The sequence below is a fragment of the Nilaparvata lugens genome, chromosome 12 (assembly GCF_014356525.2).
Source record: "Nilaparvata lugens isolate BPH chromosome 12, ASM1435652v1, whole genome shotgun sequence".
NCBI lineage: Eukaryota > Metazoa > Arthropoda > Insecta > Hemiptera > Delphacidae > Nilaparvata > Nilaparvata lugens.
The window spans coordinates 34,976,114-35,229,958 of record NC_052515.1 but is presented as its reverse complement, the minus strand read 5'-3'; the positions used below and the strand labels follow the sequence as shown (position 1 = coordinate 35,229,958).

The window sequence follows — 253,845 nt, the reverse complement described above, 5'->3', positions numbered from 1 at the left end:
TCTATTCTAACGTGGACCTCTCTATAAGAGGTGGAGTGAGAAGATAATATTCTATAAGAGAGAAGAGAATAAGGAAAGGAAAGATTCTAAAAGTAGAGTGAGGAAAGGCCAGAGTAAATTGAATCTGTAACAGTAGGGCGGCAGTCGTGCCAGATGAGCTCTTGAATCAAATGTGTGAATAAAAGAATTGGCCTGTTTCAATCTAGGTGGCGCTGTGTCCTGCTTTCAACAAGGCCTACTTTACTTTCAATCTCTTTTCCAGTCGACTGTAGCGACTGGGCTGCTGTCTCGTAAAAGGGCTGAGTGCTGGGCAGTCGGCAAGAAGAAGAAGGAGAAGAAGTAGAAAAAGAAGAGGGAGAAGGAGACAGTAGAAGATACTACAAGAAGAAGAAGAAAAAGAAGACAGTAGAAGAAGAAGTAGAAGGCAGGAGGAGAAGGAGAAGAAGAAGAAAAAGAAAAGGAGGAGGAGGAGGAGGAAAAGATACTACAAGAAGAAGAAAAAGAAAAGGAGGAGGAGGAAAAGATACTACAAGAAGAAGAAGACAGTAGAAGAAGAAGTAGGAGGCAGAAGGAGGAGAAGGAGAAGAAGAAGAAGAAGAAGAAGAAGAAGAAGAAGAAGAAGAAGAGAAGAAGAAGAAGAAGAAGAAGAAGAAGAAGAAGAAGAAGAAGAAGAAGAAGAAGAAGAAGAAGAAGAAGGAGAAGAAGAAGAAGAAGAAGGAGAAGAAGAAGACGGAGGAGAAGAATAAGAAGAAGACGGAGGAGAAGACGGAGGAGAAGAATGAGAAGAAGACAGCAGAAAAAGAAGAAGTAAAAAAAAGATGCTGGTCAGGCGGTGCGAAGTAGAAGAAAAGAAAAAGATGGTGGAGAAGAACATGCGGAGAAGAAGAAGAAGAGGATGGAAAAAAATATGTTGACAAAGAAGATTGGAGGGGATGAGATAAGGAGAGGAAAAAGAAAAGAAGAAGAAGAGAGGAGATGAAGAATATGAGAGAGGAAGAAGAAGATATGGAGAAACAGAGTGAGTAGAGTAAATAAGAAGGTAGGGGTGTGAAAAATGAGTGAAAAGGTGAAAGATTACAGGACACGGGGTATAAATAGTGGACGAATAGTGTGGGCGTAGGAGGAATAAAAGAGTGGAAAAACGGACAAGAAATGAAAATAGAAAGGTGGATAAGAAAGGTGTGTGAAGGAGGGATGTGGGGATGAAACGGGTGAAACGTGTTGGACAATTTCGGCATGGAGTGGAATCAGAGAAAAGTAGGGTTAATAAAAGCGAAGGGGTGATATCAGACAGTCTGTAATAGGCTCTCTCTGTTATTCACCTGGACACTAGCTATAGTGAAGTCCACGTTCTAACTATCCTTGTCTATCATTCGACAAAGCAGGATAGCGCTATCGTCTACCACCTCCGCACTGCTCTCAGATCGTGTTTTAACAATGTAGAAAAATATGAATAATTAACAAAATATTTCATTTTAATCATGAAAATTCATAATTGAATTATTGAAACTGAGGTTGAGTGGTAGAGAGGACTTAAAAGTCCTAACTCCGCCTAATAAAGAATTTTTTCATTTTCATTTTTCAAACATATAATATTATTTTTCTTGATAAAAAAATATGAACAATGATTATTTTCAACAAGAATGAACAGTTACTTTCTCTCCTTTCTCTCTTTCCTTTATAAACATATTGTGATAACAAATCCTAGCTTGTAACTTAACTATAATTAGTTATAAAGATGTTATTTGATTATATGACTTTGTCCATGCTATATAATATGGCTTTCTGACAATAAAATGTTATTATTATTATTAGTTCATATACCTTTACACCTTCAAAGATATTTTTCCTACAGGTACCTTGGAAAGTGGCCATTGCTGCACTGATTACAGAACGCAAAGAATCACTTTTCCGCTCTAGTGCGCAAAATATTACTTTGCACACTCTTAATACTAAGGCCCGGCTGCACAGCAGCCGGTTAAATTTTTAGAAATTAAGACTTTCAAATTGATTGGATTCATTTAATTTTGAATTTGAATGAATTATCGATTATTAATTTTCAATTGGATTATCAAGTTTAAAATAAATTAAAGTTGATAATTTATACAGACAAACATTTGATGGATTTCAGCCATCATTTTACCCATCATCAACCACTTCTCATATTCAATGGTAACTGTAGGAAAAATTTAATGTGAAATACATGCGCAAAGTTTGTTTGCTGCACTCAAGAACACATTCCGCCCCGCCTACGGCTCGGGCATAAACGTTCTTTTGGTGCAGCAAGCTGTCACTTTGCGCACTAGTTGCACAAATAACTATTTCATCTTAGACACATCAAAGACATATTTTTTCATAAAAGGCAGTGGAAGGCAGAGAATCGGCAACGCTTTTCTCCTATCTTTCTCTATTCTCATTATAACGTGAACTTCACTATACCTATACAGTTCAAAGTGATATTTATATAATACTAGCAGTCAGGCTCGCTTCGCTCGCCATATCCGTCTAGCCAGGGGGCTCCGCCCCCTGGACCCCCGACTGGATCGTCCAAGAATGAGATCAGCAGGTTCGCTTCGCTCGCCTGCATTTTTGTCATATGTTAGGACAATCCAGTCGGGGGTCCAGACTAAACGGATATGGCAAGCGAAGCGAGCCTGACTGCTAGTAATATAATATTCCCAGGATTGAAGTAGCAGTGCCCAATCAATTTTCCGCGATAAATGCATTTAAATCTTCAACTTGATGCCAACCTAACAAAGTCAACTCAACTTAATGCCAACCTGACAAAATTATTAATTTAGTTGCCAGTTTACAACTGTTTCGAAGAGGTACTCTATCTAGATTATAGTTCTATAGTAACATATGATATCGAAATTACAATTATAATTAAGAGATTGGGAGAAGAAGAATATACATGCTAAAATACGAACTTTAAACCCTTAATTAGCGAGCTATACAGGGTGAAAGATTTCGCCCGGAATTCAGTTCCTCTGGTGAAATACACCAATGCTGAATTGTTTGGGGACTAGTTTTGAAAAACTTATGCTGGATTCATATGGAAAAATATCTGAAAAATTGAATAAAACTAGTCTGGAAGCTGTAGTGTGAGTAGTTTTTGAGAAAAAAGTTGAAATATGCAAAAAATCTAAGTAGAAAAACACAGACTTCTACGTTTGATGCCCAATAACTTTCTTTAATGACCAGTAAACAAATAATTTTTCGCAATAAAAATTGTAGAGAATTTAATTCTGAAAAGAATTATGTAAGCTGTGTAAACTAAATTCAAATAAAAGTTGAATAAAATGTATTCTTATGTAGTACATTACACCACAAAAATTTGCTGTTTTATGAGGAGAGAACTAATAACTCATAGGTTGTAGCTGATTGCAAATAAAACATGGATTTTAATAACAGCTGTTCCAAAACAGCTGATTTATTATGTTTTAAATAAGAAAATATTTAAAAGAAATTATCAGCTGAAAATTATTTTCAGAAATATTTTAGCTCACTGTTGAACAAAAAAAAAAAACTGTAAGTTAGGCCTACTGTAACCGCGCTGTGTTTTTTGTTTAATCTATTAACCAGTTATTTGTAACCATTCCACTTTGCTTTTGTGTTAAGTGTTAACTTTTTAAAAAATGGCAGGTAATCTTAGACATTATTCATACTCCGAATTAGCTGACATGCATTTAATGTATGGAATGGGACACTACTGTAATAGTACTGAAGCAAGACGTTTGTATCAAGAGAACTTTCCTAACCGAGTATGTCCAAGTTCAAGGTTTTTTGCCACTATTCATCAACGTCTGTCTGAAACAGATTCTTTGATATCCAAAGAGCACATTTATGCAGGCAGACCCCGATCTACTATGACTGTTGAGTTAGAAGAACAAGTTCTTAATGAAATTTATGAACATCCAGAGAAGAGCACAAGAGAATTGTCAGTGCAGTTTAATGTCAATCAATCTATTATTTGGAGGATACTAAAATAGCAACAATTACATCCATACCACCTCCAGAAAGTTCATACTCTATTGCCACGAGACTGTATTCCCGTGCTGGTATTTGCCGATGGTTTTTAGTAAAACTTGTTTACCCAAACTTTTTAACAACCGTTTTATTTACCGACGAGGCACACTTTACAAGAACAGCTATCGTTAACGTCCACAACCAACATATTTGGGCAGCTGAGAATCCTCATGCCATCAATCCTAATCTTCCACAACATCAGTTTTCAGTAAACATTTGGGCAGGAATCATAGGAGATCATCTACTTCTGTTCGAGCTTCCTCCCAGGCTTAATGGCATAATCTACTAGTCTTTTGGTATAAGTTTAATGTCATTTAGATATGCTACTTTCATATAAAAAAAACTTTTCATAAAAAACCGAATATTTTATTTGCAATCAGCTACAACTTATGAGTTATTAGTTCTCTCCTCATAAAACAGCAAATTTTTGTGGTGTAATGTACTACATAAGAATACATTTTATTCAACTTTTATTGAATTTAGTTTACACAGCTTACATAATTCTTTTCAGAATTAAATTCTCTACAATTTTTATTGCGAAAAATTATTTGTTTACTGGTCATTAAAGAAAGTTATTGGGCATCAAACGTAGAAGTCTGTGTTTTTCTACTTAGATTTTTTGCATATTTCAACTTTTTTCTCAAAAACTACTCACACTACAGCTTCCAGACTAGTTTTATTCAATTTTTCAGATATTTTTCCATATGAATCCAGCATAAGTTTTTCAAAAACTAGTCCCCAAACAATTCAGCATCGGTGTATTTCACCAGAGGAACTGAATTCCGGGCGAAATCTTTCACCCTGTATAGCTCGCTAATGAAGCGTTTATGGATATATGTTTATATGAACTTTTTTCTTATTTTCACCTCCACTATCACGTATTAAAATATTTTACCATAATTATATGAATCACCCTGTATATAATTATATAGATAGCATGTTTAGTAAATTTTAGCTACTATATTATATTTTAGTTAAAATTAAATATCAAGACCCACCAATATTCAGTGTGGGCTTGCTTCAGATAACTTCTTTTAGCTTAATTGCTGGTTTAATGATACGGTATAGTTTTCTTCAATAATCACTCTTCCTGATGCAGGTTTGCTTTCAAGTTCTATTCTTTTCACTTTGGAAGGCGTACACTGTTGATTTTCAATTATTTCTTCGCTTAAGAGAGGAGAATAAACATGTTGAAACACTGAAAATTTCAAAACCAATTTTTAAAATACTCAATTGAATAATTATAGGCTATTTTTAGCAATATTTTAAAAAATAACAGACAAGAACTTGAAAATAGAGCTCTATTCCAAACGGGCCCAAGTCACAAAAGTGTTTTTCTCAGGAAATCGATTTTTTGATAGTCATCACTTAAATGTTGGAAAATGTTTATAATCCAATGTATAAAGTGTGTATTTTGAATTCCATACAATAATTTTGCATATTTTGAAGTAATTTCTGTGTAATAGGTTAATTTCCTTGCTTTTTTTTTCAAAATGTCACTAAGTCCATGGACTTGGTGACATTTTGGAAAGAAACTTGGACTCGAACCTTCTTCATGTCACTAATATGATAAGTTTCTTCAAGTGCTGTATTTGCTGAGATGAATACATTTTGCCAATTTTTTTGAATAAATTTCCTTGATCACTTGATGTTCTTGGTAATCCCCAGTGTATGTATTCTTGACTTTCACTGTTCTCTTTACCTTGAAAACGCGCTGATCTCGAAGTAAAAATGGTAGTTATAGGCTTCAATCTGTAGACAGACCGACAGAAAAAGATGCTCTGCACATGCGCAAAGGATTGAGGTTGGAATGGAAAGGAACAGCAATGGATACACTTTGGAAAAAAACGTGATATTGTGATATTTATTTTGTAGTGACTAAGGATAGTTTGGAGTAGTTAGTATGCTAGGAATGAAGGTCTATGTATAAGGTTCAATAATCAGCTGATATCTCGATTTCCACAAAAATAGACTTAGGCCCGTTTGGAATCGAGCTCTTCAAGAAGGCCTACTTGTAAACGTTGACGAATAATATATTAATTGAAGTACTGGTAATACTTTTATGCCATTAAGGCAATATACAATGCGATAGAAAAATGTCAACAAAAATACAAGACGTCGATAAACGTCAATAAAATTATTACAAAAATACATAGTTGGCGATAAAAATTAATTTGAAAATTTATAAAAGCATACCACCTAATACAAGAAAAATTACATAACAAACAGTTTTTAAGTCTTAGGTAAGTGTTGCATTGCAGCTATTATTTTCGTTTAAAAAATAGCCTGTTTTGAAATTGTGAACAAATGTCAACACAACTAAATAGTTCGGATGTATATTTCTTAGTCTAATTAGTATCAGAAATATGGCACACAATACAGTACCAACTTGGAAGTAAAAAAGTAAAATTATAAACTCACAGTGTGTTTTTCAAACACACTCTTAGGAATTATTATTTTAAAATGCTTATTAATGCTCAATAAATAATCTATATATATAAAAGCGAAATGGCACTCACTCACTGATTGACTGACTGACTGATTGATTCACTCACTCACTCGCAGAACCAAAAATCTACCGGACCAAAAAAGTTCAAATTTGGTAGGTTGTTCGTTGGCCTCTTAGAGGCGCACTAAGAAATCTTTTGGCGATATTTCAACTCTAAGGGTGGTTTTTAAGGGTTTAAAGTTCGTCTTTTAGCATGTATATTCTTCTTATTCCAATATCTTACGATTATAATTGAAATGTGCATACCATATGTTAATATAGAATCATAATCTAGAAGAGAGTACCTCTTCAAAACAGTTGTTCTGGTAACTAAATTAAAAATTTTGTCAGGTTGGCATTAAGTTGAGGTCTACATGCAGGCGAGCGAAGCGAGCCCGCTGATCTCATTTTTGGACGATCCATTCGGGGGTCCAGTTAGACTAGACGGATTTGACGAGCGAAGCGAGCCTGACGGCTAGTAAGAAAATAAAATAAGGTAACCATGTGTTATTACTCTCCCAAATTTAGATAAGGTTACACATAGGCTGAAATAGGTTAAGTCGTGTTGTTGTTCACTTCACAAAATGTTCAGTCCATTTTCACAGAGTAGATTTTTGAATTTAAATGCTTCAAAACCAAACACAGAATAAATATTTCACATTCTTATCACTAAAATAGGAAATATTCACATTAAAGAAATAATTTTGAAGGACCAAAAACAATCCTAATTCTCAGGCTCAACTCATACTTACGTGACTCGGGCATTACCTCCGTAAACAAAGCCGTAGTGCATTCGTGTGACGTCAGCACAGGTAGGGCTCCTACACCAATAAAAATTAGTTGATTTCAGCTGATCTATATCAGCTAGTAATTATTATAAATGCTTATTGAATGTTATTTCAAAACATATATCTTCCTATTTCAGAATTGAATTATTTTAACAGTGTAGATGATGATATCATCTACACTAAATAATTTGAATTGATCATTCTCAAATTCCCATGAAATACTCCACTAGAGACCACTAGCTTATCAATAAATAATATTTATGAACTTAAAGAAAATATAGGTTGAAAAGTTAGCAACAATTTCAAAAGTTGAAGAGTGTTTAATTCCACTAGGTGGAAAATAAGGCATTTTCAGAAAAAATTCTCATATTCTAGGAGATGTTGACTATATATATGACTCCAAATGCAATACCTTGGAATCAGGAAAAGTTATGGAAATCTGAAATTATATGTCACTAGATTCCAGTTTCTCTCAATCGACCCTTTAAAAAATATATTAAGATTATATATTTTTTCAACAGCTTCATAATTCTTCTTATCACCTCCACCTCTACCATCTTCCACCATCACTTCAAATTTTATTTACTCAACTTTTACAAGAAATTTTATAATTTTTCGACCCAATAAGTCTAGTAAAATTTACGGGGACGCGACAGTCGAGGAGAAGACGGAGGCATAAATACGGTTGTGATGATCAGCAAAACATAATTTTTATAATAAAATATATATCAAATGTGTGGTGGTATTATGAAATTTTGATAATATTCTCAACTTCTACTTTGTTACTTCTCTTTTATTGTCAAGACAAATCCATTTTATTAGAAAAAATACAGAAATACATTGATATAGCTTGGGATAATAATAATAAATGAATGAATATTATACTATCAACTATTATTTTAATAAATGGTGTTGTAGAGAGATAATAGTTTTCACATTGGGTAGGCATATTCACACACTAAATTATTGGGTAGGCATATTCACATACCAAATTACAAATATTATAGGTACTCTTGGAGATGAATGTTAGAGTTCAACTAAACTTGCTCACAATAATTATGTACCATACTAATAGTAATGTACTAAATTTCAATCAAGGAAAATTGATGAATATTTTATAGTGATAATGTAGGGATTCAGTTATAATAAGATCTGACATTTCTTTTCTCTAGTTAATTCCATAGTGATCTTCGAATCTGAATATGGGACAACTACTCTTATATATCCTTATTATTAAATTTGTGAGTACACACATAGAAGGTAAATGCAGAAACAAAATAATAATATTGTAGAGCCTTGCGAACACCGTTTTAGGGGATTAATCTTGTATAAAATTAAATGAATTATGGAAATATATTGAAATACTGAATTGAAACGTTATTTTATTCGTATTTAACGATTGAAATTATACAAATTCATTCCATCAAATTCATACCAGTCCTGTAGACCAGTGGTTCTCAGTATGTGGCGCGACCCCCAAGGGGCGCGCGATTAATGCTCAGGGGGGGCGCAAAGCTTGGTTGGAAAATTATATAAATTTACTTCTAAAATTATTACGATAAGCAATCTTTTAAAATTATTTTTAAAAATATTTCAATGAGAACTTGAATGGTTTGTCATGGATTCAAAACCCATTCAAATACTCAATCAATGAGTGTTCCCTCAACATTATAGAAAAATATAACCTCATTGATCTCCATTGTGACAATGCGCTTAAAATGAAGTTTGAAGAATATTCTCTCACATCCTTTTGGATCGATGTGCACAAGGAACACCCAATTTTGAGTGAGAAGGCAATGAAGATATTGACTCCATTTGCGACAACTTATTCGTGTGAAACTGGGTTTTCTTCTCTAGTTGCAAATTAATTTACATCAAAACTGGATTTGACCCAGGAGCTTAGAGTAGCGTAATCAGAGCTGACACCTCTTTTCAACAAACTCTGTGCGAAAAAAACAAGCTCATCCTTCACACTGAAGCTATTTTTATTTAATTGCTATGATAAACGAAAGTAACAAATATGTACTATAATAGTAGCTATAGTACATGAATAAATTATAATTGTTTGTATAGAATTTGTTGTTATATTATGTAGGGGGGCCCGGCTTACAGGTGAATTATGCAGGGGGGCTCTAAGTGAAAAGTTTGAGAACCACTGCTGCAGACCTATCCTGGTTGAGTAAGCACGTTCCAAGGAAAAACTCTTGTAAAAAATTAATTGAATCACCAAAACATATATGAGAATTCAATCAAAACGCTATTCCATTCATATCAAACGGTTTTATAATGATTGAAATGTCAAAAAATTGAATTCATTTGCCTCAGCCTTGTACTGGACTTATCCTGTCTGCTGGTTGAGTATAAGCACAACGTTTCAGGGGAAAAATCTTGTAAAAACAAAATTGAATCATGTTTTAAAACTGAATTGGAACATTATTTGGATTATATTAAATGTTTTTAAAACAATTTAATTTAATTAAGAAAATGTTATTAGTCTCAACTCTATCCTAGAGTGAGCTTATATTTCATTTTAAATTTCAGGAATGAAAAAGCAATTTTAAAGATATTCTCACCTTAATTTGTTTGAGGCCAATATTTCACAATGTTTTCCACATAAGTACACATGTCAGATAATTAAATCAAATTCATAAACTTAAAATAATTAACAGAAGTACGGAAATAGGTTTGAATTTGAATTCGAAGACTTTCGGCTCAAAAGAACGTCATTGGTGGATTATTGGTGTGGCTGGGCTTTCTTGATAGAATTCTCGTTCTACAAAAATTGATGAAAAAATCTCTCAAAACTGGTAGAAAGTTGAAAAATATGGAAATTAAACTTCAAATATTTTCTTATTACTACCGCAATATATCAAATTGAAGTTTTATTTGAAAAATATAAAGCTTCATGATATATGAAATCAGGTTAGGTTGGGATAAAATCCAGTTTATATATTTTTTACAACATATTGTATTATTCTAAGAATATTACAACAGTTATCTATGTTTTTAATAGCAAATCTATAACTTACGGTATTCTATATTGTGTTGGTAGTTTTGCTTCCATATGATTACAAACGTCAACCATTTTCGCCAGTTTGCCATAAACGTAGTTACAGCTGCTCGCTGGCTGGTTGGCTGCTGTCAAGTTTTACGCAGTCTGTTTCTGCAAATTTCCTTGCTCTCAGTGTTTTCGGCTTGTATTTATTTGAATAGTATTATCTAATATAATATTTTAATTCATTTGGAAAATCAAAAACGTTGTTTCGATCGAAATAAGATGGCAGACGACGATCTTTTGCCTACAGAATATGATGTGATTGTAGTGGGAACAGGTAGGTAACTTTCATCTATTATTTTCAAATAAATTCATAGTTTCCTCCACTTCTTATAATTTAATAATAGTCTTGTGCTCTATCATATTTTTCATAGTTGATTTCTTGAAACCAAAGAGTTTATAACATCCTTTAAATCCCAAACTGTTTTTAGGCTAATTAGCTTACAAATGAGTCATCCACCGCAAAAGAGCTTTGATAATGTCTGCCTTCATCAATGGACATGATCTATTAATGTACATAACAAATTGTAGATAATTATATTATCTTGTTAACCAAATCAACAAAGAATTTCAACTTTTACCTTGATATTATAATTATTTCAACTAAACTTAAGCTATATTTTTTGTTTTGTATCAATTTATCCACTAAACCTTTTACCCATCATCTTATTAAGATATGTAATGTTTTCAAAATGATTCATGTCATAAAAATTGATATTTTTATACCGGATATCCATTGGCTTTTGTAGTTATCAAAGTAGAGCATAATATATTGAACCAGCTGGAAAAGGTTTGGACTACATTTTTGTTATTTTATCCATTATTCGTCAACCCCAATACGTTTTAATTATCAATTTATAGAAATTCAATAAACCTTTATTTATCCACTAACAACCTAAATTTGAATAAAAATGTTTGACTTGAACAAAAGCATATTTAGGAACTACTGTAAAAATGAAAGTCTGCAAACTATAAGTCTAAATGTCTACCTAACCCGACCTAATTGTCTAAATAAACCTTAAATACGGTACGTGACTTGCAACACTGATTTTTGAATTAACAATCATGAAAATATTTTGATTCAGTTGAAATCTTTTTTAATTCCTTTTCCTCTTAATTCATTCAACTTCAAGTTTAGTTTAAATTGTTCTTATTGAGACTTCAACTTGGATCAAATGTTGCATTCTTTTGCTTTTTTAGGGATGGCTGAATCCATAGTGGCAGCTGCCGTAAGTAGGATTGGCAAAAAGGTGCTCCATATGGATGGGTAAGTTAAATTAAACCCGGGCTTTTAAACTTGAAATTAATCTAAGTATCATTTATTGTGCACAGAATTTTCTCAATCAAAATATCCCTTTATTATGCCTTATTGCATTTCAATAGATTCAACACTCTTTCTAATCAAATTGAGGTAAACCTACCATAAATTTATTTGGATAGCAATACTTTCCTTATCTATTGTAGTGGGTAGGGCAAGGAAAGTAAAACTGTATCTCAACTATATGGCAAATAACAACGTTATAATTATCATTATATTATATTAGAAGAACTGCATAAGAACTAACTTCATAGTAATTCATTCAGAATGAGTTCTATTCTAATAGACTTGAATACACTTCCAAGTTATATTACTGTATTCTAATCTATTAACCTATTACTAGCATTTTCAGTTGAAATAGATCTAGGCCTATACTTAATGGCCTATGTTTATCATTTCCTACAGCTCGATAAATAGTTCACTAATTGATCGAAAAAACTGACAATAACTATCTAAATTTTATACAGTATAATTTTGAAAACTCATGATTCTTCTAATATAATAGGTGTGTAATTTTCAAAAGAAGAACAAGTAGAAGTAAAGTCGGAAGTCGGAAATCATCAGCTCCGTCCTGTGTATGTTCAAGCACTTATCTATGCGGATGACATTGCATTGATATCAACAAACAAAAGAGACCTTCAGAATTCTGTCACGGAATGGTGTAGTGCAATAAGAGACAAGGGAATGATAGTAAATACAGATAAGAGTAAGGTAATGGTGATATCTAAGATGCAGGGAAATGCAGAAATGGAAATAAAGTGGAATGGTAAATCTATGGAAAGAGTGAATAACTTTGAATATTTGGGAACGTTCATTTCCACAGATGGAAAGGTTGATGAAGAAATCAATAATAGGGTAAGGAAAGCTAACCAGGTATACTACCAAATAAGCAGGACACTACTTGGGAAAAGAGAGATAAGCCAGGGAACAAAAATGAAAATCTATCAAGCAGTTTTTAAGCCCATCCTAATGTATGGAACAGAATGCCTGACACTCCTAGATAAGCATAAAAGTAAAATTAGCCCCTCAGAAATGAGATATCTAAGAAAAGTTGTTGGAAAGACAAGGAGAGACAGAGTGAGAAATGGAGTGATCAGAGATACTTTAAAGAAGGAAGAGCTGATCATTTCTGTCCAACGAAAAGCTTTAGGTTGGTATGGACATGTCGAATGAGTGAGGAAAGAAAAGCAAGGATGGTAATGGAAGCAAGACCGGAGGGACGTCGAGGCAGGGGACGACCACGGATGGAATGGAGTGAGTATGTGGCGAGTATCGCTGCTGCAAAGGGCAAGACAATGACGGACGTTAGGAGGATGGCCCAGGATAGAGTGCAATATAAGAAATGGCTGGAAGCACCCGACGCTTAGCGGCATAAGGGGAAGGAAAAGAAGAAGAAGTGTAATTTTCTGTGGTAAAGGTCATTTTTTTGGTAGAAATACACATTTTAGTTGTTGAAAATAGAAGAGAACTAGTGTCAGTTGTTACACTACCGGTAAACCAAGTTCACTAGTCACTTTAATCAAGCAATCAAAGGTTCCTCGAACCTTGCAAGGACTTCCCGTTTTTAATATAATTCTATTTAATGCTATTTTTTATTTCTTCATTTTACATTTTTCTTTTGTAACCATTTTGGTCATTGTAGGCTAATTATGTTTTTTGGGACAAATACAGATTTGATATTCATCGTTATATTCAAAATAAGGTGGGGAAATTGATGGATAATTTTCTATAATCTTTAGAGACAGTAATCAGTTTTAATCTGAACTCTGTTATAATTGGGTAATAAGATAGTATTTTTATTTAAAATATGGTGGGAAAATTGATGGATAATTTTCAGAGTAATTTGTGATCAGTTTTAATCTGAACTCTGCTTTAATTGAGTAATAAGATAGTCTTTTATTTAAAATAAAGTGGGTAAATTGATGGATAATTTTTTATAATTTTTAGAGACAGTAGCCTAATCAGTTTTAATATGAACCCTGCTCCCAGCTTACTTGATATACATAAGGCGTAGATAAGTATTTAATTGTAATAAATGAATTTAAATGTTTCTATTGAAAACGCAAACAAATGGAGTTTAATAGGCCTACATTATCAACTTGATTCTAAGGGCCGGTTTCCGAGCTCGGGATTTAGCTAAGTTCTAGACTTCAAACAGCTGGAGTCAGAAAATTGGCTTTCCGAAACAGGGCGTAGTCGCAGTTTTTATGATAATCTTTATTTTCTCATTTCTATATTGGAAACATTTATCCTTGACGAAATGAAACATTCGTAAATAATTCAAAATAGTTGAAACGTTACACTATTTTCTCTTAATTGTATTTGCTAGTTTTTCTAAATTCAATTTAAACGTGGACTGCTACTACGCCCAGGTTTAGAAAGCAAATTTTCTGACTTCATCTGTTTAAAGTCTAGAACTTAGCTAAAGCCGGAAACCGACCCTAAATGTTCTCTCTAATAATTAGTCTACTTGTTTTTAAATTCAAGTCAAACACCTTTTATGCACTAGGTCAGTGCTTTGAAAATCAAATTAGAAAATTGACGCAGCATCCTGAAATCATCTGACTGATTTTTTATTGCTCAATGGTGTTGGCGAAATTTCTACAGAAACAGGCGATTGCCTTTGGCCCACGGAGACATAATAGAAGTAGAAAAAGAGAGAAAGAAAGGTGAAAAGAGAAGAGAGAGATGGAGAAACTGATTCGGCTTTGTTGGTCACAGCGTATTAGCAGTGCAATGGAACGCAATTGCCGTGTCGATAGAAAGTGAAAGCGCCACAGCTCAGCTGCCAGCGAATAGTTTCGTGTCTAGAAGATGAGGGCAAATTGCAATTATGTTTTTTAAATTTCTGTGGCTTCAAAAAATATCGTAGGAAGAGAAAATTTTCATATATATATCGCTGAAAATATTGGTAAATTATTCAATCCAAGTTGAAAGGTTGCACAAAATATGTTAACTTCTAATCCCGATTTTTTGGACTGAAAATTGGATTTGAATTCTTGAAAATGGAATTTAGCTATCTTTTGGAAATGGTACTGTTTGTAAAATATTTGAGAGAAGAGCAGTTTTTGGCTGAGCCTGATGCTCTCTCCTATTCACTGCTATTATATAGCATATATATGATTTGTAATTCTTCTTCTTCATATTCTCCTCCTTCTCCTTCTTCTTTTTCATCTTCTTCTTCTATTAAATGCCACTGGAACCAACCAGAGAAACCATCTAAGAAAACAAACCTCTGATTGGTTCTCGTGGAATTCGATCATGATTAAAATTTAACCGGCATTTGTGCAACCGGGACTTTCACTTCAAAGGCTGTATTAATAATTATTATTCTTACATATTTGAATAATTAATATAATACCTTTTAAAACATTTATTTGTTTAACAAATTCCAAAGAGAACGAATTTCATGTGTGAGGATTGCAGAATGTATTAATCAGTTGGATCAGTACAATGCGATAGGAATGAAAACCAGGCATCCGTCCAAAACCTATTCTGTTCTAGAATTTAGTCAATCAAGTGATTGAATCCTCTCACATGAAGTAATCATTCTATAGACTGATAATTGATTATTTTTGTACAGTAGAGTAGAAGACTATAGGAAAATAAACTATAGCTATGATGCATTTTGGTTTCTACATGTTAACAAATACCAACCTATCCGGAATAGTGTTTTATTCAACGATAATGATAATAATACATTGATTTGCTCTCTAATAAGTATTTCAATTATGCTTTTTGTGTTGTTGAGAAGTTGACCAGTTTACCAAAGATTGACAATGGTGTAACAACCGAAACCGTTCTAACTATCAATAAAATCTGTGGTGTTTGACAAGTTTCTTAGTCTTTTTATTTAATATTTAATTTAAATTATGCAAATTCTTTTACAATATATCACTATCTACAAGTGAATTCCGATTAAAAACTGTATGCTTTAAAAACATTTTCTCAATTCAATCTTCTGTAATGAAACTTATGGACAAGTCTGTTGTTATACCGGGTGTTCCAAAAAATGACACAATTTTTAACAGTCTCATCTATTTTTAAAAACGGTGCACACAAACCAATTTTACATCAAATTACTTACAGAAGTATCAAGTTTATGATGATGTATTATAAGTGTTCTATGTGCCCTCGTTTTGAGGCTCGGACGACATCTAGACGGTTGCCAAATTCATCTCAGACTGTTCGCAAGATGTCTTCTCGAACTGTAGCTACTGCATCAGTTATCCTGGTTTGTAGCTCCTCAATATCAAGTGCTAAGGGAGGAACATACGGAGGACTTGATATTGAGCTAAAAACCGGGATAACTGATGCAGTAGCTACAGTTCGAGAAGACATCTTGCGAACAGTCTGGGATGAATTTGGCTACCGTCTAGATGTCGTCCGAGCCTCTAAAGGAGGGCACATAGAACACTTAAAATACATCATCATAAACTTGATACTCCTGTGAGTAATTTGATGTAAAATATGTTTTTGTGCACCGGTTTTTAAAATGAACATAAAATTGTTTAAAACTGTTGAAAATTGGGTCATTATTTTTGAAACATCCGGTACTTATATGAATTTTGCATGTGTCATCATAAAGGTGATATTGTGATTGAATATCAAGATTTAAAATCTTGTCTGTCTCACCACACATTTTCAAATCACGAGAAACGAGTCTCAGTTGTTGCTCCATTATCAACCACCAGAAAATACACACCGAAAAAAATCTATAGATAACATTTTAAAAGTCTGAAATATATATATTTTTTTTTGTGTAGTTGAGAAGTTGATATTGTGGTAATTATTCATATTGAATGAAAAAGACTAAGAAATTGTCAAAAAACCACTGATTTATTGATAATTAGAAAGACCGGTTTCGGTTATTACACCATTGTCAATCTCTGATAAACTCCGAGATTGATTATCAGAGATTGACAATGGTGTAATAACCGAAACCGGTCTTTCTAATTATCAATAAATCAGTGGTTTTTTGACAATTTCTTAGTCTTTTTCATTCAGTCTGAAATATGTTTATGTTTTCACTATTCTAAAATTTAGTCCATTTTCATTCAAAAACTACGAAAACTATTAATTTTTACGGTTAAAAACAGAATAAAAACAAAAATATCACACTGAAATCAACATTAATTGGAAAATGTTTGCGTAATTTTACTAAATTTAGATCCAGAAAAACACAACTCACTAATAATAATTAAATCACTTTTTGCTATTAAAAAAAACGACTAGCAGTCAGATATTTTACAATAAATGAATTAATCACTCACTTTGACAACGACATCTTTCGGCAGGTCCGCCATCTTCTTGGTTGTACTCATGGACAAGTAGAAGGATAGGATGGCAATTTTTAGTGTGCTGTTGGTGTCTATTGGATTAGTGTCTGTTGGTGCTGTTGGTGTCTATTGAGTTTGTTGTGGCTGAGAAGGTAATCAAAGAGGATGTGGGATTTGAAGTTGGTTTGTTCGTTTAATATACATTGTCTATTGCTTTTAAATTGCGTGTATGTTTCAAATTGTTCTATTGTGTCTAGTTCTGGTCCCTTGTTTTTTTATGTGTATGATTTGTAGGTCGGTATTTATCAATAATAACTGTCATTAATAACTGCCTCTGTTTTACAGCAACGAGTACTACGGTGGAATGTGGGCTGCATTCAACTTTGACGGTATGCAGAAGTGGATTGCCGAGTGCAAAAAGGAGGATGTGGAGGAAGCAGCCCCTCTGCCTCCTCCTGACATCCAGTTGCAGGAGGGAGAAAGCATTGTGCCGGTCGGCAACCAGATCAAAACTGTTCTCAACATAGCCGAGAAGTGGTATATTGCTGAGTAAGTTTTTCTAGATTTTTATAGGTCAAGTTTAATCTTTTATGATTAACACCCAGCCCACATGTTGGCCAGTAAGCTGGCCCAGTCTACAATGTGACCAGTGCCCAATGAAAGCCAGCGTTGGCAAACCACCCATCCACACACTGGTGCTGGTCGTTATTGGCCTTCATTGGGCCAAAAAGTGGATGCGGCATTAGGATAAGTAATTCAAGTCATTATTATAAGTGGGAACGTTACAACCCTTGATTACATTGAATCCAAACTTCGCTTGGGATCAAACATCGACAACATTGAAACGTCATTCATTATTTTTTTTACTAATGACACTGATGTACTAATATTGTTGGATATGATTGCCTACTAAGGCAATCCTTGTAAAAAAAACCTTTTCTTACAGTTACGTTGAAAAGTGGCCATTGCTGCACTGATTACAGAACGCAAAGAATCACTTTTCCGCTCTAGTGCGGGAAAAATTCTTCTGCACTCCAGATTTGCAACATGGCAACGCAAAATACTTAGTAGGTTATATGGAGCAACAGTGCAGCAAAATCAAAATGAAGTTGGTAACAGTGACTGGGCTGCTATAGTGAGCAGAGGTGCAACGAAGCACAACGAGCAAATTATTAAGTATATATTATAACAAAGGACAACATTTTTATTCAATTTGACAATAAATTAAGGTTTTTATCAATAATAAAATTACACAGAAAAACATTTGATGCATTTCAGGCAATTTTACCCATAATTACCCACTTTTCATATTCAATGGTAACTGTAGGAAAAACTTAATGTGAAATACGTGCGCAAAGTTCCTCTGCTGCACTCAACAAACCATTCCGCCCTCGCCCACGGTTAGGGCGTAAACGTTTCTTTCGGTGCAGCAAACTGTCACTTTGCGCACTAGTTGCACAAATAACTATTGTGTAGGCAGTGAAAAAATATATACTGAATCTATTTTTGAAATGACAAATATAATTATGCTCTTTGTAGTCAAGCAAGTATACCAAACAATTCTATTTTTTTCTTCGACAACAATTACTGTTCTCGATGAATATGTAATAACGAATTCTGACTATTAACATGTGTTATTTTTTCTTCCAAATTTAAGTGATGACACAGTTAAAAAAGAAGGTTAAGATATGTTTCTTTCACTTGTCCAATTTTCAGTGCCAACACTTACAAACAAAGAGATTGATATTCAACTGCACATAAATATACAGACATTCCGATTAGTTGCCATTTTAAACAATGAGATACAGGGTTCATCTTGTCGTGTGATACCTACGAGTTATAACCTCGTATAACAGACGTATCAGTAAATTGATTATGTAAGAAAATTAAGATGAAAAGTTCAGACATTACAAACCTTAATTACATAGAATTGAAACTTGTTTTAGATCATTTAACTGTACTCCTAAGGTAACTTAGACTTACTGCAGAAGTTGAGGGTATGATCACATTGGATGCACGAATGCATGAGCATGACCACGCGTGCGCTTGCTGGTGGCGTTCCGTGTGAGCAACAGACAAGACAACGTTTTTCCATGGCTCTTTCCAGATTTTCTTCTTATCTGCGCGCGTGGTCATGCATGGTCTCGCGTCCTATGTGATCATGTCCTTATGCAGGTCTACACTTGCTGCCAGACTTTTGACAAATCTGGTGAAAATTTATTATGTACATATATTACATAAATATAATTTCTTATCAATAATTTGTGGTGTGACCTGATTATTTTATTAATACACCAACTACTTTCTATTCTGAATTCTCTTAGTCTAGTTACACACACATCGGTTTTTGAAATTACGATTTTTTTGCCGTCTCTATTCCTTTAGATTAGACATATCTTAAGGTGCGTACAGACTGTCGCTCTGCTCCGCAACCGAACGTCACTCCAGCAGAGCGATTGATGATTGACCGGCGAGCAACAGTGGTTCGACCGGGGAACGCGAGAAGATCTAACATCTTCCGTAACGTTCATGATGGGTGCGTGGGCGGTGCGACTGTGGTTCGATGGTGGTACGAGGGCGGTACGAGGGAGGAGCGTGCTCGGTGCGGGTTGGAAGCGCGAATATGTGTACGCAGCTTTAGCAAACAGATGATGTGTGTGTGTTTGCCAAGTTCCGTTTAATCTGTTAAGGTGCATTAAGATATATGCGCCGCGAACATGAGCAATAATTCATTTTTGATCAGCTGATGCCAAGCTTTTTATATTTGTATCTTACGTTCTTGTAAAAATACTGATATAAACGGTAAGATACAGATATAAAAAGCAGATGCCAAGCTTTTTATATCTGTATCTTACGTTCTTGTAAAAATACTGATATAAACGGTAAGATACAGATATAAAAAGCTTGACATCAGCTGATTAAAAGTGAATTGCTCATGTTCACGGCGCGTAAATCTGTACGCACCTTTAGATTCCAGGACGGCAAAAAATCGAACTTCCAATAATCGATGTGTGTGTAACTGGATTTTGTCTTTCAGGATGAATAATTTTTACAGGTTTGTGATATTGTGTTTCTCCTGCAGGGCACAAAGTGAAAGACAGTTGAAGATAGACTACCTTCTTCACAGTCTCTTCTCTTCTAGAATGAATGCTCAACACCGATTCATGATTTATTAATTTATGCTTGTAAATTTTATTGACAGAAAGATTTTCGTTGTAGAGAGATGTTCTGTCTCGCCGTAATATCCAATTCTACTCATTACCAACACTTGAAAATATATAGGTTATATTGGGTAGGAGTTTATCCCGAAAAAATGTTACTTTCACCTGATAATCTGGATTTTTATATCCAAAATATTAATATTGTGGTGGAACCAGATTTTTTTGATAAGCTACTTTTTTATCATACTCTACTTTCTGTTAAAATTGATCAATTCGCAATGAATCGAATTGCGTCCAATTAAATTAGAACAAAATTATTATTCAGATTCATGATATGTTGTCAGATTCCCGGGCTGACAAATAATTTTTGAATAGTAGCGCTCATCGAATTTCCATCTAGCTGTTTACCCTGTTGTCAATATTTGCAGTAGCAGAAGTCTTCGGGGTGAATTACATCATTTAATTTGGATTCTCGTTTAATAATAATTATATGATGTGCTTTTTGTTGCAGGGAGCTGGGCGAACGACAGCTGAAGGACACCAAAGACATGCAGACGGGGACGAGTGAGAGTGGTGGTGGGGAGAGTGGTGTTGAGGGGGAAGGGCCGAAGGACGGGGGAAGCGAGGGGGGAAAGGCGGCGTCCGAGTCCAAGCACTGGAGTCAGAACAAGTTGAAGTCGTCCTATCGCAAGTTCAACCTCGATTTGGCGCCCAAGGTCAGCTTATTCAAACAATATTTGTAACTCGAACAAAAGAGTTATAAACTTGAAAATTATATTAATGTTATCAAGCCTATGTTGAGAATGTGATCATATTGGATGCGTATAAACAGAGTGTCCACGAAAGGTGTAACAGCTGAAGACCATAGATATAGGGGGGTTTGACTTGGAACCCCAAACGATATTTTAGGTTGAGTGTAACTGTCTAAATGTGTTTGAACAGAATGACTGAAGATAATCTACCACGTCTAGAAGATCAATGGAAATAGTGTTTACAAATACACTGTTGGTAGAAGTTGTTTAATGAATGTTGCATTGTTGCAATGAGTGAATGATGGAAGAGAAACACCCCTAGCAAATCTGTGACAACCCACTGACAGATTGATTGGCACCAACAATAGAACTAACAAAACTGATAGATAGGCACTAACAAAACTCTATCTTCTGTTGTGAAAGGTCCAAGAGGATAATTTCCATTCTTCTCTAAGGTTTGCAACATTTCAAATTAGGATAGCATCAAACACGTCTCAGTTGGGAAGGCAGAACCAGTTTTCCTAGCTAACAAAAGTGCGAGTAACATTATTTTCAAGTTCTCAAAAATAGACTGCTTGCCATTGTTTATGTATGCATCACTAATAGTGAATTACTAATCGAAGTTTGTGATAGAATCTCATTCGGGCAGTTCGGTTGAGAGGAACAAGGCGTTGCTTCCTTATTCATTACCTGGTGGAGGGTTCGAATCCCGTCGGTCGTTTGATCATCTCATCAACACAAGAGCTCCACCCAGAACTATTTCAGCCTAAAGACATTTAGTTTAAAAATGAAAAACAAGAAACAGAAACCCCAAAATCCCAACAAATATGTCTCACTAACATATTTCAATCAAAAAATTAAAAAAAAAATTCAAATTAAAAAAAATTCAACATGAAATTTGCTACAAAACTGTTCAGTAAAACCATAGAGAAACAATAGCATAAGTAGATATCCCATGGAATAGGGCGTTTATGTCGCAACTTTTACTGTTATCTGAAGCCTATAGTCCACGTAGTTATTTCCCGTGAAGCTTTATGACGCTCGTAGTCTCTCATATTGTGCCTTTCATACACTCTTACCCGATCAAAACAGTAAAAATCGACAACAATCGACAGTAATCGGCTTGAGGTAACAGTAAAAGTTGCGACACAAATTCCCTATACCATGGGATATCTACTTACGCTATTGTTTCTCTATGGTATTATCTTTTGCTTTGCCCATCTAGGTTTACGACTGTGCAATGTTGATATTCCTTAAAGGTCTCAAGCGCGCGCAATGATAGAATATGAATTTAGCTTAAATTTAAGGCGGTTTCCGTACCACGTTTCAGGTGGTATTTCAACTTCAAAAACACCGCGAACCGTTCTCGAGAATAGACAACTCTATAAGCTAGCTCCCAATTCGCGTTACCGTCTCGTAGTATGTCATATATAATTTGCTCGCTTTCTGCCACATCTCAATCACAATGGCTAAAGTAGCTGTTTTGTGTCGATAGGTGGAGGGAGGGGGTGCAGGGGGGAGTTAACCCTCAGGCAGATGTTTGTTGCTTTTTACAGCGGTGGCTCTTGGCTAACACAAAAACATACTCGTATAAATGGGATGTCAGCACCTATAAATAGGGTGGCCTTTCACGATATGTGATATATAGCCTCTCATCTATAGACAGGTATAGAATTTGAGTGTTTATTATATAGAGTCACAGACGAGGAGGCCTGCATCTGTGATAGACAGTATAATATTATATAGAATTGAAGAGACTTGAGAAGTTGTCAAAAATCCACACTATTTTAATAAAGATTAAAATAATCGTCACTTCAATTATGGAAAAGATCCAAAACATCAATATTCACTCTATAAATATTATAATTGACCGAGCGAAGTGAGGTCTAAGATCATAGAAACAATACCATAAGTAGATATCACATGGCATAGGGCGTTTATGTCGCAACTTTTACTGTTATCTCAGGCCGATAGCCCACGTAGTTCTTTCCCGTGAAGCTTTATGACGCTGGTAGTATCTCATATTGTGCCGTTCATACACTTTTACCCGGTCAAAACAGTAAAAATCAACAATAATCGACAGTAATCGGCTTGGGATAACAGTAAAAGTTGCGACATAAACGCCCTATACCATGGGATATCTACTTACGCTATTGTTTCTCTATGGTAAAACTTTCATACATCGACCTTAGTTTTCATTGATTTTTCGATTTTTTTTTAAACGTCTTATGTTGTCAGCTGATAGTTGCAGTGATAGTAGTTTTAATTTTTTCAAGTTTATTTCAATATTATTGAAACTTTCGGATTGTTTAGTGTTATTTCCGGCTCTTGTCAACCCTTCGAAATTCAAAATTCATCAGTCATATCTCGAATACGTATTCTGAGTGTTAATCTTTGGTGAAAACAGAAATTTTAAACTTAACCTCACTTTGGACTATTTATGTGCCAAAATCAAGGAATTGAAGAAGTTTTGGGCAATTGCCTGTTTCTCTTTCCAAATATCGTGTTTGTAACTGTTCTAATAAATAAATAAATAACTAGAAAACTATTGGTCAAAATCCAATTCTAAGGATATGGTTGCAAAGAGGAAGAAATTTAGAATAAGAATCATACAGTTTTTCTTTGTTCGACGGTTTTGAACTTTCTATGAGCGTTCAAACTGTTTGAACTCGACAAATTAATTTTTTCACCTATGAGCGCTCATAAAAAGTTCATTAACGTCGAACAATGGAAGAAATCAATGGAAGAATCTTATTGGAAATTTCTTCCACTTTCCAACAATATCCTTGGAATTAGATTTTGACTGATAGTTTCTAGCTATTAAAATTTTAAAATATATCGAAAAATCTATACATCTTGAAAACTAGGGTCGATATAAGAAAATTTTACTGAACATTTTTGTTGCAAATTTCATGTTAAATTTATTGTCTTCGGCTGTTGCACCTTTCGTGGCACACTCTGTATATGTGCAAGTGCACGTCAGATCATGCATGAGCCGAAAAACAAAATTTGAAAAGTGCCATTGAAACACGTGTAACTTGCATGTAGCTGCTAACACTGAACACAACCTGCAAGCGTGCAGTGTGCGTGTTCCTATTGCTCTTCCCAGATTTTGTTTCTCGTGTATAACCAAGCTTGCACTTTCACATAAACGCATTAAATGTGATCACATCCCAAGAGCCAAATTACTGTAGGTGCACCTGATGTATTGGTATGACAAATCACCAGTTTTTCATCTATTGGCTGTTTCACACCTACCGATTCCTCGACTGCACGACACGACACGACTGGACAGGAAGCTCTCCGATTGGCTATGTCAACCTAATCAGCGAATTGGAATGCTTCCTGTTCTGTCGTGTCGTGCCTTGTCGTCAAAGAATCTGTAAGTGTGAAAACGGTCATTCTCTAAGGTGGCTCATAGATCTTCAGTATTATTGCAAAATTTAGTACCCACTGATAATAAAAGTCCACACAACTGTAGTAATCCGATCATTGTATTGATTGTGCTAACCTAATGAATAATTAATTACACCGCTGCGGCCACCATAATGTCTATAACATGTTTACTGCAGTTGTGAGGCCTGTTGCTATGAGTAGGTACTATATTGTACAATAATATTGCACGTGTGTGACCCTCTTAAGAGGTATTTGAAGCTTTGTTGAAGATTATCTGATTTAACTTGATGACTACAGTTTTCTACCAAATAATCTCGACATATCCATGATAGAAATTGAAAATATTTACTAATAAAAGAACCAGTAAAAACTATAAAAAGTAATGTAATAGCAATTAGGCATATTGCAATCGATAAAAAAATAGCAGAGCAGGAAACAGCAAGCATTGGCTGATAAGAATGGGTGGTTTTCCACACTTTGACGCTCGTCGTCATTTGTACGCATTGGCCAACAGTGTGGATGCAGCATAAAAGTTGATCATCGTTTTCTACAGCTTATTGAAAAAAAATATTAATTTTTTTTTATACACGTGACGAATTGGCAACGTCTATGGTTGCGGGGGGTGAGGAGGCACTCAGCCGTTCCAATTTCCATCGGACTATTCTCGTGCGGTTGACTATAATAGTTGGCTTTTATTATCGTTCCCAGGAATCGTACTATTTCAGTAAGAAATCAAATCAAATTTATTGCCTTACAAACTGAAGTGCAAAATCACTTCACTTCTATGGGCTACTTTTGTTCAAATTAATTTAAACAATATAAAAACTTGTAGTACCCTTTATTAAAAACTTCATATTGAATTAATCTAGTTATTTTATAAAATTTTGAACCCAAAAATACACACAACTTATCTCATTAAGTTGATTTTCAAGTTAACTTGCCAGTTTTCATTAATTTAAACTGAAATGTACCTGCAGAAATGACTCAAGGTTCTATTTTCCTCTCTCTCTCTGTATTTCCAATGATAAGTGTTTGAACAAATGTCTAAAGCTTCAGATTCCAGCACAAGGAAACAATAGAAGCCCAGAAGAATAGGATATGGAACTTATAAAAAATTCAACACTCACTTTTATTTTATAATTTTGCTTATTCAACAGCGCCTAAACAGATGAAAAATTCATCACTTACTTTATTCAACACTCACTTTATTCTATTATTTTTCTTATTCAAGACTGTAATTTTCTGTTTCAGCTGCTATTTGCGAGAGGCTCGCTGGTTGAACTGCTGATTTCGTCGAACATCGCCCGCTACGCGGAGTTCCGCAGCGTGACCCGAGTGCTGACCTACCTGGGTGACCGTCTGGAGCCAGTGCCCTGTTCGCGTGCCGACGTGTTCAACACCAAGAACGTGTCCGTCGTCGAGAAGCGCATGCTCATGAAGCTGCTCACGCTCTGCGTGGAGAATCCGCCTGATACTAACACCGAGTTTCAAGGTGACGACTCTAGGTTAACTAGATAAACAATAGCGTAAGTAGATATCCCATGGTATAGGGCATTTATGTCGCAACTTTTACTATTAACTCTTAATGTTACTGCCGATTATTGTAGATTTTTACTGTTTTGTTGGAATGAGAGTGTATGAACGACACAATATGATAGACTACCAGCGTCACACAGCTTCACGGGAAAGAATTACGTGGACTATGGGCTTGAGATAACAGTAAAAGTTGCGACATGTACGCCCTATACCATGTAATATCTACTTACGCTATATTTTCTCTATGAATATATTGTGATCAAAATAAGTGGAGACGCCAGAAGTCCTAACTCACTTAATCTAAGATACTAGATATCTTCTTATGCTATTTTTCTCTATGATTATATTCTGGCAAAATTAGTGGAGTCACTTGAAAGTTCCAACTCCGCCTGATAAATATTGTTTTCATTTTAATTTCCAGACACTTATATTTTTTACAAGATTTTTTGTAAATGTTTCACTTATAACTTTCTCAGTTTAATTACAAAGAATTGCTAGTACCCTGTTATTATTTTATTTCAAACGCGACTAGTCTCCCTTTCAGTTTGACCTTTTCAGCAGCTGGCTCATTTCTAGTTCAAAATACTCTACAAGTAAAAAATACTGGTTCACCAGCTCAAAATACTTGAACGAACTTTCTCAGTATTTTTTGGTTTTAAGGGCCAAGCCACATGAAGAGTTTTTGCTCTGGCAGCGGACGAGTCGTCAGGGCAGGAAGCTCTCCGATTGGCTGATTATCAGCTGATTGGGTTGGCGTTCGGGAATCAGCCAATCGGAGAGCTTCTTGCCCTGACGACTCGTCCGCCGCCAGAGCAAAAACACTTCATATGGTTTGGCCCTTATCTTTGAATCAATCAGTCCAAGGGTACTCCGTAGCTCTCGTGTTTACATTGTCTCCATTGAATAAGCTATATTGATGTTATATTTATGTGTGGAAATAAATTCCAGCTGAGAATCATGCTTTGCGAAACATGTAATGCTTGTTATGTTTTGATTCACAGACTTTCAAGAAAAGCCCCTTTCAAAATACTTCATTTCATTTATTCATAGACAATAGATACAATGCAGGTAAAAACAACAGGCATTCGCCCAAAACTGCTTTAAACCTTAATTTGGAATACACAGTCTAGAGGTTATGTAAATGATAACTTAATTCACACACTATTTTGAGTCCAAAAGATGTATGCACAATAATTTTGAATTTATTAGATTGATTAATTTCAAAATACAAATCCAAACAAAAATCTTCCTTCACAATCACAAAAAAATATTAAAAATTTCACTAAATCCACAAATTATATTCATGTTAAAATTCTAAACGTCAAAACATTTTTAGACATTGAACGAACTTTCTCAGTATTTCCACTTTTTGTGTAGTTGAGAAGTTGATATTGTGGAAATTATTCATATTGAATGAAAAAGACTAAGAAATTGTCAAAAAAACACAGACTTATCGATACTTAGAAATACCGGTTTCGGTTATTACACCATTTATTTAATCTCAGTTTATCAGAGATTGACAACGGTGTAATAACCGAAACCGGTCTTTCTAAGTATCAATAAATCTGTGGTTTTTTGACAATTTCTTAGTTTCTCAGTATTTCTTGATTCCAACTATTTGCATTAATCTGAGTCCCAGGATACTCCTTAGCTTTCGTGTTTGAATGTTCTGCAATAATAAGTTACATATTGTAGTCTAGAAATAAATTTCTGTCAAGATTCAATATTATCATCATACTTTGCAAAACCTAATGCTTGTATCGTTTTGATGTGCAGACTTCCAAGACAAACCGTTCGTGGAATACTTGAAGTCGAAGAAGTTGACACCCAACCTGATCCACTACGTGTTGTACGCTATTGCCATGTCGTCGGAGCAGACTCCCTGCATGGAGGGTGTCGAGCGCACGCAGCGATTCCTCAACAGGTTTGTAATAATTGATTCTATATCAAATTGAAACGAATTTGAATTTATTGCCTAATAGTTTAATTCTACAATCAATACAATATCATTAATACAATAAAAATGGCATTATTTATTAATTACTTGAAAATGGCATTAATGTCCGAAACATGTGATAAAATAATTTGAATGGGTACTGAGATTTATATTTTTATTCATATTAAAAGTAGCCCTAAAAAAGACATTAATACAATACTGTATAATACCCTCAATACATTACAATGCAATACAATATCATTAACCTCAAAATTGTTCCAGCAATCACATTTTTTAGTTAAATACGTGTAACGCTAGCTCGCCTCCATGGTGCAAATTGGGTAACGCTAAATGGACTAGCAAATAATGGCGGTCGGACAAACTTATGCTCTTCTGACCGAAAACTACACATCTCAAAGAAATTACAGTGTATATGTAGGCATTTGAGACTCATGAGCTTTATATGATGAAAACACAAATTTGAAATTGTCAACCACTTTTTATTATTATAAATTATTATAATATATACAGAACCACAACTCACAACACAACTGTAAGGTTAAAAGCTGCATGTCAAGAAGAACAAGTGGAACTTTATTGTAGACTCAAGGAGAGATTCGGGATAGCAGAAAGGAACATCTGTTTTAATAAACAGTGCTCAATGAATTCATTTCCTCCTCCGCCATTTTCTCTTGGGTAGACAGTAGTTGTAAACAAACAGCTGAAGATGTGGCTGGTGAAGCCACGAAACCTGGTTCTGTATATATTATAATAATTTATAATAATAAAAAGTGGTTGACAATTTCAAATTTGTGTTTTCATTATGGAAAAGTACCACAACATCACTCACAACACAACTGTAAAGCTTTATATGTGTTGTGTATCTGCCATAAGCTAAATAATAATAACAATATCATTTTACAATACCTTCATACGAGGTTATTTTTGCAACCTCCGATCACATATCATAAGACACAGACAAGGGGTAAGAGGATGATTTTCACAGAGATAAACAGCTTGTCATCCCCACCAAACGTCTTGTGATTGGTGCAGCCAGATCTTCAATTTTTGTCGACTTATAGACCCACAAACATGACCATCTCACTTGAACCTCCCGCCTAGTGCAAATTGTGTTGCGTTATTAGTTTTTGCAAGCAAAAGGCAAAAGCAAAGGTGAGTAGAAATGAACTAATCTTTATTGGTGATAGCTTCCAACATTTGAACAAACTTTCCTTCCTCTGTGCAGTAGCCAGCTTCCAAGAGTTGAACACACTGAAAAAGAAACGAATATGTTAGCCTACTACTTGAAAATCACACTACAAATAATTAACGCATACACAAGTTGAAAAATACCAAAACAATATCACTTATGATCCATACTACTCAAGGTATGCTCACTGTTACCCAAGTTAGTCTGAGTTGAGTAAACCCCAATTAGCATTTATAAGTAGCGGGTCCAAGGCCCGTATTACATTGGGACACCAATAGTGGCGAGTATTCTCTACTGAAATTTAGCGTATTTGAGGGTTAAATTGAAATCATTTACTAATTTTTTATCAAAAATTGGCAACTAACAAATCATTTTGATTTATATCAAGTGAGATTTTCATTCAATATGTTAGGTAATAATGTCTGAACTAATAACATTAATTTTCTTGGTCAATTGATTGCATAATAGTAGTTTATACAACAGTTTTATGATAAGGATCTTCAATAGCATATATCTACCAAATAATTATTCAAGTTCACGCAGGAAATGTTATGAGTGATGATGTTTATTTATTAGGTTAGCAAAAAAAATACAAGAATCGGAAAAGAAAAAACAGGCTATTGCCTAAAACTTCTTCAATTTCCTAATTTAGTTTTAAATTGTCCAAATATTATAGGTTATGTCCATTCAAATTTCTACACCAAATCACAATCTAAAATATAAATTAGAATAAAACAAACAATTTTAAATTTGGATGGATTAATAATAAAAGTTTCTTAAAAACATGAAACAAACTATAAATTCATGTTGTGCGTGAATGGTGTCGGAAAATTAAAGACATGACTTGAAGTGACTTCTGGAATCGTTGACAACACGTACTCACAGTGCTGATGCACTCAATCAATCAATAATTTTATTTAATTCAACACAAAATATATCAAGGATATTCAAACGGCTTCTCCAGCAAATCAAAAGTGATAATTTCGATCACTAGCCATACAAACTAGTAATATACACCTTTTCCCCAAACTCACTACATGACTTAGAGGACAGAGCTCCCAAACTAACGAGGAGCTCCAAATAACTTCATAGCCTTAAACTTATCTGGCGGCAGGATTTTTTTTGAAGAGAATTTTGATAGTCTGGTCCACTGGTATGACAAATGCTTCAACCTTCAAGGCTATTATGTTGGGGAATAATTATGAGTGTAAGTAACTTTTAGTCGAAAAAAGATTCTTTTATATACCTACATTCGTCTTCATTTTTACGGCCAATTAGAGGTTGTGAAAAAATTACCTTCGTATATGATTCCATAAATTGTGATTTAATCAAGATTGTTGATCTGATTATTTGTAAATTCATATAACTTCATAGTGAGCAGGTTGGTGATTTTGTATTCAAATTCTATTTTAAATTAATTAAATTAAATTTTATTCATTTATTGTTTTTACAAAGTAGCACTGATTGGGAGAGAAAAACTAAGGATACTCCTTGTACTATTTCTTTCCCAAATTTAGATAACATTTTAAAAGTCCGAAATAGGGTTATGATTTCACATTTCTAAAATTTAGTCCATTTTCAGTCAAAAACAATAAAAACTAAGAATTTAAAATTTTGACGGTTAAAAAACATAATAAAAAAGAAAGATATTAAACGCAAATTATCATTAACTGAATAATTTCTGCGTAATTTCACAAAATTTAGAGCCAGAAAAACACAACACACTATTCAGCTGACTAGTTTTTTTTAAAAAAGTGCAATTTTTCTTAAGTTTTTAGTTTATTGTGATACGTTCTGTGATTCATCAAATCTATTACGTCAACCTTCAAAATTTTCAAATCATTATACCTGGACCGAAAATCAAGTGGCGAAGCAGTGTGGGATTTCATAACCTTATTATACTTTGGACAACATATAAGAATTTTTGGAGAGAAATAGTACGTGCTCAGGCTAGTTTTTCTTCCAATGTCTTAATTATATTATGATTAACAGTGTTTTGTACAATAAATTGATTAACTATTTGTTTGTAATATTGTTTCCATGGTTTGTTTGTTGACTGTAGTTTGGGCCGTTACGGCAACACACCGTTCCTGTGGCCGATGTACGGCAGTGGCGAATTGCCGCAGTGCTTCTGCCGACTGTGTGCCGTGTTCGGCGGAGTCTACTACCTGAAGCGGGCCACACACGGGGTGATAGTGGCGGCCAGTGATGGCGGCAAGTGTACTGGCATCGTTAGCAGCCAGCAGCGGCTCAGCACCCAGCATCTGGTGATGGGCTTGACCAGTGCACCCAAGCAGTTTCTCAAGGCGGCGCCCACCCAGGGGCTGTCCAGGGGCATTTTCTTGATTGACAGGTTGGTCAACGATAGACTAATAGAATAGAAATCTAGTTTGCCATGGTTATAGCACAAGAGCAAAGAGTTCAGCTGTATATCAGTACCCCGCTCACAGACGGACACTTTTGGGAAAAGGTCTATATTATTCGGAACTCAAGCTCTTCAATTGTCTGCCTGAAAGAATAAGGTTGTGTGGAAGTCATAGGCTATTCTTATCTTCAATTACTAGTTTACTTGTAAAAGCGTGTCCCTATACTACGGAGGAATGTTGTGGTGCCTTCACACTTAGAGTTGATACAAATGCATACACTTTGCATGGAAAAAATGTTCATGACATGTTACATGCCACTTGAGCTCTGCTCAGATTTATGGCTTCACGTAACAAATAAGAATTTCATTTTATTTATCGTCACATTACATCAATTTTTGAGTAATACTCATTTGACTGGTGACATGTCAATACTAGAACAAAATTATATTTAAAAGAGAACTTTCTTGGAAGTAAAATAAATAAATACACTCTATGATGTATCTCATCAAATTCACATGGAAATGAAAGTAATACGGTATGATGTAAAGAATAATAGATGTTAACGGAATAGTTGAATAGTTAACTCGCTGGTAAAATATTAGTTCGATTGGAGTTATTGATCTACTGATTCGTAACACCTCAATTAAATAATTGATTCACTAGTAGGGTAAGAGATGACGTTGAAATTGATCACATTGTTGTTAAATTTTGGTTCATATTGGAATCTTGATTGACTAGTTTGTGAAAGATGGGTTGAATTGGAATTCTTAATCAACTGGTCAGTAAAGCTCATTGCACACAGAGGGACATTAGTAGCGTCCACTAGCTGATAAGGGAACGCGGAATTGTGCCAATGTGCATGGCATTTCCAATTCCGTGTTACCGCGATAGCTAGTGAAAGCTATTAATGTTCCTGTGTACAGCGTGCTTAAAAGATGATTTGATAGGAATTCTTGATCAACTGGTTGATAGATGATATTCTTATTATTTTTACTTTCCTTGCCCTATTATCATAGGTAAGGAAAGTATTGCTTTCCGAAAAAAATTAGGGTACCCCAATTTCTAAATTTCTATACGTTTCAAGGTCCCCTGAGTCCAAAAAAACTGGTTTTTGGGTATTGGTCTGTATGTGTGTGTGTGTATGAGTGTATGTGCGTCTGTGTACACGATATCTCATCTCCCAATTAACGGAATGACTTGAAATTTGGAACTTAAGGTCCTTTGACTATAAGGATCCGACACGAACAATTTCGATCAAATGCAATTCAAGATGGCGGCTAAAATAGCGAAAATGTTGTCAAAAACAGGGTTTTTCGTGATTTTCTCGGAAACGGCTCCAACGATTTTGATCAAATTCATACCTAAAATAGTCATCGATAAGCTCTAACAACTGCCACAAGTCCCATATCTGTAAAAATTTCATGAGCTCCGCCCCATCAATGCAGATAGATTCCAAATTATCAGGCTTCAGATACAATTGAAACAAAAAAAAATCAAGTGGAGTAGATTGAGCATGAAAATCTCTACAATTAATGTTCAGTAACATTTTCACCAATAATTGAAAATAAGCTTTAAATTCGAGAAAATGTGATTATTCAATTGCAAATTATTGTTGATTCTATCATTCACTATGAAGAGATAGCAGACCTCATGTGTGTCTCCAGCGTTATTGCCCTGTCACCAGCTGGCTCAAATATTTGAATAGTAGACTTGAGATGCGCGGGAACACTAGCGTCAGTGATCAATTTTCATAACGGCAAGGAAAGTTGTGTGAGTGCGCCACACCAGATTTTTAAACTTGTTGATAGACGATGATTCTGATTGAATTTGTGGTGAATGATGAATCTTTTTCATTTTATCCATGTTGTAATGAATGTGATTTCATAGTAGGTATTCATATTGAATGAAACCACCTGACATTATCAAAACAATTTTTCAATTGGGTATTTTCTGAGAATTGTATTATTATCTTACACTGACGAAAGATACTGTAATAGGTCCGGTTGCACAAAAGCCGGTTGAATTTTAACTGTGATTAATTTCAGGAGAACCAATCAGAGAAGGCCTTTTTGATAAGACGACTTCTCTGATTGGTTCTCGTGGAATTAATTACGGTTAAAATTCAACCGGCTTTTGTGCAACCGGCATATAGTGTATCAACGAAAACTAGTACGGTAGCCTGTATTACAATCGTATGATAAATGAGTGGCTGCTACATTTTCCTTTACAAATCCCTTCGTTTGTTAAGAGTGATTTTGTTCGAAATTAATGTTTGTAGTAGGGATGGGTATCGATACATCGATGTTTAAAAACATCGATGTTTCAACATCAAACATCGATGTTTTTAACATCTATGTTCACTGTTCGATGTTTTTCACTTATCGATGGTTTTACCTAGACATCGGTCATCCGATGTTTTTCCCAACTAAAAAGTAAAAACAATTCTAATTTTTTAATTTGATACAAGATTTTTTTTAATTTTTTTGTTTGAAGAGGAATATCTTGAGAGCAATAAGCAATAGTAACATAATTATAATCATTATCTTTATCATATTTAGTGTAATATTCTGTTTAGTGTTTTTCGTGAATATAGATCACTCTTGTGAAAGATCTCGCATAAGTTTTGATTTCCTGCATAATGTTATTTTTATTTTTCAATCAGGTATTTTTATGTGAGACTGTTGGATACTCTTGAAGATTTACATTACTTCTGTGGTCCGTGTCAAGGTTAGATAGTTAGTTATTTAGAATTGAATAAGAGGTCGGATTCTTCGTTTCTTAGGAAGAAAGAGTTTTTTCTTACTACAATTATTTCCTCAACATGTGTTTAACACTAATTAATCTAGCTCTGGAAAAGAGGTCCTCGTATTGTAAGGAGTGCAGATATCCATATAAAAAACTTAATCCATTTTCATTTCCTAAAAAATCTATCAGGTGTACGATAGATGATTCCTAAAAAATCTATTGAATGAATACGATATCAGTATCAATGATTGCTGAAATTAGCTTAGGGTGAAATTTCAAGACCGAATCCTCGAGGATATCCCGAGAGGTTTCAGACTAGACCATGAAGATGACAAATCTTGTGAACTAGAGTTGATGTATCTTTCTAGTCACAACCTTACTTCAATTATTCGAAAGACTGTTACTTGAATACCACAAGTCCAAAATTGCTGTGATTCCAGTTAGTAACTGTTAAAATATTGGAACAATAGCTCCAGATAAAATTGTTGTCACTTTAGAAGCTCTTTTTGTGCTCTACAATCTGAGATCAGGTAGAGCGCTCTATCTCATATTCCAGGTACACCTGACAACAATGCTCCTTGTATTTTGAAAAACACCTAATTTTCAGCTTTAAGCATCATCACCAACTACATTGTCCTCACATTGTTATTTCGCACAACGACATAAGTTCTTGAGATTATGTTCTATGAGAATCACCCGTAAGATACACTTCATTTCAGTATTTCCTAGTGGAGAGGCGCGCTTAAGGACACCTCAAGGATCAAAATTTCAAACACATAACTTTTGACACAATGCTCAGATTTCATCGTACTACACTTCATCCTTCTCGGCTCGTCACGGCGGTTCAAAATCATGCATAATAAGTCCAATTCGGTCGAAAAATGGAAAATTTATTGAGTGTACTCAAGCCCATATTCCAATACACAAAAAATGACCAATTTCTATATTCAAAGTTGCATGTCTTGTCAAATACTTCTGATAAAATTTCCAAATCTAGTGAGAATGTAAAAATTGTCCTCCTCTACTCACTTCAATAAATAATACTTTCGATTCCAAAACAATTTGGAAGTTAAAATTTTAAAAATGGCGATTTCAGTTTTTACATTTTTTTCGTAATTTTACTGTTGTTCAAGAGTTTCTAAAACGAGTCTGATACATCATAGAAACTTACGATTGATTACAAATTGTAGATAAATTCATCCTCTACGAGCTCAGTTGCCTAAAATCCATTTTGAATCACTTTTCGCTATTTTTCATGAATTGTTTACAGCAGATGAAATAGAAAATTCTATTGTACATTTCAAGATCATGTAATAATTTTTATAATAAGGGGTTACCGAGATACATAGCTTTGAATATAGAAATTGGCCATTTTTTATGTATTGAATATGGGCTTAAGTACCTACTACACTCAACAATAAATTTTCTATTTTTTAACCGAATTTGACTGTTGATGCATGTTTTTGAACCGCCTTGGCGAGCCGAGAAGAATGAAGTGTAGTACGATGAAATCTGAGCATTGTGTCAAAAGTAAATTATAAGTGTTTGAAATTCTGATCCTTGAGGTGTCCTTAAGCAAGTTCTACTAGGAAATACTAAAATAAAGTTCATCTAACAGGTGATTCTTACCCATGAACGTATGTCATTGTGCGAAATATCAATGTGAGGACAAAGTAGATGGTGATGATGGTTGAAGCTGAAAATTAGGTGTTTTCCACAATACAAGGCGCATTGTTGTCAGGTGTACCTGGAAATCTATATGACATAGAGCGCTCTACCTGATCTCAGATTGTATAGCACAAAAATACGCCCAGAAGGATTTTGAAATATACATCTAAATTGTAACAATCGGAAGTTATTGTTGATCAAAAACTAAAATTTATCAAAATTGATTTTTTCTTCAAATTTCACTCATTTTTGAAAAATAAATAACTGAGTACTCATTGGAGATAGAGAGTTCCGAGTGATCTCATTTTTTCAGAATTTTATAATCTGGGAGAGATTTGGCAGAAATAGCTGAAAACTGGAAAATGAGCCGAAAATACGAGGTTTTTGGGCTATCCTGTATCTAGCACAAGGAAATCTTGCATGGAGAAATTGGTTCTGGACTTCTCTTATGTACCCAAATAATATATTAAAAATCAGAACTACAGTATAAATTGCAAGCACACCCCTTTTTTTATGTCTATATTGACTGGACTAATAGTATCATCCATAAAAACGTAGGGCGATAAACGATGTTTAAAAACATCGATGTTCAAAAACATCGATGTTTACTGTTCGATGTTTTTCACTTATCGATGTTGGGATGAAAAAACCATCGATGTTCAAAACATCGATGCTTTGTCTTTCGATACCCATCCCTAGTTTGTAGGATAAATAACAATAGGTTCTGTTTAGAATTTTTTGTCATAGGCATTCAATTTCAGCTGTTTTACATCCATGAAATCAAGCCGGTAAAAAGCTGATTGTAGAACAAATGAACATATGATTCTCATTACAGCATACTATACTGTAATAAAATCATATGTTTTCTTTACAGTCGAGTACGTTTCCTAGTTCCGAATTAGGAACAGCAAAACTGGTACAAAAACCACCTTTTAGCGCTCTAGGTGGAAGTTTTGTCAACTACAATCAAGAAATTCCTGATTCGAAAATTGTAAACTAGGTTATGTTTATAGAATGCATGTAGTAATGTCAGCACATTCAGGTAATGTTTTCTGTTTCTCAATTATTCTTTTATAGATTAAAATAAAAATTATTATGACAAAAAATAGTGTAAATTACTTGGACGAGAATGTCTTTCGCAGTGCTCGAATGAAATTTTAGTCCTGGCTTACGCCTCGACTAGAAACATCATTCTCGCCTGCAAAAAGCCCCTTCCCGTCCTTGTGACGTGAGATACTATTGATAGACTGGTTGATTCACAATTGCGTTGTGTAAACTTCACTCCTCTGGTTACTTTGAAAGAATGATATGTTGTTTTTACTTCAAGAAATGTTAAAGATACAAAATTTGAGTTTTGAAAGCAAAATTTGGCTTTCAAAACTCGTATTACAATCAGCTATAGTATTTGCTATATTTATATTCATACATTGATAGATGCCATATCATTCTCAACTAAGAATGATATACGTTGACTTAACGTAGGATTTAGCCACAGACTAACTTCCGTTTACCCTCAACACAACTGCATTCTTCAAATTTGGTTTGATAAGAAGTAATTTAATCCAAATCACATGTTTTAAGCTTGATGTTATACTGTAGTATCAGCTAGAAAATTGGATGTTTCTCTATTTTCAAACTTATTGATTGCATTTTTTCAGATCGATTCTGCCAGCCGAGAAAGAGACGCTGACCCTTCTGCAGTTCCCGCCATGCGAGGGATCACCTGAGCCAATCACTGTGGTCGAGGTTGGCCCATCAACTAATGCCTGTCCTCAAGGCCTCTGTGAGTAGTCTCTAGAATTATGTTCGATTCACTCATCCATTTACTTGCAAAGGAAGTAATTGCTAGTGTCTAAATTAAACCAGGTTTCGCTTAAACCTTTTCACCGTCCACACTAAGAATGCGAATCCCTTTGTGTTCGTCCGGGAGACAAGCACATCGGTTGATCGGCGCGAGCCCCGAACAAGCGGTTCGTGGCAGCGTTCACGGACTGTTCGTTCGTTGCTCGTTCCGTAGTGTGGACGCGGCTTTAAACACTACCTCCGTAAACAAAGCCATAGTGCATTCGTGTGACGTCAGCACAGGTAGGGCTCCTAGACCAATAGAAACTCTAGCTGATATAGATCAGCTGAAATCGAAGAATTTTTATTGATGTAGGAGCCCTACCTGTGCTGACGTCACACGAATGCACTACGGCTTTATTTACGGAGGTAGTGCTTAAACCAACCAAAAATCGTATCAAAGAACCAATTTAAAATCATCTGACTAGACCCAACTGCTGCTACAACCTTGTTTTCGTCCGCAACTCAGTCACTACGAAATGTACTATGTCAAATGTATCAGTTGTGTTGCTTGTCTCCCATGTTGCATTTTCCCATGTTTATAATTTTTACTTTCCTTGCCCTATTACCATAGGTAAGGAAAGTATTGCTTTCCAAAAAAAAAGGTTCCCCAATTTCTATGCGTTTCAAGGTCCCCTGATTCCTTAAAAGTGGTTTTAGGGTATTGATCTGTATGTGTGTGTGTGTGTGTGTGTATGAGTGTGTGTGCGTCTGTGTATGAGTGTATGTGCGTCTGTGTACACGATATCTCATTTCCCAATTAACGGAATGACTTAAAATTTGGAACTTGAGGTCCAACAATACAAGGATCCGACACGAACAATTTCAATCAAATGCAATTCAAGATGGCAGCTAAAATGGCGTAAATATTGTCAAAAACAGTGTTTTTCGCGATTTTCTCGAAGATGGCTCCAACGATTTTGATCAAATTTATACCTAAAATAGTCATTGATAAGCTATATGAACTGCCACAAGTCCCATATCTGTAAAAATTTCAGGAGCTCCGCCTTATCTATGCAAAGTTCGATTTTAGATTTCCAATTATCAGGTCTCAGATATAATTTAAACGAAAATTTTCGAGTGGAAAAAATTGAGCATGAAAATCTCTTCAATTAATGTCCAGTAACATTTTCACCGAAAATTTAAAATAAGCTTGAAATTTGAGAAAATGTGATTATTCATTTGCAAACTGTTGATTCTATTAAATCATTCACTATGAAGAGATAACAGATCTCGTGTGTATCCAGCGTTATTGTCCTGTCACCAGCTGGCTCAGATCTTTGAATAAGTTGACTTGAGATGCGCGTGAACACTAGCGTCAGGTGATCAATTTTCATAACGGCAATGAAAGTTGTGTGAGTGCGCCACACCAGATTTTGTATGATTGTGTTATCATGTGTTATCATTTCATTGTATTTTTGATATGATTTGATTGTGTTTGTCCGTTGATGTGTGTAATTTCATTGCATTTTTGTTATTATCATGAAGTGTAAACATAACCTATTTTTGGACAATTTCTATCTAAATTTGGGAAAGGAACAGTTTTGGGCTTTAAGCCTGTTGTTCCTCTCCCAATCATTCATAGTTGAGAATTATATTGTATCTATCAATGTATTAATAAATAAATATTATTTCATTGTGTTTGTGAGTATAATTTGATTGTATGTTTTATATAGTTTGTTTGTGTTTTGTGTAGTTGTGGTGCACATGACATGCAAACAGCAGAAGAGTGCCGAGGAGGATTTGGCGGTGGCCGTTTCGAAGCTGTTCCACTTGGAGTACTGCGACGGCACAGTCGACCGCATCGACACTGACACCCAGGCCACGCAGACTGCCAAGACTGTGAGTCACGCCATTCATTCATTCATCCATTCATTAGATTGTGATCTAATATGTAGATATGGTTTCTGAGATGACATAGACTTATTCAAATCTGTATCTTCTTAAGGTGCATTTTCGTTTGTGCGTAAACTTCCGCAGTCGACGACGACAATCATTGTTGACATTCATATTGTCCAAATTTCAAGTGTGCTAAAACAGTTGAACAAATAAATTTTTATTATTTAAGAATCAAAAAGTTTCGAATAATATCAACATATTGCCATTTAAAAGTATAAACTTAACCTCCCTTATTAAAACATAACTGAACATGATCTTTTATAGATAAATTGAAATCTACCCAATGTGAGATCCTCACCCTGTCGTGGTCGACGACGGCATTTACGCACAAAGGAAACCCCAGATTAAATATTACAATATTGTAATTTTGGATCGTTAAAGGTGGATTTCCATCTATCTGTCTCAGTAACCGCGTTTCGACCTCAGTATTCGACCGAGCAAGTATGGATAGTTCAATTAGGACTCATGTTAATTATATTCTCACTGAACCGGTCGCGGACTTTGATACATACTCATATATTATTATATATATTTGATATATTATGTGGGAATCCAGCTCAATTATTGTCATTTTTGACTGTTTATTTCACTTATTATTCTTTACCTGTCATGCAGAAAACGTGTGAAGGTGTTAGTGCTATTGATAACATCAATGTCCAATTCTTTTAATCAATTATTACAATTTTCAACTGTTGATTCTATTATCGACTAGCTTGCCCGGCGAACTTTTTACCGCCAAAAAGTCAATGTATCTCATTGTGACACTTTACTTTATTTGGTTAATCGTTAAATTCATCTGACAATTAATATTTTCATTTGCATCTAAATACAGACTTGCTTAGTCATGCAACATTTATTATTCTGAAAACATATTCTTCTCAATCTATTGGTAGTAATATCTATCAGTGAAGTGTTGAATTAAAAAAAGTAGATAGGTTAAATCAGTGTTTCAAATATGAATTTAATGCGTTCATAGTTTTTTATTGTCCAGGAAATAGAATAGAATAGAATATCTTTATTAGCCTCAATAGTACATCACAATTTGACATATAGGCCAGTCAACACAATACAATACAGCACAATAAAAACGGGCAATAAACCACTACAATAAAACAGTCACAGTAGTGCATTGGATTGAAATTCAAATATACATTACATACAGTTCATAATATACAACAATACACATCATTCAAAAATATACATTATTTTTAATTCATTTCAGAATCCCTTGGATATAATTTTTTCTCCATATATTCTTTGACGGAGTAGAAGGGATTATCTAAGAGAAATTTTTCTAGCACATTTCTAAACCTTTTGTAATTAAGTTGTCTTATTTCAAAGGGCAGTCTATTCATAATTTTGATTGCGGCATTAGTGGGGCTTTGATCTGTCTTGTGGAGTCTGCTTCTTGCTAAATTCAAAGATTGACTTGTTCGAGTATTATGTTTGTGTGTAGCGATGGGACATTGATGCTCAAATCATCAATCATAATAAGAAAGAGCAAAGGACCCAGGACCGAGCCCTGAGGTACTCCACACTTAACAGACAAAGTACCCGAGCTTTTACCATCCACACATACATATTGAGTTCTGCCCTGCAAATAGCTGGAGAATAAATCCAGTGCTAATCCTTCAATCTGTAAGTGCTTCAATTTTGCTAACAGGATGTCATGTGAAACACATTCAAAAGCTCTACTGAGGTCGCAGAATGATACAGCAGCAGAACATTTCTCCTCAAAACAGTCCAGAATTTCCTCCACCAATTTAATCAGAGCATGGGTGGTTGATAGGCCTTTTCGGAAACCGAACTGAGTCTTACAGAGCAAGTCATTCTCCTCCAAAAATTTGCAAAATTGCTTTCCAAGCAGAATTTCTATTATTTTCGAAAAAATAGGAACTATAGCAATGGGCCTGAAGTTTGTAATATCTTCATGTTTACCCTTCTTGAAAACCAGTATTACTTTAGTGATTTTGAGTGAGGTGGGAAATTTCCCTTCCGCAATGACTTTATTTACAATGCATGTGAACGGGGTTAGAATACAATTGATAATATTCTTTATTAGAGCTTGCGATATACGTTGAAATATGCGATATACGTTGAATCACACAGAATTCCAAATTCTTTCCATCTTCCATTTTGGGATGAATATAAGCTAAGCTAAATTTGAAAAAATTAAATTATTCTTCAGTAATTAATGAATGCAATATGAACAACTCTCTTTCATTGTGGCGTTTAGAATAAAATACATGGGCGGTTATGGAACAGCACACACTTTTGTCTACTATCTACCGACGGCTGTTGGATGACGCAATGATTATAACAGCTGATTTTTATTTCTGTGTGTGGCCGGCTCACAAATCTTCTCCCATAAGGATTACATGTAAACTTTGAAGGACCGTAGGGAAGAGTCCTGAAGTCAGATTATAAATTTGATAGGCCATAAACCTGGTCCTGAACATAACAACCCCAAACCCAACTAAAAAAAATCATCAAATTCGGTGCACACATGAAAAAGTTATTGAATGTCAAAATTTGAGGCTCGATTTTTATTTATATAGATTATTCGTTGACTGTTGTCAGGAACCGTGTGAAGGTAGCGAGGAGGCGGATGGTGCTTCACAGGACACAGCCCGCCACAAGCCACAACTGTTGTGGTCGCTCTACTTCAACTGCCCGGAGACCAACAGCTGCCAGCTGTCTGCTGATGTGCCCGCCAACGTGCATCTCTGCTGCTCGGGGCCCGACCTCGACCTCGACTTTGAGTATGCCGTCAAACAGGTCAGCATTTCACATGGACCAATTGTCGGACGATATTTTTATCATCATTACACTTTACACTTACCGATTTTGGTTGCCATGGAAAAAATTGTAATGTGAAATTTTCAGTTCAATATTATCATCAAAATTTTTATAGTTTTTGCTTTTTAAATGTGATTTTGTGTTTGAAAATAGTTTTCTTGATTTAAAAATTTATAAAATAGGAACTCAGGAAGTGAAAGTGCAAAATTTTAGTGAGAAAAATGAAGAACCCAAGACATAACCTATAAACTTGAGTGTTGATAGGAAATGACATTGGGTAATACGGCAAGGCAGAACATCCAAAAGGATCTCTCTGCCGATAAAAGACATAAGAGTAAATAAATAAATAAATAACACTTACCGATTGTCGGACGATATTTTTATCATCTCCACACCCACAATTATCGATTGTCGGACGACATTTTTATCGTCACCACTCTTCACAGTCACCGATTGTCGGTCGATATTTTTATCATCAATACACTTTACACTTACCGATTGTCGGACGATATTTTTATCATCATTACACTTCACACTTACCGATTATCGGACGATATTTTTATCATCATTACACTTTACACTTACCGATTGTCGGTCGATATTTTTATCTTCACAGTCACCGATTGTAGGACGACAGTTCTATTTTAACCTCTCTTCACATTTACCGATTGTCGGACGACATTTTTATCGTCACCACACTTTATTCACACTTAAGCCTAGTTTTCACTAGTAGAGTTGTAACAATTCAAACACCCCGCTCTCATAGGTTATTAATTTTAAATTATTAATTATTAAGGTGCGTACAGACTTTCGCTCTGCTCCGCAATCGAACGTCACTCGAGCAGATCGATTGATGATCGACCGGGGAGCAAGAGTGGAACGCGAGAAGAGCTAACATACATCTCCCGTAACGTTCATGATCGGAGCGAGGGCGGAGCGTGTTGGAGGCGCGTATATCTGTACGCACCTATAGAATAGCGGAGTCATCACTCAGGCCACCAAATAGGACTTTTGAACCGGTGAACTGATAGAGTGATGACCGCGTAGAGGCGAAACTAGAGGGAGTACATTCCGAGGCGTGCTAGAGGAAGGTTGTCGTGAGATAGTGAGATGCAGTTTTTAGTAATGTGATTGAGGAGTGATTATGTTTAGAGAGAGAGAGAGAGAGAGAGAGAGAGAGAGAGAGAGAGAGAGAGAGAGAGAGAGAGAGAGAGAGAGAGAGAGAGAGTATAGATGTTTGTTATGGGATTTTTTTCAATAGAGTGAGATTGTTTTGGTGAATTTGCGTATTTATTTAATAATATCATCCTATAGAAGTAGCAGGGCCCAGGGCCCTAAAAACCTGGTGGTGGCAGCGCTACTGGAGAGCACTGTCATGCTCGCCACGCACGGCACAGAGTTAGTGGTCGAGTAAATGGCAAACTAACTCTACCGAGCTTACTCTACTCTACTTACTATGTTGAGTAACTGTTTCCATTACAATTGAAAATTTTAGGTAAAGTGTGTTGTCTAGTGAACAGAACTAACCTTAAAATGTCAATACGGAACTCTACTCTACTAGTTCGAGACTGTTTTCATCAGCATAGTAGTGGTAGCACTGTGGGATAGTACTCTACCACTTGCCTTTCCCCACCACCGCTTCTCACTCTACTCTACCACTAGTATGCTAATGAAAACAGTCTCGAGCTAGTAGAGTTTTATATTAACATTTTAAGGTTAGTTCTGTTCACTAGACAACACACTTTATCTATTATTCTCAATTGTAGTGAAAACAGTTAAACGACCAAGTAAGTAGAGTAGAGTTAGCTCGGTAGAGTTAGTATGCCAGTTACTCGGCCACTACCTCTACTAGTGAAAACCAGGCTATTTAGTCACGTCACCCAGAATGTCTTTCGTTTGGCTAATTCTCACCAACAGCTGATACTCAGCCAATTGGAGGCAGCGATATTCTGAGACATTATTTATATATTCACACATTGATACATACAATATATTCCCCAAATTTAGATAGAAATTGTCCAAAAATAGGTTTTGTTTACACTTCATAATTTTTGTCCAATTTTGAGTTCAAAATATTTATCAACTAGGAATTTAGAATTTAGAAAAGTTAAATTATCATGATGAAAAAATATCGGCTGACAATCGATGAGCCTGAAAACGGCAATTTCATCAATCCATCAATTTATTACAGCTAATGTAAGCCATCCTCAATAATTATTTCAAGTCTCCATAATACTCTTTTATTTTGATTTTAGGCGAAGGAAATCTTCACGAAAATGTACCCGGACAGCGAATTCCTTCCGCGCGCTCCTGATCCAGAAGAAATAGTTCTGGAGGACGACGAAGCTCCGGGTCCAGCCTTCAAGGCCGAATCTGAAGACATCAATGAAGAAAACAAGTAGATTTCGCAACATTTTCACGCAAACAAATTCAACTACAAGCTTCAATCGTGACACTTTACAATTTACACTTTTTGTGATGTTTGAGTATTTATTATTATTACTTTTAGTATATAATTTATTATATTTATTAAGTCTATTCCACTGACACCTATAGATAAGAAGCAAGGAATATAGACATAACTTACAACCTTGTTTAAGAGACTTGAGGTTTAAATAATGGGCACGGTCTGGGAACACTAAAAAGTGGTAAATTGTTCAATCACGTGACTGGTGCAAAATGTTCACATGGAACGCCATTTCAAAATATTTGGCTCAAGCTTTTGGCGCGCACTTATGAAGTTGATTTACACCAAAATGTGTCATTTACTAGCTTCCTAAATGAACAAAGAAAGGCTGCTTTACAAACTTACCGTCTAGAAAAGTGTATATTTCTCACTCCATTACTCTCAAATTTTCTATAGAGAAAAATTCATTTAACGATTGGTTATCAAACATCATTTTGTTGGTTATGTATTCATTCTATGGCTATGCTGAAAAACTGGTAAATTGTTCTACTTCCAGTGGTAAATTATCCAATCACATGACCAGTGCAAAATGTTCCCATGGAACGCCATTTCAAAATCTTTGGTTCAAGCTTTTGGCGCGAACTTATAAAGTTGATTTACACCAAAATGTGTCGTTTACTAGCTGCGTAAATGAACAACGGCTGCTTTACAAACTTACCGTCTAGAAAAGTGTGTATTTCTTTCACTCCATTACTCTCAAATTAATTGTGTATTTCCTTCACTTCATTACTCTCAAATTTTCTAGAGAGAAAAGTTAATTTAACGATTGGTTATCAAACATCATTTTGTTGGTTATGTATTCTATGGCAATGCTAAACAAACAAGCTATCAGCGCATGCGCAGAGAAGCAAGCAGACTACAATTCAATCGACCAATAAGAGCTCTTCAAATTTGAACTGTCACAATTTACCAGGCTTCGACTGTGGGGCAGGCATTTGTTACTGGAACTATATTGAGGTCCACGTTTTAATGACAGTATTTGTTCAACTTTGGTTTTGCTATCCTAGTCTATCATTCGACAAAGCCAGTGGTACTATCCTTTTCTAGGTCCACAACGATGCCAATTATGTTTTTGACAGTGTAGAAATATAATTAATTAATGCAGAGAATCGGCATCGCTATTCTCCTATCTTTATCCACTGCCATTATAACGTGGACCTCACTATAGTTTCTGGTACAGAATCTGTCAAAATTCTTCCCATGGGACGCGGAACTTTTTACCGGGTGAATTGTGGATCGGGCAATCTACCACATTTCATGTTCCCAGAACGGGCCCATTTTGAGCTTGAAAAATTGGTCAGTTTAAAGGGGCGTACACGTTAGTCAAGTTTCATTGTATTCAACTGTTCCTTGAACTTGAGGTTTACACATTTTGTGCTTGAAAAATTTGTTCAGTTTTCAATTACTCCTTCTAAGGGGCGGCTATTTTAGTCAAGTTTTCTTGACATTTGAGTAAAATGAATACTTTTGGGACACACATTAAGCTTCGGTTGACGTGTGAGGTTCTTCGAGCCTTTGGATCTTTGAATCCGTCCCTTCAAAACATAAACATAAAATGAATAAGTTTTGCAAATTTGGAGTCAAGTTTACAAGATCAGAAACGTGGATTCACTATACCAATGTAGACCCTTTTTCAAGTTTTGATGATTGAAGTAGATTTTTATTAATCTGGATTCAATCATTTAACATAACGATACAACTTCTAGAAAAGTACCACAGGCTTAAAACAATTTCAATTCTAATTTATACGACAGTCCAAATTTAGCTAGGTTATGTGTTACTCTCATGTTTTTGAATTGTGCTTCATTTTTATCTCATATACTTGAAACTCCTTTATTTACACTCCATTCATTCCTAAAAGGTAATGGAGCTTCATATAAAAGAGAATAAGGCTTAGACACACCGATTAGTCAAGACAAGACTAGTCACGTTTAGTCACAATACTTCACATTGCTGTTTATGACGCAACACACACTGATTAGTCATTGCAATTAGACATGACTCCATAAGCAACTATGTGAAGTATTGTGTCTAAACGTGACTAGTCTTGTCTTGACTAATCGTTGTGTGACCAGCCTAACTCTATCAGATCACTGTCAAATCCTGAGTAGACTTTTGACTTTTGGATTCAACTGAATCTTGAAGATACAATAAAATCCAACCTACAAATGGGTAAGTGAGTTGGAAAACTTGAATTCAAGTAACTTGACTAATGTAAACGCAGCTTTAAATTAACATACTTTTTAGGAGTAAGTTTGTGAATTTCCTTCAAGCAGGCTCCGTTATTCGTAATGACAAAATTTATGTGATAGAGTGACTTATTGTGTAACAATATAAGTGAATATTTATAAGTAAATGTATGGCTATGATAAGTGATTAATATTTATAGAATTTATAATAACACTGGATTATCTCCAGTGTGTTTAAAAATGAGAATTCCAATGAAAAAACCTACTTAAAAAATCTTTCCACTAAATTCACAAATTTCACACATGTAAGGTCTCTTCCATGTGACTTCTTACATTTTATCAATCAAATCGCTTTTTGTGCAGAATTTTCATTGTAAATTTCCTATTGGAATAGTTTCTACCATGTGAGATTACATGTATCTGAGAAACATGAAAAATAAATTAAATTTGTAATGCTTTTCTCCACGTTTGGTCATTCTGTTAAGTGGTTATTAAATATTAACTGAGATTAAAACCCTCAGATGAATTTGATACTACTCAGTTGCTTGCTGACTGACATATCAGACCCCACCTTATCAAATGAGTCTTTCGTATTCCACTTTAATCATGTCATTTATTGAAGTTTATTCCAATGTATCACATGAAAACTTTGTAGTTTTTTCAGTTCATCGCATGATAATTTTGTGAGACCAGACTTCCTTGTTCATGACATTAGAAGTCTCGATCTTTTTCTATATTTATTGATGATTGTTCCTCAGCTTATATTTACCAAAGCTTTTGTCGTTTTTATTAGTGTGTAAGTTTTAGATATTTTTATATGTAATAAACCGAACAAGATTATTTAATCTCCACACGTATATTCTTTGTGTCAGTATATTGAAATACAATTATTTAGTTTTCAAAACACATTGTAACTCATATATAGTTTATTCACATAGTATAACTAATCTAGTAAATAATTTTTCCTGGTTGAACTCTTCCTAAATCATTGTCATAACTTCTTCAAAAAATAATTCTTAAATTGATCACACAAATACGAATTAATGTTTTAGAATATAGTTCATTTCCCATCATACCGGTATATCAACTCTCTTCATAATGTCCTGTCTATAAATTGAATGGACTTCCTTTCTAAATAGCAAGTTAAACTTGAGACATTCCTGTTCTTTTCTCTATTGTTCTAATCTTCAACAAATTCATTCTCACTTTTATTTGTTTTCAGGTCATCTCTTCTATTCTAGTCCTAATTCGTCATATATAATAATGAGATTGTCAAGCAACATCATACAGAAGTATATCTTCTACTAAATATATTGTAGTCAACTGTAGACAAAACTTGTGAGAAATATTATTACTTTGTTAACTGATATTTTCATCATTTGAAGCTTAGCAATGCGACTTTTAATTTTTATAAAGTGCTCTTAAATTACTTAAGTTGATTGTAGAATAATGATTTTAAAAGTATGTACGGTAATGAAATAATGATGGATTAAAATAATGTTACTTGTATGGGTGATAATGTGCTTTGCAGAAAACAATGCTTGGTCTATATAGGTTTTTGTATTTCAAACATTTTGTTCTCTTTTAGAGAATAGAGAAACAATGCTATGTGAGGATATCAATTTTTTGAATAGAAGAATTATACTGATATATGTATTAAAACAGTTTATTATGAAATAAAATTGATACAATTGAAAAGTTTTTTGATTATTTTGAAGATTTGTTGGAGTTGATTCTTCGGCGGGATGCACACCGGAGAAACGCGTTTTGTGAAAAAAAAGTTTCAGGAAACGTGAAACGAAAGTTGCTCGCAATCGACTGATAAGATTAAACAGGAAACGTTTCTTTTGTATGCGCGAGTGAAACGGATTGCATGAAACAAGTTTCATGAAAGAGGGCTTCACGAAATGCTTTTCTCCGGTGTGCATCCCGCCTTCCTCTATGATATGCAGTACATTCATCAATTATTTTTATTTATTAACTTTAATTTAGAGCACATCTATTTAAATTCGTAAGTACTCACGTGGGTTGTTTAGGTGGCCCCAAACAAGTTTGACATACTGTACGTAGTACCTGGATAATTCAACAAATGAACAAAAGCTGGTTAGCCATATTTGCTATTTCTATTCAATAACGTATTTTATTTGAAGGTACTGACTCGAAGGGCTAACCATCTCAAAAAGTAAACACCTTACAGAGTTCATAAGGGTCAAATGAATCAGTTCTACACGATAGTCTATTACAAATATGTATCGTCATCAAAACTGGTACTGCGATTATTCAAATCACAATAAATTGACCAACTCTATTATTCTAGGGTGGACAATTTTCACCACAAATATTAATTTTAGTGGATTACAGACTGAGTGCCGGTTGCACAACAGCTGGTTAAATTTTAACCGTGGTTAATTCCACGAGAACCAAGCAGAGAAGCCGTCTTCCAAAAACGCCTTCTCTGAATGAAATTAATCACGGTTAAAATTTATCCGGGCCTGAGAATCCTGACACTTTTCAATATAAATTTCTCAGTTCCACTGATAATATTGAATTTTAATTACACTATATATTTGGTCGCCATATCCCTCTCCAATTCGTCCCTTAACCTTAATCCCTTCGTCCACATTTTCTATCTTATATTTTTTTAAATATCCGCTACATCGCATGCAAATGCAGTTTTTCAAATTTAAAAATCCCAGTGCTCCTGAAGAGAAATCGATTAGTCAACTAGATTCACAATCGATAATCGTAGGATCGATATGAGTAAAGTATCGGAACAGCCTTATCGATATCTCGTTTCAACTGAATGAATAATTCTCTATTATTTTTAGGTTATCTAACATAGTCAAGTTGCATACTAGGCGACTGATGTAAATTTGTTTTTGTTTCGTGTTATTATTCAATTGTGCTTAAAAATCTTTGACATTTAGCCTATTATGGGTATTTGTTTTTTCAAGTTTTTAGTATATTAATTATTGACTATCAATTATTCACAATGATTTTAAATTTGAAGGAGGAACACAAGGCACACTTGTCTTTACTTTTCAAGCAACCGGTGAATGGTAAGTGTCTTTTCTACTATTAAAGAAGATAAATTGTTGAAACTATTCCATTACTAAACATCACTATTACGTTTGCATTTTAATAAGAATGCATTGAATAGAAAATGATGATATTTACTCGATTTCCAAGTTTTATTTTGAAGAGGTTAGGTGGGTACCTTACGGTACCTAGCCTAGGTTACCAATAATGTTTAGTACGTACTTTATAACATCTTTGATTGCACCTGCTCAGAATTATCTAAAACAGCAAAATTGATTAGTATCTATTATCAGAATTACTATCTATCACACATCGACCTCTGAACCTACCTCCTCACTATGCGAGCACCCTTCTTTTTTAGAAGACAAAATTTTCCTCCCCCTTTAGAGCTTAGAGTTAGTGATGATAAAATTGTACAAGATATCATAATATTGCCTTGACCCGTCCAATTGCGGAGTAGCCCATCGCGCGACCTAGACCGCTTGAAACACAACAAATTCTCGGTTGTATTCAAATGCGGTTACGCGAGAAACCTCAAATATTGATGTTATAAATTGATGAATATAAAATATAGTATTCTTTTTTCTATGGTTAGGTTATGATCACATCGGGCGCGAATATGTGCAAGTGCACCCGTGTTCATGCATGACCAAGCGTGCAGATGAGAAATCAAATCTAAAAAAGCAATAGAAACACTCACACTGGACGCGTACACTTGTTGCGTTTAATGTGAGCAAGTGCACGCGTTTTGTATGAGCAGCTACAGACAAGTCACACGTGTTCAATGGCTTCTTCCTGATTTTGTTACTTGACTAAAGCATGATCTGACGTGCACTTACACGTACACGAATCCAATGTGATCATACCCCATGTTTCCATGTTTTGACATTCATATAAATGTTGTTAAATTATTTCTGTTGTAGCTATGTATTCAGTATTATCATAGCGAGAAGATATCCCATGGTATAGGGGTTTTATGCTCCGAATTTTACTTTCAACTCAGGCTGAAAGTCCTGGTAGTTTTTTCGTGAAGCTATGTGACGCTGGTAGTCTCATTCTGTGCCGTTCTTACACTCTCACCACAACAGAACAATAATAATAGATATTAGTCGACAGTAATGGCTTGAGTTAACAGAAAATCGGCTTGAAATTTGTAACATAAACGACGTAAACCTTGAGATATCTTCTTATGGTATCTTTTCTCTATAGTATTATGTTCTGTATGTTGAGTTCTGTACCTTATGTTGTGTATCACATGGGCTGCACTGTATTTTTGTGTTATAAAACGAGCTTATACATTTTGTAAAACTTTTGGCAAATATAGAATTTTGAATATCAAATACCTGTTTAAGAGTTGATATTCTTAATCCAGGATTACACTCATATTCTGTCTTTTTTCAGTTCTACAAGATTTCTGCAAACTAGCCTTGGAATATCTGGTGAGGGGATCAAAACCAAAACTGTATTCCAGTGCGGCCCGTAAGTTTTAATTTCACATTTTTCCAGTCAATCTACTTATTTTTGTAATGTAATTTACAAACTGAAAATCAACGTACTACTCCCTGTAAGCAATTTAGAAATTTAATAGAAAAGAACAAGACATATAAAACTACCTACTTTCTCGAAAGACATAGCTGAAGATTTCAGTAGCCAGCAGCCATAATTTGACGAGAAATGGAATAGAAATAAAAAATATAGTGTTGAGCGAAAGATTCACTTTCCCACAATTTTGTTCAACTAGGTACGTTGGGTCTTTCACTACTCACGGAGCGGCTGGTTGGTCCAACATCCCCAATCACGTTCCAAATCGATCTGAGTAGGCGGCTGACCTTGCGGGGTCGGACAAATTAGTCTACCAGACTTCCAACAGCATTAGCCCCGCCCACAACAACCCCATCCATGGTCTGACGTTTAATTAATAGACCTCAGTTGGACTTAATGTCGGATAGTGAATGGCCCGTTTTAACAAAACTTTTTCATTAGATAGATAAATAGATTGAATAGCATCCACTGCCCACCTAAACAAGGGGATCAGGAACCTGTCAAAAAAAATCTAAATGGTCGAACAAAAAAGACACAGCCCACAGTAACAAATACAAGGCACAGGAAAAGAAAGCATTTAACAATTTATGTGGAGTAATATTGAATGTACTAATTATGATCAACATTTCACTTTTAAATGTTAGAATAAGAAAATCAACTAGAAACAAGACTATTTTGTCTCAAGATATTTTGAAAAGTTTGCTGTTATCTCGTGAAACTTTTGTTCTTATAAATGTATTTTAGACTTTCAGTAGCCTATTATTGATTGATTAATTGAATAATATTATATATTTTGTGTGAAGGATCCTCATCTTTTTCACCTCATAACAGTTCGATTTTAATTTTTTCAGAGAAACTGGAAGTGGAACCTGATGATATAGAAAATGCAGTCGAAGGCATCGTTTTCCTATTAATCGAAAGCTCAAAGAATAAGGTGAGTTAATGATTGTGGCTATCCATGTGAATATTTTTTCTATTTTAATTTTCTTTATTGCGTAAAATTAATTTGGATGATTGCTTTTTTTCTCACAGAAAGATGAGAGAACCTCTTCTACTAGTTGAACTGTACTGAAAGTAATTTGATAGTGAATGTAATAGGAATAAGAGTAAACACGACATAAGTATTTAATACCTTAAGAAAGGTTTTTAATAACTTGAACTATACAGGTTTCGAATTGGAATGAGTTTGTTTGGAGACTTAGTAACAGTAATAACAAATTCAAAACATATGTTGTTATACTACATTCTTCCCCCCCAAAGAGTTAATGAATGTAGTCATTCAAATAATTAGGAGGTATTCTATTTCTAAAACTTCTTCTTGGATATGTATTTTGGTTTTCTTGTCCAGTAGTCTGTTGTCTAGGTTGTAAGCTCTCGGCAGTAGTACTAGTTTCGTTTTCTTGGTTTTGGGTTGCTTGAGGATTATGGAAGTATTCAAGTTCAGGTTCGGAAGTTGGTAATTGAGAATTTTCATCATTTTCAGAATCTGTTTGTTCTTCGTGATCTCTGTTTTCGTACTCTCCAACTGGAGCAAGATGACGTGTTGATACTGTGGTTTCTCTTCCATCAGGTAGCTTTGCATCATGTGCATACTCAGCATTTCCATGTAGAAGTTTGACTACTTCAACAAGTAGCTCATATTTAGATGTTCGATTGAATTTTTTTAAATAGACAGGGCCGGAATTGAGAAGCCAAGAAGGAGCTGAAACACCATTGTTTCCAGATCTACGTGGGTGTAAGAACATACGCTTATGAGGAGTTTGATTTGTGGCTGTGCAAAGTAATGTTCTTGTTGAGCTAAGAGCATCTTCTAAAACTGACTCCCATTGATTTATTTCTAAATTAAGTGTTTTTAATGCTAGCTCAATCGTTTTCCATAGAGTACCATTATATCTTTCAACCTGTCCATTGTTCCTCTGTCTGAATGTATGTAACTAGGAACCCCAAACGTAGAAAACAGGGTTTTCAGTTTTGATTTAACTGTAGATGATGACATGTCTGGACATGGGAAAGCAAAAGGGAACCGTGAAAACTCATCTACTATTACCAATAAATAACGATTTCGACTTGATGAAGGCAGAGGGTCTTTGAAATCGATATTTAGCCGTTCAAATGCAGAAGTGGCTTTAATCAGAGTCCCTTTGTGTTTGAAGAATTTGGGCTTGACAGCAGCACACACTTTGCAGGAGTTTGTTATGCGTCTGATTTCATCAATTGAGTAGGTTAAGTTTTTACTCCGAACCCAGTGGTACAACCGTGTTATGCCTGGGTGGCATAGAGACTCATGTAAATCAACTAATAGATTTTCCTGATTTTGGATTGAAGAACATACTCTAGACAGAGCATCAGCAGCCATATTGTCTTTGCCAGGTCTATATACAATATCGTAATGAAAACAAGACAGTTCCAGTTTCCACCTTTCCATCTTTTCATTTTTCACTTTACCATGACGGTTGTTATCAAACATAATAGCTACCGACCTCTGATCAGTAATAAGCTTGAAATGTTTGCCAACCAAGTAGTGACGCCATTTTCGCAGTGCTTCTACAATGGCTTGTGCTTCTTTCTCAACACTTGAATGTCTTTGTTCTGCTGGTGAAAGTATCCTTGAGAAGAATGCAACTGAACGGTTTGATTGAGTCAAAGTAGCAGCAATGGTGCTCTCAGATGCATCAGTTTCCACAATGAATTGTGCTTCAGGGTCAATGCAGCTTACTACAAATCCAATTATTTCACTTTTTATAGTTTCAAACGATTGTAACCCTGCTTTAAACAAGGGAAATGCAGTACGGGCAAGAGGAATCACCTTAGTGGCATAATCTGGTATTAGTGATGCATAATGTGAAAACATACCAAGGGTCCTCCTCAGCGATGCAGTGTATCTAGGCGGAGGTAAATTTTTCACTGGTTCCAATCGGCTGGCGTCAGGCTTGATAGTTTTGTTAGATATATGATAGCCCAACAAGTTGATCGATTTCAGTGAGAATGAAGACTTCTCATTATTGATAGTTAGGTTGTATTTGTTTGCAGCGTTGATACACTTTTTCAAGTTTATATCGTGTTGCTCCTGTGTTTTGCCACAGATTGTAACATCATCAAGGTAAGTGTCTTGTAGCTGTTCAGACCGTATAACATGGTCAATTACACGTTGGAACACTAGTTATTAAAATTGTAATAGGAATGAGAGTAAACACGACAAAAGTATTTAATACCTTAAGAAAGGTTTTTAATAACTTGAACTATACAGGTTTCAAATTGGAATGAGTTTGTTTGAAGACTTAGTAACAGTAATAACATATTCAAAACATATGTTGTTATACTACAGTGAAGCAAAGTTAGTAGACAGAAGGTTGGTCACTCATCTATAGTATTTTAGTTGAAATGCAATTGGAGTGGGGGAACTGCAGCCGTGACGTAGGCTGTAGTACAGAGTAGGCAAAATATCGCATTCTTGAAAATCATAGGGTGACGTATAGTCAAATTATATAAGACAAACATTTCTGACATGGAAGCTTTCTGTTTCTGCCTTACAATAATTATCAAAACATTTAAATAATACAAGCATTTCGCCATATAAAAGCAAAAACCCCACCTCCTAACTTTCCTTTTCAAACCCTCAAGGTTTCTTCATCTTCTAGGTCGTGTTTATATTTTGTAGTTTGGCTATACATCAACTTGTGAATTTCGGGGATGAGATATTTTGATTCTCGTAGAACATGTGCTCAATACCAGCATGTGTTCAGTGCATTTATATCGGATTTATCGGGATCGGTTTATCGGTTTATTGCAATGCATTAATTTTTCAATATTTTTCATGCGTTAATCTGAAATTATAATAGTATAACGTTGTCTACTAACGCTTTTACAGCTTATTAACTTTTTCGTGTCACGTTTTTAGATCCTTGAAAAACTTTCAACTTCATTTTATTCATACAAGTTGAATGAACTTGGAATATTTAACAACATCATTAGAATTGGTGATTCATTCGCTATAAGTATGGAGAATTTTCAAGTTCTAGGTCAATCTTGAGGGCAATAAACGACGATTTATTTGAAGATACAGTGAATAAACTGTATGCTCAGTGTGGTTACTCCATCACATTTTTACTACACGTGACGTCACGCTGGCGTTCCCCCCTCCACTTCGAATCTTACACCTGTGAGTGATCAACCTTCTGTCTACTAACGTTGACAGTGAAGCACTCTTATGGAACGCTATGTGCATCATCATAAAACATTTAAATACATGCATTACATTCAACACTCTCAATATTGAAGCAAAAGTGCAAATTTTTAGTGAGAAAACATGAAGAACCGAATACATAACCTATTAATGTGTTTGATTTGAGTGTTGATAGGAAATGACATTGGGTAATACGGCCAGGCAGAACATCTAAAAGGATATAAAGAAAATAAAAAGAGATAAATCCAAAAGGATCTCTCTGCCAATAAAAGCCATAAAAATTAATAATAAATATTGAAGCTACTTTTGCCCCTGTTATTATTTGATTGGTTTATCGAACCTTGGTTTATTGCCCATAGAACTTTTTTTTACAAAATATCACGTCCTAAGGACTCCAGTTATGGAGTAGTCAGTAGAAGACAAGTCAGGTCCATAATTTTATATAATCAACACCAAGTTACATAATTCAACGATTCTATTTACAGAAGAACGATTTTGAATGCGGTCCACAATGACATGTTTCATTTATTATAGAATTTTATTATATTTTCTTTGTTGGTTATCAATCTTATTTCACTAATATTATTATTATTATTATTATTATTATATTATTATTATTATTATGCGTCAAATTCCTTGTATGGAAATCGCTAAGTATTTACTTTGGATGCTGTACTAGATCCTTATTTCTACGATTATTCCAAAAAATGTTCATTCTAGCCGATATAGCCTCTCTTCTTTATTGGGAAAAGACTACATTTCTCCTCTTAATTTCCACGGGTCGTATTTCCCACTTTGCAACACTCCTTCTTAATTGGTTTCTGTCAAATATTATGTCATCATCAATTCCTGCATCAGATAAGTCCTTCTGTACATTTTTAATCCAATTTCCCCCCGTCTTTTTGCTCTTCACAAAAAATGCTATTTTTACTATTTCATTAATATTATTACTATATTGTATTTTTATGTAACTTTAGAGTGAAAAACACACTCACATTCTTTGGTGTGGCGACGACCGTTTCGTGCTGGTGTTGCACATTCTCAAGCCAAACAGGAACTGAAGTATTTAAGGTTATGAGGGTGAGTATTTGGTCAGAGTGGTGGTGGAGAGGAGTTTTGGTGGTTAATGGAGGAGGATTTAAATGAGTTTGTCAAACAGGGTGTGGGAGGAAAAGTTGATTTGGCATTTAGAATATTGTTGGTGTACTTGTGTATTTCAAACTGTTCCAGTACATCTAATTTTTTGTTTTTGTGGGAATAGTGGAGTATTTCAAGGTTATTGTTTATGTCCTTGAATACTTCAGTTCCTGTTGGGCTTGAAAATGTGCAACACCAGCACGAAACGGTCGTCGCCACACCAAAGAATGTGAGTGTTTTTTCACTTAAAAGTCACATAAAAATACAATATAGTATTCTATTTTGAATACGGTGATATATTATTAATTTATTGATTGTGTTTTCAGTTGAATGAGCTCGACTTCCGGGACACCCTGTTGACAGTTGGCTTTAGTGAGGAACAGCAAGCTGTTCTGAGTGAACTGTACAAAAGCAAAGAGAAAGAACTGAATGAAGTGTTACCGTCCAGTTCTCTACACTTGCCACACTTCAAAAATCTCGAATGGAGATTCGAGTGTCAAGTAAGTGATTCAAACTTATTCAATTGAAAGTCCTTAAACCTTCTATTAGATTCTTGTACCTTGAGATAATTGAATTAAAAAAAAGGAATATTTTAATTGAAAGTCTTTACTTTCTAACATATTGTTGTACCCTGAGACAAATGGATTTAAAAAAAACAGTATTTTATATCTGTATGCTATGACCATAGAGAAAAGATAGCATAAGAGGATATCTTATGGTATAGGGCGTTCATGTTCCAAATTTCACTGTTACCTCAAGTCGATAGTCCTACTTTCGTGAGGTCCACGTTACAATGGCAGTGTAGGAAGATAGGAGAAAAGGGTTACCAGGTCTCAGCCTTGCCACCCAAACATCTGATACTGGTATATCTGAAGAATTTAAACTGTTCGTTATTGTTGAAAGTAGTTAATCATATTTTATTTGTCAAGAAAATATATTTTTTTAAAGATTTAATAATACATTTTCATGATTGAGATTAAATATTTTGTCAATTAGTTGAATTTCTACATTGTTGATAAACGATGTGGCAAAATCGCAATGCGTGAAAGAGATAGCGCCATCTGATTTGTTGAACGATAGGCAAGAATAGCAACACCATTCCAAATCACACACTGTCATTATAACGTGGGCCTCACTATAGGAGAACAACGTTGCTGAACCTCTGTCTTGTCAATGCCTTCTATTGACGGTAGCTGATACAGGTTTATTGGTGTAATATTAACTGTTCATTCTAGTTCAAAATAATCAATTATATTTTATTGAGTAATAAATTATATTTTTCAATGATGTCATAATGAATTTTCATAATTAAGATGAAATATTTTGTTAATTATTAATTCTACATTGTTGAAAGACGATCTGGGAACAGAGCAAAGCGAGAAAGAGATAGCGCTATCCGCTTTGTTGAATGATAGACAAGGATAGCAATACCATTGCTAATTCAACACTGCCATTATAACGTGGACTTCACTATAGTAGTTATTTTTCGTGAAGCTATGTGACGCTGATAGTCTCTCATACCGTGCCGTTCTAAAGCCGCCTAGATACTTCAATACCATACTTGAGCCGATCTAAGTCTAAGGTCTGGTCTTTCAGTATGTAGGGCTGTCTTTAGACCGATTAATAGTGAACTATTCTATATTCAACCAATTTATATTATACCAATTTAAATATTGAACTCAAATAGTAATATTCATAAGGTCTACTTTCTACTACACGGTTATTCTACTTAATGATTGTCTGGTCTAAGGCTCAACTCACACTTACGCGACTCAGGTCGAGAAGATGTTTTTCTCTTGTCGAGAGCATGTTTTTTCAAATGTTGACGTCGCGGAGACTAGAATCGACTGGTCTGAGTGTCACCATTTGGAAACACATGCTCTCGACTAGAGTCAAGTCTCTTCTCGACCTGAGTCGCGTAAGTGTGAGTTGAGCCTAAGGTCTGGTCTTGGAATGTGTAGAGCCGTCCCAGACGGTCTGCTTGTGGCCTAAAGACTTCAGACGGTCTTGGTCTTAAGTCTAGTCTTGAAGTGCGTAGGTGGCTTTACAGAAGGCCAGCTGTTCTTGCCAGCTGTTCTTGCCAGCTGGCTGGCCAGAACAGTAATAATTGACAGTAATCGACTTGAGTTAACAAAAATCGGCTTGAAATTTGGAACATAAACTACCTATACCATGGGATATCTTCTTATGCTATCTTTTCTCTATGGTTATAGCATACAGATATGAAATACTATATTTTAAATCCATTTATCTCAGGATACAGCAATCTTATATAGTTCCCAACTTTTTACTGTGAAAAGGCATGATTTGACAAGGTACCCCCGAATCAAATTCAACTACTGGCCAATTCTCAGGTTAATTTTAGGTCAAGAAGGTATTAAGAACTTATAATTGATGAACTTCTCTCTAAGCTATGTCCAAGTCAGTTTGTAGCGGTGTTTTTGTGAAGTGGAGATGAAACGAGTACAATGTACGCTATTATTCAACCAGTAAACATGAAAATTGCAACAAAATTGTTCCAAATATCAGAAAAATGGCTGTCGTTTTTGACAAATTTTGATTTAAAATTCATACACTATTTTGATGTTTCAAACAACGACAGGCAGAGTCAATTAAAGTCACTGTCACAAATTGACTGTATGTCGTTGTTTAAAACATCCGAATAGTGTGTTAATACGAGTTTATCTGAGTATTGAAGAGCGTAAATTGTATTTTGAAAAGTGAAAGTGACATAACCAACATTTTGATTTGGACAGTATAGTATGAATTGGAAATGGGACAATTTTGGGCATGAGCCTGTTGTGCCTTTCCTCAAGTTAAGTATCTGTACACAATGTGATAAATAAATAAAAACACATCGTAGTTCAGAATGGATCAAGAAAGCATCATCTTCAAAATTTACACTTGACAGAGAATTGTTGTAATTTCTCCATTTTAAGGTGAAATGAATAAGATGTTGTCAGTTCCACATTTTACTTATTTTACCTAATAACTATAGTCCATACAAAATTAGTTTGGACTTGGAGGGATATGCGGAGCAGAGAAAAGTAGGGATACAGCGATGTTGCCATGCTAAAGCGGACAGCGTTCACTGATCTTATGCTGATAGTGAATGTTTTTGTAATTTTTCTGGCTTCAAATTTATCAAGTTTTTTAATATTTTTCAATTTATTAATGCATTTTCAAGTGTAATAATAATTTGTTTCATCTTTCTGATCAACCGAGATACAAAATTTTCAGTATAATGTATATTTGGACTGTAAATTTTTGTGATCTTTATAAAAGTTTTTTCATAACCTCATTTGGACTATTTTTATCAAAATTAGGGAGAGGAACAGTTTTGGGTTTATCCTGTTGATTCTCTCCCAATAATGAATGTAATGTGAATCTCTAGTGAGAGTTCAACAGCTCATGATATGCATACGATAAAACATCGAAATAGTGGTTAATACGAGTACATCGTAGTTCAGACTGGATCAAGAAACATAATCTCTCTAAAAGCACTGAGTCTACTGAGTCCAATCGACAAATTGGCAACTGTGCTTCTTTCTATGACTCTATTCGTCACTGTAATTGGCTGATCTTCCTCCATTTCTCTGCTCCGAAAACTAATTTTGTATGGATAATGAATCCATATAGTATTGACAAGCAGGTGACCCGTGCTTCGCAAGGGTTTATTTTAAAACTTGACCGAGTGAAATCTTGAATAGCTTGAAGTAAGCCTATAACAATCCTTGGTTGACTAAGAATCTATATGCAAAATTTTAGTCCAGTAGTTTAGACGTGATGATGCGTCAAACATAATTCTCCTATCCCATATATCTATAAGCCAGTTCTTTTATTTATTACAGTATTAATAAGTTCTTGAACTTGATACTAACATAATAAAGTTACAGAACTCAAATCTTGTTTAGAAACCTTCCTTAACCTGACAAAATTGGACTGGCTATTAATTTAGATACCTATTTTCTGTCTCTCCAGTTAGACTATAGTTCTTTATTAACATAATTATGGTATGTACATTTCAACTATAATATAGTCTGGAATTTGAAAATTAATTCTGAAAAATCTAGAAGGAAAATTGAAATTTGGGATTCGAGGTGTACAAGATTGATATTTTTAGAATCTATGTGCAAAATTTGGAGATCTGAATCATTCCCGTTTTTCCAGTATGCAATCCACAAGTTGGCATGTTTTGATGCGAACAAACACAATCCTACTCTCTCTTATTATATAGGTGATCCATGATCTTGAATAGTATTTTTGAGCTGAATAGGAAACTTTTGCTACAACTTTTAAATCAAAACAACAAGAAACTACTTTCTCCTCCAATCAATCTAATCACCTAAAACCTAACTAATCAATCTAAACCAATCAATTTTGTTTTGCTCTCTTCGTCAGGTATCTTCACGATCAGTGGCCAAACAGCTGACTCCCAAGGTCACCTTAAACCTGACCTTGACTGGAGATAAGGAGCCCTCCAACATTCTTCTCCAGGCTGACCCTAAGAATCTCCAGCACATGACTGGTGTACTGGAGAAAGCTCTCAAGGAGGCTAGATCACAGAACAGTCGTCGACTCCAGAGGCGGTTGAAAATCAGCTGAAGTTTTTCTCAAACTGAAGTCTGAATTGAAATTTTGTTTTGAAAAAATGAACTGCTGTGATGAAAGTGAAGGTATTGTTGAATCAATGTTCACGGGAATTGAGTAGTGATTCTCTAACTTACTATAAGACTAGGGCCCGGTTGCACAAAATCCGGTTACATTTTAACCGTGATCAATTTCACGAGAACCAATCAAAGAAGCCGTCTTTTCAATAAAGCCTTCTCTGATTGGTTCTCGTGGAATTAATCACGGTTAAAATTCATACAGCTTTTGTGTGCAACCGGCACTAGGTGTTGCTACCAAGGTGAATGTATTTGGATTAAAGTTTACGAGAAATAATTAGTGATTCTTCAACTTATTATAAGACCAGGTGTTGCTACTAAGGTGAATGTATTGTTGGATCAATGTTTTTGAAAATGAAGTAGTGAGAACTTACTATTAAACGAGGTATCGTTTTCGAGGTAAATGTATTGTTGGATCAATGTTTTTGAAAATGAAGTAGTGAGACCTTACTATTAAACGAGGTATTGTTGGATCAATGTTTTTGAAAATGAAGTAGTGAGAACTTACTATTAAACGAGGTATTGTTTCCGAGGTAAATGTATTGTTGGATCAAAGTTTTCGAGAATGTAGTAACTTTTTAACTTAAGGTCAGCCATCCACTTCACGGTTCACCGTAGAGGTTCACCTGAACATGGAAGCCAGAATAAACCAATTTGAATTTGAGATTTGTATAATAGAGGAGTTCGATGAAAGAAGGGCCCATGTGCAAAACCATGTTTTGAGAAAAACGCTGTGAAATATGAACCTATTCACGCTCAAATGCTTGACACTGTTTTCTTAAAATCGTCGTCGCTTCGTTCAGAAAAAGCATAGAGGTATGAAAATTTCTAGACATTTGTAGAGAAATCCATTAAACACTTTGACGGAAAAAGGGCCTGAAGTTCTTAGTGCCCTTCTTCTATCAAACTCCTCTATACAGTACCCAATTTATGTGTATTTTATATATGTTTATATTTGTGGTAGTCGTTTCCATGGTGATTGTTCAGGCATAGATAGATACCGGACAATTATTGCTATCCACATTTTTTCGGTGCTCTGTAATTATTTAAATTTTGGAGGAATTATATTGGAGAAATAATAATCATGTTGATTGTAAATAAAAAGATAAATCTCAGTATCCTTTTAAATTATGTTTTGACAAAATAATTTAAAAGGGTACTGAGATTTATATTTGTATTCATATTAAAATTAGCCCTAAAGAAAAAAGACATGTTGATTGTGTATGGATTAGAATTGAATTGAATTGAATCGCTGCCTTTATTAAAAACCTAGGAGGGCGAAGTTAGGGCGCAGCCGGCCCTCTCTTACACTTAACCCTCATTAGAATGTAGTTGGGAAATAGTATTGAATTTTTGGTTTATTTCTTTGTTATATAATTTTAATTATTTATCAATTCTTAATAACTATTCATAATTAGTAATGAATATTATTCACTAATAGTTATTAATATTATTCTTGTTTATGTAAATTGATAATGGTTTAGAAAGTAGTTGAATATTGTAGTAATGTTGCTTTTTTCATCAATGCTTATTTACTCACGCTTATATACTGCAATAATAAGTACATTCAATGTTTCTGTTATACAATTTTGTACTATTATTTTCATGTAATATTAGTTTAAGTAAGTGTACTATTATTTTCATCTAATATCCATTATCAATCGTATTTTAAAGTGGTTATAAAGGGTTGATGTTGTTGAATTGTATTCAGGTTGAATGCTAGAGTGTTTTGTATGAATGTGTTCATTATATTTTTATTCACTTTATCATTTATTGTTATCTATTATTCCTCTAATCATTCATAATTTAATGTTCAATTTTGATATTGATAAACGAATTTTCAAAAGATTCTCAAGGTTTCTAGCGACGTTCTCAAGATGCAATCCCTTAGCGACCACTCTACGATTGCAGCCAATCGACGGCTGTATAAAAGTCTGTAATCTATTACTGTAAAATATTAGAATAAAATAAATATCAAGATTGAGTATTTAACGTGTGTAATCTTCATCATAACATGTAGGAGAGAGAGAGTAACTCCAAATCAACAAACTATATAATATTTTAACTAATTTATATCATGTGTTTTGCATAACATCTGGTATACTACAATTACTATATAGTCTATATCTATTGATACAGAATCTATAGCAGCCGCGCGGCTAGAATAGTTGAGTCGTCGCTAAGAAATTGCTCCTTCAGCAAAAAACGCTTTGGTAAACCAATCAGAACAATTCTAGAGCTAGTTTGATGATTCTATTGGTGGCTAGGTAGCCATGGCTTTATTAACCAATACAGTTCTTAAACTAGTTTATAAATACGGCGCTTCAAGTTATCAAATTTTACAAATCATCTAGAATACAGTACAATAAAAATTTAATACTCATCTATTACACTATCCATGACGAACTGCTATAGTGAGGTCCACGTTATAACGGCACTGGAGAAAGATAGGAGAGAAACGTTGCCGATCCTCTGTCTTGTCAATGCCTTCTATAGACGGTAGATGATACAGGCTTACTGATGTAATATTAACTGTTCATTCTCGTTTAAAATAATCAATTATATTTTATTAAGCAAGAAATTATATTTTTCAATAATTTCATAATTAAGATGAAATATTTCGTTAATTAATAAATTAATTCTACATTGTTGAAAGACGATCTGGCATCAGAGCAAAGCGAGAAAGAGATAGCGCTATCCGCTTTGTTGAATGATAGACAAGGATAGCAATACCATTGCTAATCAAACACTGCCATTATAACGTGGACCTCACTATAGTTGATAATTCATTTTTGACTATATTTTAGTCTATTTTTTTGAATAATAGTTATTAAAAACTAGTACTGTAGTGTCGTCAAAAATAGTTGAACAAAAAAAATGAATAAGAAAGAAAGATTTATAAATAGAAATACAAGTATAATTTTTAAAATTATTATTTACTCACAACATGACTTGATAATGGTATCCTATAGCTGAAACATGTTGTGAGTGAATAATTTTAAAATTGATACTTAGATTTCTATTTTTATTCACATTCAAGAGTAGGCTAGTCCGAAAAGAAAAAATCTGGTGTGGCGCACTCACACAACTTTCCTTGCCGTTATGAAAATTTATCATCTGACGCTATAGTGTACATGCACATCTCAAGTCTACTATTCAAAGATTCGAGCCAGCTGGTGACAGGACTATAACGCTGGAGACACATGAGGTCTCCTATCTCTTCATAGTGAATGATTTAACAGAATCAACAGTTACCAACAGTTTGCAATTGAAATAATAACATTTACTCTAATTTCGAGCTTATTTTTAATTTTAGGTGAAAATGTTACTAAACATTAATTGTAGAGATTTTCATGCTCAATCTTTTCCACTTGAAATTTTTTTGTTCAAATTGTATCTGAAACCTAATAATAGGGAATCTAAAATCAAACTTTGCATAGATGGGGCGGAGCTCCTGAAATTTTTACAGATATGGGACTTGTGTTAGTTGATAGAGCTTAACAATGACTATTTTAGGTATGAATTTGATCAAAATCGTTGGAGCCGTTTTCGAGAAAATCACGAAAAACCATGTTTTTGACAACATTTTCGCCATTTTAGCCGCCATCTTGAATTGCATTTGATCGAAATTTTTCGTGTCGGATCCTTATAGTAATAGGACCTTAAGTTCCAAATTTCAAGTCATTCCGTTAATTGGGAGATGAGATATCGTGTACACAGACGGACATACACTCATACACACACACACACACACACACACACACATACAGACCAATACCCAAAAACCAGTTTTTTGGACTCAGGGGATCTTGAAACGTATAGAAGTTAAGAAATTGGGGTACCTTAATTTTTTTGGAAAGCAATACTTTCCTTACCTATGGTAATAGGGCAAGGAAAGTAAAAATGGTACTGTACTTAGATTTCTATTTTTATTTACATTCAAGAGTAGGCTAGTCCGAAAAGAAAAAAAACAAGAAAGATTTATCTCATGCGGCTTGAGGCAAATGTGCAGTACATCTTCAAAGAAACCAATTTTTTCTTATTCACAAATTTTGCATAGCCTACTTGAGTTGATTAATTGAACAAATAATATTCTATTTAGATTATAGATGCTAATCCTTTTTAACCTTTATGCTACCTTATGGGAACACGCTAACTGTTTTCATCGAATGAAGCATTTGAAAAATTTCAGTCAATTCTATCATAGACAAAATATAGAATATGCTATCTTTTTTGTATGATTCTACTTGATGAGGAGTTGAATAATTAAGAAATGTCTGAGTATAAGCAAAATTGTGGACTTCAAGTAATATTAATATAATATAGATTATAGATAGTGTCTGGGGAAAAATGAACCACAAATCAGTATAATAATTGTTTACTCTTATAGACACACACACAACCAGAACTTATAACAAATCAAATTGATTTCGATTTCATTCAGTTTCTACATTACAATTAATCGAGAAGTATACATACTATACATATCACTATACAGTTTACAGTAAATTGTTAACATCACAATTTTTTCTTAAACATTTTAGTAAGTTATTAGTTGAAGTCATCATTTATAAGAAACATAACAACAAAAAGTAGTTCTCAAATTCAGCTTGGCTACAAGATAAGTCAAGTATATAAAATTCTACTGCCAAGTCACATGAATTGAAATATGGCAGATTATATGATTAAAGAATAATTGAATTGTGCTTTTAATAAATATTCTTTCATAATAATTTCAAGTTGTCTAAGTTCAGAATTTACTTACTGATAGGTTTTGTGCTGAAAGAATTTGTGCTTGAAGAAAGAAAGATAAATCGCAATAATTTTTAATGAAGAAAATTTTATTGGTAGTGAAAAACTTGAAATCAATTTAGTCCTGTAATTTGAACGATACAGCACTTATAGAATATGGAATAAGTCACTCTTATCTATCAAGGAAACATGTGAGTGTTTGAAGGCTTAAGATCGACATGTTTTTAAGCTCAAATGAGAATGGGTACAGCTCTGAAGCTAGGGCACATTATAATTATTAAATTATTTGAAAAATAAATATTCTACAGTATTCGAATCTACCATGAAGAACCAATTTTGTACTGAAGACTTTCCACTAAATAGAGACAATACAGGTGATATTAAAAGATTTTACGTTTGTTAGCCCTTTTTAAAACAATATATTATTTTAATATAGCCTATATTATTCAATTGCAAAATCGGAATTTATTGTTCCAATATCTTTACATATACTATCCATATCACAACCCCTATTATTATTTATAACTATTGCATGTGTATTATGAATGAGATCATTATCTATTTCAAAGTAATCCAATTTAACAGAAATTACATCAAATTTATTCAATTTTTTCATTTTATTTATCAGTATTTTAATTCTATATTAATTTAAAGTATACACTGTTAGAAAACTGAATTTACTGTTAGAAAACTGAATTTACTGTTAGAAAACTGAATACTGCTATATATCTATATCTATCGATATAGGTTGAAGGTTTATTCATTTCCCCACTTTCAAATTCTGATGTAAATAACTACTATTGAGTGAGTAGGGATTTTCTTCTCACAAATATATGTGGAAATAAAATTATTCACAACTAGAAATAGTAGAGAATTTTTCAACTTTTTAAAACGATACGAGTAAAATTGAATCATTCAGAAACCAAGTATGTATTTATATTCTAGTGGGATTTTGAAAGCACTTGATAAAAAAATAAGCTCCAAAGGAAGTTGTAAATTATTTTTGTTATTCTATCATTCCCAGAACTTTCCAAATGGGATATATTCGGCAATCGTCATTTGATCGTTATGATCTTAATGCACCGTGTTACATTATTTTTGATTCATTAAATAAAACGCTTAAAAATATTGGATTTGTATTTAGTTATTATCCTTGAGAATGAGGTGAAATTCTAATAAACAATATTCCTCACAAAATTTCTGAGTTCTGTGCGAATAAATCCATGATTAATCCAGTAACCAACTTATTTATCATATAATGCAATATTAAAATACATAGAGAAGATGAGAGAGAATGCAAAATTTACTCTCTCATGTTTAGTGTAATTTGATTTACTAACTCTAAGAATGTATTCCGTGTTCTCTTGTCAGTATATCCATTTGTGTTTACGAATTTTCAACTTCAATTAAATACAATTAAGAGATCATCATCCACGCTTTTCCATTGCACTCGGTACTTAGCTCAAAATAAATATTAAACTGCCATAATATTCCAGGTCGTACAATGAATAACACCTTATTTTTTGCAAAATTAAACTGCACCTACACAGCTCAAAATAAATATTCAGTTATCATTATTCCAGCATGTACAATAAATAAGATACCTAATAAAATAAAAAATAACTCATTATTTTAAAAATTCGACTGAGTCATTGTCAATATTGTAGAACCGTTCCATAATTAAATAAATAAATTAAATTTTTCATTATTTTGAATTAATACACATTATATATAAGCAAGATCAAAATGGTACACTTTCTATTCTTGCATAAATTTACAACCCCTGTCAACAAAACAAATGTTAAGAATTACGATGGAGAAAAATTCACTAAACAATTTGAAAAATGTATATCATAGGCTACTGTTCAATAATATTATTATTTTCATTATAAGAAGTTTCTGCTTGGAATCTCTTCATTATAATTTTTGCCGGTACTTGAAAATAAATTATCAGATTCAGGTAATGATTGGATCAAAATTCACAATTTTCACTAATTATTTTTGCTAATAAAATCAAGCCGAACACAATTTTATTTTGTGCAGTAATTGTTTGTTGGTTTTCGCACTAATTTATCATAATTTTGTCTAATAATTGTCATGATTTTAGCTCGGAATAACCATTTTTGTCGAAAATTGTGACTGTTTTAGGTCCACCAATGTCACTGTAGCCTCGGCCAATACTGGCTTCCCATATTCATGTCCGGACTTTGTCCGGGAACTGCTATTGGAACAGATACGCCCGGTGATATCAGACCTGTGGAAAGTAACAGATATCACAGTTATTGATATTGAAATCCCAAGGTAATACGTTTTCTAGTAATGAGAAAAATCTGTAGTCAACTCATAGTAAAAAATAGATGTATGTTTAAATCATCAACATATAATAGTATTCAACACATAGTGATGATCAACACATAATGGTTATCAACACATATGGCTGGTATCAACAAATACTATAATACTATTGTACTTTGTTCAAGTATCAAGGTAGATATGCCAAGGTCAAGGCAGATACTTTGGTACCGGTAGTATGAAACCAGACGACCTACATCTCTACTCTACCTGAATGCTGCCAATAGATTTTTTTGCTGAGTGTGATGCCCACATGAGCTCTAGGCTTGTGCGTGGGTAATGAGGCGGTTGAGATGAATGAAACTACAGTTTTAGGTGTGTTGAATGCTACTAGTGATTTCAATGCTACAATAATGGTGGGGCAAAAGTTCAATTATACAAAGGTAAAAGATGAATGAATGTTTGAGATCAGGGGTTCACAATCTTTTTTGCTCCACGCCCCCCTTAGAAACCTGAATTCTAAGCAGTCATATTGGGTCTCACGACTGTTATACCGAATATCAGCTGTGACCGACATTGCACCGTGTCCATTAGAATTTGAATATTGAATGCCAGAAAATGAGAAAAACTGTAAATGGAAGATAGGAAAACAGTTTTTTATAATTCGACTGAGTCATTGTCAATATATTGTAGAACTGTTCCATAATAGAATAAAAACGCACATATGTTGTCAAATTCTACACAGTTGACAGTCAACTTGAAAATGTGACCGGTGTGGTCACGAAACCATGGTCGTGTACCGAATAAAACTATGTAGGTTTTTTAATTTTACAAAACTTGGATGCAAATTGAATTTTTAAATTCAGCAATATCAGTCTAGAAACAATGTAGTGAAGTTGGCCAACCTGTAGAGCTAGGTGTGGGTGCCGTGTACTGTGCATGCGCGTGCGTCGACGGTTGGTAGCCCTGCTGGGAGGAGAGATGTGTTGGTGGCGAGTGCGCGCTCCTGTGCGTAGTGAAGCCGGCCAGTGGGTCGTAGCGGGGTGCCATACAGGAGTAGGGGGGCGGAGGGGGCTGTTGGAGACAGGACGAGGGGGTGGGTGTGCCCCCCTGTGGGCTGCCTCCTGCCCCCGGGTGGTGGTTCGACGTCATCGAACCGAAGTTGGACATTGCACTCATTGAACTGCAACAAAGAATAAGAAATTGAAATCATTCAAATCAATCCAATTTTAATTAATTTTACTACCAGAAACTAAACATGTTACAATCATTCAATACATAAAACAATTTGATACACTCCCCTTAGAATCACTCCTACTCTATATAATGGCAGTGGAGAGAGAGGGGAACAACGCTGCCGAACCTCTGTCTTGTCGACTTCTATAAATGGTAGCTGATACAGGTTTATTGATGTACCTAATATTATCTTTTCATTCTTGTTTAAAAGAATCAATTATATTTTATTGAACGAGAAATTATAATTATTTTTCAATAATTGCATAATTTATATGGAATATTTTGTTTATTAATGATTGATTCTACATTGTTGAAAGACGATCTGGCAACAGAGCAAAGCGAGAAAGAGATAGCGCTATCCGCTTTGTTGAATGATTGACAAGGATAGCAATACCATTTTGCTAATCGAACACTGCCATTATAACGTGGACCTCACTATAATATGGAACAAGTTTATGTTTGGAGGAGAAATTTACAATCAAATTTCGAATTTGAATCTGTGCTCTGTGGACTGTAAAAGGTCAGCCTTCATCAATTTTTCGAAGTCCCTTGACCAGACAAATGTAATTGCTACTAGATTTAGATCATAATATTACAAAAATGTAATCCTCAATAATCATTATAATTTGATGTTGCTTTCCATGACGAAACACTATATAATAACTTTGTTATAGTTCAGACACTGGAAGTGTTACTTGTAAATATTTGTAGAACTACTCCAAGAAAAGTAAGTGTTTTTTCAAATATTTACAAGTTACACAGTGTCTGAACTATAAAAAAGTAATTTTAATTTTATTAAGAATGGCTCAGTTGTATATTGAGTGAATGATGAATACTATTAAATACTCTTATTTAATTTCTACAGTTCTGGATGGAGCTGAATCAAAGACTACTTTGCTGATTGCTGTTCTAAAACATTATTTGTCAGCATGGAAATGGAATTATAATAAAGTAATTATAATTTATTAAAAATGGCTCAGTTGTATATTGAGTGAATGATGAATACTAATCAATACTTTCATTTAATTTCTACAGTTCTGGATGAAGCTGAATCAAAGACTACTTTGCTGATTGCTGTTCTAAAACATTATTTGTCAGCATGGAAATAGAATTGTATTACGTCCATGAACTCTGAAATGTGCAGTATCTTGAGTGAGTATTTTGAAACCTCTGCATTCAATCCGTAGAAATTATTAGAAACTGTATTCTCGGTAACGTTCATCGATGAATGTTTCAACTTTCTTTCTACTCATCTTACTTCAGTATTTTGTCTTAAAATTGCGATGAGTCAGCGTATTACAATCACAATGGACTGGAGAGTCGCAACTTATCAAGTAGTCTGCTATGGCTGCATCGGTAGTGGGTTCGATTCCCATTCCCGTTGGCATTTGTACCATCTCTCACTGCTTAACCCTACCACAAGTCATCATTCAAATTCATTTTTTCAAATTCAAATCTATTCAAAAACACACTCAAAATAAGAACAGAAATCACAATATTAACAATGTAAAAAAATATCATGTACAAAGAAGCAGGCTTCGTGGAGGAGTGTGCTTAACCTTCCGGCAGTCACGCTGTTGTAAAAAGTACAACAGTGTCATTTTTTTGCTGCACAAAACTAACTAATGAATCGTGTGGTGTCATTCAATCATTTATTTCCTTCCAAAACATACATGAAAATGTACATGAAAAAGTCAAAAACTGAAAACTAACTTAAAGCTAAAGAGAAATAGTGATCAGTGAATGAGTCACCTATGCATTCCAAAACTTTTCCCCCATCACTCCACTGAGTTGTGAGTTGCAGTATCAACCGAGCAATGGTTCAGTCAACAAGGTTGGTTAATCATGTAACCATGTTAATCATGTAATCATGTAATCATGTAATCATGTTAATCATGTTGGTTAACCATTTAGTCGCGACAGAGCAGAAGTCGCACTGTGTATAAGATAGGGAAATACTTTATACGGGGACTGTAAACAAACCAGGAACACAGAATTGATGGCTTTGCTTGGTGTACCTTATTGGGCTAGGAAATGGTAATCATCCAAATGTTCATAGGTAAAATAATCCAAGAAGACGGAAAAAGTAATTATACAATGAATTATTGTTTTGACAGTGAACAGAGTACATAACACTTGGATAATCGGATGTTGTACAAAATACAACACGCGACTGCTCGTGTGATTGAGTAGGGCGCGACTGCCGGAAGGTTAAATAGGGGAGGATTTTTAGGTTTTACAAGGTTGGTTAATCATGTTATGTAATAGGGAATTCTTCCATCTTTGAAAGAGTATAAAAGGAATCAGGAAACGTAAATGATGATATGTAGATAAGCCAGGATGGTGTATTTTCTGGCTGAAATGAAACCATATTGAATCTTGGGATGAAGGTATAAACAGGGAAAACTTCGTTAATAATAGAGATAGTAATAATAGGGAAAAGTAATAATAGAGTATAATAGAGGAAAACATAGAACCAGGAGATATTATTAGAGAAAAATAGGACAGTAGCTCACTAGGCCTGAAGATTGAGAAGGAATCACTTGATCATTGATAATTTTATTTACACAATTTTTATAAAAAATGAGAGAATCTGTGAGAATTGAAAAAAATAAATGTCATAAATTACCTGTAAGAGTCGGTGTTGGGAAGGGCAGCCGCATACATGGAGTTTGGGGCGAAGGAGTGCGGCAGCCGACCAGGGGAGGGGGGTGCATCGGGGGGTGCGGAGGGTTGGTCGCCACTTCGCCGCTGATTGCGCAATTTCTCCTCGCGCCTCCATTTCGCGCGCCGGTTAGAGAACCACACCTGAAACAAGTAGAGACAGCACGATTCAGAGCAAGTTCAACCAGAACTTTTTATCATTTCCACCCTGTTTCAATTGAACAAATTTATACCTAAAAATCGTAATTACAATTCTCTCAATTGCAGGTTGAAATCTTTAAAACAATTTGAATGAAATTACCCAGAATTCTTAGCCTGTTGGCAATGTATAGGATATATTCATCAATGTTATTATAACTTTGTTGTAGCTCAGACACTGTTACTTGGAAATATTAAAAAAAACACTTACTTGTCTTGGAGTATTGAGGAATGCATTTCACTCCTGAGGAGGAGCTTCATCAGCCTGACACCAGGGGCGCTTGTTTATGGGTTGGACTGTGTGGCCAAAATTTGTGAAAATATTGCATTTGATTTAAAGTTTATTTGGTCGTTGATTGAATTGGATTTGTCATTTTTGAGGTGTTTAAAATTTCGTATTGTTCAAGTGTATTGAATCTCTGGCTTTTTTGAAGAATGTGTAGTATTTCAATATCTGTTTGTATGTTTTTGTGAGTGTGTCCTGTGGCTATTGAATGTTCTGCATATGTGGATTCGTTATTATTATCCCACTGAGACAATACAGAGGCCGGTCACATAGATGGTGAGAGTAATATTGAAAGAAATTTGAGCTCAAATGATTTTCGTTTTCATTTTTTATTATTGAAATATTATTATTAAATAATTTGAAGTACTAGGGAAATGAGTTCACTCTACTCTTAACCATTTCATAATATATGATGATGAACGGAGGTGTATGTATTTTACTAAATATCTGATTCAATCTGACATTTCGTTGGGGTGGGCTACCCAAATATTCATTCAACTTTGAAAGTTATAGTACTGTAGTATTATTTACAATAAATAAATGCTGCTAACTTCAGAAAACCGTATGTATTAAATCGGTATTTTGTAGGTCCACGTTGTGTATAAATCGTATGTATTTTCATAAAATCGTATTTAAAATCATGGTATTTGACTTTGATAAGGTTATCTCTATGTTTTTGATTAAATTTAGAGTCTTAGTTGAGACTTTAGTAGTCATCTTCGATCGACTTCACCATAGAAAAAAGATGGAGAGGCTCTTTATGATTTGTCAATGATTTTACCTGTATCCGTGCTTCTGGGAGGCCTATCTTAGCAGCTAGTCGTTCTCTGGCAAACACATCTGGGTAGTGAGTCCTTTCGAATTCTGCAAAAAAAGATTTTATTTCTATTTTTATCGATTAATTAAAATAAAGGCTACACATAGAAGAGAAGGCTGACAGGTAACCGATATTTCATGAGGTGTATGATGAATTTGAATAATGATTAACTTCAATAGTAGATAGTATACAAGTAGTTATTAGATTAAAAAAATGTATTTCCTATTTTTAGAACTCGTGGCTGGAGCTCAAGGCTTCTTTTTCCAGTCACGCCAAAAACTATTGTATTTTAATTATTATTTTTATTTGTAAAAGTATTTCTTGTATTTGGCAATAAATTCATTATTCATTATTCAGTTTGATAGAAACGTTGTATCATAGAGAAACAATAGCGTAAGTGAATTTCCCATGGTATAGGGCGTTTATGTTGCAACTTTTACTGTTATCTCAAGCCGATTACTGTCGATTATTGTAGATTTTTACTGTTTTGTTGGGGTGAGAGTGTATGAACGTCACAGTATGAGAGACTACGAGCGTCACACAGCTTCACGGGAAAAAACTACGTGGACTATCGGCTTGAGATAACAGAAAAAGTTGCGACATAAAAGTCCTATACCATGGGATATCTACTTATGCTATTGTTTCTCTATGGTTGTATCAAACAATCAGGGGATGATGAATATAATGTGCACAATGGAAGATGAATCTCAAATCCTTCCAAATCGTTCAATCAATAGAATATAATATAGAATATGATATTATTTTCTTGACATTGGATTAATTAATGATGGAGAATATAGGCTAAGATTCGAAAAATCAACAAAAGTTTAACTAGGAACATTGATCATGCAATAAATTGTTCTATCGATCTTGCGTATCGTTTCGGATGCAACACGTTGCTTTTGAGAAGATACAAAAGAGCATCTTTCGCTTTTGGAAAGATACATTTTCAAAAATGTACGATGCTTTTGAACGGGTAGTATTGTAGTGTAGTGGCCCTCCGCCGATAGACAAAGCTACAGAACCCGGACTGTACTTTGATTTTTGATTTTTTTTTATGATTTATTATTAGATTTGAACTACTTTAGGATTGGAACTGTTTGGCTTAAGTGGTAGGGCGTTTCTAAGCAGTTTAAATCAATATATAGAGGGTATTAATGCGTTATAACGAAGAATTCTGGTTGGTAGGCTTAGCTACATTTTTCGAGACTTTCGATTTGCTCGTTGGTGAACGAGTTGCGGTTAGAATGGATAAATGTGAGAAACATAGTGATGATTATTTGTGAAATAACGGTCATACTATTGAATGAATAAATGAATGTGAGTGAATGAATGTGAATGAATGAATGTGAATGAATGAATGTGAATGAATGAATGTGAATGAATGGATGTGAGTGGATGAATATGAATAAATGAATGTGAGTGAATGAATGAATGTGAATGAAGTACCTTTTTCGAGACTGTCGATCTGCTCGTTGGTGAATGAGGTGCGGTTGCGTTGCAGCTTGCGTTTGAGCCGCAGTCGTGCCTGGTCGTCGTCACAGTTGGACCCGGGATTCGAGTTGTCGCCGTCACCACCTGACGTGCAAGTCTCGTCTGACGCCACTCCGTCAACCTCGCAACCTGAACAAATCAACCAAATTATAGAGGAAGCTTACGGGAAAGTTTAGAAAATTTATTTCATTCCAATATAGAACAAGTTTACAAGTGAACATAGAGACTAGATAGATACTACAATAGAGAAAAGATAGCATAAGGATATATCCTATTGTATAGGTCGTTTGCTCAAGATTTTGAGTAGATTTTTTGTTAACTCAAGCCGATTACTATCGACTACTGTCTATTATTACAGTTTTTTGGAGTAGGAGTGTAAGAACGGCACAGAATAAGAGACTTAGAGCCGTTTGCACAGTGACAGTTCAAACTCAATTTCATTTCAAACTGGATTAAATCCGTATCAAGTCTCGTTTTTTGTATTTTTATTCATTTTGAGTTTAAGCCACCAGCTGATCAAATTCAGTTTAATCTTTGACTGTGCAAACGTCCCTAAGACTACCAGCGTCACATAGCTTCACGAAAAAGAACTACTCGGACTATTGGCTTGAGTTTACAATGAGATTTGGAGCATAAACGCCCTTACAACATAAACCCAGAATATACTAATGGTAAATGACGAATACGATCAAAGCAAGAGCTGCGTGATCTGTACCAGAAATGTGAAACTGTTGACGAGATGAAAGTGAGGCGTTTGAGTTGGATAAGAAGATGAGTGGAGTCGTTAAAAAAGGTGTTCAGAAACAACCCAGGAGGGAGAAGTCGGCGAAAGCGTTGGCTGGAGGATGTGGAGGACGATATTGGGAAGCTGGGTGTCAGAGGATGAAGACGTAAGGCTGCCGATAGAGCTGAATGGAGAGACTTTTTGAAGGAAGCCAAGGATTTGAATGAGTTGTAGCTCGTTCAGCCAAGGCGTAAGAGGGTTTGTTCGATAATATACAAGTGGAATTTATTCATTTATTAGGTTAGCACAAACAATACAATGATCGGAAAAGAAAAACAGGCTATTGCCCAAAACTCTTTCAATTTCCTAATTTACTCTTCAATGTTTGATTCCATTACAAACTGCTTGTTAAATAATCACTTTGAACAATTAATTACGACATAGCAGTCAGGTATTTATATAAATAAAAGCTATTAGCTTCTACTTACATTAGTGTAGCGCTTTCGGACACTAGGCCCTTCATCAACACTGTGTTGATGAAGTGATGAGTGTTGATGAAGGGCCTAGTGTCCGAAAGCGCTACACTAATGTAAGTAGAAGCTAATAGCTTTTATTTATATAAATACCTGATTGCTATGTCGTAATTAATTGTTCAAAGTGATTCCTAATTTAGTTCCAAATTATCCAAATATTATCATATTCAAGTTTCAAGTTTTATTATTTACATCAGCAATACAACAAAATAAAAAACATCTCATCAGATACCTATAACTAACAATTTAAAGATACTAAGCACTTCTGAAAGGTTAATTTGGCACTATATCATAATGTATCAATAATACAGTAGAAATTAACTTTAAACTTATAAGTAGGTACACAACTCATATCAACATTTTGGAATAATGTAACTGATGGTGGAAATGAACCTTAACATTTTATGTGAGAACCGTTGCAAACAAAAATACTATTCACAAAAGAGCTTCCGCAAAGCCCTAGGTTATGTACCTAACCTAGGTTATGTAACCTACACCTAGGTTATGTCCATTTAAATTTTCTACACCAAATCACAATCTGAGAAAATAGATTAGATAAAACAAACAATTTTAAATTTGGATAGATTGATAGTAGAACTTTCGTAAAAACATGAATTGTCTAATGTTATAGATCTTTTCTAAGTACTCTTACAATCTCCTGGATTGTAATTACTGCTCATACAGAGTATTGCTGAAAAATAAGGTGCCTCAATACCCTAGAGTAGAATGTGTGTTAGTTTGTTCAGGCCTACTCTCTGTAGAATCGAAAGTGCGCCCTTACTTCAGAAGCCAGAATTGAAGGGATTCAAAACACACAAATTGACGCAATTTTTGGAGTCATTATGTTGTTGATTGATTGAAGACCACGACAATCTTTAAAATCTCTTATGAGATTGTGTGTTGTTTCTCCTTGATATACTGTTTATTTATGGTTATCCACGTTCCCAATATCAATGTTATTATGGTGTCACTTCTGATCCCCTATAGATTTTTTCGAGTTATGTGTTGTATATGCTTTGACAATTCCTATACTCTGATAAGAGTCTCTGAGGAGCTTTTAAGAACAAACGAAGAGATAATGAACTGCCTCAAGTGAATACTCAGTTATCGTATCTCTAAAAACAAATTATAATGAAAAATCTGCTATTTTTCACCTCACTATCATGTTTACCCACATCTTCACATTATCTAGAAACTGTTTAATATTCTATATCCTCATGATTCTGAGATAAGTTATATATTTCCCTACACTACCCGCATCACTGTGAAAACATTATCAGAAAATACCCCACCACAAAACTTGTAACCAAACTGCGTAGCCATCTCTCCAGAGGTACAAACTGTACAAACTTTTCTTGCCAGCATTCAATTTTCACTTATCAGTCGACTGCCTCTCTTTTGCGTAGTTTCCTTCCTGTCTTCCTGCCTGCTAAGAATAAAAGTAAAATAAATAAACTTTAAGATAGGCAGAGGCGAACGATGTCATGAGAGAGAGAGGGAGCGACTAAAGAGAGATAGAGAGAACAGTAGGTAGGTATTTTCTTTGTTCCTTCCAGTAAGCGATGACAACCTACTCTTGTAGGAATTTTCCGCTTTTCTCGGAGACGTAGCTTCTCGTTTTCTTCACTTTTCCACTCACACACATCTTCTATCTTCTTTTTCTTTGCTTCTCGCACTATTATCAACCTTTCTCTCACTCCGTCTCACACCAAAATTTGAAGAAACATTCTTATCTTCCTCCTTTCTTTATATATATCTCTCTCTCTCTCTGCCATAACGTGTAGAAAAACATTTCCATTTTCATCCTTTCTTTACTATCATACTTGTCTCTCCTGTCACATCTTTTCTCTTACTGGTTTCTCACTTTTCTTTCTCTCTCTCTCTCATAACACTCACTCACTCACTATCTCTCTCAATCACACACACAAAACGTAGAGAAACATTATACATTATCATTTTCCTTCTTTCCTTTCCCACACGTCTTCTCTCTCTCCTGTCTCATCTTTCCTCTTATTAGTATCTCATTTTTCTTTCTCTCTCTCACACACACACACACACTCTCTCTTTCTCTCTCTCTCTCTCCACACACACACACACACACACACTCACACACTCTCTCTTTCTCTCTCTCTCTCTCTCTCTCTCTTGACATTCATTTGACTCTAATTGACTTACTGACTTACCATTGAATAATATAAATGACCATTTCGTTTCACACTCTAACCAACGCGACAAAGTTGTCATTGCTAATCATATAGATGATCTTGAAGAGCAGGTTACAAACTTAGATTTACCAATCACTGATCAATTTCATTTCCATCCAATCTCAGAAGAAGACACTTTCAGAGCAATTCAACGTATTCATAGTAATGCTACGGGTGTAGACAAAATTCCTATTAAATTTATCAAGAAGATGTTATTTGCTGTTTTACCAACCATTACATGCATTTTCAACAAGTCACTTGAAGAAGGCATTTTCCCTGAAAACTGGAAGTTTGCTCTGGTTCGCCCTCTAAATAAAGTTCCATCACCCAATAAAGTTGAGGATTTTAGACCAATCAGTATTTTACCTGCATTGTCCAAAGTGCTAGAAAGACTCATTCATGCTCAAGTTGTAAAATTTCTAGACAACAATAGTAAGCTTCATAACTTTCAATCAGGCTTTAGAAAATTCCATTCAACTGAGACAGCTCTGCTTCGTGTCACTGATGATATAAGGTTAGCTATGGACCAAAGAAAATGCACCATCCTCACCCTATTTGATTTTTCTAAAGCATTCGATACTGTTGATCATACAGTCCTTCTGAATAAGTTGGCTATTCTTGGTTTCAGTCGCAACCCGTTAGTTTGGTTAAATCCTATCTATTAGGTAGGAAACAATGTGTATCTGTCAGTGACAAAAGTCAACTTGGAAAAACGTTATGCATGGAGTACCACAAGGTTCAATTTTAGGCCCTCTCCTCTTCACTTTGTATGCTAATGACCTTTCTTCCATTATCAAATTCTCCAGTTTCCATACTTATGCAGACGACCTTCAATCTATTTAAGCTGTCCCATAACAAAATTAATGAAACAGTTGGAATAATGAATCAGGATATCAATTCGATAGTGGAATGGACAAGAAAAATGGCCTTAAGCTTAATCCCATCAAAACACAACCCATTATAATTGGATATTCTCGTCTTATAAACAATATTGACCTTGAATCGATTCACAAAATTAGTGTAGACGGTAATGACATTCCTTACTGTAGCTCAGTTAAAATTTAGGCATTATTATGAATAATACTCTTGACTGGTCAGAACAAGTGAATAAAACTTGTAAAAAGGTATTCTCAGCCATGCATGCATTGAAGAAAATGCACGATATCCTCCCTAGAAACATTAATTATTATTGGTTCAATCTCTCATCTTCCCACATTTAATGTATTGTAATTCTGTTCTCACGATATGCAAGTCACTCTGAATGATAAACTACAGCGTTGCCAAAATTATTGTCTACGTTTCGTCTACTCTCTCCAACGCCATGATCATATCACCCCAGCCCACATTGCTAGTTCAACATTGAAGCTTCCCGATCAAGGCTTTTTCGAATAGTCAAGCTTGTTAGAGATATCTTGAAATACGGTAATCCGAACTATTTTAAAGATGATTTCAAATTTGTCTCTGAAGGTAGGAGGATAGATGCTTCACATACTAGAACCGGAGAAAGTACTTTAAGGATACCCGATCATCGAACTACTATTTTCACAAAATCCTTCTAGTCAGTGCCTGTCGTGCATGGAATGCACTTCCTGTTTCTATCAGTCCATCGAGAGCCGAGCGAGCTTCATCCTGACTTTAAAAAACATCTTTTGGAAGAAATGACTGAAACTGTCCGGCCCTAGAACGATCACATGACAACCATCCCCCACCATCCACAATACAACTTTAAACCTGTTATAGAACGAATTGTATATATATATATATATTATATAAACTTGAACTCTTTCCCACTGTCGGTCTTTGTTTAGAGTGGGTTTCGAACTCCCTCACTCTATACGGTATTTTGCCCGGCGCCAATCAATTACTATGAATTGATAAAATTAATTACTTTACTGTAACTTCACTCACTGTGTGGATACTTGTATTTCACTCACTGAACTAATAATAGTATTGAAGAAAAAGATAAAGATAGATAGATCAGGGTCGTGTGTAAGGGAATGTATAAAGTGAAAGGCAAAACAAAGGTTAATTATGAATTTATTATTGAACTTTAAATTTATATGAATTTATAAAAAATTGATCAAAAATATAGTAATGATTAGATATAAATACAAGATGATTAAGTTTGTGAAAGTACAACAGTTCAAGTTTTAATTTCATACAACAAATTTAACAAACAGTTCCTATTTTAACAGGTTACTTGAAAAATAAGATATAAAATCAAAGTATTGAACAACTCTAGTTAAAAATATGATTATAGTCAAAAATAAGAGAATTGATAAATTTTAAATAATGAATATGATTAGGGAGTTTTGCTTTAAGAAACTATTATTTGTGCTTAGAAGAAAATTTCAACTGTAAGCTTCAAGAAGTTAATTAAAACTGTATCTACAGATTTGTATTTAGAAGAGCTAAATAATTAAATTTGCTATTTACTTTGATGCTATGTAATTTGATATAGTTATTTGGGCTTTTTCGGGTGGGGTGGTGTGGATTTGAAATGAGAAAAATTGAAAATTCTAAATACAATCTTTACCTGGCTCAGTCAATTCCCTATAGGATAATTGAAGTCTGAAACCAAAAACTCACTCCTACACTGAACACAGCAACTAACAGCAACTCAACTGCCACTAACTGCCACTCAAATGCCACTCAAATGCCACTAACTTGCAAGACAGGGTCTGCCTGCATATATACTAGCACCACGATTTTCCACCCCTCATCACCCTTCGCCCTCTAGCTCCGCCTACACTCAAACTCTTCAGCTAATATTCTGCTAACAAACTGGATTCAAATATCAATTTGAATTCACTATAATGTTTATTATGTTATATCATTTTAAAATATGGCTCCCCTTCAATATTAAAACAAATGATATCATATATTTTATCAATATTTAAACTCTGAAGTTTGGATACTGACATTTTGAATACATTCTCATCAAATTTGATTAATACAGTGATCAATCTTATAAGTCTGATATGGCAAATACTTCAATAATAAATACATGAAATGAACAAAATACAATATCATACAGTACATCATTACAATTGAGTTGAATAAATCAAATTAATAAGATACCAATTAATTACTACTTAATTAATTAAGCAGGTTTCTTATACTCACTGTCAACATCTTTCAATCAAATATACTAATTTATTCTATTTACAAATTTGTCCTTAGCCTATGAATTCGGATTCAACTAACTTAATTAGCTTATAATAATTATTAAATTATAATTTATTGTACAACCTTATTTGTTGAATACTTTATACATATAGCCTAATCTACTTCATGACCTAATTTATAAATACATCTACTCATATATCATGTTTATCGTTTTATGTGATCACCATTCAAATAATTGATCATCAAATAATTGCTTCAATAATATTCATATGCTAACCACGTGGTAAAATTGTAGCATATGCTAACCACGTGGTTACATTGTGAACTAACTCACATATCTATATTTACTTCTCTCCTAACTATATAGCTATATTGCTATTCACAATCTTCATTTACCTGCCATCAACTTATGCTATAGGTATTATACAAGGGTTGACACAAAGCACAGTGGGCCATGTGGTTTCTATAGTAAACGTGTCTGTGACTGACATTTGAATACTGTTACGTTTCTATGAAAGAATGATTTTGTCTCAAACTACTTTGAAAAGAATAATAACCCCAGTCATCTGGCTAGGTAAGCTATTCAAATGGATTCTCAATAGTTTTGAGAAACGGTTCTTCTTATTATCTAGCTCTTCGAGCGTTCATATTCCTAAATACAATATGTTCAGAGCACGTGTTGCAACAAATAACATATATCTACAATTTTTAAATTTTAGGAGAGCACGTGGTTGCCATTTGTGGCTCAAAACCCCCCTCTCAAGAGCAAATACTAAATGAAACATGAGTTTAGTCTTTGCGATATTAACACTAAAAGGATGGTTATTAAGAGTAAACTACGTAATGCAATTAATGTTCTCACACTTCAGACAACACAAAATGAGTTCATAATATGGACGGTCTAGAAGTTTGAAGATCACTGTAGTTCTCCATCGCTGTACAACCAGATCATTGGATGCTGCATGTTACTTTGAATTCTGACTGGCCGTTACCCTAGTGACTCGTAAGCTGATGATGTCCACCACGTCCGCTGCTCCATTTTTTTTTCTTTCGTTTCTATCTTTCCTCATCATACTGTACTGTACAATAATTAATACTACCAGCTACACATATTTACAGTTAAGTTTTTCAGCATAGTGCATCCTTCACACAATAAGGCTACTCAATCCACCCCTTGTGTGAATTCCGCACAATGCTTACTGGCTTGTTTACTCCGTGAACAATACATTCTCCATCTCACTCCTTCTCATGTCTCTCGCTCATCTCGCAGGTGTTACCACTTTCTCTTTCTACTCTAGCCCTTACACTTTCATTTTGTCGTTCTTGTTGTCCTTCTCCCTTCATTGTTTATTGATTGTTCACAGGCTACTGTCTATTCCCTAATTAGCCTAGTCTATTATGATTTCTTCAATACTATCTTGATACCTCTAATGCTATTTATTTACATTATTCAGTCTATTTACAGTTCCACAGTCCAAAAATCATTCCAGGTAGTAATTAGTTAATGAGTTGATAATTATCTTCCACATTTTTCTCCACCTCTCCTCCAGTCATCCTCTGGAAACGACCCTCTTTCTCGGTAGTCATTCTGTCCTCCTCTTTTCCAGTTAGTTCTCTGTTGACAGGTGTTTGCTCCATTATCATTGACATTAATTCCTTGCGAGTAGTGCTCACGATTGATTGTTCCCCTAGATCCGAAATTATCGTTTACATATCGTGTTCTCTTTATTTGTGGATTCCTTTCTTCAAACTGTTGACTCTGTTTTCCTTCATGAAGCTCCTCCATAGCATTTTCGTGTTTATGATACCGTTTTTCTCCTTTCTCTCCTGTTGGACTCTGCTGGTAATCATTACGTCGATCACCTCCATGAAAATTTGAATCGTATCTTCTACCTCCTCTGCCACCATTGTTGAAATGATTGTTGTCCCGACTCTGCTGTCCGTTACCGATGTTAACAGACTCCCTTCTCTTCATTGGCGGACTTTTTCGTTCCTCTCTTTGAACCGAAATCTTCTCCTCTTTTTGTTCTCGCTTCTCCCTTAATTCATTTTTCTCAACATCGATATTCTGCAAGCTCCATTCTTCCAATAGTTTTTCCATCTCGGGCACTGTCTTAACATTCCTATTGAATCTAGCTGTTTCCAGTCCAGTTCCATAGTGTTTGACTAGTTTTATTATGATTTCTTCATCCGAGAGTGCCGGTGTCAAATTCCTTGCAATGAGCATCTGCTTTATGAAGTACTCACTTGCGTTTAACTTCCTCCCTCTAATAAATTTTCCGGTTCTCAATCGCTCTCGCACTGAATCCTGAATGAGTTGGCTCCAGAATTTATTAGTGAAACGCTCCTCAAATTGTTCTAAAGAGTCAATGCTAGCCTGAATAATCATCCACCATGCTGAGTGTTGACTATCAAATGACTTTTCAATGATGCTTGATTGCTCACTCCAGTTACTTTTCCCACTACGCCGCAAATACTCTTTCAACTTAATCAAAAATTGCATAGGATTCTCCAGATATTTCTCAAATTTTGGCACTTCATCCAATCCCCTACAGCTGGTGTTGACGATAATCGGTTGTGTCCTGGCCTTCTCGAATTCCGTTCTCATCCTTTCCTTCTCTCTGTAAAATTCCGCGAGCTGCTCCTCAAATCTTTTAAAGGCTGCATTATCCATTCCACCTGATTTCTCTGATAGCTCCTTTCTCACCGATGCGATCTCTGTTGAAAGTCTCTTATCTATTCTCTCGACGTTTTTCTCAACTGCTGTTATTTTTATTGCTATTTCACCACAAATCTCTTTAGTTTTTTCCTCCATTTTCTTCTCAAATCTTCTCTCCAGCTGTTCTACATTGCTACTTAACTTTTCTAACTTTTCATTCATTTCTTTCTTATTCTCTTCCAATTTCTTACTGTTTTCTTCGAATTGCTTGCTCATACTTGTCCGGCTTTCTTCGAAACTGGCACCCATATTTTCCCTCATACTTGTTAATAAGTTGAAAATCTTGTCCATTTCGTTCCCTGATAGTCCTACTTTACCGCTTTTTTCACTCGGAATTTTGTTCTTGGTCGTCGTGAGAGTCACCAGGTTGATTTACCATGTCAGAATTTGGTAACATCTCCGGTGAATATTGTTCCTGACTCTCAATGGTGTTCTCTGTGCTGCCCTCACTGCTTTCGAAATGTGTTGTGGTGCTCTCATTTGTTGCCATTGTGTCTGATTGAAGTGTGTTCACAACCCTATTTCTAAGAAAATATCCTGACATAGGTAACCTATACTTCGATCCTATTACTAATCCTACCTATCACGAAGCTCATACATGACCCAAAAAATGTTCATACAGAAGATTAAAATACTGTTTAATAAACTACACCCACAAATAAATAATTAAAAATTGATTTTCTATAATGCTTGACTGGATAAAATAATATAAAAAAGATATAAATGATACTATACTCAGGGCTTCCAATTCTCTACTTCTATACCTAATTCTACTAATATCCACTTTCCTATAACCAATATAAAAATCTACATATAGTTGAGCGCACCAAATACGAATTCAAAAATTAATATACAAAATAATCAAGTGAATAGGTTAAACCCTAAGAATTTGAAGAATTTAAATGGATAACTTTCCTACCTGGCAATACTAATAACAATAATTATCACACTTCTGTAGCACACTCAATAAGAATTTCACACAAATGAAGATGATTATGTATACCAATTCACTATTATGCACTTTCACTTGATACACTTCAGCAGATTAACTCAGAATCTGGCCCCTAGTTGCGGCGACATTTTGAACTCTTTCCCACTGTCGGTCTTTGTTTAGAGTGGGTTTCGAACTCCCTCACTCTATACGGTATTTTGCCCGGCGCCAATCAATTACTATGAATTGATAAAATTAATTACTTTACTGTAACTTCACTCACTGTGTGGATACTTGTATTTCACTCACTGAACTAATAATAGTATTGAAGAAAAAGATAAAGATAGATAGATCAGGGTCGTGTGTAAGGGAATGTATAAAGTGAAAGGCAAAACAAAGGTTAATTATGAATTTATTATTGAACTTTAAATTTATATGAATTTATAAAAAATTGATCAAAAATATAGTAATGATTAGATATAAATACAAGATGATTAAGTTTGTGAAAGTACAACAGTTCAAGTTTTAATTTCATACAACAAATTTTAACAAACAGTTCCTATTTTAACAGGTTACTTGAAAAATAAGATATAAAATCAAAGTATTGAACAACTCTAGTTAAAAATATGATTATAGTCAAAAATAAGAGAATTGATAAATTTTAAATAATGAATATGATTAGGGGAGCTTTGCTTTAAGAAACTATTATTTGTGCTTAGAAGAAAATTTCAACTGTAAGCTTCAAGAAGTTAATTAAAACTGTATCTACAGATTTGTATTTAGAAGAGCTAAATAATTAAATTTGCTATTTACTTTGATGCTATGTAATTTGATATAGTTATTTGGGCTTTTTCGGGTGGGGTGGTGTGGATTTGAAATGAGAAAAATTGAAAATTCTAAATACAATCTTTACCTGGCTCAGTCAATTCCCTATAGGATAATTGAAGTCTGAAACCAAAAACTCACTCCTACACTGAACACAGCAACTAACAGCAACTCAACTGCCACTAACTGCCACTCAAATGCCACTCAAATGCCACTAACTTGCAAGACAGGTCTGCCTGCATATATACTAGCACCACGATTTTCCACCCCTCATCACCCTTCGCCCTCTAGCTCCGCCTACACTCAAACTCTTCAGCTAATATTCTGCTAACAAACTGGATTCAAATATCAATTTGAATTCACTATAATGTTTATTATGTTATATCATTTTAAAATATGGCTCCCCTTCAATATTAAAACAAATGATATCATATATTTTATCAATATTTAAACTCTGAAGTTTGGATACTGACATTTTGAATACATTCTCATCAAATTTGATTAATACAGTGATCAATCTTATAAGTCTGATATGGCAAATACTTCAATAATAAATATATGAAATGAACAAAATACAATATCATACAGTACATCATTACAATTGAGTTGAATAAATCAAATTATAAGATACCAATTAATTACTACTTAATTAATTAAGCAGGTTTCTTATACTCACTGTCAACATCTTTCAATCAAATATACTAATTTATTCTATTTACAAATTTGTCCTTAGCCTATGAATTCGGATTCAACTAACTTAATTAGCTTATAATAATTATTAAATTATAATTTATTGTACAACCTTATTTGTTGAATACTTTATACATATAGCCTAATCTACTTCATGACCTAATTTATAAATACATCTACTCATATATCATGTTTATCGTTTTATGTGATCACCATTCAAATAATTGATCATCAAATAATTGCTTCAATAATATTCATATGCTAACCACGTGGTAAAATTGTAGCATATGCTAACCACGTGGTTACATTGTGAACTAACTCACATATCTATATTTACTTCTCTCCTAACTATATAGCTATATTGCTATTCACAATCTTCATTTACCTGCCATCAACTTATGCTATAGGTATTATACAAGGGTTGACACAAAGCACAGTGGGCCATGTGGTTTCTATAGTAAACGTGTCTGTGACTGACATTTGAATACTGTTACGTTTCTATGAAAGAATGATTTTGTCTCAAACTACTTTGAAAAGAATAATAACCCCAGTCATCTGGCTAGGTAAGCTATTCAAATGGATTCTCAATAGTTTTGAGAAACGGTTCTTCTTATTATTCTAGCTCTTCGAGCGTTCATATTCCTAAATACAATATGTTCAGAGCACGTGTTGCAACAAATAACATATATCTACAATTTTTAAATTTTAGGAGAGCACGTGGTTGCCATTTGTGGCTCAAACTCATGTTATTTTAATTATCCACTGCTACTGCTGTATATTACTGAAAGTTGATTACCCTGATCTACTTTCAGCCTACTTCATTTTATCAATCAATTATTTGATCTTATCTACCTATATAATTATTTTACTTTATAAATTTTCTGTTTTTTTTTCTCTTAAATATTCATATTGATTAAAACTTTTACAATATTTCCATCAATAAATAAATCCTTAGTTTAAATAATGAAATTAACGTTCTGGTAGAGAGTTAGTGGGGAGGATATTTTTAATATTCTTTCCGAAGAATGGACATTGATATGTCCAAAGCTCCGCCAATTTATGTAGATGCATAACATTATAATTATTATCTATAGTTATTATATTACAAATTGCGTTTTCATATCATATACAGTTCAATAATTATTTTCTTAGTCTATATCATGTAAATTCATCTATAATTTTGCTGTATTGTAAGCTATTGTATATAAGTGTATAAGACAGTATATATTGTAGTCTACATAAATAAAGTACTCAATCAATCAATCAATCAATCTCTCTCACACACACACACACACACACACACACACACACACACACACACACACACACACACACACACACACACACACACACACACACACACACACACACACACAACAGAACGTAAAGAAACATTTTATATGATCATTTTCCTTCTTTATTCACTCCCACACGTCTTCTCTCTCCTGCCTCTTCTCTTCTCTTATTAGTCTCTCATTTTCCTTTCTCTTTCACTCACTCTCTCAGTCACTCTCTATCTCTCACACACACACAATAAAACTTAGAGAAACATTATAAATTATCATTTTCCTTCTTTCTTCACACCCACACGTCTTCTCTCTCTCCTGTCTCACCTCTTCTCTTATTAGTCTTTCATTTTTCTCTCTCTTCATTTTTCACTCACTCACACACTCATCATCTCTCACTCACTTACCCACAACAACACATAGAGAAACATTATATATTATCATTTTCTTTCTTTCTTTACTCCCACACGTCTTCTCTCTCCTGTCTCATCTCTTCTCTTATTGGTCTCTCACTATTCTCACAACACATAGAGAAACATTATATATTATCATTTTCTTTCTTTCTTTACTCCCACACGTCTTCTCTCTCTCCTGTCTCATCTCTTCTCTTATTAGTCTCTCACTATTCTCTCTCTCGCTCTGTCTCTCTCATTTCCTTACTCCCTTCCGCTCACCTAGAAGAGAAGCATTTTCTCAAAACTAACTTCCACAACCACACTGGAAGGTATTATACTGTATCTATCGAAATGTACCCACCGCATTTATATATTTATATGGGGTTATGACTCAACACCCAGTGCCACGAGAGGAGACATCTTTCCTTTCTCTCTCACTCTCACTCTATCAAACTCTCTCTCACTCTCTCACACCCCCGTCGGTTGTCTCTTATCTCTAGTTTCTAGATGAATGCGTCCACAGTACAAGTTACCCCCCCTCTAACATCCAATGCGTCCTTAACGGTGCCCCGATAACAGAGTCCCGTGTCTGTTTCTAGGGGGTGTGGGGGTAACACTTTACCCCCTTTTCCACCTCACCCCCCTGTCATAACGAACCCCAACGACAAACCACGTTGTTTATGTATCCATATAATGCGACGCGGCGAACAATATTATGGGGGGACTGTAAGCCGACCAAGACATGTTTGTGTCGTGCTGTATTTCTATATTATGACCACATTCAAGCTGTCAGGATACCTCATAAAAAACATCAAAGCTGACCATTCAAACAACGCTGAAAGTTGAAGTGTCAGTTCAAACACTGATTTCACTTCAATCTGTCAGGATTTCTCATAAACAACATCGAAGCTGACCACTTGAACAACGCTGAAAGTTTTAAGTGTCAGTTCAAACACTGATTTCACTTCGATCTGTCAGGATTTCTCATAAACAACATCCAAGTTGACCATTTAAAGCTTGCTGACAGTTTGAAGTGTCAGTTCAAACACTGATATTCACTTCAAACTGTCAGGATTTCTCATAAACAACATCGAAGCTAAACATTTAAACAACGATGAAAGTTTGAAATGTCAGTTCAAACACTGATTTCACTTCAAACTGTCAGGATTTCTCTTAAAAAACATTAAAGCTGACTATTTAAAGAACGATGAGAGTTTGAAGTGTCAGTTCAAACACTGATTTCACTTCAAACTGTCAGGATTTCTCATAAACAACATCAAAGCTGACCATTTAAACAACTACCTCACAAAAACAACATAAATGCTGACAATTCAAATAATGCTGACAGTGTAATTTGAATCTCACTATATGACGTAGACTGCAGTTAAAAAGAGTTGAGCAGTAATGTGCTGGGTTTGTTTATGGTAGAGGTGGGAAAAGAAGACTGTTTTGTTCTCTCTGCAGTAGTGGAGAGGAGACTGGTGTTGTTTATTTTGTGATTTCAACAGAGATAGGGCATGGAGAAGTTTATGCTTAGGAGCTGTAGAGAGATTTACTTTTACTGTCATTAGTGAAGTAGGATATTTCTGATGGATAAGATCAATAATACTTCCCATTTATGTTATGGTAAGAGGTGGAAAAACTGTTTTGTTATTTCGACAGTAGTGGAGAGGAGACTGGTGTTGTTTATTTTGTGATTTCAATAGAGATAGAGTTTGGAGAAGTTTATGTTTAGGAGCTGTAGAGAGATTTACTTTTACTGTCATTAGTAAAATAGGATATTTCTGATGGATAAGATCAATAATACTTCCCATTCATGTTATGTAAGAGGTGGAAAAACTGTTTTGTTATTTCGACATTAGAGGAAAGAAGACTGGTGCTGTTTATTTTGTGATTTTAATAGAGATAGGGCTTGGAGAAGTTTATGTTTAGGAACTGTTGAGAGATTTACTTTGAACTGTCATCAGTGAAGTATTTTTCGTAAGTAAGATCACAATGTTTCCGTATCAACCAATGATGGTGACTGTTTAAAGTGGATTTCAGGAGATGGTGATTGGTTATGAGTTCAAAGAAGAAAAGTAAATATAGAGAAGATCCAATCGATAACTAAGACAGGAAGATAGAAGCATATACATCACTAGCCGTCAGGCTCGCTTCGCTCGCCATGTCCGTCTAGCCAGGGGGCTCCGCCACCTGGACCTCCAAGAATGAGATCAGCAGGCTCACTTAGCTCGCCTGAATTTTTCATTTGAGCATTTTTATCATATGTTAGGACGATCTAGTCGGGGGTCCAGACTAAACGTCTGGCTAAACGGATATGGCGAGCGAAGCGAGCCTGACGGCTAGTAATATAATATTCCCAGGAATAGCTCTAATTAAAGTAGCAGTGCCCAATCAATTTTCCCGTGATAAATGCAGTTCAATCTTCAACTTGGTGCCAACCTAACAAAGTCAACTCAACTTAATGCCAACCTGACAAAATTATTAATTTAGTTACCATTTTCGAAGAGGTACTCTCTCTAGATTATAGTTCTATATTAACATTATGGTATGGGAATTTTTCAATTATAAATTAAGAGAATAAGAAGAACATACATGCTAAAGGCGAACTTTAAACCCTTAAAAACCACCCTTAGAGTTGAAATATTGCCAAAAGATTTCTTAGTGCGCCTCTAAAGGGCCAATTGAACATACCTACCAAATTTGAACGTCTTTGGTCCGGTAGAATTTTAGTTCTGCGAGTGAGTGAGTGAGTCAGTCAGTCAGTCAGTCAGTGAGTGAGTGCCATTTCGCTTTTATATATATAGATTAGTTTATTTTGATTCAGACTTCAGATTAATTTCAAATTTCCAGTTTTATATTGAGGAGACATGGAGTTCAAAGAAGGGTTTTGTAGGTCTATTCATTTTTCTAAACACTCGGTAACTTGATTTGTTATGTATTGTCTTGAACCGACTTGCTGATATAGATTCTTTATAAACTATCTAAATTATAGAGTAATAACTTCCTTGAAATTGATTCATAAATGATTCAAAATGCTAATGAAACCCTCAAATCAATAAGTGGTTTATCCCTTATCAATTTGAAAAATGAGGTTGAGTGGTAGAGTGGACTTAAAAAGTCCTAACTCCGCCTAATAAAGAATTTTTTCATTTCAAAATCTGTAATTATTGTCAATCATTTTCTTTGAATATCTCAAAAACCACTGCAGATACAATAAATAATTATTCTATTGAGTTCTTTGGAATAATCAGCTAAATCTACTTGGAAACCAGAAATAATGAGTTCATGTCATAATAAATGTTGGTTCATCAGAGAAATGATTAATTTATGGGAAAATGTTGATATTTCAGAGAAACTAAGGGTAAAAATTAGAATTTTCCCTTGCTACAATTCTTCTTAGTTCTATCTTATACAATAATGTAGGCTATTATTATTAAAATAATAATAACAAGGAGTTTTTTTGAGTGGACACATTCTGTATTTTTATGTTCTAAAAGGCAAATTATTTCAATTCAACCGGTTGAAGGATCAGTGGAGTTGTAGACACGCCCGCGACATCTAGCGGTAGAAGTTGAGAACTACGTTTTGTTAGTTCTGATTTCACTCAACAGAAAGCGCTGAGGTGTCAATCGGTTTCTTTTGTACTGAAGTCTGTTACTGTAGCCTACATCTTCAAGCTACTTTGCTTTCGTTTGCGATATTGCAACTAATTTTCATTTGTATTCTGTCGATAGAGGAAATTTCACTAAATTTAAATTGATGGTATTGTTAATTATATATTTTAATTATGATTGATATAAAATTATTAATGTAATAATTTCAATGTTATTAATATTGATTTATTTTTAAATTATAATAATATTGATTTTTCAGAAAAATAACTGCTATATCAAAAACTGTTAGGCCAGCCTGTGCTACAAAAGTCGTATTTTCTATGAACTGGAAATGAAAATTCCTTTTTTGAAACTATCAAGCATTGAATGTCTATCATATCCTTGAGTATTCATAAATTTGGAGAATAATTGCCTCTAATTGAATCATTGAAAATAACCTTCTGGTGGTTCAACATAACCTTATTGATTTAGGCTATCTATTCTTAATAGAATATAATATATCTATAAGTCCAGTTATATCTATAAGTCCAGTTATCTATAAGTCCAGATATATCTATATCTATCTCAAGTCCAGTGTTACTTACTCCTCAGCTCTACAGGTCGCTACAACCCTTGGCCTCCCTCACAAAGCCTCTCCATCTTTCCCGATCCACAGCCTGCCTCTTCCAGTTACGAACTCCAAGCGTTCTCGAAACTTGCTCTACATCATCTGTCCATCTATTTCTTGGCCTTCCTTTTCTTCTTCTATTGTACTGTATATCCTCCCAAGTTCAGTTGCGATTGCTATTTTGTACAATCTCCATTCTCAATCCAGTTTGAATGCAGCAAAATACTGTAGTTGAAAATGCTTATAAGCTATCACATGCCAATGTTTTTCATTCATTACCGCTGAACTTAATTATTCTCTTTCCTTTCTAATCATTCCCCTCTTTAACATTGCATCCTCTTCAACTCTCATTCATCTTCTTGTCCCTTCCAGAATTTTCCCTCTTCCAATATCCATTCTGATTTCCTCTCCCTTTCAACACAATTTTCTCATTTACCTCCAACTTCCAACCACATTACAAGCTTCCAGTTCCTCCCCCCACCCATCATACAAACAAGATACCAGCGAACAGTAGACAGCATAAAGAAACAAAGAGTAATACCCGAGAACAGAAAGCCAGAGGGAGAGAGAGTGTGAGTGAGAGAGAGAGACAGAGTGAGAGATAGGATAGAAGAGATAGCCCAAAATACATTCCGTGTCCAAAGGTAGACAGATCATCATCATCATCATAATCATCAACATACAGTAGCTTCGGAGGCCTAGCGGCCTTTACAACCCCCCCCCCTCAAACGGCCTTTCAAAACTCCAGTCTTTGATTTCAGTGCATAGTAGGGTACACATGATTGGCGAGGATATATTTTCGAAAAAGAGGGTACCTTTACCACCCCCTTTAGAGGGAAAACTTTGGTGGAAACATGTGTTGCAGTTACAGGGGGGTGGAGGAAATCGCCCACGGCCTTACCTACCTACTGAAACATCACAGGAAACGAAAGAGAGGTGAAGAGAGAGAAGAGAGGAATGGCAGTTGAAAGGGAAAGTGAAAAGAGAAAGGTAGGGAGAGAAAGAGCGTATAAACATGCCCCAAATGACGTGGGGAACAGTGCGTTATTAAATTTGTGGAATTTCGTCATGGCTACTGATCCCCTCTCCTCTCTCTCTCTTTCCATTCGATAATATAACGCACTACCAATTCCCCCAAGCATAGCATGCGAGCTATTATTGTAATACAGATATGCTAGTGGAATTCTCTCCTGAGAACCCATCACATAACTCAGCTACAATAAAACTTATGTTTGCTTCGGACAATTTCTAAATTTCTTGATTTTTTAATTAGTTATTTACATTTTCACCTTAGTTCATACTTAATCAATATAGGAGTATTGTTTCATTATTATCAAACTTAATAACACTGCGCTTTTGTTGTGCTTTCATGTGATATGTAAGTGGTTCGAAATAGGTAGCGATTATCTCTTGTGATTTGGGAATAAATCTAATCTATTATCTTCTAGGATTATTTAGGAATAATGTTATCTGTTATCTAGGAAATTCTCTGGAGTGAGGTGAATATTTGAAGTGAAAATAGTTTATTAATGCTTTTTATCTCTGGTTGATGCAGATGAACGTGAGGAGTGATTATTTGCTTAATTATTTGATTCATTATGCTTTTCATATTAGATCGAATACGTTTTTCAATAATTCAAATGTGGATAAATAACGGAAATCAATCAAATCATTATGTAGCTCTTGTAAAGATTATAAAACAAAGGAAAGTTAATTTCCAAAAGAGGAGATTCATACGCCGAAGAAGAGAACGACTGGAAGTAGAACTGGAAAATGGTAAATTGATTGATTGATTGATTGATTGAGTACTTAATTTATGTAGATTACAATATACGGCTTATACACTTATATACAATGGCTTACAATACAGCAAAATTATAGATGAATTTACATAATATAGACTAAGAAAATAATTATTGAACTGTATATGATATGAAAAAGTAATTTGTAATATAATAACTATAGATATTATATTGTTATGCATCTACATAAATTGGCGGAGCTTTGGACATATCAATGTCCATTCTTCGGAAAGAATATTAAAAATATCCTCCCCACTAACTCTCTACCAAAAAATTCAAAGAGAAGATAATAAAGAAACAAAAGTAATATGTGAGTAGCACGAGTTAACTTGAAGTGCCGGTTGCACAAAAGCTGGTTAGGTTTTAATCGTGATTAATTCCACGAGAACCAATCAGAGAAGCCGTCTTATCAAAGATTGGTTGTCGTGAAGTTAGTCACGGCGAAATTTAATCAGCTTTTGTGCAACCGGCCCTCAGTGTTTTAGTGGAAGTGATATTGTAGTTGTAGAGAATACTGTATATCTAAATCGAATAGAACGACTCAAAGAGTCTTATTTATTTATTGAAGAAAAAACAAAGATCTAGTTTCAGTTTGGAGAACTACTCCGGAAGTGATACTACTCAGTTTCGGAATACTAGTTTCTACTGGCGAACAAGTGTTTCACTTATGCCAGTTAGTTCTTCACCTCCAGCCGTATTTTACAGATAGATGATATAGATATTTAGAATGATAATTATTGTTTTTTTTCTGATTGTCATATCTTTGTAAAGTTTTTGTGTTTTGGTGAAATAAATTGAATTGAATTGAAAAAATTGAATTGAATTGAAAAAACTAGTCAGTTTGGAGTGATAACTATAGTGAGGTCCACGTTATAATGGCAATGGAGAAAGATGGGAGAACAACGTTGCCGATCCTCTGTCTTGTCAATGCCTTCTATAGAGTGTAGCTGATACAGGTTTATTGATATGATATTAACTGTTCATTCTCATTTAAAATAATCAGTTATATTTTATCAAGCAGTAAATTAAACTTTTCAATAATTTCATAATAAATTTTCATAATTGGGATGAAATATTTTGTTAATAAATTATTAATCCTACATTGTTAAGAGACGAACTGGCAACAGAGCAAAGCGAGAAAGAGATAGCGCTATCCGTTTTGTTGAATGATAGATAAGGATAGCAATACCATTGTTAATCAAACACTGCCATTATAACGTGGACCTCACCATAGTTTCAGTTTGGGAAACTACTCCGGATGTGATACTACTCAGTTTTGGGAGACAACTCAGTTTAGAGTAATAACTAGTAAAATGTTCTCTTGAAGAGGCTCACTAAACAGAGAGAAAGGAAATGTGGAAGAGAGAACGAGCAAGAGAGATTTCCTGAAAAGTAGCCAGGGGCGACCCACGCTTCAAGGGTAAGCACCAAACTGAGGTAGAAAATTATTTTGGACCCGCTTTTCCTGCTTTGGGCATACAATCCAAATTCCTCAAGTTCCTCACCACTGTCAAAGAGAGAGAATGCAAATCAGGCTCGTTTTCGGTGGTGGGGGGGAATGCAGGGAGTAAGGTATAAAAGGGAATGGAGGGGGTAGGTATGAAAGGGAATTGAGGGGTATAAAAGGGGCAGAGCATGAGAATTGTTCCCACTCCACAACCTGGGCTGACCCTGTACCTTTGTACTTGCTTGTTTTGGATTTGACGATGGTATTTGATTTTGAAATTTGGAAGGGTTGTTAGTTTTGAGCTGTTGTATTCAACATGCGTGCTAAAATGATTTTTATGATAGTCTACATGCTGGGCTACTTGATAAGATTTCAGGTACCTCTTCAACTGTCAGTTGATATAATGCAGTTCACGGTGCTCATTGCCCTCACCCAGACTTGTGTCTTTGTGGGGAATATTCACTATTTATATAATGCTTCTGCTGCTGTATTACTTTTTTTTGTGAATAAAGATCATTTGGATTTGAATTTGAATTTGAATCCCAAGTCCGAAGTTAATTTGAACGGAGTATACTCACAATACTTCACATAGTTGCTTATGAAGACATCTCTAATATTGCAATGACTAATCAGTGTGAGTTGCGTCTTAAACAACAATCTGAAGTATTGTGACTAAACGTGTCTGATCATGTATTGTCTTGTCTTGACTGACTGGTGTGCGCCTAGCTAATTGGTTCACTTCAAATTCAATCATGATTGAAATTCAACAGGCTTTTGTGCAACTGAGCTTCAGTTTCTCGAATTATTCAGCTCAACGGAACGGCAGCTGTATCGTTTCCACAGTAGGCCTACTACCATAATAGAGAAAACATAGAGAATTTCATCATTGTTTCTCTCTCTGGTAGGCTACTACAAAATTCAAAATTCACAGCTGACTCAGAGAAAAACAGTCACTAGTTTCAGTCAAGAACCGGCGACCGTTACTTGTGCCAAATAATAATAGTAATTAAAGTAATGATTTCACAAGTACGTTTACAAGTAATTTATTCTCTATTACTTTCTGTGTGGGTTCGGTGACCTGTGGAAATATTGTCCAAGGATGTGGAAAGCTGAAAAAGGAGAGAAGCATGGCTGGTAGAACGTGCCCTAAAGTGGAGGGCAAGGTGATAGAGAAAGGAGAGGGAATGAAAATAGTGCTAGATTGGGAATAGGGGAGAGCGAATATTATGAATAAACACTGGCAAAGAGTAGCAATCGAATTGGGGAATTCAAGGACTTTGAAGTACCGTGTACGCTTACTTAGTAAGCGTGTGCTGGAGAGAGATGGAATATAGAGAGGGGGGGATAGTTTATTGAAGTTGTAATCTACTGTATATATCTGGTTATTTTTGCTTAACGGATCTCGAAAACGGCTTCAACGATTTTCACGAAATTTGGAACATAGTAGGTTTATGATATAAAGATTGGATTGCACTAGGTCTCAGAGTCGCAATTGAATTGGGGAAATTCAAGGACTTTGAAGTGCAGTACCTAGAGCGTGTGCTGGAGAGAGATGGAATATAGAGAGGGGGATAGTTTATTAAAGTTGTAATCTACTGTATATATCTGGTTATTTTCATATCTGGTTATTTATGTTTAACGGATCTCGAAAACGGCTCTAACGATTTCCACGAAATTTGGAACATAGTAGGTTTATGATATAAAGATTCGATTACTCTAGGTCTCATCCTTGGGAAAACTCGCTGAACGACATTAAAAGGATAATTCATCCTTGGCTGAAGCAGCTGTGGATATAAAAAAGTGAGTATGTGAAATCAAAATATCGCATCCCCGAAATTCATAAGATGACGTCTAGCCAGCTGTGAAATATAAACACGATCATTTTAGAGAATAATTGTGTTCTGTTTATCAATAAATAAAAATAACGAGCGAAGCTCGGTGCCCCGATATTAATAATAATATAAGAAGTGGAATAGTCAGAGAAGGAAATGGATAAAAATAATGGATAGTTGGAAATTGATGTTGAAAGTCGAAAAAGTACTTAGAGGAAAAATAAAGAAAATTGATGAATGAGAATAAAAGGAGAAGAGAAAGTGAGAGATGGCAAATCTCAGGGTTAACTCAAGCAGATAGTCCTATAGTGGGGTCCACGTTATAATGACAGTATTTGATCAACTTTGGTTTTGCTATCCTTGTCTATCATTTGAAAAAGCCGGTGGTACTATCCTTTTCTAGGACCACAACGGTGCCAATTATGTTTTTGACAGTGTAGAAATATGATTAATTAATGCAGAGAATCGGCATCGCTATTCTTCTATCTTTATCTACTGTCATTATAACGTGGACCTCACTATAGTAGTTGTTTTTGGTGAAGCTATGTGACGCTGGTAGTCTCTCATACTGTGCCCTCCTTACACTCTTACACTCCCAACAACACACTAATAATAGACAGTAGTGGACAGTAATCAGCTTGAGTTAACAAGAATTGACTTGAAATTTGGAACATAAACGAGCTGTTTGAGTTAACACATGAGTGAAAAGAGATGGCAAACGAGAGAGTATCGTGTATTTTGAGCGGAAATGAATTTTGGAAGAATTAACAATATAAATAATAATATCGAGTGACCTGGCTCAGGTCTGGTGTCAGATTTTTCAGGTCGCAACTGATCAATTTCAGGACCTCTGACATGACCTATATAACGACTGCTTTTTAGGCAGCCGGGACCGACGATTTAACGTGTCCATCCTAAACACGGGAGTGGCCCGAGATAAATATCTTGCCCGGGCCGGGATTTGAACTCGAGAAAATAGAGAAAATAAAGCCAGCATCTGATCCACTCGACTACGACCACTCCTTATTAACAATATAGAACAATAGTCTGTATACATTAGTTGAGACTTGTAGAGAATATGTGTGTTGCCAAATCGTGCGAAATTTCAATATTTTCATGCAAGCTTATAATGAGAGGATGTGTTCAATTTGACAACACAGCTGATGCAGAGTTGTCAATTTGAATACATCCAGTTATATTAGCTTATATAAAAAGATTGGGGATTCGCACAATTTGGCAACACGAAAATCTTCTCCAAGTCTCAACTTCTTCTATACTAGCAGGTAACCCGTGCTACGCAAGGGTCTAATCAGAAACTTGACAAACTGAAAATTTGACCTACTGATATCTTGAAGAATTTAAAATATACCTATAACTATCCTCGGTAAATTTAGCATCCTCGGTATTTGCAAAATTTCAAGTTAATCAGTCCGTTAGTTCAGACGTGAAGATGCGTCATTTCTGAAGCTCCTATCCCGTACATGTATAAGCCAATTCTTTCATTTATTATATTGTAGATTATAGTGATAAGTTGATAGGTCTATAATTATCCTCGGTGAATTAAGAATCTTCATGCAAAATTTTAAGTTGATCAGTCCAGCAGTTCTGCTGTGATGATGCGCGCGATTCGTGAACGCCAATTATTTCCTTTATTATTTTGTAGACTATAGTGAGGAGTTGAAAGAGATGAAAAGAATGGAGAGAGACAAAATAGAGAGTTGATAGACAAAAAAAAATCAATCCAAGAGGATATCATAACTTATAATTTTTATTCATTCATAACTCTACCTTCATTGTATTATCATTCATCCCATCATCATCACCTAGGCTTAAAATACTTCTAGAAAGTCGCCTTTGTGAAATAATAAATAAAAGTTGAGGAAGAAATACGATAACAAATAGCCGAGGATGCTCTAGAACTCCAGAGTTGGAGAAAAAGGAGAATTAAATAACTTAAATTCACTGAATAAAAATGAAGAGAGTATAATACAAGAATAAATGAGAATAGGGAAAGTGTAGAGTAGACATAGTAAGTTATTCATTCATCTTTTCAGCGCCCTAGAATTGTCTACCTCTAACTTATGACATTGAATAGCTAGACTTGTGCCCTAAGTCAAGGACTCTCCACAATTCAAGAGCTGAAGTCTATATGTTCCCTAAACAGAGGCTACTACAATAATAACGCCAGAATAAACACACAAGAATCATAAAATTGTTGTCAAATTTGCGCATGTGCTGTAAGTTACTTTACGTTTTTGATAGCCAGTGACTCGTAATGTAGGAGCCCTTGTTGGGTGACGGTTGGGTGTGGAGAGGGGTTTTTGAAAATGGGGGCCCCAGAGGTTTTTTTGAAAAGCGTCGCGACCAATCAACTACTCAAATGGGCGTGAATGATTTTTTGGGGTAACATACGTTGCATATTGTTAATAGCACGTGTTTGACCCACTGACAGCCATTTTGTTTGAATTTCAAAATATGTTAGACTAAATAATAATAGTAATAATAATAATAATAATAATAATAATAATAATAATAATAATAATAATAATAATAATAATAATATCGGGTGACCTGGCTAGCTCAGGTCTGGTGTCAGAGTTTTCAGGTCGCAACTGATCAATTTTAGGGCCTCTGACATGACCTAACGACTGCTTTCTAGGCAGCCGGGACCGACGGTTTAACGTGTCCATCCGAAACACGATTATGTTAGACTGATTTTTTGAGAAGAATCGATTGAAACTCATGACCATAGTGAGGTTCACGTTATAATGGCAGTGTTTGATTATTATTGGAGTTGCTATCCTTGTCTATCATTCAGCATAGCAGATAGCGCTATACTTTTCTAGCTCTGAACGTTGCCAGATCGTTTTTTAACAATGTAGAAATATCTTTTTCTTCTTCCTTTCATGGTTAAGCATCATTGTTCTGAATCTCTGAGGCTAAGGTACCTAAAAAATAGGCTAGAGCGTCTTTCAACCTCTGAAGTTAAAGGTGCGTACAGATTTACGCGCCGCGAACATGAGCAATTCACTTTTAATCAGCTGATGCCAAGCTTTTTATATCTATATCTTATACATTTTCTGTAAAAATACAGATATAGTCAGCTGATTAAAAGTGAATTGCTCATGTTTGCGGCGCGTATATCTGTACGCACCTTTAGGCATACTATTCTGAACCTCTTCGCCTCTATAATCGGATCATATTTTTCTTTATGTAGAGATATAATTGACAAAATATCCAATCTCAATTATGAAACTGTATTATTTAATCATTGGAAATATTATCTCATGACGAATAAATTTTAATTGATTATTTTAAACAAGAATGAACAGTAAATATTACATCAGATATACCGGTATCTTCTATAGAAGGCAGTGGCAAGACAGAGAAACGGTAACGCTGTTCTCCTATCTTACTCCACTGCCATTGTAACATGGACCTCACTATACAGTGAGTTATTAGGGAACGTAATTGTTGAATTTATTTATTTATTCATCACATTGTGTACAAATACTTAACATGAGGAAAGGCACGACAGGCTCATGCCCAAAACTGTCCCATTTCCAATTTATACTTTACTGTCCAAATCAGAATGTTGGTTATGTCACTTTCACTTCAAAAATACAATTTACGCTTTCCAATACTCAGATAAACGATCAAATTTTGAATCAAATAGATACTATTAGAATCTAAAATTAAAAGATCTGGAACAATAAGTTAATAATTATTTAAAAAGTCTAAATTTTGAATGAAAATGGAAATTTTTGAGCTAAAAACTCCACACTTTACAAAAAACTACAGCTTGTAGTTTTTGAAGAGTTTCTCAATTGGAAATCTAGGAGGAAATCGAACCGCAAAATTCGATTCTCTGTTTTGAAACGTATCTATATATATATAAAATCGAGATGGCACTCACTCACTGACTGACTGACTGACTGACTGACTGACTCACTTACTCACTCACTCACTCACTCGCAGAACTAAAAATCTACCGGACCAAAAACGTTCAAATTTGGTGGGTATGTTCAGTTGGCCCTTTAGAGGCGCACTAAGAAATCTTTTGGCGATATTTGAATTCTAAGGGTGGTTTTTAAGGGTTTAAAGTTCGTCTTTTAGCATGTATATTCTTCTTATCCCAATATCTTGAAATTATAATTGAAATGTCCATACCATTATGTTAATATAGAACTATAATCTAGAGAGAGTACCTCTTCGAAACAGTTGTTCTGGTAACTAAATTAATAATTTTGTCAGGTTGGCATTAAGTTGAGTTGACTTTTTTAGGTTGGCACCAAGTTGAAGATTGAAATGCATTTATCCAGGACCTCCCAACTACCAATTTATCCAATTAGCCAAAATTAGCTTTTTCTCAGCTTTTCTGCGTTTCCTCACCTTTTTCAATAATTGATGGAAATATATTAAAAAAAATTCAGTACACAGGTTTAGCTGAGATGGAAGAATTTTGTTCGCCAAAGATACGCCGATATAGTAACAGGTGTTTTTCGAGATCAAATTGACATAATATGTTCAAATTCGGTACAGAGGTTCCGCTGAGGTCTACATGCAGGCGAGCGAAGCGAGCCCGCTGATCTAATTTTCGGACGACCCAGTCTTGGGTCCAGGGGGCGGAGTCCCCTGGCTAGACGGATATGGCGAGCGAAGCGAGCCTGACCGCTAGTGTAAGAATAAATTTCGGTATTTGATTTTGATTTGAAAGCCACTTTCAAACTTTGAAATTCCCAGTTCAAATTCATTCCAATTTGACATGAATGAAACTTTCTAGAGGAGTTGATTGTCAATAAACTACTTCTTAAGTTATATTATTTACAATGTATCTTTCATGAAAAGAATGTCTTTGTTCAGAATTCAGTGTCTCAGAAGGTGCCCAATGTCGGTTAGGGAGGTGGATTAATGAATATTTATAATATATGAAGCCCAACTTTACATTCATGCCTTATAGGTTATAACAGTTCATGTCTAACTTCTTATCATAGATGTCATGTAGAGCCCTACATGTGATGTAGTTCTAGACCTATCGAATTACCGGCCATTACATTCTCTTCCTTTTCTTATTTTCCTTCTTCTCCTGTCTTCTTCTTCTTCTTCTTCTTCTTCTTCTTCTTCTTCTTCTTCTTCTTCTTCTTCTTCTTCTTCTTCTTCTTCTTCCTCTTCATCTTTTCTATCTTGTCTTTCATCCTCTACTCCTGCTCTACCTTATTCTCAGTTTTTTATCGTGCGTAGTTCTCGTTTCTCGCTTGTCGTGTACATTATATAAATATTAAAAAATTCAAATATCAAGAAACTTGATACTATTCTCGTAGGCTACAACCTGTATTCTACTATAAGGTACCTGTAGAGCTTCCAGCATATGGGAAACTGACTGACAAAAATAGAGAAGGAGGTGCAAGACAGAAGGAGTGAGAAGGACAGAGAATGTAGACGGATGATGGAAAGAGTGAGCTAGAAGATTGTGCATCCTGTTTCAACGTTGAAAAAATGCTAACAATCTTATCCGGTTGTCAGGTTCGATTAAGATTGTTTTTCGATAAATTTGAAAGATTGGCAAAGCAAGACAAAGTGGGAGAGACAATAATTTATGCGTGAGAAAAGATGGAATTGGTTTCGTGATAGAAGAAGAGAATTGAACAGTTTCTTGATAATTCTGTTACTTGAGAGAAACTTTATAAGTCTGACGTTTAATAAAAATTCCTCAGGCTCTTGGAGGAAGAATTATTGTGAATGAAATACAGTATGAAGAAATGCTCTAAAACAAATTGAAAAGATTGAAAATAAAGTGAGAAGAAAGTTCTTAGCAATAGAGAAAGCAAAACTGACGATAGAAAAAAAATTGACAATAGAGTGCGAAGAATAATGTTCTCCTTACAAAGTAAGGAGAGGAGGAGATTGATAGAATATTATCATAGCCGGGAGATTTATCAAATGTTTGAATAAACAATATTTGGAAATCAATTTCAAAATTTGATTGAATCATTGTGAATCGAATAGAAGCCTGAGGGTATCTCTGTTTCAATGAGAGGATCCTTGAATAACAAACTGCATAGCCTTTACCTATCTTATATATATATATATATAAGCGAAATGGCACTCACTCACTGACTGACTCACTCACTCACTCACTCAGTCACTCACTCGCAGAACTAAAAATCTACCGGACCAAAAACGTTCAAATTTGGTAGGTGTGTTCAGTTGGTTCTTTAAAGGCGCACTAAGAACGGATTTGGAAACATTTCCAAAGATACCCACAAAATCTGCATTTTCCAGCGTTTTTAGCGCTTTCTCAGTTTTATCGAGAAAAAATGAACAGAAAATGTTCAAATTTAGTACAGAAGCTCAGCTGGGGTGTAATAATGTTGTGTTAGATGGAATTTGAAATAACGCCAAAGATACGCCCAAAATTAGCGTTTTTCCAGCGGTTTTTAGCGTTTTCTCAGCTTTATCGAGAGCAAATGAACAGAAAATGTACAAATTTAGTACAGAAGCTCAGCTAGGGTGTAATAATGTTGTGTTAGAAGGAATTTGCCATAACGTCAAAGATACGCCCAAAATTAGCGTTTTTCCAGCGGTTTTTAGCGTTTTCTCAGCTTTATCGAGAACAAATGAACAGAAAATGTACAAATTTAGTACAGAAGCTCAGCTAGGGTGTAATATAATGTTGTGTTAGAAGGAATTTGAAATAACGCCAAAGATACGCCCAAAATTAGCGGTGTTTTTGCGTTTGGGTGATTGAATCGAGTGAGGAAGTACTTTGACTTTCTGAAGGAATGAAGCATGCTCAAATGAAAAATGCAGGCGAGCGAAGCGAGCCCGCTGATCTCGTTTCTGGATGATCCAATCGAGGGTCCAGAGGGCGGAGCCCCCTGGCTAGACGGATATGGCGAGCGAAGCGAGCCTGACGGCTCGTAACCTATAATTTTTAGAAATCTGTTCTATTCATGTGAACTCTCTCATATCATGTTGCTTCTTGTTACTGTTCGTTACTTCTGCAAACAGAATTGATTATGTTGAATTTTTTTTTCTCGCCGTGTATTCATGGGAGATTTCACAGTGACTATATTTTTGACTTCAAGACACATCAACTACTGAATCGTCTTCCACTAACTCTGGTCTCCATACTGTGTATAATAGATTACACCGCATTAATTCACTCTAGAAACTTGACAAACCTACAAAAAATCTAACAAACAGCTTCTGAAAAAATCTCTCGACGATGAAAGTTTGAGAGATTTGCTACGTCTAATCCAAATGGAAGTAGGTTTAAGTAAATTTGAGTTAAAGTTAAAGATAAAATTAGAGTTAGGATACCGCATTAATCCACTCTAATCAATTACACCACATGTACTCTAGAAACCTGACAAACCCACAAAAAGTCTATTAAATGGCTTTTCAAAAAACTCTTGAACTATGAAAGTGTGACAGATTTGTTACTTCCAATTCAAATAGAAGTGAATTGAAGTAAAGTTTAATTAAAGTTAAAGTTGAAGTTAAGATTGAGTTAAAGTTCAAGTTAATGATAAAGTTAATGTTAAGACACCGCTTTAATTTACTCTTGAAATCTGACAAACCTACAAAAAAGTCCATCAAATCGCTTCTCAAAAAACTATCAAACGAAAAAAGTGAGGGAAATTTGCTACTACCAATCTAAATTCTAGATTGATTCATATAATAAGTACATCATTAGAATGATAGAGTGAGAAAAAGCAAGGTAACCTTGTGCTATTCGTCCCTCAGATTTAGATAAGCTTACAGATACTGTAGTCTAAAATAAGTAAAGTCTTGTTGTTGTTCACTCCACAAAATTTTACTTAAAATTTTAGTCTTAAATCATTTTTACAAAGTATTAATTATTGAAATATAAATTTTCACAAAGATTAATCAAATCCAGAGAAAATAGAGACACAACAACCAAGACAGTCAGAAAAAATACACAAAACAAGGACAAAAAAATCTCAGCAAGCCTATGGATGTGTGTTAGTCTGGTGTTGAGGGGGGGGAGTAAACAAGGGTGAGAGTGAGAGAGGCGATAGGGAGAGAAGATCCCTTTGTTGGTTAATATTGAAATAGAATCATTTGAGTGTAAATAATTTGCTTTAAGGTAGTCGGTAGTCGCCGGCAGAAGCTATACACACGACCCCTCTCCGCTCTTCGCTCTCACTCTATCTTGGACACAACTGATTTATCCCTCTCCCTCCTCCTGAAGCACCCTGTTTCATCCTTCATTGGACCTCACACACAACCCCCCCCCCCCTAAACTGAGAGTAACATCTGACAAGCTATTAGGGAGAACTTACTCTCCTCTCTTACATTCACTCACTCTATCACTCTCTCTATTGATATCTCTCTCTCCTTGGTTGGAGAGAAATGGTTAATGACAGTCGAGATTCTGGTTGGACGGTCGTTACAGCTCTGACGTGTTGACATTATGAAGACGGTGTCCCCAATTTTTTTGGGACAACCCTTGTAGGCACTAGCACAAGCGTGACTTATTATGGTTTTCTTGCAAGATAAACACTGATTCAAATCTGTATCCTGGTTTATGTAGTAGAATTAAGTATAGTATAATAAATTATGACTACTGGTATATTATTTCCTGTGAATTTGCTAGTAGCTGAATGGTCACTGAAGTAGCAAACAAACTGAATGTAATTGTTCATGAATTTTCAAAGAATATAAGGTAGTCGTGATAATATTGGTAGTCACGTTTACTAACGTGAATAAGGGCGAGACCATATTCGGCGTTTTTCAAGCATTTTCAGGCGTATTTTCAAGCGTTTTTCAGGCGCCAACCCAATCAGCCAATCGGAGAGTTTCCTGCCCTGCCGACTCTAAAATAACCGTCTGAAAACGCCTGAAAAACTCTTGATATGGTTTCGCACTAAGGCTAGGCACACACCAGTTAGTCAAGACAAGACAAGACACGTTTAGTCACAATACTTCATATTGTTGCTTATGACGCAACTCACACTGATTAGTCATTGCAATTAGACATGTCTTTATAAGAAACTATGTAAACTATTGTGACTGAACGTGTCTGAACATGTCTTGTCTTGCCTTGACTAACTGGTGTGTGCCTAGCCTTATCCTTAGTGGATTCATGCGATATGATTATGGAAAGATAGGATACTAGCTCTCATGCAATTTATATTTATTGCAATATGATAATAAATAAATAAATAGTTTTGAATAGTTTAAATAGAATATTCGACCATATCAATAGTAATCTGAAAGTGTTAACTCCATTCGACAAAATTTCAGATAATATCAGAAATCAAGTTAGTAACTATAAGCCCCGGTTGCACAAAGTCCTGTTAAATTTTAACCGTGATTAAAGCTACATTAACCAACCACAGAGGCCTTCTTTAAAAAAAAACCTTCTCTGATTGGTTCTCATGGCATTTTATCATGATTAAAATTTAACTAGCTTTTATGAAACCGGGCCTTAGTCTATCAAGTTGTCTGATACTGGGTAGTTTCATGTTTCCTGTTGTTAGAGAAGCAGACGTTGTTTTGATATCGTTCCCTTATTATGTAGAGTGTATAGCTTGAAAAACCTTTTCATAGGCTATGAAAATTGAATTGAATATTCCCAAAATATTCCCTCTATAAGAGAATATTGCCTCTATAAAGGGCAGAGTTCGGACTCTAGGTCCTATCTGGTACACAACCCTGACATGGGCTTAAAAAACGTTTCCATAGGCTATGAAAACTTAGGCTTAAACATGTTTTCATAAGCTAGCATATGAAAATCACATATCGGCAATAATTGAAGTTTTCAATTTAAATTTTTAATAGAAATCTGAGAGCCTCCCTAAGTGGCCTACACGTTGTTTTCTAATTTCATTCTTTCCAGCTTATTTGAATAATTTTGTTTCAGGCCATTTCCCATTTTTTATCCCCAATACTGAGGTTTTTCAATCAAGTTCTAGGAGCGGAAAACAAAATTAATATCTCCACATCAACCAACACACTTTTCAACAGCACAAAGGCATCCATCGTGCATTCAATATTGAAAGTTTTCCACGTTATAGTAATAATAACTGGTGCCGTTCCCAACCCAACCACCAACACAACAGACAACGCGTGTAATAGCAAAGTTTTAAGTTTGCAAAGTTGGCAGGCCTGCAGCTATTTCATCTTTGCGCGGGAAATAATATTCATTTCAGCTTTGTTGTGGTGGCTTTGATCTCGTGGACCAAGATTCTTCCCTACTTTATCCCACCATATTCCCTCTTTCTCCCGAATTCGCTTTGAATTTGTAGCAACAGAGGAGAGTTTAATATCGTGGAATAGTTTTGCCCGCCGACCAGATAACAATAATAATGGAAACGTTACGTTTTAAAACAAGGGGATACAAGTTGCTGCATGCATATAGTTGCAAAACTTGTGTAATTTTATTGCTTCTGGTGTGCGCATGCGCAAACGCCAAAGGCGAGTTATTGCTGCTGCTTTGAAACTCATCTCGCTTTTCGGCGTTGTTTTTCCGGGGGAAAATTGTGTGGGAAAAGCTCAATGGCGGCGGGAAACGTGCAGGTCAAAGCAGGATAATTCCTCTGAAACAACCGCATAGTTGCCGAATATTTGCATGTGTTTAAGATGCTTCAAAGTTGGATATGATTGTTGGAGGAGAATTTTGAAGTTATATTGTTAGCGAAACTATTTGGGATAGACTTGTACTATATTTGCAATATTTGTAGACTTGTAATTTTCTAGTGATATTAATAGGTAGAGGTCAAGAGTTGGTTGGAACTTGCTAGTTTTATGATCCCATAATTGCTACGGTCATGAGTTGGACTATATGAAAACTATTTGGGATAAACTTATAGAGATATTTTAGTGATATTATTAGAAAGAGGTCAAGAGTTGATAGAAAATTGCTAGTTTGATGATCCCATAAGTGCGAGGTCACGAGTTGAACTATTTGAGATAATCTTATAGTGATATTATTAGAAAGAGATCAAGAGATGGTTGAAACTTGCTAGTTTTAAGATCCCATACGTGCTACGTACAGTTTGACCAACAACAAACTAAATTGCTGGATTGATATGAAAATGTAAAATCAAAGTACCATTTTTCTACTTTATTCTATTTTTTACAACATGTTTCGACTTATAATGTCATTCTAGAGTGACATATGAGTGAGATATGAGCGCCTAAGGTTCAAATTTTTGGGACAGAACATTTCAAGTTCGGAAAGAGATAAATCCATGAAATTCAAAGGATAGATATTCACCACTATTATAAAATACAGATTGATAAAATAAATATTTTAACTTACAAAATGGCACTACCGGCAAAGAAAACTTGTGCGCCGGCAGTGAGTTTGAGCAACTAGGTACAGCAAACATGTCAATAGAAAAAAAGAGCTGATTCAAACCACTAGAATAAATAAAACTATGGAAACCAGGTCACATCTCAATACTTACAAACGATAAGACAAAGTAACAAAATCATAGTTTGATAGACAACTTTCAGATAGTAAAGGGGGAAATAATTTGAATAAAACATGATAATGAAGAGTTGATGAATGCCTAGAGTTGAAATAGTTTGACTACAACATTTTCGGTCTTGATCCAGTTCTCAATTTTTGTTTTAAGTGCTTTAGAGGGTTTTATTTTTATAAAATGTTCTGGAATAATATTTATTAGTTTATTTACTATGTAGTTGAATTGTCTTCTGCATATAGTTAAGTCAGTTCGAGGAACAATATATCTGTTTGCAGATCTGAAAATATAATTAGTTTGATGCAGTGTAAAGATATCTGTATGATTGCTAATATATTTAATTAGATTTCTAATATATAGCTGTCTGACTGTCATAACTCCAAATTCCAGAAAAAGTTGGTGACTAGGGTATCGTCTGGGCACTCCCAAGGCTGCCTTGAGAATACCCTTTTGAATAACATTCAATTTTTTTAAAATGTGCATTGAAAGCGCCACCCCACACCCTAATTCCATACTGGAAGACTGACTGAGCATATGCTAGGTATACCATTCTACTTAGACGTTTGTCTTTGAGTAAGCTCAAATTATAAAATTTGTGGATCATAAATTTTCATTTTGCTACACATACTATTTATAATTATGCTCATTCCATCTTAAATGAGGGTCCAGATATTTAGATATTATAGATAATAACTTTTAGTTGAGTTATTTTCGGTCATTTTTGGTAGATTGAGTAACTTTCTCAAAAATTGATATTTTCAGAAAAGTTTTGTATTACTAGATCAACAATACCATGAAGAATCCTATCCTCTAAATCTCATGGATTCATCTCTTTTCGAACTTGAAATGTTCTGTCCCAAAAATTTAAACTTTAGGCGCTCAAATCTCAAAAATTAATGATCGGAAAAAATTTTTTCCTGGGAAAACTTTTTCATTTTGATAGCTTGGTAGTATATAAATCGAAAGTCTTTTTTAGCCTTTGCACAGCCTTATGCGCTGCACACACACATCGATTTTTGATCGTACGATATTTTGCGGTCTTTATGAATTCTATCAGATTAAAAGGAACTGGACAAACCTCATATTCTGTTTAATGTAATAGAATCTATGAGGACGGCAAGAAATTAACGAACAAAAATCTATGTGTGTGTAGCTAGCCTAAGTTATATTTACTTAAACATTTCAGGTGGCTTCCTTACAACGTTTCAGGTGGTATTTCAACTTCAAAAACACCGCGAACCGTTCTCGAGAATAGACAACTCTATAAGCTAGCTCCCAATTCGCGTTACCGTCTCGTAGTATGTCATATATAATTTGCTCGCTTTCTGCCACATCTCAATCACAATGGCTAAAGTAGCTGTTTTGTGTCGATAGGTGATGGGGGGGGGGTGCAGGGGGGAGTTAACCCTCAGGCAGATGTTTGTTGCTTTTTACAGCGGTGGCTCTTGGCTAACACAAAAACATACTCGTATAAATGGGATGTCAGCACCTATAAATGGGGTGGCCTTTCACGATATGTGATATATAGCCTCTCATCTATAGAAGGTATAGAATTTGAGTGTTGATTATATAGAGTCACAGACGAGAGGTATATGCGATAGAGCATAGAGAGTATATATTATAATATTATAAAGTTAGTAGCCTAGAATATGTCCTATAGTGAAAATTAAAAGGTCAAGGAGGTACCCTTTTTTAAAAGTTTACAAAAGTTTTAAGTTTCTACAGGTTTCGACACATCAATGTCATTTTCAAGTGAGTGAATGATTTTCAATTTTTACATAAATATCATTAGCCCCCACCAAAATATTAATATATTTGTAATAGATATGAAGTTGGAAAAGTATTATAGATCTCACATCTACTGTGTAAATCTTTTTTTATCTACTGTACATTCAATTATCTCTCGATATTTATACTCAATTCCAATGAAAGTGATAGTTTGAGCCCTAAAACTATTTATTTCTCGAATCCAGATAATAAGTAATTCAATTAATAACATCAATAAGATCAAGTGTTAGTTGAGAGAGTTTTGTATCTATGAGATGTTCGTTCAATTTGAAGAGCGATTTCCCACTTCAAATGTGATTCTAGGTATGGAGTTGAAGCAGATTTATTATATAATATGTGAAGCTCGGATAATCCATCTTATTTGTAAGAAAAGATTCAGACACAAACATATATTTTTTCATCTATCTTTTTATATACAATATACTGAGACGGCGTGTGCCTCTTACAAAGACGCCAACAGAAATAAAAAACATTCCACTTAAAAGTGTCTCCTGGAGAATTGGAGAAGAAGAAAACCGGCGGAAGAAATACGGCAGAGAGAAAGAATATACAAAAAACTACACAGCGTAGCAAATCTGGAGAGATATTGAGAAATACTCATATGTTTTGTAGTGTATTCTATTAGGTACTAGCATTCTAATAGTTGTGTGTTTCAGTTTGTTAAATAATTTATGATAGTAACTTTTTATTATAGTGGTTGTTGATTGTAATTAAGATACACATCAATCTAACAAAATAAGACTCACTCTAGATCGGAAAAAATGTTTTCTTGAGAAAACTATTTTATTTTGATAGATTGATAGTATACAAATCGAATAACTTTGAATAATATCACCAGTAGAGTTTATATTTAGCCTTTGCACAGCCTTAACATTGCACATTCGTCATTCTAAAGGTGCGTACAGATATACGCTCCGTGAACATGAGCAGTTCACTTTTAATCAGCTGATGCCAAGCTTTTTATATCTGTATCTTACCGTTTCTGTAAAAATACAGATATAATCAGCTGATTAAAAGTGAATTGCTCATGTTCGCGGCGCGTATATCTGTACGCACCTTAAAGCCCCGCACACACACATAGTTTTTTGATCGTACGATAATTATTTTGCCGTACTTTTGACAAACATCATCTGTTTGAAATCATCTGTTTAATCTCATAGAATTTTTAAGGACGATAAATCGTAGATTAGGTCTACACTCTAATATTTCATCACGTCATTTTAGTTTGTCAGTCGCATTCTATCAAAGTTTAATGTTTTGGACAATATATTATGAAACCATTACTATCCGTTTTATGAAACTTGATGAAGTGAAGTGCTTTGAGTATATTATTCTGACTTATTTTACTATTATAGAGCCGACGGAGGGAAGAGTATCTCATGTCAGTAAACTCATTCAATTGTAAATTCAATTAATATTGTGTTTGAAATAGAAGTTCATCGATATTTGACAAGCAAATTCTACTTTTCAATACACCCCAATATAATATTCCAATCATATCAAATTCCAATTGAATAGACATGTCACAAACACATATTTCAAGATCATAAAGTCCAATCAAATAGAAATATAGTTGTTTGTTCATAACTGAACGTTCAAAAGTGTATTGATACACATAATTTATTTTAATTGATCCATCAATGCATACGGCAAAAATTTTCCTAATTACAGTAGAAAGAGTATAAAGCCCCGCAACACACATCGATTTTTGTTTGTACGGTATTTTGCCGTCCTTATAAATTCTACAGGTGCGTACAGATTTACGCGCCGCGAACATGAGCAATTCACTTTTAATCAACTGATGCCATGCTTTTTATATCTGTATCTTACCTTCTCTGTAAAAATACAAATAAAGTCAGCTGATTAAAAGTGAATGGCTCATGTTCGCGGCGCGTATATCTGTACGCACCTTATTAGATTGAACGAATGATGTTTGTCACGCTCTGTTTAATGCTGAGGATAATTTATTGAGTTTTTGTAGTCATCGTGTAGTGAATTCTGTTGGGAAGATCAAGATCGATTTCTTCAAATTCGATATGCATCATGCCTTGAATGAATCATCAAATGATTTATCAGTAAGAACACTCGTTTACCTATTAATAATGCATATACAAGAATAGCCAGAACTAGTTATGGCCAAGCCACATGAAGCATTTTTTTAAAAGTTTTTGCATTTGCGGCAGACGAGTCCAAGACAGGAAACTTGGATGGTTATCAGCTGATCTCCGAACGCAAACCCAATCAGCTATCAATCAGCCAATCAGAGAGCTTCCTGCCCTGACGACTTGTCCACCGTCCATGTGGCTTTGCCCATAGAGACACCTTAACATATATTTCGCCTAGTCCACACTCTCGCCAAGTCTTGTGATCATTTGTGGATGCTCGACTGGCCACTCGCCTTCGCTCGACAAAAATCGGAGACCAATAAAGGCGAGCGCTTGCAAAGCAGCTATCCACACTCTCGCGTTCGTTGAAATTCGTTCGCACTTGGCGAGAGTGTGGATGCGGCATCAGAGAGAGAAGAGATAAATTGGAGAACAGGGAATAATAATAAAAATAGGAGACCAATAAAGGCGAGCGCTTGCAAAGCAGCTATCCACACTCTCGCGTTCGTCGAAATTCGTACGCACTTGGCGAGAGTGTGGATGCGGCATCAGAGAGAGAAGAGATAAATTGTAGAACAGGGAATAAGAATAATAATACTCAGGGTGGTGCCCACATAAGCTGTCAGGCTTGTGCGTGGGTAATGAGAGGGATGATGATGAGAGATGACGACTACTTTTTAGGTAGTCGGGACCGACGGCTTATCGTCTCCTCCGAAAGAAGGGGTGACCGTATTTATGTGATTGTGCTGTGGTCAAAAACTTTTGGCCCCAGTCGAGATTCGAACTCGGGTTCTTTTGATTATTAGACCGGCGCGTTATCACTCACTCCAACGAGCCACCCAATGCAAATAAGCAATCAGAAATAAAGACTTTTCTATTTACAAATTAATATAGAATTTTAACTGTATCATCAAGGTAAATACGAGGTCATATGGGATTGAAAGGATCATGCATCCTTGATCAGGATCATGGATCAACATCAAAACAGACAGTCCAGTTTGAGCAAAATTAACAGTATAGAATTCAAACAAAATGTACTTCGAGAAAATATTAGAACTCTCAAATCCATGAACAAAAATCTGGTGTGGGGCACTCACACAACTTTCCTTGCCGTTATGAGAATTGATCACCTGACGCTAGTGTTCCCGCGCATCTCAAGTCTACTATTCAAAGATTTGAGCCAGCTGGTGACAGGGCAATAGCGCTGGAGACACACATGAGGTCTGCTATCTCTTCATAGTGAATGATTTAATAGAATCAACAGTTGCCAACAGTTTGTAATTGAAATAATAACATTTTCTCGAACTTCGAGCTTATTTTCAATTTTAGGTGAAAATGTTACTGAACATTAATTGAAGAGATTTTCATGCTCAATCTTTTCCACCTGGAATTTTTTGTTTAAATTGTATCTAAAGCCTGATAATTGGGAATCTAAAATCAAACTTTGCATAGATGGGGCGGAGCTCCTGAAATTTTTACAGATATGGGACTTGTGGCAGTTGATAGAGCTTATCAATGACCTTTTTAGGTATGAATTTGATCAAAATCGTTGGAGCCGTTTTCGAGAAAATCGCGAAAAACCCTGTTTTTGACAACATTTTCACCATTTTATCCGCCATCTTGAATTGCATCAGATCGAAATTGTTCGTGTTGGATCCTTATATTTTAAGTACCTTAAGTTCCAAATTTCAAGTCATTCCGTTAATTGGGAGATGAGATATCGTGTACACAGACGCACATACACACACACACACACACACACACACACACACACACACACACACACACACACACATACAGACCAATACCCAAAAACTACTTTTTTGGACTCAGGGGACCTTGAAACGTATAGAAATTTAGAAATTGAGGTACCTTAATTTTTTCGGAAAGCAATACTTCCCTTACCTATGGTAATAGGGCAAGGAAAGTAAAAACAGATGAACCGGATAGATGATTTGAGTAAATTCAATTACAGTAACGAAGCAGAATACTACCATAAAGTAACGATCCGTGGGAATGTATCATGCTATAACTTTCAAATAGCAATCATGGTAGATTCATGCATAATATTCTTTATTCATTTATACAATAAGTACATTATCAAAATAATAGAGAGAGGAAAAATAATGTAACCTTGTACTATTCCTCTCCCAAATTCAGATAACACATAGTCCAAAATAGGTTAAGTCTTGTAGTTTTTTAATCCACAAAATTTTAAGTCCTCAAGTATTTTCACGAATTACTCATATATATTCAATAATTCACAAATTATTCATGTTTGCATTCTCATGACATGAAAGGATATTGCTTGTGTTAAAAATTGTTTGCGTGTCACAATACTTGGATTCGATTTCCAAACCGCGAAAAAGTGAAGCTCCAATTAAAATAGCTACAAATACAGATGAACCGAATGGAGCTTCGAATTGTAATAGCAACAATAGAGATGTATTAAATACAAATACAGGTGAAGCGAATACATAATCCCACAGTTACCAACCACATAGAATGCCCTGAAGGTGATCTTACAAACAGCCATCCCTAGCAAACCCTCTGTCGGTGATGTGCAGAGGTTTGGGAGGAGGATGTGGATGAGTTGGAGTAGGAGGTGGAGAAATGAGAGGAGAGAGAGAGAGAAGAAGAGGGAGAGGAGGAGGAGGAGGAGGACGATGTAAAGAGGATGAGAGGAGGAGAATGAGTAGGAAGAAGAGGAGGAGGAGGAGGAGTAGGTGGAGGAGAAGGAGGACGATGAAAAGAGGATGAGAGGAGGAGGATGAGTAGGAAGAGGAAGAGGAAGAGGAAGAGGAGGAAGAAGAGGAAGAGGATGATGGTGAGGGGTGGAGGAGGAGTAGAATTGAGAGGAGGATCCAGTAAGAGGGTTTCCATTGAACATTTACCGCGGGGCTAAGGCCTGAAACTGACACTGTCTGCCTCCGCTGTGTAAGCCACACAGACGACCAATTAATTTGGTTTGTTTGTTTGGTAGACCTGATTCTCTTGCAGCCTGCACCTTTATCAATTATTCGATTCTGTTTCTTTTTCATTTGTATCCATTTTGTTGCTCTCTTTGCTGTTTGGTGCTCGTGTGTGCATTGGCGTGTGTGCGTTTAGATTAATTTGTTTGAGCTTTGTGGAACGGAGGGCGTATGCCGCCGTGCTAAATAGCTGCTACTGTAACAATGTGCAGGGTTTAGCCTAAAGCGTTTTTGGTAACTACCGTACGAAACGTATAGGTTTGATGTTTGGGTCTATTTTCATCATCAAACATAGAGAATACATAAATCGAATGTTTCCAGTTCTATCTATAATATAATAAAGGAAAGAATTTGCTTATACACGTACGGGATAGAAAATTCAAAAATGACGCATCACCACGTCTGAATTACTCAACTGAATAACTTGAAATTTTGCATATAGATTCTTAATTTACCGAGGATAATTATTAGCCTATTTTAAACTCTTCAAGATTTCAGTAGGTCAAGTTCTCAGTTAGTCAAGTTTTTAATTGGACCCTTGCGGAGCACGGGTTACCTGCTAGTCAAACATATAGAACACTTCTCGACGAATATTCTCCGACCTAAAATATTCTCGCAGTTGATTGATGTGTGTGTGCGGGTCAGTTAACAGATAATAATATCCTATTATATTAAGCGAGAAATTTCTGTATTTTCATATCTGGATATTTATATTTATATCTGGTTATTTATGTTCAACGGATCTCGAAAACGGCTCTAACGATTTTCACGAAATTTGGAACATTGTAGGTTTATGATATGAAAATTCGATTGCACTAGGTCTCATCCTTGGGAAAACTCGCTGAACGACGTTAAAAGGATAATTCATCCTTGACTGAAAAAGCTGTTGCTGTGGATGGTAAAAAAGTGAGTGAGCGAGTGAGTATGTGAAAAATCAAAATATCGCATCCCCAAAATTCATAAGATGACATCAAATTCAAATTCAAATTTATTTATTCCACACTCATAAATACATATACATAAATCAAACAAAGCTCAACATGACAATACAATCCAACCAAAGTGTAATATTAATAAATTATTATACTACATAGACATATTATTATAGCCAGCTATGAATAATATAAAAACGATCATTACAGATAATAATTGTGTTCTGTTATCAATAAATCCTATTATATTAAGCGAGCAATTTCTGTATTTATATATCTAGTTATTTTTATATCTGACTATTTTTATATCTGGTTATTCATGTTCAACGGATCTCGAAAACGGCTCTAACGATTTTCAGGAACTTTGGAACATAATAGGTTTATGATATAAACATTCGATTGCACTAGGTTTCATCCTTGGGATAAATCGCTGAACGACATTAAAAGGATAATTCATCCTTGACTGGAAAAGATGTTGCTGTGGATGATAAAAAAGTGAGTGAGCGAGTGAGTATGTGGAAAATCAAAATATCGCATCCCCGAAATTCATAAGATGACATATAGCTACCTGTGAAATATTTAATACGAACATTTTAGAGAATTGTGTTCTGTTTATCAATAAATCCTATTATATTAAGCGAACAATTTCTGTATTTTCATATCTGGTTATTTGTATTTTTATATCTGGTTATTTATGTTCCACGGATTTCAAAAACGGCTCTAACGATGTTCACGAAATTTGAAACATAATGGGTTTATGATATACAAATTCGATTGCACTAGGTCTCATCCTTGGGAAAACTCGCTGAACGACATTAAAATGGTAATTCATCCTTGGCTGAAACAGCTGTGGATAGTAAAAAAGTGAGTGAGCGAGTGACTATGTGAAAAACCAAAATATCGCATCCCCGAAATTCATAAGATGACATATTATAGCCACCTGTGAAATATAAACACGATCATTTTAGAGAATTGTGTTCTGTTTATCAATAAATAAAAATAACGAGCGAAGTTTGGTGCCTCGATATTAGTTATGAACTCCGTAGAGCCTACGTACTGGCGATACGAGTTGTGTTGTCTCTGTAAGACAATGAATATTAACGTGGGGCTTACTAAACATGGCTTTAAACGAGACAAGGAAAGCAGTGGTCACAAAAACAGGCGTGCAGGGAGGTGGTATACTACAACCAATAACTAAGAGGTCACTTTCCAACGGGAGGGGCACACTAATAACCCCATAAATAATAAATTAAACAAGTTCCAACCTACCCCACCTCTACACCCACCCCATCATCTTCTGACCACTTGTTTGGTGCGTGTTAATTTAAATTGAAAAACCGTAAGGGTGGGAGATCATGGACGCTTAAGTCTAGCTTCCCCTTGGGAGTGATTTGGGGGATGACGGGAGGTATTTAAGGGGTGGAGAGGGGTATTTAAGGGTGAGGAGAGGGTGGATCATCCCCTTTTCATGCACTAATTAAATTCCAACAACACCCATCTGCGTTGAAGTCAACAACCCATTAGCAACGCTGTAACGTCGTATGGGAGATGCATGTCTCGGACTGAGATATATCCACTGGAGATTTGCTTCATTTCATAAATCCTTGGCATAGGTCTACTATATTTTGCATAATCATGAATTTGTTATATTCACAATATTTTGAAATTTACAGGGCGTATTTTCAATAACTGTGTAATAGATTATTATATTGATTTTTTGGTCAACGGTTTTTTAGTTGAAGATTCATATAAAATGTCAGGGTCTTAGCCCACAATACAGCTATAGTGTGATCCGCGTTAGAATGGCAGTGAATAAAGATAAAAGAATAGCGATGCCGATTCTCTGCATTTACTAATTTATTATATTTCTACACTGTCAAAAACATAATTGTCATCGTTGTGGACCTAGAAAAGGATAGTACCACCGTCTTTGTCGAATGATAGACAAGGATAGCAAAACCAAAGTTGATCAAATACTGTCATTATAACGTGGACCTCACTATAGTACAATATTAAGGTGCGTACAGATTTAAGCGCCGCTAACATGAGCAATTCACTTTTAATCAGCTGATGCCAAGCTTTTTATATCTATATATTATACCGTTTCTGTAAAAGTACAGATATAGTCAGCTGATTAAAAATGAATTGCTCATGTTCACGGCGCGTATATCTGTACGCACCTTTAGAGTATCACACACAACAATAGGACAACTGAAGTATCTCCTAGGCCGGCCACTAACGACAGAACAAGTATGTCAACGGTAAACGGTTGCGGAAACCTCAAATTTTTCCGAGGTCGAGTAGAATGGAATAAAACATGGTTTTTGTATCTTCAATTTTTTCACGTGAATGTCTTTTTCGTTCGAAGACATGACCTTTCATACATGTTCGACACACTTGTCCTGTCGTTAGTGGCCGGCCTTATCTCAGCATACCCTTTCTCAGCAGCTTAAAAATGGAGCTTTGTAGTCAAAAAAAGGATTTTTTGGTTTTTACTCTCTATTTCAAGAATGTGAATGAATTAGGCTACTTATGTGGCAGAATTTGTATACTAGATGCTTCCGATAATACGATGAAGCGAAAATGAAGAAACTCGAAGGAGAAGAAGAAAATGAAGAAAAAGGGGGAAAATAAAAAGACTTGAAATTGCTTGTGGCATGAAGGCGAAATACATTATAGTTTTCCTAAGAAAGTACACGAAAACCTGAAAATCTTGGAGGTTCCACCTCACCGCAAAACTAGAAGGGGAAATTATAAAAGTTTAAAAACATTCCCCATCCTCTCGTACCTTCTTAGCTCAGCCGAACTCTATGAAGCTCTAGAACTCAACACAGAGCTCTGAGAGAGAAAAATTCTCTGAGAAGAAGAGAGAAACGAGAATTTGGAAGTGTTGGAAGATGTGAGGGGAAAAGGGAGAAATGCAATAGGTAGAGAAATGAGAAGCGGAGGAGAAGGAGGAGAAAAAGAAGAAGAAGTAGGAAAAGAAGGAGAAGGTGGAGGAGCAGAGGGAGGAGAAGGAGCAGGAGAAGGAGAAGTAGGAGAAGGAGAAGAAGAAGAAAATGAAGAAAAAGAAGAAGAAGAAGAAGAAGCAGGAGAAGGAGAAAGAGAAGAAGTAGACAGGAGGAGAAGATGAAGAAGATACTTGTAGTAACTTCCCCGAAAATGTCTTCTCAGAGAATATAGCTATTGCCTTGCATAGGTTATTATAAAATTATATATATGGTGGCAAGACTATCTCTAATAGTATGGCTTCCTTTGCATTATATCACCTCTCTTCCCTCTCTATCTGTTAGGCATCTTTTAACGATGGAGACAAGACTCCCCTCTCTTATTAAACTCGTCTAGAAGAACAGTAGATATCATCCAACACCCCACGAACATCAACAAAAAGATGGCGGCTCTTATCTCCTTCTTCTTCTTCTTCTTCTTCTCCTTCTCCTACTTCTTCTTCTCCTGCTCCTTCTCCTCCCTCTGCTCCTCCACCTTCTCCTTCTTCTTCTTCTTCTTCTTCTTTTCTTCTTCTTCTTCTTCCTCTCCTCCAGTTTCTTCCAGCATCACAGTTTAGAATGCTACGAGTTTTTTAATTTCAAGAAGTATGTGAAATGAAACTGAAAATTCATTGAATCCTAATTGAAATAATCATGATTTCAGGTATTAATATCATACTTATTTTATTAGAGCAGGAATCAGTCTACTATGATTATTCACGTTTTGATGTCAAACCAGTTTTGTTAAAACAATTTGCAAAACCAATGTTGATCAAATACTTGATGCCTCTTAACTGACATTTTAACGTGAACCTCACTATAATATGGAATATTTTTAAATATTTCTGGGTGGATGTCTTTCTTCTCAAATATTACTCGAATACTAGCGGGAAAATTTTTCATGGAAATTCAGAAGTACTGTAACGAAAAAGCTACTCTCACACAAATCTTCTCAGGTCTATGTTTGTCTAGAGTATGAACATCTTATGAAATGAGCTGTAACCATATAATGGTTAAAAGATTTTAATAAAATATCTACAAATTTTCATCATTGATACACAAAATTATCATGATAATCAGTACCCGGAACAACCTATTGAGATTGTTCTTATCAGATCGTGTATATGATATTGGGCTTGTCAATTCCTTTCAACATTTCTATCACCTAATTGATGTGAGAATCAATTTTACGATCAATTACCACTTTACCGACCAACAATCGGTGTACACATCCCTCTAAACATGTCGTTTTGTTCACATCTTTTCAAATGTGAAAGCACTAAACGCCTCTAGTACTAAACCACCGCTGTGAGCAGGTAGGCTAAACTACTAGACTTTCGTATTGTCTGAAAACCACGGGAGATTCTGACTTCCGTCGGACTGACTTTCCCGCTACACTTCTTCTTCTTCTCTTCTTCTTCTTCTCCTCTTCTTCTTCTTCTTCTTCTCCTTCTTTCTATTACCCAGCCACCACTTCTCCTTCTACTGCCTCTCCTTCATCATCTTCACCATCTCCTTCTTCCTCTTCTCCTGCTTCTTCTTCTACTGTATTTTTCTTCTTCCTCCTCTCCCTTCTCTTCTTCCTCTTCTTCTTCTCCTTCTTCTTATTATCCTGCCTTCACTTCTTCTTCTACTGCCTCTCCTCCTACCTCTTCTCCTTCTCCTTCTTCCTCTCCTACTGCTTCTTCCACTCCTTCTTCTCCTGTCTTTTTCTTCTTCAACTTCTCCTTCCTCTCCGCCTCCTTCTACTTCTTCCTTCCCTCCTTCTTCTTCATCCTCTCCTTCAGTTTCTTCGTCTTCCCATCTTCTTCTTCTTTTTCTCCTGCCACTCCTTTTTCCTCTCCTTTTTCTCTGCTACATCCCTTCATCCTTCATCCTTCACTGCTGGAGATCTCCGATATCATCATCTTGTTTAGTTTGCAAAAATATATCCCGACATAGAAAAGAAACAAATTGGCTGCGAAATTCTTAGCGCAGTTCTTTTTCAATCTCAATTGACGGATAATGATCTTTGGCAGCAAAAGAGGGAGAAAGAAACAGACAATGATAGGGAATCGCGGAGGGAGAGACAAAGACAAAGGGAGTGAGAGAGAGAGATTGTGAACAACCATGGGAAATCAGATTGACTCTCAAGGAGCAGAGTGCAAACAATTGAGAGAAAAGAATCGTCAGAATCGTCACCCTATTTTTCTAATTCGATTCTACTTTTTGATTGTAAATTAGGACTAATTGGATTAAAATACATCCTCGATTGAGATCCTTCTCTTGAAAGATTAGATTATGAACTGTGTTATTCTTTCAATATGAAATGGTGATTAAAAATCCTACCTTTTTTTATTGAAGGCATATCGGGGACTTCGGTCATTATAGATGGACTAACAGCGCTCGGTTGTAAGGAGAAGGGGCTTCCTCCACTTGAGGGGTACCTGTAAATTAATAAAATCAGAATTAAATCATGAAAACAATCTTTTATAACTTTTTGTGTAGTTGAGAAGTTGATATTGTGGTAATTATTCATATTGAATGAAAAAGACTAAGAAATTGTCCAAAAAAAAACACTGATTTATTGATCAAATTGTATACAAATACTTGACATGTGGAAAGGCACAACAGGCTCATGCCCAAAACTGTCCCATTTCCAATTTATACTATACTGTCCAAATCAAAATGTTGGTTATGTCACTTTCACTTTTCAAAATACAATTTGCACTCTTCAATACTCAGATGAACAAGCAAATTTTGAATCAAATAGATACTATTAGAGTCTAGAATCAAAAAATCTAGAACAGTAACTTAACCGTATTCAAAAAGTCTAAATTTTGAATTAAACTAGAAATTTTTGAGCTAAAAACTTCACACTTTACAGAAAACCACGACCATATTAACACATTCAAGTCAGACATAATCAACACATCCAAGCTTTGGCAAGTATACATTCGTTCAGGCCTATAAAGTAATCCTCTAGAATATTCTAATTTGGAAGAAGCTATTCAAAAGTTCATTTTCCATGACTATGATCGAAGAAACTCCTATTTATACAGAAGAGGTTTCTCCTATGAAGGATCTTCTTGCATCCTTCAGATAGATATTGTGATCAATCCCTGAAGTACGAATCATGAAACCATTTCATCTTCAATAAATGACCGGTCGATCATGATCAGGATTATAATGATAATTTTTACTTATTAGAAAACATTTGAAAAATGGCATAAACATTGTACGAGTATCGAAATGGAACGTTACATTTCGGCAGCTACTCCAGCAACATGTGGGCTAATAAACCTGAAACTTCAACTTTCAACAGTAAAAACATAACCTATTTGTTCGGAAATGTTATAGTCCAGTCAATATAGACATAAAAAAGGGGGTGTGCTTGCAATTTATATTGTAGTTCTGATTTTCTAATATATTATTTGGGTACATAAGAGAAGTCCAGAACCAATTTCTTCATGCAAAATTTCCTTGTGCTAGATACAGAGTGGCCGAAAAACCACGTATTTTCGGATCATTTTCCAGTTTTCAGCTATTTCTGCCAAATTTCGTAATCGAACAGAAAAATTTGCTCTCGCTTTTTTTTCTAGATTATGAAATTATGAATAAAATGAGATCATTCGGAACTCTCTATCTCCAATGAGTACTGAGTTAAAATTTTTCAAAACTGAGTGAAATTTGAAGAAAAAATCAATTCTGATGAATTTTAGTTTTTGATCAACAATATCTTCCGATTGTTACCATTTAGATGTATGATTCAAAATCCCTCTGGGCGTATTTTTTTGCTCTAGAATCTGAGATCAGGTAGAGCGCTCTATCTCATGAAGATTTCCAGGTACACCTGACAACAATGCTCCTTGAATTATGGAAAACACCTAATTTCCAGCTTCAACCATCATCACCAACTACATAGTCTTCACATTGATATTTCACATAATGATATAAGTTCATAAGATTATGTTCTATGAGAATCCATTAGATGCACTTCATTTCAGTATTTCCTAGTGGAGAGGCGCGCTTAAGGATACCTCAAGGATCAAAATTTCAAACACTTATAACTTCTGACACAATGCTCAGATTTCATCGTACTACACTTCATTCTTCTCGGTTCGTCAAGGCGGTCCAAAATCATGCATCATAAGTCAAATTCGGTCGGAGACTGGGAAATTTATTGTTGAGTGTACTTAAGCCCATATTCCGATACACAAAAAATGGTCACAAGGAAATTTTGCATGAAGAAATTGGTTCTGGACTTCTCTTATGTACCGAAATAATATATTAAAGAATCAGAACTACAATTTAAATTGCATGCACCAATGTATATAGTGACTGGACTATTATTCATTATCGAAATTTTGGAATAGAATAGTTTTGGGCCATGCCAGTTGATCTTTCCCGATCATATTCATATGATTTGTTATTGTCTCCTCAAATTAGTTATTTGTGCAACTAGTGCGCAAAGTGACAGTTTTCTGCACCGAAAGAAACGTTTACGCCCGAGCCGTAGGCGAGGGCGGAATGGTTTCTTGAGTGCAGCAAACGAACTTTGCGCACGTATTTCACATTGAATTTTCCTACAGTTACCATTAAATATTAAAATTGGGTAATTATGGGTAAAATTCCCTGAAATCCATCAAATGTTTTTCTGTGTAATTTTATTATTAATAAAACCTTAATTTATTTAAAATTGAATAATAATAATTGAATTATAATGATTAGTAACTCAATTGAAAATTTATGTGACTGCTTGAAGAAGGTTTATGTTATGTAAGCATTGAAATGACAATAATGAAGGCACTTATAATGGCAGGCAAGGCAATGCTGTTCTCCACTGTCATTATAACGTGGGCCTCACTATGAGTGCAGTTACCAACTTAATTTTGATTTTGCTGCACTGGTGCTCCATATAACCTATCAACTATTTTGAGTTATCATGCTGCAAATCTCGAGTACGCAAAGTACTCACTTTGCGCACTAGTGCGGAAAAGTGATTCTTTGCGGCCTGCAATCAGTGCATAAATAGTCACTTTTCAAGGTATCTGTAGGAAAAAATAATTCCTGTGTGGGAAGGGAGGAATTTGCCAACTAATTTTTCCATAGATCGGCCACTATCCAGGACCGCAATGCTATTGAAAAGCTTTATCGTTGTAGAACTCCTTTTTATATTGAAGGTAGATCGTTTATTATTCTTCATCTTTCATTTCCAGAACTAGAAGCTGACTGACACAACTCCTTTATTCTGCAGTTGGAGATATCTTCAACTTTGGTGAGTAGTATAACTAATTTCTCTCATTTTTTTAGAATAAATTATTCAATTATTGATTATTCATGAATAATTATAAATTCAAATGAAATATATTGGGGGTCATAATGGGCAACAACTTCCTCATTCAGCAGCTAGAGGTATCAACTTGAGTAAGTAGATAACTAATTCATCTCATCATTTATTGGATTATTAATCCAATTATCAATTATTTATTGATAATTATGAATTAGAATGTAATATTGTGACTCATAATGGGTAACAAATTCTTCATTCTACAGCCATAGATATCAACTTGAGTGAGTAGATAACTAATTCATCTCATTATTTATTGAAATATGAATTCGATCATTAGTTATCTATGAATAATCACTAAATTGAAATGAGATATTGTGACTCACCATGGGTTCGGTCTAGGCCAAGCCGTTGCTTGACCGTTGAGGAGCCTCAGCTTGTCGTAGACTGAGTCAGGTGCGGGTGACACCGAGCTATGCACCTCTTTCTGGGCGGCCAGGTTTCGGAGAACTCGGTTTATTGATGATACCTGCAATTTCGGAACACTCTGTATTAGAAGATTCTGCAATTTCGGAACACTCTGTATAGTAAATTCAGCAATTTCGGAACATTGTGTATTAGTAGAGTCAACTGCAATTTCGGTTATTATGTCTTCAAACACAGAAGATCTGAATAAGTATTATTGCTTCTAGCATTGCTCGAGATTGTTTATAACCGTAGAGAAAAGATAGCATAAGAAGATATCCCAGGGTTTGTAGAATTCATTCATAGTTGGAAGTTTTGTATCAAATTATAGTGCTGAGTATCAAGTTGAGATGATACTGTATCATATTGTGTTGATACTGAATCATTTATAGTGATACCATACAGAAATGATTGCATAAGAAGATAACCAACGGTTTATAGAATCCATTCAAAGTTTGGACGTTCAAATTATGGTGTGGTGTATCAAGTTGAGATGAAACTGTATCATATTGTGTTGATACTGTATCATTTATGGTGATACCATAGAGAAGAGATAGCTTAAGAAGATATCCTATGGTTTGTAGAATTCATTCCTATTTGAAGTTTTGTATCAAGTTATGGTACTATGTATCAAGCTGAGATGATACTGTATCATATTGTGTTGATACTGTATCATTTATTGTGATACCATATAGAGAAAAGATAGCATAAGAAGGTATCCCATAGTTTGTAGAATTCATTCCTATTTGAAGTTTTGTATTAAGTTATGGTACTATGTATCAAGCTGAGATGATACTGTTTCATATTGTGTTGATGCTGTATCATTTATGGTGATACCATAGAGATGAGATAGCATAAGAAGATATTCCATGGTTTGTAGAATTCATTCCTATTTGGAAGTTTTGTATCAAGTTATGGTATTATGTATCAAGCTGAGATGATACTGTATCATATTGTGTTGATTCTGTATCATTTATGGTGATACTATAGAGAAGAGATAGCATGAGAAGATATCCCATGGTTTGTAGAATTCATTCCTATTTGAAATTTTGTATCAAGTTATGGTACTATGTATCAAGCTGAGATGATACTGTATCATATTGTGTTGATGCTGTATCATTTATGGTGATACCATAGAGATGAGATAGCATAAGAAGATATTCCATGGTTTGTAGAATTCATTCCTATTTGGAAGTTTTGTATCAAGTTATGGTATTATGTATCAAGCTGAGATGATACTGTATCAATATGCAAACATCACTCGAGAGGCAAAACGAATTCAATGTAATTTCTCCTCTAAACCCTAATCACATTTTCCCATATGCAGTCATGCTTGAAAGAGCTTGAATAAGTGTAATATTACGTTTTGTGATATTGTAATAAAATAAAAAAGTGAGATTTTTTTGTTGTCCATATATGATTTGTACCTTCAAATAAAGGAATCGTGGGGAAAAACAGACCCAAAACTCTTCCTGTTCAGTACTTGAAGTCAATAATCTTGTCAAAAAGAAGGGCTTGTATAAGATCTTGTAGTTCAACTGACTTTCAACGTTCGTTTCCCACTTACAAAAATATTTTTTTGATTCTTTGAGAATATTTTTGCATCCCTATTTAACAAATCAAGCATGACTAATTTGTATTTACGCAATGCTGTACCTCTTCACAGGAAAAAAACCCGTTCGATTCTTTCTATCCACGCCCTTCTAACACTACTTAAGTAATCAAAGCAACAGAACCCTTTCTCTTCTTGAAAAGTCCCTCGAGGAAAATGAAAACAGAAATAAAGGAGTGCCCTTGCGTTGTTTTATCAGTGAGCTACACTACTATTTTGCTCGAATATAATGAGAACATCGTGGCAAAGAAAAGTACAGCATGTGATGATGAAAGAATACAGTGCGAGCGGCGAAAGAGTAAGATGAATTTTTATCAGAATGTGAGTCGAGGGGCAACAAAAACAAACAAAATGGAGGGTCATTGTGTTTTGTTTGGTGTGCCCGATGATGCCAAACTGGAGAGAGAAGTTTGTGGAGTATTGTTTGTATGTGGTATGTGGCTGAAAGAGAGGAGGACAAGGTAAGGGAGGAGAGTATGTTGATGTAAGAATAAGAGAGAGAGAGAGTGAGTGATTCAGTGAGAGGTGTGGAGAGGAGAGAACAAGGTGAAGAAGGAGAGGTTGATGATAAAGAGGAAATAAGAAGTGAGAGATTGATTTATTGAGTACTTTATTATTTTATGTAGATTACAATATACAGGGTGATTCATAATTATGGTAAAATATTTTAATACGTGATAGTAGAGGTAGAAATAAGAAAAAAGTTCATATTAACATATATCCATAAACGCTTCATTAGCGAGCTATACAGGGTGAAAGATTTCGCCCGGAATTCAGTTCCTCTGGTGAAATACGCCGATGCTGAATTGTTTGGGGACTAGTTTTTGAAAAACTTATGCTGGAAATATATGGAATAACATCTGAAAAATTGAATAAAACTAGTCTGGAAGCTGTAGTGTGAGTAGTTTTTGAGAAAAAAGTTGAAATATGCATAAAATCTAAGTAGAAAAACAGACTTCTACGTTTGATGCCCAATAACTTTCTTTAATCACCAGTAAACAAATAATTTTTCGCAATAAAAATTGTAGAGAATTTAATTCTGAAAAGAATTATGTAAGCTGTGTGAACTAAATTCAAATAAAAGTTGAATATAATGTATTCTTATGTAGTACATTACACCACAAAAATTTGCTGTTTTATGAGGAGAGAACTAATAACTCATAGGTTGTAGCTGCAAAGAATGAAGGAAGTCGAATTCTATATAGTGGAAGAAGAAATTGCGAAAATGATTAAATATTGATGAGGTCAGGTCGATATGAAGATTTCAGCCAGCGATCGACCTTCTATATCTATATCAAAATGTTCTTATAAATTTGACTTCAAATTTTCCAAATTTGACTTCAAATTCTTCAAATTTGACTCCAAATGTTCTTATCATTGCCAGCAGTTCAGTGGCATCGATCTTCACCGCGACTTACTCGTTCTGTTTTCACCTTTTATTAATTTATACAATAAGTACATTATCGAAATGATAGGGAGAGGAAAAATAAGGTAACCTTGTGCTATTCCTCTCCCAAATTTAGATAACGTAGCACATCGTCCGAATTTTTTGAAAAGCTTTACTTGGATCTCATAGGACTCACTTTCTGTGCACTACAACCTGAGCTGAACTGAATTAAACTAAATTTACTCACTCGAAAATCACTCTATCGACGATTGTAGACCAAAAATTAGAAAATTTTCAGCTTTTTAAAACCAGTAAGATACTGAGAAATCATTCTTACACCTCCCAGAGGTATCGGAGAACCGTAATCAATACCTAATATTCAGAATAAGTCTAATAAAAAAAAAAATATGATGAATAGATTTGGGAACTATTTCAATATTTGGAATAGTTCTTCCAATTTGAACTATAATAAGGGAAAGAACTAGCTTATACACGTAGGGGATAGGAGAATTATTATATTTGACGCATCACGTCTGAACTACTGGACTGATTAACTTGAAATTTTGCATATAGATTCTTTAATTAACTGAGGATGGTTATAGGCCTGTTTATAATTCTTCAAGATTTCATTACTTCAAGTTTCAAAATAGACCCTTGCGGACCACGGGTTACCTGCCAGTATAAAATAAAATATCACTCCTGCATAAATTATAGTATATCGGGGCACCGAGCTTCGCTCGTTATTTTTATTTATCGATAAACAGAACACAATTCTCTAAAATTATCGCGTTTATTTTTCACTGGTTATACGTCATCTTATGAATTTCGGGGATGCGATATTTTGATTTTTCACATACTCACTCGCTCACTCACTTTTTTACTATCCACAGCTGTTTCAGCCAAGGATGGAATTATCCTTTTTATGTCGTTCAGCGAGTTTTCTCAAGTATGAGACCTAGTGCAATCGAATCTTTATATAATAAACCTTCTATGTTCCAAATTTTGTGAAAATCGTTAGAGCCGTTTTCGAGATCCGTTAAACATGAATAACCAGATATTGAAATAACCAGGTAATATATAAAATACAGAGATTGCTCGCTTAATATAATAGGATTAGTCAATGAATCTTTGTTGAATGAATAGGATGATATAGTGAATGAATCTTTGTGGAATGAATAAAATTATATTACAGAGTAATAAATATAGAGAATGAACAAGGAACATAAGTGATAAATTATTTATTTATACGTTGATAGATACAATATAATTCTCAACTATGAATGATTGGGAAAGGCACAACAGGCTTTAAGCCCAAACTGTTCCTTTCCCAAATTTCGATAGAAATTGTCCAAAAATAGGTTATGATTACACTTCATGATTTTTGCCCAATTTTGAGTCCAACACATTTATAAACTAGAAATTTAGAATTTAGAAAAGTTGGAAACCAAATTAAATAAGAATAATCACACTTCTATCTATCAATGTGTGTGATCATGAATGTTCATGACCAACAATCACCGTCACAATAACTACATGAATTTCGAGATGTCCCATGAGACGCCAATCCCTCACTAATCACTGATTACAATCTCACCAATCTCGAATTTATTATCGCCACCCTCAATCTCACCACCACATGTCAATCTCTCACCCTGATTAAAACGTCAAACCCTCTCTGGAGAAGCAGTTCAGCAGAAAAGAACAACAAAGAGAAGAAAGAAGGACAAAAAACAACAACAAACAGCATCACAAAGCGAAAGACGATATTTTCTCTCTGGAGTAGACTAGGCTCTCTCTCTCTCTATATCGACTTGCAGCGGAGACTGTTCGACGTATGTCAATATAGAAGAAGGAGAAGAAGAAGGAGAGGGGGAATCTACCCCTTTTTGAGTGGACCTCCTGCAGGTAAACAGAGACAAAAATAGGGAAATAAAGGGAAGAAAAAGGAGAGAGAAGCGTATTTGTTGGACCTCCCACTGTAGTAGTGTATACTGAATATTATACTCTTTACGTCACCACTTCTTTGTGATTCTCCTTTTCTTTCCTTCTTACCGATATTTGCCTTCTTCACATTCTTCACAACTACTTTCCACGTTTTTGTCCTTCTTCAATTCTGTTCCTCATTTCTTCATGTTCCTTTGTTTCACTTTTTGTGTAGTTGAGAAGTTGATATTGTGGTAATTATTCATATTGAATGAAAAAGACTAAGAAATTGTCAAAAAACCACTGATTTATTGATAACTAGAAAGACCGGTTTCGGTTATTACACCATTGTCAATCTCTGATATTCCTTTGTTTCCCTTCTACTTTTTTCAAGGGTTTTCTTCTCCCAATCTTCGATCCATCTTTCCCTCTTAATTCCTTAAACTTTCTTCTCCAAACTTTCTTTACTTTATAACATCTTCTTACTTTCCAGATTTTCTCTCCTCTTCCGTTCTTTCCTGTAATTCTCCTTTCTCTGAATTTTCTCTATCCGACTCCGGCCCGGTTGCACACAAGCCGGTTAAATTAAAACCGCGGTTAATTCCACGAGAACCAATCAGAAAAGTCCTTTTGGATAAGACGGTTTCTCTGATTAGTTCCCGTGGAATTAATCACGGTTAACATTTAACCGGCTTTTGTGCAAACGGCTCTTAGTTTTCCATTCCGACTTAACATTCATGACTAATCAATAAATACGTTTGGCCCTCTTTTGCTTTTCCTTTATTTCTCTCTCAATATTCACATTCTCGTTAAACGCTCAGTTGCATTTCTTCAATATTTCCCTCTCTCATGCTCTTCTGTGTCATCATAAAGCTCTTCTTCTCTCTCCACTGAGGGTTGAGTGTAAAGCTGAGTTCTTGCTTGTGCGTAAATGCCGTCGTCGACCACGACAGGGTGAGGATCTCAGATTGGGTAGATTTAAATTTGTCTAAATAACCTAAAAGATTATGTTCAATTATGTTTCAATGGGGGAGGTTGAGTTTATACTATTTTATACTTTTAAATGGCAATATGTTGAGATTATTAGAAATATTTAATTCTTGAATAATGATGACAAATAATGAAAAGTTATTTGATCAGCTGTTTCAGCACTCTTGAAATTTGGACATTCATGTCAACATAACAACGCTTGTCGTCGTCGACTGCGAAATTTTACGCCCAAACGAAAATCCAGATGTAATAAGCATAAAACATCAGCTGATTAAAAGAGCGCGTGTTTGTGGCGCATAAATGATTCGCAACTTATAATTCCTAAGGCGATACTGTCGTTACAATTGCAACTATACGCAACTGTACGTTACTGTCGTTACTATGTGACGATGATTCTCACTTGATTCGCTCTGATTCGTTACTTATGATTCTCAAGTCAATACTCTCGACTGTCGTTACTGGCGTTACTAGTAGTTCTGTGAACAGTAGACATCACGCAGTATTCTCATCCACAAGTACCTGATTTCAACTGTTTTAAATGTTAACAAAATCAGTTCACGTTTGAATTTGTATTCCATACTCAATCCTTATAGATTATATTAGATTGAACATAACTTATCATACACATGATGAACATGTGTGTTTGTCAACTTGCGTTCAATTTAATAGAATCTATAAGGATTAAGTTATTAACATTTTTGTTGACTGATTTTGTTAATAACTTTGGTGTAAACCCAGCTTAAAGATGCATACCTCTTCAAGGTCTTTGATTGAAACTATAGACCTTATACAAATACAGTAATAGACTGGCTTCTCCACACATCTGTGTAATCACTTGTCAGCTGATTTATGATGAATAGGCCTAATTCTATAGTCTGATTTCTACTCTAATATTGGCGTATGGAGGAGGCTCCTTTTTCCTTTTATATTATCCTTGAAATGAAAAATTTCCAAAAACCTTGTATATACGTCGACGCGTAATTTAAAAAGGAATATAGCTGTCAAATTTCATGAAAATCTATTACCGCGTTTCGCCGTAAATGCGCAACATATAAACATTTAAACATTAAGAGAAATGCCAAACCATCGACTTGAATCTTAGACCTCACTTCGTTCGCTCAATTATAGATAAAAGCCTAATTATCATAGTGTACACTGTAGCGTACCCGGCGTGACCATGTTCAAAAGTCTTGACCGAGCTTCGTGAAACCGAACACTAGTGAAACAAACACGAATGTGATCGATTAGTTGAGACCTCAGTCCAATATGCCAGCTTCATAAGAGCATCATACAATGTAGACTATGAATACACTCATCCAGCTGATACACCGCAAAGCCCTGTTCACATACAGTCGGTAAGCCTCTCTGTTATCATCGGCTTCACTTACCGTAGAAAGAGAGAGCAGAGCAAGCCTATGGCGTTTTGTGTGTATAATATGACGAGGGGTGGGTACAGAGGGTCCCCCTTCCTGGGGTTTGAGGGGTTCTGGCGGCTCAAATGGGGCGTGGTTTAATAGCATTAAACCTTCCGACACTGTCAGACGGGGTTGGTTAGGGGAAGGGGTGTACTGTGACTATCTGGCTCAACGCTTGCCTGTTTGGTCGATTCATGAGTGCGTTATCCTTTTATTTATCCTGTGAATCCTGAGTTCTTGTTGCAGTTTTGAGTGGTGGTATTCTCGAAAATATGTGTCTCGTTATCCTTTTATTTATCCTGCATGTCCTTGTGTCCTACCTGCGTCCTGTGTATCCTTGTTGAAATAATTTTGAATATAGAAATTGGCCATTTTTTGTGTATTGGAATATGGGCTTAAGTACACTCAACAATAAATTGTCCATTTTTCAACCGATTTTGACTTATGATGCATGATTTTGGTCCGCCTTCACGAGCCAGGGAGAATGCAGTGTAGTACGATGGAATCTGAGCATTGTGTCAAAAGTTATAAGTGTTTGAAATTTTGATCCTTGAGGTGTCCTTAAAAGCGCGCCTCTCCACTAGGAAATACTGAAATGATGTGCATCTAACGAGTGATTCTTATAGAACATAATCTCATGAACTTATGTCATTGTGAGAAATATCAATGTGAGGACAATGTAGTTGGTGATGATGGTTGAAGCTGAAAATTAGGTGTTTTTCACAATACAAGGAGCCTGGAAATCTATATGAGATAGAGCGCTCTACCCGATCTCAGGTTGTAGAGCACAAAAATACGCCCAGAGGGATTTTGAATTATACATCTAAATGGTAACAATCGGAAGATATTGTAGATCAAAAACTAAAATTCATCAAAATAGATTTTTTCTTCAAATTTCACTCACTTTTGAAAAATCATAACTCAGTAGGTACTCATTGGAGATAGAGAGTTCCGAATGATCTCATTTTATTCTGAATTCTAGAATCTAAAAAAATGTGAGAGCGAATTTTTCTGTCCGATTACGAGATTTGGCAGAAATAGCTGAAAACTGGAAAATGAGCCGAAAATACGAGGTTTTTGTGCCACTCTGTATATAGCACAAGGAAATTTTGCATGAAGAAATTGGTTGTGGACTTCTCTTATGTACCCAAATCTATATTAAAAAATCAGAACTACAATATAAATTGCAAGCACACCCTAGTCTATATTGACTGGACTAGTCAATGTTATCCGCTCTTTAAGCACGCGTTACCATTTCAGGAAAAATCTTGTGCATTATTATTGGATGCGATGCACATCTCCATGACAACGAAGAGTTGTTTGTATCGAAGGTGACTCCAGATAGAATATTATATTATGTGCATCATCTGTATATCTATATATACACATGTATAACTATCATATATTATATCCTTTATACATATATATATCTGGGAAACTCCCGCACTTTTTTCGATCTTGTTATCTTTTTCTGAAAAAACCTCCACTTGAGTCCTGAATATACGAGAGGGAAGTTATCTTACCTGACCTTGGCTCCCTTAGCTTCCTCTGTACTGTTATTGAGTGGCCTTTACGGATGAATAGGCTTCACATTGATAGGGTTTACTTGGGAAATTGATCAATCATTTTTTTTCAAGTTTTCAGGAATTTTCAGAATTTTCAGGAATAGGCTATGGAAAAATTAAGCTTCAATATGAAGTCGTATAACATCCACGTGAATACATCAATGCTCATTCAACTAATACATCAAATCAGTCAATTAAATTATCTATTCACAGAAACCGAACGATTAAATTTGAACCAATAGTTTCTTCTCGGCACAGAAAATATATGTATATCAGAAGTGGGAAATTTGGAAAAGAGCGTATGTATAAAGGTTCGTACAGATATACGCGCCGCGAACATGAGCAATTCACTTTTAATCAGCTTACTATATCTGTATTTTTACAGAAACGGTAAGATACAGATATAAAAAGCTTGGCATCAGCTGATTTAAAGTGAATTGCTCATGTTGCGGCGCGTAAATCTGTACGCACCTTAAGAGCTGAATGAAGATAAGGAACCACAAGTTTTTTCTTGAAATTCTCGTCTATACTTGTGTAAGTGAAGAATTTTGAAGTGACACGCATAACCTCTAGCTACATTTGGACTGTTGTATAAATTAGAATTGAAACCGTTTTGGGCGTAAGTTAGCCTGTGGTACTTTTTCTGTGACTTGTATAATTCTGAATGATTGAATATACTACTCAATGTTATACTACTAGGATCAGAACTATATACTTTTTAGATAAACTAGAACAATTTCTAATATTATTGGCAAGTACCATATAAAAAGCTTCTCTTCCAGAAATTATTGTTGTAAATCTTTGAAAAAACCTTCAACTACATTCCATCTATGATATAGATATCTGCTGTCAAAAATCTGTCGGGAATCTGATTAGATGATACAAGCTATCAAAATTGAGATGAATGAGATAATTGGTTGGTGAATAATAAATTCAATTTATAACTGTAATATTACCTTTTCTTTTTCTGAGAGAGGAGCTTGATGCATAATTATTTTTGAGTGCTTTAATTAAAACTTGATCATAAAATTCATGAAAAGGAAGAAAAGGCCTACAGATCTCGTGTGAATGTAGCATAGTGTTAGTGAGTGGTACTGAAAGTAACAGTGCATGGGCATTGCTCAATTAGACTGAGAAGGAGTGATATACCCCTCTAGTATCAAACTTTAACCTATTAATTTAAGCTAGAATTGAACTGTTCATTAACCAAAGTGTTGGATTGTAGTTGAATTACAAGAAAAAAGTAAATAAAAGTTTTAAACGTTTCAATCACAGATTCAAATTGTTTATTTAGTCTAAGGTATAACGATGTGAATGCTAGAGTTAATAGCTACATTTAATCTTAATTATATTCAAGGTCTGAAGATTCTCTCACAACCATATCATCTCAATGAAAACCATTTACAATAAATCAATGCATAACCGTTGATCTGTTAACAGTTTTTTAAGCAGGTACAAATAATTGAAAATTGACATTGAAAATTTATCATCTATGAGAACTTCAACCGTTATCTTATCAGATCAACATCAATTATAGACCACAGACAAAATCAATACTACAAGAGGGTCCTGGATAAACCCCTGATCATGGAATATAGGGTGTACAACCCCCAATATACAAAATATACACATCTAATACCTTGTATTCTATAACCATGGAAAGAGACTATTTCACAAAAGCTGGCAAACTAGCTACGTTTCGTCCAGTCACGATTGGTATAATGAGATTTTGTATGATCTAGTATGCGCCCCAAAATTTTAGGGAAGGGGTGTAAGGGTGGGTATAAATGATATGACGCCATTTTGGAATCTGGGGTAAACTCTATCGATCATTTTTCGAAGAGGAAGGGTGCTGAGGTTGATAAATAAGGGAAGTTTCTTTGAGGAGTTTCAATATTAAATATCAAAAAACTTTCAGGATAGAGTGACTTATTTTTTGTTGACGTGGTGAAGTTTGAACAGTAATGTCCATTCTACAGCTTAACCACGAGGATTTGAGAGAAAGTTGAATTCCAGGAGAATCGTATCATTGTTTTCATAGAATTTCGATGTTTTTACGTTTTAAGAGTTTAATCGGATAATTAAGATCATAATCATGAACTGATACGTGTGTGAGCTATCCACTGAACATTCCATCTAGCATTTCAGGTGGGAAAACATTCTGCAGTCGTGTCGGTCCCGGCTGAAGTATGACAGTCGTAAGGCCCATTGACGGCTAAAATTATATATTCAGGCGGTGGGACCTTCCCGCAAGGTACTCCCCACCAACAAAAGCCATACGAATTTAATTTAATTTTAATTCTGCAGTTTTTAAATTCTTACAGAGAGAGGAATTTTAACGGTTAGTAACAGATTTCGATATACTTGAATATACTTCTCTCCTAATTTGTACCTCATTTTGTATCATGGATACTGTTTTGATTTTGTACATGTGTGAATGTAATAGATAAATGAAAAGAATATACATACATTTTGTGATCCTTCATTAAAATATATATTGTATTCCTTCCAATACAATCACAAATGTCCTCTTAGTACATCCTTCCTCCTACTGTACTCCTCCTTTGATTATTTATTTATTCTTACAAAAAGTAAGAATAATATTATCAACATCCTGCAATGATTATTCTGTACGTATCCTTTATCATTTTCCATATTGCAGTAGCCTACTATCCTAACCTTTTCTAGTACTATACTAATTTTACAACAGGTACTCTAATAACAAGTTAATTAAAGCCCCTCCGATTTGACCAGATATCCCTAACCCACCTACAAATATCACCAGCAAATTAATATGTGCTATACTCAATGAGTACTAGTTGATTAATAATATATACTATTCAATAGATATACTCCAGTGTCAGTTCAGCAAATATGTGCTATAGTAAATCCTTAATAGTTGATTAATATATACTATTCAAATGATATATATATACCAGTAAATATGTCCCACTCGAAAATACGGGTCCAATCCACCCCAGCAAGAATTGTTTTGCCCATTGTAGGAAGCTTAGAGTCACATTCCTTTCGGGATTCCTGGGACCCCAATTGAAATAGCTGGATATCGCATACCTCAGCCTGGATGAGCACCTCTTTTATTGCCTTACCAATTATTACGAGTTGCTTATCTAATGAAGTTTTGAGTATTGATGATTTATCACCGTTGTAAATTACTGCAGGAGTAATATATGTATGAACTACTTCATTTTAGATTCAGAATCGGTATAGTGAGGTCCACGTTATAATGGCAATGTTTGATTGATAATGGTATTGATATCCTTGTCTATCATTCAACAAAGCGGTTAGCGCTATCTCTTTCTCGCTTTGCTCTGTTGCCAGAACATCTTTCAACAATGTAGAATTGATAATTGATTGACAAAATATTTCATCTTAATTATGAAATTATTTATAAATATAATTTCCTGCTTAATAAAATATAATTGATTATTTTAAACGAGAATGAACAGTTAATGTTACATCAATAAACCTGTATCAGCTACTGTCTATAGAAGGCATTGACTGGGGGCTACTGAAGGCATTGACAAGACAGAGGTTCGCCAACGTTGTTCACCTATCTTTCTCCACTGACATTATAACGTGGACCTCAATATAGTTCATTAGTCACAGCAGTTTGGTATTTCAAATGTATACTGACCTACATTCTGAGCTAGTATTTCCTATTCTAGATTATATCTCTATGTTCTATCCGTGTTTATAAACTATAATAATCCTTGATACTCCATTTTTCTATTCCTTCACATCTCTCAATGTTAATCTTACATGATTGATTCCATTAATTTACAAGGAACAAATTCGTATTGTAATATTTATTCACTGCATTAAGCTTTAATATCGGGGCACCGAGCTCCGCTCGTTATTTATTTATTGATAAACAGAGCACAATTCTTCAAAATGATTGGGGAAAGACAAACAGGCACAGCCCAAAACTGTTTCTTCCCCGAATTTTGATTTATAAACTATAAATGGTCCAAAAAGTAGGTTATGCTTCATACACTTGAATTCAGGTCTAATTTGCAGTCAAAATATTTAAAAACAGAAAAGTTATAATTTAGATTGTTTACAAACCAAATTGAATAACAAAATAACAGTCACTAATCACTTAAAACTGTAAAATAATTGATAACTTTGAATATTATTATATACTCTAATTTAGAGTAATAAACCATGTCATGTCAAAAAATCAGATTATTTTGATAGAGTATATTAAAATTTTCTAGATAATAAATTTCTCGCGAGGTACGGTAAGCTGTTTGAATGATTACACAGCTGATCTCCCACACAGGCACACGCATCTTCTGTTATCGACAGACGACGAAATCTGTTCTTCCAAGGATGAATTATCCTTTTAATGTCCTTCAGAGAGTTTTTCCAGGGATGAGACCTAGTGCAATCGAATCTTTATATTATAAACCTACTATGTTCTGAATTTCGTGAGAATAGTTAGAGCAGTTTTCGAGATCCGGTGAAATACAAACATATAAACATCTAAACATCCAAACATCTAAACATATAAACATCCAAACATCTGAACATATAAACAGAAATTGCTTGTTTATAGTATATGATTCCCGTTCTTCATCAAGCTATATTCTCCTATGAAAAAGTGTTGTATATTCTGAGTAATTCCTGATAATTCTTCATATATTGAAGCCCATGTTATTTGATAACTTGATATTTCATAACAATCAATTATGCTGAAGTGGAAGTCAGAAGAAAAAGATAGTATTTTTCATAAAAAGCTATTTCGTGGATATAATTGAGCACTTCAGTTCCAATAGTGTTAATATTCCCAAATATCGTTCTCTACTAATCTTATCAGTTCTAATGAATCGTTGTGAAAATTAATTAATGAAGTGCGACATTTTTATTTCTCCTTTTTTATTGTACTGTTATGCTATCAGATATATGACATTAAGGCTCGTACTGGATTTTGTGTGTGAGCCTATCTATGTTTGTATCGTATAAATAAATAAATGAATAGTGTTCAACTATGTCACGATCAATAATCCAATATTAGAGTAGGTCTAGTAAATCTAGCTAGTGGGCGAGAATTTCCCCACAAGAGAACAGAGTGCCTCCATGGGAAGCAAAAGTGATACTTCAGTCTAATGATCTCTCCCAGTATTTAGCTCTTATCTCCCACACAGATACAATGATAAATTGTGTGAGAAATATTGAGATTGAAGAAAGAACATGATAGTTCAGCTCTCATCTCACAGACAGAGACAGTTGTAGTGATAGAAAGATTAATTGTGTGAGATAGAGTGAGATAGTGAAACAGAGCATGGAAAAACAGGGAGAATAATCAGAGAAGGTACAAAAGTAAGAGAAAGAAAATGTCACTGACGTTCCCCGAAGTTCACCCTTTCTTTCACCGCGCTGTATATATTTGGGGGAGGAACCAATTCACACCAACACTCCGAAATAAACACACAATCTCCCACTTATATATAGGTATAAAAAGGTATACCACCAATACGATAACTCCATATAAATAGATATACTACAGCAGTAACTTTAGTAGCCGTACAGAGTTGGCGATAGTGTGAGACGCTCATGCATTATGGAAAGATTTCTTGGGAAGTTTGCTTGTGTACACTAATACAGAGACACTTTTACGCACTTACGCACGCGTGGGAGTGGGAAATTCACCCCAAACACTTCGTATGTGACAGGGTAGCAGGGTTCCCCCAACGTAACGTCTTCGCAGAGTGTGGAAACCCCTTAGTTACTTGTCAAGGCTAACTTCAAGGGTTGTCTGACTTCTGGAGATGAGGATTGGAGACTCCTTAGAGCTAGGAGGGTTGATATGGTAGAGTGATGTCTAAAGGTACGTACATATATACACGCCGCGAACATGAGCAATTCACTTTTTATCAGCTGACTATATCTGTATTTTTACAGAAACGGTAAGATACATACATATATATATATATATATATAATATATATATATATATATATATATATATATATATAATATATATATATAGCTTGGCATCAGCTGATTAAAAGTGAATTGCTCATGTTCGCGGCGCGTATATCTGTACGCACCTTAAAGGTGCGTATAGATATACGCGCTATCAACTAGCTCCGATCATGAACGTTATGATAGATGTGACGCGAGAGGTTTGCAAGAGGTTCTCGATATGTTCGCAAGATGATCGCATGCTTGTCTAAAGCCGTGCCCACACTGAACAAATGTTTAGCAAACATGTTTGTTGGAACAGTTTGGGCAAATTTTATTATGTTTGACCATCAAGGTTTGCCCGTCGCCAGTATGGACGCGTCACCAAACAAAATATTTGTAAGTGGGTTTTATGGTTTTATGTTTTACAGCTAAAATGTTTGGAAAAACAGTAAATTTTTGTTCGACAAACAATGATTGTCGAAACTTTTTAAAATGTTTGTCCCTGAGCTCCTCAACAAGCATGTTTGCCGAACATGTATTTCGAACATTTGGACACAGCTTTATAGTGGACTTCAATGTGCTACAGGAATAAACTAACCTCAAAAATGTGAATTATTCAACCCAGCTGATCGGGTGACAAAACTAAATAAAATATTCTGACCAGGATTGCTCCTAATAAAATAACTTGTTTATAATTATAATAAAATATCGGGGGACAGAGCTCCGTTCGGGAGTTAATAGGCATAGGAATGGAAAATTTAAAAGGGGAATAATCATATAATCACCCTTTAAAATTGAGTATTTCTTGAGAATTACCAGTATGTATTGTCCGATAACAACTGTCATTTATACAGATTGAATCTGAAATTAATGATGACCCCTGAAGTTTGAAGGTGAGAGGTGGAAGAATGTTGGAGTAGGTCCTTGGACTCCAATACAATAAACCATTCTTTTTCAAATAATCTATTGAATTTTTTTGATAATTTGATAGAAATAATTATTTATTGGTATGATAATACTTAAGATCATTTTATTCAATATTATTCTATATAATCTTATATTATCATTTAAATTCCGCATTGTTGAAATATTGTCGCTTCATGGCTGCTGCGTGTCGTTTACTGCCGAGTTTGTACACAAGCTTTGAGTTTGTAACAGCTGTGCCTAGTTGAAAGTTATGTGTATATTTTTAGCTTCAAAATTTTCTGAAATAACTTAATTTATTCAAAGTGCTGTGATATTATTTTCAAAATTTGACTATAATTTGGTATTTTAATCATTCTAAATTCAAAATTTCTAGCTAATATCTATTCTTGGACAGAACTTTGAACTTTAAATTTCCTCAGTAAGAACATAACCTATTTCTTCGGACATTTCATTATTTATCAAAATTTGGGAACAGAATAGTTTTGGGCTATGCCTGTTGTTCTATCCCGATCATATTCATATGATTTGTAATTATATCAACGAATAAATAAATATTGAAGTTATCATTAATCTCAAACCAAGCTCACAAAAAATGGCAAATCAGGCTACAGCACATGCGCTGCAGCTAGGTGAGAGTTAATAATTAAAGAGCTGTGCAGCCCATTTGATATCATCAGCTGGCTTCATTATTCCTTCTTCTTTCACATATCACTTTCTCTTTTTAATTTTCCTCCTTTTTCTTCTTCTTCCGTATTCAAATCATCATTCAACAATATATCAGTCGGCTCGGCAGTAATTTTGAAATGTTCAAATGTGCCGCCAAGCGCCGTTACCATAGCAACCGGTAAACGACACTCGACAGCCATGAACCGACAGCCGGCCGGCAGGTAGGCACGTCGCTTGTCATAACTTGTCAAAATTTTGACGGTCACCTCTGCCTTTGTTTAGGATCAGTCACGTCGCGAATTTCAAGTGGAACTGACCTCTATGTCGTCGCGCTCGTCAATTTTGGAGTTCTAACGAATATTTCCGGTATCTAGTGGCTCGTTAATGGATCAGGAAGTTAATGTGAGTATTGTATTTTTTATTTAAAGAGTAATTTTAAATCGTTACCCAAATTTCTAACAATGAACTCCGAAAATCTAACCTATTTCACTCACAAAAGATAATTTATATTGATAGGATTCCTTGAAACTAGGAAAGTTTTTGCTCTGTCTAAGAGCGTAGAGTTGTTGCTTTAAAGCGGTGTCTTATATTGTAGAGAGATCTAAAGATTTGCTAAGTGTAGTTATTCCTTATTTATAGAAAGATTTATAGATATTTCAGAGTTGGGAGAGAGGTGTTGCTTTAAAGCGGTGTAGTAAAGCGTAGAGAAGTCTATAGATTTGAGAAGTCTAGATATAATCGTATATAGAGAGATCTACAGATTCGTTAAGTGTTGATATCCTCTTGAATACCCACGAAGGGTTTGTTAACAGGATACTACAGTCACAGGATAACATATACAAGACACAGAAGTGACAAGAAGAGTGAGTAGCTTCACTCAACATCCAATTCTTCATTCGATAATAATGAATGTAATATTTTATTGTATTGATTCTATTATTTATTGTCTCTTTTCTGTTTAGGGCTACTTGTAATATAAATAGAAATAAAAATCTCAGTACCCTTTTTTAATTATTTTATCACAACATGTTTCGGACATTCATGCCATTTTCAAGTGATTTGAAATGAATATTTATCGATTCTATTGATCCTGATCGTGATTGATCTATTTTAGCAATATATTTCAATGTCAGCTCCTCAAGATACCATGAGGATTGAAACTGACAAAAAGCAGCAAAACAAGAATCCTTGTGATTGGAGAGAATACTTGAGATTTACCAAAAAATGACCTGTGAGGTACTTGAATTTAGAAGATTTTCCAAGAACCTATTAGGGCCTGGATGCTGCGAAAAATACCCTTGAAATATAATCTCATGACATTGGGTCCGCTAGATCACGTCATTTAACCGCGGTTAAACGCTATACACAAACGTGAAATCTGTAGCTACATCTCAAATTGCATTTTCATTATCATACACCTTACCGATCCCCCGTTTATCAAGTCATCTATGAAAATATTGAAGGATAAGGGTAAGCATTCCTGACCGGCAATTAGGAGGTACTGGGTTCGATTCCCGGGCTGACAAATAATTTTTGAATAGTAGCGCTCATCGAATTTCCATCTAGCTGTTTATCCTGTTGTCAATATTTGCAGTAGCAGAAGTCTTCGGGGTGAATTACAGCATTATATTTGGATTTTCGTTTAATGATAATTAAAAATTGAAGGGTATGTTACTTTGTGTATGAATTACTGATAATTTTGATGAATAGATAAGTTTATTTAAGTAGGCTTCACTCCTCAAAGGATTCACCCCTTCCACAAACTCATTTTCCTATAGTGTGAGGTTAACGTTGGAATTGCTGTGGAGAAAGATAGGGGACACCGTTGCCGATTCTCTACCTTGCCATAGCCTTCAATAGAGGATAGCTGATACCGGTGTATCTGATGTGATATATTTTTTTTCTGGCTCAAAATTTTGCAAAATTACTCCAAAATTTCCAATTTGTAGAGATTTGAGTAAAATATTTTTGTTTTTAATTAGTTTTTGAATATCAAAATTTAAAATTTTAAATTTAGTCATTGGTTTTGAAGTAAAAATAGGACTTTTATAAGTGAAAGTGAAATCTTAACCTCATTCTTTTTTGAAACTTTCATTTGTAAGAATCTTTATTTCGTCAAAAATATAAATTTCTCAATGATTATGAAATGAATTTTAATAATTGAGTTTGAATATTTTGTTAAAAGTTTTGTTGAATCACATTGTTAAAAGACGATCTGGTAGCAACGTTGTGGAGCTAGATAAGGATAGCGCTATCTGCTTTGTCGAATGATAGACAAGGATAGCAACACCAATGTTAATCAAATACTTCCATTATAACGTGGACCTCACTTAAGTCATATTTGACATCAACACATCAATGTTCTCAACGCTACCTCCTCCTCAGCCTCTATTGATTTTATCAATCTTTCCTCTGACGCTGTAAAATTTTCATTGTTAAAACACCCTCTCAATCTTACCCCCCCCCCTCTTTCGACACCCCCCACCCTGGACCAGTTCCAGTCTCATCACAACTTTTCTCTGTTGATTGCACACCCCTTAAATCGTTACTTACAATCATTTTCAACCCCTATCTTAGAGCAGAGGGGGTGCGGATTATATCCCCGTAACTAATGTACAGTCCATACCGTATACTTGCCCCTTCCGTTCACTCTTTCTCACTCTATCTCTACGTCACACCCTCTTGCTGTCTCACTTTCTTTTCTCTCACCATCCCCTGGATCGTCTGCTTTAACTAAATTTCGTATAATAATTGAACGCGTTTACTCATGCCGCCCCCGTGGCTTAGTTTTAGGATAAGTACAAATCTTTTCTTTACACTCTGAGATGATGGAATGAGTGTTTTGTGTTTTTTCTGTGTTCAGTCTTAACTACCCTCTGATAAGTCCTTGATTTTTTTTAACATTAGGTGGATTTTTTCGAAGATGACGACAGATAACGCGTTATCTGAAATTTTCAACTTATTTTTTTCAAAAGTTCTAAAGCTGCGTTCACACCAAGGTTAATAACAAAATGTTAATAGCTTAATCCTTATAGATTCTATTAGTTTGAACATAACTTATACACATGATGAACATATGTGTTTGTCAAGTTCCGTTCAATCTAATAGAATCTATATAGATTAAGTTATTAACATTTTGTTAATAACTTTGATGTAAACCCAGATTTAGACTGTTTAGGCACTCAATTATCTGACTAGTACCCTCTGATAAGTCTCTGATTTTGTTCAGAATGTGGTGTTTTATTTGAAGATCACGACAAACAACGTGTTATTGACCGAGCAAAGTGAGGTCTAAGATTCAAGTCGACGGTTTGCCATTTCTCTTAATGTTTAAATGTTTGAATGTTTAAATGTTTATATGTTTTTATGTTGCGCATTTACGGCGAAACGCGGTAATAGATTTTCATGAAATTTGACAGGTATGTTCCTTTTTAACTGCGCGTCGACGTATATACAAGGTTTTTGGAAATTTTGCATTTCAAGGATAATATAAAAGGAAAAAGGAGCCTCCTTCATACGCCAATATTGGAGTAAAAATCAGACTATAGAATTATTCATCATGAATCAGCTGACAAGTGATTACACAGATGTGTGGAGAAGCCAGTCTATTGCTGTATTTCCATAAGGTCTATAGTTTCAATCAGGTACTTGTGTATGAGAATACTGCGTGAGGTCTACTGTTAACAGAACTACTAGTATGAAGATGACAACTAGTTCTAAAAATGCTTACTTGGCTATCTAACTAGTACTTTCTCAATTTTTTATGAACAGTGGGTGTTTTGTGCGAATGAAACTTTTAGAGAGCCAATTAAGATTACACAATTTTATGATAAACAAAGATTACCAATCTTATAAGGGTCAGAGAGCTATTTGCGCTCTGTGATCCTATAATTTTCTATATTCAAGGTTTGTAATCCAGATACAGTTAGAAACACATGGGATCGCAAATCGCTCTCGCTATGTGGTCGGGCTCTAATATATGAGAAATCATTCATACTTTTCATAAATATTATCTCATAATCAAGTATTCTATTTTAATCAATACACTTGTAGAACCCCAGAGGTGCTGTTTTATACAAACATCTTAGTATTGAATGAAAATGACTTGATATTGTCGAGACTATTTATTTATTCATTAAAAAAAAAATTGAGATACTAGTTCCGGTTGTTACACCATTATCAATCTTCAGTTCACAATTTCCGATCCTTCATAATCATCGACTGCCAAAATTGGTCGATAAGTAATTCCACTCACTCGACGAAAACTTAATTTGTTATGGTACTCGAGAATATGAAAATTTCATCACAGAGTGATTTCAATATCGGAATTTATAAAAAAGAATCAGGCACTACATAGTAAATCTCACTTGAATAATAGATCGTTTGAATCAATGAATGAACTGTATTTCGATTTGTACTCACACTGGGTATATTGTCGTTAGTGCAAACGGCCTCGGCTAATAATCGGTCCCTGATTTCCCAGGCGAAGATGGAGGGACACTCGCGTTTATATTGCGAGATTTTTGCGACGACCTCAGCAGTTGCCACCCGAGGCTTGGAACCGCCTATGGCGCGAGGTCGTATCGAGCCCGTCTCATAGTACCTGCAAACATTGCCAAAATTTAGGAATACTGGTAGAGAAATACTGGATAAAAAGGAATTGAGAAATATTACGAAAGAATATATATTACAAACAGTTACTAGGCTACTAAGAAAGACTACAGGTAACAAATTGTTTTGCATCGTAGTGAGTGTTTTTTTTTCGTGGTTCAAACATTTTAAGAAGTGATTCAAGTTTCCTAATAAAAACCAGACACATTTTGTCATTCCTTCATTTATCTTCTTCTTATTCCTCTCACGGGGTGAGCATTTTTCTGCCTGTTCCAAACCTCTGTGCCTTTAAAATTAACCCATCTCTTTCGTGATCTCGCCTTCCAAATGGCTGATATTCCACATCATTCTTTCTTTTACAGTCCTTTTTAATGTAAATAATATATCCCACATTTATAATAATCAATTCTTGATAATAATGTGAATATAGATTTGACAAAATCTGTGTGTTTTCATTTCACTAAGAGACGGCTCTACGATATCAAATCATCGTTTATTGCCATAAAACATACAATATGTTGAGACAATCCCCATTATGAATTAAAAATTGAAAATACGAGGAAAAATGAACATTTATTGAAAATTGTAAATATCAATAGTGACTATTTGGAATTTTCCTAATGGTTTTTGTAGATTGATTCTCAAGGAAAATAAATTGTTATATTGTATCAATTGTCATTCTCTGCTTTTGAATATGGCTTGTAGAGAAAGTTCCCCAGGAGCATAATAGCATACTTAAAGTTGAAACATGAGCATTATCCTGAATAAAAGTGTGGGAAATCTATAGTATCAAAAGAAAATAAATATACTTGTAGTTCATCAACTTTCTGATTTTTCTAGATTGGAACTTTCTGGGGCATAAGTTTTTGTTGTCACTTGTATGGATTTGAATCATATTGAAGCTCAAAACAATCCTAAATCCGCCTATATTTCAAATAGCAATTTGATAGGTTAACAGTTTTGGTTTCAGCTCGTTAGTTTCCTCCTTATGATTGGTACTTGAATGAAAGGGGTAACCCAAGCCCTCGTACTTACAGTTTTCAGGGAGCTTGGATGACTACTATTCTATAGAAAGAGGGAGGGAGTTTCTATTAACAATATAATAATAATGTATAAATCAGCATCACGTGCTCTTTTCCCAACAATTGAATTCTGGATTATTTGATGACCCGACAAAAATTACAGAGAAATAAGTTGATGATGATTATCACATTTAATCAGTTTTCATTACTAGCAGTACCGTATAAAGTTGTAGCATATTATACAGCTTTCAGCCGCATTTACGTTATCACTCAATCATTCTTTCATGGAATCCTATTATTTCATTTCATTTCATAATTTCTTTATTCATAAATTTTTACAGTGTATACAATGAATATTGTCATAAATATATATCATCATAATATATATAGTGTCATAATATATATTATCTGTGTGATTTTTCAGCTAAAACAAAAATGTCTGTGTTATCAGCTCAGCATCACAGCCTTTTTTTACAACAATCAGATTCTGGATTATTGATGTCCCAACAAAAATTACAGTGAAAGAAGTAGCCCTAATACTGATTATCACATTCTCATTACTAGCAGTACCATTTTATTTATATTCTATTGATGGGCAATCATCATAATTCGTATTATACAGCTTTCAACAACTCAATCATTCTTTCATGAAATCCTATATTAGCTGTGTGATTTTTCAGCTCAATCGACCTCACTTATCCGTTAAGTGGTAGAGTGGACATTAACGCCCAAACTTCACCAGGTCAACAATAAAAAAATAATTTATTCTGTTCTAATCCCCCCAAAAAAAATCAAACCACTGATATCACCAAACAATAAAGTCGTTTTGAAAGCAATCCTTTGACACTGCCGTCCCTCCAGTTATCACAAACACAGTAACTGCCCAAATCATCCGATAAACTGTCCAAAATCATCCAATAAACTGTCCAATCATCGCTCCCAATCGCATTTGTCAAAAATTCTGCTGCAATCAGCTTTAATTCAAAGCAGCGCTCCAAAACGCACTGGAGTTGAAAGCCGGCAGCACCGTTTAAATTACAGCGACAATTGTTTGACGTCACAGTTTTGTTTCCCAAAACGTTGGCATTCATAAATCGCGTCGCCAATAATCGTATCACACCGCTTGTGTTTGCTAATCGCGATTTTATTTGCTGTATTCGGATGCCGCGTCGTCGCTGTAGCGAAATTCACTACAAATTGTCATCAAAGATTGAATGGGCGAGTATTGGTGCTATTTATAGGGGATACTGACCGGTTTCGAAGTGTATAATAGAATCTTTTCACTACAATCTGTCAGTATTGTTTAAATGGGAGAGCGTTGGTGTTACTTATGAGGAGTACTGACCGGTTCTGAGGTGGATCTTTTCACTTAAAACTGTCAGCATTAATTGAATGGGAGAGCATTGGTGTTATTCATGACGAGTCCTGACCGAGTCTGAAGTGGATCCCACTCTAGTCCATTAAACGCGGCATTAAATCATCGTGTTACAACAATTCCGAGCGGCGAGAATATTTTTTCGGTCACGCGTGACTGGTCGGTGTGAAAGCTTGCATGCTATTGGATGCGTTTTAAAGCTCTGTTTGTAGTTGTTTATTTGTGGTTTGTGTGACAGGCCCCACGCTACTATATCGTTTTCAATCTGATAAACGTTTTTTGATGATGCGATGGTGAATTGATCTGTATGTTGACCACGAATACTGGTTAGAGTGGTCAACTTAGTTCCTACTTTTTTAAATTGTAATTTGTTATGTAATTTGTGAAAGGAATCAATAAATTTAATTTCATTTCATTTCAATTATTGTGGTCAGTTGGAAACCTCTTGTGATTCATGGTTTTATCACTCTGACAAGATAATTTGGTTGCAATCAGTGTGAAAGCTTTAATGCTATTTGAAAGGAATATTTTTGATTTATCTTACATTCAATACCGGTTCCTAATCATTAAAACACCAGATATAGTCTCAACATCCTTCGAGGAGAAATGTATCGTTGACAGAGTATGTTAACCATTTGAGTTTAATTCAACTAAATTCATTTTTGTGTAATCGAGTACTTGATAGAGCTCAACAAACTAGAAAAGAATGCTGGATGAAAATGATTTGTAGTAGCTCTGGTGTCAAATTGTAGAACCGAAGTTAGCCGGTAGACTCAGGAATTAAATACGAAAGAATTTATCTTAAATTATTATGAAGACAGTGTTGGATTAGTTTGAATAAAGTGTAACAATTTGAATAGGAGAACGTGAAAACACATCACTAGGCTACTTGGAGTTTTCTCAAGTATTAATTGTGGAGTTACTTCTCTTAATCACTTCAATTTTTACAACGAATATCAAAAGAAAACTGTCGAGTGTATTCCTCTTTAGTGTATGCCTAATTTAGTCTCTGCTTACTAAAGTTCATTGCTCAAGAATGAGAAATTGCAAAAAGTAGCCAACTGATTCAAAGATTTAGTGCCGGTTGCACAAAAGCCGGTCAAGTTTTAACCGTGATTAATTTCACGAGAACCAATCAGAGAAGGCATTTTTGATAAGACGGCTTTTGAATGTTCATTTGCATTTTGTCCCTCTTAACTGTTTGTTTTTAATTATTCAAGTCTTTGGCCCGGTTGCACAGAAGACGGTTAGATTTAACCGTGATTAATTTTACGAGAAACAATCAGAGAAGGTATTTCTGATAAGACGGCTTCTCTGATTGGTTCTCGTCGAATTAATCAGGAAAAAGTTCTCGTGGAAAAAATTAACCTGGCCAAAGACTTGAAGAAAACAAACAGTTGAGAGGGACAAAATGAATTGCACATACTGAATAAGCACTAGAATACACTTACTGAATACACTTTTCGAAGTGGAACAGTTTAGGAATTACTGAATAAAAATATTATATGTAGTTCAACCACAAATTTTAAATTACCTTTACAACTACTAATACACTTTACATACTTAATACACTTTTCGAAGTGAAACAGTTTAGGAATCACTGAATAAAAATATTATATGTAGTTCAACCACAAATTTTAAATTACCTTAACAACTACTAAGAAAGCTTAGAAATTGTCACAAAATTCAAACATATTATACAAAACACACAGATTGTATAAACATTTTTATTGTATAAAAACACACAACTACACTACTCAAGATCGTTTAGAGTTCAATTTTAACGTACCTGCCAAGTATTTTGGAGACACATCCATTGGAGACTTGAAGTATTCGCGATATGTCGCAAGGCCTTGCTCCGGAATGTGCCAATTCGACAATTTTCTGCCGGGTGCTGTCGGGCAGGGGGCGTCCTCCAACGAATACACCGCCCAGCTGATTCACACCGCTGTGACCTGATTTCACATTTCTGATCAGCTGATTGATCGTCTAAACTAGTTTAAGCTACTTGTGTTTGTTGTAAAACATTCATTCAGGTTTCATGATCGTCTAAACTAGTTTAAACTACCATTTGTGTTTGTTGTAAAGCATTCATTCAGGTTTCATGATCGTCTAAACTAGTTTAAACTACTACTTGTGTTTGTTGTAAAGCATTCATTCAGGTTTCATGATCGTCTAAACTAATTTAAACTACTTGTGTTTGTTGTCTGTATTGGTAAAACATTCATTCAGGTTTCATGATCGTCTAAACTGGTCTAAGCTACTAGAGTTTGTTGTACAGAGATGGTTGTGTGTATTGGTCATTCATTCAGGTCTCATAAGATCATTCATACATTTTATTCAGATATAAATAAAATTAGAATTCCAAGTACCCTTTTAAAATTGTTACCTTTTTAAAATCAGGAAATGTCTCGGCTATAATATACTTAGACTTGATAATGGCATTATATGTAGCCGGAGCATGTGGTGATTGAACAATTTTAAAAGGCTACTTAGAATTCTAATTTCATTTATACTTAAGAGTAGCCCCAGAGAAAAAATATTATTTTATCCAGAGTATAGTTTCTAGTTTGAACAATTCGAGCGTCAAAGTTTGATGGTTATCAAGTTTAATCGTTTAAACTACTATTGTTTGTTGTGTACTTAACAGAGCATTCATTCAGCTTTCATTCCATTCATACACACCATAACAAGTGACAAGATTCTAAAGTAGATTTGTACTGACTGGGAGTCAAATTTTGATTGTTGTTCAAGCTACAAATTACGATTGTTGATCGTCTAGATTTATTTCGTTTATAAGAGGTCCTTTCCATTCATTCAAAGACTGTAAGGGTACGTGACAAGATTCTATATGAGATTTTAACGGATTGAGAGACAAATTTTGGTTGTTCAAGCTAATAAATTGATCGTCTAAATTTCTCCTATTTATAAGAGTTCCATTCTATTCACTCAAGACTGTAGGGGTATGTGACAAGATTCTATATGAGATTTTCACTAATCGAGAGTCAAAATGGTTGTTCAAGCTAATAAATTGATCGCCTAAATCTTTCTTCCATATGTTTGAGTTCCTTTCCATTCATTTGAATCTCTCAGTTGAGGTTTCAAATTAAATCAGGGTTCATCCATATTTTGGTATGAACAACGAGACCAACCTAGATTAGTGATTCAAACTGTTTTTGTTTCTCTGAGGATGATGCCCACATAAGCTCTGACTTGTGCGTGGGTAGAGAAGAGGATGAGAGATAGATTCCTAGTTGTAGGTGGTTGTTTTTCAAACAACGTGAAGAGATTTTGAAGCTGATAACTTCCACAGATAAACATATTTCTAACAGGAAGTGTACCTACTCTCTAATTTTGATTAATTTATAATCAAAATATATATTTCTAACAGGAAGTGTAGCTACTTTCTAATTTTGATTCATATAATCGTTTGAATGATAGATAAATAAATTTGGAAAACCTAGCTGGCTTAGGTCTGATGTCAGAGCTTTCAGGTCGCTCCTGATCAATATTTCAGGGCCTCTTACATGACTTGACTGCTTTTATGAACCGGGACCGAGGACATAACGTCATTAATTAATAAGTCAAAAGCAAAATCCAAAAATTGATAATTCAAAAGCAAAACAAGTTATAGAAATTCGGATAATTCAATACATTCTAATAGATTTATTTATTTACCGGGCTGACAAATAATTTTTGAATAGTAGCGCACATTGAATTTCCATCTAGCTGTTTACCCTGTTGTCAATATTTGCAGTAGCAGAAGTCTTCGGGGTGAATTACAGCTTTTAAATTTGTATTTTAGTTTAATAATAGTTATTAATTCATGTATTTATTCATCTATTCAATTTTTCCCAATCAATCATTCAGATTCAATATATTCCAATAGATTCATTTATTTATCTATTCTATTTGTTTCCAATCAATCATTCAGAACCACACAACTTCTGTAATGTTTGTTTACACAACACGATTGAATCAGTAAGTTCAGCCTGCCTTGAATACATCTATCAACTATTTAAACCCCAGTTTTAAAAGGGGTCGAACTCTTCTATCCTTTTAGCAGTTTGATTAAAATTGCCCCGAGCCGTTTAGGTTACAAATCAGGGTGGTTTTGATCGCGAGATAATCGGTTGAACTGTTTTCAGAGATTAGACGCCGCCTTGCAAAACCAGCCACCAAAACATCCTCCCAGCAACCCGGAACTGTGGGGGAGATGGGGGAGAACTTACTGTAAACTGTGTCCCAAGGCTATTTGGTTAGGACGTTTGCCTATACTAGTCATTATCATCATCATCATCATCATCATCATCATCGTGGTTGAGATGGGTGGGTGTTGGATGAAGAGAGTTGAGAGGAGTGTGAGAGAGGAGTAAGGGTAGGGGTGAGTGGGAGTTGAGGATCCCCAGGGCCTCTTTTTGGGGGTGTAGAGTGTCAACTACAGATCTCTCTGGGGAGCGACTCGCCAACAATTAGACTGTTCAGCATCGTTGTCAAACGGGTTACGTTCAATCAAACTGTGCTCTCTCTCAGCCTCAGTCTCTCTCTCTTTCACTTGTATCCTGACTTCTCTCTCACACTTAATCTTTGTACTTTTATCTGTATTCTATGAATTTCAAGTGTTTTATAAGTGGGATATACCAACAATTTATTTGATTGGGTTGTTCACGAATCTTTTGATCGTTTTTCATTCATTTCATTTGTGGATTGTGGTACTCTTTATTTGAATTCACATCTACATCTAAATATGTTTCTCGTGGCAACATTGAATCCTCCAAGTGGAGGTTTCAACCTTGTCAGATAGAAAATGATTTAGTAGGTATAAGTGTCAGAAAATGATTGATAGATATCAAAGATGAATTTGTAATTGAATTGAGTTGGCTAGTGTATCAGTATCCTTGAATTTATAAACTTATGGTGTTATGAAAACCTAAAGCTGCGTACAGACTTATGCGCTACGAACACGCGGATTCCGCTTTTTATCAGCTTATGCTACGCTTATTTCATCTCTGTATGTGTACACAAATAGTAAGATACAGTAATAAGCATGGCAGTAGCTGATAGAAAGTGAAATGCGCGTGTTCGTAGCGCATAAGTCTGTACGCACGTAAAGAGAAACGTATGATTCATTCATTCAGGAAAAGTAATACAACGAATCATTCAAATCATACAAATTGTTCAATCATTCAACATTCAAAATAACCCATCCATACAGTTTTCGAGTCAGAGGCATGTTACACTTTCAAATCACATGTTTTTGCTTTCAAAACTTCTGTTTCTTAACATCAATAACTGTTGTATGAGTTACATATCTTTGAAACATACTGATTGTGTAGATTGGCATTTTGATGAGAAACCTTTTAAAAAGATCCTTGATGAGGCTGAATTTTATTACAGGCTGTTGGAGTTGAAAGTGATTGAGAATAGAGTTGGATAATTCAGTTTCAGTGATCCATGGTCCATCTTTATCTGAGTTCTAGGAAATCTCAAGGTTTTTTCTTATTCTAATATCTCTTGATCTTAATTTTGGATAAAAGCAGAAATCCTCATCCATCTATTATTTATTTATTCATACAACAAGTACATCATCAAAATGATAGGGAGAAAAAAAAACGGTAACCTTGTGCTATTCCTCTCCCAAAATTTAGTAAGGTTACACAAAGGTAGCATATTATTATGAATGACCTTGATCTAATTCATTCTGACCTTGTCAATAAACTTGACGATATGACAATTTACAATATGGTTTTTTAATGTCAACAGAAATTATGGAGAACCGAAGAACTCTGACATAGAAGGCCAAACCTTTTCTGACATGAAATCCACACCAACATTGAAGGAACTATGGCTGGAGTTGAGGAACTACGTTGGCAGGTTAGTGTGTAGTATCTCACATGATAAAGAACGATAATAAGTATCAATTTTTGACACTTAAATGACCGCTTGCAGACTTTGTAATTTGTGAAAAACATTAAATATGCTAGCGAATCACATCGGTTGACAATGATTCCGATGTTATTCGAAAACATGTTTCAGTCAGTGAGTAAATATTTAAGATTTATCACAAATTATATAGTCTGCATGTCGTCATTTTAGAGCCATAACTTGATGTAACATAATATATATAGCAGTTCGTGATCGATAGATAAATTGAAGATGAAAAGTAATCTCCTTACAGTTTGATTTGAAAGTGTAAAATGCCTGAAAACATGCAAAATCACTCGAAAATATCATTTTTCCAAATCGTATTGTTAGTAATAGGCCTGCTGTAATTTGCGATCAGAAAGCGGTGTGTAAGAGCTTATTTTGCCTTTTCTTTAATTTTACGAGAGGGGCTTCAAATAAGAGTGATCCTGAAATCTGATCGGGAGTGATAATACTGATAAACAGCTTCAAAAGATTCTTCATACAAACTAAAGTAACAGAACTGTTGTTGTTATAGAATATAATCATAGAGAAACAATAGCGTAAGTAGATATCCCATGGTATAGGGCGTTTATGTCGCAACTTCTACTGTTTTCCCAAGTCGATTACTGTCGATTATTGTTGATTTTTACTGTTTTACCGGGTAAGAGTGTATGAACGGCACAATATTGATTGATTGATTGATTGAGTACTTTATTTATGTAGATTACAATATATACTGGCTTATACTCTTATATACAATAGCTTACAATACAGCAAAATTATAGATGAATTTACATAATATAGACTAAGAAAATAATTATTGAACTGTATATGATATGAAAAAGCAATTTGTGATATAATAACTATAGATAATAATCATATTGTTATGCATCTACATAAATTGGCGGAGCTTTGGACATATCAATGTCCATTCTTCGGAAAGAATATTAAAAATATCCTCCCCACTAACTCTCTACCAAAATATGAGAGACTACCAGCGTCATAAAGCTTCGCGGGAGAGAACTACGTGGGCTATCGGCTTGAGATAACAGTAAAAGTTGCGACATAAACGCCCTATGCCATGGGATATCTACTCACGCTATTGTTTCTCTATGATCTAATCCTCTTATTATCCATTCCATTCTATATTTTCTTCATCCATATTCTTCATCTAAGATCAAAATAATGTACTGTATTTATTTTCTGAATTTTAATATTATTTCAAAGAATTAATAAGTAATACACTTTACTATTAGCATCATTGAAATGACATCAGTAAGAAATTGAAGCTGTTGCTGTTTATAGTATTCTTTATCTGAGATCATAATACTGTATTTATTTTCTGGATTTTAATATTATTTCAAAGAATTAATAAGTAATACACTCTACTATTAGCATCATTGAAATGATATCAGTGAAAAATTGAAGCTGTTTTCAATTAGATATCATGATCACTCTCTACATTTTGAAATAAGCCAACATTTTAGGCTAACTTCTTGTAAAACATGTCACTTTACTACATTGTACAATTTAATTTCAAACCAAAATGAAAAATACTAAGGAAATATTGGGTGCTTGTCAGGAAATATCTCATTCTCTACTTGTAACAAATCTAAATAATTAAATAGTTCGAATAGCCAAGGGCGCCATTTCTTGACGTTCCAGTTGAAAATATGTTTTGTTCTTTTAACAAGAAAAACGTGAAACACTGATTTATTTGAAATCATAGAATTCACAATCTATAAATGAATATGATTTCTCTCAATACAGTATGAAATGAAATGGACTTGTGCCTAAATAAGATTAGTAAGCTTATCTAGTTTCAATTTGAATATTTTGTTCCCAATTGGAATTCTCAAAAATTATTCCAGGCTTTTTGAAATTTATATAATTATAGCCTTCTTCAACAAAAAAAAACATGGTGTTCTAATGATATAATAACCTTTTTGTGTAGCTGAGAAGTTGATATTGTGGTAATTATCCATATTGAATGAAAAAGACTAAGAAATTGTCAAAAACCACAGATTTATTGATACTTAGAAAGACCGGTTTCGGTTATTACACCATTGTCAATCTCTGATAAACCTGTTAATCTCCGAAACCGGTCTTTCTAAGTATCAATAAATCTGTGGTTTTTGACAATTTCTTAGTATTTTTCATTCAATATAATAACCTGTTCCATTTTCTCAATAATCAACCAAAGTTAGACACTGGACCTCAAATAATTCATTATGGTTAATCAAGAATCAAAATGAAGTTGGCATTTGTGCCAAAACAATTTTGAAATGAAATTGGGATTGTTTGTACAATAAATGCATGTTCTACAAGAAGTTAGCAGAGTGTGGGGGCATTTTTCTATTTCCAATGCTGCCCACCCTATTCTTTTGAAGAGATATTTTGATTGTGAAGGTTGGCAATGGTGTGGGTACCTTCGGCAGTGCGGAGTAGTCCTGTAATCAGAAAATGGAGAAAACACCACAGAGTCAAATTGTCAAATTATTTACTACTTCAAATGGAACGAACATCCAAAAATATACTCTCAATTTTATATAAATTCAAGCATAGTTTGACCTCTAGGAAGTAAATGGAATCAATTGTACAGATGGAATTAAATAGAGAATGCATTTATTCAAATGCCAATTAATATGTAATTATTATTAAACGAGAATCCTAAATGAATGCTGTAAATCACCCCAAAGACTTCTGCGATTGTAGTAGTCTTCGGGGTGATTTACAGCATTTATTTAGGATTTTCGTTTTATAATAATTATATGGAATCAATTGTGTTTCGAAAGACAAAAAACAGGTTTCTCTCAATATTCACCCGACAGCTATTGTGAGAAGCAATGTCTTAAAAGTAGAATAAGACGGAAGGGGAAGGATTTTGAAGTGACTTATTGCATGCAAATATGTAGGATAAGTATTAGCTTGTAACATATATGTATAAGATTTTGTAGTAACATAGTAATATTATGTATTAGCTTGCAAACAAGAATATTCAGGAGAGATCTTCAATAGTGTTTGAAAGGAGATCCTAAGAAGAACAAACTTTATTGAATTGAGTAAGTTTACATGTGCTTTCCAACGACTCATTTGTAAGAATACCTCAGATAACCTGGGTGAATAAATCCTGCTTCATACAATATTGTCTTTCTAGAAGCATAAACTTCATTGAATTGAGTAAGTTCACAGGTGCTTTCCAACGATTCATCTATAAGAATACCTCAGATAACCTGGGTAAAAGTAAATTCGTATGGCTTTTGTTGGTGGAGAGTCCCTTGCGGGAAGGTCCCACCGCCTGAATATATAATTTAAGCCGTCAATGGGCCTTACGACTGTCATACTTCAGCCGGGACCGACAGTTTAATGTGCCCATCCGATAACACGGGAGTGATCTGGTTAAAAAACTTTTGGTTGTGAGAGGGTTTGAACCCGGGATCTCTATGCTGCTACGCAGGCACTCTATCCACTAGACCACGGATCACTCCAGATAACCTGGGTAAATAAATCTTGCTTCATACAATCTTGTCTTTCGAAAGTTAAAAACTTACAAATAAAATAATTTCATGCAGTTTTCTCGAAAATAAACACAAGTCCTGTAAAGTAAATCCTGATTGAGTGGAGTAAGCTAAAAAAATCTTGAGAATTGTGACCACAAGGAAGCATAAAATACTGTTAAGTACAAATACAAACAAAGATTTTAGACTACAAGTTTTTGAGAGCATTGAGAAATGGAATAAACTGTGGAGATTTTGAAAAATAAAGACCAAAGGGGAGTACAGAAGAATTATTTGCCAGCTAAGAAACGCAGAAAGAAGGTGAAATGTATTATAGAGCCGTAGTAGGGAAGTAGAATTACTCTTGCGGTGAATCTTTTAGGAGAGGGAGAGGATCTACTGCATTTGTACAGCAATGGCAAAGTCTGAGAAGGCAGGAAAGAATTGTGGCTGAATTTATCCTGAATGTCACCACTGCTCTGACTTTTATGTTGATAATGGAAGAGTGGCGACTGTTGTGGTTGTAAGGGAGGGAAGATTCTATTGAGCGGAGGTAGAGAGAGATAGTGAATGGGGTAGGAGAAGGAGAAAAGAGGAAGAGGGATGAAGAAGGGGATGTGGTGAGGAGGTATATAGTAGAGGAGTGCAAAAGAGTGAGGAACGGTGATGTAGATGAGAAGAGAAGGAAAGAAGGAGAGAAGAAGAGGAGAAATAAGAAAAATAGGAATGGGAGGAAGAGAGGAAGATGAGGAGGAAAGAGGATGAGAAGAAAAGGAGAGAGATTGATTATATGCCTTTATATGGGCGGAGTTAGGACTCCTGGTCCTCTCTTCCACACAAGCCTAAAGAGAGAGAAAGAGAGAGAATGAGGGGATAGGGAAGGAGTAGGGAAACAGGGAAGAAGAATGAGAAGATGAAGAGGAAGGTTGAGAAGAGGTAGATGGTGAAGAAGTTTGAAGTAGTGAGCAGTAGTGATGTTGAAGAAAGAGAAGGAGAAGGAGAAACGGAATGGGAATGGAAGAAAGGAAAGAAAAGGAAACAGAAAGGGAAAAGGAGGGAGAGAGAAGTTTGAGAATGAATAGATAAGGAGTAGACAATGTAGAAGAATATGATAAAAAGAGGAGATTGAACTTGATGTGCCAAAATTTTTTGTAAGTCCTTACATTAGCTGAGTTGCAATTTAGGTAAATGTCTGATAATTTTCAGAAATGAGTGTAGAAGTGCATATAAATTTATTCTATGAAAAGAACGGTTTGAACCCAGAAACTGTAGCCTGTTAAAAAAAGTTTTGCGAGAACATCTATTCACAAGATATTATAGTCTACCGCACGAAAATAGTTCGATGGAAATTGAAACGGCTAAGTACTTCCTCATCCCCCGCAACCATAGTCGTTGCCAACACGGTATATAGAAGAAGACGGTAGGTGTCACGCGCATGTTTTTGTCAAATTTCCGGTGTAGCTGACGTCATTTTATATCCAATCATCTGTTTTTAACAAATAAGTTTCATAAATTGCCAATAGGTGGCGATGACGCAATCTAGCTAGCTGGCCACTGCACACACATTTTATGACCCCTACCGTTTTCATCTAAATACCGTGGTTGCCAATTCGTCAGGTTTATTATAAAAAATATTAGTTGATTCTCATTCATAATAAGCTGTGGACAACGCTGATCAACTCTTATTTGGCAACGTTGCACTCATCTGTCCCAATCAATTTCCGTAGGACTATTTTCGTGTGGTTGATTATAAATAGGATGTTATAAATTCAGTTGTAGGTTTAACGAATTGATCCTTTTTCTAAGGACACATTGTTCTCGTACAAATAAAAACCCTCTTCTCCTGTAAATCTGTTTCGAGTAGGCTATAGAATAAATGTAGAATAAGAGTAGAATAAATGTAGGCTATCGACCATATAGACTTATGAAGGCTTTACACTGAAATCCGCTAACAACAATACCTGTCTTCCGAGGTATTACTTCATCAGCTAGCCAACAAGGTCTGTCAACCACAACGCTAAAAGATGTTTAAGATAGACGACGACATCCCATCTAATAAAGTCATGGTGCGTTACCCCGAGCTGACAAGTTCTAAAAAAAAAAAAAAATGGGGGCATCTGGCTTGTAGGCAGAAAATTACGTATTCCGATGATGATGATGAAAATGATGATGTGTGGGATATGTGTGTGTGAGTGAGTGCGTAGGTATCCAATGTCCGTTTCACTGTTGGTTTGCCCTATGGACCGTGAACAAATCTGTCGGCTGCAATTAGATGGGACCTAACACACAGAGCCGACTGACAGTGTGTCACTGTATCCTGTTACGGCCTGTTTGTGTGTGTGTGTGTGTGTGTGGTGTGTGTGTGTGTGTGTGTGTGTGTGTGTGTGTGTCTGTGTGTGTGAGGGCAAGATGAAAAACAACCGAAGATGGATGGAGAAGAAAATAGGGTTGAAGAGGATGATTGAGAGAAAGGGCTTGAGTGAGTGAGTGATATTGGAGAGAGGAAGGGTGAGATAGATAGAGAGTGAAAGGAGAGAAAGATAGTCAGAGAGAGTGAGAGAGGAAATGGGAGAGAGAGGGTGATAGAGAGTGAGTGAGTGATGTTAGATATTGGAGAGAGGAAGGGTGAGACAGATAGAAAGAGAGTAGAAGGAGAGAAAGATAGAGGCACAGAGAATGGGAGAGAGGGTGATAGAGAGTGAGTGAGTGATGTTGAATGGTGGAGAGAAGAAGGGAGAGACTGTAAGGAGAGAAAGATAGATTCACAAAGATTGTGAGATAGCGATAAAGAGAGAGAGTGAATGTGAGAGAGGTAAAGCAAGGTCGTGTTTGTAGTCATGCGGTAAGTTGGTAAGAAGCCCACTTGAGGGGTATCACCGGCATATATCAAAGGACCAATCACAGACTAGAAAGGCAATATGAACCTTCAAGGTGGACGCTTGATTTTAGGCTATCGATGTATAAAATATGTAAACAACAGTTGGTTGGTGACGTTTTCGGTTATTTTCCTACCAGCTAGTTGAAATATCTGGGGAGTGTTTGAACTAACAGTCAGGATTCTGATGTAAGCGAAAACAATAAATTATTATGAGTTATTCTATCTCAAAAACTCTGATGATTATGCTTGTGGGTCAAGTACTAGTAGTTCTGTGAACAGTAGACCTCGCGCTCAGTAAGTTACATTGATCTGTTGTTATAATTTCTCAAAAATTAATAAATAATTTATCAATTTAAAATCTCTAGAAGAAATCCTAAATGAACATTGAGCTTTTTGTCCTATCGTACCGTGACGTGTCGTCCCGGAATGTGAGTGTGAGCGCTGTTATCAGGTCTCGCTGCAACTGTCTACAACGTTGATGGAAAGATACATTTCCAAGAAGTTCGATGTTTTTGAACGGGTAATATTATAGTCAACTGTCTGTCTACTAACGTTGATGGAAAGATACATTTTCAAGATCTTCGATGTTTTTGAACGGGTAGTATTATAGTCCACTAGACAGCTCATTTATGATGAATAATTTTAAAGTCTGATTTTTACGGTAATATTGGCGTTCAAAGGAGACTCCTTTTCCCTTTTATATTATCCTTGGAATGCAAAATTTCCAAAAAACCTTGTATATACGTCGACGTGCAATTTAAAAAGGAATATACCTGTCAAATTTCATGAAAATCTATTACCGCGTTTCACCGTAAATGCGCAACATATAAACATTTAAACATTCAAACATTAAGAGAAATGCCAAACCGTCGACTCGAATCTTAGACCTCACTTCGCTGTCAAATTTCATGAAAATCTATTACTGCGTTTTGCCGTAGATGCGCACCAACAAACATTTAAACATTCAAACATTAAGAGAAATGCCAAACCGTCGACTCGAATCTTAGACCTCACTTCGCTCGGTCAATTATTCTATCTCAAAAACTGATGATTATTCTTATGGTTCATGTAAAAGAGGGGATCTTATTGTCTCATCACTTATATTTTGAAGAGTTTAAAGATTAATAAATAAATGAATAGCATTCACTTCGAAAAGTGTATTCAATTGATAAGATCATATCCAGTACCCTTTTCCTAACCATGATGGCAGATGAGATAAATTAGTCAGTAGAATCAGAATCTGTAAATTTATTTTATAAGTCGGAGACTCAAAATTTTGGATACAACTTTACTCAATAAATTACTCATCTACGGTTAAAACACAGTCACAGCAGAAATAAACCACAGTATAATCCGATAATCAACTGTCCAGTACCCTTTTCCTAACCATGATGGCAGATGAGGTAAATTAGTCAGTAGAGTCAGAATCTGGAAATTTACTTAAGTAAGTCGGAGACTCAAAATTGAATTAGATACAACTCTACGTGATAATTACTCATCAACGGTTAAAGCACAGTCGCAGCAGAAATAAACCACAGTTTAATCCGATAATCAACTGTAATTGAGTTGGGTACAACTTTACTCAATAAATTACTCATCTACGGTTGAAACACAGTCACAGCAGAAATAAACCACAGTATAATCCGATAATCAACTGTAATTGAATTGGATATGACTTTACTCAATAAATTACTCATCAACGGTTAAAGCAGCAGAAATAAACCACAGTTTAATCCGATAATCAACTGTTTAATCACAGTTTTAACGAAAATAGACCGCTGTTTGTCTTGCGGGCACTAAACTGATTATTCCTGAGTTCCTCTACCGTCGCAAAGTGTCATAAAAATAGGTCTGGATCCATTTATTAAAATAATAATAGAGTCTGAGGGGTGATTATGGAATCAAGCTTCTCAGCGTTCCTAAAGCTGTGTTGTGCTTTCTTCTTCCGTCTTCTACTTCTTCTCCTTTTTCTTCTTCTTCTTCTTCTTCTTCTTCTCCTCCTTCCTTGTTTTCCTCCTTGTCTTGCCTTGAGGGGTTGATGTCGTGAAAGATTCCCCTTTCTAACTTAATGTATTTCCCCTCTTCCCTTCGTCTGGTCCTACGTCACTACTTGTTCGTTGTGACTGCTGATGGGAGGAGGATAGGGTGATAAAAAGGTGGAGGAGGAGGAAGAGGAGGAGGATCAGGAGGAGGAAGAGGAGAAGGAGGAGGAAGTGGAAGGTGACTCTCCTGCTTCCTACTTCTCGAACTTGGCTGTATTTTTGGTGTCGTACTCGGTTCGACTTTCCCACTTTTCTATTTTCTTTCCGCTTTTCCTGCCGGCTGCAGTTTCTTCTTCTTCTTTTCCCCTTTTTCTTCTTCTTCTTCCTCTTTGAATGTCCCCTATCCCGTCGTATCTGCTGAACCACCCCACTCCCGTATCATCTTCTTATCCCATATCTCCTTTATTATTATTTTTTCACTCCCTATCAACTTTTAAAAGATGCCTCTGTGTTTAGTACGCCATTTCGCCATTGCTGATTTTCTTCTTCTTCTTCTTCTTCTTCTTCTTCTTCTTCTTCTTCTTCTTCTTCTTCTTCTTCTTCTTCTTCTTTTTCTTCTTCTTCTTCTTCTTCTCTTCTTCTTCTTCTTCTTCTCTTCTTCTTCCTTCTCTTCTTCTTCTTCTTCTTCTCTCTTCTTCTTCTTCTTCTTCTTCTTCTTCTTCTTCTTCTTCTTCTTCTTCTGCTCCTTATTATTCTTCTTCTATATTCTCGGTTTTCTCCTTGAACTTTTATTTTCATCTATCCATTTGTATCCTTGGCGATTTCCTCCTCCTTCTCCTCAGACTTATTTCTTTACCATCTCTTCAATTTCACCGTTCTTTCTCGAGTTTTCCCGTTTTCCCCCACTTTACTGTTAACTCTTTTCTTTAAACTTTTGTTTTCTTCCTTGATAATACTCTCTTTGATATTTGTTTCACTATAATATTTCCTCCATCCTCCTCAATCTATCAATACGTTCATATAGGGGTTTACATTATATTCTCCTCTTTTCCAATATTCTACGTTCAATTTTTTCAATTTTCCTTCTGTTTTGTCGGATTTAATACTGGTCTGATATTGTTCCATTATATTCTCTTCTTTTTCAATATTCTTCGTTCAATTTCTTCGATTTTCCTTCTGTTTTGTCGGATTTCATACTGGTTTGATATTGTTTCTATTATTATTCAGATTCTACTTTGCTCCTTTTATAACATACTTATTTTTCATCTCCTCACTATTTTTCAATTCTTTTCCTCCTTTTTACTCTTGACCTCTCTTATCACTCTTGGTAGAGAGTTACTGGGAAATATATTTTTAATATTCTTTCCAAAGAATGGACATTGATATGTCCAAAGCTCCGCCAATTTATGTAGATGCATTACAATATTATCTTGTGTAGTTATTCCAAATTGATTTTTTTTATAAATCATTGTACAGTTCAATGATTATTTTCTTAGTTTATGTTGTGTAAATTCATCTAAAACTTTGCTGTATTGTAAGCTATTCTATAAGTGTATAAGCCAGTACATATATTAATATCTAGGCTACATAGATAAAGTACTCAATCAATCAATCAATCAATCACTTCTGTCAGTCCCATTTCTTCTCCTTCACCTTCCCACTTACTCCTCCTTTTATGTCCTCTTCTTCTTTCATATCATCCTTCTCCACTTTTCGTTATTCCTCATACTTCCGCTTTCTCCATCAGCTTTCTCTCAGTCCCATTCCTTATTCTGCGCCTTCCCACTTTCTCCTTCTTCTATGCCTCTTTCTGTTATCTATCATCCTTCTTTCCTCCGCCTTATTTCTCATATACTCCTGCTTTCTCTATGAAAACTAAGCTTCCTTCTCCCAGGCTCCTATCTGCTGTCTTCTCCAGCAGACTCCATTTTGAAACTTGCTTCCAGAAAATTATAAAAATATATCTATATAATATGTATATGATATACAGAGTAGGTAGATAATACAATACCAGGGGTTGAGGGAAGAAGATGTAAGAAATGTTTAAAAAGAACTTCTTTGCATGGCAAGGTCTGTTGCCCTGCGTCTGACGTTTCAAATGAGTTAGGTATTTTCTTCAAACTTCTTTTCTGTTTTCGCTTCTCATTCCTGCCTCTTCCTGGTCTTCCTTCTTTCCTGACTTCTGATCCTCTTCTTCCTCTACTGCGTTCTGCTTATTAGTTTCTCCTTCACTTAACTTTTACTTTTGACTATACTTTTGTCAATTCAGCTGTGGTTATCATAATTGATTTATGTTGCAGACAAAGAATTGTAGTTTATAATTCTGCTAGAAAAATATGTGATAATTGTAATAATCTACAATGTTTTTTCCAGATGATAATTCAATCGATCCCTAAAATAATCTCTTTTTCACGGTTATCAAATCGCATTGGCTCTGTGTGTATAGGATAGATAATCATTCATTTATGTTGCAGACAAAGAATTTTAATTCATAATTATAATTAAGGCTATACTTTTTGTCAATTCAGCTGTGATTATCTTCATTGAATTATGTTGAAGACAAAGGATATAATTCTGTTAGAAAAATATGTGGTAATTGTAATAATCTACTGTTTTTTCCAGATGATCATTTAAATCGATCCTTAAAATGATAATCTATATTTCACTTTTATTACATCGCATTGACTCTGCGATGGGATAGGTGTAGGATAATCCACATCATTTCTGTATGGATGAAATATTGTAGACTAATCCAGATTATCTATTAGAATGATAATCGGTTCAAATTTTAGTAGTAAAGAGAACTCCCAAGTTTCAACTCGACCTCATGAGAGGTATTTTCATCTTATTCCATTCCAATCCATTGCAATGACCATCTAATATCAATGGATCATGCTTTCTCTGTCTGAAATAACATTCAATGGATCTTAGAAGCCTACTTTTGACTCATTTCTTTCCAACTTATTCATGAAAACCAAAATATATTTAATACTTCTACAGTAATGATTGGATTAAACAACAATTGACGCCATCTTTCATCATATATGACCATCTAACATCAATGGATCATGCTTTCTCTGTCTGAAATAACATTCAATGGATCTTAGAAGCCTTCTTTTGACACTTTTCTTTCCAACTTATTCATGAAAACCAAAATATATTCAATACTTCTACAGTAATGAATGGATAAAACTATCAATTAATGCCATCGTTCCATCATATAAAAATCTATTATGTGAATAATTCATGAAAACCAAAATATATTACATACTTCTACAGTAATGATTGATTAAACTATCCATTGACGCCATCTTTCATCATATATGACCATCTAAGATCAATGGATCATGCTTTTCTCTGTCTGAAATAACATTCAATGGATCTTAGAAGCCTTCTTTTGACACTTTTCTTTCCAACTTATTCATGAAAACCAAAATATATTCAATACTTCTACAGTAATGAATGGATAAAACTATCAATTAACGCCATCTTCCATCATATAAAAATCTATTTTGTGAATAATTCATGAAAACCATATATATATATTCATTATTTTGGTACAGAGCTGATACACCCTAAAATCACTCATTTAATTACTTCTAATATATAAAGTTATTTATAAGAACAGGATATATATATATAATTGAAACGAAAGCTACTAAACGCTAGATATTGATTGAAAGCCTTGATATATTGGAACAAAAGCTACTGACTCATATATTTTGACACAAAATCTGAGTTTCATATTGTATGACAGCCAATTATTATAGAGTGGTACTTGAAATACGTGTACAGCGCTTACAAAATATATAGAATTTATTGGGTTTGGACTTCAGTTATCTCTATTGAGAGGTAGATTCGTGTTGAAACATTGAATTTTAACAAGTTTCGGCGTTATTTGTTGTTGGGAAATTGTTGTGTAGGGTATTGACTGATGGAAATTACTGGAATACTCTGATTGTTGTCTCTTGTTGCTAATTGGACCTTGAAATTTGGACGGTTATTTTGTTTTGTTGTGACTCGTTATGTATGGGAGTTGTCATTTATATATGTTGTAATACTGCGAGAATGTTGAGTAAGTGCAAACTAGAATCATAACAACTGTATTTGAATTCGATTTTGTATCAGCCCTACATAATATACTGGATAAGTCTTATCATAAATAGATAAGAGACAGCAAAGATTGCATAGATTATGCTTTTTTTCATGTATTCTTTATTGATTGATACAATAAGTACATCATCAAAATGATGGGGAGAAAAAAGGTAACATTGTGCAATTCCTCTCTCAAATTTAGACAAGGTTACACATAGTCCAAAATAGGTTCAGTCTTGTATTCGTTCACTTCACAAAATTTTCAGTGGTCTTATTTATTAAATTGCCTGTATTATCCTGTATATGACTTTGTAACCATATCAACTACTGATCTGTAGTTCTACGATGTGGATTGTAAATTATCGAAAGAATGATAAAGTTATCGCATTGCTATGTAACAGTGGATGGATTATTCAAGAAGAAATTTAAATTGAGTGGGATTAGATAGAGAGACATTGGGAACAATTGAACGAGAAAATGATGAGAGATAAGTAGTAAAGATTGAATATTGGAAATGACTTTATAACTAACCAAAGAAAGGCAAGGTAAATTGAGATAAGATACGAAGAAGGAGATGCACTAGAATTAGAAAACAAAGAAAAGAGGCAGGAGAGGAAGGAAAAAAGGAGACGAAGAAGGAGAAGAAGACGACAGGATAAGAAGAAGAAGAAGAAGAAGAAGAAGAAGAAGAAGAAGAAGAAGAAGAAGAAGAAGAGAAGAAGAAGAAGAAGAAGAAGAAGAAGGAGAAGAAGAAGAAGAGAAGAAGAATAAGAAGAAGAAGAAGAGAGAAGAAGAAGAAGAAGAGAAGAAGAAGAAGAAAGAAGAAGAAGAAGAAGAAGAAGAAGAGAAGAAGAAGAAGAAGAAGAAGAAGAAGAAGAAGAAGAAGAAGAAGAAGAAGAAGAAGAAGAAGAAGAAGAAGAGAAGAAGAAGAAGAAATGACTGAACAAGGGTTGCAGAATCTGTAGCAAACAGTACCGACTTCTGAAGAACCCTGAAAATCTTCTTTCAATAGATGAGAGTTGTATGTTTGGAACGGAACACAACAGGAAATCTGGTGGTAGTGCCACTCTAAATAGCTACTGTCGAAGCTCAACATTCAGGTAGGCCTTTATATATCTGTGTATACGATATCTATATACTTTGAAGTTTTACAATATAATACCTATAGTATAACACAAAAGCCAGCCGCCTGACATTAATACAAAGCACTGTCAAAAAGTCTCGAGCCGTGTTTGATGTGGGCCGCGTCTATTGTAGTCAGTGCTACCTGGTGATCAAAATTGGAAGCTCGGTGCACCTGTTCTGTGTGATATCATCTTGAGGAGTGCTTTGAGAGATGTTGGTTGATATTGTGACAAACTTGAGTATGTTTTCTATGATTGTATGAGTTGATACTTGGATAAATTGTGTACATTTTTTTTATAACTTACAGAAAAGTACCAGAGGCTCACGCCCAAAACGGTTCCAATTCTAATTTATACAACAGTCCAATAATAATTTAGTATCAAGGTTATAATTATGTCACTTCAACATTCTTCAGTTACACACTCAATTTACTATTCAAAACAAACAAAACCCATTTTAAAATAAAAGAATACTGTACTTCTAAATTGAACTGAATCAATTACGAATATTCAGAAAATACCAAACTTCGAAAAACCTATAACATTTTGAGGCCGAAAAGACATACCCACTATGTGTATTTGTATGTTGCTTTAGAGGATGAATTTGAAGAGGCTCAAAATGTCGTTGAAAGATTTGTAGGATTGATGCAATACAATGGAGTTTGTAGTGTTGTATCTCCATCGGAAGACATCAAATAGAAGAGTTGGAAAAATTAATCTATTACTTCGAATATTGTGTCATATTTGCACATCATCTCAAGAGCTAAAATATTCTGTTTTGTCATCCTTCCTCATCCATTTATGCTTTTCCATTTTTTTGGTTGCCATGAAAAAAATTTTAATGTAAAGTTTCAAGCTTCAATATTATCATCAAAATGTTATATTTGTTTACTTCTTAAACGTAAATTTGTGTTTAGAACTAAGTTTTCTTTATTTAAAACTTTATAAAATAGAAACTCAGGAAGTGAAAGAGCAATTTTTTAGTGAGTAAACATGAAGAACCCAATATATACCTATAGTATAACACAAAAGCCAGCCGCCTGACAATAATACAAAGCACTGTCAAAAAGTCTCGAGCCGTGTTTGATGTGGGCCGCGTCTATTGTAGTCAGTGCTACCTGGTGATCAAAATTGGAAGCTCGGTGCACCTGTTCTGTGTGATATCATCTTGAGGAGTGCTTTGAGAGATGTTGGTTGATATTGTGACAAACTTGAGTATGTTTTCTATGATTGTATGAGTTGATACTTGGATAAATTGTGTACATTTTTTTTATAACTTACAGAAAAGTACCAGAGGCTCACGCCCAAAACGGTTCCAATTCTAATTTATACAACAGTCCAAATAATTTAGTATCAAGGTTATAATTATGTCACTTCAACATTCTTCAGTTACACACTCAATTTACTATTCAAAACAAACAAAACCCATTTTAAAATAAAAGAATACTGTACTTCTAAATTGAACTGAATCAATTACGAATATTCAGAAAATACCAAACTTCGAAAAACCTATAACATTTTGAGGCCGAAAAGACATACCCACTATGTGTATTTGTATGTTGCTTTAGAGGATGAATTTGAAGAGGCTCAAAATGTCGTTGAAAGATTTGTAGGATTGATGCAATACAATGGAGTTTGTAGTGTTGTATCTCCATCGGAAGACATCAAATAGAAGAGTTGGAAAAATTAATCTATTACTTCGAATATTGTGTCATATTTGCACATCATCTCAAGAGCTAAAATATTTTGTTTTGTCATCCTTCCTCATCCATTCATGCTTTTCCATTTTTTGGTTGCAATGGAAAAATTTGAAATGTGAAATTTCAAGCTTCAATATTATCATCAAAATGTTATATTTGTTTACTTCTTAAACGTAAATTTGTGTTTAGAACTAAGTTTTCTTTATTTAAAACTTTATAAAATAGAAACTCAGGAAGTGAAAGAGCAATTTTTTAGTGAGTAAACATGAAGAACCCAATATATAACCTATAAACTTGAGTGTTAATAGGAACTGACATTGAGTAATATGGCGAGGCAGGACATCCAAAAGGATATCTCTGCCGATAAAAGCCATATGAATAAATAAATAAATCCGTTTATGCTGATAGACAATACTCAAATACTCAAATACTAGTCTACTCATATTTTAAAATGAATTCATCTTTTGGAAGCTTTTATTCGAAGTAATTCAGAATTAGTTATTGCAAGGATGTCTTAAAAATTATAAATAATATACTCCAATAATTCACAAGCTGCTTTGTGAGTAGTTTGCTGCTGGGATGTGAAAAAGTGGAATTTGGTCTTCGAAATCAACATTTTAAATGTAATTAAAAACATTCATGTTCCTATATAAGTGTCAAATGAAATTTTCGAGCCTAGAAAAGTGTACTTTGTGAGAAGCAAGTCGAAAAGAGAGAAAAACATGGCAGAAGAAGACAGAGGGCGAGAATAGAGAAATACTCTTGAAAAGGTGAACAACATTACCAATAGCCAAGTAGTTTGTCGACTGTTGTTGGACAAGAATGAACATATTTGGCAATAAACATGGCATACATTATAGAGATGTAGGGTCTTTCTTTGGGTTGGCATCAATGGAAATGAACCGACAAAGCGCACAGCAACGCGCATGCGCTGGCACTAGCGAAGAGAGGGAAAGAAAGAGATTGAGAGGTGTTTGTGTGGGAAGAAGAGAGGAGGAAGTGAAGGTGTATGAGGAAATGAGAGAGGGTTAGAGAGAGAGAAAGAGTGAAAGATTGTGTGTGAGAAGAAGAGAGGTAGAATTGAAGATGTGTGAGTAAAAGAGAGAAAGAGTGGGTGAGTGATTGTAGGTGAAGAATAGAGGGAGAAGTGATGGTGTGTAAGAAAAGAGAGAGAGAGTGGAGTTTTGAGGTGAATTATTGTGAATGGGACCTGGAATTTGTTGGATGAATGAGCGGACAATAGATGGATTATTGTGAGAATAGGTTGTCGGGATACTATAATACTGGACTGTTGGGATTCTGGGATACTCTACTGTGGTAGCCTACTGGTCAAGGGAGTCTTGTGAATAAGGGATGGAATGTTGTCGGCTGGTTCAACAAGGTTCGAAAAATTGATGACAGAAAAATGGGATCTCGGTAAAAGTTTTTATATTTTTTGCAGTTCTGTTCCGTTGAGATTGATAATTCACGAGGTATCGGTTATGCAATGAACAAATCCACTGACTCTCTTGTTGGAGTTGATGAAGGAAGAAGATTATCTCTCATGCAGCACAATACAATTCGAAAGTATACAATATACAATATTGTTAATATACATCAGATTAATAAAATTAGTAGAAGTGATGGTGATGGTGACTATTAACTCGATGATTTGACTGAGAAATTCAGCATTTCAAGGAAAATTATTATCAGACGAGGCATTAGGTTGAATTGAGAATACACTTTCATTCATGAACTACAAAATCATCTGAGTTGATTCCAATATAGTACCTGCCATTATTATTCTTATTGATTCATACAATAAGTATATGATAGGGAGAGAAAAAATAAGGCAACCTTGTGCTATTCCTCTCCCAAATTTAGATAAAGTTACACATAGTCCGAAATAAGTTGAATCTTGTAGTTGTTTACTTCACAAAATTATATTTGTTACAATAAATTCGACTTAATTTAACTTTATTGGAGAAGCCTACATTGTTCCATTCCGGGGAGTGATTGGAATCTAAAATTGTAGTTCACTCAACATTGAGAATAAATAAATTTTCACCAACGAAATTATCCCATAGAATTGATTAGAATTGATTGGAATAGTGTGTTCTTGATTCTACTAAATAATGAAAAATAAATGAATCATTTTTTACATAAAAATAGAAAGTGCTAGATTAGCAATTCATTCTAGTAGATAATAAAAATTCAATGAATCATTTTCTACTTAATGATAGACAGTGCTGGATCAGCATGATCCCAATGGAGAATAAAAATTTCATGAATCAGTTATTACTGGAAAATAGAAAGTGCTTGATTAGCAATTGATTCCACTAGATAATAAAAATTCAATGAATCATTCTCTACTTAACAATAGACAGAGCTAGATCAGCATGATTGATCCCAATAGAGAATAAAAATTTCATGAATCAGTTTTTACTGAAAAATAGAAAGTTCTATATTAGCAATTGATTCCACTAGATAATGAAAATTCAATGAATCATTTTTTTCTAAAAAATAGACAGTGCTAGATCAGCTTTAGGATTTTGTGTCTGGGTTACCTTTGTGGGGCAAATCGTCGGCCTGTGAAGTGACAGGCCAGGGGGCGGTGGGGGCCAGGGGGTGCCTGCCCAGGGTCTGATGATGATGATGATGGTGGTGATGATGATGAGGAGGCAGCAGACCCTGCTCCGGTCGTGCTATCCCCTGAAGCATGCCCTGCAACATAGCAAACAACCTTGTATTAATCAGTTGCAAAAATGTGTTAAAAGTAGAATAATTCAGGTAGAAAAAATAGGGCTATGATTGGAAAGTAGTTGGTTGTGCTATGATCATTTATTCATTCATTTACATAAACCAATACACAAATCAAATACATGATTAGAGAAGGACCAACAAGCCTAGCTCAAAATTGTTCCCTTTCTGAATGTTGATAGTAGTGAGCCAATTAATAAAAACAACATATAAAAATGTTGAATTATACTTCATTTTTGAAAACTTAAAAGTTTTTATTAATTTAATAAAAGTAGCCTATGTAAGTGAAGTGTTTTTAGTAAGCCAATGTCTAAAAGATAGGTTATGATGTTCCACTTTGAATCAAATTCCGTATCCAGAAATATACAAACCAAGATTTAGAATTTGATTAAATTTTAAACCATAAAGAATGCACCAAACTGTAAACTGTAAATTTTCAAAACTTGAAAACATTGAATTATTTAGAAATTTAGAATTATGATATCATTGACAATATTCCAAGTGAATTTTAGTGTTTCCAGGAGAGAGAGTGCTATGGAAGAGCTCTCGACCAATAGCAAGCCTTCAAAGAAGAGAAATTGGCCTACTTGACCAATCAGAAGCCATTGGGAATGGAATAGCACTAGCCTACCGGACCAATAGCAAGCATTCAGTGCAAGAACGATACACGCCCACTTGACCAATCAGAAGGTGTTAGTGGTTAGAGTAGGACAAGCTCTCGACCAATAGCAAGCTTGCAAGCTTCAGCCAAGGACACAACAACTGAAATTGGATCACTAAATAGTCTGAAATGACTATTGATATATTGATATTAGAACTAAAAATTTTATGTTTTGTCTGTTAATTTTGGGCGAAAATCAACAGCACTGTTTTGGGTGAGAAGAGATTCTTTTCACGGCCATTAAACCCTTCTGTCTTTCCCTCACTCTTCTTCTTCTTCTTCTTCTTCTTCTTCTTCTTCTTCTTCTTCTTCTTCTTCTTCTTCTTCCTCTTCTTCTTCTTCTTCTTCTTCTTCTCTTTCTCTCTCTCTCTCTGTTTACTCCATCTTCTTCCTCTTCACTAAAAACCAAGACAATATTAAGTCGTTCCAAGCCAAGCTACAGCTACCACAATAATTAAGAGTGTCGTCTCTTTTAACGAATCTTCTCCTTAAATCGCCTCCGCCAGCGTATCTTCTCCTAAAATCGTCTCTTTTAACGTATCATTTTCTACTTAACAATAGACAGAGCTAGATCAGCATGATTGATCCCAATAGAGAATAACAATTTCATGAATAAGTTTTTACTGAAAAATAGAAAGTGCTTGATTAGCAATTGGATCCACTAGATTATAAAAATTCAATGAATAATTTTCTACTTAACAATAGACAGTGCTAGATCAGCATGATCCCAATAGAGAATAAAAATTTCATGAATCAGTTTTTACTGAAAAATAGAAAGTACTAGATTAGCAATTGATTCCACTAGATAATAAAAATTCAATGAATCATTTTCTACTTAACAATAGACAGAGCTAGATCAGCATGATTGATCCCAATAGAGAATAAAAATTTCATGAATCAGTTTTTACTGAAAAATAGATAGTTCTATATTAGCAATTGATTCCACTAGATAATGAAAATTCAATGAATCATTTTTTTCTAAACAATAGACAGTGGTAGATCAGCATTAGGATTGTGAGGCTGGGTTACCTTTGTGGGGCAAATCGTCGGCCTGTGAAGTGACAGGCCATGGGGCGGTGGGGGCCAGGGGGTGCCTGCCCAGGGTCTGATGATGATGATGATGGTGGTGATGATGATGAGGAGGCAGCAGACCCTGCTCCGGTCGTGCTATCCCCTGAAGCATGCCCTGCAACATAGCAAACAACCTTGTATTAATCAGTTGCAAAAATGTGTTAAAAGTAGAATAATTCAGGTAGAAAAAATAGGGCTATGATTGGAAAGTAGTTGGTTGTGCTATGATCATTTATTCATTCATTTACATAAACCAATACACAAATCAAATACATGATTAGAGAAGGACCAACAAGCCTAGCTCAAAATTGTTCCCTTTCTGAATGTTGATAGTAGTGAGCCAATTAATAAAAACAACATATAAAAATGTTGAATTATACTTCATTTTTGAAAACTTAAAAGTTTTTATTAATTTAATAAAAGTAGCCTATGTAAGTGAAGTGTTTTTAGTAAGCCAATGTCTAAAAGATAGGTTATGATGTTCCACTTTGAATCAAATTCCGTATCCAGAAATATACAAACCAAGATTTAGAATTTGATTAAATTTTAAACCATAAAGAATGCACCAAACTGTAAACTGTAAATTTTCAAAACTTGAAAACATTGAATTATTTAGAAATTAGAATTATGATATCATTGACAATATTCCAAGTGAATTTTAGTGTTTCCAGGAGAGAGAGTGCTATGGAAGAGCTCTCGACCAATAGCAAGCCTTCAAAGAAGAGAAATTGGCCTACTTGACCAATCAGAAGCCATGGGAATGGAATAGCACTAGCCTACCGGACCAATAGCAAGCATTCAGTGCAAGAACGGTACACGCCCACTTGTCCAATCAGAAGGTGTTAGTGGTTAGAGTAGGACAAGCTCTCGACCAATAGCAAGCATGCAAGCTTCAGCCAAGGACACAACAACTAAAATTGGATCACTAAATAGTCTGAAATGACAATTGATATATTGATATTAGAACTAAAAATTCTATGTTTTGTCTGTTAATTTTGGGCGAAAATCAACAGCACTGTTTTGGGTGAGAAGAGATTCTTTTCACGGCCATTAAACCCTTCTGTCTCTTCCGCACTCTTCTTCTTCTTCTTCTTCTTCTTCTTCTTCTTCTTCTTCTTCTTCTTCTTCTTCTTCTTCTTCTTCTTCTTCTTCTCTTTCTCTCTCTCTCTCTGTTTACTCCATCTTCTTCCTCTTCACTAAAAACCAAGACAATATTAAGTCGTTCCAAGCCAAGCTACAGCTACCACAATAATTAAGAGTGTCGTCTCTTTTAACGAATCTTCTCCTTAAATCGCCTCCGCCAGCGTATCTTCTCCTAAAATCGTCTCTTTTAACGTATCGTCTCTTGAGCGGGTTGCGTCGGTTATCGCCTTCAACTGTATTAATACCGTATTTAGACCGTGACTACACCGTATTCTAACCGCGCACTTTAAACCGGGGCTAAAAGTTGATGTGTCCCGGTTTAACCGAGCAACAATCAAATTGATGGCTTGATTCGCGGGTTCCACACCCCTTTCCCAAGGGGGGTTTGAACCCTGACAGGGTGGGGGCTGGAGTTGAGGGGTCTTATTTACACCCCCGCCACTTTTCCAAAACCCTATCCCACTCAAATGCTGCCAAACTTACTTAGTGTAAGCCCATCTGACTGAGCTGATTCAGCCTGCTTCGCTTTCTCCTTTAATTGATCTCATTTCTCGTCTCTTTTTTCTCTTTATACATCCTTCTGTCTTTTATTTTCCAACCTCTCCACTTTCAACTTCCCATGTATTGTCTTCTTTCCTTTGTATGTTCTCACTTTCTTTTAATAGCAATATTTTTTAAATCCTTATCTTTTTCCAATATGGATGAGACACACATAGTTCCTAGCTCGGATACAAGCCTTGTATGTGGTCATAGGCTTATTGACATTTAGCATAGCCACCTCTAATACAAGGCCCCGGCCTACGATATTGCAACGTCGCAGTGTAGGCCTAGAATCTAATACATGATTGGTGAAAAAGATTTAAAAAAATACCAGCTGATCTTTTTCACCAATCATGTATTAGATTCTAGGCCTACACTGCGACGTTGCAATATCGTAGGCCGGGGCCTTGTATTAGAGGTGGCTATGCATTTAGCCGATGTTTTCAACATCAACAAACTATTAAAACTCTATGGAACTTGTTGGAATCAATTTCTGGCCCCTTTAACTGGATTCGTATAGAACAGTGAAAGTGAACAGAGAAAATATAATTACCAAAGCTCTAATGGTATCCATACTCATTTGGCCGGGCTGAGTGCGAATAATTCAAATTAAACTTTTCGGAATTATATTCTCACTGTTGTGAGTGATGTACCCAGAATGTATTCTAGGTACCTTGGTTGTAAGCAGATCCAATAAACTCTCAAGCTCAACTCACACTTACGCGACTCAGGTCGAGAAGAGACTCGACTCTAGTCGAGAGCATGTGTTTTCAAATGGGTGATGTCGCGGAGACTAGAGTCGACTGGTCTGAGTGTCACCATTTGGAAACACATGCTCTCGACTATAGTGAGGTCCACATTATAATGGCAGTGTACGATTGACAATACTGTTGCTGTCCTTTTCTATCATACGACAAAACATATAGCACTATCTCTCTCTCGCTTTGCAATGTTGTCTATTTGCCAGAATATTTTATATTTACTTTTGACAGTGACTGTACAAAACTGAACAAACCATATTCTCAGCCGCCATTTTTTTCTTCATTCTATCAAAATACTTGAGTACACAAGTCGTATAATTGATCTAAAATGTATTTTTGAAACAATGAAATAATTTTTAAACATTACCTTATGAGAAACACAAATTAAAATACCTGAAATGACATTTTAAAAGTTGATAACTAACCATCCTAAACTTCATCCATGCTAAGTTAGCCTACCCGTATAGGTTAGACCTACTCGTACTGGTATAGATAATATTGAAAAGTTATTTTAGAATTAATCCATTGGAATTACTTATTTTTGAATAGTATTCCTATTTTTCTATTATTTTTTAATGAAATTGGAATAGAATACCTAACAAATAACTCAATTTCTGTTGTTTTGAAATTCAGATTGTTGTATCACAGCTTTTTTAATTAGCCGCCATTTCAGGTATGTATAAAAATAAAAATCTGATCTCAGTCATGAAAGCAAATTTTTGAATCAAATTATGGAAAAATATATTTTCTTGATCAATTTGACATTAAATTGATTATTTCATCAAGGAAATGATAATTATTATCAGATTAAATTTAATGGGATGAATTGAGTAACAGCTGTGTACAGTCAGTGGCAAAATGGAGAGACTTGGCAACGTTTTTCTCCTATCTTTCTTCACTGTCATTATAACGTGAACCTCACTATAGAGTCGAGTCTCTTCTCGACCTGAGTCGCGAGTGTGAGTTGAGCCTTAATCTCTATGTTCCCAATCTCTATCATAGACTATCGAATGCTTTCTTCGTGTAGCTCACTCAATACTTCACAGTTTGAAATTTGAAAGTATCTATCTCTTCAATTAAATAGGCCTACACTACAATAGTTAAAATATCTACATCGTGTATTTCTGACAATTTGGTTATACGCCTGCGTATCTGTGTTGGATTTGAAGTACCGAGACTTTTTAACTTTTTCAATCCAGTATTACAAAGTAATGACTTATTCAAATACAAAAAATCATTCTAGTATCTGAGTGGATACTATTGTAGCTATCTGTATGAGTATAGTACTACGATTAGCTGAATGAAATTACTGTTATCACCAACAAGTTACGAGAAATATAGAATAGAAAAGAATTTTATTGTTCTCAATACACAATTACGTCGAATAATAAACACTTTACATTTTATTCAATGAAGTAACATGCAGTATTATTCATTCTATGGTTGACAAAAATTCATTAGGCATGGCCGAAGCCGTCAGCCAGAGTTGGTAGATAAAGATAATAGTTTTCCTTAACTAATCAAGATAAAACGTTTGATAAATTTCAGTCATTGATTCCGGTACTCTATACAAGAATAGTTATAGGCCTTCATTACATAGACGAACTATAATTATTGAAAAACAAAGTTCATTCTCATTTAAAAAACAAGATAAGATTCAGGTAAACAACAATAACAAAAACAATATATTACAGAGAAGCCTAGGTTAAGAATACTAACTATTTCACAGTTCAAAAATTGAATTCATTAATAAGGAAATTTCTATATGTTCCCGCTGATCTTAAATACCCCTCCAACCGCACCCAGTCCTCTCCGTTAAGATATCTCCGCACTACTTCGTCACGAGAAATATATGAACACTGATAAATGAGCACAATTTTATTTGTACCTGTGTCATATAATTTATACTGTTTAAAATGATGATTTAACTGTTCATCAACCTGCTCCAAGCTTCAAATCTCATAATCATACGCATTGTTTTGAATTTTCACCTATATCCATATCAATAGAATCTCGTTACAAGTGTTATTAACTCACTACCATGAACTTGAAGGTATTACACACATTTTACATCCTCAGCCTACATGTCATCATATTATACTCTCAACATAAATTACACAGTCGACCAGTTTCTGTACAAAATCATAGCTACCTGATCATCATGATACAAAAAAATCATGTCTACATACAAAATTCCTCGGTTGGAAATTACACTCGGTTACATTTCTATCTCTGATTACGACTGTGATTCATTTCCTGTGAATAAAAGTAAATTAGCACCCGGTGATGCGAACAGATTGATAATATTTTTGTTAGGAATCGTAACCAGGTTGAGTCGTTGAAACGTCATCATCCTATTGAAATCGAGGTTAGAAATGAACATCGTCTACTCACAACCCCTCAAGTATGACACTGAAGGGTTTTCTTCAGATTCACTCGCTAATCCGGCTTATCAGTGCTAGATTTTTCACGGTTAGGTGACTGTCAACAATATAAATTGTCAGCGCTTTTTCTTCCAATGTAGAGGCGCCCACTGAATTGCACCACTCGATTTTAATAAACTTAATTAGTAGAGCAGGACGCAGTTCTGATATTATGTGTCACCCTCCTTCTCAGACCCTAGCCACTTGTTATTAAGATTATAATTCAGTTGGGAGTCAATTTTTTCACCACTACTGAGGAGGCTCCTCCTCACTTCGAATTTCCACGCAACTGATGCTGCCAGATTGAGAGGCGTCGAGTGGTGTGTTGATATAGTGTTGAACCGCTTGAGACATTCACGGCCGTTTTTTTGTCAGTTCCGTATCTGTGGAGTGCCACTCAGCTTCCCCTACTTTAAATAGCTGTACTGCTTGATATACCATTGTAGGATTACTGAAGATGCAGTTGTAATTAGGTTATGCACTGTGAGCACTATGGGGAAAGCAGAGAGTTGATGAGTATGTAAGAAAGTTGACGAATTTTTGTGTAGTTGAGAAGTTGATATTGTGGTAATAGAAGTAGTATCGAGTGATAATCGTATTCAAAAAATGATATTGTGGTAATTATTCATATTGAATGAAAAAGACTAAGAAATTGTCAAAAAACCACTGATTTATCGATAATTAGAAAGACCGGTTTCGGTTATTACACCATTGTCAATCTCTGATAAACTGATTGTTTATCGGTTGAAAAAATACGATTGTTTATCGTATTCAAAAAAATGCAATCCTTATTGAGTATAAGTGTAGCCTACGTGAGTGAAATTTTCACAGTCGTCAACTTTGTATGAAAAAGACTAAGAAATTGTCAAAAAACCACTGATTTATTGATAATTAGAAAGACCGGTTTCGTTTATTACACCATTGTCACTCTCTGATAAACTGATTGTTTATCGGTTGAAAAAATACGATTGTTTATCGTATTCAAAAAAATGCAATCCTTATTGAGAATAAGTGTAGCCTACGTGGGTGAAATTTTCACATTCGTCAACTTTGAATGAAAAAGACTAAGAAATTGTCAAAAAACCACTGATTTATTGATAATTAGAAAGACCGGTTTCGGTTATTACACCATTGTCAATCTCTGATAAACAGTAAGAGGTTTATCAGAGATTGACAATGGTGTAATAACCGAAACCGGTCTTTCTAATTATCAATAAATCAGTGGTTTTTTGACAATTTCTTAGTCTTTTTCATTCAAAGTTGACGAATGTGAAAATTTCACTCACGTAGGCTACACTTATTCTCAATAAGGATTGCATTTTTTTAAGTTTGCATTTATCTGTCAATTTGAATATCTAAAGGTGCGTACAGATATACGCGCCGCGAACATGAGCAATTCACTTTTAATCAGCTGACTATATCTGTATTTTTACAGAAACGGTAAGATACAGATATAAAAAGCTTGGCATCAGCTGGTTAAAAGTGAATTGCTCATGTTCGCGGCGCGTATATCTGTACGCACCTTTAGAGCTGAGGAAGAGTTCTTGATTATCGTATGATCCTAATCTGTTCTTCAATTATAATGAAATTTGAGAGATTTGAAAAGAAGTATGTTGCTCAATACAAAACTCCATCACCCTCCAGAATCTCTTGCAATTTATCTCCCAGAATAATTCATATAATACTACTATTTTGATCATTTTTATTTGTGAGTCTCTATATATATCATACCATAGAGAAACAACAGCGTAAGTAGATATCCCATGATAAAGGGCGTTTTTGTTACAACTTTTACTGTTATCTCAAGTCAATTACTTACTATACGATTTTTACTGTTTTGTTGGGGTGAGAGTGTATGAGCGGCACAGTATGAGAGGCTACAAGCGTCACACAGCTTCACGGGAAAGAACTACGTGGACTGTCGGCTTGAGATAACAGAAAAAGTTGCGACATAAACGTTCATGGGATATCAACTTATGCTATTGTTTCTCTATGATCATACTAATGAACACTTCTCTGATTATTGGGAAGAATAAATTATACAGGAAAAGTGGTTTTAATGCAGTAGTTAGTGGTAGAAGCTAAGAGTTCTAAGAAGGTAGGTAGTATTTAACGTTTATTTAACGTTGCTTATTTGGTTTATTCACTTGAAAATGACTTTGATGACAAGAGTTGAACAATTTTGTCAGATAAAAACACACATATATCGTTAAATTCTACAGTTTTATTTGGTACAGGGCCATGGTTTCGTGACCACATAGGTCACATTTTCAAGCTGACAATAAATATTGCTAGAAATGAAAATATATTCGTTTTAAAACGGTATTGCGATTCTAGTTTTCCCGGTTCTAATAGCTCTATTACCTATCAGAAATGAGGATTATTATGAGAATCGAGAGGTCATTGAATAAAGGTCATTATGTTATATTGAAGAGGATTTCTTCTTCTAACTACCGTTGAAGATACTACTCGTAGATCATATTTTAGATAGTCGACCGAGTTATTTATTTATTTATTCATATACAAATACAATAAATGTATAAACAACAGTCATTCTATCAAAACTGTTCTAGACCTTAATTTGAAATACGCAGTCAAGAGGTTATGTAAAAATGATAACTTAATTCACTTAATTTAGGATAGTTATCAACAACCATTCAATCTCATTCCAAAGCTTCAATTTCTGCACATTAACCATAGTTGAAATACCAGAACCCCCTTCAAGGGTTTTATCTAATTTTCCTTGGCGCATGTCTACAAACCATGAAGCTTGCACAAAAATGAGCGGCCAACATATCGCACGAGGGTGAAAACTCATTATAAGTTTAAAACATAAGGGCATCCCACCCCCACCACGCGGAGGGTGTCTTGAGAAATTCGAGTCATCAATCAGCGTCATCTTGTGCCCCAGAGGGGTGGGGGGAATTAGGGGCATTTTTTCCAAGAAGTAGGAAGGGGGAGTGGTAAGAATTTGGTGATGGCAGGAGTTTGAATTTTCATAAGTTATTAGGCGGGGTGGAGGGAAAAGTGTGAGATTAGGCGAGCAGCAGGCTTGGTTCCTTCGTGCACTAAGTTAATGCCGCCGCGGGCTCTTTTCGGAGTGAAAAGTGGGAAAGAATGAGGGGAAAAAAGGAAAATAGAATGAGGAAAACTGATTTTTGAAGTGGGGAGAATTCTATTAGCTCCCAAAAGAAGAAGGTTGTGGAGTGTTGGTAAGATTCGAGATGGGAAGAATTGTCGACGAGGTTGTATGTGGATTTTAATCTTCAATGTTGAGGTTCTCTAAAACAATAATATTATTGTTCTAGAATTAAATAAATTTTTGTATGCGTGGATGATCCAACAGTTACGATAACTAGTCATCAATAATCTATATTCTATAATATATGATAATTTATTAATAATAATAAACATTTCAATCTCGAATGCTTCCGTTTCGATTGAATGAAAAAGACTAAGAAATTGTCAAAAACCACTGATTTATTGATAATTAGGAAGACCAGTTTTGGTTATTACACCATTGTCAATCTCTGATAAACAGTAAGAGGTTTATCAGAGATTGACAATGGTGTAATAACCGAAACCGGTCTTTCTAATTATCAATAAATCAGTGGTTTTTGACAATTTCTTAGTCTTTTTCATTCAATATGAATAATCACCACAATATCAACTTCTCAATTACACAAAAAGTGCTTCCGTTTCATTTACATTTTAGCAAATTTGAAGTTACTTCACTATAAAATTCATCTTGAATTTGAGACAAATACTATACCCTAATAATCAATGTTTCAATATTTGTTCGGTTCAAGTTTTGTAATTTTGGTTCTACTCTCTTTTAGTCAAAAATTTGTTATTGAGGTTGTAATTGTTTGAATATTTTAAGATCAATTCAATTTCCGGGTGAAAATATTTCAAATATAATGAGAAATCATTACGCCGTCATTATTATTTAATATCATTGAAGACTTAATGATTTATCTTGATTATCTTATTATTCTGATTTATCAGAATAAATGATGAGATTCTTAGTACACAGATGATAAGGTCTAATATTGTTTGGATGGAAGTACTAGCTAAGAAATCAACAAATGAAATCATTTCTTTTATTTTATTCAGGTCATCATGATTATACATCCAACAAACGTGGACTTCTTGCTTGAAGAATCAAAGTGCTACTGACGAATTAACTTACATGGACAGCTTGCTGCCTGATGATTGAACGAGTGAGTACTCGAATGTCATGTTTTTTATTATGTATAACAAGTGTATATTTACTTCATAATAATCATTCCATGAAGATTTCCTGAATTTTTATTGTATTGACCCTGAATTCAAATCGAGTTTAGGATTGGTTGAACGTATTGTACTTTTTTATAATAGAAATTGATCATGTTGCTTTTCGAAATTTCTTTACAGAGCATGATATAACTCGATAGTTTACTGAATTCTGTGAGAGTTCACATAATGAGTTTTCACCCTCGTGCGATATGTTGGCCGCTCATTTTTGTGCTAGCTTCAAGGTTTGTGAGAGATGCACCAGGAAAAGTTAGATGAAATTGACAGTATCGAAATTATTTCCATAACTGAGGAGTAAAAAAACTGATAAAAATTTAGAAATTTTCGTCCCCTACATTCGATTAATGTTACTTTTTTCTGAATCGACAAAACTCGTCCGTAAAAAAAATAATGCGAATAGATTTTCAAAGTTGAATTGTGCTATCCTGACTCATTTAAATAATGAATCAGTTCAATTATTCCTCATACATCAATGCTTTAGTAGTGCTCAATTTCTATGATTCTGTAGGAAGAATAAAATATAAAGGAGCCACAATCATATCTTCAGCTTGACCAATGATTATCCATGTATATGTTAATTTGGGAGATGGTTTCAGTAGTCCATCATGAGGCAAAATCAAATAAGACAATTTTGTACCTTAGTACTGGAATTTATGGAATATTCCGGATTTCCGCGTGATTAGAAGCTATTGAAGCGTATATAGGCCTACACCTACGATTTTTACTCCACAATTTTTCATGTTGATAGTAGCAAACTTTCTAGCCTGTAGGAGAATATTTTATCGACGCCATTATAACTAGTCTATGAGGACGGAATATGAATCAGGATATTGAAACAGTACTATAACCTAAATCAACAATCAAGGATCTCTTCAAAGTTTATCTTGAAGCATGAAGCTCAATTTATTGAAATTTGAACAAATTCTTTACGTTGCATTATTTATTTTCTGTGGTTACAATAATTACAAATTATATAAATATGATCGGGAAAGAACAACATGCATGGCCCAAAACTATTATTAGTATCTTAGGAGGATTTTGATCGTAAAAACTTCACTGGTCCAAATATAGGCCCACATATATTCATTACGTTGCATTATTTATTTATTTTCTGTGGCTACAATAATTACAAATTATATAAATATGATCGGGAAAGAACAACAGTCATGGCCCAAAACTATTATTAGTATCTTAGGAGGATTTTCATTGTAAAAACTTCACTGGCCCACATATAGGCCCACACATAGGCCCACATATCACGTATGTTGATTAGGCTTATTAATTATCCTACAAAACCCTACGATTATAGCCTAAGAATGAGGATTACTATTCATTCATTCATTTATACAATAAGTACATCATCAAAATACTATGATACTATTATGTAGTTAGAGCTATGAATATTATCAATTAGCAGATTGGATGAAAAACTCATGACTTTGAAATTAAAATGAAAAAAAAATATTTTTTTTTCATTTTCATTAGTGTGTGCTATTTTGTGTATTATTACGATGTGTGCTATTTTTTCACACATGAAGCAGGCACATGGATTTTGATTTTGAAATCCTGCTGTAGAAAATCATTTTAAATATTATATAGTGGCGCAGAATAACCAATCAATCTTGACTCTATGATAGTAGGCTCTTATTATGAGTAGCTTATCAATTACGAATGCTTGAGCGCTACAAACTCTATTTGATCCTGAACATAACTTTACAGTTTTGTTTCCTTCAATGAGCATCTTCTACATGAATTTAATGAATAAGAAAGATGAATTTAATGAATATGGGTAATGATTAAGGGTAGCTCCAGTCGAGTGAATTTTACATTTCAATGTTTCTATTACAATGTTTCAATGTTACTATTTAATGTTTCATTCATCTGATGAACGCTTCAAGGATGTTTGAACATTACACTCGATGATTGTACTTGTATATAATAATAATATCTTTATTCTCGCAAAGAAAGAACAAACAATAATTACAGAAATGCAAAAAAAAGAAAATGAAATAATATGTTGGCAATAGAAGTAAAAGTAAAAATAAAATGTCTATATATTATCAATAATTGGAAATAATATTACAAAAAAACCGTTTGTAAAAGACGATTGATCACATCTAGGCCACGATGAAATTGTCAAGAACATAGTAGATGGGAAATTTAAAAATTAAAATTTGTCAAGAAAAACGACAATATCTAGGGCAAAATCAAATTATTAAGAGCACAGTATATAGTTAATTACTTACTGAAAGTATACAGTGTCGTTCCCAGTCAATCACAGAATTGTTACAAATCGTAATACGATCCTAGAGCACGAAGTCAGAAGGTATCAAACAAGAAACATTGTCTCCATGTTCCTTAGATCACACTTTTCCTATTAAGTCTGTTTTTGAAGTTAAGTCAAGTATAACCAAGAACCTTCAACTAACAGCTAAGTCCCTAAGTCCGATTTTCAAGTTAAGACCACAAGTCCCGTTTTTGAAGTTAAGACCTAGCTAAGACCCTGAGTCCGTTTTTGAAGTCCCGTGTGTAATCAGGTGAAACAAACTAGGCGCGCGCGAATTAGATCACTTTTCAGCAAATTAGCTGGCAAATCGAGCGACACGGAACAATTTTGAGGTTATGTTCGGTGACCGTGGTTAGGTAGGTCCGCGTTTGCCGCGTCGTTTCGAGTCTGTCACACGTCTAACCGGATTTCCCATAACTGTAAAGGGTAGTTGCGTGGCTTACCCTGTGCACTGCGCATGCGCGAACCAGTAGCCAACCAGCGACGAGCAGCGCCGGCTCTCGACCAATGGGGTGGCAGCCAGTGGGGCGTGAATAATGCGTTTTGATTGGCGGAGCCAGTTGAGTCACGGACTTCGCGCCGATAAGACTGGATCGAAAGGTAGTCCCCTCGTTGGGAACCCTCTCACAGAACAGGCATGCCCAAAATAGAAGCGCAAACTTTTGAAGCCGATGTTTTCTGATTAGCAGATCGATGTCTGTGCATCACCTTGAACTTGGGATGTCGGCTTTAAGAAGTGAGATACACGTATACAAGAAGATGATGTTCTACGAATGGTTGATAAGTTCCTGCTCTGGAAGGTTGTCACCCTCTAGATACTGAAATCTTAGTTTCTGAAAGTTACTGGAAACTTAGTTTCTTAGTTTCTTAGTTTCTTAGATGATACTGGAATCTTAGATTGTTTGGAAGATCCGATCAATGTCAGGTCAGAGATCACTGATCTAAAGAGGAGTTGGATGTTTTTGCTAGCTTGAAGTTAGAATGAATTGGAAGCATGTCACTTTTAGATAATCGATTCTCACATTTTTGGAAGATTGGGCATTCATTCGGCTAGCGACTCTGCGTAACTCTAGACGAGAGTGCAACACATTGTTTAGAGCAGAACTGCGTATTGTTCATATTGTACTGGAAAGTATCAACTCCTGTCATTATCAGGTCACTGATCGTACGAGAAGTCAGGTTATCATCACGTACGTTAGTAAAAATTGGAGGGCATTCTCATCCGTTTTACTTGATCATTCCTACAATACGAGGAGTGGTGGCTGAATCCTCGGTTACCCGGAACATAGACCAACCCTTCTGGAGAAAGGCCCACACTATTGCGCAATAAAAATTATAAATGGACTCCCCCATAATTTTAAAGATTTTTCCAACTTTTCGAAGATGACCGGAAGGAAAAGGAAGGTTCTTCTAAAAAGAGCGCCATACACAGTGGATGAATGTGTGGATGTCTTGAGGGAAGAAAATTACATGTCATAGAATTATTATAAAATAAAAATTTTCCTTTGAATCAACTGAAATTAATCGATTTCTTCCAGGGGGTGTTCCTGTAGGCAGTGTTTTTCTTTGACGTCTCCTCTTTGCACTATTGTATTTTTTCTGTGTTTATTATTGATTGTGACGATTCAATGTTGTGAAGCTTGTCTTTTATATGCAACTACTTGAATAAAATGAAATTTGATTTGATTATTTTGAGTGGATAATAGAAGTTTGTAGGTCGAACTTGACGATTTCATCTTTTAAGCTGTGACTAGATGGCCACGAACAAACTTTCCATCATCTGATGCTATGCTTATTATATCTGCACCTTACTGTATCTGTACAAATACAGATATGATGATGAAAAGTTAAATACGCATCATGTTCGTGGCGATCAAGCCTGTACGCTGCTTGAAACAGTTTAATCCTATATACAGGAAGACAAGCTTGAATTTTATGAATAGTTAATGGTTGCACTGAAATTGAAAGGCACCCCTCATGCCGGCGCTTCACACTTGCCGAATTTGTACGAATGACGACGAACGCGAGAGTGTGAATCGGAGAGTGGTGAGAGTGTGGAGTAGAGAGAGTTCTACTAGGCCTATGCCACCGCTGTCTTCTTTCGGCTCCGATTTCTTATTTCGGCTAGCGACTCGGCGTAGTCGAGAGTGCATTACATTGTTCAGAACAGAACAGCTCATTGTTCATATTGAACTGGAAAGTATCAACTTCAAAGGGAGTCGATTCAAATGTCCAAATCAGTCTCATGCTCCATGAATGAACTAAATGCTCTACTTCGCCCTCCTAGGTTTTGAATAAAGGCAGCGATTCGATTCAATTCAATTCAATTCAATGAATTGTAGTCCGATGCTTTATGAATGGATTATAGATATGCACCTATATCATAATCAAATGTATCACGTTTTAGATAGAGAGTCTGTGATATCACATCGTTTTCATAAGATGAGAACAAGAGAAGTCAGGTGATGCTTGATTGTTCCATTGATCGTTGAACTTGGAAAAGTTACCAGAAGTAACCTTCGATAAAGTCTCATCTATTCAAATTCTTCAATCATGGATGATAATCTAGAGAGAAAGCTAATGTTTTTCAAGTTGTCTTGTCCAGTTAAGCTGAGTTTTCGTTTGTGCGTAAATGCCGTCGTCGACCTCGACAGGGTGAGGATCTCAGATTGGGTAGATTTCAATATGTCTAAATAACCTAGAAGATTATTTTCAATTATGTTTTACTAGGGAAGATTGAGTTTATACTTTTAAATTGTAATATGTTGTTATTATTAGAACTGTTTGATTTTTGAATAATAAAAACAAATAATGAAAAGTTATTTGATCAGTTGTTTTAGAACACCTGAAATGTGGACAATATGAATTCTGATTTGATTTGAATTTAATCAAATTTTCTTCCTGGAACTCTAAATTGACTTCCTAAATCGACTTCCTGGAATGTCAACAAAGCTTGTCGTCGTGGACTGCGGAAATTTACGCACAAACGAAAATGCACGTAGACTATGATTCATTCGATTCATTATACAGCTATAAGATCCAGTCATATGAATGATACCTCACATGATCCAATTGTTTCATCTAATCCAGTATCGAATATTATTGATGAATAATCTTTGAAGAGATTCTTTACCATTGTACACCACTCCACAAATTGAATGAAAAAGACTAAGAAATTGTCAAAAAACCACTGATTTTTTGATAATTAGAAAGACCGGTTTCGGTTATTACACCATTGTCAATCTCTGATAAACGACAAAGATGTCTATCAGACAAAGATTATGTTTATCAGAGATTGACAATGGTAATAACCGAAACCGGTCTTTCTAATTATCAATAAATCAGTGGTTTTTTGGCAGTCTCTTAGTCTTTTTCATTCAATATGAATAATTACCACAATATCAACTTCTCAACTACACAAAAAGCACTCCACAAATCTTCTTCCCATATCAATCCCAATACATAACATACCTATTAAAACATTCAGCGTCCACTCCCATAGTCCACACATGTCGCATTATACTTGAAACATGTTGACATGTTATGATTAATAACATTATTCATACTTAAAAAGCGAACAACCCCTCTTCCCTCTCTTTACACGCTGTCCTGTTTTGTTGTGTCATTTCTCCGTTTCTTTTGACATCATTTCTCTCACTCGCGTCCACTTTGTACCATTGGCTTCTCTTTTATTATCTGAAAACTTCTTTTATAATGCGAAACGTCTTTTATAATCTAAATGGAGTGACCCCAAGTCATTCATTGTTGGATGGCAGAGCGTTGACAGGCGGCGTTTCACGTAAATGTGTCAGCATTCTTTAAGGATAATTTCAATGCTCCCCATTTGAACAATGCTGACAGGGCACCTCTGTCGGGTCACCAACTACAAAATACTGGGCGAAACATCTGTTCGTCGACCGAAAAATTTCTACCTTTTACAAGATTTTCTATCAAAGCCGCGCCACCGTTTCTTTATTCACACGTTCTTTCATGCAACTTTATTCGGTGCCTTTTTTCTCTATTCGTTCTCCTTTTCTATTGCATTCTACTCGTCTGACTTCACCTACCTTCTCTTTCAGCTTTTTTCTCTTCATTCGCTTTTTCTGCGTTGCGTTCTGTTCATTTTCTATCGTTGCATATACTGTATCTCCTTTTCTTTGAAGCTCTATTTCTCTCTTTATCACTTGATGCCTTACTTCTCCCTGTCACAATATATCTATCTCAAGTCTCACTCATTCTGGTTATATACTTAGTTTATACTTGGTATAAGATGACTTTACTTCTATTCTACGATTTCCCCTTCGTCTCTTGTAACCTTGTTGAACATGTTTATTTTCGTGAATAATAAACATAAGCATGGTCGTTGTTTCCGTACTATCTAGTCTATCACCTTACTCCTCCTAATATTATCAATGATTCATTGATACACAATTCAGAAAAATGATTGGGGGTGGACCAACAGGCACAACCAAAAACTGTTGCTCTCCTGAATCTTTATCCATATAATATGTAATTCATAAAAAAGTAGGTTATGTTTCTTTCACCTTACAATTAAATAAAAACACACATATGTTGTCAAATTCTACACAATTTCATTTGGTACAGGACCATCGTTTCGTGACCACACAGGTCACATTTTCAATATATTTTATTTCGTTGTGGAACGGTTCTACAAAATCGACAGTGAGTCGAATTTACACCTTATAAATTTGTGTCCAATTTCCAGTGCAAACACTCACAAACAAAATTTTTTCATCGTTTTTCTTTGTCTTGATATCTTTTCTTGTTTCTCTCTTTTTATCGTGAGTTCTCCCTTCTCTTACCGTTTGTATTAACTCGGTCATCAACCTTATTGACCCTACCTACTTCTAAGCATCTCCTTATATCTTCCAAACCCATGCTTGTGTCTACGACTTTTTGAATAGTTTAGCTTTATTCCAAGTACCTCGCACCTCAAACAACAATAGAGAATGTCATTAACAGCTTAAATAAGAAGCTGAGTTTATCAGAGATCGACAATGGAGTAACAACCGAAACCGGTCTTTCTAAGTATCAATATATCTGTGGTTTTTGACAATTTGTTACTATTTTTATTTGAAATGGATAATTACCATAATATCAACTTCTCAACTACACAAAAAGAGTCATCAACAGCCTTGAAAAATACGACACATAAAAAGTACAGTGGTATAGCACAATACAGTAAAGTGGGAGGGATATAATTGTGAATTTATGGGCCTATATCAACCTGGTATATTTACAGAGTTAGCCAATTTTATCAAACCATATATTTTATTGATGTTATTTCTGATATTACTACTTCATACGGATAATAGTATATTTCGCACCTAGGGCCGAAAATGAGACTTTTCCGGCTCGAAATCGGTTTTATCTTTAGAAAAGATTGAGAGCCGGAAAAACATTTTTTTGCCCGTGGTGTGAACGCTATTTTTCGCTACACAGAAAAATGAGCAATATATATGAGAATAATTGTTTAATAGGCACTTCCGAAAGCAAAACTGGAAGGTCATAGTTCTATCAATTCTGAGGTCTGAATATCAAGAAATTGTCCAAGCATTTTTATTTTTTATTCTGATCTGTCTAAATAACCTAAAAGATTATGTTCAATTATTATGTTTTAATGTGAGTTTATACTCACATTGTCGGTTGAGTTTATATTTTTGAATTCTTTCAAATGACAATGATATGATATTATTATAAATGTTTTTATTCTTAAATAATAAACACAAATAATGAAAAGTTTCTTGATCAGCTGGTTTAGCACACTTGGAATTTGGCCAATCTGAATGTCAACGTCAACAATGCTTGCTTTCGTGGGCTGCAGAAGTTTAGGTTAGAAGTTCTAACCTACACTGAAAATCGAATTTGAATAGTTTATAGTATATCTTATCTGTATTTCAATCATCCAAATAAAATGATAGTAGCTTATGACTGAATACTGTATCTAATTCTGGAAGCATAAACTGATTACATTTCATAAACTATTTGTAAAAATGATCAGCACCAAGGATTTGCCCAAGCAGTTCCAAAATTATCCACCAGGTTTCGTGATAAACGCAGTACTATGATGAGGTTAGATTCAATTATACTCTGAAAAATGAATTTGAATAAATCATAATATCTTATTTGTATTTCATTCATCCAAATAAAATGATAGTGATAAAATGATTGAATCTTATTCAATTTACTACTACTTATACTACTTTATTCAATTCTAGAAGCATAAACTGATTCCGTTTCATAACTTATTTTGTAAACACATTCACTCGAATCAGAATCAGCTGACTTCAAGGTTATTTTACAGCCCTAGGGCCGTAAAAATTTTACCGGCCTGGTCAGAAAACAATCATTTTCGGCTTCCATATGACGCACGAAAACCAGCTCATTACATCCAAGTGGGGCGAAATAGTTATTTGTATATCTAGAGTGAAAAGTGCTGTTTTTTCTCCCTGAGGGAAAAGTTTGAAGCCCGAGGCGAAGCCGAGGGCAACAATTTTCCTGAGGGAGAAATAGTATATTTCGCACCTAGGGCCGAAAATGAGACTTTTTTGGCTCGAAATCGGTTTTCAAGTCCGAGGTCGTAGGCCGAGGACTAGAAAAGATTGAGAGCCGGAAAAACATTTTTGCCCATGGTGAGAACGTTATTTTTCGCCACACAGAAAAATAAACAATATAAATATGAGAATAATTGTTTATTAGGCACTTCCGAAAGCAAAACAGGAAGGTCATAGCTCTAGCAAATCTGAGGTAATCTGAATATCAGGAAATTGTCCATGTATTTTTTTTATTTTTTATTCTGATTTGTCTAAATAACCTAAAAGATTACATTCAATTATGTGGGAGGTTGATTTTATACTTTTTTATTCTTTCAAATGACAATAAGATGATATTATTATAAATGTTTCAATTATTGAATAATAAACACAAATAATGAAAAGTTTTTGATCAGCTGTTTTAGCACACTTGAAATTTGGCCAATCTGAATGTCAACGTCAACAATGCTTATTGTCGTCTTCGGAAGTTTAGGTTAGAAGTTCTATCCTACTCGAATTTCCTACCTGAAAATCAAATTTGATTAGTTTATAATATATATTTTATCTGTATTCCATTCATCCATAAAAATGACAGTATATTATTGCAGAATACTTTATTCAATTCTAGAAGCATAAACTAATTCCGTTTCATAAACTATTTGTAAAAACGTTCAGCACCATGGATATTGCCCAAGTAGTTCCAAAATTATCCACCATGTTTCGTGATGAACGATTAAACGCAGGTTTGAGGTTAGATTCTATTATACTCTGAAAATTGAATTTGAATAATTTATAATATCTTATTTGTATTTCATTTATCCAAATAGAATGATAGTACAGTATATTATTGCGAAATACTTTATTCAATTCTAGAAGCATAAACTGATTCCGTTTCATAAACTATTTTGTAAACACGTTCACATCGAATCAAAATCAGCTGACTTCAAGGTTATTTTACAGCCCTAGGGCCGTAAAAATTTTACCGGCCTGGTCGGAAAACAATCATTTTCGGCCTCCTTATGACGCACGAAAACCAGCTCATTACATCCAAGTGAGGCGAAAAAACATTTTTCACTCGTGATATACACAACATTTTTCCTCCACCTACATTTTTATAAAAACTGCTAATAATAATAATTTCAGCATACAAACATAAATTTTATATATCGATCAAATGTCTGGTTGAGGTTTTGAATTTAGTTGGTTTAATGACTACTCTATATGCTTCCTCATCTGAGCTTAGACCTTCTGACCTATTCCAAATGTATGTGTTTAAAATAGAGATGCTTCCCATGTTATTTAAATGGAGTCACTTTTACTCCCTAGGGAGTTTTTCTGTTTTTTAGTACCGAGAGCGAAAAAGTGACACTTTAGTATCATGTTTCAGGGAGTAAAGTAAGTACTTTTGACAGTAGGTGGAGGAAAAATAAATTTTTGTCGACATGACAAATAATTACTTTCTCTCAACAGTAATGTCCACTCTATCGTTCAATCAATATAAGCTAAGGCTCTTTTCACACTCACCTACGCTACGCAGAAATATGTCTCCGGATAACGTAGCCATTGTTTCTCCCAATATTAAAAGCTATCCTATGCTTATGTGAACGGGACAGATTAGGAGGTGGATTTAACATTGGTAGATAGGACGTATTTCAGCGTAGCGAAGAAAACACCTTCAGGAACCAGGTCAAATACACTTGATAGATACTTTGAAGGGTATGTTGGCGTCGAAAGATTCTTTTGTTGAGGTTTTGCAGAATGGGCGTGTGCGTTTGTGTGCTTTTGCCGTGAGTTGTTTACTGTAATTTGAGTAGCTTCCGACAGACAGAGCGCCACTATGCGGAAGTATTGGTCTCAGATAACTTGTGACACAATATTGGCAGAAGACCTGATTTAGTTATGGACTTCACAAATGATTTCAGGAAAACGGTCAAATGGGTGTTAGAGTTAGATGTAAAGTGTCAGATAGACGTTAGATATGAGAATTGTTAATAGAGTTTTGTAAATAATAATTGTTGGTGATATTTTGTGATTCTCATCCATATTGAAACACTGGAATGTTTGAAGATGAGATCGATGGTGTTGGTGTGAAACATGTATGTAATTTTCCAATAAATTCATGATATTTTAAGAAAATACTCCAGTGTTTTATTAATAAATTAAGTAATCTATATATAAAAGCGAAATGGCACTCACTCACTCGCAGAACTAAAAATCTACCGGACCAAAAACGTTCAAATTTGGTAGGTATGTTCAGTTGGCCCTTTAGAGGCGCACTAACGGATTTGAAAACATTTCCAAAGATACGCCCAAAATTAGCGTTTTTCCAGCGTTTTTTGCTGTTTCTCAGATTTATCGAGAACAAATGAACAGAAATTGTTCAAATTTAGTACAGAAGCTGAGCTAGGGTGTAATAATGTTGTATTAGAAGGAATTTGAAATAACGCCAAAGATACGCCCAAAATTAGCGTTTTTCCAGCGTTTTTTGCTGTTTCTCAGATTTATCGAGAACAAATGAACAGAAATTGTTCAAATTTAGTACAGAAGCTGAGCTAGGGTGTAATAATGTTGTGTTAGAAGGAATTTGAAATAACGCCAAAGATACGCCCAAAATCTGCGTTTTTTGCATTTTCTCAGTTATTTTATCAAGTAATAGACAAAAAATTCTCAAATTTGGTACAGAGGTTTACTTAGCTAGGATCTAAAAATTTTGTGATGAGGTGACTTCAATATTTCATCAAAGATACACCCAAAATCAGCGTTTTTTCAATGTTCTTCTCAGCTTTTCTGAGTTTTCTCAGTACTCTGACTTTCTGATGGCATGATTGAAGCATGCTCAAATGGAAAATGCAGGCGAGGCAAGCGAGCCCGCTGATCTCATTTTTGGACGATCCAGTCGGGGGTCCAGGGGGCGGAGCTCCCTGGCTTGACGGATACGGCGAGCGAAGCGAGCCTGACGGCTAGGAAATACTATATGGAGAAAAAGAATACTTCTGTTTTAAAGACCACAAATTTATGAATTTTCTACTTGGACTTATATTGTGTATGAATAGGCTGAACTTTCGATTGTTCATTTTTTTTACCCTCTACAAAGAGTTCTGCTAAATACACTTCTCTATCTTTGTATCCTCCATGTATATTCTTTTATCCCACGTCCTACTTTTGCTTCTGTTTCTCACATTTACAGCATTCTAGTTGGATTTGAATAGGGATGAATAGGCTGAATGCTCTTATCTTTGTATCCTCTACAAAGAGCTCTGCTAAATACCCTCCTCTATCTTTGTATCTCCCATGTATACTCGTATCCTACGTCTCACTTCTGTTCTCTCCCATATATTTATGTCTTCGTATATCTCTTATGAAACCTTTTGTACCCCTCACCGTGTCGAAAGCAACTTTTCGCGAAAATCGGAAATAGTTTTGACACCCTCGAAAAGGGTGTCTAGACCCGTTACAAATTTGGTTCCCGAGGGGAGTGGTCCTTGGGGGGGGGGATTGTTATCATACCACCCCTGGAACTTAAAGGTGAGGGGAGGGGGAAGATGTTATAAGTTTCATCCCCTACGCCAAGTTACAAAGGGTGTTGAGAGGGAGACATAAACAAGATAACTTATCATTAGATAATAACGTGGTGGTCCCACTACATCAGCCAGCAAATCACCCTCACAAGTGGAGAAGTGTACACAGCACACCCTGTATGGTAGCGCCCTGTTAGCAACGTATAATTCATATTTTGTTGGGGCCTAAGATAATGCTTGAGTCTTGTAAGCATGCCATGGGTTTTGTAGTTGGGTCACATCGACAATTCACAAGTTAAGAATCTGTTTGAAATGTAGCCTTTAAAACAGTTTGAAACTTACTCCGTCATAATATTTTTGCTATCAATTTTGACAATTTTGAAAATAATTTCAACTAGTAGCTCTGTGAACAGTAGACCTCACGCAGTTTTCTCATCCACTAGTATCTAATGTCACCTGTTCTAGTTGTTTCAGTTGAATTACAATTCACTGTTGAATCATAATTTACTCTTGGAAACTGTTATTTGTTTTCTCCAAGATCAAAAACTCACTTATCTTAATAAACTCAGCTCATGTTTGGATTTGTATTCCATAATGATGATTTATCCAGTTTCGTGATAATCTCTCCATCTGATGGAAATATTTCTCAACTATTTAAAAAATTTTTTTTTCAGTCAAGAATATTATAATTTCTTCTGCATTATTCAGTTCATTTAGTCATTTTTTATTTTATTTTCAATCACCTATTAAATTAGTTTGTTAAATGTGAAAATATTGATACTGATGGGCACGCATCATAGAAAATATTGAAACCCTACTTTATAGGAATAGACTGTGTAATGCATGCAATGAATAATCCACTTTTCAGCTGATTAATTATGGATAATTCTATAGTCTGATTGATCCTATCTTCAAAGTACAGACATATTATCATACATATCGGAGTATGGAGGAATTCCTTTTCTTTTCATATTATCCTTAAAATGCAAAATTTCAAAAAAACCTTCTGTATACATCGACGCGCAGTTGAAAAAGGAATATTCCTGCCAAATCTCATCGAATTCTATCAACGCGTTTGGCCGTTACATACAGACAGACAGAAGCAAATCGAGATGAAACATAGAACTCACTACGTTCGTCAATTATATCTGGGTAACTTTCTCGCTTACACTTCTTACTTGGCATTCGAAACAGAAACGTTTCTAGCGTATCGCAAATTTCACTTTTTCTGCTCGAAACGTCTGGACATTGATAAACATAATCAATAATATTAAAAAATAACTGTAGTTCGGATGATTATGATCTAGACACGAATAGATAGATATATTCTTCCCGTTATTTTGATATCAGATTCTTATCACAACACATATTTCTGAGAGAAGTAGTATTCAAGAGAAAAACATTTTTTCGCGATTTTTTCAAATTCATCAAAAGAATTGAATTGAATTCCTTTTTACTTTCTTGCCCTATTACCGTAGGTAAGGAAAGTATTGCTTTCCGAAAAAAATTGAAGTACCCCAATTTCTAAATTTCTATACGTTTCAAGGTCCCCTGAGTCCAAAAAAGTGGTTTTTGGGTATTGGTCTGTATGTGTGTGTGGGTGTGTCTATGTGTGTATGTGCGTCTGTGTGCACGATATCTCATCTGCCAATTAACGGAATGACTTAAAATTTGGAACGTAAGGCCCTTACAATATAAGGATCCGACACGAACAATTACGATGTTAATCGCCATTTCGGCGGCTAAAATGGCGAAAATGTTGTCAAAAACAGGGTTTTTCGCGATTTTCTCAAAAACGGCTCCAACGATTTCGATTAAAGTTATACCTGGAATAGTCATCGATAAGCTCTATCAACTGCCACAAGTCCCATATCTGTAAAAACTTCAGGAGCTCCGCCCCATCTATGCAAAATTCGATTTTAGATTCTCAATTATCAGGCTTCAGATACAGTTTAAACAAAAAAATTTAAGTGGAAAAGATTCAGCATGAGAATCTCTACAACTAATGTTCAGTAAAATTTCCACCTAAAATTGAAAATAAGCTCGAAATTCGAGAAAATGTGATTATCCAATTGCAAACTGTTGGCAACTGTAATTGATTCTATTAAATGATTCACTATGAAGAGATAGCACACCTCGTGTCTTCAGCGTTATTGCCCTGTCACCAGCTGGCTCAAATCTTTGAATAGTAGACTTGAGATGCCCGGGAACACTAACTAGCTTCAGGTGATCAATGTTCATAACGGCAAGGAAAGTTGTGTGAGTGCGCCACACCAGACTTTTACTTCCCTTGTTCAATATTTCAACCCTGAAACGTTTTTGCACTACTGGAATATCGGGAATGATTTACTCCATTCAATTCTGTGGTTGAATGATAAATTTGAGAAAGTCGCAAACTTACACAATTTGGTAACGTTGTACTTTCTTTAGATGGAGGGCAAAGTCTCAACTTTTCTTATACAAACTAGTTAGTACTTCACGGGAAAGTCACTGGATTGCATTTTGTAATCCGAAGATTTTTGAGGCATTCCTCATCTTCATAGGTTCGACCTTTATAGGCTGACCTTTATAAAATCATTGACCGAGCGAAGTGAGGTCTAAGATTCAAGTCGACGGTTTGGCATTTCTCTTAATGTTTAGATGTTTATATGTTGCGCATTTACGGCGAAACGCAGTAATAGTTTTGCATGAAATTTGACAGGTATGTTCTTTTTTTAATTGCGCGTCGACGTATATACAAGGTTTTTGGAAATTTTGCATTCCAAGGATAATATAAAAGGAAAAAAGGAGCCTCCTTCATACGCCAATATTAGAGTAAAAATCAGACTATAGAATTATTCATCATAAATCAGCTGACAAGTGATTACACAGATGTGTGGAGAAGCCAGTCTATTGCTGTATTTCCATTAGGTCTATAATTTCAATCAGGTACTTGTGGATGAGAATACTGCGTGAGGTCTACTGTTCACAGAACTACTAGTGGTATCATAGAATAACTATACAGTTTTGTATTGTCTCGTTTAGTATAGTATTTTATAGTTGGTATTTTGATTAGCAACTATAAAATGTACTAACATTTGGTGAGTAGACCTCGAAAACGACCCAGTGATGATCCTACGTCATAACTAAACACCTCATTCTACCTCTCATTTAGAGTTTGTTCTAACAGATCATACATTGAGGCTCATTCACTATTCAAACTCTAACTCCAGGATCAAGCACACCTCAAGACGACCACCTAGCTATGATGTTACATCATAACCAGCCACCTCGTTTTTACCTCCTAACTGAATTTCGTTCCACCTCTTCATACCTTGTGGATCACTCAGTAATCAAGCTGTTTAGTTCCAGTTTAGTTAACCAAGCACTTGACAAAAACACGTCAAACTAACCTCGGTCTGAGGGCGAAGCGCGGATGTAAAATTAATTCATCGACATAAGGCGTCGGTTAGGGGATGGTATTTGGTGTAAAGGGGGAGGTTGACAGAGGGGTCAAGAGGGAACATGGGGGGGTCATACTCTAGGACTGTTGTCTTTTTCTTTAGGACTACTCTTAAATGTAAATAAAAATTAGAAATTCAAGTAGAAATTTTGAAAAATTTTAAAAGAGTACTTAGATTTCTAATTTTTATTCATATCTAGGACTGTTGTATCGTATCTTTTTGAGAGGAGGTAGGGTGTCTCTGGGGATGATGAAGAAGGTGGTGAAGGAGGAGATGAAGGAGAAGGAGAAGTAGGAGGAGAACAAGGGGAATGAGGAAAAAGAGGAGAAGCGGAAGAAGGAGGATATGGAGAAGAAGGAATAGTAGAAGTAGGAGAAGTAGGGAAAGGAGGAGAAGAAGTAGAAGGTGGAGAAGGAGTAGAAGGAGAATGAAAAGAGAAGGAGGAAAAAGAGGAGAACGAGGAAAGTAAGTGGAGGAGGAGAGCGACGAGAAGGAGGAGAGAGAGAAGGAGGAGGTGAAGAAGAGGAGTGTAAAGGAAAGTATGATGAGGAGGAGGAGGAGGAGAAGGAGAAGGAGGAGAAGAAGAGGGAATAGAGTATAAGGTATAAGGGAAAATAGTGAAGGGTGAGAAAGAGGAGAAGGAGGAGGACGAGGAGGAGAAAAGGAGTATAAGGGAAAGAATGATAAGGAGGTGGAGGAATATGAGGAGAAGGAGGGAATAGAATGATGAGGAGGAGGAGAAGGAGAAGGAGGAGAAGAAGAGGGAATAGAGTATAAGGTATAAGGGAAAAGAGTGAAGGGTGAGAAAGAGGAGAAGGAGGAGGACGAGGAGGAGAAAAGGAGTATAAGGGAAAGAATGATAAGGAGGTGGAGGAATATGAGGAGAAGGAGGAAATAGAATGATGAGGAGGAGGAGAAGGAGGAGGAGAAGGAGAAGGAGGAGAAGAAAAGGGAATAGAGTATAAGGTATAAGGGAAAAGAGTGAAGGGTGAGAAAGAGGAGAAGAAGAGGACGAGGAGAAGAAAAGGAGTATAAGGGAAAGAATGATAAGGAGGTGGAGGAGTATGAGGAGAAGGAGAAGGAGAAGGAGGGGGCACTACGGTGACATCAGCTGTTATCAACACTTGAGTGACTCCCCCATTTTATGTATGATTCACACCCTTCCTTCTTGTCTGTGACACTGGCACGGGTGACAACCCTCTTACTTTCTCTCCTCTCTTTTTCTCTCTCTTCTTCTCTCTTCTCACCCATTATCAGCTCTTTTTCTTATTCTCTTCATAATAATTGACATTTTGATAGTCATCTTCTCCTTCATAATGTTTATTTTCTTCGTCATCTAGCTTTAGGTACACTTTTTAGCTACAGTTTCTCTCCTGTATTTCTTCCTAGTTTTCTATCTAATATTATCGGCATGTTTTCTTTGTCTCCCTCTCACCTGGGTTTCTCTCTATTAATTGTCCTACTCTTTTTCTTTCTTCTAATCAATTGTCAAATATTTATTATTCCAATCCAAGTATCTCCTTCATTTCTTTCTCCACTTATCAGCATGTATTCTTCTTGTTTTCTCTTCATTCATCGTCCCACTATTTCGGTGTCGTTTTCTTTCTTCTCTTCCATTTTCAAATTTCAATGATTACAATTCTCACTTATTAATGCTAACCCATCACTCTTTAATACTTCATTTATGCTCAGTGCATATTTTCCTATCCTTCGTTCCACTTCTTACCTCTTCTTTTACCTGATTCATTATCATATTACTTTCTCCAATCCATTTTCAACTACACTCTTCCTCCATATTTTTTTCTTTCTTCTCTTCGATTTCAAAATTTTTATGATTACACTACTCACATATTCATGCTGATTCATCACTCCTTATCCTCCATTTTTGCTCAATCCTTCTTTTTGTGTCCTTCTTTTCACCTCTTTTACCTCTTTTACCTCTCCCTTTACCTGATTCATTATCATATTACTTTCTCCAATCCATTTTCAACCACTATACTCTTCCACCATATTTTTTTCTTTCTTCTCTTCGATTTCAAAATTTTTATGATTACACTACTCACATATTCATGCTGATTCATCACTCCTTTATCCTCCATTTTTGCTCAATCCTTCTTTTTGTGTCCTTCTTTTCACTTTTACCTCTTCCTTTACCTGATTCATTATCATATTACTTTCTCCAATCCATTTTCAACTACTATACTCTTCCTCCATATTTTTTTCTTTCTTCTCTTCGATTTTCAAATTTTAATGATTACAATGATTACCTATTAATGCTAATCCACCACTCCCTTATCCTCCATTTTTGCTCAATCCTTCTTTTTGTGTCCTTCTTTTTACTTCTTACCTCTTCCTTTACCTGTTTCCTGTATCCACTTACTTTCTTCAATCATCTTCACAAGTACAATCCTATTTATCTTCCTCTATCTTTCTCTTTGTTCTCTTCCATTTTCAAATTTTTATGATTACAATCCTTACATATTCATGCTAATTCACCACTCCCTCAACCTCCATTTATGCTGAATCCTTCCTTTCGTGTCCTTTTTCTTACTTCTCACCTCTTCCTTCACCTGATTCTTTATTCTCTTACTTTCTTCAATTTTCTTTATGAGTACAATCCTCTTTATCTTCCTCTATATTTTTCCTTGTTCTCTTCCATTTTCAAATTTTTATGATTACAATCCTTACATATTCATGCTAATTCACCACTCCCTTATCCTCATCCTTTTGGTAGAGAGTTAGTGGGGAGGATATATTGAATATTGTTTCCGAAGAATGGACATTGATATGTCCAAAGCTCCGCCAATTTATGTAGATGCATAACAATATAATTATCTATAGTTATTATATTACAAATTACTTTTTCATAACATATACAGTTCAATAATTATTTTCTTAGTCTATATTATGTAAATTCATCTATAATTTTGCTGTATTGTAAGCTATAGTATATAAGTGTATAAGCCAGTATATATTGTGATCTACATAAATAAAGTACTCAATCAATCAATCAATCCTCCATTTATGAACAATCCTTCCTTTCGTGTCCTTTTTCTTACATCTTACCTCTTCCTTTAACTGATTCATTATAATTTTACTTTTTTCAATCCTCTTTTGAACTATCTTCTTGGGCTTTATTGGGAACATCTTTTATCAATTAAGTTTGTAGTGTGAATGTTGATGTTGTTGGACTTTCCATAATTGAATAGACTTAAAATGTTGTCAAAAATCCATTTAAATTAAATAAAAATCAATATTCTACAGGAGCATGCTTTCGTGTGTTCTCACACGAAAGCATGAGAGAGTGAGCCGAGAAAACATGCCGAAAACCTCCTTTCGTGTGTGCTCACCTCCCTCCGTGTGTGTAAAATATTAATTTTTATTTAATTAAAGTGGTTTTTCGACAACATTTTAAGTCTATTCAATTATGGAACATCTTTTTTTTATTGTCACCTTCACGCGATCTGATTCAATATTATATTTTCGCTCATCTTCTCCAATCATACTTTATCATCAACACTCTTTTACTTCTCGTGTCAATATTCTGTTTTCGTCTCCTTCCGTCTTAATTCGTCCTTGACGAGGAGGGGAGAAACCTCGGCACTCAGTAAAGATAGAGGGAGAGAGACTGAAAGATAAAGTCAAGAAAGGAGTTGTCTCTCGGTGAGAAGATAACCTTGGGGGATCGATAGTCGCGACACTTCTATCATAATGTGAGAGCAAGCATTCTCCTACTCCTCTCTCTTTCTCTCATCTCCCAATACCCAATACTTTAAACTCAACGTCCTTCTCCTCTCATAGTTTCATCTCGTTGGCCTAGAGTGTTGACTAGCAAAGTCTAATTTAGAGTACAAAAATATCTGCTCTTTTCATATATCATCATCTATATAATAAGAGAGAGTAGGGTTGTGTTTGTTCGTGTGTTCGTTTGTTCGTTTGTTCGCATCAAAACATGTCAACTTGTGGATTGCATACCGGAAAAACGGGAATGATTTAGATCTCATAATTTTGAACATGGATTCTAAAAATATCAATCTCGTGCACCTGGAAGCCCAAATTTCATTTTTCCTTCTAAATTTTTCAGAATAATTAATGTTCAAACTTCATTAGTAGTACATACGATTTCATAAAAAAATCACCAAATCATATGGTCGGAATTAAAAATTTTTATTATATTAAAGAACTGAAATATACACGTATACAGGTGTAAAGTAGTATAGGAAAATTATGTTTGACGCATTCAATTATGTTTTAATTGAAAGGTGGTCATATGATACATGATTCTCATACAGGATTTCCAGAGAAAAGATATGGTGAAAACCGCACATCGATATCTCAAACCTTTCAAAATTTATTCTCATTCATTCCCTTTGCTATAGTATAGAAGATAATAGATAAATGGATTATATATCAATCTATCTATCATCTTCTATTCTATAATAGTGGAAAGGACTGGCTTAAACACGTATACACACGTGTAGAGGATAGGGGAATTATGTTTGACGCATCATCACGTCTGAACTACTGGACTGATTTACTTGAAATGCTGCTTATAAATTCTTAATCAACCGAGGATTCTTATAGGCCTATTTTCAATTCTTCTGGATTTCATTACGCCAAGTTTTAAGATAGACCCTTGCGAAGCACGGGTACCTGCTAGTATATCATATACATCATATCGTTGGATAAGATTGTTTACTAAGAAATTATGATTTAGGCTACACAGTTAACAGGGAGTAGAAAAATGAATTTTAAATAGGCCTAAGTGCATCATGCACTTGAGAAATATGACTTGAATTTCGAGTTTTGAGAGTTTTATTTGTAGAGCTTGAAGAAGCACGGTTCGATTTCGATACAATACGATTCTAAGCAACGCGATATTCATTCGACACAGCTGACAGTTGGCAATTCGAACGTTACTAAAGCAACTCTACATTACTAGCAGAGAAAACTCCTATAATTGTAATTGTAATTCTGTGATTACTAGGTGTAGTACTCCAGCTGGAAAGATTATTATCGGTTGATAGATCCTAACAGTTGATCAATTTTTAGATACACTTCCAGAGGTGTTCAGTAAACCTGTACGTTGTAGGAGTAGATCAATTCATCTAATTTCCTAATTTCACAATTGCAATATCTACATCAATACCACATTAAATCACTAGTCTACAACTTGAAGTTGGAGAATATGGACATCCTAACAGGTATCGGTCATTTTATTTTATCAAATTTGTTGAATTCTAGAAGGTTAGTTACCATTCTGTGATCGTAATAGAATTGATCATTTTTCAAGGCTGATGTTGGCGTCGGACCATACGGTACGATTTAATGAATGAATGCATAGAATTGATGAACTGTACATGATCAACTGCTGCTCTAGTTTACAGTTGCTACTGAAAAAATTGTTGAAACAGTTGGTGAACACAAATCAGAGGAGTTCAACTGCTCTGATTTTGCAAACACTACCACTAGAATTATCTATAAAAAATGAAAATTTCAGAGCTGTGAATCAAGTTCGTCAAGTAGAAACCATCTACCTGTAATTCAATTTCGCCCATTGTGGAAGTTATTTCAGCAATCTGTAGTGGACCTGATAAACTACATTTTTGCTCTGTGAAACACTTGCTAGTGCCTATCTCCTTGTTCCAGTTAATAGATAACCAGTTCATGTGTGAAGGTACCTTACCTGTTTGAAGCAATCTAATAGAATACTTTTTTCGGTTAACAGTGGAGCACTCTAATAGAGAATTTTTGGATTTACAGAGAAGTTACTCAATCATATTCAGCTGAATCACCAATCTAGAACAATAACTGTTCACGAAAGTAATTCAATTGCTTCAACCCTAAAAAAACGCTCACAACCAAACTCGAATAGAAACCGCTGAATAGGCATATTGGTCTGAGTAGTGGAAAGATTACTTTGAAATTTACCACTTTTTTTGGCGGGTAATCAATTTTCCGAAATGTGTCCCAGTTGTAATCAGACTGGAAACGTAGATTATGAAGTGACATCCCCGGAAAAAAAAGTTGAAAAGGGTGAACCCTGGAATATTTAGTACGATAACAATACGTGTGTAGTTTGAATGGTTTTTGTGGATTCATTCGGCTCCAATTTTTATGTGAAGTGTGATATCTAGTTAACGAGGAAATGGTCTGAATGAGTTGGCCTTATCTGTAATTTTTTCTACAGCTCAGTGGTCAGTTATCTGGTCACCTCATGTTCATCATGAGGGTTCACATCCTCGAAAAAACTAATCTAGAAACGAATTATTACAGTATTTTTTGTTCCTGAGCTCTCACAAATTATTGGAGCACGGGTTACATGGATTTCCAAAACCCGTGAAATTTTTCCAGGTATACAGTTATTGCTTGAGAACAGATTACAATAATTATCTCCACCCCAAGAATTTTTCGCGAATGATTGAATTTTTCAATGAGGGAAAATTGTTTTCAAAAAATGTGACATGAATTTCCAAAACCCGTGAAATTTTTCCAAGCATACAGTTATTGCTTGAGAACAGATTACAATAATTATCTCCACCCCAAGAATTCACGATTGATTGAATTTTTTCAAAGCAGGAAAATTGTTTTCAAAAAATGTGTCATGAATTTTCAAAACCCGTGAAATTTCTCCAAGCATACAGTTATTACTTGAGGACTGATAATGATGAAATTATCTTCATCCCAAGAATTTTTCCCAAATGATTGAATTTTTCAATGAGGGGAAATCGTTTTCAAAAATTTGACGTAATTTCCAAAATCAGTGAAATGTTTCCAAGCATACAGTTATTGCTTGAGGACTGATTACAATAATTATCTCCACCCCAAGAATTTTTCGCGAATGATTGAATTTCTTCAATAAGGGAAAATTGTTTTCAAAAAATGTGACGTGAATTTCCAAAACCCGTGAAATTTTTTCAAGCATATAGTTATTACTTGAGGACTGATAATAATAAAATTATCTTCATCCCAAGAATTTTTCCCGAATGATTGAAGTTTTCCAATGAGGGTAAATTGTTTTCAAAAAATGTGACGCAATTTCCAAAACCAGTTAAATTTTCCAAGCATATAGTTTTTGATTGAGGACTGATTACAATGAAATTATCTTCACACCGAGAAATTTTTGCGAGTGATTGAATTTTTCCAAAGAGGGAAAATTTTATTCAAAAAATGTGACGTGAATCTCCAAAACCAGCGAAAATTTTCCAAGCATATAGTTATTGCTTGAGCACTGATTACTATGATTATCTTCCACCCAAGATTTTTCGCGAATGATTGAATTTTTTCAATGCGGGTGAATTGTTGTTTCACAAAAATGACGACTTTGGAAAGAGATTGATTATAAGGGTGGTCAGTTAGATTATAGCGTGAGGTAAAAATTGGGGGAAAAATTGTTAAAAAGAGGGGTTGTTCAAGCTGTTTTTTTCAGAAAAATTCTGATCAAATTTAGAGCGATGTACTCGTGAGTGGAAAGCTGGAAAAATTGTGTGATGATTTCGATTGTGAAAAATTGGGGTTGATGTCAGAGGTGGTATGAGTCGAAAACAGATTGAATGATAACGCAGGGAAAATTGATCATAGCTTGCTATAATCGTTTTTATTATTGGTATTACTGAATGTTCCTCTCATGTCTGGTGTGTTACTTCTAGATGGGTGCATTTTTACCCCAAACTCTCACCCTGTAGCAGGTTTTTTTCTGCATGAAATGAGTGAACAAGAGATGAAAAAGTGGGGAAAAGAGTTGAAACTGAACGGTTAGCGATATAGTTGAATTTGGTTGACAACAACCGCCATAGGTTTTAGAAGTTAGTAGTTGCTGGATTTCTATTTTTTATCACTTGTTTCTTCCTCTTCTTCGTCTTCTTCTTCGTCTTCTTTTATCTCTTTTGGTCCATTCTGCATTCTGCCTTCTTTGTTTGTAATTCATCATTATTTGCATATTCTTAGCCCATTACTATATCTCTATCCCTGCTTCTTCTGCTGCTTTTGAATCTACTGCATGTAATTAAACTACTCCATTTGCCATTCTACACCAGTCTATTTCTCACTATCCAATTGCTTTTCTTTTCGAACTTCTACATTTAATTGCTTTTTCCCCGCCTATTCATCCTCAATTCATACTGTTTTTGCTATATTTTCATCCAAAATTCCATTCTGATTTCAGTTCCACTCTGATTCTTCTCTCCACATCATCCCTCCTCTTCTTTCTCTTATCTTTTCTCATATTTATCTTTTCTAACTTTACCCTCTTCTCCTTTCCTTCTTCTCTTTCTTTTTCGCATGATTGTTCTCATTCCAGTTCCCCTTCTAAATTCTCTCTCTCCTTCTTTGCTTCCCGTTCACCTCCTCTTCTTGCTCTTTTTTCTCCTTCTCCTAACTAATTCCTATTATCATTTTCAACTTCACCCTCTTCACCTTCTTTTCCTCATGATTATTGTTTTTCATATCCTCATCTTCCCACCCATGTCTGTTATCTTCTTCTCTTATCCTCTTCTATTTCCTCACCTTATTCCCATTGAACATTTTCAACTTCACCTTCTCCACCTTCTTTTCCTCATAATTTTCCTTGTTCTTCACCTTCTATTCTTCGCACTCCTCTGTTATCTCTCCTTCTCATCTTTTCAACTCCTCCCTGCTATCTCTGTCTCTTTCCCCCTCTATCACACCCCATACACCTCCACCCCTCACCACCACATCATAATACTCCACATCCCCCTCATTCATGAGGCGTCCGAGCGTTAAAAACCAGCTAAACACTGCAATTGCGAAAAAAATAATTTCTGTCGCATGTAGACAACAATTATAAAATCGCGGGTCACCGGGTTTGCAGTCTGTGTTGGACGATGTCCAGTTTTTTCCCTCTGGCAATGAATTCATGATTAATTTCTTATTGATTCAAGATTCACAATTATTTATTTAAATAATTGGGGGAGGACCAACAGGCACAGCCCAAAACTGTTCCTCCCAAATTTTATCCAAATTTATGTTTATGTTTAATTTATGACAATGTTTATCTACTTTATAAAATTTGTATCCAATTAAGTTACAGAGTGTCCGTTCAATTTTTCCGTCCTTATTTATTTTTTTTATACAATAATAATTACTAATCTTAAATAAATAAATACATGGATAAATAATAATGACATCCATCAGATTAAAAGGAACTTGACAAACATCATCTGTTTGAAATCATCTGTTTAATAGAATTTATAAGGACGGCAAAATACCGTACGAAGAAAATCTATGTGTGTGTGCGGGGCTTTACAGACGTGAAATTTTGAATAAGGAAAGATTTAAAACCAAACTATATGACAAAATCACTCTCATTGAACATTCAAAACTGTGAAATATTGACAAATTTGAAAAAATTTGATCCGAAAATCGAAAACAAACTTCTTCACTAGAAGATAATGGAAATTTATCATTAAATAGGATAGGATCTTCACTGTTATCTCAAACCAAAACAAGTGAAATCCAGACACGTATATATTTACTTCGACAATAAATATTTTAATTGAATCATTCAAGAACCATTTCACAGTATTTACAAGCAAATTCTCAATAGCTAAGTTGTATAGAGGGAGCTTATTTTGACAATTTTCTTATCATAAAATATTTTTTGTCAAATTAATCAATTTCAGCTGTTTTCCATGCATGAAATCAATCCGGTAAACAGCTGTTTGCGGAGCAAATAAACATATGATTCTTATTACAGCATACTCTACTATAATTAAACCATATGTTTTCTTCACAGTCGAGTATGTTCCCTAGCTCCGAAATAGGAACAGCAAAACTGTTACAAAAAACCAACTTCAGTGCTCCAGGTGGAAGTTTTGTCAACTTCCACAAAATTCCTGATTCGGAATTTGTAATCTTTGTTATGTTTATAGAATGCATGTAGTAACGTCAGCACAAGCAGATAATGTTTTCTATTTCTCAATAAATTATTCTTCTTTGGAGTATTATGAAAAAAAATAGTGTACGTTACTTGGATGTGAATGTCTTTTGCAGTGCTCGTATGAAATTCTAGTCTCGGCTAACGCCTCGACTAGAAACATCATTCTCGCCTGCAAAAGGCCCCTTCCAATCCTTGTGACGTAAGATACTATTTCAAGCTAGGAATGAAATTATATAGAAGTAAGATATTCCAAATAAGATACTGAAGTATCATAAATGAATATAATCAACATAATTTTCCACCAACCTGGCTATTTCTCTGCTTTCAACTACCGGATCAAACTATTTTCTTTTCACGTATCTACTAAAAGACACGTTTTTTCACCTACTTGAGTTTTGATACAACTATTGAATGATACTTTCATTCCATTCAGCTGCCACTGGTACTATCCACTTATGAACACACCCTATGACACAAAAAAGGTGATAAATAATCCGCCTCTCGAAATCTGAACAACTCGAAAACGGAAGAAAGATGAAAAGAACGTTGAAGAGTAAGAAAGATATGAGAGAGAATGAGATGAAAAAGGGACGAGTGTGTATTGTCAACAGCTATTAATAGTTTGGCATCTCAGCTTGTACATTCTTATTGTGTTTTTTCTGTATAATCTACTATTATAGATAGATCTGTATTTTATTATCAGTTGCTGAAAGGCGGCGAATTTTTTCGCGGCGAATGCGTCTTCAAGGGTTTGAAATGAATGGATGCCGCTTCTCAGACAGGAGTAGCTTTCTATAGTGGTAGCTAGGCTATTCAAGATAGGGAGTGGATGAGGAGAAGTTACATGGTAGCCGAAGAATAGAAGAAGAATTTAACGGATAAGAAGTCGGTGGAGAAAAATTGACAAAAAAGAAGGAAACATTATTATAAGAAGAGAAGAATATGAAACAAATTATGGATGAAACATGGAAGGTAGAGAAAAGTAAAAGAATTTCATTGATAGAAAAACGGACATACACAAGTTGCGCCCAGCGGTCAAATGGGAGTGATACATGGCTCCCTTACACAAGTACACTGTTCACGTAGTGACGTCATCACTGCCAGTCCCATTATTTGTCCCTAAATTATCAAGAAATAAGACCAGCAGGCTTGCTTCGCTCGCTTTGATTTTTAATTTGCATGTAAATACGAGAATGCCCTTAACAAAAAAGTGAAAATGTACATCTGGATGATATCAAATCTAACGTTTATCAAAGATTTTATTTCCTAATTGACCATCAAATACGCTTTTTCATCCCATACGAACAATTATAATGAATTATTGAGTCAATATGTTGCTACAACCAGTGATCATTCATTGAAGATGATTCTTAATGAATGATTGTTCGTACAATCATTCATCCAGCCCAATCTTTCAATATCAATTAGAATGTAATTATAGGATAGAAATATGTATCTCATTAAGTAGGCTAATACGTTCTCATAATACAACGTATTGTAGTGTTTTGCTTGAAGCTTCCTTAGCATACTTGAGTGAATTTGAATTTCGCTCCTTCAGTTAGGGAACGTAATGTCGGCTGCTAGTGAGAGCGAAATGACTTCACTGATGATGACGTCACATACGTTCACTTTGTTACGTTCAATATGTGAGTGGCTAAACACATTCTGACCTCTGGGCGCTATCTGCAGATTCCCAAAGAAACTTGGAAGATGAAGAGAAGAAGAAGAATTTCACGGATAAGAAGACAGACGAAAAGGAGAAACAGACGACAAAAGAGAGGTAAACATAAATGAGGAGAACAGCTAACAGCCACTCAAAGCTCTTTCTCTAACTACAGGTGTTCATTTCTGCCTTCTTCAGAGGTGGGTAGTTATAGCTCAGCTACAGATATAACACTATCCAGAATTTTATATACAGTATAGTTAGGATCCTCACCAGGTGTATATATAATAGACCCTTGTAGCATTCAGACTTGAGGATTATTTGTAGCCAGGGTTAGCGACAATATTGTTATACTCTACATAGTTGAATTCAATTTTAACTGTCAGAATAGGTTAGATGAGTAGCATTGATGTTAACTATGTAGAATTGCTTACAGTTAGAAGTGAATATCGCGGTAGCAAAAAAGAAGCGCTACCTTTTGGCGAAAAGTAGAATGGAAATTCGGACAATAGAGTTGCAGATTATAACCGAGAAACATGTTTTCAACACACAAAACATGCTTTATTTGTGATGCAGGCTGGTCATTTCAATTTATTGGTGTCAAAACTAGTTATTTCTGTTGTGGAGAGCGAGAGGGTCACTTGATGAGGTTGCCTTGGAGAAGTGATGTTAAAATCATAACAAATTTATTGGGCTGTATGAATAGAGTTGAGCATTTGCTTATACTTCTAAAATATGGTGCATATGCTTCATTTTCTATGAATAAACGTGAGCGAAACCTTTTGCTCATGCTCATCAAAAAGCAAGTTTGAGTATTTGTTCAAAAGTAAAAGCTTTTGCACAAAATTTTATGAATACACTAGAGCATTTGCTCATTAGAATGCTTCAAAAAAGGTGAGTCCACTCTGGAGCAGCTTTTCACACCTTTTTACTTTCCTTGCCCTATTACCATAGGTAAGGAAAGTATTGCTTTCCCAAAAAAATTTAGGTACTCCAATTTCTAAATTTCTATACGTTTCAAGGTCCCCTGAGTCCAAAAAAGTGGTTTTTGGGTATTGGTCTGTATGTGTGTGTGGGTGTGTATGAGTGTATGTGTGTCTGTGCACACGATATCTCATCTCCCAATTAACGGAATGACTTGAAATTTTGAACTTAAGGTCCTTAATTCGACACGAACAATTCCGATCAAATCCAATTCAAGATGGCGGCGAAAATGTTGTCAAAAACAGGATTTTTCGCGATTTTCTCGGAAACGGCTCCAACGATTTTGATTAAAGTTATACCTAAAATAATCATTGATAAGCTTTATCAACTGTGATAAGACGCATATCTGTAAAAATTTCAGTTGCTCCGCCCCATCTATGCAAAGTTTGATTTTATATTCCCAATTATCAGGCTTCAGATACAATTTTAACAAAAAAAAATTGAATGGGAAAGATTGAGAATGAAAATCTCTACAATTAATGTCCAGTAACATTTTCACCTAAAATTGAAAATAAGCTCAAAATTCGAGAAAATGTGATTATCCAATTGCAAACTGTTGGCAACTGTTGATTCTATTAAATCATTCACTATGAAGAGATAGCACACCTCGAATATCTCCAGCGTTATTTTCCTGCCACCAGCTGGCACATATCTTTGTTTATAAGTAGACTTGAGATGCGCGTGAACACTAGCGTCAGGTGATCAATTCTCATAACGGCAAGGAAAGTTGTGTGAGTGCGCCCCACCAGATTTTTCACTTTTCATCAGCAGAATATGTTTAGCTTATTATATGTATATTCGGACAGAATCAGCTGATGAAATGTGAAATGCGCCTGCTCGTGGCGCACAAGTCTGTACGCCCTTGATACAATTTATAACGGAAGAGCCGTGATGATTTGAAAAACGTGATAAACACCTTCGCCTCTTACAATTGATTCAAGGGTTTGTTGACTCGGTAAGAAAAAATGAGAAATTTCTCCAGTAATTTCCTTGAATGGTTGCATTAAGCTGCGTTTACACCGGAGTTAATAACACGAGTTATTAACAAAAAGTTATTAACTTGACTGAATCGTCATAAATTTCTCTTGACAAAAGTTAATAACTCATGTTTCTAACAGAAAATTCCTTGTTATTAACAAGATCTTGTTATCAATATAATTGACCTCCATATGATTTCATTCAACGAGAATTGAAATAACAGCCAGAATAAAAAACAAAAAATTGTCTTCAAATTTGAATTGAAAAATGTGTGAGATCATTAAAATAATGATCCTTATCTGATCTAATGTAAATAAATTATAATGCGTTTACAACAGAGTTTGAAACAAAAGTTTTCAACATAAGTTAATAACATGTTCTTTTGGCTGCTAGTTTTGTTATAAACAAAAGTTAATAACTTTGTCACGTGTTTTGTCTGCAGCTGTAGTTATTAGGGAACAGCTGTAGTTGTAGGGTATGGTTGCTGGGCGAGGGGGTTGTGGGGAAGACAGTAACCTGCTATTAACAAAAGTTACCGACTCTCGATTGATAACATAAATCTTGTTAATAACAAGGAATTTTCTGTTGAAAACACGAGTAATCAACTTTTTTCAAGAGAATTTTTTGTCGATTCAGTCAAGTTGACGACTTTTTATTAATAACTCATGTTATCAACTCCGGTGTAAACGCAACTCAACATGATGTTATTAACTTTTGTAATTAACATCAGTTGATAACAAAAATGTTGAAGACTTGTGTTATTAACTCCGGTGTAAACGCAGCTTTACACTTCTCCTTTCTCTCTCTATCATTGTATTCACCCAATTTCCATCTCCATCCCTCTTACAACAATACAAAATGCTAAATATCTATAGAGAGGTCCACATTATAATAAGAGTGTAGAAAGATATCATTCTTTATGATATTATTTATCATAATCTTTCCATAAAATGTAATTTATATTATTTATGTTTATGAACTGTATTTTGAATGGAAATGAATTTGATTTGATATGAGAGACAGCATTGCCGATTCTCTGCATTGCCACTGCCTTCTATAGAGGATAACTGATACCGGTATATCTGATGTAATATTATCTGTTCATTCTTGTAAAAAATAATCAATTATCTTTTGTTCGTCAAGTATATTTTTAATGATTCTCCCCTCCTTCATCTGGTGCCTATCCGTTGCCGAAAGTTGGCAATCATTCTGGCAATTATAACTTTGTTAACAGCCGTTCTAAAAAGTTCCGGGGTGGACACTGCAAATCATGTTCTCAAATTTTTCAACCAGGAAATTCGTTTCCTACCAACACCTCTCCTGCCAAGAACTTTACCCTGTAATACATATTTTAACAACTGATATTCAGTTCCATTCCTCATAATGTGCCCCAGATACTCCAATTTTCTTTAATGATTTCTTTAATGCTCGGGGCACCGAGCTCCGCTCTGGAGTACAGAAGCATACGAAATTTATTACGAAAGAAGAAATTATAATATATTTATAGTTCATACAGAAAGTTTCTATCTAATCACAGTGGATTGAGATCAATTCCCAGAGAAATGCAAAAATTTCTCTCACAAAAGCCGGTTGAATTTTAATCCCGATTAATTTCACGTGAACCAAATCAGAGAAGACCATTTCGAAAAGATTGCTTATCTGATTGGTTCTACTGGAATTAATCAGGATTAAAATTTAACCGGCTTTTGTATAACTGCCACTAAGTATCTGATTGAATTAGGTACAAAAAGTTCAACAGAGTCATAATAAAATTTGTCTCAGTCCCACACACATGCACTCGCTCACTCACTTCCATCATCAACAGACGACGAAATTATCAGCTGTTTTTCCAAGGATGAACAATAATTATCCTTTTTATGTCCTTCAGCGAGTTTTCCCAGGGATGAGACCTAGTGCAATCGAATTTTTATATTATAAACCTACTATGTTCTGAATTTCGTGAGAATCGTTAGAGCCGTTTTCGAGATCCGGTACTTACTTTTACTTACTTTCCGAGTCCGGTCAACACTTCCAAAAAATAGCTGCCTGCCGCCACGGCATTGTCAGATGCTGAAGTTAGGTCTTCATTAGTGCAGGGTTGGTCCATGAGAGGGCAGTAGGGGAGATCCGGTGAAATACAAACATATAAACATCTATAGCAACAGGAATTGCTCGTTTAATAGTATAGGATAATAAATTTTCATAATTATTGAGATGAAATATTTTGTTCAATTATCATATTTCTACATTGTTCCAAAACGTTCTAGCAACGTTGCGGAGCTGGAAAAGGATAGCGCTATCTATTTTGTCGAATGATAGACAAGGATAGCAACACCAATGTTAATCAAATACTGCCATTATAACGTGGACCTCACCATACTACAAATTGTGGTGTCACCAAAAATGACACATCCTTATCACCCTAGGGCGAGCGGAGCGGGAAATCTCGAACTGGAGACCCTTTAACTGGCGGCTTATGCGTGACTAACCGACATGCTCCCAAGTGGTGAAGGGAGGGTACCTTTCATCCCCCTTCTCCTCCTCCTCCTCCTCAGGAAAGGGATCGATAAGCGGAAGAGGAGGCCCTTTGCAAATAATGCAAACAATTCATGCCCTAATCGCCTAATCGGGCTCAGTTGTTTGTTGCTAACCTATTTATCATTGTCTGATGCCGTTTTGAAGTTTTCTGTGTAGTAAACTTGGTCTCTAAGCCTATCACATGTACTTAGAATAGAATAGAATAGTTTCATTGATCAACAAATGTATAACATATACATGGATCTTGTCAAGTAGATCAGGTTTATCTATTTACCTTGAGGTTTCATATCAGTTGAGGTCTTATCACATGTATAGTATCATGTGTGTGAGTGTATCTCATATATTTTATTGTGTCACAACTTCTATACAATCATATAATACGCGTACACTCTTGTTGACTGTTATCAAGGAATTTATCTTAATCTTTTTACCACTCACCATTAAAATCTTCCAGCTTAAATTTGATGTAGCCTATTAAAATAGGATTCAAACCCTTAAATCATATATCATCTCCTGTTCAGCTTGAACAATCTATTCATCTTTTGCTTTCAATTGAAGCATAATGGTGAATTTATTTGGGTCGCTTACTTAGCTTTGATTGAAATTGAACCCCAAGATACAAAATTACAATTCATACTACTTTGTATTTGCTTAGGATACTTGGAGCATTGTAGCTGAGATCAGTTTGAAGTATTTTCTAATCACATGATCAAGACTTTCTGACTCATTGGATAGAAATGAAAATACCTGAAATCATTGTTATAGCCATTCATTTGAACAGAAAAATTTGACAGATAAGTGATTCTGGCACCCATATTCTCAAGTCATTTCGTACAATATGAGTTGAATTCGTCCTATCAATAGATTTCTGGTCATGTTGAAGAGAGATACATAATGCAGTTTATTTATTTATTCATATACAAATACAGTCCAGGTAAAAAACAAAAAACATTTGCCCAAAACTGCTTTAAACCTTAATTTTGAATGCATAGTCTAAAGGTTATGTAACTTACGTAACGTTAATGAAAACGAATATTTTTCGCACACAATTTTGAGTCCAAAGAATAGTTTGTGGACTATTAAGCACTTCCCTTCACTGAAATACTTGGGGTATGATCGATCATGTTGGATGCATTTATGTGAAAGTGCACGTTTAATTATGCAGATGAGAAACAAAATCTGATAAGAGCAATAGGAACACTCTCATGCTCTTGCTGGTTTCGTTCAGCAGCTACATGCAAGTCACAACGTTTTTCAATGATTCTTCCCAGATTTTGTTTTTCAGCTCCTGAATGATCTGACGTGCATTTGCACATTTACGCATCCGATATGATTATACCCTTATACGAAAACTGAGGCTAGGCACACACCAGTTAGTCAAGACATGATCAGACACGTTTAGTCACAATACTTCACATAGCTGCTTGTGACGCAACTCACACTGATTAGTCATTGCAATTAGACATGTATTCATAAGCAACTATGTGAAGTATTGTGACTAAACGTGACTGAAAGTGACTAGTCTTGTCTTGACTAACCGGTATACGCTCAGCCTAATAGGATTAGAACTCAGTCTATAATTTATTGTTTCTTTTAATTCATAAATCATAACCCTATTTTGGACTTTTAAAATGATATCAAAATTTGGGAGAGAAATAGTACAAGGAGTATCCTTAGTTTTTCTCTCCCGATCAGCTTCCTTGTAAAAACTATAAATATATTTTCTATATTCCTATTAAAAGTAGTCACTAGGACTAACCATTAATTTTTTTCTCTTATTTCTTATCCTGAAACATTAATTTTTATTGCCAAAATCTTCCAGTGAAGCCTAGAGCTCCAATCTATAATTTCACTACATTACATTCTTTCACTAAACTTTAATTTAATAAATAAAATAAATTCAAACAAGTAGTTCTCCAGTATTCTATAGTTGAACATGGTTAACTTAAACATTAGGTGTGCTCCGAACGGAACCCATGTGAAACCCCATCACATCAGCGCACGTTTAGCATGATTTATGTCAACCGTATCACCCTAATTAAGATGATAAATGTTGGCGACCCTCGAAGCCCGGTGCAAATTGAGTAGTTGCCTTCAAGTGGGACAACTTTATAACCCAAACCGTGTCTCTGGTGATTGTGTATGATTCGAGTGCCCTAATCCATAACTAATCAGCCAGTTATTGCGTTGGGTGATCACAAAGGAGTAGAATAAATATACGTCCGGAATCTGTCGAGGGTCAACTAGATGTCTTTGTTAGTCTTGTTGATAAGGGATGGGATAGGGACAGAGTGAGAAGGAGGATGAATAGGGATAAGGAAAATGAAGGAGGAAAGGATAGGGATGGAAAGAATGAAGGAGGAAAGGATAGGGATGAAAAGAATGAAGGAGGAAAGGATAGGGATGGAAAGAATGAAGGAGGAAAGGAAAGAATGGAGGAGAAGAGATAATTGAAGAGAAAGATGGGATGATGACGGATGGTTGGGACAGAGTGAGGAGGATTAGATTAGATTTCTTTATATATGTATGTTACAATATTTACTGGCTTATACACTAATTTACATTAAATGACGGTTATCTAATTATTCAATGAATTTTACAAAGTATGAATAATTATTGATCAATGAGAATAAAGATTAAATGCAATTAGAATAACGATAATATAAAATTGTAATGTAACTTCATAAATCGGCGGTGTTTCAACAAATAATTGTCGATTCTCTAAGAAGGATATAAAATAATATATATTATGGCTGTATATAAAATAATATCCTTCCCATCAACACACGACCGGGTAAGAAAGAATGAACGAAGAGAGGAGAGGGGAGGGAAAATTAAAGAGGAAAGGAAAGAATAGAATAGAAGAGATAATTGGAAAAGAATATGGGAACATGAAGGATAAGTAGGCTGTAGTATATAACTAACGAGTATAGAAAGTAGCACAAGGTTACCTTATTTTTCCTCACCCTATCATTTTGATAATGTACTTATTGTATAATACATAAATAAATCTTTATTCAATGACAAGTACATTACAGAATAACAATAATCAAATATTGAATTCAACAAAAATTCATTTTTATTCTTTAAAAATGAATAAAGAGAGCGACAAAGAGGTTGGAATAAATGTGTTACTAAGGAATAGTATATGAGCAGTGTGAGAAAGATGATAGAGAGAAATAAGGGAGAATTGAGGAGTAAAGAAGAGGGAAGGGAAGAATGAAGGGGGAAAGGAGAGAATGAAGGAGGAGAGATTATTGAAGAAAGAAGAGATGCAGTTGGATGGGAAAAGAGACATAGGAAGACCGAGGAAGCGGTGGACACCGGAACAGGCTTTACAAGCCTAGTCCATGATCCATCATCCATGATGATGATGGTATAGTTGAAGAGGAAAACAGAAAAAGTATTAGGTATTAGTAGAGAAGTATATGACGTGAGTACATGCAGGACCAGGAAAGAAAATTATTTACTTTGTTGTATTCTAGACTAGACACTGTTTCTATGTGAATATTAAAAAAAGGTTGGACCGTGAGGCAAATGTATGAGAAGATTGCAATTGATTTGGTCGTTGATTAAATTAGATTTATCTTTTTTAAGCTATTTAAAAATGTTAAAATCACTTCACTTATTAATTTGAAAATGTTATATTGTTCTAGTGTGTCAAGCCTCTGGTATTTTTCGAGGTTGTGAAATATTTCAATATCTGTTTTTATGTTTTCGTGAGTGTGTCCTGTGGCTGTTAAATGTTCTGCATTCATTTATGTGGATTCTGGATTTGACTTCAATGCTCTTATGTGTTTTTATAAACGAATGATGTTATAGTATAGTTGAGGAACTAATTTTGAGAGAGAAAATTATTATATAAGTATAATATGGAGCACATTTTCAGGCGATAGATAGAGATGTAATCAAATAAAATTAAATAGGAGAGAACAGTGTAACAAGAGAAAAGGATCAAGGAAATTGGTACAGTACATTATATGAGGCATAGTGCAATATAAAGAGACATGTAGGGAGAAATCGATGAAGGACATAATATGAAAGGGAAGTCAAGAGGTTATAGCTTTCCGAAACGAATTTGAATAACCTATTGGTCGGGGGGTGAATATTATGGTAATAGTGGATACGTTGCAGAGATTGTATTGTGAAGAGGGAGTTCTTTTCAAATGGTAAGAGCTGAATTGACGTCAATAATTTATTGCATGAGTTATTGCAAAATTTCGAAATTTAGAGTACCAAAACTGGTGGAGAGATTGAACTGATGGAATTATAGATTGGACTGTAGCAAATAGAAGGATAAGATGGGATGCTTTCTTGTCTGTAACTGTAGCTATGGTTATTAAAACCATGAGTAGTTAGTAACTTAAGAACGTTATTGAAGCAGTCAATCGTTGGAAAACGAGGTTGAACACTTAGGCTAGGCACACACCGGTTATTCAAGACATGACTAGTCACGTTTAGTCACAATACTTCACATAGTTGCTTGTGAGGCAACACAACTGATTAGTCATTGCAATTAGACATGTCTTCATAAGCAACTATGTGAAGTATTGTGACTAAACCTTGTCTTGTCTTGACTAACTGGTGTGTGCCTAGCTCAAGGCTGGTCACACACCGATTAGTCAAGACAAGACTAGTCACGTTTAGTCACAATACTTCACATAGTTGCTTATGAAGCAACACACACTGATTAGTCATTGCAATAATTAGACATGACTGTTCATGAGCAACTATGTGAAGTATTGTGACTAAACGTGTCTTGTCTTGTCTTGACTAACGGGTGTGTGCCTAGCCCAAGGCTGGTCACACACCGATTAGTCAAGACAAGACTAGTCACGTTTAGTCACAATACTTCACATAGTTGCTCATGAACAGTCATGTCTAATTGCAATGACTAATCAGTGTGTGTTGCGTCATAAGCAACAATGTGAAGAATTGTGACTAAACGTGACTAGTCTTGTCTTGACTTACCGGTGTACGCACAGCCTAATATAGAACAGTTATTGGAAACTGAGTTTGGAATTGATGTCTTTCGAACCTAGGGAGTCCGATCTGGTTGGGAGTTGTATCTGCAAAATCTGTGAAAATCAATCTGAAAAACCTATAAAACAAATCAATAAAAATAGTATCTTACGTCACAAGGATTGGAAGTTGGCCTTTTGCAGGCGAGAATGGTTTTTCTAGTCGAGGCGTTAGCCGAGACTAGAATTTCATTCGAGCACTGCAAAAGACATTCACGTCCAAGTAATGTACACTATTTTTTGTCATAACAATCTTAAGGAGAATAATTGAAAAATAGAAAACATTACCTGCTTGTGGTAAAGTTACTACATGCATTCTATAAACATAACCTAGTTTACAAATACCGTATCAGGAATTTTGCGGAAGTTGACAAAACTTCCACCTGGAGCGCTGAAGGTGGTGTTTTTGTAGCAGTTTTGCTGTTCCTATTTCGGAACGAGGGAACACTCGACTGTAAAGAAAACATATGGTTTCATTACAGTCTAGTATGCTGTAATGAGAATCATATGTTCATTTGTTCTGCAAACAGCTGTTTACCGGCTTTATTCCATGCATGGAAAACATCTGAGATTGAATGACTACTAGTAGTTCTGTGAACAGTAGACCTCACGCAGTATTCTCATCCACAAGTACCTGATTGAAACTATAGACCTTATGGAAAATACAGAAATAGACTGCCTTCTCCACACAACTGTGTAATCACTAATTGTCAGCTGATTTATGATGAATAATTCTATAGTCTGATTTTCACTCTAATATTGGCGTATGAAGGAGGCTCCTTTTTCCTTTTATATTATCCTTGAAATGCAACATTTCCAAAAATCTTGTATATACGTCGACGCGCAACTAAAAGAGGAACATACCTGTCAAAATTTCATGAAAATCTATTACCGCGTTTTGCCGTAAATGCGCAACATAAAAACATAAAACATATAAACATTTAAACATTCAAACATTCAAACATTTAAACTTTTAAACATTAAGAGAAATGCCAAACCGTCGACTTGAATCTTAGACCTCACTTCGCTCGGTCAATGACAACGTTGTGTATTGACAATGTATTCTCAATTATATAAAATTAAATTATTAAAATAAATAAAATTTTACAACTGAATTTAGATCGAACTACAGTAATGGAGCCTGTGAGTATAGAAGATGTGACACCAAGGAAAAGTGAAAATACAGTATAACACTGTGATAATTTCAAGTAAATTACTGGTGATGAACCTGAGATCTTCCTCATTCCAATTCAATATTCGAATATGTAGATGAACTAGAAGAATGAGGAACTGAGAAAAGGTATCGATGACCGAAGTAGAGATCAAAGGCGGAAGAAAGAGACAAAATGTGAACGAGTGAGATATGAAAACTGCCAAGTTGAAAAAAGACGGCTTGTGAGTTCTATTCTGAACGCGTGTAGCTCTGGGAAATTCTCGTGTTGGAAACACAGCAACTTTTTTCTCTGAAAAGCTTTGATTTTTTTTCTCAAAGCAGACAGGAAACAAAGAGAGCAGGACAGAGAGAGAGAAGCAATATGAATAATCCGTTGGAATAAAGCAGTGTGCCATGTAGAAGAGGAAGAGGGGAAGAACAAGAAGAAGAAGTAAGTCAGAAAAATTATAACATGTAAGAAAATGGAAAAAATGAAAAAAGAACGTCGGAAAAACAGCAAAGGTGGACTTACTGGAGGATGGACAGTTCAGTTCTTTTTGCTTTCTAAAACAGATATGATTTTTTCCTCTTTTTCTTCTTCTTTTATCTTTCTTCCGCCTTCACCTCCTCTTCCTCCACCCCATTTTCTGTGGGGAGTGGAAAGAGCTTTTTTTCGCTTCAACGACATGAAGAGAAATTTAATTTGTTATTTTTCCAGACTTATCTGCTACCCCTTTACTCCACTTCCCTCCTTCTTGAAACGGAGACTGGTGGAGTATTCAAAGCAGCATCCATGTTCAGGAAGGGTTAGGGGTTGAAGCAGAAATATAAAAAATATATATTATACAAGATTACAGGCGTTCGCTTTGTTGGGCTTCATATATATGTGTTTAAATATGTGTATGTGGACTTTAGTTGGGTTGGAAGGTTAGAGAATGATTTTTTTCTCATATTAATCGGAAATAAGGCGATTTCATGATTTGTAATAAGGTAAATAGAAAATATTCCTCAAGTTTTGAAGCTTGGAAAGCCAACTTTGAACCTGTATCTAACTTGAACCATAACTTAGATTATATTGGATAAAATTGATGTCAAGATATTCTATTTTTGAAATACACCATCAATAACCTTCTGGAATATATTTATCTAAAGGATTATATATTTTATTACAACCAAAAACTAAATTGTTCCTCTAGCTCTCCAACATTCTAATTAATATTATTATAATATTCTGCGATGTACTGTGAAAAGTAACACCAGTTTTTATTTGTATCATGTAGAGATTGACATAGTTTCCATTTTATTGACATTCGGTTGAATCTTTTTTATATCACTTCATTTTCTTTATGTCTTGAGAACTCCCATTACATTACAATCAAGAAATATCTCACAATCAACTGTTAATAATTAGGAGAGTATAAACTCTACAAAACTTAAACTATTTGCTCAGAAAATTTACAGGCAAATGCAAGTCAGCAATTTCAGATGCTGCAGTCAGTTGACACTGTAAAGCCGAAAATACACTGTAAGGCTGGTTGTACACCGGTTAGTCAAGACAAGACAAGACTAGACAAGACAATACTTCACATAGTTGCTTATGGAGTCATGTCTAGTTGCAATGACTAATCAGTGTGTGTTGCGTCATAAGCAGCAATGTGAAATATTGTGACTAAACGTTTCTTGTCTTGTCTTGACTAACTGGTGTACGCCTAGCCTAAAAGCTGGGCGTACACCGGTTAGTCAAGACAAGACAAGACATGATCAGACAGGTTTAGTCACAATATTTCACATAGTTGCTTATGAAGACATATCTAATTTCAATGACTAATCAGTGTGAGTTGCACAATGTGAGACATTGTGACTAAACGTGTCTGATCATGTCTTGTCCTGTTTTGACTATTTGATGTGCGCCTAGTCTAAAGGAGTGGCCGTAGTCGAGTAAATTAGATGCTGGCTCTTAATTCAGAGGCCCGGGTTCAAATCCCGGACTTGGCAAGATATTTTTCTCGGGCCACTTCCGTGTTTAGGGTGGACACGTTAAGATCCCGGCTGCCTAGGTCATGTCAGAGACCTGAAAACTCTGACACCAAACCTGAGCCGGTAAATATTATTATAGGAATTTAATTTGATGATTCCTATGTTAAAATTGATTAAATGGAAGTAAATGAATGATGAATCAATTTTACTTCCAAACTATTCTCAACAAAGCTGCAAAGTTGAAAAATTGTGTTCCAAACATTCCCTTCAAATTTCATTGTCAACAAATTGTCAAAGAATATTGTTGCTGAACAGAAAATTTCACTCTCTACACTAAAATTGCTGCAACAGTTGTAGGGAAATGCATAAAATAGTGAGAATATACATCAAATTGAAGATAATTTGATGCTCTATCAGCTCATAACCAGCATGGATTTTTTTCATCAATCGTTCAAAAATTATAATGCCGAAAAGATGAAAAACTTGAAGGCAGAAGTGTTTTTTCAAAAAATGTCTCACCTTCAAGGGCGGATATCTCAGAAACTATGAAAGATATGGAAAAAATGTAGAAGACAAAACTTATTGGTAATTTTGTAAGCTTCAATTTTGCATCAGATATAAATGTTCATAAGATGCATAGTTTCCGAAATATATGCGAAAAATGAAAAAACGGTACTTTCATACCACCCCCACCTCTTTAGCACAGGGGGTAAAGGTGAGGACTTTTGATATGTTAATCCTTTAACTATCCTTAAAAGAGCTGTGGGGTTGAAAACTGTGTTCCAAACTTTCCCTCTTTTTCTTCTTCTTTTATCTTTCTTCCGCCCTCACCACCTTTTCCTCCACCCCATTTTCTGTGGGGAGTGGAAAGAGCTTTTTTTCGCTTCAACGACATGAAGAGAAATTTAATTTGTTATTTTTCCAGACTTATCTGCTACCCCTTTACTCCACTTCCCTCCTTCTTGAAACGGAGACTGGTGGAGTATTCAAAGCAACAACCATGTTCAGGAAGGGCTAGGGGTTGAAGCAGAAATATAAAAAATATATATTATAGAAGATTACAGGCGTTCGCTTTGTGGGACTTCATATATGTATTCAAATATGTGTATTATATGTGTATGTGGACTTTAGTTGGGTTGGAATGTTAGAGGATGATTTTCTCTCATATTAATCGGAAACAAGTCGATTTCATGATTTGTAATAAGGTCAATAGAAAATATCTCTCAAGTTTTTGAAGCTTGGGAAGCCAGCTTTGAAGATGTATTTGTATCATATGGAGATTGAAGTAGTTTCCATTTTATTGACATTCGGTTGTATTTTTTTATATCACTTCATTTTCTTTATGTTTTGAGAACTCCCATTACATTTAAAATCTAGAATTATCCCACAATCAACTGTCAATTAGGAGAATATAAATTCTACAAAACTTGAACCAGTTTGCTCAGAAAATTTTCAGGCAAATGCAAGTTAGCAATTTCAGATGCTGCAGTCAGTTGACACTGTAAAGCCGAAAATACACTGTAAGGCTGGACGTACACCGGTTAGTCAAGACAAGACTATTCACGATAAGTCAAAATACTTCACATTGCTGCTTATGACGCAACACACACTGATTAGTCATTACAATTAGACATGAGTCCATAAGCAACTATGTGAAGAATTGTGACTAAACGTGTCTTGTCTTGTCTTGACTAACCGGTGTACGCCTAGCCTAAGGCTGGGAGTACACCGGTTAGTCAAGACAAGACATTATCAGACAGGTTTAGTCACAATACTTCACATAGTAGCTTATGAAGTCATGTCTAATTGCAATGACCAATCAGTGTGAGTTGCATCATAAGCAACAATGTGAGGATTGTGACTGAACGTGTCTGATCATGTCTTGTCTTGTTTTGACTATTTGGTGTGCGCCGAGCCTAGAGGAGTGGCCGTAGTCGAGTAAATTAGATGCTGGCTTTTAATTCAGAGGCCCGGGTTAAAATCCCGGCCATGACAAGATATTTTTTGGGGGTCACTTCCGTATTTCGGGTTTACAAGTTAAGGTCCCGGCAGCCTAGGTCATGTCAGAGGCCGTGAAATTGACCTGAAAACTCTGACACCAAACCTGAGCTGGTAAATATTATCATTAGCCGAAAATGATCCTGTAAATTCAAAAGATCCTAATCTAGATTTTTTTATCTACACTTGATAAGGTAGGAGGCTAGAACTCATTATATACACTAGACTAGCCGTCAAGCTCGCTTCGCTCGCCATATCCGTCTAGCCAGGGGGCTCCGCCCCCTGGACCCCCGACTGGATCGTCCAAGAATGAGATCAGCAGGCTCGCTTCGCTCGCCTGCATTTTTCATTTGAGCATTTTTATCATATGTTAGGACAATCCAGTCGGGGGTCCAGACTAAACGTCTGGCTAAACGGATATGGCAAGCGAAGCGAGCCTGACGGCTAGTAATATAATATTATTCCCAGGAATAGCTCTGATTAAAGTAGCAGTGCCCAATCGATTTTCCGCGATAAATGCATTTCAATCTTCAACTTGGTGCCAACCTAACAAAGTCAACTCAACTTAATGCCAACATGACAAAATTATTAATTTAGTTGCCAGTTAACAACTGTTTCGAAGAGGTACTCTATCTAGATTATAGTTCTATAGTAACATATGATAATATCATATTATGGAAATTTCAATTATTATTAAGAGATTGGGAGAAGAAGAATATACATGCTAAAAGACGAACTTTAAACCCTTAAAAACAACCCTTAGAGTTAAAATATTGCCAAAAGATTTCTTAGTGCGCCTCTAAAGGGCCAATTGAACATACCTACCAATTTGAACGTTTTTGGTCCGGTAGATTTTTAGTTCTGCGAGTGAGTGAGTCAGTCAGTCAGTCAGTGAGTGAGTGAGTGCTATTTCGCTTTTATATTATACTAGCCGTAAGGCTCGCTTCTCTCGCCATGCCGTCTAGCCAGGGGGCTCCGCCCCCTGGACCCCCGACTGGATCGTCCGGGAATGGGATCAGCAGGCTCGCTTCGCTCGCCTGCATTTTTCATTTGAGCATTTTTATCATTATGTTAGGACGATCCAGTCGGGGGTCCAGACTAAGCGTCTGGCTAAACGGATATGGCGAGCGAAGCGAGCCTGACGGCTAGTAATATAATATTCCCAGGAATAGCTCTGATCAAAGTAGCAGTGCCCAATCAATTTTTTCGCGATAAATGCATTTCAATCTTCAACTTGGTGCTAACCTAACAAAGTCAACTCAACTTAATGCCAACCTGACAAAATTATTAATTTAGTTGCCAGTTAACAACTGTTTCGAAGAGGTACTCTATCTAGATTATAGTTCTATAGTAACAAATGATAAGGAAATTTCAATTATAATTGAGAGATTGGGAGAAGAAGGATATACATGCTGAAAGACGAACTTTAAACCCTTAAAAATAACCCTTAGAGTTAAAATATTGCCAAAATATTTCTTAGTGCGCCTCTAAAGGGCCAACTGAACATACCTACCAAATTTCAACGTTTTTAGTCCGGTAGATTTTTAGTTCAGCGAGTGAGTGAGTGAGTGAGTGAGTCAATCAGTCAGTTAGTCAGTGAGTGAGTGCCATTTCGCTTTTATATATATATATTATATATATATATATATTATATATATATATATATATATATAGATAATCGTAGATAAGGTCAATCAGTCAGTCAGTCAGTGAGTGAGTGCCATTTCGCTTTTATATATATATATATATATATATATATATATATATATATATATATATATATATATATATATATATAATATATATATATATAGATAATCTTAGATAAGGTAGAACACTAGATTTCTGGACTTTGTTCAATGAGCCACTGAGCTCTCTCATAATATTGTGACTACAAATCTTGAGACTTTTCACTCCTTTACTCATTGATTTTCCCATAAAACATTACAAATATGCGAAGTAAGAAAAGGCGTCGAATTAATCATTTTCAACACCTGAAATCCATTCAATTTCAATTCACAACCTCTAATATCTCCACTTATAAATTATGCGATTTGTGCCATTTTTATTTATTTATTTATTCTTAATTAATTTATTAGGTTAGCAAAAACAATCCAACGATGGAAAAGTAAAAACAGGCTATTGCCCAAAACTTCTTTAATTTCCTAATTTAGTTTCAACTAATTTATTTAATCACTTTTGAACAATTAATTACGACATAGCAGTCAGGTATTCATATAAATAAAAGCTATTAGCTTCTACTTACATTAGTGTCCGAAAGCGCTACACTAATGTAAGTAGAAGCTAATGGCTTTTATTTATAAATACCTGACTGCTACGTCGTAATTAATAATTGTTCAAAAGTGATTATTTAACAAGCAGTTCCTAATGGAATCAAACATTGAAGAGTAATTTATTCAATTCAATTTATGATACTGAATTCAAACTATTGTATCCTAAAAGATCAAACCTATCCTGGAATTATGCAATCTACTACTTGGGGCATTTCTTTCTTGATTCATAGAGTATTTTTTCGTTTTTTTTTCTTGTTTCCATTTCCTTTTTTCTGATTTATAGATTTTTATTCAAAACTCAGTCCTTATTTTCTGTGAATCAAAAGACAGTAGGGAAAAGCTACTTATTAGCCTGACTTGCTAACCAAAGATGGATGCATGGTGTCTTGAACTTTTGTTGTTGATATTTTGCCATCAAGTGAGCTTTGTGTGAGTGTATATAAATATGTGTGTGTATGTGTGTGTGTGTGTGTGTGTGTGTGGTGTGTGTGTGTGTGTGTGTGTGTGTGTGTGTGTGTGAGACACACTATAGGTGCTTTGCCTTATTTCTTATCAGTTATTCGCAAGACTGAATTCTGAACCCCTCGCATCCCCTTCATTTTATCACCATCACCTTCTCCCCCTCCTCCCACTCATCATCCACCTCCTCCTCCTTCTTCTCTTCCTCATCCTCGTCCTCCTCCTCCTTCTCCTCCTCATTCTCCTCCTCCTCCTCCTCCTCCTCCTTCTTCTCTTCCTCCTCTTCCTCACCTTCTCCTTCTTCTTCTTCTTTCTCTCACCATCACCTGATCCTCTAACTCTCTTACAACCAACCTATCATTTGCTACTTGCAGCATTCTATTTTTTTTCTATGTCACAGTAATAATGATGGGTATTGATACATCATAAAAGGTTTATTGATATGGTCGGGGGAACGGTGGTTGAGAAAAATAGATTCTGTGCTCTAGAAAAGGAAATTAATGTAGCATAGAGTAGAAAGAATTACAAAATTGAGATTTGAGAGCTCCAGAAATTGGAAAATGGAGTTAGATTGAAATTAGGCTAAGAATCATTTTATTTTCAAACTCGGTAAATTTGTGATTATATGGAAAAAATTGTTGTACATCATCACATAGATCCAGAACATTTTTGTTCAATAGTTTTGTATATTATAGTAAACGCAAATTGGAGAGGTGGGTGATGGTGGGACCTTCTCTGAGTGAAATTGGTAAATTTGAAGCAGTAAAAAAAGTTCTTTTGCTTTGTGTTTGTTTACATTTGAAATGTCATCATAACCTGACTTCTCATCAAAAATATGTTCATTCAAGATTTTTCAAATCCAGTCATACATTTATGTAAATTTTACATTTTTTGACCGAGCGAAGTGTGGTCTAAGATTCAAGTTGACGGTTTGGCATTTCTCTTAATGTTTAAATGTTTGAATGTTTAAATGTTTATATGTTTTTATGTTGCGCATTTACGGCGAAACGCGGTAATAGATTTTCATGAAATTTGACAGGTATGTTCTTTTTTGATTACGCGTCGACGTATATACAAGGTTTTTGGAAATTTTGCATTTCAAGGATAATATAAAAGGAAAAGGAGCATCCTTCATACGCCAATATTACCGTAAAAATCAGACTATAGAATTATTCATCATAAATCAGCTGTCTAGTGGACTATAATACTACCCGTTCAAAAACATCGAACATCTTGAAAATGTATCTTTCCATTAACGTTAGTAGACAGTTGACTATAATACTACCCGTTCAAAAACATCGAACATCTTGAAAATTGTATCTTTCCATCAGCGTTGTAGACAGTTGCAGCCAGACCTGATAACAGCGCTCACACTCACATTCCGGGACGACACGTCACGGTACGATATAGGACAGAAAGCTCTATGTTTATTAAGGATTTTTTCTAGACATTTTTAATTGATAAATTATTTATTAATTTTGAGAAACATAACAATAGGTCAATTTAACTCACTGAGCGCGAGGTCTACTGTTCACAGAACTACTAGTACATTTAAGTAAAAAAATATACTAGAAATAACAAACGAGTAACACCAATTCAAGCCTTCACTGAATCTTTGTAATTGGACAAGTGAGGAATATTTGTTTGTTTTTCTCTAAAATATAAAAAACTGATTTTAAAATTGTCATATGATTGACACATCTCCAATATTTAGAATAACAATATCGGGACACCGAGCTTCGCTCGTTATTTATTTATTGATAAACAAAACAGAATTCTTTAAAATGATTGGGGAAGGACTAATATGCAAAGCCCAAAACTGTTTCTTCCCCGAATTTTGATTTATACACTATAATTAGTCAAGAAATTAGGTTATGTTCCATACACTTGAATTCAGATCCAAATTCAAGTCCAAACATTTGAAAACAGAAAAGTTCCAATTTAGATTGTTTTCAAACCAAATTGAATAAAAAATAACACTCACTAATCACTTAAGACTGTAAAATAGTGATTAATTTTGAAAATTCTGATATACTTCAATTTAGAATGATATACCATGTTATGTTCAGTTATTTTACCTTTCAAACCCTTAAGGTGCGTACAGATTTACGCGCCGCGAACATGAGCAATTCACTTTTAATCAGCTGATGCCAAGCTTTTTATATCTATATCTTACCGTTTCTGTAAAAATACCGATATAATCAGGTGATTAAAAGTGAATTGCTTATGTTCGCGGCGCGTATATCTGTACACACCTTAAAGGTTTCTTTATCTTTCAGGTCGTGTTTATATTTAACAGCTGGCTATACGTTAGTTTATGAATTTCGGGGATGAGATATTTTGATTTTTCCATAGACGATGAAAGTCTCAGCTGTTTTTCCAAGGATGAATTATCCTTTTAATGTCGTTCAGCGAGTTTTCCCAAGGATGAGACCAAGTGCAATTAAATTTTTATATCAAAAACCTACTATGTATTTTTTAAAAAAACAGCTGTGCTTAGTGAGATAAGTTGTGTATTTTTTGGTTCAAAATTTTATAAAATAACTTGATTAATTCAATATGAAGTGATAATTGAGTGTTATATTTAAATTAAGTTTGGTGTTTTAATTTTTCCAAATTCAAAATTTTCAGCTTACATATTTTTGGACGAAAATTGAACTTGAACGTTTTACAGTAGAAAAATAAACTATTTTTTGGACATGCTATTAATTATCAAAATTTGGGAATGGAATAGTTTTGGGCCAAGCCTGTTGTTCCTTCCTAATCATATTTTATGATTTGTAATTGTATCCACGAATAAATATAAAATATGTTCTAAATTTCGTGAAAATCGTTATAGCCGTTTTCAATATTCGTTGGACATAAATAACTATATAACCAAGTAACCATATAAATATACACAGAAATTGATCGCTCAATATAATTAGAATAGCATATGGAATTTGAAGCTTGAAATTAACCAATTTTACTCAGAGATGATGCCAACATCACTCGCCTCACCAATTTGCGTTTACTGTAACACATAAATCTAGTAACACAAGAAATAATATCACACACAAAACGTTTGATAACTGAATTTTGAGATATAATACGTATTCAAATGGGACAAATTGATGTATGATAAAATAAAACGAGATTATCAAAAGACAGAAAAAACAGAATTGGGAGAAGAACAAGAGAGACCAGAAACAGTTGCGAGAAATAGGAAGACGTGCAGAAGATGCTTTGAAAAAGAAATGCGGTCATGTAGAATAAGAAGCGTATAGAAGAAGAGAACGGCTTGAATGTGAAAGATAGCCAACTGAGAAAGAAGCGTGCAGGAAATTGACGGATCAAAAAAGTGAGAGGGCAGAGAGAGAGAGAGAGTGTGTGAGAAAATGAGGGAGAAAGTGAGGGAGTGAGCGAGCAGTTGAAGCGAGTGTGGAAGAATGATGATCGTAATAAATAGAAGAAGACGGAGAAGGTGATTATGATGATGGAGAAAAGACCAACTGGTCTTGCCATTGGTTGGGAGTGGTGGTGGGAGGGGGGGGGGAGGGTAAGGAGCTACCTATAACAGTTCGTAAATTAACTTGGGATGAAAATTCATTTTCCGGATGTTTGGCTGTAGGCGGTGAAGTGTAAGTAAGTCACTACCCGTAAATATCGTATCAAGAAAACGCAGAGGAAAAAGAAGGACAAGAAGCAGTGGGAGGAGTAGGAGGAGGAGGAGGAGGAGGAGGAGGAGTAGGAGGAGGAGGAAGGAGTAGAATGAGACGAGAATAGACAGAAAATGACACAGGAGTGGTTATTGATAACGAAATATTCTTGCAAAGTGTATTCAGGACTTGGACGGTTTTTGCAACACCTACTGGTGTGCAATATTGCTGAGAATAAATTGGAAAATAAGACCCTGGAGACGCTCTATTTCAGTATGTATGCAGTTTTAAACGAATACATGAATTCCGTAATAAGAAGGCCATCAGTGTGCTGAAAGTAAGTGAACATGTTGTGCTGTTTTTGTGATTACAGATCCTACACCATTAAAGGAGCAATTCCTGTTTATATGTTTAGATGTTTATATGTTTGTATTTCAACGGATCTCGAAAACGGCTCTAACGATTCTCACGAAATACATAGTAGGTTCATAATATAAAAATTCTATTGCACTAGGTCCCATCCTTGGGAAAACTCGCTGAACGACGTTAGAAGGATAATTCATCCTTGGCTGAAAAAAGTGAGTATTAAAAGGATAACTATTATTCATCCTTGGAAAAACAGCTGATAATAATGATATATATTTCGTCGTCTGTTGATGATGGAAGTGAATGAGCGAGTTGATGTGTGTGGGACTGTGTCAAAATTATGACTCAGCTGTTGAACTTTTTTAATCATTCAATCAGGCACTTAGTGCCGGTTGCAAAAAAGCCGGGTTACTTTCAATCCTGATTAATTACAGTAGATCCATCTTTCTGAAATGGTCTTCTCTGATTTGGTTCACGTAAAATTAATCAGTAATGTAATGTATGTTGTGTAATACAAGTGCAAGACAATTATTTTGTCACAATTTTGCGCACGAAAACCTCTTACCGTTGTTGAATTTCTACAACTCCTTACCCCTCATTAAAGTAACAAGTTCACAACAATCTACCCCAGAAGTCTTTATCCCATGTTTCGAGTCACATTCCTTAGAACTAATACCGGAAGCAACCAGTTGACCTAATAATTCAAGGTTTATTCGTTTTCCCTCTCTACAAAAGTGAATATATTTCCATTCTCCTTTTCTTTTCTTTTCCTTCTCATCTACAAAACTAAACTCACGTTCATTCTCATTCTCTCCCCTATTCCTTTTCATCTACAGAAGTGAACTTACGTTCATTCTCCTTCTCTCTTCTATTCCTCCTAATCTACACAAGTAAACTTGTGTTCATTTTTTTTCTCTCTTATTTCCCTTCTCATCTACAAGAGCTATTTACGTCCATTCTCCTTCTCTTTTCTTTTCCTTTTCATCTACAGAAGTTAACTTGTGTTCATTCTTTATCTCTTCTATTTTCCTTCTCATCTGCAAAAGTGAACTTACGTTCATTCTCCTTCTCTTTTCTTTCCATTCCATCTACAGAAGTGAACTTACTTCCATTCTTTTTCTCTCTTATTTTCCTTCTCATCTACAAGAGCTATTCAAGTCCATTTTCCTTCTCTTTTCTTTTTCTTCTCATCTACAGAAGTTGACTTGTGTTCATTCCTTTTCTCTCTTCTTTTCCTTCTCATCTACAAGAGTTAATTTACGTCCATTCTCCTTCTCTTTCCTCTTCCTTTCCGTCTACAAAACTGAACTTACTTTCCTTCTTCTTCTTATTTACAAAGGAGTATTACAATCGAAAATAAGGGCGTAACCAACAATAGCCGTTGGGGCGTGATGTGTGAGATAGTAATCACAATATTGTTAGCGACAATAGAAGTCACAATAGCCGTCACAATATTGCGGGGCCGGGCCCGGGGCGTAGCCCGGGTAACCGAATCTGCAATTTGCGACCCGCTGATGAGAACCTGAACGTACAGGGTTCGATACCCTCTACAGGGGGACGTTCCTTTGCTACCACAGCGTCTCGGCCTTCAATACACTACAAGACACAATTTGCTGCTTTCTTGGACTGCTGTGTTATTATAATGATTTCGAGAACAATGTTGAAATGTCGAACGGTGATTTGAATCTCGGTCGTGTCACAAAGTGAATTTTTGTGACGGATAGAGAGCCGTCGTCCAGCGTAATTTAGCGAATTTATTTTGTTTTAGAATTAGAATAGGGTCGACGACTACCAGATATATTTTGTTAGATTCGTAGTAGTGTATGCATTATCACCATCGCCGTCAACCCCTTTAAATCATCAGCAGCGGATTCATCTAACCAGATATTCCAGATCTTGTTTACCACTCGGCTACCGAGTTGAGTCGGTATCGCTCTTCATGAAATTTCTGGAATAGAAATATTGTTACCGGCCTAATCTACTATATGAATCAGCAGTATTGTCATCATTTGCTGCACCCTTAGCATCAGGAGCAGCTGAGTCAAAACCCCGTCACATGACCAGTGGCGTGATCGTCTTTTCAGACTCTCATTGGTCAGGAAGCTCTTTTCCCCCGGCCTCCTAATTTTCAGCGACCCGGTGCAGCTCCAAGAAGACCAGAGAGAAAGCAGTAGTTCGGTGAACGGGTTCGTGTACGGCTGCGTTCCGAGCGGCGCTCCTAATAGTGGTGTCATAGAGGGTTAATATTCTATTCCGTATTTTTGTGAATGGAATATTGTATGTCGAATTGCCGACTGTATTTGAAGATAGAGCTTCCTGGGGGATTTTCTTTCTTGTGGGTTATTTTTCCTAAATTCGTATCACTGGGGGTGAACGAATTATCCTTGGTTTTGAAGCCTGTAAGGGATCTCAAGTTTGTGTTACAAATAGTTGAGTGGGGAATTTAGCTAGGCTCTTAAAGCGGATTATTTTTGAGTGCTTAATTCATAAGTCTCGACTCTGTCGCTTCACGACGTTTTTAATTATAATACGGGAAGGGGGAATCGGTTCGCTATTCTCCGTATCAGTATCCACGTCATTTCAGGTAATTGTATGTCAGGACTGGTAGTCCGTATATTTTTCCTTCTCTGTAGTAAGGTGGCCTTTAGTTTAAAGAGTAATTTTTCTCCATTGAGTTTTTATTCTTGTAGGGAAATCCCTGTCCTTTTTAAGAATAGTTTTTCTCAATTAATTTTTATTCTTGTGGGAAAATCCCTGTTCCTTTTGAGAAAAGTTTTCTCGATTAATTTTTATCCTTGTAGAGAAATTATTATCATTTATAGTAAGTTTTCCTTGCTTGATTTTCATACTATAGAGTGGCCCTGTATTTTAAATTCTCTTGGCAGTTTCTGACTTGCTGTAATACCTAGTAGGAAATTTCAATCATTTCCTTGAGAACTCAGGTACAGCTTGAGTTCGTCCTTGTCGAAGTTGGTAGACTGCGACGTCCATTCTCTTTCTCTCTCTTCACTTTCCCTATTCTAAAATCCTTCTAGCTCTCAGGTACAGCTTGAGGACTTCCTCGCCGAAGTTTTTAGACTGCGGCATCCTTTCTCTTCCTTTCTCTTAATTCTTCCTGTATTAAAATCCTTCCTGATCTCAGTTCCAGATTCGAGATCGTCCTAGTCGCGGGTTTTCAGACCCGCGAATCCTTTCTAAAATTCTTAGAAACCTGTCTTCTTTAATAGCAAATATTATTTGCTGGTTTTCCCTGTGGAAAATTCACGAATTTTCCCGTGATCTCAGTTGCAAATTAGAGATCGATCTTGTGGTAGTCCTTAGACTGGCAATTACTTGGAAAAGTCTATTGAAATCTTTTCCTGAATTAGGAGTCTCTGACTCGATATTTTCCTTGTGGAAAATCCTGGAAAAATCCTTTCCTACCCTGACAACGACAGACTGTTGTCTTCCCGATATTATTCTACAGACTGTGTCTGTGAAAAATCTTTTCTATCCTCTCATAATAGTCGACATACTGACTATTAATTTAAAAGCGTTTCGGACGATTGAGAGTGATTCCCATACCCTTAAGGGCAGTTACAGATTGACCCTTAATAACCGGCGCGCAGTCATCAGACTAGTGCGGAAATCCTGTTTAGCAGTTTCAGAATTGCTGAAATTCCTTTCGCAGCTGCAGGCTCGCGATTCAGAAATCCTACACCTAAAACCTTTTCCTCTAAACTTTAATTACCACATAATTGAAATTGATATACTGTATTTAGCTAGCAGGTCCAGCTTGCTGAGAGCTAGAGCGCAATTCTCAGATTGCGGATTATTGACCAGATATTAATTTGCTGTAGAGAATAATAATCTTATTATTGATTCTCTGTTCCCTATACCTTATACCGTATACCTCATACCCTGCACCCTATTCTCTATAGCTTACACCCTATACCGTGCCTATTTGATTATACCTTGAATACTACTAGTAACTCCATAGTTCCGTCATACCTTTACCCCATAGCTCTCACCTTAAACCTCATAGAAAAACCACATCCCGGGCTTGCAGGTACAGCTTGCTCGCCGTCAATTCGCAGTTGGTTCAGATTGCGTACTACCTTTATAAATAGAATTATTGGTAGGGATCTGATAGTCAGATCCGTCTCCTTGTATAGGGTTATCTTAATCTCCCTTAACACCCACCCTGTATTCAAAAGGCCGAGGGCCGAATCGGCCAGCAACGGCACGGGCAAACACTCTTCCCCTGAAAGTAAAAATCTCGCGAAAGAAGCAGAGGGTAAAGAATCAGGATAGGGGGAGAAGTGTAGGTCCAGCATCTCCACCAGTCAATACGGTCACCGACCCCGACCCATACCCGACTGTAGCTAGTCCGCGTCGTAGCAATACTTCGCAATTATTAGAAAACCTAGAGGGTGGAGTAGGACATTCTAATAAAACTGACGTCTCCCATCGTGGGGCTAAGACGTCTGGCGCCCAAGAAAATCGCGAAGAGGGTTTAGGTGAATCCCAATCCGCGATGAGTGTACACGGAGAAGAGACTACTCATCAGGATGATGAAGTCGTACAGGCGGTCCGCCGGGAGGACCTCGCGGAACGCGAAGCCGACCCCAGAGTGTCGTGGGTGTATCGGCTGAATAAAGAGGAAGCGGTCGGCTACCTAGAGAGTCTCGGCCTGTCGGCAGCGGGGACTGTGAAGGAGCTGAGGAGGAGGATGGTCGAGCACCTTCGATCCCGGACCGCTGCTGCCTCTCAACCAGGTACAGAGCCGGCACTGTCCCGCTCTTCAGGCACGTATAGTCAGGGAGAAGTCTGCGACAAGGTAAGAAGTTGGAATTTACATTTTGATGGTGTATCAGATGCTCCCAGTTTCATCGAGAGGCTCGCGGAACTCCAGGGCGCATATGGGATCTCTGGGGCAATCTCTTATAGCCCTGCCGGAGCTGATGGAGGGAGGGGCCCTACTTTGGATGCGGAATCGTCGCTCCCAGTGGAGGACGTGGGCTGATTTTGTAGAGGCATTTAAACTCCGTTATTATCCCCATTCTTATAGTAACGACCTTGAGAGTCAGATCATTGCAAGGAAGCAGAGGGAGGGCGAACCGGCTGATGAGTATGCCGAAGCCTTGCTTACCTTAATGAGACGGTTAGGTAGTTATGAGGGGGATAGGATGCTTCAAAGATTGTATTTGAATTTATTACCGAGGTATAAATTATATGTTCGTAGTGTAGGGGTTAAAAATGTAGATGAGTTGTTAGATGTAACCAGAGAGTATGAGGCGATTCGTGCTGAAGAGAGAAACGGGAGGTTATCTCTGAAAAGCACGAAAAGTGAAGAACAAAAACGGAGTGATTTTCAGTCTAAAGCCGCACCGAAAACGCGAGAAAATAGGGTAGGAGAAATACAAGAGCCTAAGTGTTGGAATTGTAATAAAGTAGGGCATTGGAAGTCGAATTGTCCCGAAATTTCTAGTTGTCAGAAGTGTAAAGAAATTTTTGATCATTGTAAATGTGTCCCACGAACCAATAAGATATCAGGAATCGCTGTAGTGAAGTCATCACGTGTTTTAAGTACGAGATCAATGTTGGGGGATGAGCGCATTTTTATTGATGTAGAAATTGCAGGGCAAAAATTTATTGCACTATTAGATATGGGAGTAGAGGTATCCTGTATTAGTGGAAAAGCTCTTAAAGTGTTAGAGCAAGTAGGGTGTGTTAGAAAAGAAAAGCGTAGTCACCATGAAGTATTAACTAATGGGAAGTATAATAATTTTTCCACAAAAATTATAACTAATTTAAAAGTAGAAAATATTTTAGTTTCATTTCAACCGGTAGTTGTAGAGGGGCTTTCCCACGATGTGTCATTGGGTATGTCATTTATGAAGCATCATAATATGAGTATTCAAATGCGTGATAGGATTGTAGAGTGGGAGCCTAGTATAGTTGATAGCGGAGTAACAGGTAGCTCAAAAGGTGAAGAGATGTCTAAGTCTTGTATCTCAAAAGTTGCTACAGTAGCTAGCAAGAGACGGGAGAGTGAGAGTGATGGAGATGGGATTTATGTCCACGTAGGAGTAGGTGGAATGGATCTCAATGCTTTAATTGATACGACGACAGATAAAACATTTATCTCTTCTGAAGTAGCCAACCGTCTTGGAGTAGAGGGGGAGCCCATATTACCGGTTATTGTTTGTGGGAAAAATTATAAATGGAAGGTATCTATCACATCTAATATAAAATCGCGAATGGTTTTAGGATTGAAAAATCTCCGTGATATGAGAGCTGTAATAGAGTTACAGCCTCATGGTATTCGCTTGAGGAGTAGGGCTGATGAGGGTAAATTATCAGTTGTCTCCGGGATGGAGAAGGTAGATAAATCCCCTGTAAGAAAACTTGAAAAGTTTCCACCTATCTCTGAAGAAGCTCCTGTAAGCGGGAAAAAAGTGAAACTCCATAAAAGAGTTGAATCTATCAAACTTTATACCTGGCATAAAAATATAGAGAAGCAGGGGAATGCTTTAAATATTAAGAATAGGCAGGATAAGGTTGTGGTACGGGATGTACTGTCACGATTTTCTCATAGAGAGGGGGGCGTGTTGAATAGAGCTGACTCAAGTGGTAGTGTAACTCGTTCATTTGAAAATCGCCGTAGCGGTAGCGAATCTAGTAGGAAAGAAGAGTTGAAAACCCGATCTGTGGTAAAGAGATCAGGGGTGAATGACTTTGATAATAATTTATCGTATTACAGTTTTCAACGGTATAGGGGCCGACGGAGAAGAGCGAAAGAGATAGGTAGTATTGCTGATGGGTTGCCGAATGGGCGTTTCAAGGCGCTCGAGTGTAGAAACAGTACTGTATTGATTAGGTAGATCTGTAATATGTTCCATATGAGGGGTGAATGGTTCTCTTTTCATCTTTCATCTTTTTCTCCTTTTTCTTTTCATTCTTCACAGGTGCTGCACCGTTTTACTTTTCCTTTTCTTTCAGATTATTATACAGCTGCTTTCAGCCAGGGGCTGTCGTTATCGGGTTATCGGGAGATAACAAGCGATGAAGTCTATTGCTAATTGCAGTTATAGTTGGAGCAACAGGTTGTTTCTTTTTCAGCGTTAGGTCATGCTTATCTTGTGGCTTGGGAAGCCTGACCTACTGCACTAATTATTCTTCTTTTCAGCTTCGAGGAGTCAACCGGTACCTCGGATGCTGTATTTTCTTCTCATCGCCAACCCCCCCCCCTCCTTAGTAGGAGTGGGGTGTCACAAAGTGAATTTTTGTGACGGATAGAGAGCCGTCGTCCAGCGTAATTTAGCGAATTTATTTTGTTTTAGAATTAGAATAGGGTCGACGACTACCAGATATATTTTGTTAGATTCGTAGTAGTGTATGCATTATCACCATCGCCGTCAACCCCTTTAAATCATCAGCAGCGGATTCATCTAACCAGATATTTCCAGATCTTGTTTACCACTCGGCTACCGAGTTGAGTCGGTATCGCTCTTCATGAAATTTCTGGAATAGAAATATTGTTACCGGCCTAATCTACTATATGAATCAGCAGTATTGTCATCATTTGCTGCACCCTTAGCATCAGGAGCAGCTGAGTCAAAACCCCGTCACATGACCAGTGGCGTGATCGTCTTTTCAGACTCTCATTGGTCAGGAAGCTCTTTTCCCCCGGCCTCCTAATTTTCAGCGACCCGGTGCAGCTCCAAGAAGACCAGAGAGAAAGCAGTAGTTCGGTGAACGGGTTCGTGTACGGCTGCGTTCCGAGCGGCGCTCCTAATAGTGGTGTCATAGAGGGTTAATATTCTATTCCGTATTTTTGTGAATGGAATATTGTATGTCGAATTGCCGACTGTATTTGAAGATAGAGCTTCCTGGGGGATTTTCTTTCTTGTGGGTTATTTTTCCTAAATTCGTATCACTGGGGGTGAACGAATTATCCTTGGTTTTGAAGCCTGTAAGGGATCTCAAGTTTGTGTTACAAATAGTTGAGTGGGGAATTTAGCTAGGCTCTTAAAGCGGATTATTTTTGAGTGCTTAATTCATAAGTCTCGACTCTGTCGCTTCACGACGTTTTTAATTATAATACGGGAAGGTGGGAATCGGTTCGCTATTCTCCGTATCAGTATCCACGTCATTTCAGGTAATTGTATGTCAGGACTGGTAGTCCGTATATTTTTCCTTCTCTGTAGTAAGGTGGCCTTTAGTTTAAAGAGTAATTTTTCTCCATTGAGTTTTTATTCTTGTAGGGAAATCCCTGTCCTTTTTAAGAATAGTTTTTCTCAATTAATTTTTATTCTTGTGGGAAAATCCCTGTTCCTTTTGAGAAAAGTTTTCTCGATTAATTTTTATCCTTGTAGAGAAATTATTATCATTTATAGTAAGTTTTCCTTGCTTGATTTTCATACTATAGAGTGGCCCTGTATTTTAAATTCTCTTGGCAGTTTCTGACTTGCTGTAATACCTAGTAGGAAATTTCAATCATTTCCTTGAGAACTCAGGTACAGCTTGAGTTCGTCCTTGTCGAAGTTGGTAGACTGCGACGTCCATTCTCTTTCTCTCTCTTCACTTTCCCTATTCTAAAATCCTTCTAGCTCTCAGGTACAGCTTGAGGACTTCCTCGCCGAAGTTTTTAGACTGCGGCATCCTTTCTCTTCCTTTCTCTTAATTCTTCCTGTATTAAAATCCTTCCTGATCTCAGTTCCAGATTCGAGATCGTCCTAGTCGCGGGTTTTCAGACCCGCGAATCCTTTCTAAAATTCTTAGAAACCTGTCTTCTTTAATAGCAAATATTATTTGCTGGTTTTCCCTGTGGAAAATTCACGAATTTTCCCGTGATCTCAGTTGCAAATTAGAGATCGATCTTGTGGTAGTCCTTAGACTGGCAATTACTTGGAAAAGTCTATTGAAATCTTTTCCTGAATTAGGAGTCTCTGACTCGATATTTTCCTTGTGGAAAATCCTGGAAAAATCCTTTCCTACCCTGACAACGACAGACTGTTGTCTTCCCGATATTATTCTACAGACTGTGTCTGTGAAAAATCTTTTCTATCCTCTCATAATAGTCGACATACTGACTATTAATTTAAAAGCGTTTCGGACGATTGAGAGTATTCCCATACCCTTAAGGGCAGTTACAGATTGACCCTTAATAACCGGCGCGCAGTCATCAGACTAGTGCGGAAATCCTGTTTAGCAGTTTCAGAATTGCTGAAATTCCTTTCGCAGCTGCAGGCTCGCGATTCAGAAATCCTACACCTAAAACCTTTTCCTCTAAACTTTAATTACCACATAATTGAAATTGATATACTGTATTTAGCTAGCAGGTCCAGCTTGCTGAGAGCTAGAGCGCAATTCTCAGATTGCGGATTATTGACCAGATATTAATTTGCTGTAGAGAATAATAATCTTATTATTGATTCTCTGTTCCCTATACCTTATACCGTATACCTCATACCCTGCACCCTATTCTCTATAGCTTACACCCTATACCGTGCCCTATTTGATTATACCTTGAATACTACTAGTAACTCCATAGTTCCGTCATACCTTTACCCCATAGCTCTCACCTTAAACCTCATAGAAAAACCACATCCCGGGCTTGCAGGTACAGCTTGCTCGCCGTCAATTCGCAGTTGGTTCAGATTGCGTACTACCTTTATAAATAGAATTATTGGTAGGGATCTGATAGTCAGATCCGTCTCCTTGTATAGGGTTATCTTAATCTCCCTTAACACCCACCCTGTATTCAAAAGGCCGAGGGCCGAATCGGCCAGCAACGGCACGGGCAAACACTCTTCCCTGAAAGTAAAAATCTCGCGAAAGAAGCAGAGGGTAAAGAATCAGGATAGGGGGAGAAGTGTAGGTCCAGCATCTCCACCAGTCAATACGGTCACCGACCCCGACCCATACCCGACTGTAGCTAGTCCGCGTCGTAGCAATACTTCGCAATTATTAGAAAACCTAGAGGGTGGAGTAGGACATTCTAATAGTCGATTGGCGAGTGTTGATTGATTTTGACAGGTTGGGTGGGGAACGATTTCTGAGGAGAATTGAGAAAGGACAGAAATAAAAGAGGAGGAGAAGATGATGAAGGAAGAAACTTGGTTGAGAACGTACAGGAGAAGACCAAATAATTGTAGAAATGTCGTTTTCTGAAAAGAAATAAATGGGAAAGGAAAAGAAAGAATATATTTGATGGAAGAGGGTAGAAAATTTAAAGAATAATTCATCCCATTACAGGTGACTTCAATGTCTTATTCGAATCAATCAATCAAATTATATCTATTCATAAAATATACAAGTACATTGAATATTTTCACTACACATTTTGTTATAATTCTATATAAAACGGAACACTTTGAAAGAACAAATCAATACTGTCAATGCAAAAGTCTCACAAAATCACTGCTGAACAAATTCCTGAAAAGAGTACAAAGATAATCCAACTAGATAGTCCTTCAGATTAGCTTTAAAAGATGTTATTCTACCATGGACTTTGATTTAATTGGGCAACATACCAAAATCTTCCCATATACGTTGTCTTCCTTTCACATAATTCCAAATTATGACTTTTTACAATTCTTCGAGATCGCTTAGCATATGTGATTTTCTAAAGTACATTATATATTGCCCATGAATTGTTGATATACCTGAGAAAAATATTTTTTGTGTGATCTGATTGAATGAATTGATATAGATAATCACTCGAAAGTGAACATTTTGATAGATTCACTTGTAATGAAGATAAATGTAACTTCAGTTATCATAGGAGAAGTCAGAAGTCTAACTTTTCGCTATTAGTTTTCATAAGTTAAACTGAAAACTATAATGAATGGTAGAGAATATCTGAACGATACAAATTAACAACAATGTTAAATTTGGTGTTTTCTTCAAGCAACTTGTTTTATTGAAGTAGTAGAGACTGAAGAATTCTTCCGGACTTAAGAAACTCTTCTTGATCAAGTTCTTAGCAACCTTGTTGCTTACAAATTTCTGGTAATGCCCATCTGGTAAAGCTTTTCTGGTAATGCTCATCTACAAAATTAACTACAGTATTTCTTGTCTCTCAACAGAGAAAACTCCCAACAGTGAAAGAACTCTAAAATAATTCTCAAAACAGAGAATCACTGATCAATCCTCACTACTATCACAGATTCAAGCCTGACACCAAAGATTCTTGACTGTGCTGCTAACTATTCTCACATTATTAGTGACAACTCAATTCTTATTCCAATGTGAACTTATTCTAGACTAGCAGCTAACCCGTGCTCCGCAAGGGTCCATTTTAAAACGTGACAAACTGAAAACTTGACGTTATGAAATCTTAAAGAATTTAAAATAGGCCTATAACCATCCTCGGTAAATTAGGAATCTATACGCAAATTTTCAAGTTAATCAGTCCAGTAGTTGAGACGTGATGATGCGTCAAACATGATTTTCCTATCCCATACGTGTATAAGGCAGTTCTTTCCTCTATGATAGTATAGATTTTCAGATTGATTGTTTCCATAAGAAACTCATTAATATTTCTCACCTCCACTCTAATGTCTCTCTCACTTTATCCTGTTATCAAATGACTGTTTATCGGTTTATAATCACGTTATTAAGCCAATGAACAAACAGGGTGAGTCGTTTACGATAATTTCATCAACCCTTTCTGCATCCCTCTCTCCAAACATTCATCAGTGGTTCCCCTTCGTTTTTGTTCTTCTTAATATTTCTCCTCCCCTCTCCACTGTGTTTTCACCCTCTCTCCGTTCATCTTCCGCTTACTCATCATCAAAGTCTTCCTCCTAGACTTACTCCATTTCTCCTTCAAAATTTTCTCCCTGTTCCTCTCTTAGAACCTACTCATTTTCTTCAAATAATGTCAAGGATATTTGAGTATAGAATTTTGACACAGATGTGCAACCTACTTGTCGCTTTATTTTTGAGGATTTAATCCTTATTTCGAACAAAGCTTTCGATTTAATGACGTTGAATGTAGTTTTGATACAGTCGAACCTCTCTATAACAAACCTCCACTTAACGAAATCCTCTACACAACAAATTTTTACCTGGTCCCATGACATTTTAGAGTTTTTACTGCTTATTTACCTCTATTTAACGAATTTCGGACCTCTCAACAACAAAGTTTTCTCTTGACTTCACAATCAAAGTGTGTAGTGTTTATAGGAAGCAGACGGTCATTTTCAAGGAATTCTTTAGTTTCAGCAGAATAGACTAAAAATAATGGCAATTCAGGTAGTAAGAAGGAAGAAGATAGAGTGGTAGACAGCCAATAGAGCAATGGAGGGTGAAACACATGTCGGATATTGAATGCAAGCTACTGGAAATTGAATATTCCAAGAGCTTTCAAGTTGAAATAAAATTAATATTTTATCCAATTCCCTTTAATATTCTTATTAGTTCATAAAGTGTTTCATCATCATTTTCTCATGTCATTTGGGGTGGGCTCTCCGTATGAATTTGCGCCATTCTTCTCTGTCTTTTGTCGATGGGTTCATTATTGTAGACCAGGCAGGTGAACGACTGGACTTTTTTCCAATTCTTGCTTTTGTCACACATTTCAATTCTTTGAACTGACTATGATGATGATGATGATGATGACTGTGACGAACCTGAGGAGAAGAATCCGTCAGATCAAGAAGTTCTAGAGGCTTTCAAAATTATCAGGCATGATTAAAACTGAAAAATAGTGTACCAGACATGTCCGACTGTTTGAATAAATGTGAGTCGTTTATCAAACATGATGTTTTATTCAAATGCAAAATTCAACCGATATTACTTTATCACTTTTTCAAATATAAAACAAAAAAATAGGAAATTTGAGTTATTCTAGTATTTATAGTGAAGTTATTGACAAAATAACCGTATTTTGCGTTCCATCTAATAGTAGTGTAAAAAGTTGAAAAATATTGCTACAGAGTATTTACTTTGATTAAGCTCTACTAATAGTACAAATCAAGCTTTCTGGAAATAAATTGGTGAGTTTACTTATTACATTCTACAAATATTGAAAAAACATGTTTTTTCAACAGCATGAATTTTTAAATTTGTATATTAATATTGGCCTAATAGGTACCCTACCTACGTTCGCGATGATATGTTTCATGTACCATATTCATTTACCGCCGTGATACGATATTATACGATTGATAGGATCGTGGCAGTTTTCTTGACAGAACCTCTCAATAACGAATACCTCTCGGCAGCGAATTTTTTCTCGGGATAATCGACTTCGTTATACAGATGTTCAACTATACTTTATATGATATAAAGCACGATATGTATCCAAACACTTTTTTATCCTAACTATTATTCCAGCTTGGAATAAATATTACTATTTATACAGTTTAAAATTAAATTTAGTTTGAAATGACACTGGACAAACGGCACTTAGGCCCGTATACAGGTACTCTGTTTAAACGGAGAAATGTCAGCTCCGTTTCGTTTAAACCCCGTATGAAACTCATTACCTGACGCTAGTGTTCCCGCGCATCTAAAGTCTACTATTCAAAGATTTGAGCCAGCTGGTGACAGGGCAATAACGCTGGAGGCACACATGAGGTCTGCTATCTCTTCATAGTGAATGATTTAATAGAATCAACAATAATTTGCAATTGAATAATCACATTTTCTCTAATTTAAAGCTTATTTCCAATTTTAGGTGAAAATGTTACTGAACTTTAATTGTAGAGATTTTCATGCTCAATCTACTCCACTTGATTTTTTTTGTTTCAATTGTATCTGAAGCCTGATAATTGAGAATCTATCTGCATTGATGGGGCGGAGATCCAGAAACTTTTACAGATATGGGACTTGTGGCAGTTGATAGAGCTTATCGATGACTATTTCAGGTATGAATTTGATCAAAATCGTTGGAGCCGTTTCCGAGAAAATCACGAAAAACCCTGTTTTTGACAACATTATCGCCATTTTAGCCGCCATCTTGAATTGCATTTGATCGAAATTGTTCGTGTCGGATCCTTATAGTGAAAGGACCTTAAGTTCCAAATTTCAAGTCATTCCGTTGATTGGGAGATGAGATATCGTGTACACAGACGCACATACACTCATATATACACACACACACACACACACACACACACACACACACACACACACACACACACACACACACACACACACACACACACACACACACACACACACACATACAGACCAATACCCAAAAACCAGTTTTTTGGACTCAGGGGACCTTGAAACGTATAGAAATTCAGAAATTGGGGTACCTTAATTTTTTTCGGAAAGCAATACTTTTCTTACCTATGGTAATAGGGCAAGGAAAGTAAAAATCTGAGAACCAGTAAGTTAGAAAATATAGTTCAGCTGTAGTTTCGAGTTTAGAGTTTGGTTTAGTTTTAAAGTGGATAGCAACTGATCACCATCTTCACTGAGAGACTTTGAAATCACTGGTTCAAACCTCATCTAGCTGTAAGTCCATTCGTTTTGCAGCACCTTCTATTATGAACAAATACCCACTAGTAGTTGCAGTAGTTTTGTGAACAGTAGACCTCACGCAGTTAGAAACTACAGCCTTCTCTAATACTGTCCATCAGAGTAAATTCCATGTCGTGTCGTATCGGTTAGATATCGGTTTGAAAACGGCTAATGGCTGATTGAGTTGGCGTATTGACAAGGCTTATCGTTTGTTTCAAACGACTACTATCATCAAAAACTAATTTCCTACCAGACATAATGTCAACTGGTCAGCCCGAGTTGAAAGCAGAGAAAGATCGGGAGAAAAAACTATTATATGTTTTCAATAACTTAAGCATTATTGTAAAAAACATTTTCCTCCACCTACTGTCTAAAGTACTTACTTTACTCCCTGAAACATAATACTAAAGTGTCACTTTTTCGCTCTCGGTAGTAAAAAACAGAAAAACTCCCTAAGGAGGAAAAGTGACTCCATTTAAATAACATGGGAAGCATCTCTATTTTAAAAACTTACATGGTAATAGGTTAGAAGGTCTAAGCTCAGATGAGAAAGCGTAATAGAGGTGTCTGTCATTGAGTCAACTGAATTCAATACCACAACCAGAAATTTGATCAACTCATGAAATATATGTTTTTATGATATTATATTCTTAATATTAGTAGACGATAAAAATTTATACAATTTTTAAAATATTTTATTCTATTCAAAATACCAGCCAACAAATACTTTTGATCTGCAATTCAAATCTGAGCCGCGTGATCTGGAGTCAGCCATTTTTGGTAGCCTGCCCAGCTGATATAATTGTTACAACTTTGGCCGATAGATAGTGCAATCGGCAGTGCCAATCAGACGACCGGTTTTTAGGTTTTAGATTTTAGGTTATGTTGTTCGAAAACATTGTCACCAATACGTAAGTTATTAGAATGATTTAATTTGCAGTTTCTATAAAAAAATGTAGATGGAGGAAAAATGTTGTGTACATCACGAGCGAAAAATACTTTTTCTCTCTCAGGAAAATTGTTGCCCTCGGCTTCGCCTCGGGCTTCAAACTTTTTCCCACAGGGAGAAAAAGTCGTACTTTTCACTCTAGATATACAAATAACTATTTTCTTTTCACAACCTATTCCTTCTCATTCTTTGACTGTCGAGACTTCCCCTGTTCTTTCAAAATTATATATATATATATATATATATATATATATAATAGGATTTTACAGTGATTCACCGTCTTCCTTCTTTTCAAAATTATTATTTGTGTAAAAAGGCTCTTGCACCTGTTCTTTCACCTGTAAAAATGTTCGAAAAATATTTGGTCGAAATTTGAAGCTTATTGATAAATTCTTTCTTGAGCTATTGTAGAACATACAAACAGACGGACAACGACTTTGGTCTTCAGTAAGTCAAAAGTGAGAAGAATGTATTCTTCATTTTGAAAGACTTTGATAACAATTTATACAAGAGCATACAATATCCATATTCAAACTGAGTTTGAGATCTCATCAATACTTGATTAATTAAACAAAAAAAACATCCACCAGTAACGAGACATTTGGGACTCCACATCTGAAAACATTTCAATAAAACCGTATGACGGATCTCCTGCCGTGAATCGACTCAACACAAAGCTCGAATTCCTCTATTTGTTCCTTCATCTTTCTGTAGATAAGAATATCACAGCATGAAACTGTGCACTGTACTAGAAGGGGAACAACACCACCTTATGCCTGCAGCACATGATCACATTGTCTAGTAGATGAGATCGCTGGAAGATATTAATCTAAAAAACTGCCGACTGACTTCTGAGGGTGAACTACTTCTAATTGTGTAGTTTTCAGTGCGATGTTTTGCCGTCTACCGCAGGAGGTGTGTAGGGGCGGACTGGGGAGGTCCCCCCCTCAAGGGAATGAAGTCAGTCGAGGTTCTCAACAGCATGCCTTCAAACTAATTCTGCCACCTGCCGACTCCAACACCACTTGTTATCAGCTATCTCTAGTTGTTCAAGCTCATTGTACAAGCTACGTTTTTGGCAATAGGCCTATGATAAAATAATGAAGCTCTTGTAAAGCTAGAGAGTTACAATAGAATAGAGTAGGAATAAACTTTATTCAACAAAATGAATATTTCGTTTCACGAAATGAGTATGGTGATTGGTATCCCAGCAGATAATACTCTCGCAATTTCTAAGAATAACGTCGAGATTGGAGAAGTATGAAGAATTAATAATTATATTTTGGAATCTTTATTAAGTTGGAATCTCTCTAAGGTTGTCAATTATTACTCTGTGCTAGCAAATTTCAACCACAGAACCATGGTTTTCTGTCGATTTGTATAGTTAGTGATCGGTTCAGTATTATCATAGAGCAAAAAATAAATAAAATTTAATTTAATTTCTTAATAAATTTATTTATTTTTTTAATTTCTTGCTTAATAAAATATAATTGATTTTTTCTAACGAGAATGAACAGTTAATATTACATCAATAGACCTGCATCAGCTACCGTCTATAGAAGGCATCCAGTGAGTGAGTGGTATCATGGAGAAACAATAGCATAGAGAAACAATAGCGTAAGTAGATATCCCATGATATAGGGCGTTTATGTCGCAACTTTTACTGTTATCTCAAGCCGATAGTTCATGTAATTCTTTCCCGTGAAGCTGTGTGACACTGGTAGTCTCTCATATTGTGCCGTTCATACACTCTTACCTGGTCAAAACAGTAAAAATCGACAATAATCAACAGCAATCGGCTTGAGATAGACTAACAGTAAAAGTTGCGACATAAACGCCCTATACCATGGGATATCTACTTACGCTATTGTTTCTCTATGGTATCAACAACTCCAATTCAACATTAATTATTATGGAAAATTACTAGTACCCTCTTTATATTTTCTATATACAGGGTGATTCATAATTATGGTAAAATATTTTAATACGTGAAAGTAGAGGTAAAAATAAGAAAAACACATATTGGAATTCAATTTGTGTTTTTCATTATGCAAAACTACCACAACATCACACACAAGACAACTGTAATTCAACTTTGTTGAAAGTTATGTCAATTTCATTAGTTATATCCTCAACATACCATACTAATCACGGACACAATTTTCGATCTCAAATGAATTCCAATTTCTTAATGTCAGTTTAAAATTTGACCTGTGACTGCTAGTAAACTCGGAGGTCAAACGTTTGTATTGAAACATCTAAATGAACAACACCTTCTATTCTCGAGCTATTTCTAGAAACAATAGTTTAATCAATCCCTGTGAATTATTTTACCCCTGACATTAAAAATTAATTTAATTGTTTGTATTGAAACATCTAAATGAACAACACCTTCTATTCTCGAGCTATTTCTAGAAACAATAGTTTAATCAATCCCAGTGAACTCTTTTACCCCTGACATTAAAAATTAATTTAATTGTTGTGAATAGAAAAATTAAATTACATTAAGTTCATGAAAAAATAAAATTAAATATAATTAGAAATATAAAAGGAATCCCAATTAAGAATTTGCTAACTATCTTAACCCTAAAGAGACACACTGAGGTTAAAGAGCCCCCAGAGATTTTTCTTCTGTTCTGCAGTTGACAATAGCAAACAGATGGGAAATTTTGCCCAGTCTAAATTAGGTTTGTGGCATTGTCAACTACTCTCCACCACTCTCAGTCAGTAATAGCATTCTACAAGTTCACCATCTCATCTTGTTCTTCGTTTGGGGTGTCCAACACCCCAGAGTGTCTTTCACGTAGGACTAATAAATACTTTTATTACAAAGATTTTACTCGTATTTACCACTACGAATGTGGTATGGGATGATGTATCAGAGTGTAATAAATGCTAGGATTCTCTACAACTTGAGGTTCAAAACAATAAAATGAAGAGACGTGAGTTTTTGATGAAGTTGTCATTGGCCATGATCAAGCCATTCCTTCAAACCAGGTAAGGAGCTCCAACACTCTGGTGTGGCGCACTCACACAACTTTCCTTGCCGTTATGAAAATTGATCACCTGACGCTGGTCTTCACGCGCATCTTAAGTCCACTATTCAAAGATTTGAGCCAGCTGGTGACAGGGCAATAACGCTGGAGACACACATGAGGTCTGATATCTCTTCATAGTGAATGATTTAATAGAATCAACAATAATTTGCAATTGAATAATCACATTTTCTCGAATTTAAAGCTTATTTTCAATTTTAGGTGGAAATGTTACTGAACATTAACTGTAGAGATTTTCATGCTCAATCTACTCCACTTGATTTTTTTCGTTTCAATTGTATCTGGAGCCTGATAATTGGGAATCTATCTGCATTGATGGAACGAAGCTCCTGAAATTTTTACAGATATGGGACTTGTGGCAGTTGATAGAGCTTATCGATGACTATTTTAGGTATGTATTTGATCAAAATCGTTGGAGCCGTTTCCGAGAAAATCACGAAAAACCCTGTTTTTGACAACATTCTCGCCATTTTAGCCGCCATCTTGAATTGCATTTGATCGAAACTGTTCGTGTCGGATCCTTATAGTGAAAGGACCTTAAGTTCCAAATTTCAAGTCATTCCGTTAATTGGGAGATGAGATATCGTGTACACAGACGCACATACACTCATACACACACACACATACAGACCAATACCCAAAAACCAGTTTTTTGGACTCAGGGGACCTTGAAACGTATAGAAATTTAGAAATTGGGGTACCTTAATTTTTTTCGGAAAGCAGTACTTTCCTTACCTATGGTAATAGGGCAAGGAAAGTAATAGTATAAATATTGATAAGCAGTGCTTTACTTTCGATTTCTGTATTCAGTTGGAACAAAAATGATTAAGAAATGATAAATTCTGGGCTAAGTACTTTTTTCTCTATACTTTTCAAAGAAACATGCAAAATTGAATTGGGGTGTTCAACACCCCAGTGTGTCTACTGTGTTAGCATGAAGTAAGTGTGTCTCTGTAGGGTTGAAGACATTAATATGTTAATTCATTGTTTATGTTCACTTATCAAGTTCTTTTGACGTATTGATCTGACTGATTGTTTTATTCCTTCATATTTCTAATAGCAATCCTGTATCTTCCGCTTCTTCTATCGATCACAGAAATTCATTTATAGCCAGCTTAAGCTCTTTCCGGAAATTAGTACTGTATCTTTTGACTTCTCTTCTTATTCCTGTTCTACTATTTTTAACACAAATCTTCTTCTCCTTCTTCGTCTTCTTCTTCTTCTCCTTCTTCTTCTTCTCCTTCTTCTTCTTCTCCTCCTCCTTTTTCTTCTTCTCCTTCTTCTTCTTCTTCTTCTTCTTCTTCTTCGTTCTTCTTCTTCTTCGTCGTCTACGTCTTCTTATTCTTCTTCTTCTTCTTCGTCGTCGTCTTCTTCTCCTTCTTCTCCTTCTTCTCCTTCTTCTCCTTCTTCTCCTTCTTCTTAGTTCAATTTGTTTTCTTCTACCAGCCATTTGAAACGCTCTTATTCTTCCATCCTCCGTACAAGCATGGAGTAATAACCAGTAAACGGCTACTAGAAAGCAAGTCTTGCGGATAGCTGATAAGAAGTTAGCCCGCCCGCCCCGTGACTTTCATGCTTTGTACTTGGTCTCTCAACTTAGCTCGGCACCTACTTAGTTCGCTACTGCTAAGTCCCAACTTTGTCCCAACCTTTATACGCCCCCGTTCTCACAAAGCAGTCTTCAAAACACTTGAAAATATTTATTATACTGATCCTTGGCTGAGTGAGATAATATTCGGTTCAATACAGTATTAGAAGAATACAGCTTGGAAACCTCTACTTTCCTTTGGAGCTATTGTAAGAAGTAATTGAATATATTTTAAATAGGTTGATTGAATAAAAGCGAACAATTGATCATTTTTATTTAGAATGAAAAGTCTCACATTTCTTGTTCCTAGATGATCAGTTCCAACATTCTTGAAAGATGTAGTTGAATCTTTCAGATTTGATTCTTATATAGCTATAACTCACAATTAAGTATCGACGACAAACAATACTTTAAACTACATTACTCAACAGAACTACACACTGACAAGGATACATTCACTTCTTCTTCTTCTATATGCCGGCTCCGCGACGGAGATTGGCGTTCATCAATGCAATCTGGATTCTATTGACTGCAGCTCGGAACAGAGATGTTGAGTCAATGTTGAACCACTCTCTCAGGTTCTTTAACCAGGATGTTTTCCTTCTTCCAGGCCGGCGTCTTCCTTCAATCTTGCCCTCCATGATCAACTGCTGGAATCTGTACTTCTCATTGCGAATCACATGTCCAAAATACTGAAGCTTCTGACTCTTGATACAGTAAACAACCTCCACTGTAGTCTCAATTCGTTCTAATACCTCAGAATTCCTCACCCTTTCTGTCCATGAAATACGAAGAATTCGCCGATACAACCACAGTTCAAACGCCTGC

General features: G+C 35.3%; 4 protein-coding genes across 6 annotated transcripts in view; 3 read left to right on the top strand and 1 right to left on the bottom strand.

The window, feature by feature from the left end:
* The window catches only part of LOC120353770 (paired box protein Pax-6-like), a 21,027-nt gene extending 20,684 nt beyond the window's left edge, over positions 1-343 (top strand). The window contains exon 3 of the mRNA XM_039438574.1: positions 207-343. Within this exon, the coding sequence (XP_039294508.1) occupies positions 207-343 (137 nt within the window). The remainder of the gene's footprint in view (positions 1-206) is intronic.
* Positions 344-10,407: 10,064 nt separating this feature from the next.
* On the top strand, positions 10,408-48,624 carry LOC111047596 (rab proteins geranylgeranyltransferase component A 1). Its single transcript, XM_039439397.1, has 11 exons — positions 10,408-10,637; positions 11,561-11,627; positions 17,303-17,506; positions 20,630-20,834; positions 25,518-25,758; positions 27,579-27,726; positions 31,011-31,301; positions 37,386-37,510; positions 39,266-39,411; positions 42,049-42,246; positions 44,523-48,624. The coding sequence occupies exons 1-11, from the start codon at positions 10,583-10,585 to the stop codon at positions 44,667-44,669; spliced, it is 1,827 nt and encodes a 608-aa protein (XP_039295331.1). The 5' UTR covers positions 10,408-10,582; the 3' UTR covers positions 44,670-48,624.
* A 1,110-nt stretch (positions 48,625-49,734) lies between these two features.
* LOC111047593 (COMM domain-containing protein 2-like) lies at positions 49,735-63,257 on the top strand. Of its 2 annotated transcripts, none has more exons than XR_005572692.1 (6): positions 49,735-49,982; positions 51,364-51,441; positions 52,356-52,438; positions 57,151-57,324; positions 61,226-61,953; positions 62,011-63,257. XR_005572692.1 is itself a non-coding variant. In XM_039439404.1 (6 exons), exons 2-6 carry the CDS (start codon positions 49,916-49,918, stop codon positions 61,427-61,429), a joined length of 606 nt encoding a protein of 201 aa, XP_039295338.1. In that variant the 5' UTR covers positions 49,735-49,838; positions 49,879-49,915; the 3' UTR covers positions 61,430-63,257. The 2 variants fall into 2 exon arrangements, 1 of the variants encoding a protein (XP_039295338.1); XM_039439404.1 differs by having other exon boundaries at positions 49,735-49,838; positions 49,879-49,982; positions 61,226-63,257.
* A 2,596-nt stretch (positions 63,258-65,853) lies between these two features.
* Positions 65,854-186,963, bottom strand: LOC111047594 (paired box protein Pax-6-like). Of its 2 annotated transcripts, XM_039439400.1 has the most exons (12): positions 186,436-186,963; positions 174,985-175,141; positions 157,709-157,729; positions 151,162-151,327; positions 146,787-146,967; positions 125,870-126,012; positions 122,543-122,640; positions 75,186-75,359; positions 73,701-73,783; positions 72,401-72,579; positions 69,441-69,718; positions 65,854-68,497 (listed from the first exon to the last, which is right to left on the bottom strand). In XM_039439400.1, exons 2-12 carry the CDS (start codon positions 175,136-175,138, stop codon positions 68,403-68,405), a joined length of 1,572 nt encoding a protein of 523 aa, XP_039295334.1. In that variant the 5' UTR covers positions 175,139-175,141; positions 186,436-186,963; the 3' UTR covers positions 65,854-68,402. The 2 variants fall into 2 exon arrangements, with proteins under 2 accessions (XP_039295334.1, XP_039295335.1); XM_039439401.1 differs by lacking the exons at positions 157,709-157,729; positions 174,985-175,141; positions 186,436-186,963 and adding an exon at positions 173,102-173,255.
* Positions 186,964-253,845: the final 66,882 nt, after the last annotated feature.

Coding starts and splice junctions, on each gene's coding strand:
- LOC111047596 (XM_039439397.1), top strand. CDS start 10,583: ATGGCAGACGACGATCTTTTGCCTACAGAATATGATGTGATTGTAGTG. Junction 31,302..37,385: donor GGCATTTTCTTGATTGACAG/GTTGGTCAACGA, acceptor GCATTTTTTCAG/ATCGATTCTGCCAGCCGAGA. Junction 39,412..42,048: donor CCACGCAGACTGCCAAGACT/GTGAGTCACGCC, acceptor GACTGTTGTCAG/GAACCGTGTGAAGGTAGCGA.
- LOC111047593 (XM_039439404.1), top strand. CDS start 49,916: ATGATTTTAAATTTGAAGGAGGAACACAAGGCACACTTGTCTTTACTT. Junction 51,442..52,355: donor ACTGTATTCCAGTGCGGCCC/GTAAGTTTTAAT, acceptor TAATTTTTTCAG/AGAAACTGGAAGTGGAACCT. Junction 52,439..57,150: donor TCGAAAGCTCAAAGAATAAG/GTGAGTTAATGA, acceptor TTGTGTTTTCAG/TTGAATGAGCTCGACTTCCG.
- LOC111047594 (XM_039439400.1), bottom strand. CDS start 175,138: ATGCTTCAGGGGATAGCACGACCGGAGCAGGGTCTGCTGCCTCCTCAT. Junction 75,360..122,542: donor TATGCCTTCAATAAAAAAAG/GTAGGATTTTTA, acceptor TGATTTGTTCAG/GTTGCGAGGTTGACGGAGTG. Junction 68,498..69,440: donor ACCCACACCTAGCTCTACAG/GTTGGCCAACTT, acceptor TACTTTCCACAG/GTCTGATATCACCGGGCGTA.